The 288,358-nt window shown below is 35.4% G+C and overlaps 4 protein-coding genes across 8 annotated transcripts; 3 read left to right on the top strand and 1 right to left on the bottom strand.

Annotated features, from left to right (window-relative positions):
- Positions 1–73,540: 73,540 nt before the first annotated feature.
- On the bottom strand, positions 73,541–74,104 carry LOC128556716 (uncharacterized). Its single transcript, XM_053542366.1, has one exon. The coding sequence runs from the start codon at positions 74,102–74,104 to the stop codon at positions 73,541–73,543; it is 564 nt and encodes a 187-aa protein (XP_053398341.1).
- A 50,945-nt stretch (positions 74,105–125,049) lies between these two features.
- Positions 125,050–151,926, top strand: LOC123553584 (ganglioside GM2 activator-like). Its single transcript, XM_053542365.1, has 4 exons — positions 125,050–125,187; positions 128,576–128,789; positions 130,687–130,873; positions 151,846–151,926. Exons 1-4 carry the CDS (start codon positions 125,112–125,114, stop codon positions 151,924–151,926), a joined length of 558 nt encoding a protein of 185 aa, XP_053398340.1. The 5' UTR covers positions 125,050–125,111.
- LOC123553109 (transformation/transcription domain-associated protein-like) lies at positions 151,826–206,710 on the top strand. 5 transcript variants are annotated; one of them, XM_053542051.1, is made up of 10 exons: positions 169,542–169,694; positions 171,473–171,589; positions 180,183–180,254; positions 181,743–181,874; positions 182,541–182,659; positions 183,958–184,077; positions 186,872–186,991; positions 196,963–197,073; positions 200,036–200,185; positions 206,602–206,710. In XM_053542051.1, the coding sequence occupies exons 6-10, from the start codon at positions 184,021–184,023 to the stop codon at positions 206,635–206,637; spliced, it is 474 nt and encodes a 157-aa protein (XP_053398026.1). In that variant the 5' UTR covers positions 169,542–169,694; positions 171,473–171,589; positions 180,183–180,254; positions 181,743–181,874; positions 182,541–182,659; positions 183,958–184,020; the 3' UTR covers positions 206,638–206,710. The 5 variants fall into 5 exon arrangements, with proteins under 5 accessions (XP_053398025.1, XP_053398027.1, XP_053398026.1 ...); XM_053542050.1 differs by lacking the exons at positions 169,542–169,694; positions 171,473–171,589 and adding an exon at positions 151,826–151,993; XM_053542052.1 differs by lacking the exons at positions 169,542–169,694; positions 171,473–171,589; positions 181,743–181,874 and adding an exon at positions 151,826–151,993.
- A 17,312-nt stretch (positions 206,711–224,022) lies between these two features.
- On the top strand, positions 224,023–239,540 carry LOC128556552 (uncharacterized). Its single transcript, XM_053542049.1, has 7 exons — positions 224,023–224,244; positions 227,023–227,064; positions 229,629–229,934; positions 233,569–233,790; positions 235,037–235,112; positions 236,080–236,334; positions 238,468–239,540. Exons 1-7 carry the CDS (start codon positions 224,187–224,189, stop codon positions 238,793–238,795), a joined length of 1,287 nt encoding a protein of 428 aa, XP_053398024.1. The 5' UTR covers positions 224,023–224,186; the 3' UTR covers positions 238,796–239,540.
- The last annotated feature ends 48,818 nt before the right edge of the window (positions 239,541–288,358 follow it).

Raw genomic sequence — 288,358 nt, 5'->3', positions numbered from 1 at the left:
GTCAAATCAGGGCATTCAGAAATTAATAAGGTGATAGACGATAAGACCTTTGACCTCTGTTACAAATTTAAGAATATTAGTCAAGCAAGATATTTAGAGCATTGTTGTTACTAGACCTTCTTCTTTACTATCCTACTATATCACATACTACGGTAGGTAAGGATTTTTTATTATCCCCTGTCAAAGGCTGATGGATATAGTTTTGGCATTAACCAGCTGTCCGTCTTTGTGTCCGTACTTCGAAACAATATCTATGTTATGGTGTAGAGTGTTTAAATAATACATGGCAAAATGTTAACGCTGTAGGGAAATGCCGCCTTTCAAGTTTCGCTCAGATTGCATAGGTAAGACAAGATGTATGACCCCTTGCTACATATATATATATATATATATATATATATATATATATATATATATATATATATATATATATATATATATATATATATATATATATATCCTATGGTTTTGGACAAGAAGATTTTCAAAGTTTTTCCTTATATAAGTCTATATAAACCATGTGACCCCCGGGGCGGGGCCATATTTAACCCTAGGGAGGTAATTTGAACAATCTTCGTAGAGGACCATTAGATGGTGCTATATACCAAATATCAAAGCCCTAGGACCTGTGGTTTTGAACAAGATTTTCAAAGTTTTCCCTATATAAATCCATGTAAACCATGTGAACTCCAGGGCGGGGCCATATTTGATCCTAGGGGGATAATTTTAACAATCTTGGTAGAGGACTACTAGATGATGCTACATACCAAATATAAAAGCCCTATGTCCTGCCTGTGGTTTTGGACAAGATTTTTCCTTTCGGTTGCCATGGCAACCAGACATCTGTATGGAAGTCAATTATCTGAACAATTTTTAAAGAAGTCCATTGTGAAGTGTCATCAAAATTTGCCTGGTGGTTTAGGAGGAGATGTTTAAAGAAAAGTGTGGACGGACGGTGAGCGATCACCTAAAAATTTATTTTTTTAGATAGCTGTGTTGTATGTTATCGCAAATAACGACATCCCATGCGTCAGATAAGTATTGTAAAAACAGAACACAACATAATTTATTCGACTTGTAAATAGTATATCATTAAAATATTATGTTACAACTATTATAGTAGTCACGTGGTACATCACAATTTGCATGCGGTTTAGTTAGCATAAGTAACACGGGGGAGGAACTGTTACACGAGACTCGGTTGTGGAGCATATCATGTTACAGATTAGGAGCTACTGTTACAGTATTCCTTGATACGGTACAGGCATTCGCAGGATAATAATCGCTGTCGTGTTTTTGTTTCGCCAAAGAAATGGTAAAGATTTATCTCTTTTTGCAAAAGTAAAAGTTGTTTTTCCAGATCAATGGTATGTACGTCTGTTGAGACATGGTTTAACCAGCGAAACACAGTATATTGATGTCTATCAAGCGTTTATTGACAAAATTCGAAATTTTGATAGAAAAGTATCTAAAAGAAGTTGATTAAAATATATTTCGATCATATTTTATGCTCATTTGCACCGATAAAAATCCTCTTTAGGCATGCACTTATGATACGAGGTAGAAAAAATCACAGTGGGTTTTTTTTTCGTGGTTTTATAAAATGTTACAGTTTATCTGGATATGTTACAGTTGTGGGGTGCTTCTTCTGGATGTGTTACAGATTTAGGATGATACTTTTTGGAATACATTTTGACAATATACAATACCAGGATAGTAAATAAAATTTAGATTTCATGAATTATACGGGATGTTTTTGTCAGATGTAACAAATATATTATACCAAGTGCATTTTTTTCTAATTTCGAAATTCTAAATCAACATCTATATATAATAAAATGACATAAACATTTTCAATGGAAAGCTAGTGTTCTATATCCAATGCATATAATACCATAATCACCAATTCGCATTGAATCGTCGTTTGCACTTTAACAGGCTGATCTTTTATAAATAGTACCTGTTTATGCTACATGTACTATGCTAGCAAACGATATGTCCTAGCTTCAGAAGAGCTTGGCAATGCGTGTCTTTAACAACGATTTCAATTACTAATATGCTTAAAAGAAAATATCCTCTAGGAATCGGTAATGGAGAACTTAAGAAATTAATTGGCTTTCCTAACGACAACTCACACCTGTGCAATAAAACTTTATTTCAAATAATAAATGATTCAACCATCGAATCATAGTCTGCTTGCAGGTGCGTAGCTGCCTACTAGCAGATATGCATGCGCAATAAAGATCTGGCAAGCATGCGTATTTGTCTTTGTATGTATGCCGGTGTCAAGGGCTTTTCAGGACTGTGCGGCATTCGAAGGCATGTCTCAGGACTGTAATGTCCATCATCTGGAGTAGTATAGGGGTCTCTTTAACGCCACGACTGCGCATGCGTGAGACTGACGTCATGCGCGGCGGCCATTTTGAATTCTATTTTAAGAATGACATAATTTTTATTTTAAAAAATGACTTCACATCTGCTTTTTATATCCCCCGGAAGTATTTAGAGCTGCTTTTTTATCCCATTAGGGCGTGTTTCCCCGCCCCAATTGAGGGGTCAGGGGCTAAAGCCCTAGACGGGGAGTAACATGAAAAAAAAAATTTTTTAAAGGGAAAATCAAAAAAATATTAATTTATTTAAAAACAATAGATTTACCCTATAACCTAAATAAATAAAAATTGTTTGGTAATCAAAAACTTATTAAAAAAAATTTAAAGAAAAATTTATTTTTTATTTTTTTTAAATTTAAAAAACCATTAATCTTTTTTTTAAAAATTTAGAAAGGGTTGAAGTAACGTTAACGGGGAAATAAAGTTTTACTTTTTTGTCGCGATTTTCCCCCTTGGGGCTCCACTGAAAAAAATGACTCAAATAAGTGTATTTTTCCCAAAAATGCGCAGCTCGGACCTATTTTTCAAAAATGATTTCATAAGCTATATTTAGAAAAGGGGTCAGGGAGTCCCATCAAACGGGGCATGGTCGAAGGGCCTAGCGTGTGTTGTTTTTGGGCCCGGGGTTTGACGGAAAAAAAAAATTTTAAACATGTCTTTTTTAAATTTCCCTTTAAAAAGCCCCCCACAATGTCTGGCGTTTATTTTTTTTAAGGGCCCGGATGCGTTAACAATAGGTATTAAAATGTAAAAGTTTTTTCCCCTTTAAAGTCGCCCCCTTTGTCGGGGTTTTGTTGATTTAGGGGGTCTTTTAAAAAAGGCCCATTGATCTGTCCAAGTTAATCCGTTTTGAGTAGGGAAAGGGGAGGTGACTTAGGTCGGGGGCCCGCTATGGACCGAAGTGCCTCTTTCTACCACCCAATGATATGATGTTAAAGAATATTTTTTTTAAAAACAATTGCCAACATTTTTTATGACCACCCCAGAGTTTTAAACCAGAAAAGGACTTTTTAAAAAAGTTGTAAAAATCTTTAAAAAAAGGGACGTTTTGGGGTCCTTTTTTCCCTTTTTGGGTTCTGACTTTTTTAAAAACCCAAAAGGGTTTTGCTTTTTTCCAAAAAATAGGTGCCCCCCGGAAAGGGAAGTCTTTTAAAATTTCAAAGTCATCGTAAAAGATGGGATTTGGCCCTTTGGGAAAGTTCTTTTCGATTTAGGTTCAAAAAATTTTATAACAATTACGTGCCCTATTTTCTATCCGTTTTCCGATTTTGGGGTTTTAAAACCCGAATCTTTCACCCGGGAAAAACACCGGGATTCATGCCTTTTTTAATTAAAGAAAACCCTAGGCATGTTGGGTATCAAACCCGAAGGTTTCTCGTTTACTAAATTTACACTAAAAAGGGAAAGTGAAACCCAATCACGGGGAAAAATTTTCACATTTTTCTGCCCCCGGGCCCTGACTCAAAACCTACACAACAAAAGGCACAAGCACAGCAAAAACCACGGGGGAACAACCCCACTTTTTACCGCCAGCCCCATACCACACAGCACACACAGACCCCCACCCCCCACGCCACCACACACCACGCAACGCGCTTTCACACAACCCAAGCACCCCACACGGATACATGCAGGCACGCACACACGTACGCCCCCATTAAAAAAATTTATATGAAACATCACCCAAAATATTAAAAAATTATAAAAATTTCTTTCGTCCCTATTCCCCTATTTACACGTTTTGTGTTTTTGGGCCAAATTTTAAATTAAAACAGGTATCCCCAAAAAATATCTTTCCTTTGTAACTTTACATTTTTTCATTTTTTGTTATTACAAAAAACCATAGTCCCCAAAAATTTGTTCATGCCAGTTCCATTTTCGGTTTTGATTTTTCCAAAAACATCACCCCAATTTTCATATTTTAAAATTTAAAAATTTTTTCCGGGAAATTTTGAATTAACGGGAGTTTTCACTTCAATAAAATGTACAATTCTATGCATAAAATTTCCCACCTTCAGCGGTTTTTTAAAGTATTAATTTTTTTTTGACTTGAGATCGATTTAAGAAAATGTATGAAAGAGAACGGGCCCTTGTTGACATTTAATACTTTGAAACGGGGAAAAGGGGATTAAATTTCGGTCTTTTTTTATGCCTTTAAAGGGAAGAAACTTATAAAAACGGGGTTTTTTGGGTTAAAAAACTTTTTTAGTCCTTTTGGAAAATGTTTTAAAGTACAGATGGGTTTCTAGAAAGCCTATTTGGCCCATTCTAGGAATGGGTCAAGGTTTCAATAAACCGAATACATTTAAACCCTTGAACAATCAGTTTTCCCCTTTTTGGGCCCACTTTTCTTTTCATAAAATTTGAGATGTTAATTTTTTGTGATAAAAATTCTTTAAAATTCTTTCATTTACATCCCTTTCTCGATTCGATTTTAAACCGTTAACGAGTTTGGGACGTAAAAAGCGTTTTTTAAAAACCCTTCTTTTTTAAAACTTTGCAATAAACATTGAAACAGATTGCATTGGAAAGATCTGTGATAGGTTAAAAAAATGTTTGATATTTATTTTCTTTTTGATCCGTTCTTAAGTTATTGGCTTTTAAAAAGATTAAAGGGACGTCCCCTTTTTGACCCGGAAAAATTCAAATTTCCCAAAAAAAATTTTTTAAAAAATGAAATTTCCCTCCCCCTATATGTAGACCGTTTTTAATTGATTTTGGGTGTCAGCCAAAACGCTTGACGAGAACTAAGGGTTGGTAGCTAAAACCCGGGAAATGAAATCACTATGCGTAAATATCGATTTTCTCCTTTTTTTCTAAACCCGACTTCCCCGGGGTTTGGTACCCTACAAAAAGGTTTTTAAACTAGTACTTTTCCCATTGTTTGCATTTAAAAGTTTATGGGGTCACTCCGCGAAAAAGGCGTCAAAAGGAAAGGGTTTACCTGTTTCCTTTTCCCACTTTGGGGGATAAAAAGTGACAATGAAGGGAATTCACAGGTTAAAAGAAAATAAATAGAGCCAAAGCAACGTTCGGGATTGGGCCCGGGAAAAATTTATAGCAATGCTCTGTTTGGTAATGTTATGACGCATTTGATTGAATCACTCAGGGATCCCCACGTCTTTGTATAAGTTTTTAAAGTAAATTTAACCATGATTAAAGGTGTTACGAGTTTACGTATATACCAACAACTCCTCCTCCTCCTCCTCCCCCTTTCCACCTTCCTTAACCCTCCCTCCCACCACCTCCTCCACTCCTCCCCCTCCTCCTCCCCCAAATCCTCCCCCCCCAACCCCTTCCTCCCTCCCCCTTTCCTTCCCCCCCTCCCCCTTCCTTTCCCTCCTCCACTTTCCCCCCTTACCCCTCCTCCACTCCCCTTTTTCCCCCCTCCCCCTTCCACCCCCTCCTCCTCCCCCTTCCCCTCCTCCCCCTTTCCTCCACCCCCTTCATTTCCTCCCCCCAACTCCCCACTCCTCCCCTCACTACCCCCACCACCTCTCCACCTCCTCCTCCTCCTCATCCTCCTCCTCCTTTTCCCTTCCCTTCCCCCAAGGGAAAGCGAAAAAAAAGGGCCCAAAATTTTAAAAAGCAGTGTCTTTTTGATAAAAGATTCTTACATCGGTTTCACAAAGGGAATAAGTCCCCCTCTTTTGCCCACCAGTCATTCTCTGGGCCCGGGCGAAAATGCGGGAATCAACTAAAAAGCTTTGGGGAGTGGACCAAAAATGCAGTTTTTCACCACCATTACAAAAGGGGGCTCTCAAAAAGAGAGGGACTTTTTCAAAACCCAAATTTTTTTTTGGTCTTTTTGGGCCCAAGTGGTAGGGGGGAAAAAACTGAATGGACAAGAAAACTGCTTTCATCCAATCTTGTAAGCCCTCGCCTCAGGTATCTTATGGGGGGTTTGGACAAGGGCAACCTTTGTATGAAAACCTTCCGGGGAAACCCCCGGTTTAAAGGGGGTCACGGTATTCCAGATATTAAATTGTTTCCCCAAATATATAAATTTTAGTAAAAAAGGAACCTGCGGGGTTTTTGGGGACTTAAAAATGAGGGAAAAGCAAAAGGATCAAAAAATTTGTGATCTTTTTTAAGGGGCAGTCCCCACAGGAACTTTATCTGTCGTATATTACCCAAAAGTTTTTTTCCTCAAGGAAAAAGCCTGCAGAGATATCGTTTTAAATTTCCCGTATCGGGTTTGTATTTAAAACCCTTTTTTAACAGAAAAAAGGGTTTTTCCCTTTCAGGCTCGTAAAAGGTCGGTAGCATTTCATATTCTTTTATAAAATTTTGGGAAATTTAATAAAAATCGAGAAAAAACAGTTTTTTTTAAATTTTTTATTCATGTTAATAAAACAATAAAAAGTTTTTTAAAATTCTCTGAATATCATAGAAAAAAAAAAAAAAACAGTGTGTAGACAAAACTTAAAAATTAGAAAACAAAAACGGAAAACACAGATGAAATAATTTAAAATTTGAAAAAGACAAAAATTTTTTAATTTCAGCACAAAAAATTAACATCAATACATTGTATCTAACTTAATATCATTTTTTTTCAGTGTCAAAATCTGCTATTTTTTACGTTTTTTTGTCACCTCTTGATATTTTTGTTTTCTTCCGTTTGCTATTTTCCTTTTTTTTTTAAATCTCTACAAATTTTTTTTTTTTGCGGGATTTGTTACTTTTAATGCTCGGAAACCCTTTGGGGATCGGTAACTTTTGTGTTTTACACTTTCAAAATTGATCAACGGGACTTTTTTTTAAAATTCAAAGTAAAACCCAAACCCTTTTACACGTCTCTTTGTTTTTACTGGTTTTAAAGGGAAATTTTTTGGGCCACCAGACACAAATTTTCCAATGTACTCCCCACGTAAAAAGCTCTCTGTAATTTTCCCCCAAAAAAACCACCTAAGGGGAGGATCATACTGCCCCGGGGACTTACATATATCACACTGTCTTACCCATAAAAACAGTACCCTTTTATTAAGCTTTTCGAGCACATGAAAATTTTTAAGTCGGGCCCCAACAAGTTGTAAAAGTGCTAAATGTGTTTGTTTTATTTTTTCCGGGGTGCAGTCTTGTTTAAATTTTGCCATTCTACTTGTAACATGTCTTTGGGAAAGGATTTAAAAATTTAAAGGGTGGTTTTTTCCATAGGATCGGAAAACTTTGGGGGAAGAAAAAGTTTCCCTGCTTTTTCGTAAAAGGGAACCCCCTTTTCTGAGGGCTTTATTGGGGGACTTTTGCCCAAAATTTTCCCCAAAAGTTATTGAGACATTTTTTGCCGAGCTTAAAACCCCGGATTCCCCAAAATGTTTGCCGACCCAAAATGAAAACCCTCTTTCCCCTTTTTTTGAGTTATGAAATTTTTAAAAGTCTTGTTCTTTTTGAAATCCAGTCAGGGGGGGCCCGCTTCCCTCTTGCTTAAATTTTAAAAAATTGTGTTTAGGTTTTTTGGAAACAGCCCCCTTAAAGGGTTTTTTAGGTCATTTTTGAGGGGTTTTCCCTCCCAGTGGTATACCTAATATTTTCATAAGGGTTTTCCCTTTTAAATTTTTAAAAGGGGTTTAAAATCCCCGGAGTCCCACCACGTGCCATTTAAACCCCTCTATAACACCCGGGGCAATCACGGGGGTTTTTGGTTTTCATTATCGGGCGCGGTTCCTACAAAAAGGGGGAATTTCAGTTTGCCATTTGCCCCTTTTAAGGGAAAGGGGACGGGAGGGTTTATTAGACCTCTTGGTTTTTTCTATTTTTACTTTGGCAATACCAAAGTACCCTTTAAGTCTTTAAAAATTTCTTTTTGTTATTTGACGGGGTAAAATACAGGATATGGCAATATTTGTTGCCCCAAAGGTTTAAAAAACTAGTAAAAATCCCATTTTTGACTTGCTCACTTTCTTCAACTTTTTAGAGTTTACTGGCATTGGGGGCGCCCCCCGAAGAAAATTCCCTAGGATCTAAATCTTCTGTTAAATCTAAATATCAAAAAACGCTTTATCTCAGAAATTTTTTTCTTTTTTTTTTTCTGAATTTCGGGTCCCAAATACAAACATATTTCATTCCTTAAATTTTTTATTTTTAAACTTTCTTTTTTTTTTTTCAATGCTTAAAAGTTCGCCTTTAAAAATTGTTTTGGGGAGTGGGGTGAACGTTTTTTTCGCGATTATCAGTGAAACCAATTTTCGGAAACCTTTGGGGATTTCACCCCTTTAACTTTACGCTGTTTTTTGTTTCTTTTACAATACCCATCTATTTTATATGTGTTTTCCCGGTAAAGATTTTTCGCCAATTTTTTTAAGGGATGTTGAATTTTTATATTTTTTTTTTTGTTTCCAAAAACCCTTTTAAAATTCTATAGATACCTTATTTATTGTTTATTGGGAAAAAAACCCGGAGGAAAAATTTTTTTCTATATTTGGACGTTTTCAAATTTTTTTTTCTCTCACTTCCTTTCGGTCGTTCGGTTTCGTGGTTCCCTTCCAAATTTTTGTGTTTTAATTTTCATACGTTTCCATTTTACTAATTTTTCGGGTACCCAACAGTTTCGTCCCCTTAAAATTTTACTTTCCATTTTTTCTTCTAAAAATTTTTGGGTTTAAATAAATTCTTTCAGACGGAAAACTATAGTCAAAGGAAACGAATTTGGGTCAGGCCCGTTCTAACTTTTTCCCTTTTTCCGGCCCCCTTTTTCATTTATTTCAAACACTCTTTTACGTAGCATTCCCCAAAAATTTCTTTTAAAAATTTTAAAAAACGCTTGTCTCAAAAAAATCAAAAATAACTTTTACAATAATCTAACATTTCTTTTTTAAAAAATTTAAAACATCATTCTTTTTTCACTCAACCATGTAACAATCGTTTTCTCTTTCTCCTAAAAAAATCTGTCCGTAAAAAATTTAGCTTTGGGGGAGGGTCCTTTATAATTTTTTGGTTTTTTTTTTGTTTTAAAATAATGAATTGGGCCACCCCTTTTTTTAATTCATCCCAAAACCAAAGGTTTCGGACGCGATTAAATTTTAAGGGTAAAAAATTTAGACTGTCAATCACTTTTTTATGCTTTTTTGCTCCAACGTTTATACAAAAATTTTGGATCCCCTTTAAATGGGTTTTGTGGGTCTAAGGGATTGGTTATAAGGGATTCCCAAAAGGGAAAAAACCGTCGTAACCTTTCATAAATTTTGGGGCAAAACTTTTTAAAATTTTTATGTTGATCGGGGAAACAACCATTCGCCCAATTTTTCCGCGGTTTTCCCTTCCTTCAAAAAAATGAATTCTCTAAACCCCCAAGTTCCGGGGCATGGCCTTAACTTCGTTAGCAGGCAAAAACCCGAGTTGTCACATTTCGTCGCCAAAAGGGTACCCCATTTTTTACTTTTAGGGCTCAGGGCCCTTAATTCTTTATTAATGCATTCTGGACACACCCGTATTGGGGGAAAATACAAAATTGGGCGATGCGTGGTTTTACCCCACCTTTACGTTTTAAAAATTTTGGCATTTGGAGCAAAAGTTAATAACCCGTTGGATTGGCGTCTTTCAATCATTTTTCCCATAAGGTAAAATTTTCCCTTTTCACACAATGTGTTTATCCTGACTACCCCTCGAATCAAAAAAAATTAAAAATTGGGAAAGTTTTCTTCCCTTTTGGGCCCGGGGGGGCTCTTAAAAAAACACAGATGTCCTCCAATAAATATTTTATTACATGAAAAATACCCCATATACTCCCCGCATGGTGTTCTTCTTTCTTGCGTTGATCTAATCTTAAAATTTATTGCATAAGGGGGGGACTTCCAACCCCTTTTGGCGCACTGTGAGTTTCCCCTGGGTTTTCCTTTTTTTTTTTCCTTTCTTATGTATGGTATTTGTTTATGTTTTTGAAAAGAAATCTTCTGACCTTCCCGTCCCCTTTTACAATCGTTGCAAGTTACTTCTTTTTCCCTTTTAGGGCCCCTGGTCTCTTTTCAGTTTATACAGGTGTTTTTGCATGATGTCTTTTTTTTGTTGTTGTAATGTTTTTAAAACATTTTTCACAAAAATACATGGCGTGAAGAAACCCCTTTTAATGGTTATGGGATGGGGTGATTTTGCCACAAGTTTATGTAGATGCATTTGGGCTCGTCCGGGAATGGGCTTTTAAGAATTTTTACCCCCAAAAGGGGGCTTAAACTACTATGATTTCGTACTCCCAAGGGCTTTTTTCAAACGCATGATATTTTTCTAAAATCGTGGTCTAATTTCCCTAGGGATTTTTAGCCCAATTTAAATTTTTTGCAGCCCCAACTGTTTGGTTTTTTTTGTCTTTTCTTTTTGTTCAAATTAAAAATTTATTTAAAAACTTTCTGGTCCCTTTTTTATTTTTTTAGTTTGAGCTGTAGATTACTCTTTTTTGTCTGGGTTTTTGGGTTAAATTTTTTTCCCCTTCATTCCCGTGCATCTTTTTAATTTGGCCCAGCGGGCTCCCAAAAGTCTTTGCCCTTCAATTTGGTCTTCACTTTCAAAGGTGACTATAGATGTTTTTTAAAATTTTAACGAGGGTTTTTTTTCCCTTTTGTTTAGGGAGTCTTCGTTAGCCCCTCTTTAGGTTTAAAAATTTTTAGTTCCCATGGATATGTCAAAAAATTCGTCGATGGACAAGTCCCTTTTTTTTTATTCAGCACTTTCTCAAAAGTCCTCTTTAATTTATCCCGGGGTTCAGTTCGTCCCGGGTGGAGGGGGAAAAAATAAAGGGGTATGAGTTCCCCTTTGGTTGGGTGTATAACAAAACACGCCCTAAAAACGTTCCCCGCCCAAAACGCCCCGGGCTTCCTCTAACATTCGGGCAAACATTTGGGTGGGGGACCTTTCCTCAAAATCTTCTAGCTTTCTCCTCTATATGTTCCCCTTTTATTTTTACTGATACTAGGGTCGACTGCAGCACTTTTCGCATACGTTCCCCTCCTTTTTCTTTCGTATTGGTTTCGGGGTCCCTTTTGGGGGAGGTCTATGCGACGGACCCGGTGGGGCTCTTCTCCGCCCCCTATCTGTAACCCTGGTGATGTGGGTGCTTTTCCCCTTTGAAAACAAGCCCGCTGCCGTTTCTTCCTTTTTGTCATCAAAGGTAAAAGCTTTGATTTCCCTCTTCAACTTCTTTCCCCCCCTCTTACGTTTTCCAGGGCCAATCCATATCGTTTGTGTTTTGGTCGTTGTTGGGGTCTCCAAAAAAGTTGAAATATGGTTTTTCAGTTTTTCCCGACAAAATCATTACCATATTGTGGGTTCCTCAAATTTAAAAAAAAAAGGAAAACCCCACCCCCGGGGGAAACCGTATCCCCTACGTGGCCCCAAAATTTTATCGCTCATCTGCGTTGGTGAAAGTATTCCCTCATCTCAAAAAAGTTTTTACTATAAATTTTTTATTTTTGCGGGTTTTAATTCTTAAAATTAGAATGATTTAAAATGACTCCCCAAACGGTTTTTCTTTTATGCTTTGCCCCAAAGATTTTAAACGGGTTGTATTTTTAGTAAGAACGTCATTTATCCCCAAATTTTGATTTGGGCCCAAATTTAAAAAATTTTTAATACGGGGTTTTTAAAATAGTCAAAATTGAAACGGGCAAGAATGGAAAGTTGAAAAAAAACAAATTTTTCTTTGTTGGGATTTAAAACTTTTGTCAAAACTTCTATTGTAAAAAAAATATCCCTTTTTACTTCGTCCCGGGCCTTTTTTCAATTAAAGCCAGACATTGTCCCCGGCTTTAAAGGGATTAAAAAATTTACAAATTTTTAAAAAAAGGTATTGTTTAAAAAGCATGTCTTTAAAAAAAAATACACGCCAGACGTTGGGCGACTTTTAAAAGGGGTTAATTTTGGGCATGTTTATTTTTATTGTCCGTCTATCCGGGCCCTTTAAAACAACACGGTTAAAATTCTGACCATGATCAGTTTTAAAGCACTCTTGGGCCCTTTTCTAAAAAATTTCTTATGAAAAACATTAGAAAAAAAGGTCCCAGCCCGCGATTTAGGGAAAAATTCGCTTATATTGGAGGGCATTTTTTCAGTGGACGCCAAGGAGCAAAAAATCGTAAGCAAAAAGTAATACTTTTTTTCAGTTAACGTTATTTCTAACGTAGCTATCTTTTAAAAAAGCTTTAATTTTTTTAGTTTAAAAGGGGTAAAAATTTTGCTTATCATTAATTTAAGGGTTTTTTTTCACCCTTTAAATGTTTATATACGTTATAGATAAATCTATTGGGTTATTAATTTAAAAATTATTTAATATGGTTTTTTTTTTTTTTCATTTTATCTCCCCCCTAGGGCCCGAGCACCTGGGCCCTCAATGGGGCGCGAAACCGCCCCAGATAGGTTTTAAGTAGCTCTATTACTTCCCGGGGGATATAAAAAAAAACAGGTGAGGTCTTCTTAAAATAGGAAGTGATGTCATTCTAAAAAAAAATAAAATTTTTAAAATGGGCCCCCGCGCATGGGCGTCCTTTTTCACGGGATGCGCAGTGTGGGGCCGGGGTTTAAAAAGACCCCTTTACTACTATTGGCATTATGTAAACGCGAGACGAGCGCATTAAAAAATTGGGGTTTTTCGAAAATTGGGGTTTTCCTTTTTTACCCTAGTAAGGGCGTGTCTTTTTTAGATTTGAAAGAAAGGGAAACTTGTGGGAAAATAGCCTATGGAATATAAATAAAGAAACCACTTTTGAAAAAATTTTTTTGATATCGTCCCCGATATCTCCGGTGATATTAAATTTTTAGGGGTATGAAAACATTTTAAAAACCCCATGTATTTTGAGATTGTTCAAAAGATCGGTCAAAATTTTCTTTCAGGAGGGACAGAAGATTTGCTCTGCAAAATTGTTTATAAAATGTTCTTTATATGTGTTTTTTGGGCATATCGATCACAACCCAATTTTCCCGTTAGGTGGAAAAAGTTCTAGCTTTTCTTTTTTTTAAAAATCGTTGCAAACAACGCCTCTTTAGTTCCCGTTGACGCCTCAAATGACAAAAAAAAGCTGTTAACAGTATTTAAAATTAGCCAAAAAGAATCCCGAAAAAGGGAAAAGGGATAAACCTAAAACTGTAAACCCCATTCAGAAGGGAGCTTTCCCCCCAACTGTAACAAACCCGCTTAAAAATGCAACATTTTTAAAACTACGAAAAATTGACCAAAAAGTATTTTTTTTACCTCGTATTATAAGTCCATGCCCGAAAAGGGGGTTTTTTAAAACAATGCAAATTTAGGGATGAAATACGGTTTTGGGATAAACTTTAATCAAATTTTTTTTTAGTTTAAATTTTTTATTTAAAATTTTGAATTTTGTTTTTTTAAAACGCTTTACTGACACCAATATTCCGTGTTTTCGCAGGTTAAACCCTTTCTCAAAGACGGGTTTACAATGAAATAGAAAAACAATTTTTATTTTTGCAAAAAAAAAATAAATCTTTACCATTTCTTTTTGGGAAAAAAAAACACCGGCAGCTAATTTTTAATTTCGAATGCTGTAAAGGTTTTCCAGGAAAACTGTAAAAAGTGGGATCCTAAAACTGGAACCTGTTTTTTCCACAACCCAGGGGTCGTTTTAACAGTTCCCCCCCCCCCCCCCCCCCCCCCCCCCCCTCGTGAGTAAGAATGCATAAACTCCCATGTATGATATAGTTTACGGTTATTCAAGTACTTTTTACAAAGCTAGTAAAATGTAGGAAGTATTGACAATTGCCTGTCCTACAGCGATATCAGAAGTGTTTGCCAATCAGCTAATACAGATCAATTTTTTTTTATCACTTTGGATAATTTATCAACACAATATGTAGACCGTGAAATGAAATGAACGTGATGAAACACAGATTCTACACAAATTACCTTCCATGTCAAATAATCTTTTACATTGGCTATAGTTAGGCTTTTGCAATTGGAAGAACAAATATCAACGAAATCAGTATCTTCTGTTACATAACAACAAAAGCGAAATCAGTTGTTTACTTTATGCAGAATGCGTAACAAGAGACAACGTTAAGACGCCTATCTGGGGAGGAAATCAGAACGGACACTGGCCCCAGTAGCAGCCAAATGTTTGGTCATTATCTTTCGTAATGAATCTGGTTTCTATAAAAAAAAAATCAGTTTTTATTGGCAGAAGATGCTGTTTTCTTTTCAGGTTTCACTTAGATCTGTGTAAAATACATTCCAAAGTAGACTGATTTGCCAAAGATATTCCGTTCAACTTTCTTAAGTTGGATATAATTAGAGCTTTGAATGTAAAGTATTTTGGATGCTATTTTTCTTCAAAATTTCATTAAAATATGTGTAAAATGCAGAGTTGTTTTTCTTTCAAACATCTCAAAGCAGATTGCGTTGTCATACATACACCGATAAACTTTTTAAAGCGCATAGAATGTAAAGAAGTTTGAATATATAGGATGCAAAAGAAAATCAAAGCCTTGAGACGTCTGGTGGGGGAACGGGTTTTGGTTAATGGTAACTTTTGTATACCTCTATGTTATTCATTAACAGCTATGATAAAGCAAAGCATACCTGAAAATTAATTACAAAACTTCACTGGGAAATAATAACATTGCTCGTCTTTATAAATACAAAAATGTATATCACTTATGTTTGTTGAGTTAAACATCGCGCCGACATAATTATAGGTCATATGGTGACTTTCCAGCTTTGATGGTGGAGGAAGACCTAAGGTGCCCCTCCGGGCATTACGTATTTCATCGCGCTATTAATAATAATACTTATGATCTATTTATAAAGCAAATGCCAAACTATTACAAAACATGTATGAGAAACAAATACAAATGTGCCCAAAATTTAAGATAAAGTCTGCGTATGAAACCAGTAGTTGGAATACCTTATAATTGATAGATCTTATGTAATGTAAATGGTCAGTGTGAATGGAGACAGGTTAAATTAGGACTGCTTGATCATTGATAGCTCATCTTCAATGTTCTTGTGCAGCGCATAAATCTTTTTGATGTGATTTGGAATAAAACAAAGATTCTAGAATTGTCAGAAGTACACAGAAGAACAAATAAACAAACGAATAAAAATTGCTTTTTTCTTTATCATAGTTCTCGGTTCGTTGTTGGAACGATTTACACAGACGAAAATACGGATATTTCAAATCTGTTAGCGCCTTTTCGACGGTATTATTACTATGTTTACATTTTGGCACATTGTTACAATTTTGTCTTTTCAAAAATCGATGTTTGACGCAATTTTATTATACGAGAGACCGACAAAGGTGCAGTGCGGAAAATAGAATAGCGGTTTCTCAAGAAATATGGAGTCAATGTAAAGCAAAATTATCTAGTCCCCTATTATCGCTTCTCCTAAAACAAGCTTAAAAAAGTAGATTTATCAAAGATCTCTTTACTGTAAGGGAAGACAAATGCGTAGGATTTCCCCCCTCGCTATACTGAGTTAGTATAATCTGTAAGAAGATCCTTTTGAAGCAAAGAAGTCAGCTATCTTCCGTTATCAGATCGTATGATGCTTTCTAGGACATTCCCCACCGTTCCTGGAGCAGTGTTTTATCCAAATATATCTGGATGTAGTTATCTTCTCTTTAACATGGGGAGTTTTTGTGTTCGAACTGCCGTTGAAACAGACTGTGTTGGCGAGAATTACAAAACGTCTAGACCGAGGTATATGCTTTATGTTATTGTTAGTATATATACTGCGTCCTCTGTAACGTTTTTGTACTTTCATGCATGATGTAAGGCATCTATATTAATTATCTCTTATGTTAAGCCACGTTTTGATTGGATATGATCCTTACCAGAATGACGCTCCTTTTCTCCTAAAAATAGGTTACAGTACACTTAATAGCTGTTCTTCTTTATTCTATATACAATTGACATACTTCCAATATCTGCAACACACATCAGGACCCATTTTGAATGTCTTTAACTTATGAATATTGTAAGAATATTGTCAGTGCTGAATAAAAATCAAAAGAAAAGTGGGGGTCATATTTGATGCGAGAAAAATATTTTAGTCACACACACACACACTGCTAAATCAGTTAAAAAGTGAGACCTCAAATTGTAGTGGTGGTTTATGTTACTAAGTATCCATGACAAATTCTGTTATATTATTATTTCATTTTGAAAATGCTACCTACATGCCAAGAATAGATATGTCGTGTGATTGCAGCAAAAAAAATGCAAAGAAAATAAGGAAAATATATCTACAGAATAAAAACAAAACTGAGGACAATATGAATCCGCCATTATGCCATTTTTTTCGCGCCATTTTCCTATTTAGTGTCTGTATACCTAAATTAATGACGTTGCCATGTGTCTATGGCAGGCAGTTGGAATTGCTATCACTTCCGGATTAAATTTTAGCAGGAAGCTTTCTTTATTGATGGGATCCGTCGTATTACATTGAAAGAGACAATCATTGACATTTTCACTAGGCAGATTTTTACAGAACAATTAACATTTAAGTCTTATAATAATAAAAAAATAAAATCTGTAAAAAGATCCTTTGGAAGCAAAGAACGCAACCAAGAAGAATAATAGTAGACTCGGTTTGATTGAGTCTGTTCATGAGAGGTAATGAAATGTGCAACACCTCTCAAGCCCCCTAGCACCGACTTAAGCGGAGCTCTATTACGCATATGTTGAATGGACTAAATGATCCCAAAGGACCAGAAAATATAACAACACGGAATCCAAGTACGGGAAGACTTTTTACAGCCACCACACGACACTTAAATATTGCTGTTGTGATAGTTAATAAGATATGTAAAAAGATCATTTGGAATCAAAGAACGCAACCAAGAAGAATAATACATATTCGGTTTGATGGAGTCTGTTCATGAGAGATAATAAAATGTGCAACACCTCTCACGCCCCTTAGCACCGTCTTAAGCGGCACTCTATTACACATAATTATGTTGAATGGACTCAGTGATACCAAAGGACCAGAAAATATAACAACACTGAATCCAAGTACGGGAGACTTTCTACAGCCACGACACGGCACTTAAGGATTGCTGTTTTGATAGTTAATAAAATGTATAAAAAGATCCTTTGGAAGCAAAGAACGCAACCAAGAAGAATAATAGCAGACTCGGTTTGATTGAGTTTGTTCATGCAAAAAAAAAAAACATATTCACTAGGCATAATTTTACAGAACATTTAACATTTTTAGTCTTATAATAACACAGGTGTTAAATATCAATAAAGTTTTAAAACATCCAACTGCCATCATGACAAATATTGATGTATAACCTTTATGGCAGATCGACATTTTATGAAACTTTTATCAATGTAAATGTTGTTACTTTTCATACGATATTATTCTATTTACAGTTTAACGAGATATTAAGACATAATTTTATAGATATGAACTATTCTACATTATAACCACAATTTCAGAAAATTAATGAGACAGCCCTTATTATTCTGCCATGTTTTCTAAACGGAAGACGTAAATCGGAAGGAGAAATCTTTCTGACACAAAAATACTATTTCCGACAGTTTTATAGCAAACAACATCTCTTGTTACAGGAACAGAAATAGATTTTCTAGTCAGAACTGGTTCTTACGATTTAATACAATATCATGGTGCCTAATATAGGACATTTCTTTTTGTTGCGTTGGCGTGCGCCCGTTTTTTTAAGCACATTTCCTTGTGTCGTCCTGTCGCGCGCGCAAACGCGCTCTAACAAAATTGTGTTAGTTTTGTATTTTGTGCTGATGCGCATTCTAAAACGACAAAACGAAACTAACAACGCGACATAACGGCACATAAAACTTTGAATTTTCGTTATGCCGCATCGGCACGTGCACAACACAACAAATTTTTGTAGATAAACCGCGCACACGCGAAAGGGATAGTAGTAATGTAAAATGATGGAGCGAGGCCAATTTGACCTCATTTGACCTTTTGACCACTTCTAAAATATCCAATACCAGCCAATTTAAAATCCACAAGTTTTAAACCCAATAAAAACCTCTGATTTAATTAAAGATGATTTAAAATGAAAAAAACATATATCTTTATTTAAAAATAGTTTCCACTTAAAAACTTTTAAATAATCTTTAAACACTACACCGAGAGACAAAATGTAGAATAACTTTGGCCTAATATAACATACAGGAAGTAAAATATAATGTGGTTGAATTTAGACCACATTTATTTTCTGTTTAAATAACTCTTTTACTTCCTTGTTTTGTAATCCTTCTACATAGATAAAACAACTGTTAAAGACATTAGAAATGACACAAAATGTACACAATACCAATAAATACATTAATAATTATCCATGAAACAAGAAAATTTCAAACTAAAAATAACACAGACCGGGAAACCAAATGCTAAATATAACAACTAAAAATAACACAGACCGGGAAACCAGATGCTAAATATAACAAATATAATAAGGTCGGTTATTTACAAATCTATCCCTCTTTTTATTAAAAAACAAGTAATATCTCCCTTTGATAATTGAAATTCATACAAATTATTTTAATTAATATTGGAAGAATAAAATTACTTTAGGAGTTGTTATTATTTAGAAACAAAAAGTAATTGAATAAATTATAACACATGAAAATAAAATTATGATAATTTCAAAACCATAACACTATTATAATAAAGAATATACACTATATATAACCGGTTTCAACTTTTATATCATTGAGGCGAGTTCTGTTATGTTTAGTTCCGGAAGTCAATCTGACGTTTCCTTGTCTGTTTAAAGGTAGCTTGCAGTATGGTTTGTGTACTGGATCGTCTTGTCTGTTAACGGTTACAGCCTGCTGTTATGACATTGACTGGTTGTGCACATAAAGAATTCTTCCGTCAATGTTGTAATAGCACTGAATTGCCTTACTTCGTTCTTGTCTCTAGTTTCGAAGGTTTCGGGAGGCAAGAACAATGGGGTTGAAGGTGATTCTGGCTGCAAAACCGGGCAGGTTTGATGACTTAGGAAAAACCAGCTGTATGGTGAGCCTACAGATGAGGTCTCTTAGGAAAGACTAATGGTTCACCCCGGCGTCGGGTGTGCACGTAATAAATTCTACCTGGCGTCGGGGTTAAAATAAATGTACAGAACACGGCTTTTGCACTTTTTAACAACTATTAAACAAGTATTACAAGATTTAAGTACAAACAACTGAAATCACTCAACCGTTTGAGTATACCATAGACATATGCATGATTGAATTATTTATTATGTTTTACATTGTTTAATCTCAGTGTTTTATTGTGTGTTTGTTTTGTCTTGATATTGTATGTTATTAAGCTTTTAATTAAGCTTTTTAATCCAAAAGTTTGCTTATATCGGCACGTCCGTCCGGTATAGATTCATCCGATATGTAGAATCTAATGTAACTGTCCCTCATAAGTGAAAATGTTACTTCTGTAGATGTTGAATCCTCATACGGGTGAATATCAAACATTGTTCCTTGTGTTAAATAAATTTTAATTTTTTTCTTATACATAGATATTAACTGATCAGTGTCAAAGTCCTCAGCTGCCTCAGCTGCTATATTTATTATATTACTGCTAAATTTCCCAAAAAAAATAGATCATCAATACCATCCCGAAACCTATCATTCCACCACCTAAATATAAAATGTGATTTTGGACTTTTAATCGGTTTATCCGGTCCACCTATGGGCCTGGCCCCCGTTAATAAAATATTAATATCTATTATATAAATTCCAGTTTTTCTAGCTATAAACACACCACTCAAAGTCACATCTAGTACATCTATTTTATATTCTTGGTTTGGTTATAAAATCTTTATAATCTACGATAATTTCAGTTTTAATTGAAAAATATTTAAATAGCCCAGACCGCCCAGATCTTCATATGTTGAATATACCAGGCACCATGACGGTTAAAATACTTTTTCATTTTTACGTAATCATAAAAACTTTTATTATAGTATTCAAAGAGAAACACTTCATGTTTTAATTTTTCTATTTCTTTTTCCAATTATTCTTTTATTTTTTTGTCTTCTTCTTTAAGTTTAAGAATTATTTCAGCTAAATCATCAACTCGTTTTTGTTGTAGCAACTTCAGAAGCAGATAAACTATCAACAGTATTTTTTGTTCTAGCTAATTGTGTTTCTTGTTTTAAGAAAACATTTTTTACTTTTGTAATTTCTTCAGCATTAGTGGTAATTTCTCCGACATTAACGGTTATTGCTTTAGTATTAGCAGTAACTACTTGGGTATTAGCAGTGATTGATTCTCCTTGTTTAGCTGATATTTCAACTACAGAGTCCAAATCATTTGTTATTTTTTTAATTTGATCATTAATTATCTTAATTTTATCATTAATTATCTTAATTGCTTCTTCTTGTTTAACTGATTTTTCAACTACAAAGTCCAGTTCATTTTTATGTTCTTCAACTTTATCATAAATTCATTAATATCTTTTGTAATTTTTTGTAATATACTTAATTCTGCATATTTTAAATTATGACGGTTGTCAACAATACTAATCCAATTTCGAATTTGTTTTTTAAAGTCATCTATTTTAGAATTAATTTCTTTTTTAAAGTCATCTAATGCTGTGTCATGATCATCACCTCTTTGTGAAGCTGCCTTTTCCAGTTCAGATTTATATTCTGCAAATTTATTTGAAAATGTATCAAGTAAATCTTGATTCCCTTTTGCCATTTCAGTATTTAGTTTATTTATTTCTGTTCTGATTTCTAACTGATACATATTTTGTAACTTTTTCTCAGCTTCAATAATCTTATCTTTTAGCTCTTCATGTTTAATCATACTATCTTTTAATTCTTGAACTTGAGTGTATAAAATGTTTAAATTAACTCGAAATACTTCTTTTATGTTGTCATCTGTCAAATCAGATTTCTCTTCAAGTTCTTTAATAGAATCAGTCATAGCTTTCATTTCTTCTTCAATTTTACCTTGTAATTGATTAATTAATAATGAATTCTTTTTAAAATCTTTTGTTAATTCTTCAATATTCTTTACTTCTACTTCTAGTGTTTGTTTTATACTTTTGACATCTTCAAGTTTATAGTCATCTATTACACTTTGAATTTTTTTATACACAAACCGTCTTGAAACTGCATCGTTGGGTTTATCTGGATTTCCTAGGTTGATTATTTCATTACCTCCCATATCTAATGCTCTATTCTTTGGGTGTTATCAAGTTCCTTATTTCTATGAAGATACGATTCCGTTTCCTTTTAAGCTTTTTGAATTGTTTTTTAGTAGCATAATCACTTAAATCAATATCAAATTTAACTTACTTATACTGTCAGGTTCACTTATTTGTTTTACATAAATTAAAAACTCCCATTATATAATTATTATATATTACCAGTAAAGTTTTTTCTTAAAAACTTCCTTGGTTGTCAATATATAAGAAATCATATTTTCGATTTGTTGCATTAGCAAAAGTATCACGATCTATATTTTGTTCATCACAAATCCTATTATTTTCCATTTTACCTGGACTTTCAAATAAAATATAATGTGAACAGTTAATTCGAATATCTTTTGGTGTTTTATAGTAAGACTGACTTAAATAAATAACACAACAGTTTTTGTGGCGTCCTTGAATAAAGTATTTTGTTATTTCATTTTGAACTTTTTTATCTTCACATACAAAATCATCAAATATTACTACTTTTTGTTTTTCTGATTCAAGATTCTCACAAGGTTCAATTTGGTCGGGATCAGCTGAATATTCAAGTATTTCATTTGGATCTAATTTAATCTTTTTTGCAATTTGGTTTAAGTTGTTAATTAAATCTTGGTATTTAGATTGTTCTAAGTTTTTAGCATACAAGTATAATTTATCATAATATATAAGAGGTTTTCGAAGTATATGCATTAATGTATTTGTTTTTCCAGATCCAGAAGATCCACATATAAACATTCTAAAACATGAATCTGGCATATAAGGATAAAATTGTTTAAAGTTATTGGATTTATCATTTTTTGTATCATAATTTGGAATTTCCATTTATATAATATTACATTATTTTACAATATCTTACATTATCTTACATTATCTTACATTATTTTACATTATTTTACATTATTTTAAATTATCTTACATTATTATATATAAATGCAATCGAAACTTAATGAAATAAGAATAAGAAAAAAATTAGTCGGACAAAAGATGAGAGCTCTTAGAGAAGAAATAATGAGAGAAAAAATAAGAAAAGCTACAAATCGGGATATGTACACTGAAATTTATAAGCCAATTACTGAAAAAATAGAAAGTCAAAAAGAACAATTATCAAGTCAGTTAAAAGCATTACCTGGAATAAAACAACAATTAGCGTTATTAGGTGATGAAATGAAAGACATACAAACATACCAGGGTGTACCACAGCTATTCCAAGAACCACCATTACAACCATTACCACAACCATTCCGAGAACCAACACGATTATAACCGCCGGAAGATACTATGGGTTTGGAAGAACTATTCCGAGAACCAACACGATTATTACCGCCGGAAGATACTATGGGTTTGGAAGAACTATTCCGAGAACCAACACGATTACAACCATTAAAAGAAGGTGAGTATGATACAACTGGAGAACCGGAAGAATTTCCTGAAATTGTTATGACAAGGCCGAAAGCAAAGGAAATACCTACAGTAGATTTGAATGCTGGTTTGGATACTGATGTTTTAAAAGAATATGGATATTCCAAACCGTCTGAAATGTTTGACTTATTTACTGCAGATGAATCTGATCCTAATAAAATATATGAAGACAATGTCCAAAATACAATAGGTAATGTTACTACGAATATTGTGAAGCTAAACGGTCTGATAGCTAGCAAATTAAAATCAAAAGATTCATATAAACGAGAAATAGCAAAAGAATTAAAACATAAACAAAACGAACTCATAAAGTACAAAAAACGGTTGATAAATACTTTTAATTTAACTCCTACATTTAGACAAGATGGACAAGGAATAAAACATCATAACCCATATAAAGTTTCACCAAATGGACAATATGGTAATTTAATTATTAACTTAAATAAACTTTATGGTCAAAACAAATTAATTGCTAAGGATAGAATAACTGGAAAAGAAGTAATTAACACTAAAGTAGATGATGATTTAATTGATTTGATTAATAAAAGATATAACAATAATAAAAAACATTCAATTCATTCAAGAAAAATATTTAAAGAATTAACAGAAAAGTCAGGATTACCTATCAATAAAAGATCTATGAAATTTAAAAAAGTAATTAGGGGACAAGGTTATGACGTTTGTCCATGTAATCCAAAAGAATTGGTTAATGACTTGGAGTTAATTTGTGGTTCAATTGATGCTGGAAATAATAATGAAGAACTAAAAAATGAAGGTATTAGAATAATTGATGAACTATTAAAAATGAAAGAATTGTTACCAAAAGAACATGAAATGTTTTATAAAAAATATTTTTCTTGAATATACACTTTTAGTTAAAGTTTTAAAACTTTAGTTTTTAATTATATATAAATGGAACAAAAAATAGTATTAAGTTCTGAAACAGTTAAAGATAATAAAAATAAACCGAGTGATTTTACAATTAGATTTAGTCGTTCTTTAATTTTAGATAAAAATAAAACTTATGTTGTTGGTTTGGATAGTATTAACACTATGACCTACTCTTGGCATAATATTAGTGATGAATATGACAATAAAAGAATTCGTTATCATAATGGTAAGGATTGGAAAGATATTATATTTACAAATGGTTCTTACAGTTACACAGATATTAATAATTATATTAGGGAAACATTAATAAGTAATGATGATTATGAATTTGATAAATCAGAAATTGCTCCAATAAGTTTGGAATTTGATTTAAGTAGTTTTAAGATTTTGATTTCAATTACAGATAATTTTAAGTTGGATTTGGAAATATCAAATTTTCATACATTGCTTGGATTTGAGAAAAAAAAATTAGACAAAACTGAATGGGAACTAAAACACCAAATATAACTAACTCTGTGGATACAATTTATATTCATTGTGATCTTATTGATAATTCACTTGTTGATGGTAATTTCAGTGATATTATTTATGCTTTAAGTACTGCAGATTTAACAAGAGCTTATCCATTACAAAAGAACCACAAAGAGTTGGATATTCTGAAATTAATAAATATATTATAAATTCAATTAGAATATATATTACAGATGTATTTGGTAGAATAATTAATTTTAATGAGGTTGAAACAAGTTTTACACTAATTTTAAAAGAAATTTGAAATTATAAATTTTAGTTTTATATAATGTACAAAAAAGTTTATGACAAAAATAAAGGAATATTTATTTATGTTGATGCTCACACGGGAAAAGAAATCATACACGGAACAGGTATCTTTGACACTTTAACGAAATTAATTCAATCCTCAATTAGCACAGCTGGAAAAAAAGCTTTGGAAACAGCAGGAAAAGCAGCACTTGAAAGTGGAACAAAAAAGGTTGGCACAGAAGTTGGAAATTTAGCTGCAGCTAAAATTGTTGAAAAACTTAAAAAGAAACCTGCTCCGGCAGTTGGTAATTTAATTGCTAAGGAATTACAAGAAAAGAATAATAGTAAAAATAATGATAAAAATAATAATAAAAATAATAATAAAAATAATAAAGAGGAGGATATTCATATGAGAATAAATAGAATATTGTCAGGATCTGGGACTTTAGCTCGTGCTGGAACTTCAGCTCAACAAAAACGTATTAACAGATTAATTTATAAAAAATAAAATAAAAAATAAAATAAAAAAATAAAATAAAAACTAAACTAAAAACTAGAATAAAAAAATAAAATAATATATAATATATACATGTTTAGAACAAAACAATATTGTGAAAGATATGAATTAACTCCTATTCAATTAGATACAGCTTTAATATCTGTCCTGGGAAATAATGTTAAACAACAAAAAAACGGATATCACTTTACAATTAATGATAGAAGCTCATATTTTGATTGGTTTAATGGTTATTTTGAAGTAAGTTTTAAAGTAAATAAGCTTGCTAATGGTAATAATTATGATGGTAATGATCAAATTGCTCTAATTAATAATGCAGCTTCATTAATTGATCAGTTAGTGGTTAAACAAAATGGAAAAATTGTTTATGATTGTAATAATTTATATAAGGTAGTAAATGTAAAAAATTTAGTTGAACTATCTGAAGATTATGCAAAATCAACTGGAACAAATGAATTTATTTATTTAGACGTTAACGCTAGTGCTGAAAGCAGAAAAGACCAAGCTACATATAATTCGGGGTTTGCTGTTAGAAAGGCATTAATCCAAGGTGGTGCTGAGGTAAATACTAAAATTCCATTAAATAATTATTCATTTTTTCAGGGTTTAGAAACTAATATTTTACCTCCAAGTCAAATTCAAATAACACTGCAGCTGACAGATGATGATGAATTAATTTTTAGAGCTAATGCTGCTGCTGCTGGTAGAGTAATTGTAACAAAATTAATTCTATGGGTTCCACGTTTGGTTTTTAATGAATTTGGGTTTGATCTAATTGCTACTGAAAGATTTACAAAAGCAAGATGGTCATACCTTAGGGAAATGATGACGCAATCAACTGATACACAACAGATTAATACAACTTTTAGAATAACGGCTGGTGTAACAAAACCACAACATGTATTTGTTTATTTACAACGACCTGACAAAAGTAATAATCAAGAACATAACCCACATTTATTAGATACATTTAAAGTTGATGCAGCAGCTGATAGTACTTGTACTTTGAGCTCTTGTCGTCTTGAAGTTGGTAATGGTGTTTTTTATCCAGAAACAGAATACACAAGTATATCAAGAATATATGATGATGTAATTAATTATTATTATAAACAAAATAACAAAACTACTGGAAGTCTGCTAAATAGATTTAATTTTCCAAGTTTGTTTGGATTTGTTCATTTTAACTTGGAATATAAAAAGGAAGCAATAACAGAAGATCCTAAGCAGATTACATTAACAATTAAGTTAAATACACTTCCCGCTGCAAGATATCGTATTTACGCAATTGTATTATATGAGGAAACAGTTGAAATAAATACTATTGGAAATGAACTTGTTATTGTTTAAATAAAATAAATATAATTTATATATAATGACATCAAATTATATTGAATATAAAATTAACCTTACAGATGGACAAAAGAAAAATTTAGCACAAGCCTACAACAACAAAATTCCACATACTTTTAGATTAAAACATGAACAATTACGTGGAAACTTTCCTTTACTATTAACAAAAACACAAATTAATCAAATTAAAAAAGCTGTTGCAAATAAGAAGGGATTAGAAATTACAATTTCAAAGAAACAAATGTCCAGTCAAGGTCAAAATGGTGGATTTTTAGGAGCTTTAGCTGGTTTGTTAGGAAAAACAATTCTTCCAATGGCAGCAAAAATAGCTCCAAAAATATTAGCCCCTCTAGGCATTGGTGCTTTGTCTGGGCTAGCCAGTACTGGTGTTAGTAAAATACTTGGAAATGGTATTATTTCAGTAGCTAATGATAAGAGAAATATGATATCACCATATCTTACACCTAATCAAAGAAAGCAGTTAGTAGGATCTGGAGTGATTAAATTAACACAAAAACAAAAACAAGACGGTGGGTTTTTAGGTATGTTGGCTGCTAGTCTAGGAATACCTTTGATTACATCTTTGTTAAGTGGGAAAGGATTACAGATTGATTCACAACGGAGACCTTACAGACGAATTCCTATAGTAAAAAAAAAATAAAATTTATAAACAAACCAATATCTAACTTTGAAATTGAACAATGGGTAAAACAATTAAAAATTAAAAACTTTAGGGGTGTATTTAGTAGAAATAATTTACCAAGAGTGAAACTCTCGGAGACCACAGGTCTACCAAAATTAAAATTAAAAGAAAAGGACGAGTGTGGAATTATAAATTTGGACGACTCTGTTGGTCCTGGAACACATTGGGTTTGTTATATTGGTAAAATATACTTTGACCCATTTGGACTTCCTCCGCCGAAAGAAGTAATTAAGTATATACCAAATGTAAAATACAACAATGTTCAATATCAAGACAAAACAAGTACACTCTGCGGATATTATTGTTTATTTTTCATTAAAATGTTACAAGATAAAGTACCGTTGTATGATTTATTGTATAAAATACTAAAAATTAATAATCAAAGAGTAAATGAACAAACAATTATAAATTATTTTAATAAATAAGGACATTTATTTAACTGAAATTTAACTGGAATAATTAATATAATGGGAATATTTAATAATATAAATGAAAAAGTAAATAAAATAGAAAGGCAATTAATAAGAAAACCTCCATTGTTTTTAACAAGTTATACCCAAGATACTGATAGTGGATTATTTCAATGGAAAACTGTAAATGCTAGTCCTGGTTTAGTTCAAAATGGTAATAATGTAACAATTAATTTTAATTGCATTTTAATTATTCTTGTTGATGCAATTAAATTAGATAAAGGAGAAGCTAAATTACAAATAAAAAATAAAGAAAATGTAATTCTTCAAAGTTATAATGTAAAAAATAACAGAAAAAATGAATCTATTTCTATTAATTATGCAAATGAATTTAAAATAAATGATGTTATTTATATTAATTCTTTAAACGTTATGAATATTCAGTTAACAATTTATGGTTCTATAATTTAATAAAAAACTTTAAACTTTAATAAAAAACTTTAATAAAAACTTTAATAAAAACTTTAATTAATTTAAGAATAAGCTAATGTATCAATACCATTATCAAGAATATATCTTTTATCGTCATAACATGATAAAGATGTTTTATTTATAACATAACTGGAAAGATTGTGTTTATTAGAACGAATAACTTTAAAGGTGTGATTACTTTGGGTTGAATTAAACAAAGTATCTTTGTAATTTTTATGAACTACTGTTTTCTTAACAACAAGTTTTTTAATTCCTTTACATTTTTTAACATTAACTTCGTTTTCTAATAAATATGAATACATTTTACTTCTTAATCCAACAAATTCAACTATTGGAATACCGGCAGCTTCATCTTTAAATTTTCCAATTACTTTTTTATTATTATCGAAATAAAATTTTGAATTACTATCGTAATCACTATTATCAAATAAATCTTTGTCCTTATAAAAGTCTTTATACGCATCTTTGGTTTTTATTTCATAACATAATGAATCAGTGTCAGTAAACAATAATTTACAATTACTCTTGTACTTTTCCATAATGTAATTATAATGAAAATCATACATTAAATATTTTGATAAATCTAGAATGCACATTCCAACATAACAAGGTCTGTTTAATAACAAACTTTCTTTTATTCTATGAATACCAAAAAGGTTAGAGTTAAACATCGTTGAACTAACAAATGAAGGTTTGGCTATGTATTTTAATAAAATATTTCATCATGTGTTAATTTAATATTAAAACCCCCTTACGTAAATTCTCCATCGTCTTACCGAATACAGAGTTGTTCATTAACTTAAAAAAGTCCTTTTCAAATGAATTTTTTGCTTTAGATCTTTTTGAGTATTAAAATCAATATACTTTTTTAACCAAGGACTTTCGTCAAAAGTTAATATTTTATGTATTTTTGTTACTTCTAACCTAATTGTGTATATAGTTCAAGATTTTTATAATGAACTACATAATTTTGTTTTTTCATTAAAGTTGGAACTAACTTTTTTACATTACTTTTTCCTATTTCAAATTCTGTTTTAATATTTTTACTATAATCAGAAAGCCATTGATCTGGTATAATAATTTTTTCAGGAGCTAAAGGATAATCATTGTGGGTTTTATGTAATTCTTTTGGATATTCAAGATCACATTCAACTATAAAATTACTTTTACCTTTTGCATTTAATTTCTTGAATTGTTTTTCGGATATAAATTTAAAGTTTCCAGAGGGTAAAGGTTGACACATAGCCCAACCGTAAAGGTTATTGGCGTCAAGGTACATAATGTATTTGCTTTCAAGTTTAGGATCATAATCTTTCATATATTTATTGTTTGCTTTACTGTATCTGTTTGAAATATAACTTATTCCTCCTCTCAGTCCCTTTTCAATAAAAAGATACATATCAATATCAGTTATTAAATCTAACTTAATTCCAGTCATTTTTAACATTGCATCCCAAGCTAACCCAGGACTACTAAAATAATGACAAGGATCTAATTTGTAGTACTCTAAACATAGTTTTCTAAAATTTTCAAATACATCAGCTAAAAGTAATACGTCAGTTTTTAAATATAAATCATGATATTCTCCCATTGTTTTAATTTTAAATTTTTTCCAGATATTTTTAGCATGTTCGTATTCATTATCAGAAATATAAGTTTCATTTAAAATTGAATAAAAATCTTCTTTAGAAGGTAATTTTGTTTCTTTGAATTTTTTAAATGAATCCATGTAATCATATGGATAAACACCTTTTGTCTTTAATAATTCTATGTAATCAAATTCTTGAGATAAATATTTAAATTCTGGAATATTTTTTACTAAGTTATCCAATGATTGAGACATAAATTGAAATGAATCAATAAAGACCAAGTCAGAAATCATAAATGCCATATATCTTTCCATATTGTTAGGAATAACATTAATTTCTTTTTTAAATTTTCCTATTTGTTGCATAATAAAATGACCATCATAACCTCTTAAATTATGAAAAATAACAGGAATTTTGTGTGTTAGTTTAAAATTAATATTACATTCTGAGTGAGCACTTCCTCTGAATTTTCCTGTTATATGACAATGGTCACGGACAGGATTTTCATTTTCCTTATATTCTTTTTCACAAATATGACAAAACTTTTGTTTTTTAAATTCGGTTGAATCATTTTTAGACATTCTTAGTTCTTTGTTAAAATATTCTTTAAATATTTCTTTACAATATTCCTCTTCCTCAAGCATTTTTTCAATAAACTTATAAACTGCATTAGGACCTCTATAAATCTGGGTTGGTTTAGTATATTTATCGTCATAACAACAAACAACTTTATAACCGTAACCACAATCTATATGATTTTGATATGCTTCAGTAAATGAAGATTCAGTTGATGGTAAAGCAGTTAAAACTTTTTTAGTTATTGATTCAAAATCAGCATAAATTACAAAAGGTATTGCTAAACCTTTATGATAATTTTTAAATTGTACTTTACTTCCCTCTTTTGGCATTTTTACGCCTTGGATACCATTAATAGCTAAACAATTTGGTATGTGTTCATTTAATATTCTTTCTTGTGAAAAATGTTGCAGACAGCTTTTTCAAAAATGTTTTTTATTTGCATGTTTTGTTTTGTTAAACATTAATCTATTAAAGTCTTTTATCCAAACATAATGTTGGATTACAGTTCTTGAGGGTTTACAGTCATCATCATTTATTTTATCATTTATTTTATCATTTATTTTATCATTTATTTTATCATTAGTAATTAGCAACATGTCACAGTGTTCTTCGTATTGATATTTTGATATGTACAATGGATAAATTCCCGTAGGTTCTTCATATCCAAATATATTAAATGATATTTCATTTAAAACTTCTATTTTAGGTATTTGATTTAATGTAACAGGAAATTTAATTCCAGTATAATCAAGATCGTTTATATGTTTTTTATAATTTGAAACTCTTTCAGAATGTTTTGTTACAGGAAATTTATAAGCTAAATGACACCATCTAAAACATTCATTATCATCGTTCTTTATATTTATTAATCCTTTCATTGAATTTTGTAACGGTTTTGGTAATTCTAAATAACTTGAAGCAGCCAATGGACTATACTTATATCTATTTATATAATGAGCATCAACTGACTCTATTCTCCAGCCACTTCCTTCAGAAATCCAATTACCAATTCTATTTATTATTTCATCAAAAGCTTGATGTAAAGTTTTTTTTATTTCGTTTGTGTTAATAATTTCTAAAGCCTTTGATTGAAAATAAGCTGATTTATATATTGTATCAGTTTTATCCATTTTTGCAAAAGTTATTTTTAAAACAACATTTATTTTTATACCTTTTAAATTTTTAAGTTCAGATTTAAGTATTTCATAAGAGTCGTTTATAGTTAAATATAATTGATTCTTTGGATCTTGTCTATATGTAATTTTAATTTCAAATTTCTTATAATATTGTTTTGTAGATCTCTCGATTTCCATCTATATATTATATTTAGAAAAAAAAATCTTCAAGCAAAAAACGATTAAAAAAATAATTAAAAAATAATTAAAAAAATAATTAAAAAAAGTAATAAAATAAATAAAGTTTTAAATTATCTTTAAGAAGAAATAAAATATTTAAACTTATATCTTTTTCCATTAACTTTTGATATTCCACATTTTACTCGGTTTGTCCCTTCACAACACATTTTTATTAACCCAGCATTAATACCAAATTCTTTAGATGCTTTGTAAGTGCTTCTATATATTTTTTCTTCATTTGTATCACAGTCGGTTACAATAACTTTTTTTGGATTGTTTCGATAATTATTTGGTCTGGACAATCACATAATCTTTCATCATTTTCTTCTTCAGTTAATAGACAACCACAGTCCCATTCAAATAAAAGTTCTTTTACGAAGATAAGGATCTATAACATTTTGTAATTTATCAATAACGTGGTTTTATATTCATCGCTAACTATTTGATTAAGTTTTGATTTAATAACATTTCTTCTTTTAAGAACTTTCTTATATGAATTTTCATCTGGATTCATTATTTCTCCTAAAGTGCTAGATAATTTTGGCATAATCATTCTATCTACCTTTCTATTAACCATCTATATATAATATACTTATAGAAAAAAATCTTTAAAAAACACACGTAAAATTTAATATAACTCTTCTTCTTTTTTGCTTTTATATCCGTTAAGTTTAAATTCCTTCATGTGCATTTCAAGAGGTGTTGAATAATTTTTTTCTTTCTGCATTTCTAATAGTATTGTAAAAATATCCTGAATAACTTTTTTCTCTTCTTCTTTATTTACTTTTCCAATCCGTGCTTTTGTTATAAGTTGTTTTATTTTGTGGTGATGTGATTTTAAAAAAAATTTCTTGTCGTCAAGTTTTAGTCTGTTAGTAAATATGGTAATTACTGATGGAACAGCGCCAGCAACTGCTACAAATATAGGAATAGTTGGAACAAGTGCTAATGCAGCTGAACAACCAAAAACACCTGCTGTAATATATAACCCAGTACTTACTCTCCCACAAAATTTATAACTTTTTCTGTAAGCAGCAGCTAGTTTAGTTAAGTGAATAATTAATTGATCTATTGTTTCTATTCCATTATTATTAGAAATAAGATTTTTATTACTCATTTATATAATTAATATTAATATTTTTCAACTTAAATTTCTTTCAATTCACTAAATGGTACCCAACTATTAAATTTTTCATTGTCCCGCCCGCTTAGCTCAGTAGGTAAGAGCGTTGGTCTACGGATCGCGGGGTCGCGAGTTCGATCCTCGGGCGGGGCGTATGTTCTCCGTGACTATTTGATAAACGACATTGTGTCTGAAATCATTAGTCCTCCACCTCTGATTCATGTGGGGAAGTTGGCAGTTACTTGCGGAGAACAGGTTTGTACTGGTACAGAATCTAGGAACACTGGTTAGGTTAACTGCCCGCCGTTACATGACTGAAATACTGTTGAAAAACGGCGTTAATCCCAAAACAAACAAACAAAATTTTTCATTGTAACCTTTCCATTTTACTAAAGCTTGTTTTTTCTTATAGTCTCGTCTAATAACTTTTTCTATTCTAAAAACTTCTTGTGTAGTAGGTAAAAGTTCTTGTTCATAAAATGAACCTTGAATTATTTCATCATTTAAATCTTTAATAGTGTATGTTCTGGGATTTGTATTATTAATTTTATAAATTATAAATATTTCCTCTGTCCAGTTTGGTGTATATCCTTTTTCAAAATGTCTTTTAAGTTTGCTTAAACGAACTCGATCACCAATTTTAAATTTTGCTTTGCTCTTTGGTATCTTTAAATCACCGTATAAATTAAAGTAAACAGTACCTTTATTTAAGTTTTACTAGCTTCGGTTGGTGTCATTTTTATACTAGAATGTTTTGTTTGTTATTATTTATCAACCATATCCTGCAAATTATTTAAATAAGTATAAGTATTATTGCTGTAAAATATTCCACATTATTCTTTTTAAACTTCTATTAAATCTTTCTATTACTACAGCCTTTCCTTCATTAAATGTATGGTACATATTAATTTTATTTTTATTCAAAAATGATTCAAACTTTTTATTATAAAATTCTTTTCCTTCATCTACCCATAAATTTTGTGGTAATCGTCCTTCAGAAATTATTTTTTCAAATGCTTCAGTAACAGATTCTCCAGTTTTATTCTTTAATGGAATAACCCAAGCATATTTACTAAATATATCAATAACGGTTAACAAGTACTTTACTCCTTTATTATATTTTGAAAAAGCTTGCATGTCAACTAAATCAGCTGACCAAGTATCATCAATATCATTAACTATCACTCTTCGTTTCCTAAATTTCCTTTTAATTGGTTTGTGTAATTCTTCTGCTAATTCATCGCTCCAGCGGTAGCTTGGTGCAGTGATTCCGGGGGTATACTCTACCCCCTTTTCCCGTTTTTTGATTTTTGTCTGGGCGTTAAGCCCATAGGGAACTGTCGTTCCTGTCCCAACCCAAGTTTGTATTTCGTTTTAATTATAGGTTTTACAACTAAATGTTTTGCAATCTTTTCTCCAAATGTTTTTGATTTAGTTTTATTTAAATTGGAAAGCATTTGCTTATCACATGTACCCTTTTTTACACCACTATCATAACAAAAATCATGGTCCATACATACTGCATCCAGTTCATTGACAGGGGGTCCATTATCTAGGGGATTTCCTGGCCCACAATAATTATATCCTGGAAGTGTTAAACCTTTCTTAGGTAATAAAGGTAACATTGCTTTGTGAATATCTAAATTACCCCCTGTACTTTTAACAAACTTTGATTTCATCTTTCCACAAGATGAACAGGTAGCTTTTATCATTTTTTTCCCATTTTTTGTTATAACATAATGGGGGTTTATATTATCAGTAAATCTTCTTTCTTTCAAACAATATATTTTATTTTGTAAACTCATCTATATCATATGTATTTAAAACTTTTAATTGGGTTTAAAACCTGTGGATTTTAAATTGGCTGGTATTGGATATTTTAGAAGTGGTCAAAAGGTCAAATGAGGTCAAATTGGCCTCGCTCCATCATTTTACATTACTACTAGGGATATAACGAAATGCTTAAAATCAGCCACCATAAATATAGAAAATAAATTAGTAAACATTATCTGCAGACGCGAACAAAATATAAAGGTAAGGAAAATCTGGCTGACATTGCTTAGACCATTTTTGTACTTGAATCAAGACATTCTCATTAAACTAATGACCTTATCCGCTGTTCCAATTCAGTCGCGCAATTATTGCTAAAAGCTCGGCAGAAATGTATTATCAAGACAGGAATAAACTGACAGTCATACTGTTCGTAATAATATCACATTGCCTAGAAAATAATTACATCAAGAGGGAAAAGGTGTATTGTCCAACTTTATCGCGCAGGGATAGTACAGTATATTGCCACTATACTAACGACACACCCACCAAGAAAAGGTAATTTCCACAGATACTAAGTCGGCATCATATCACAGCCTCTAGCGTGTTCTTTACTTACAGGTAAATATTGGTAAGGTCTCCGACAACACCACCAGGTAAACACGCCGATCATATCACAGCCTCTAGCGTGTTCTTTACATACAGGTAAATATTGGTAAGGTCTCCGACAACACCACCAGGTAAACACGCCGATCATATCACAGCCTCTAGCGTGTTCTTTACATACAGGTAAATATTGGTAAGGTCTCCGACAACACCACCAGGTAAACACGCCGATCATATCACAGCCTCTAGCGTGTTCTTTACATACAGGTAAATATTGGTAAGGTCTCCGACAACACCACCAGGTAAACACGCCGATCATATCACAGCCTCTAGCGTGTTCTTTACATACAGGTAAATATTGGTAAGGTCTCCGACAACACCACCAGGTAAACACGCCGATCATATCACAGCCTCTAGCGTGTTCTTTACATACAGGTAAATATTGGTAAGGTCTCCGACAACACCACCAGGTAAACACGCCGATCATATCACAGCCTCTAGCGTGTTCTTTACATACAGGTAAATATTGGTAAGGTCTCCGACAACACCACCAGGTAAACACGCCGATCATATCACAGCCTCTAGCGTGTTCTTTACATACAGGTAAATATTGATAAGGTCTCCGACAACACCACCAGGTAAACACGCCGATCATATCACAGCCTCTAGCGTGTTCTTTACATACAGGTAAATATTGATAAGGTCTCCGACAACACCACCAGGTAAACACGCCGATCATATCACAGCCTCTAGCGTGTTCTTTACATACAGGTAAATATTGATAAGGTCTCCGACAACACTATCAGGTAAACACGCCGATCATATCACAGCCTCTAGCGTGTTCTTTACATACAGGTAAATATTGATAAGGTCTCCGACAACATTATCAGGTAAACACGCCGATCATATCACAGCCTCTAGCGTGTTCTTTACATACAGGTAAATATTGATAAGGTCTCCGACAACACTATCAGGTAAACACGCCGATCATATCACAGCCTCTAGCGTGTTCTTTACATACAGGTGAATATTGATAAGGTCTCCGACAACACCAGGTAAACACGCCGATCATATCACAAAATATCACATGTTCTTTTCTCAAAAGTAATTTTTGAAAAAGTCTCCAACAACACCATCGGACAAACAAAGATAATATTTATACATAACTTACGTATCTTTTTACATATTTTATTTACTAGATAGTTCCCCCAGTCTTGCTAATATTGTGCTTCTACATCAAAGTTTCGTCACGTCCACTTAAATGTTAAAAGTTTCAGCTGGAAACCAATATTAAGGTCTACGTGTCAAAACGTGTCACGATCTAGGAGGCAATACACGTGATAATCGGATGGGCTCTAAGGAACCGTATACGAAATACATACCTCCAGTAGTAGCAATTCCTGAAATTTCTAAATGGTCGGAATTACATTTTGAAATATGTCGCCTAGAATTGCAGAAATACAAGTGTAAGCGGTACATTTTGGAACATTACAATATTTAAAATGAAATATTTAAAAAAAAACATGTTTCCATGTTTCTATCTATACCGCTTTTTCTGTTTGAAGTATCGTGCCAATTATTCATCCCATTTGTCTGTCAAATAATAAAAACAAAGATTGTATATGTGTACTTACACTCTTAAACATGGATAAGGCAAAAAGACAGGCCAGACGAAACAAACACACAAAGGAGCATCGTAGGACACCGCCATGAAAATATTCAATTGGAAAAAGCATGACTTAGGAGTATAAACTGATTAGATGTACACAAGACCTCACTCTAAATCCCTAAATTGCGCTGTCAGTAGACAGTGTAAACTAAAGTTATCTTTGACACACTATACTATTTATCATAAAAAGGAGGTTTTTTGTGGTTAATCAACTGTATGTCCATTGAGAATTCAAGTGGTGAGACAAACTATCAATATATTGATAGTGATAGGAAATATTGACGTCAGAAGGTTCAGAAATTACAGGAACACTTTATATTATGGACCACGAGGCAATCAACACTGCTATCGGTCGTTCCGTGATGGTCGTAATGACCTTTTAATATTGTATATAATTGATATAAAAGTACAGTTTAGTTTATGGTATTAGTACCCGACCATTAGATCACATTTGATGACATAATATCAAAATTGTAAGAGATGTTCAGCAAAATGGAAATTTTAGTTACTAAGCCATCGGAATGTACTGAAAATAGAAAGGACTGAATACCCGTTGACGAGCTTATATCACAACAAAATGAAACGTAAATCATTCATGTCTCAGTGAATTGTGTTATAAAATATCCTGGCAAAAATTACAGTAATTCCAGCGGAACAGCCTAGTCACGAAGTTTTATCAATTATATATTGCCCTCAAGACAAATGGCAGACATATAATAGGAAATGTCTATTCAAAAGCTATTTATAGATAATTTGCAGTGGTTGACATCGTGTAAATTCTGTATATTCTAAAACGCTAAAATGGAGTATTAGATAAGACAACACATATTTGATCTTCTGATAGAAATTATTAACTATAGAAACAGTAGTCTGTAAGGTCTGTGTTGGCTGTAAACAAATCTCCGTATTTAGACTTTCTGGTCCATTGTACCATTCACAAAAATAACAACATAATCTTGTTTCAGCAAATATATAAACTTTAATTTATATATGACAAATTACATTAATTGAAAACCTAACTCTGATTCTAGAATAACGTGATTGTTGGGTCCATTGGGCAGACATTCCTATTAAAAATCAGCAAATACGGAAAATATATTATATAACACTTGGCATTAGCTGAAACCCTTACACTACTTCCAGAATAAGTCGATGAAAAGACTGCCGATCTATAAACAATCGACATAAAATTAGCATTTCTAAAATGATCACAATATGGCTGCAAAGAAAACAAAAAAATCTATTTTTTAATAAGATGTTATTCTTATTAAGCCTGCCTGAAATCTTCGTTTATCTATAACAAAACAGAATATGCAATGGAGAACACCTAAAATCGTTCTTGACAACCAACCCTAAAGCGCGCGAAATACTTGCAAACCGTTTAAAGTTCCATCACCTGAGTTAGCAAAAATGATCCTTGGTACGAACTATATGACCAATGACAACAAATAGATACTACAGTAAATATACAGATGAAACTGATGTTCAGCAAACCAATCAAGGAATGGCTTAATATTGACGAGAATGTCTGACTGTAAAGGCAGGATACCGCAAAGAAGCTGTGTAATAATTGATGATAAGGTGTAATTAAGGTAAAAGGGGCTCTAACGCCTCACAAAAAGCACATCTTGTAAATAGTAAGATAAATGCTATCTTTTGTCAACAAGTTTCTTGGACATATAGAGTCCAGACAAATTTCCGATATAACATGGATACTGTTCCTACGTAAATACTTGGAAGTATCTATGGTTCTTACTTTATAAATAAGCTGATTTTCAGTCCAAAAAGCAATGAAAACACAATTACTTCAGAACAACTGAATACATATGCTTTCTTAATTTAGTAACAAATTGTTGGAGTTGTATGAAAGAGTTTGGACAAGCTTTGAGTGGCGAAAATAGATTAATTACTGAACGAGAAGGAAAACAAATCCTTTTCGTCTCGAAATAAAAGTCAAATACAAGTGCCAGATTTATCCGTAGGGTCTTCAGCCCTTACGAATCTTGTACAAGATGTCAAAAATATCAACTATTACAAATAATTTAGCAATTATTTACACGGAAATCTAGCAGTGACCTGACATTAATCAGACGGTCTGTCTATAGAATGCCACAGTCCTGACAATTGTTTTTTGTTGCAAATATCCGTGACATATAAATAACAATAGATGTAGACAGGTTTTACTAAGGAAGTCATCACTCTTTCGCAAATTAATTAGAGACTGGAAAGTTGTAATACAGCAGAGATCTAAATTTACCTCGAAGGAAGTGCTAGTAAATGGTTCCTTCTAGCGAGGTAAAGTAAAGTCTAATAATATTTGTTCAGAGAAATCTCCATTTATAGCAATGGTCGAAAAATACAAAATTGGGTAGTCCAATTCTATTCGGTAGTATAAAATGCCTTTTACTGTTACCATTCGTGATTAAAGTATGAGTTTGTGGTTATCTCCATCATAAAAGAAAACTGCTGCGGTGTGATAAGCTGTCATAATTTCCGGTTATTTCTGTTTGAATATTATGTGTGTATGCTGGTTTGTGGACATGTTTCGATGACGTTTCTAGGATAACAGTTTTAATCTATGTTAATCACAGTAAGATTTAATACTAACTGAAAGTAAAGTGTACGAGTGTATCTTTATCTTATTTGATAGGCCAAACATTAGAGTGACGTTGAAAGGAATGTTATAATGAGTGTGCTAAAGTGGACTCGCCTTCTAGTTTGTTAATTGTTCGAGTGTTAATTGTTCGAAGATGAAGTGACTATCTATGTTCTTATAGTATGTTTGTTTACGCACAAATCGTTCTGGTCAGTATATATATCTGGATGCAATAGATTTCCAGCTAATGAAGATTAGAGGAGAAATGAACAGTTCATCTATTTAAAAACTTACGTCGAGTTTCACTGCAAATAAATCTTCATTTTATATCAGTATGACAGATGTTGATAGAACTAAGATTTTAAATATTTAGTAATTTAAAAAAAAGGTAAAGAAAACTGCGGATTATTTAAAGTTTACATCATCACCTTAGACGGCAATGCAATCAGAGTTATTAAGAATTGTAGGATAGGGTGTTGTTAAAATGAAATGAAGACAAACTTTAGTAAGTTAACAAATGTAACGTACTGAAGATAGAAATGGTTCATGTTCAGTAACATTCGAGTTCTTATAACTCACAACAAAATGGTATGTAAATCAATTATCGACCGATGTCTGGTGAAATGTGTAAGCTGACGTGACTTAATATCCTGGGGTATAATTTCAGACTTTCTAACGGATTAGTTTTGTCACGAATCTGTATTAATGATATATTGTCCAACAGACATGCGACAAAACAATGACAGGAAATATGCTTAAACTGCTAGTGTAAGATATATCATTGCAGAATTGTCTTCATAAGTGTTCTCTAAATTAGTTGGTTCTTGTGTCATCATAACAGTAAAATTACTTTTAATCGTAATAATACATCTTTTATTAATCGAATGCCTCCTGGCAAGTTTGCGAGTACTGCTTTTTTCATATTGAGTTGTGTATGTGTGAATGCGTTCTTTAACTATTTTCTTGTTAAGACTTGTTCTTCGTTTTCAAATCCACTCCAAACAGAATTTGTGTACGTCCTATGCGAGTTATATTTCTGTTTCTACAATAACACTATTCCATTTACCTAGTATGCATGATGATGAACAATTTATTTTTCTTTTACAGTAGAATTTACTACGCTCCTTATTGTTTTGATATAATTGTAAATTTCACTGTTCATGTAAATAATCAATTTCAAGTCCATGATTTCCTGGATAAATACTTTAAATGATTATTGAACACGAAATTTAAGACTAGCCAAGCAGTTGAAATCACATTGGCAGTTTTTGTTACCAAGACGGACATAATCGAATAAATGAGTGCATACCATGCACAAGTGGTTTAAACTGTCTAAATAATTTATACAGTTATGTTGTGTTAGTACTCTGTATAAATTTTCAGCTTGACCATTTCGGTTTTGTTGGTTCGAATATTCCCGCTTTAATAGCTTTGGGTATTGTTTAATCACCCATGGATATAGTGCCTGATTTTTAATTTTGTCTTTTGGCAGTTTCTGTGATATGCAGGCTCCATAACATCAGATCCCCTCTTTAAATTCCAGTTTGTTTAGTTCTGCTCATTGTTTTAAGCCATTATTTTAACTGGAGACCATACGGTGCTTTTCAATGAATTGCACTCTGTCCATCATTGAAGGTTCCATGTGCACCGCCGTATGAATACATGTGCCGAAGTCTCCAAATTATATTCTGGTACTTATAACATGTGTTAATGTTGGTTCTTCTCAACCCGCGGCTAGAGGGCGTGGACGGTAGCTTTCATTTCCACTTCCGTCCATGAACAGGCTCAATCAAACCGAGCCTGCAACTGTTTCGTTTATGTCGTGTTGGACGACCTGTGGTTTTCCACTTTTTTTATTTTATCCTTTCTCAAGTAAGTTAATCATACAGTTTTATAAATGATATCATACGCTGGAAAATGAAAAAAAAAAGTTTTTGCATAAAACGAGTTGTTTTCGGTAGAAATAAAGCTCTACGTATGTACGTAAGCATGCATCTTTGTATGATATAGACAATACGAACAAGGCAATGACAGCAGTCTGCAAAGCCAATGACTAATGTAATATAAAGCCCAGACGAATCCGACTGGCTTATCGTGAACACTCAATCGTATCATAAAGAATGATAACGTCTCTTAATATTGCGGTTTGAAAAGGCGTATGGGTTTTTTTTTTTATCTGCGACTGAATATTTGACTTGTTACTGTGCTTTTATGGTTGAAAAAAAAATTGAATGCGTGTCATCAGATATGACTTATTTACAAAGGTGAATTAGGTGTATATTAATGTCAAATTTTGTACATTGTATATGTATACGTTGGCAGTTCTGGCAAATTATTTAGTGAAAACAAATTCAGTTGAAAGTCCGAGACAACTAAGCATGTATTATTATCAAGTCTAAGCTTTAACTATAGAACTTGACAGTATTTGTCTGTAAATTCACGTTTTGTTGGTGTTATTGATAGGTAACGGATTTAGAAGAAGTTAAAATATAAACTTGAAAAACAGGGCGAACGAAGTTAGTTTAACGTTAACACAAAATACTCTACACAATTTGTTATGAGAAATAGACAACATGTAAACAGGTCTGTTTGTAACATAAACTGCATCGAAATTAATTAAACACAAACTCTTACTTATTTAAAGCCCTTCTGTTGGATGTAAAATATCTGAACCCTTTCTTTCACATATTTAACTAATGAAACAGAAATAATTTCTCAGATTGTGCTCTACCGCCAAAAATTGCGTTATAGAGTACAATATGACAGACCATACACAGAACTTAAAATCCTCCACTTGCTGGAGAGACCACGTCCATTAAGAGGCCAAATTGTCAGTTCCTTTTGTGTGTGTGTGTGTGTGTGTGTGTGTGTGTGTGTGTGTGTCGGGTTTAACGTCTTTCTCAACAATTTTTCAGTCATATAAACGACGGTGTCTACTTGTAGCAGTGAGCACAATGCCCAACTTTATAGTGCTGCCTCACTGGAATATCACGCCATAGACACGTGACATGATACCCCACCCAGTCACATTATACTGACACCGGGCTGACCAGTCCTAGCACTACCCTCTTAATGCTGAGCGGCAAGCGAGGAAGCTACTAGTACCATTTTTTTACGTCTTTGGTATGACGCGGCCGGGGATCGAACCCACGACCTTCCGAACTCGAAGCGGACGCTCTACCACTAGGCTACCGAGGCGGTTCAGTTCCTTTTGTATGGTTAAACAACAAATTATGTCTTGAAAAAGGTACATGTCTCCAGTGATGCCAGTTTTTCTGATCCGGTCTGTCGTGCTACATCCCTTTCTGCCCTTTGCTTAAAGGTATATTAGACCAAAATTTCATATTTGAAAATGTGAACAACTGCCACATATACTTTACGTAAAATATATAATTAACAATTATATTTGTTTAGAAAGTACACAATTCAAACATGTATAGCCAAACACAGTGTATTCCTACATACTCACTTAACTTATAATTAGTTAACTTTAAATCAACTGTATTTGATGAGGATTTTCTACATCTGAAGTAAATATCTAAAGATAAAATATTTTAGTAAAAGATGGGCATTGGATGTCTTTTAACAAAATTGTACTACGCCTAAACTAACCAGACAGTAACTGAACCCCCAAAGTAATATAGTATCACATGTAAACAAAACCTACCCTTTTATTTATGAAAACATATTTAGCTATTTATTCTACATAACTTTATCATCTTTGCGCATATCATTCGATTATATATACACTTATTATCAATCAGCACAATATAACTTGTGACGTTTATCACTTGATTTGCATATCCCACTGGTTATTTGCTACTGATCAATTAAAATTGACAATTGCATTAAAGCTTTGATGCCAGCTGATGCCGCATCAATGTTTTTTTACATTTTAAAATTGAACGAAATGAGATGTATGACATAACGACGAGTACACAAGTCAACTGTATCCTATTAGCAAGTCGGTCTTAGATTTCGTTCATGGCCAACTACTATATATAATCTATCAGTTTTTGATATTTAATTCTTAGTGTCTACTTAGGACACCATGGCAGTATTCAGTCATAAATTCAATGAATTTAAACCTAGCAAAAATAGTCTTCTTAAATCAAGATTCTTGTAGACCTCGAGAATTTACAATTCATGCGACTGTTATCACAAGATTTCATTAATTTGAGGAAGATCGATTATCTCTTTTAAATTCTTTCAGACAGGTTCCGTGATACAACGTTAATATTCAATATGCAGTTTGTTTCCTGCAATTGCAGATCAAATGAATAATTAAAATGTTTATTATCCTGTCGTAGAATTGGTGTCAAATGATATCTCAACGTAATACCGGCCAAACCTTGATTCTGTATTAATACATATTTGATCTCGGAAAATATCCGATAGATTCCTAATATGGACAAAATACAATTGGTATAACTGGTTAACGGTAAGTTAACATTTCATTTGTTACTAAATGTTTAGTTTCTTTTGAATTGTTTAAACATTTGCATGGTAAACCATAAACAAATCTACACGAGTTACTCCCTGTGTTTGATATCATTACTTAAGAAATAATTTATAGCAAACGAGTGTTTGAACACTATTTATGCACAATGGGCGGTTATACGTCGGGCGTAATAATTTAACGAGGGCGCTGCCCGAGTTAAATTATTTGTACGACGTATTACCGCCCGAGTGTATAAATAGTGTTAAAACACTCTTCTGCTATAAATTATTTCGATTCTAATACGCCCTTAATCTAACACAGTAGATAAAATATAGAAGCGCTCTTTCTTGGTCGCAACAAAAATTTTGACGTCACCGCACGTTAACGTGACGTCATTGTAGATTGTTTTAACAGAGGCAAGCATATTAGAATGTATTATATACAAGTACTTCCGTATATAGTGACAATATTTATAAAATAATGATTCAATAAGAGCAGAAACGTTTAAAAGCCGTCCACTAATAAACTAAATCTTTAATATGGATGTGTAAATATAGCATATATTTACTTTGCCTAGTTATTGCCAAACGAAATTAACTAGACACGAATATGCAACAGTACATGCCATATCTATAAGTTACCTTTTTTAACCAAAAAAAAAAGAACAGAACATATTGAGTGTTACGCATTTACATTTTAATAACAAATTAAATGTTAGGAATATCGTATCGCAATGTGTACTTCCAAAATGATAATGTTTATGATAGCACATGCTCAAGAACAAGACAATAAACATTGAACTCATTTAAGCATTTAAACTAAACAAACTTCAGCAAAACTTTAAACCTCAAGTCGAAATATATCCAGCTTAACGTATACGGCACTCAACACTCCAAATGCTAGAATAAGGGGGCAAGGGACAGTAAATTTGAAAACTCAACAACTCTGCGCTGATACCAGTGCGAAAAAAATCATAAAAAATCCAATTTCGACAAATTCAAGGCAATTGTTGAGCGAATGTCTCGCATAGACATAGCCCTTCATTATGTGACATTTTCAGTCTGCCGATTCTGTTGCTTCTGTGATAAAAACGAGTAAAACGCAGGTTTCAGGACACTAAATTTTTAGACAAAAATGGCCCAAAATGCACTCCTTGCGCGACCTGTACCGTATTATCTGCAAGTGACTGACCTAAAACACATGCATATTTTTAAAGCATGTTGCCAGACGAAAATAATGGTGGGAAGAAAAGTATCTCATAACCGTTTACTTTTTCCGCAAATCTGAGCTGAAGCTGGATGGATGGAGGACCGTTTCCAATTCGTCTGACTTCCGTTACCTCAGGTAAAGGTTTAGACCCGGCCGTCTACATGGAGCTAGGAAAATCGATACAGGCACATATTTATTTTACACAATAATCACTCGTACGCAGGAATCCTTAGTTCTATAAACATCACAAATAACCAGTTGAATATATATGCCTGTAAAGTACATATGTCTATTTTATTTAAAAAACGTACCCGGGCCAAATGCGAAACTGGCCCCTGCCACTTTAAGATTTTTCTTTTTATGACCAAAAGCGGATTTTACTGATTCTGAACTTTAATACCTCTTTTGCGAATAAAACCACACAAAAATAATTTTAGTAGCATGAACAGATGTCTGTATGTGAGCGTCTAAACTAGCCCACCCCTCTCGCGCAAAATGAGCCAAAATTTACAATTTGTCGGTACGAGACAAATAATGTCAAATACGTCTGTTTTTATCATTTTCTGGCGTAATTCAACGTATTCCATCAGTAAAAATGAAATAAAGTCATATTCGCATCATTTTGCGAAAATAAAATGCCCCCACCCCCTATTTGCCTATTTCATGGGGTCCCCACCCTCCAAGCATCCCCCTGATTGATGGAAATCAGAGCTGATTGGCTAAATATGCGCTACGTGGGTTAAGAATAATGAAAACGGTGTTTTTACGGTGCTAAAACTGTTAATGGTAGTAGAATTAAAAAAAAATCGTCTGTGCAGATATTGACTTTCAAACCTTGATGTGTCCTCACCGTAGCATTTTTGAGCTGCTGTGCCGGCATTTAGCGTTTTAAGTCCCCAGAAAGTTTAAAATATCAATCTAGAGGTTCTAAACTACCTAAAACTGTGCAAAATCAAGAGATTTTTCGAAATTTAATTTTGGCCGAATTCACTTATGGGGGCAAGGGACAGTAAATTTGAAAACTCCACAACTCTGCGCTGATACCAGTGCGAAAAAAATCATAAAAAATCCAATTTCGACAAATTCAAGGCAATTTTTGAGCGAATGTCTCGCATAGACATAGCACTTCATTATGTGACATTTTCAGTCTGCCGATTCTGTTGCTTCTGTGATAAAAACGAGTAAAACTCAGGTTTCAGGACACTAGATTTTTAGACAAAAATGGCCCAAAATGCACTCCTTGCGCGACCTGTACCGTATTATCTGCAAATGACTGACCTAAAACACATGCATATTTTAAAGCATGTTGCCAGACGAAAATAATGGTGGGAAGAAAAGTATCTCATAACCGTTTACTTTTTCCGCAAATTTGAGCTGAAGCTGGATGGATGGAGGACCGTTTCCAATTCGTCTGACTTCCGTTACCTCAGGTAAAGTTTTAGATCCGGCCGTCTACATGGAGCTAGGAAAATCGATACAGGCACATATTTATTTTACACAATAATCACTTAGTTCTATAAACATCACAAATAACCAGTTGAATATATATGCCTGTAAAGTACATATGTCTATTTTATTTAAAAAACGTACCCGGGCCAAATGCGAAACTGGCCCCTGCCATTTAAGAACCACTGTTACGTTAAATGTATATTATTTAGTTACGGTACCCACGAAATGAGTAACCACGTTATGCTTGTTCCTGCAAATATTTCAAGTACGTGGGGAAAAAAGAAGTATTCAATATTCACAGCATCTCTGAAAACTGAAATAGGCAGACAAATTTATGACTTTTAAAACCATGTTGACTGTAGAGTAACGCAACAACACAATTCTTTAAGGTTTCAATATCAATTTATTTTCATAAGTAATTAAAAGTTCATTATAACATCAATTTAACCATGTATATGTATATAACTGACAGAGTACTTTTATTACAAGATAACCTTAGCCTATATCTAGCTATTTCTCCGTCCCTAACCTAACTCTAACTGATTTTAATCTCAATATATACGTTTATAAAGAGGAGAATGCTAGACAGGCCTGTGCAATATTACCTTAATATCTCGTAAACTTCCGAGGTAGTCTAGTATATGTTAAGTCTCTTTCCGTAAATAAATCGAATAATAATCAGATAAGACCCTGTGGCATTTGATTAAATGACATGTTTGACAAGTACATTTGGTCCTTTTAAGAAATCTAACTTAATAATTCTACTTGAAAATATTGAAAGAAATTAAGGTATTAGGCCCATAATGTGTTTTTAATGATTACCATTCAAAACCGGTTACTGAAGGAGCTCCGATCCTGTTGTAAGGGCGTGCTTTAGCTAATGTCTTGTTGGTATATTAATATACTTGTTGCGATTTAATCTCCTTTTGGGTCATTTCAGTTCTGCACATGGAAGAAGAAGGTCGTTTGCAAATAAATGCCAGGGTTGTTTTTGCTTCTAATCGAAGGAATCCTCGATTGTTTATACTTGCTGATGTTTAATATCCCACCCTCCACGCCCCTTATTTTGTTTGTCACATGTTTTCCGTGTTCTCCTTTCTCTTTATATTTTTCAGGTACATCTTATGTGTTCAAGTCCAGCCTACCCCTTCCTTGCCTTCAGTCGTTACAGCTTCACATGGAATATTGGCAGTGTCATGTCACTTGTTGATTTATGGACACAACAGTGTTTGTTTCCAGAACTGTGAAATGTGTATGTGGCATATATAAACGTTTAAAGTAGTCACTTATTCTGTATGTCTGTTTTTATATACCTGATCTCCGTTCCATTCTGATCCCAGGTTCGGCGGTTAGGTCAGCCTCCACCAGTATATCTTAACGTTGTGTAATAAGAAGTTTGTTTGTTTCAAGTATACTGTATAAGGACTCTGTTCCCAGGGCCTCGACATCTGCATTTTAACCATATACTTTATATCATATGTATTTGTATATTGACATTTATGTGAAGCTGTGACCAATTTCTGCCAAACATTAATCAAAACCAAATTAGTTATTAATTGCTATAGTAAAATTGTTTATAGTAAAAGTAATGTATTCATACAACTGTCTTGAGTTGTTCTTTTATAGTATTATTATTTTCTGTGCCAAGCTATCTTCAGTAATAGAGTATCTTCTTTTTGAAGAGTATTCAATTCTTACCATAAACCTACCTTGACTGCAATTTTCAGTGGGGCGTAGGTTCAAACCCCACTGGGACCAAATTTTCTTTCCTTATTTTCCATTTTTTCTAGTACGTTTTCACTTCTTTCAAGACTTGTTAATGATTTATTACATAAAAATGGAAAAAAAATCATTTGATAAGCGATTTCTTGCTGTTCAAAGTGAATTTTCCTCTGCAACAGAAGGGGTAGAGTTAGACATCTTTAAAAATACTGAGTTACATACGGTAAAAGTTCTTTATTTTGCCTTCAGTCTTTAGATTACATATTGTGGAAGAAATGTAGGTAGGTTTTACTTCTGCCCCAAGGTTATTTTTGAATGAAGCGAGCAAAATTCAAAACAGACCCACAGCATTCGACCTTAATTTTTTCAATGTTGGAGTTAAGAGTTCTGTCACATTAAACCCGATTACTTGAGGCACCCTAAAAAAGATGATATTGACAATTTTATTTTAAGTTTTATATATGTTTACCAATAGTTTGTTGTTTCTTACATAAAAAATAATGGTAAAATGAATTCTCTGTAAACGTTTTAGATAAAGGCCGTCACTTTGAAATTTGTCCCGACTTGAGCTTGAGGAAATACCATTAATTATACAAAATTTATAAAAAACGGCACGGTAAAAGTTTTTAAAAATTTGCAGCACAATGTATATCACGGTCAACTGTAAGAATATACCAAGCAAATGCCATTTCTTTAAATCTAATAAACCCACTGAAATATTAAAGAAGTTAAACTATTTATGTCCCGAAAACCTATATTATAAATATAGAAAAAACCCTATTACGCTATAACTCCTTTCATTCCCCATAATGTTTTTTTAAAAAAGATCGGAAGTTTGGCATTGGTAAAACAATAATATATACTCTTCAAGAACATTTTTTTTATTTAAAATAATGATAATGTAAAAATTTATTTCTATTAATATGCAAACATTTATTTACTAATAAAAGAAAACGAAAAGATCTATGCGTAAGGGTCTTATCAGATTTGTTAATTATCTTAAGTGTAATTAAGAATATGACACGGTGCGAAGGACCGGCCGAAAATGTCAGTAATTATATAATTTTGAGATAATTGAGCTGATATAGAGTAATCTTGCACCTATATCGGAAACAGATAATGAGAGAAGCCGGTAGCAACTCTCATTGTCTGTCACCTAGAAGTTGCACATTGCAATAAAAGGCAACCAACCCCAGTGGATGGCATCAAATGTTTTCTAGTGTTCAAGAGATAAACAACAAAGCAAATCAAGAAGTTCGGACAGGTGCAAGTTAAAAGAAGGTAAGTACTTATTGTTATTGTCGTAACATAATTAAGAATGATTTATCAAAGTGCGTATAGTATAAATAGGTAAGAAATCACATAACGACCTTAATACATAGAATATACATAGAAAACCACATAAAAACGTTAGTACAAATAACTTTAACACTTTCTTAAGTAAATGTTTGATATTGTTCCAGTCACTGTATGATTTGTTTCATAGTGTCACATAATGAGAATACACAATTTTATTTTTAAATACGGAAGTGTTTCCGTGCACCGCCCGTTGCAAGTCATGGATGCCATCTCACCGAGTGATTTATTAGTTGTAAGTCTGAAACGAGAACGAATATTATAATACAAGCAAAACAAGTTTATGTTTATTTAATACAATGATACCAGTTTCCGAAATTATGATTTTTATAATGTTTATTGTACACTAAAAATGCTGATACAAGTTTTATAATGAAAACCTGATGCAAAATCTTAATACATCTACTCAAAGCAGAGTGTTCCTATGCTTTGTATAAAAAGCACGAATACAATTATTATCACGAATAATGAAAAAAACATAAATATCAAAATCTTTTTACTTAATTAAAATGTACCATGATACGTACTTAATGTAGGTAACAAACTTAATACATTCGCTCAAAGCAGAATGTCATTTTATTCTAGGAACTTTGGAAAGGCGTTCCATGTCGCTACTAGGCGCCTTAACGAAAACATGATAACGGCCCTATTCCTACAGAGGGTACAAAAGTCCTTTATCCAGGAGCACAGACATCGAGACTTCTCCGCCGACGACATACATTCAGTGATGTCCCCGGAACGCCTAAGAAAACTGACGGAGGAAATCGTCATCCTGGAAGCAGTCTTCGACGCCCTATACAACGTCTCAGTACCAGCGTTGCCAGTCACAAAGAAGGGACGACAAGATACAAGCCTTTGGAACTGGTCAGACGGATTTCCAGACGCCTGCCGCCAAGAAGACCCATGGGCTTAAATGTCAGGTTTTCTTGTAATTATTAATACTTATAAATATTTTTCAACGTTATTTAAGCACATGTTTTTGTTATAAATGTTTATGTCTAAATAATCAAATTGTAAAAATTTATGCATTTAGAAGTTAAATAATTTCTCTCGACGTTATTTAAACAAATTTTCTTCTGTTATAACTGTTTATGTCTGTAATAAGCAATTGTAAAATCCGAAAGATTTATGAATTTAGAAGTTAAATATTTTTTTTCCTCAAAATGAAGTACATTTGTTTTAAGTTATACATGTTTAATGCTGAACGAAAGATCTAGAGTTTTCACGTTTTAATGTTTTTATCTAATCAAAAGCTCTGGTATTTAATGTTTTTACTTTTACGTCTGATCGTCTAAGATTTGGAGTTTTCAATTGTTACAGTACTACTATATCTGATCGATAAAGATCTGGAAATTTTATCTATTCAACTAAAAAGAAACAGAAAAAAAATATAAAAAAAAAATAGAGAAATAAAAAGCAAAAATGTTACATTTATAGGTCACATTTACATTTATAGGTCACATTCACATTGTTATGTTTAATTTCTGATTTTCGTTTCAGATTTACATGTTGCCGTTACTTTTCATTAAGTATAAAGTCTTATATTTTATTTTAAGTTTCTCATGTTTTACTTAAATCTTTAGATATTCAATTATTTTATCATGTATTCTATTATTCATGAAACAAGGCACTGAGGCACTTTAAAGAATTCTGACTTAGTAATTCTACTTGAAAATATTGAAAGAAATTAAATTATTTTATGTCCCGAAACCCTATTTTTATAACTAGAATTTAAATCTAATAAACTCACTGAAATATTAAAGAAGTTAAACTATTTATGTCCCGAAAACCTATATTATAATTATAACAACAACAACAACAACAACAACAACATTTACGTTTATTACTGTCAGGCTCATATACTAAGGAACAACATGAAAGAAAAAGATCAAGTAAATACAGTCATCTGGTAATCTACATGGGGGACAGTGTTATACTTCCATATAAGTGCGAAATCTTATAAATGTTCATAAAATCGCGATGTATCAAAAATGGTAAAAAATATAGTGAACTTTTGCTATAAAATCAACAAAGTTTTAAACGTATGAATTAACTTTATCAGGTTATCAGGTCACACAATAAAGAGTCGGTTGCTTTCCTCGTGCAATTTTGCAAATATACTATAATTAGTAAGTAGCGTGGGAAAACTGACCGTCGGAGTCATTCGGCTGGAAATTTAATGAATGGAAAAATAGCATTAGGCATAGAAATCAAAGCGCTGAAAGCACAGAAAGGTTGAAACCTTTCGAAAAACGTGTGGTTCTGGTAAGAAGTTAGTTCGATAACATTAAATTTGCACAGGGTGCCTTTTAATATTTGTACGTTCAACATGTCCCTGTGTCAAGTTTAATTGAATGACAGCCATTAATATAGCAAAAATTCCAACCTTATTTTAGAGAAGTGTAATGTAGGAAAACTCTCAAACACGTGATATACTGGTTTACCGTAATTTAAACTGTGCCAGGAATTACTTCCCCGACACATAGCACTGACTATTCCAGCGTAATTTAATTAAATATCATGAACAATACAACGCACTAGTAAAAAAATCTTCGGCCATTATTTAATGCACTTGTACCGTCGAATGCATGAAGACTAAATTTTTAAACTGCTTTTATATGAACTCATAACGTAATGAAATAAATTTTAATTTAACACAACCAATAAATGCTGGTTACACCCATCAACTATAATCATATGCACACTACATAGACAATACCTTAATAACGGGCCGCATTTTTTTTTATAAATTCCGACCATGAGAATACTTTGCGTCTAAAATCATTTTTTATAATAAAGAAAACTGGACAGTTTCGTGTTGTGATGCAATAGCGAATGGATGTAAATTTCACTTTCAAAGTGAGGACAGGTCTTCGCTAATTTCAGTGAGACAGTATGTTAGTTTAAACATATTCTATTTCAAACAAATTGATATGATTACAACAGAGATATTAACATTAACAATGATACAATCAATTTGAAAAGGGATACGACCGAAAGCCTAGCTTATAGAGGTCTTCTCCCGACTGAAGTGTAATAACTTATACATCTGACGGTCAAGTATATAATGTTTGAAATATGATTTTAACAATAACAAAGACATTTTCATAAGAAGTATGAAAGGAATGACGATGAAAATTGATTTGGATTAACGAATGCTGGAAGCAGATCCTATATGTTGTGTCATGGAAAGCGTCTACTGTCCCTTATGAAATCTTGAACAGCGAGAAATATTTCAGTGTTAGTGTTTTCACTAAGATTTGGATCACCGTGCAACAACGTATAGAGCGTGACTGTACATAGGTTAGAGATTTTTTGGAACAACAAAGCTCTGATATTTGTGTAAAGTGGACATTCAAAAAAAGAAATGATGGTTACTTTCTATAAGGCCACAATGACAGTGAGGTGAGGGAGAAATATTTTTGCTATGTAAGTGTTGATTTAGGGAACTGCACTCGTTGCGTAACCGAGCATGATGAATTTTCCATTTCCTCGTTCCTATATAGAAATGTACAGGTGTTTTGCGAATGTTACCGCGGATTCTGTGTTTGAACGAAGATAAAGAAGGGGAATTTTGCAACTGAGGAGATAAATCATTCCATTCTCTTAAAGCCGATGGAAGAAAAGAATTATAGTAAAGTGCCGTACGAGTACGTAGTTCCTGAATGTCGGCGGCATTTCTCAAGTTGTATGTAGCTGTTTCTCCCACAGTTTGCGGAACAAACGAAGACAAATATTCAGGTGTGAGACCATTTTTCATTTTATACAAAAGAATCAATTTGTGATGCAATCTACGTGTTTCAAGTGATTCCCGGGGAACTTCTTTATGAAGATTATGAAATGAAACAAGCTGTGTCGTTCCAGACACAATTCTAGATGCTTCGTTCTGTATTTTGTCAAGCTCCTGTTTTTCGTATTGGGTACAATTGCAGTAAACAACGTCGGCATATTCGAGAATGGGTCTTATAAAGGAAAAATAAATGATTTCGAGAGATTTTCTGTCAAGTTGAAAATTAAGTTTGCGCATCAGATGGATCCTCTTCCAGGCCCGTTCTGTTATGTGTGTTATGTGATTATGCCAGGAACCGTCCTCAGAAAGATGAACTCCAAGGTGTTTATGAGATGTTACAGTTGATATTTGTTGATTATTCATGAGAAGTGGTGGATGAAGTGGTTTGTTTGCTTTGCGTGAGATAAGCATAATTTCTGACTTTGATGGGTTAAATTTTACGAGCCATGTATCTGCCCAAGTAGAGATTTTGTTGATGTCAGTTTGCAAAACTTGAGCGGAGATTACAGGATGGTCAACTACAATATGAAGGCTAGTATCATCAGCAAACATGTTAATTCTAGCACCAATATCTTAAACAATATCGTTTATATAAACTAAGAAAAGGAGATGTCCTAGGATTGAAACATGAGGAACCGCAGCCTGGAGAGAACACCAGTTAGATTTAGTACCAGGTAGATTGACAGATTGACGTCAATTTGAGAGATAGTTAGAGAACCAAGACAAGAGAGGACCATCAACACCAGCTTTACGAAGTTTCAGAAGAAGACCATCATGCCAGACTTTGTCAAATGCTTTGCTGATGTCAAAAAAGACTGTTCGGATTTCAAGACCATCGTCCAAAGCTTTGCAGAAAGTGTTATATAAGTACGTTAATTGGTTGACAGTGGAATCGCCTGGTTTAAACCCAGATTGCAGATGTAAAATAAAGTTGTTTGCATTTAAGAAGTTGAACAGATACTTGAATATTATTTTCTCAAAGACCTTTTCAACACAACAAAGAAGAGCTATAGGGCGATAATTGTTTGACAAAGCTGGGTCACCTTTTTTGAAAATTGTGCAAACATGAGCGTCTTTCCAAAGTTGGGGTACAATACAACGTTGCAAAGAATGATTAAACAAGGAACACAATGGATATTTAATGGCCGAAGCAGTATCTCGAAGTATTCGATTATTAATTTCATCGGGTCCAGTTGCTTTGTTTGTCTTTAGTGTTTTGAGAGCATCTTCAACATCTTGCGGGGAAATTGATATTGTTAAGAGTTTGTTTGTTGGCCCTTTATAGTAATTATGAGGTAGTTCTTTGTTGGCTATATCCAGAGAAGATTGGACGCAGAAGAATTCATTTAATAGGTTAGATTTTGATTGGGGATCGAAGACTAGTTCATTAGTTTGTTCATGTTTAAGTGCTGGGATTGGTTGTTTTTCATTAGGTGATAACAGTCCTTTGATTAATTTCCACCAGTTTGTTTGTGAGTTTGTATCTGATTTTAGTGAATCAGATATTTTATTGAAATGATCTTGTTTAGCACTGCGAATGAGTGATACTATTTCATTTCGAATTTGTCAAAACTTATGCCAGTATAGAGGTTGTTGTGAGTGTTTAGCTTTTCGGTACAGTTTTTTCCTTTTGCGAATTTTCTGTTTTATTTGTGTTAGTAGTATAGGCCCCAAACCGATGCCTATACTACTTGTGTTGTTATCTATGGCGAGTCATTTGATTTTACAGTTATAAGTTTGGTTGGAATGCATTGTTTCGATAAATCTAGAAGTGTTTGTGTTACTGATGTCGCATATGCTTCAATATTGTCATCTTTAAGAATCTCCCAATTAGTGTTGCATATGTTTCTACGCAAGGAGTCGTAATCACGACGGTCATATTGCCAAACAAGACGCTTAAATGATTTCAACTTAGGTTTTGAGAAAGCAAAAAGAGCAAAGATGGGACAGTGAAAACGTACATTTTGGTCCAAAACCGGCTCTCCCACGCCCGAGGCAATTACACGGTGACTGCATGATACAAGAAATAGATCAATGATGGAAGAAGATGTCTCAGTAAAATGGGTTGGTTCAGAAATACGCTGGTTAAGATTAAAATATTGGCAGATGGAAGTAAGTTTACGATATGAATTAGGATTAGACAGGTTAAAGTTGAAATCACCAGTTACAACTATGTCTGAAATGTTAGTGTCAAGAACTAAACTGAGAGAATCTTCTATCAAAGACGGGCATTTGAATTTGGGGGTCTGTAAAAGGTACCAATTAAAACTCGTTTCGAGTGGGTGAAGGATACTTCAACCCAAATACACTCGAGGTCTGTTGGTTCGAGATCTGATCGTCGAATATAATGTAGGCTATCCTTAACATAAACAATAACTCCGCCATGACTATCTCCTTTTCTGTCCTTTCTTTCTGGCGCATGAAAACCTCTAAATCGTATATCGTCACTTAAGTCACTAGAGCTGAGCCATGTTTCGGAAAAAGAAAGGGCATCAAAAGAGCTGAACTCGGCTTCCAGAACATCAACCTTGTTAAAGAGACTTTATACATTGTAATGCAGCACAGAGAGACAGCCAGTTCCCGACATAAGATCTGACAATGACTGTGATATGGTAGAAGTAGATGAGCACGTTGAGCTAACAGAGTGAGTTGATGATGGACCAGGATTCGGATGAACGTCGCCAGAAAGAACCAACAGGCAAACCAACCATGTAATAAAGGTCATAATGAAAAGTGTGCTAATAGATTTATTTACGAAAGAAGTATTTCGTAAATAGTTAATTCCAGTAAGGGATTGTCTATATGGGTGACTGATATTGTGTTTTATTTGAATCTTTACCTGCGTGTAAGCACTGTACGTGTATATGTTATTTGAATAGATGGACAAAATTGTAATTATATGCAGAAATATAGACAGTTTCCACGGACTTGTGTATGACTGCATGATCAGCGAAAGGCGATTATTACACACTATGTGATTGATGCAACCAACAACAAGAAAGATATTGTAAGGAGCATACAATCATACACAAAAAAACGTGCAGATCGCAGTCCAACATTCAAAGAAATCCAGATCAAATAATGGCTGCAAATATAAAACGGAGATGAAAAATCTTTTATGACACTGATGAAAATAAATGAAAAGAAAGAAATTCATAATCGTTTGATATATGGGATGTAAAAAAAATAAATATGATGAAAAATATCAGATTTCGTTTACAGCGAAAGTTTTACACGTTTACTAGAAAGATATTTGAAATATATATACATGATACGATATATCGTGATTGTAACAGAAAACTGTGGTCTAATTTGATATTAATATTGCTTATACAAATTTCCTAGGAATTAATATTAAATGAAGATAGCCTTGACAGAGGAAAGTTTACACAACTAGAAGCGAAGCAGTGACTAGAAGACAAAACAAAAAAGAGAAAGATTTGAACTTGTGAATAGTATAGATATGATAAAAACTTTTATTTTATGTTTCTATTAATATTAAGTTAAAGCCATACGATCCTTTGGTATTAATTAGAAAAGTGTTTGCCTAAAATAGCATCTAGGTTATCAGATGAAAACTCTAATTGGTTAAATTCATTTAACTTACAGAAGAAAAGGAATTAATTTAAGTATGTTCAATGGATGTGTAAAATAGGTTTTCTTTGTCCGTTGTTGGTATTTACCTATCATATTTTAGTCACTTCCACCGTGAACTTGTAAAACCTTCCGCAAAATAATATTTTGTGGAAAGGTCTACCGGGAAATTTATAAAAACTTCGATAAAACATCGGACTATATGAAATGTCAAAATCGTAAAATATTGAAGTCCGACGTTTACTTATCGAACTAGTAAGAAGTGAGTATGTAACCTTCACTTTCACAGCAGCTGGTATTTAAGGCATGGAGGTAGTTATTCGCCGGATATGCCACCATGGTCTACTCGAATTTAGTCCATATAAATAGATTTTTCCCGACTAGTAAAACCTATTTTCATGTCAAATATCAGCTTTATTTATGCTTGTTTGTAAGAAGAATGTCTGCTGATGTTTTAAGCTACGTTATATGCTTCAAAAAGTTAGCCGAAGCTGTTTGATAAAGTTAAAGTAAAGTTTGTATTTCCTGCTGTCTACCTATACCATATTTGATTTCCAAACAATGTTTATTCAACAGAAACTACAAACTCATTGTGTACATAAATGCGCTTCCCTTGTTTCCAAACTGCACTTATCATTCAGGAAAGATAAAACAAACAAAATTGTCATTGTGGTCCTACTGCTCGCCAGGGTATCAAATACTATTCTCTAAGTAATCAGATCTCCAATAGTTCAACTTCAATATTATTTATGTTTGCTGTGTGTCAAGTATTTTTTTATAGTTGTAAGTTGAAGCATATTTCCAAGAATTGCTAAATTGTGGTGATAAATTAGTAAATCAAAAGAATTATCAAACGTAAATAAGAAGGATATGAAAAAAATATTGTAAAATCAGACGACTACAGGCAATGCACATCGTACAGTATCAGAATGCACTTACTGAGGCACAACACACAGAAAAGTTCAACACCTCAAAAGTTAAACTCCAAGATCATTCTCCAAGTAATCAGACGCCAAGATTTTAAATTTGCTCACCTCCCATGACTGTTTGCTAGGTTTCAAGTTCTTTTTGTACAGTTGCTAAATTGTGAGGCTTAAAAGATAAATTAAACGAGAATTATGATTTGTTCTAGCAGGATATAAGTGAGAACTGTTCTAGAAAGGTTCAGAATTCAAAAGCTACACATGTATACCATTTTGGATGTACCTCTGCGTGTCGGTCTTTGGGTTACAGTATGTTTTAGCGTTTCGAAAACTAAAGAACATATCTACAGTTGGCAGCAGGCAACAACAAATAATACACATTCTTGACCTAATCAATACTATTTTCTATGTTCACCAGCCTATTGTACATAAAATGTTTGAGTGAATGTTTTCTTGACAAATAGTTATGTATTAAAAAATAAGGCTACTTATTAAGAAGAGCCATTTTGTCGACTTCCACAAATCAAAAACACAATTTTCAGATATATAGAATAATGTTTTGACAAATAAGAATCTTATTCTTAATTTAGTCTATAAGCTAGAAGACATACTTTAAAAAGTATTTCTATGTAGCTAGGTTCAAAGTATCGAGTAAAATAGAAACATCTAATTATTTTTCAAAATTTAACACGATATCACATAATACACCAACTTTCACAATTCTTGGAGCAAGGGTTGTAATTCTGCGAAATCAACTTCTTGTTTAGCCGACCCCGGAAATAAAATGTATTGACGTCACGACTTAAGTAATCGTGGCACCAAAACATTAAAAATGTTGCAACCGTACTTCTTTAATTCATGGGTTGTTGTCTTTAAACTCCGCTACCTTGTTAAAAATGTTTGTACAAACGACCGACCCTGCTAAAACAACAGTAGAAGTCAGTGGGGTCCACCAAGCTAGAAACTAGACCTGTATCTACTACAAGATCCCGCTATTTCGACTTCCATGCAGTTTTGAGATAAGAAAAAGAACTATACACATGAAAATCGTCGGGAGAAGACGCAAATGCCCCGTTGCTATGCTTTGATTCAATTTTGCTTAAATGAAATCAAACAGTTTCATTTATCGGGGACACATACGTAGGCCAACATCGAGAAACTTCACATCAGGCAAACACCCACATTTGATATTCTAAGATAAGATTTATTAATTGAGTCGGAAAGACAATTACAAGTAACATAAGCTCTGATGAGATTTTTAACCGTCTATAAATTCTCGTTATGTACTGCTTTGATTCTATTTTGCTTAATAATCTATTTTAAAAACTCTGTAGCTTTTACTCTGTTTTATTAACGTTTATCAAAATGACAACTTTCATGTGAATTTTTCAATTCAACAACAATTAAAATAAAAATCCGGAACTGATGTAATGTTGTTAAAAGTCATAGTAAAGTACCGCTAATATCTAAATATATTCAGGATTTGCAAGGAATGTCAATTATTTATCTTGTAAGTACTAAAATATGGTGTTACATTAAATCTTGAGACAAATATGTAAATTAACCAGACGTGCACATGCAGCACGACCATTTGCTTAACCTTTGACGTATAGCTTTCCGTGTTACAGTGTTTGTTTGTTTTTTATTTAACGCCATTTTTCAACAGTATTTCAGTCATATAACGGCGGGCAGTTAACCTAACAAGTTTTCCTGGATTCTGTACCAGTACAAACCTGTTTTGTGCAAGTAACTGCCAACTTCCCCACGTGAATTAGAGGTGGAGGACTAATGATTTCAGACACAATGTCGTTTATCAAATAGTCACGGAAAACATACGCCCCGCCCAAGGATCGAACTCACGACCTGTAGACCAACGCTGTTACCTACTGAGCTAAGTGGGCGGGATCGTGTTACAGTGGAATATTATAGTAATCAATATACTACAGTTATAATTATTTATAAAAAGGAAATCTTAAACAAATATTTTGACTCAATTTTACATAAATCGTACAAAGATATTAAAACGATAAAATAAAATGCTAAATAATAAATAATATGAATCGGTCATTATAAAAGCTGTACAAAAATAAGGATAAATTAAGAATAAAGGGAAGTAATTCAGAAATCAAATCTATTTTTAATGAAATAAAGCAGTTTATCATTTAGCTTACTCCTACACAGTGATCTCCCTTGTCATTCGAATCGGGACAGGTAGAAAGAATCGCATGCAGATCTATATCCTATACAACTAGAAAAAATGATTAAGATCATATGCTGTTTTATTACTGACGAGTACATTATGTATTAAGGTAATTCTGCACGTTTGGATCGAAATTTTTTCTACAATGTAGAATTTGATTAAACTCTGATTTTTCAAAACTTCAGAATATACAAATAAAAAAGATAGGATCGTGTGCTTGATTTTTTGCTAGACTGATTTGAAAATTTCGACCTCACGCAAATTTTCATAATGGGAGTCTATGGGAAAAACGCAATTTTCAAAACATTTTCGCGAATAGAAATATTTCTACAATGTAGATTTTAATGAAACTTCTCACAGTCATAAATAAACATATGGCCTATAATATGGGGAAATAAAATATATAGGTCCATGTGCTTATTTTTGAGATAATAAAAAAGATAGGATCGTGTGCTTGATTTTTTGCTAGACTGATATGAAAAATTTCGACCTCACGCAAGTTTTCATAATGGGAGTCTATGGGAAAAACGCAATTTTCAAAACATTTTCGCGAATAGAAATATTTCTACAATGTAGATTTTAATGAAACTTCTCACAGTCATAAATAAACATATGGCCTAAAATATGGTGAAATAAAATGTATAGGTCCGTGTGCTTATTTTTGAGATATTTGGCTACGATTAAAGTGAACCGCCTATTTCAAGCTAATTTTAAGACATTATTTTGAATTATTTAACGTGTAAGATGTTTTAATATCATATTTTAACTTTAGACAGATAGTAGCAGTGCCATTTTAATACATTTATTCACAGGTTGCCCTTAATTCATAAACTGATTTTCGTTTCCGTACGCCGAATCCTGGCATTATTCTACGTTTTCCGGATAAGTGACGTTGCGCCATCACTTCCGGTTTTTCAAACGTGCAGAACTACCTTAAGGCTAAACTAGAGAAATCTTTATTATACGTTTTGAACTATTTTTTCACGGCATATTTTCATGCGCTTCGGTCACGTCTGGGTTTTTTCTGAAGTGTTTTAAAAGAATACACCTTCGCTTTTCAACTTAGCCATGCTCTATGGATCAACAGACTTAAAAACATAATTTTAATGCGAAATGACGCATTCTTTAACCTTATTGTATTTAGATATGTATATCAACCGACTGTAGAACAATGTTCAGAAAACAGTTTATATCAATAAGAATATCTGTCGATTAGCCCGAAAAAACGGGCAAAAACCTTACAGCGGATTAATCTGTCTTTCAGTGAAAATGGTTAGTCTGATTTTTTTGCAAGCTCTGGAATACGGTAATTATAGGTCTCAACCACTTCATGGTTTCAACCTAAAAGCCCTATTACGCTATATTGACAATTTGTGTTTGCATTATTTCTGGATGATGTAAAGACCTAAAGGGCTATATTCATAGTCGTTACTCAAACTCACACTTGACTCAAACTTGGGTAAGTGTCACTCAAGTGGACCTCGAGTAGACCTTGCGGGAGTGTGAGTGGAGTTTGAAAGTCATATGCATAAATTCCGCTCAATCTTAACTTTCGGAAGGACAGCTCGAGTAATGGTTTCATTGTACACAATGGATTTAGAGGATTATAACGGTTTATATGACAATAACATCAAAGTTATGCAAAAGTGCTGATCATTATTTTTGTGGCTGGAGTTGTCATCTTATTGCTCGTCTGTATGTTTATCCGTCCGTCCGTCCATTCGTCTATTTGTTTTATAATACGTCCTTCTGTCCGTTCGTCCGTCCATCAGCCAGTCTACTCATCTGCACTAGTAGAATTAAATTTATACTAATTAAAATTTATTTAAACAACTGAATTTTTAACTCTGCCATTAATTGTTGGTGTTTCTGGAATGCCAGCCCGCGTATTTTTTAAAATTTCAATTACTAAAACCATAATTGAGCCGCGCCATGAGAAAACCAACATAGTGCGTTTGCGACCAGCATGGATCCAGACCAACATGCGCATCGGCGCAGTCTGGTCATGGTCCATACTGTTCGCTAATAGTTTCTCTAATTGCAATATGCTTTGAAAGCGAACAGCATGGATCCTGACCAGACTGCGCCGATGTGCAGGCTGGTCTGGATTTATGCTGGTCGCAAACGCACTATGTTGGTTTTCTCATGGCGCGGCTCATATCTTTTTATAAAATAAATGTTTCCGTTGTCATTTAAACAATGAGAATTAATTAATATAAGTTCTTCATGACATTTAATTTAACGGGTTGTTTATATTTTTCAGTATGAATTAACCGATATCTAAATTATTTGTTACTACGACGTGTGTTTCTTGGAGTGACTGATAAGCCCCATTAGGCTAGGTTTAGTAGATGTATATTTGATTTCCTATATCTATTTTAACCGTTTTTATTAATTAAACAGTCTTTTAATTTGTTGGGTCTTTTTGCGTTTTCGTCGTCCTCAACAACATGTATTAAAAAGAACATAATATCTTTTTCCAAAATACCTCGCACAAATATGAACTTTCACTTTAACATGACACTGTTATCTTAGCTTCAAATTAATTAAATATTGTAAATTTATCATCTAAACTTACATTATGAGACCTTGAGAAACACTCAAGGGACCCCAGGACCTCCCTCAACAGTCACTCATTCTTGGGAGTTGACTCGACTGTCACTCACCTTTATGAATACAAATGGAATCTTTCCTGAGTAAAGAGGTGACCGTTGGGCCATTTTTTTGAGTGTATTCAATGAGTGGTGATAGCCTGAACAAGCAGTTTTCATACTGATCTATAGACTAAATACCGTTTGTCAATCCGTATGATTTCGCTGTCATTCAAAACTATGGTAAAGTAAATTTTGTATTTATTTTCTGTTGGCATAATCACTTCAGTGTACTAACTAACATGTGTAGATTTTTAAAACAGTGTCATTTGAAATCAATAGGAATTACATACATATTGAACTGCCCGGCTTCAGCGTTATCTTGTTCGGTGGTGTTAAACAAGAATGCAAACACTGAATAGTACTCTGCGCTATATTGCTAAATGGAATTATGAGAAGAAAACTTTCAGTAGTATTAGACCTTCCCTCGTAAAGGCAGAATAGAATTTTTCTCTTTCCACCGGAAGCATTTATAAATACCTCTCCCCTTGTGACATTATGTTTTTTTAGAAATTTCTCCTGTTTATTGACTAAATTCCAGAAAATGTCACATTTTCCTCAGGGCATTCTTTGATTTTATCTTTACTAGTATGTATTTTTTTTTTAATAATTAAAGGCTCTGTGCACAAATCCATCTATAGTAATGATGAATGTTTTTTTCATGCATGCGGGTAAAATCATGGTTTGTAGGAGATAAAAACTATCTAATTTTATTTAATTATCTATTTAGTCATTTAAAGCTGAAATAATACGTATATATCATATATCGCACTGCAACATATGTTAATAGAAATAAAAACCCATTTATTTCCTTATCTTCGGTTTCGCATGTGTCAACAATTTTCTCGTGTATCTTCAATATATATAAATAAACATATCTAAAAATGTTTTGAATTGTATGCAGGCCTATGTATAAAGATAACACATTTCCTGTCTTATTCAATCCAATGTGAAAAGGGGAACAAGCTTAAACTGTCTGTTAGCAGCATTATCCAAACCTCAATTTCCGGATCAATACGTTTATTTCCGGATCGATACTTCATTTCCGAATGGATGAATACATCATTTCCGGATCAATAATTCGGAGTCTGTTATATGACCATCCCAAAGGGTATGCACAAATATTTGTCTAGTAGACGTTCAGTTCGTTCAGTAATCAGTAAGGTAAGTAGACAGATCGTATTACTTCTGTTTATAATGAATTTTACTTCTATTATATAATGATACGTGTTTTCAGCAGAGCAAGTAATAGAATAATGAATTAAAAAAAGTTCAAATGAGCTGACACAAATTGTTCTTTAACGCTACCGTTGAAATACTTAAATTTAGACAGTCAGAAAATGAAAAACTGCATCTACATTCATATTAACCCTTACCTGTGTTTAAATGGCGGAATAGGTCTTCATTTGTACGACCTACATTCTATACTATTTTAAATATTGTCCTGAAATATAGACCTGTCGTTTCTTACATTGGCAATGTGTTCAAAAAGCTTATTGTGTAAACGATTATCAAATATTTGATGTCTTTGGTTTAAATGTAAAACAAAGGGAGCAAATAATTGTTGGCTGTATATGTTTTCATAAAATAAAGTCGTTATTATTATTATTATTATTATTTCAATATCAAATTGTTACCGAAAACTTATTCGACCGGGATGTATATATGTATACGGCAAATGTTGCAACGAAATATCGAGCAATCTAAGAACGTATGGAAGCGTCCTGGTGCCAGCAGAGAGATTTAAATTTGTCATACGTACGACTTACTATCTCCTACGTAGGAGTTAGTATCTCCTACATAGGAGTTAGTATCTCCTACGTAGGACTTAATATCTCCTACGTAGGACATAGTATCTCCTACGTAGGACTTAGTATCTCCTACGTAGTACTTAGTATCTCCTACGTAGGACATAGTATCTCCTACGTAGGACTTAGTATCTCCTACGTAGTACTTAGTATCTCCTACGTAGGACATAGTATCTCCTACGTAGGACTTAGTATCTCCTACGTAGGACTTAGTATCTCCTACGTAGGACTTAGTATCTCCTACGTAGGACTTAGTATCTCCTACGTAGTACTTAGTATCTCCTACGTAGGACTTAGTATCTCCTACGTAGTACATAGTATCTCCTACGTAGGACTTAGTATCTCCTACGTAGGACTTAGTATCTCCTACGTAGTACTTAGTATCTCCTACGTAGGACTTAGTATCTCCTACGTAGTACTTAGTATCTCCTACGTAGGAGTTAGTAACTCGTACGTATGTCACTGACTACATATTTGTAAATAATTAAACATCTCCCTTCTTTCAATGTCTCACACAAACTTCGTAAGTATGAATTAAAGACACATTTGACCAAGTTCTGAATTTGACAGATGAAGTAGTCAATAAATTTGTTTTAATAGATATTTTTGAACATTTTATTTTGTTGTTGTTGTTTCTTGTTTTTTTTTTGTTGTTGTTGTTTTTTTTTTTGTATTTTTGGGGGGACTATGTAGTTTGGGTATAGTCACACTGCGCTACCCACAAGGTGCACTTCTAGGCATTGCTCCAGGCATGGGCAGACATCAGGTTACGACCGCAGACATTCCATAAGTCAACCGGGCAGTATATGAGCATGAAGAATTGAAACATGTCATGTGAGGTTTCGAACCTTTACCATTCGGCTATGGAGGCCTCTCTTGAAATTATGTAGAGAGTTCAAAAGTATGATTAAAGTATATCATGAAAGTTACTAAATATAATTACCGCAAGTTATTGTTTTGACCGATTGTGTGATTTGATTAATAAACTTTCTCTCAATAAAGGCACTGACCTACAAATTTTGGCTAAACATGGTCTTTCTTTAAAATTGATCGAAGTTCGGTCATACATACTATGGACATTAAAATTCGAGTTTTTGTTTCTAAACTGTCCTTAATCTACTCAATCAAGGAAAAAAGATGCCAGAGCCGGGAATCGAACCCGGGCCGCCACGGTAATGAAAATTTTCCTGCTGTCTTTAACAATATACACCAAGGAGGAATATGTATACAATGACCCTTGAATGTAGATATTTAATAATTAGGCAGTTTACCTCAGTAAAACGTTACAAACGCTTTTCAATTTCCAGTGTAAAAGATAGTTAAGACAACTAGTTCTCATGTGTTTCAATAACATATAATCTGTCAGTAATTTATTCAAAGCTTTCTAAAGCGGTTTTAGCATTAATTTCTTGATACTGGTACCTAAAATCTCTTTTTTTCTGTTGTCGTATGATCTCAAGGACAGTGCCTTTAATAATCAATATTTATTAGGTGTTATCATCATCTGAGCTGCGCCATGAGAAAACCAACATAGTGGCTTTGCGACCAGTATGGATCCAGACCAGCCTGAGCATCCGCGCAGTCTGGTCAGGATCCACGCCGTTCGCTTTTAAAGCCTATTGCAATTAGAGAGACCATTAGTGAACAGCATGGATCCTGACCAGACTGTGCGGATGCACAGGCTGGTCTGGATCCATATTGGTCACAAAGCCACTATGTTGGTTTTCTCATGGCACGGCTCAATTTTCTTTTTCTACATTCAGGTCAAGCATTAACTAGTTACAGGAAATTACTGTAACTGCATCTAAAGCATGATTTAACATGATAATAAACTATTGATACTTTTTTGTTTCAAACACTCATTTCTACTTTATTTGCATATTAAAGATGATACATTTATGAAGTTTATTAAGGTATAAAGTTCATTAACACCTCTCCCATTCATCTGGTAATAAAAGGTACTCATTGGCAAGCACTTCATTATACAGACTGTGAAGGTCATAAAGGATATTCTATGATCCAGGGCACTGGAGTCAATCAAGGGTTATGTTACATCATGAACACATTTGCAATGATCTCTAATGAGATGGTGATTATTATAGCTGGGATGAAAACTGCCTAGCTCAGATCGCATTTGTCCAGTCGTTTGAGTCAGAGGTAAGAGGTATTAATTTTTTTTTTCAGAAAGTGGTATCAGCGAGGAAAGTGATTTACATTTAATGACTCTAACGACTGATGCGAGTCTATAGCGTTCCGAAAAACTAATGTCAAATCAACTTGTGGTCCGACGGTTTTGCTTTCTTTTACATGGTGTGTGTATCTTCTATATAATGTATATGTTGTAAAAAAGAGGAAAAATAGAATAGTATTTAAATAAAGTGAAGCATTTTTTGACAGTAAAATCTTTTAATTACCGAATATCACGGAATTTGTAGGTTTCAGTCTTTAAATATGGTTATTCTTTGTTTTGTTAAGTGTATGCCTAGAGAGAAGAAATTAAGGACGAGTAACATGGTAAACATGATTTATTCCCCTTTATCGCTCTTCACAGTAGAAGCTATTTTTTTAAATATAAGAGCTAATTTCATGCGAAATAACATTTACAATTTTGTTTGATCAGAGTGACTAGATAAAAGAATAATTGACTGGTTGAAACTAACGAAAATGTTATAGAACATTGATAATCATGTCATGCAATCAGGTCTATATAAATTCATTCTTTGTTATTGGTTAGAAACAGTGGTTAAGAGATAATTTCACTAATTGCAATGAAAAGTTATTTATTTAAGCCCCTTCTCGAGACAACACATAAAATACAAGAATGTAAATAGTTTAGAAAATAAATCAAATATTGCAATAAATGCCTTTTATCAGCACGCAATTAAAAAGTCAACCAGCAATGTTCAATTAACACATGTACCGGAAACGCGAGTAGGACCACATAACGCTGTAGCGCCCCAAAATAGGAACGCTTACGTATGAGTTACTAAGTCCTACGTAGGAGATACTATGTCCTACGTAGGAGATACTAAGTCCTACGTAGGACATACTATGTCCTACGTAGGAGATATTAAGTACTACGTAGGAGATACTAAGTCCTACGTAGGAGATAATAACTCCTACGTAGTACTTAATATCTCCTACGTAGGAGATACTATGTCCTACGTAGGAGATACTATGTCCTACGTAGGAGATATTAAGTACTACGTAGGAGATACTATGTCCTACGTAGGAGATATTATGTCCTACGTAGGAGATACTAAGTACTACGTAGGAGATACTATGTCCAGCTTGGGCGGTTCCAGTACTCCCGCTTTATTAGCTTTGGGTACTGTTTAATCCTTCTTTGGATATGATTCCGTATGAATACATCTGCGGATGTGTAATTGTAACATGTATAAATGTTGAGTTCTGCTAAACCCGCGGCTAGAGGGAAAGATTTGTTGAAAGACTTAACAGTTACAAATTACATTGATACGAATATGTATCGCATATAACACCCCATTTAAAAAGCATCAGTTCGATTCCAGCATGATTGAGGGATACTTATATAATAATTATTTACATCATTTCGACGAGAAGTCCAATTTTGCAGCGATAAAAGACACCATTTTAATTTGCTTTTCTTTTATATTTAGCTTTAATTCCAGCTTTCTTTTTTTCTCTCAGTCCGTCAATTTACTCGTGTGAGTTTATGGTCCTTATGTACAAATGCAAAACCTTTATCAAAACCGCTTCACTAAACCAATCAAGTAACATATGTTCAAATAATTCAAGATCCAACCTAATTGAACAAACAATAGAATGGACTACTGTTCGCTCCACACAATCCATAAAAAGTTTTTTTCGCGCCTTGTGGTTCCTAATACTACCTGCGAAGTTATTTATAATTGATTACAAAGCATTACAGCAAATATATTGTCTTATAAAATGTATTTAAAGATAATGTGGATCAAACATATCAAACAGTACTATTGTAATTGGTGATTATTCAATATAGCCCAAGACAACTTACCAATAACCTTAGATTGTAGATACAGCTGTATCTAGAAGTGATACGGCAGATTACTGGGTTGTGTTATTGAGGACGTCTAGCCGGCTGGAACGCTCCACAGGAAATCACCCTTTTCGGCTTCCGGTAGGGCTATCCTCACGTATGTCGGACCAGACCGGACAGGCACTACACTCCTCCCCGTCCTATAGAAGGAGGTAGTCTTAGACCATGGGAGTTAGCCATGGTCTCTTACTCTCAATAATGAGAGATTCCTGGGTAAAACCAGTACTAGTATTGCGGCTTTTCAGTCACAATACCACAACTACCGGTGACCATGGACATTTCATCCACAGTACACCGGGTTGAGCCCCTATGGCTTAACCGGACTCATCACCGTACATTGAGACTGGAGGGAGCTTCTCAATGTACAGTCTTTTTGCATTAGTACTTGCCAACTTGAGGAGGTCACCCCAAGATTGGCCTCTGGCCTCAGCTACCCTGGATGCAACCCATCCAATCATATAGGGATTGGACTTTTTACAGCGTGGCGGACTGAAATAAGGAGCATCCGTTTCAAGGAGCAAACGGGAAGACTCTAGTTTCCGGAGCATGTCTAGGTAGTCATTGGACTTACAGATCATACTTGTGAACCCAACATAAGTGTTAGGGAACACTTCTAACCAATTCTGTAATATGTCCAAAGACCCTGTAAAGCAGTGAAGGTGAATCAGCTGCTCCCTACTGACTGAGGGATGACTCTGTAACAAGTAAAACATAGTTAACAGAGACTCATCTGAAAGGTTTGTCAAACTTCTGCAATGAATAACGAGCACATGCTCCGGTTGCAGCAAAGTCAGGACTTGCTCAACCTTGCGGAGCTGTTCAGCCCATTTTTCAGCAGGTTCAGTTCGATCAAGACCTATCTCCCCAATCCTGCTACCTCCGGAAATTGGAGAACTTCCGCCAGCTTACTGAACCCTTTATCGGTAAGCGCCTTCCGGGGGTGGAGTCCCACGACCGGTACGACACCCTGTTCAGACCATGATTTAATACCCTCCTGTGTAGGGTAAGTCTCAGGGTCACAGAAAACCCCTACAACTCCCACGAGGTGAACCTCGTGAGACTCTAGCGGGTTCAGATTACTCATCTCTTTCAGAGATGGGTTAGTCATCCCCCACTCCCTCATAGTCCTGTCAAGGTGACAATGACTATCAAAGGCCTCAGGCAACTTAGGGAGATTCTGTTGATCATCTTGGGACAGCTGAAATAAGTGTCCAAGTTTCTCAACCTGATGTCGCTCTAACATTGACATCAATGACAATAGAAAGCGCCAGTGCACCAAGGCCGTGACATCATTACCCTCCGGTCTTAATATCACGTCCCTAGAAACCGACACCCCCAAAGTCCTTCCAAAATCAACCATTGCCTGCACAGTGGAGGCATCTGGCTGCTCAACCGAGGATAGTGGACTCAGCGATTCAATATAAACCAGTAAATCACTGAGTTCCCGATGTGCTCCTAAAAGCCACCTGCAGCATAGCTTCAGGGCGCTTAACCTGCGTTGAGATATTTCATCTCCTGAAAGTGCCAGATTAAACACACCAGGCAAATGACAGAGAAGCGCATGTTTGCGACTAACACCTGCCCCACATCCTCCTACCGGACACCTAGGGCCATGCCCTGGTTGCCCTGTTTCTCCCAAAGACAGCTTTGGCCTCTTAGCAAGGGTTTCTCCACTCAGCGTATGCTGAACTGAACGCCTTTAACATGGGACCCTTTCCCAGACCAGCAGGCTGCTTACCCTTACCCGGCACAGTAATGACTAGCTGAGGCTTGTCTTGCCGAACAGAAGGTCTTAGTGCCCTCTCTGCCGGGCTTCTAGAAACAGGGCCTTGCGGAACCTGCCCTGTCCCAGAAGCACTGTGCTGGGTCTTACTCTCGTCTCGCTCACGCGGACGAGGCTTAACCGGACTAACCGGCTTCCCACTGCCTGAGGGTTTTGTTGGGCTGTTACCTCCCAACAACTTTTCGGCAGTTCCAGAAGAAACCGATTCTGACTCGCTGTCAGCCTCTCCCCCAACAAGCAATTGCTGCTCTGCCGGAGGGACCGACTCGAGATTCTCACCAGTCCGTTCAATAGCCGGATCTGTCCCTAATCGGATGTCCCTACTTTGTTCACGTGGGGCATCCTGCCACTTGGATTTACGAATGGGCACCAAACGGCTCACATTCTGGGAAATCCACTCACGGGAGTGACACTGTAGAATGTCTAACTCCCTGGCCAGATCCCTTAACCAACTGAACTTATGCCTGTTTCTGGCTTCACGGACATGGTCCAACAGGATTTCAAACCTGTTCGGTCGCCTACTAGAGGTGATTTTTACGGCCAGTTCCTTTGGGTTCATCAGGTTGCCCATCTTGAGCACCTTCATTGCCCTGCCCAGACCGTCCCTGTACTCTTCAGCCATGATTCTGAAAATAGACCCAAAAAATGATCAATTTTGAGTCCTCACTCTTCTTAGACAGTCTGGACACTTGTATTGATTTATGTCTAGTGCATCTGAAGCGGTTATGTTCACACAGGACCCATGGAACCACTCTTTACAGAAATCACACTGGATCATAAATCTACCTGCCATGGCTTTCGACATAAGCAGTAGACTCGGTCGCTGCCTTTAGCAGCAGTTATGTCACCTGGATTTTGCTCCCAGTGCTTAATCCACCGTGGCACTTCCCTGTCCTTAAACTGTTTTAGTCTATCATGGTTTACTACCAAAACAGCATTTCTAAGTTTAACACGGACGAGGAATGATGACAATTTGGATACTATCACCCCTGGTCCCTTCCATGGTGGACAGAGCTTGCGGCATTTACCCTTCAATACCGCAGTATCAAGTAGGTAGACCCTATCACCTACCTCATAATTCCTCTCAAGTAAACGCAAGTCATAATTGCGCTTCATTCTTTTTGAGGAAGTTTTTTATCATTTTGCGGGCTGTATCATGTGCATCCCGCAACTTCTGGACCAATTCATCTGAGTAATCACTAGGGGACTGGCATTTACCCAGATGCTGAGGAAACATTAGGTGAGCAGGCGCATTGACCTCCCGACCTAACATTAACTTATTGGCCGTAAACCCGGTCATACGGTTCACAGATGATCTCAACGCCCCAGCTATTTGCTGAAGGTGCAAATCCCACTGGTTTTGTGATTTGCCAATGAAACACCTAACCGCATCCATCAGAGTGCGATTATACCTTTCTACCTGACCGTTTGCAGAAGGTCTATACGGAGTAGTCCTTGCTTTGTGTATTTCATGAACTTTACAGACCTCCGTAAACAGTTTCGATTCAAAGTTTCTGCCCTGATCAGAAAATATCTCAAAGGGCACTCCAAACCTAGTAAAGAAACCGTCCACAGCTGCCCGTGCAGTAATTTCTGCGGACTGGTTAGGGAGTGGTATACATTCCACCCATTTGGTGAACTGGTCCACCATCATAAGCACATACTCATTACCCCTAGGAGTTTTAGGTAAGGGACCTAGGAAATCAATATGTACTCTTTCCATGGGCGAACCTGCCTGGTACTCAGTCAATCGGCACTTTCCTTGCCGATCGGCTTTCTTATTCTGATTACAGGTTTCACATTGCGACACGTACTGTCGAACGTCCCTGCCTAACCCAAACCAGACAAATTTCTCCTTAACCTCTCCTTAGTGCGTTTCACACCCTGATGCCCGAAGATGGAAGTCTATGGTTGAGTGCTATAGCTTCCTCTTTCAGGCTTTCTGGTATAACAAGACGAATGTCATCTTGTTCTGAGTCATTCTGGTATAAAACACCATCTAACAGAAGAAATTGTTCTTTGTTTAACCAATTTGACTTAGCTCCTGGACTGGCACGAAACAGATCGGACGGATCCGGATCTATTCTCTCTCGTAACCAATTCAAAACAAAACAGCAATTCCACATCCTGTTTCTGAGCATCTCTCAAATCTGCTACTGAGAACCCCCAACTACACAGCCTTGATTTATCCCTCAGAGTTCCTTGATCTGGTACCGGGGTCGAACTCTGAAGGCTAGACCCCTGACTATGTATAGAGTCGGAGTTACCTGTCGCACCCGTAGGTACGGCAAGTCCTTTGTCCTTTCCGGGGGATCGGACCTTATACTGTGCACTTGGTTGCCCTGCAGTAGACACTGAACCTGATTGTCCAGAATCGACTTTATTACCGAGACCCTTACCTGCCTCAGTCTGATTTTTGGCACCCTTCCTCGTGGTTACCATATTAATGCTTGTAACTTCAGTTCCTGGGCTGTGCTCAGACACCTCCCAGGGAATGAGTTCTACAGCATCCCTGAACATATCTACCACAATAGGGCTTACTCCCCCAGAGTGGTCTACATCCGTGCCAGATAAAATTACTTCATCTGGTAGGCTACTCTCAGATATGCATTCTGCATCTGAGACTTCTATTGCAAGGGCTGGCTTGCCACTCTCACCTTCAGTCTTAGTGGTGGTTCCGTCTTGATACCGTAGACAGTCGTTCCCATGCCTTTGTTGGTCCCAGGCTTCCAGATGCTCCGTGATGGCCATCCACAGAGGTATTGTCTGGGTTACCCTTATTTACCAACGGCACTGCGTCGTCTACATCTTCATAGAAGTTTTCCCAACTATCATGGGCCTTCTTACAATATTTACACCCGCCACAAGGTAACTGTTCCAGTCGTGTACCAGCATGATACTCTTCGCAATGCCCATCCTCAGCCGGCATTCTAGACAAAGCGTCAGCATTACCATGCTCACGACCCGCCCTGTGCTGCAGCACCATATTATACTGAGACAGCTCCTCTAGCCATCTCGCCAGTTGACCTTGAGGCTCTCGGAACCCCATTAACCACCTTAAACTCGAGTGGTCAGTCCGTACAATAAACGGTCTGCCAAGTAAATAGTGTCTGAACTGCCTGGTAAATCTAACTACAGCAAGCAGCTCCTTTCTTGTGACACAATAATTTCTCTGCTCTTTTGTAAGAGCATAACTACCATATGCAATGACCTTTTCTTTGCCATCCTGGACCTGAAGTATTCTGCTCCAATAGAATTATTAGAGGCATCCGTGTCCAGATGAATTTATCAGTTTCGGTTGGCAAGGCCAACACAGGCGGCTGCGTCAGAGCTTCTTTTAAAGCTTCAAAAGCTCTAGCCTGCTCTTCCCGCCATACAAACTGACGTTGGCCTGTCACAGCATACAGAGGTTCAGCTAACTTCGAAAAGTTCTTAACGAAGCCTCTATGGTAGTTCGCTAAACCCATAAACCGTTCCACATGCTTTGCACATGTTGGAACCGGCCATTGCTGGACCACTTCAATGTCAGTCTTAGACATAGCTAAGCTATTGCCACTGACATTCCTTCCCAAGAATTCTATATCTTTCTGAAAAAAGATACATTTCTTAGGCTTCAGTTTCAGCTTGTATGTGCGAAACCTCTGCAAGGCCTCTTTCAGATTAACCATATGGTCTCTGAAACTTTTACCAAGCACTACTATATCGTCCAGAAAGGCTAACACCGCTTTCCATGTTAGGCCTCTGAGGACTAAATTCATAATTCGGGCATATGTAGCTGGTGCTCCACATAGACCGAATCCCATTCGCACATGCGAAAAAGACCGTATTTCGTTATGAAGGCAGTCTTTTTCCGGTCTTCTTCCCTGATGGGAACTTGCCAGTAGGCAGAGTTAGCATCAAGCTTCGAAAACCATACACTCCCGGACAGAGTGTCGAGACAGTCATCCACTAAGGGCAAAGGAAACACATCTTTCTGACATTTTTCATTTAAAGCTCTATAGTCAATGCACCATCTGACTGTGCCGTCCCTTTTCCGGATAAGTACTGGGGCGGATGCCCAGTCAGATATTGACTCTTGGATGACCCCTGCCTTTAACATTTTATTGAGGTGGGCCTCTTCCTCACCAGCAAAACACACAGGCGTGCGCCTCATGCGTTGCTTAACTGGTTCAGCATTACCCGTTTCAATAACATGTTCCATTGCAGTAAAATTACCAAGATCAAACTCATCTTGAGCAAACACATCTTGGTACTCAATAAGCAACTGAGCCAACTGCTGCTGTTGCTCTTCATTCAGATGTTCACAGGAATCGGAGTATACTTGCTGAAGGTGGGGCGGGAGAGCACTATCACTCTCCGGCCTAGGAACAGTGTCCTGTTGCCGACCCAGATCAGAAATCTGATTTATTTATACTCCTCATCCTCCTCCCCCACTTCAATAATTTCGGACACTGGATAAGCTCTCCCTATCTCAGATCCCTTTGAAATTAACTTATACTTATCAGTGGGGTTTACAACACAAACTACTGGATCAGTGAACCCTTCCCTGACCACCCTAGGCTTCCATACCTTAGACTGGTCTAATGGCTCAATGACATAATCAGTAAGTTCTGTGTCCATTTTACATTTTACATGGGCCACCGAATGAGGCGGAATAACCCTGCGTTTAGCCACAGTAACCCTGGACACTGAAGGAAAACCGTTTATGCTATCAACATCAAGAGTTATGTGCATGCCGTCAAAGATTATTATACCCCTACCCATGTCTAAAATCGATTGGCCTTTTTCACAGAGAATGTCAAAACCTAACAACATTTGTTGTTCTATTGGGGCAACATATACATTCTCCTTATACCATTTCGATCCTATTTTCAACCGGACGGGGCCAACAATGTAGCCGTTTAACCATAACTCCCTCCCAGCAGTCATAAGTTTAACCTCTTTGACCTTAGGGGGCTTATGCCGTAAGGAATTATAGACCTTGTCTGAAATAATTGTGACCTGGGCAGCAGTGTCCACAATTGCTTTTACCGGTTGATCACCCACTTGAATTCCCATGGAAAATTGAGAGGCCGATTTTACCTGGCATACAATAACATGCTCAAGATCAGATTCAACCTCCACCTTAACCTGGTTATTACAAGTGCTATTACAGTGGTCTTTCTGTTCTTCCGGAACAGGGAATTTATCTAGGGTCGGGGTGCCACTGCTTTGTCCGACCCTTTGTAGTTTAACCGATCCTGTTGATCGGTTCTTTTCTTTGGACAGTCCCGGCGGAAATGTCCCTCCTTGCCGCACCCATAACATCTAAAAGGCCCTTTCTTAGCTTTAGGCTTTGGCCTATCTCGGTTGTGCTTAACTGCCATGACTTTATCAAATGTTTGTTGCAACTGTTTAATTGCCTCCATGACAGTTCTATTATCCGGTGCTTCTCTAGCACTTCCGGATCCTTCACTCACAGCGTAAACCCGTTCAGATTCACGCCGCTTGCTTTCGCGTTTTGATTTGTCATATATGGCCGAATGTCCCTGTTGGTACTTTCGAACCATCTGTTTAGCCTGTTGGATACTAGGAGGATTAAGCATGAACACATTCTGTCCAGCATCCTTATCCAATAGGCCCTGACAGAAACGATTTATGACCTGATTGGTCACAAATGAATCTGGCAGACTTTTAAATGCTTTCGCCGCAAGAGTCAAAAGCCGGTCTGCATAATCATCCAACAACTCACCCTCTTTCTGGCAAGCTTGTTGAAATTGTGTTTGAGCTGCTGCCGGCAGCTCCTGTTCCCCAAAACGCGCTTCCATTTTACTACGTAAACTATTATATGAGTTCACGTCCGCTCTATCATGTATTAATACATAATATTCAATAGCTTTGCCAGTAAGTGCCCAGCACAAGCCATCAAATTTTTCTACATCTGACCATCCGCAGGCCTCTGCATATCTGGTAAACTTTAAATCAAAAGCCTCCCAGCTGCCTTTACCGTCAAATGTCAGATGCTTTGGCAAGGAACTTATTGACTTCCTTGTCCTACTATAGTCAGCACTCACCTCTAACTTTGGCGATGGTTTAGTTGCTTTCGCATTACCATCACCCTCTTTAGGGGTGTTAGTTTCACCAAGGTCGAACTTTAATTTCGTCCTTGGTACCTCTGTTTTACTCCTGCCCGCCGGTGTTGCAGATACAAAGTCGGCCGGACTTTTCAACAATGGCTGAAATTTACTATGAAATTCCTTTTGAGCCATTGCTGACATATAAATAGGTCTGGGGATGGCCCTTACTGGCGAAACCCCAGGTCTAGCATGAGCAGACCTTATACCTTCGGCCTTTATACGTGATGCTATACTAGGCTCCTTAGGAGTCTTAGCCTCTTCATCACCTTCCACCTGTACCCACATTTTATTCCGGGTAAAATCAATTTTACCCAGCTCTAAGTCCGTAAATTTCTTACGACAAATTACCGACAGCGTTTCTGGGGTTAAATTCCCAGTAGCCTCACGAACGGACAAAAGTGCCTTGGCAATTTTTTCATTTATGCCTGGTATTGTTTTTAATTGCTCAAGTGTCGCAAAATTAATTGGGACCACCTGTGCACTTACTTCTATAGCAAAAGGCTTACCTTTTGAATCTTCTATCTGTGCCATCTTCGATAAAAATCAAAAGAATAACAACAAACAATATAGAAATAAATTTATTATTTCAATTCCAGACTAATCCAAAAAATATACCTTTTATGGATCCTGAAAAATTCACCAAAGGAAACTGAAATGCCGACTTCCTGGATTTCCGATGGCGCATGCGCAGACAGTCATCCGCGAGATTCAAATAATTATTTCAATTATTCGACTAAATACACTCAAAATAAAATTTTAAATGTATCTGACCAAGAACGTAATCGTCTAAATACAATTACGCCCCCCTTGGTCCTTTATCTCACCCGAATTACAAAGTTTTTAGATCGGCAAAATGGCCGAATCTAAAAATCAAATTCTGCTAGGTAACGATTTATTGGTCGACGAAATTGGGCTCTAAATCACCGCTGCCACCAATATTGTAATTGGTGATTATTCAATATAGCCCAAGACAACTTACCAATAACCTTAGATTGTAGATACAGCTGTATCTAGAAGTGATACGGCAGATTACTGGGTTGTGTTATTGAGGACGTCTAGCCGGCTGGAACGCTCCACAGGAAATCACCCTTTTCGGCTTCCGGTAGGGCTATCCTCACGTATGTCGGACCAGACCGGACAGGCACTACAGTACCTAAAACAACATAAAGATTGAAGGGCGATAAATAAATCATATCTAATATGACAACTGTATGAAATATATTTTCTACGGAAGCTTATCAGGGCCTCCACTTATCTAAAAGTTTCGCGTCAAGTCAACTTGTGTCTTTTCGTTTTTAACAAAAACATCTGATGAAGGCGTGATAATTAATACTTTATACGTAAATGTTTTTAATCATTACGCATACTTTTTTATCGAATTGCGTGAAATATTTGTCAATGCGATTAACTTCTACACGTCTAACTAGATCTTTCAGCGAAGTCGTCAAGAAACATAACAAGAAGATAAATGTATTTGGTATTTCAACATAATTTACTCGACTTGTTACATCTTTTTCTCGAGAACGTTTACTTGAAGGCGATATAATTATGCATGTCACGTGATATTTAAACACGTCACGTTTTATTTCAAGATGATCATATTTAGCTCACCGAGGCTCAGGGTGAGCTATTGTGACCGCTCAATGTCCGTTGTGCATCGTCTGTCGTGTGCCTGTCATCAATTTCTTGTCTACACGATAGCTGTTTCATTTATGAATGATATTAACCAAACTTGCACACAACTTGTACCACTACAAGATCTTCGTTCCTTTCTTGAACCAGCCATATCCCATCATGGGTTCCACAGTTATGGCCCCTGAAAGCGCAAAAATTGCCTATATTGGTCTTGTCTGCACAGTGATGGTTTCATTGTCTACCCCAGAAATATTCTAGGGAGACATATTGTTTTTCCCCGAGTTGTCTGTCTGTCCGTCTGTCTGTCCCGACGTGCCCACATGTAAATTTGGGGTTAGCGTTTCTGTTGAATTTGACATTCTGAGGTTGTGGTCAGTAGACTGTGGTCATTCTGGGGTTAAATTGGTATTGTGGGGTTAAAAGTATCAAAGGAAGATAATAGGTAATATAAGGGATTACCCCACAAATCCTGTAAGTTCGTCCGTCTGTCCTTCACGAATCGTGTCCGGGCTGTATTGTTTAAACCCCTTAAATGATTTTTAAATTACTTGGCACAAATAGTCACTGTAACAAATCATGGAGGCTGGGGGAGACATGTGTTTTTGTTACAAAAACCCTTCTTGTTTGTGAGTTGATTTTAACTAAACTTGCACATAACTTTTACCACCAAAAGATCTTGGTTCTTTTCTTGAACCAGGCATATCCCATGATTCACTCCAGAGTTATATCCCCTAAAAGGGCAAAATTTGTCTAATTTGTGGTCTTGTCTGCACAGAATTATTGTTTCATTTATGATTTTATTTTTCAGCTATATTTCAATATGAACATGTGAAATTTCATAATAACACAACACTTCCCCCTCTTCCACCCCACCCCAACATCACAACCCCCTCCCCACACTGAGGTGACCCCCACCCCCCTCTTAAAAAATCTATTGTTCAGCTATATTTTCAGTATAAACATGTGAAAATGTGAAATCTCAAAACAACAGTTCCCCGCATCCCGACACCCTGCACCCCCTCCACCAGGGTGACATCCCTCCCCCAGTTATTTTTTTTTATTTTCCAGCTCTATTTCAGTATGAACATGTGAAATTCCAAAAGAGCACTTCCACATGCACCCCCCCCCCCCCCCCCCCTCCCATTCAGTTATATATGATTGTCCTTTTTAGCTCGACTAAATATATCAAACACTATCAAAGCTTTGATACTAGCTAGATCAATGTAATTTTGTATGTGAATAGATGGCAATATTGAAATTATGCACAACACTTTGTTAAAATTCATGTTGCTATGGCAACAGAAATAGTCAAAATATAGTTTTCCCATATGGATCCTTTGATAACAAAAAATTATAGTGGCTAGGTTAATGTAATTTGGTATGTGAATACAGGGAAATATGGAGATTTCGTTTACCCTCCATCTGTCTGTCTGTCCATCCGTCCGTGAGTCAGTTCTTCCAGCTGTCTGTCCGTACTGATGTCCGGAAATCGTGATCCCGCGATAACTTTTGAACCGAATAAGATAAGTTGATGAAACTTGGTATATGAATAGATGGGAATACATAGATTATGCACATCAATTTGTTTTTTTTTCTTGGATCAAAATTCTGGTGGCTATGGCAACAGAAATAGTCAAAATATGGGTGGTATTTCAGTTTCAAGGCGGAACCGGTAGGGGACTTTATGTGTTGCGAGCAACACCTGTGCCTTGTTTATTTAATTATGCACTGTTTGTTCTTAGAAAATCCTGGTTAACTTATTATCATGTTGCTCATGGATTATAACAGACTGAAAAGCTTACATTTTACTATCCAGTACTGCAATAGTCGAGGGCGCTATCTAGTGACAGCTCTTGTTCATGTATAATCATGATACTCAGGTGAGCGATATAACGCCATTATGGCCATCCTGTTTATTTTTTGAAGAATTAGAAAATGTTTTTATTTTTACCTTTCAAGGAATCAGAATATATAATTTTATTAGCTCCACTATTCAGGAATAGTTGTGCTATTCTACTCGCCCCGGCGTCAGCGTCTGCGGTGGCTTTCTTGGTTAAACGTTTTTCGGTAACCTTTGTTTTTCTGTCATATCTCTGTTTATAATGCATATATCTTACTTTGACTTCACATAAACATTGGATAGCATGCATGCATATAAAGCATAAGTAGGGGCTGTGCTATTACCGAAGGTCATCAAGATATTGTACTTTGGTTATTTTTAAGGCTACAGTTTTTCAATGACCTTTGTTTTTCTGTCATTTCTTTGTTACTAATGCTTATATTTTATTGTGACTTCACATAAACATTGGAATATACCAGTTTTAGAATGGTCAATGACATGAAGATTTGACACATAGGTTACATGTATTTTCAGGTAAATTGTTTGGGCAAGCTTAGTTTTATGGACATTTTTTTTGGTACTTTTAAATATAATTTCTTAGAACCTGAAATATTTCTTAATCATCAACATTTACATGTATGGTAACACGCTCCCCCCCCCCCCCCCCCCCCCCCCCCCCACCCCACCTATCATTACTATATTTTCAACAGAATTACACCCATTTCTATGAGACACATAAAATATTTTAGCAAACTTAGTTTTCTTTATGATCATCATTTACTTTTAGTCTAAAGAACCACTGCACCCAGGACCTCCAAACTTCACATGCTGATGGTACTTATTCAGTACACAACATTAGATATTGCATTGAAACTTCAGACACTTCTTCGGGGTCAATAGCTAAGGTCAAACACTCAAGTCCTATAACTCTGGCTTGCATTTTGATTTTTTTTGATTTTGACAAAATTTATCTTCAAGTTTCTGGACTATAATGTCTTGTTTCCAATATCTATTGCATATGTCAACAATTGCATTTATAAGGTTGTGAAATAATATTAAAAACTATTGATCTTATTTTTTGACAGAATTTTAACTCTTCCTTACTTGACTTTAACCCCATGAGTACTAGTTTTGTCTGTGAGCATCTATCTCCTTTGAAGATTTCATTGAGAAATATATCTGTTTTATTGTCAATTGCCGAATATTGGAGCGCACTGTCTTACGGATAGCTCTTGATCATGAATGAAAGAGACTTGTGCTTTATATTTTTACGTCAGTGTCTGAAATAAAGAAAATCTAAAAACAGTAATATTTGTTATCCATAAAGCCATTAAATCATTGTCTTATGACTGTCCAGAGTGTAGATGATAGAAAGTTTTAACTCACCTGTCAGTGAGCGTTTTGATCACTTTTCGTTGTCTGTCGTGTATGCAAGAATTGGTGATAATCTTGACTAAATTTGGTCAAAAGTTGCTTCTCGATGATTTCTAGGTCAAGTTCGAATATGGGTCATGTCGGGACAAGAACTTGGTTACCCGATCTAATCAAGGGGAAACGTGTGTATGCAATAGGGGCTGCATTTGTTGAACCATAAATTTCACACTAACGAATACGTCACACGTGAAAAAATCGTAGCTATTAACTTTGTCATTTCTTGACAGAATTTGCTGAATATCTACAATTTGGAAGATTTTTCATGTGGGTATGATGAAAAGAGCTTGAGATACTCCTAAACGAAACTTTGAGAAATTTGGCCAATCTGCCGCGAGTTTGTACGAGATTTCGTACATCAAAACAGTACTAAGTCTGTAGAAATGGAAGGACTTCCATGATTCTTTACTGAATTTCACTACATCACCTGATTATGTGCGTACTTTGAGATAATCCGGGTCAGAGGTTGGTTATCGGAGAAGATCACCCGACACAACTTGCTTTTTATGAACCAAAGGAAGTTTGGCGATACTTGTAGTGCTTTAAAATAATCTAGAGTCTAGGTCGAAGATTCCAAAAGGGAGAAAATTCCATTTTTAGCCCACCATCTACCAGACTAAATCGCTTTTCGTCCGTTATCCATCCGTCATTCCGTCCGTCTGTTAACAATTCTTGTTATCGCATCTCCTCTTAAACTACTGAATGAATTTTGATGAAACATTGCCACAACGATCTCCCAGTGCCTTAGTTGGCCCTAACCGAGAATGAGGTCACTAGGTCAAATGTCAAGGTCACGGTGACCTTCAACTTAAATTTTTGGAAAACTTTTGTTATTGCATCTCCTCTAAAACTACTGAATGGATTTTGATGAAACTTTGCCACAATGATCTCCCAGTATCCTAGTCAGTCCTAATTGAGAATGAGGTCACTAGGTCAAAGGTCAAGGTCACAGTGACTTGTTGACTGAAATCAGTTTCGGCTCAATATCTGGTGAACTATTTTTCCTAGAACCTTGAAAGTTCCTAGGTTTGTTGTCATGATGTGTAGTTGAGCCCATTCTGTACTTAGGTCACTAGGTTAAAGGTCACGTTCACAATGACCTGAAATATAAAATCAGTTTCTGCTCAGTAACTTGTGTACTGTTTCATTTAGGAGCTAGAAATGTCGTAGATATATTGGTCATGATGTTAAAATTAACCCCTGTCAATGTTTAGGGTCACTAGATCAAGGTCATAGGTACCTGAAATTTAAAATCAGTTTCTGCTCAATAGCTGGTGAAAGTATATCAACTAGGACCTTGACCTAAACGTTTTTATTAATTTCTGTTCAAAGTCATTTTCAATAAAAAATATGTTCAACAGGGTCTGTGCTATAAAGAGAAAAATCATGTAATTTTATGGAAGGAAAGTAATACTGGAAGTATGCAAAAATAATCTCCTTACATCAGCAATACATGTATGTACGCACTACTCAGATGGAATCAACCATTGTGCTAAGAGGGGTGTTTTTATAAGGGAAGGGAGTTACACAAATTGTTTTTCCAAACTCTCCTGCAGTGATTACCTCCCCTTACAGTACATAAAATTATTGCCACCACAAGTGTTTTAACCATATTTGGTTAAGGGGACAGGACAGTAGTTTTTTTTCTTAAAATTGCTTTTTTTCACTAGATTGTCATATTCCCTCACACAACTGTTAAAATAACAAATTAAACTGAATTGTGTCAAAAAGATTTTAAAAATAGATAATTTGAAAAGAATTTTAACTACGCCATTTTGCAACATTTTCCGCCAGTAGTAACCCCGACTTCACACATTGGGGTTAGTACTGGTTCTTCCCAGGAATGTGGTACCTTGTGACGGCAGCGATTATAATGGAATCAAGGGAAGTTAATCACTGTGTGGAGCTTGATGTTTTTGAACGTTATCTTTCAGGATGATCTCCCTTTAATAAACGGATTTTTTTTTAAAATGGTATGGTTTTATTTTACAAAAACTTGGCAGCACCACAAGAGAGTGTCATGCACAAGACCCTGGTCCTGATGTCCAATTAAAGGTCCGGTCACACTTAGATTTCAAAGTCATTGTAGAATGTGTTTTGAGAACAATTTTACACCTGTCTTCATATTGTGATTTATTTTGAAACTTGGCAAAGCTATTAAGCACTGTAAGAAAATGTATCATGCACAAGACCCAGGTCTCTGGGGCCAATTTCAGGCCTGGTCATATTTGGATTTCAAATTTCTCCTTTTTACAAATATGTAAAATACATGTATATTGCCAGAACAATGGTACATTATAATGGTGTGATAAATCTGTAACATGATGTTCTCCACAGCCAAGTCACGTCGACTTTCCTACCTCGTGTTTCTGAAATAAATCAACAACTTACGTTGCTAAGCAACAAGAAAGAACATTTGCCATTTTTATTCTGACATACTACCTGTGCTGCAAATGAATAGTTTAATGTCAGAATCACATTTAATGTCTTGAATTTATGGTCTTTCTGTAAAAACATTGACTTTGAATGATGATCAAAGATACAAAGTTATGACAATGGCGACCAAGTGTCTTTAGTTGCACTCACGTGGCTGCCTGTTACCAAATTAACTGTATTACCATATTATATTTATTTTATGGATGCACTTGAAATATGTTATGCCGCATGTGTGCAACATTTAAGAGAGCCTTAAACAGTGAATACATTGCCAGTATTTATTGGATGACCATTTAAAAAAGTAAACAGTGATGTTGCTGAGGTTTCTAAAACAAACGCCTACATCTTTATTTTTCTTAAAGGTGTCTGTAAATGTTAGTCATTAAATTTTCAAACAGTTGTTTACAATCGTTTGGAGAGCGAACTTGTAAAAAGAAGTTCTCATCAAATCCTGATACTACACGAGCTAATTCCAGCATGTCAGATGAACAGCCGCACAGAGGTGGCGTTTGTGAATATCGTTGTGCTAATACTAGCAAATCATCGGTCTCGCATGGCAATGCGAAAGATTGATCACTTGTTCTGTATAACAATGGTTGGTTATACATTATTTTTGGAATTCCAGTAGGGCATTCGTTGTTTCTTTGAGAGCGAATTCTGTGTCCGTTCCAGCTTTCGACAAAGTCGTCAAGGTGTTTCGGAATGGTTGGAAGAAAACAAAGTAATAAACATTCCAAATGAATGGGGTCCGTGTTGTCTAATGTGCCCTCGTCAATCATATCTTTGAACATATTTCTCCATTGAGAAGTAAATCCTCTCCTTAATATGCTCCACAACATTTCAATTCTCTGATTGGCTGTTGATCGCCCCGTTGAACAACTGTTAAATCCAGACATGTTATCAACATAGCACGTATAAGTACATTTTCAGTTCCAGCATCAAAACGTAGCACTCTTCGGATGCGTTTTAGCTCCATTAAGAAGCTCAAATAGTAATGACATATGACTTTAGGATTTTTATTCGATGGCCCTGCTTTGAGCCACAAAATTTTCCTCGAAAATCCGTCAATCGCACCATGTATACATATTCCAAAGGGTTTTAGTTTGTCATAACCGTCGATGTGAACAACAAAATTTGGGCCGCGGTTTACATATTGTCGCCTTCTTAATCTTCTTCGATACCGTTCTCTTACTCCTTCCGGATCCATCTCAGACAAAACATGTCTCACAGTTTCTTGGAACGCCCGGATTCCTAGAGAATTATTGAAGAGACACCATATCCATCTATAGCCATAATTCCTATATCCATGTGTGTGAAGCCATCTGACTACCCTGATTATGCTACTCAAACTACTTTCAGTATTCCTTCTAAGGTTTAATCGTAGAAGTATTCTTTTCACTGTTCTTTCACTGACTACAATATAGTTAACCAATAGAATAGTAGATACAATTTCCTTCACGGTGTAGCCATCATAAAAATATTGTCTTACTAAATTGTCAATATTTTCATTGTCAACTGGTGGTGCGAAACACACAGGTAAGCAACAGAAAACCACAAGCAATACCTGAAAGCAAAAGAATAAATTTTACCAAAACTATCGTTGCACGGAAGACATTACAATGGTACGTTCAGAAATAAAATTTATATTTGTTATTTTTTAACAAACCTCGCATAATTATAACATAGAAAGCATACACTATATATTCTATAAAATCTGAAATTGTCATAATTGATGTATTATGTTAAAACATGTTTCACTAAAAATGAATTTGATGAATTTCAAAACGGAATTCGATCTGATGCCCTTAGGATCAACAGATATAAATTATTGAATAATTGATTGCCTGTTCTATTCCATTCAAATGTATACACATGTGTTTTGAAACACACATACACATACACAACCGCAAGATACAAATACATTTGCATTACAGTATAGATTAAGAATATGTTGGCTATTCTCAAAAACAGAAAATTCAATAATCTAATAGCATACACATCGTCTATTTCAGTGTTTCCAGACACTTCAAGTACGCGCAGGAGCCCCTAGCGGTCCCAATGCTTTCTACAACAAATAGTTTTAGCTGAACGCCTGTCACGATTTTCGGGACGAACGGACATACGGACACACACACGAACGTACAAGTTTAAAGAGTAAAGAGTAAATCTAACCCGAAAAAATTTTAAAATATACATACCTTTTGTGCTAAATACGCCATCTTTCCACAGAGAGAATTCAAAAATAAATGTTACTAAACAAGCAAAAACATTACGCAGATTTATAGAAAATTTCTCACAATGTTTTTCTCGAAAACCACGATGTATATTTTTTTCAATTAAATATTTGTCGAAAATAGAAAAACATCGAGCATATTGAGAAAAGTTAAGTCGAAAAGTGAAAAACATCGAGCATATCGAGAAAAGTTAAGTCGAAAAGAGAAAAACATCGAGCATATCGAGAAAGGTTAAATTGCATTACCTCTATACTTTTAATCTTTGTCAATTAATTTTATTGACATGTGTAAAACATCTTATCTAGGCGAGTAAAGACAAGTCGACTTAGCACAAAACGTCTCACCAACTGTAGGCCCTAATAAGCTTCCGTAATTTTCAACTGTATGCACATTCACAAGCTGTTTTGTTCGCCATGGCATAAAAGATTTTCAGAAACAAAATCATTATTTAGATATATTTTACAATGAAATATTGTTAGTCCACTTAGTCTAGTCCAGTTTTGCAGATATAAGCTTATTTAAGAAGTTACAAGCATTTTGTTAGTATTTGGTCCAACATACTTTTTTAACATATTTTGGGTATGCTAAAACTGTAAAACTGTAAACTGTAATAATAATGTTTGTTTATTTTTTTCTAAAATGACTGTTTTAAAACTGCAAAACCATTTCATCAAAATATCATTTTCTTTTTTACAGGTAAAACACTCAAAAGAGTTTAGATAAGGACTTTAAAAACATGATTTGACTCAGATTGTTATTGTGATAGAGATCTGGATTGTTTGTACTAATTAAGTTTCACATTAGCCTCTATTAATCTTAATCCCTGTCACACTTAATTTTCATCAATTATTATGATGCTAAGGTATTAAAAAGTTGATTATTAAATAAAATGATCTTACCAGGATAGAATACGTTCTACACGGTGTTCTGTTCATTACAAACAATGTCATGTTAATTAATGTACATTAACTCTGACAAGAACACAGTCTTTCATGATCATTAAGGTTTAAGAGATGTCAAGAATACTTCATGGAATCAGGACTTTTCGAAGTTGTTTTTACAGGTAGGCCAAATCTACATGTATATTTTATTTCTAAACTTTTTTAAAGATGCTTCGCTTTATATACTTCGTTATATTTTAAGATTTTGTGAAATTGTATCTATTTTAATTTTCAGTATCTGTGATAAGTTCATTTTTAAGAATCTGTTAATGTTAGCTTTTTATATACTATAATTGCTTGTGAATGATAAGTAATAAATATTATATTGTTTAATAGGTTTTAAAATATTCCAAAGTAAGAATGGACAAGACTTTGCATCTCAAGAGACCATTTCAAGATAGCACAGAAAAGTGCATCATTTGTCAGGTGGCAAAATCTGACAAAAGTTTAGACTAAACAACCTCAAGGCATAACATCTCTAAAAATGTGTGCTGAATCAAGAATTGTTTAGAGAGTTTTTTCTAAATATGAAGCCATTAGTAGAATTGAAAAAATAGATAAAAATGACAAAAAAACGTTGCCATAGAAAGTGTTATTCTAATTTTGTCCACAAAGAACTAATACATACTATTCAGTCAAAGCTAAGTTTAATATAGAACAAACATTAGATTAAGCTGCATCCTAATCAAACTTATCATATACTCCTACTAAATTAAGAAATGTGTATGTTCTGTCAAGAAAAAAAAAACAACATGCAAAACTCATTAACATAACAAGTCAGTGATAGTATTTTAAAGGATGCTAAACATGACAACACAATGCGATTATGACTCTCTGTTTTCAACGGAGGGCAAATATCATAAAAACAAATTCTTTTATATACGGAGTTCGAAAAAAAAAGTCGGACAACTCAAATACAGGTCTTGCCATGATCTTTCTTTTACATGAACGTGGGTATGCTGCAATGAAATCGCAAATACTGCAGCTTTCAGACAGTTGAAACAGATACCACATATGCAGACTTCTTCAACAATTCTTTGTCATTCATTTAATTCTAGAGTATCATCTTTCAAAGAAGCCCTACAACGTAAACTGAGAAACCAGTTTTAGTTTGTAACTCAACAATATATATATTCTGATGAAAGGAAAACACTTCTTGTTCCATATGAATGTTCTCCGTCAGTGCTTAAAGATGCCCATTATAATACTACTGATAATAGTGATGAACGGCTGACAATACAGAAATATAATTCCAGTGACGACTTCTTGACAACTGGATATGTAGCACTAAAATTAAGGGCTGATATGTTCTCTCTGGAAGGACATTCTGGACTGGGTGTGACTGAAAATGTTTCTGTGAATTCTGTTCCGGAATGTCTGTTCATGTTTCTGAATTCAACGTATGGTGGCCAAGAGCTTCTAGATGAAGAATTTGACCATAAAGATCCTGAATCTGATAGGCAAACAAAACTATTAAGTGTAGCACAAGATATTGTTTATGGTGTAAATGATGGTAAAAAATGGACCCTAAACAAATAGGAATTGCAAGTACTAGATGACTAGCACTAGATGAGTAGATTAAAACATTTAGTTAACCTATTTCATAGTGCAGGACACAGATTGAGCTACAGAGACATACTAGTAGACACATCTACTACATATTAGGACGAAGAAACTGTTGTAAACACTGTCATTGAACTTAATTTGGATGAATTAAAGGCTAAACGCGAGGAAGCTGACACAAGAATCATTCTCCATGCTGTTTACAGCAGTAAACGATCAAATTGTGTCACTGTTGTTGTTTCTGCGAGAGATACTGATGTTTTTGCTCTTACTATGCCACTTTCAGGAAATAAATAAAAAACAAAGACAAATATCAAACAGGGAATGCCACGTACCAAAAACGCAGCCTCCCCAAAACGAAACCCACAGCACGCAGACGCGTGCACCACAAACACACACACACACATACACGCACACACACACAAACAAAGCCAACACATTAGGACAAAACGAACAAACAAGTCAACACAGTGTTAAATAAATCCTCAATAAGAGTTGCGTAGAAATCTACTTGTCTTTCATGCACTCACTGGCTGTAACACAACATCAAATTTCTGTGGAATCTCTAAAGATCTGTATTTAAAGTGTTTACAGTCAGTGCAAAACTGACAGAAGGTCTTGGATATGGACAACTGTCTGATGAAGTAATGAAGAACTGTGAATATCTTATTTGCAAAATGTATGGCCAAGATGCTGTAAGTATTGACAGTGGTCAAAATGTTTGGCAGGTCTACAAGTCCTGAACACATACCACAACCAGTGATGCTTGCTCATTTCACATTAGAAGAGCCCATTATCAAGCCCTGATATGGAACAAATCAACTGTTCTCAATTCAAACCTGCCTGCACCTTCCGACATGGGATGGAAAGTGGCAGATGACACACTAATGCCAGTTATTATTACCCGTGATCCAATTCCTCAAGCTTGTATTGAGTTCATTGCTTGCAAGTGTACATCTGGATGTAGGACCCTCAGATATGAACGTAAAAAGACTGGACTCATATGCACAGATACAGATAATGTATATGTGATAAAAGCATTACCACCTGTATGAACTCGAGGCAGTAAATTAACATGAAATAAAGCAAATATTTCAATATATATTATTTTGAAACTATTATATGATAAACAGTTTACGGATTTAGCTTCTATCCTGTACAGTGATTCCAAATATGTAATAAGTGTACTGTATTCAGCAATAGTTTTGCAATTATAACCAACGTGAATTATTTGATAATCATCTTTTTGGCGAAATAGTCAAGTTAGAGTGGGTTTTTAATTGCTTTTTTCTCCTAACGGAGCACACATTTTGATTAACAGTTATTTATCTTTGAAGAAAAAGTGTTGTTGATTTAAACTGTTACTTTGTTACACATAACTTTGATAAAAAACCCACATATTTTGGATAATTGTAATACTATTGCATATTTATATTAAAAATATCTTAATTTGGCGGCCATTTTGTTTTCCGCCATTTCGACCTACAAAAATTCATTTGTCAGATGGCCAACATATATTTTTGAATTCAGCATACCCAAATTATACTAAAACAGTATATGGGACCAAATACTAACAAAATGCCTGTACCTCTCACATTTATTGAAATCTGGACTAGACTAACTCAATGTATTGTTTATTTCAACCTGCACTGTTCCTCTACGCGTTACCTCGTTTAGATGTCATTCGGTAAAGCTTCATTTGCTATCCTGAATAAAGGAAAAGGGCATTCTCAAGTACTGACAATAATATGGACATTTGTCAGTGGTTTAGTTAGGTATTTAGTAAGACACTTATTAAAACGGAATAGATGGAAACATTTTGAATAAAGTCATTCATTAAATTCAAGCCAGGGCAAGGGTATACTAGGCTGCATATTGTTTACTCTTTCTATCTGTGATATGCATTTTTTTGCGATGTGTGGCGTTGGCTGTGTTTGATGTGCTCAGTGCTTCCAAAAAAGTCTATTTTTACCTTTTATTTTTTATGATATACAAATGTAAGTGATAAATATCTCGAAACATACATTTATTAAACAAAAATACTGTTTCATGACCTAGTCCTATCAATCATCTTGCACATGTCAAGGAACTTGTTTTGTTATGTTACGTAGCGTTAAGACGGCCAGTTAAGATCAATGTAACTACAGTCCTTTGTCAGATATAATGATGACAAATGGTTCTTTCGTTTGAAATTCGCAAACTGAATTCTGCATCGTAAAACAATTGCCTGTCAAGCACACACAAACGAACTTTCATAATCTGTCTTCCTTTCTCTTTATTTTTATTATGCTTTATTAGCTTAGGATAAAACGAAAGCAATTTAGACCGTAAATAATACCAAAAGCAGAGAATAATAATTGTTTTTACGATTGCCTGTGTCAGTATGTGATGTTGTTGAAGACGACTGATTTTAAAATTTTCGTCAGCTTGGATGTAACAAAAAGCCAAAAATGATTATATTGTTGGTACTTTTCACAGTCTGTCAATCCTGGGTATTATTTGTCTTGGTTTCATTCTATGTTTACAAAGGATATTGTGATAGACTTTATTGAAATTCACTCAACAAAACAAATACATTTTGTCATGCTCAAAATAGCCATATTCCAGGATTATGTAAAAAGCTGCCTGATTTCTGCTTTCTTTTTATCCTAAGCTAATAAAGCATAATAAAAATAAACAGTATGAAAGTTCATCTCTGTGTGCCTGACAAGCAATTGTTAACATTTATTTTAATTGTCTGGTCTTTCATAGAAAGCGACCCACGTATTTTTGTATGAAGATAAACATAAAAATTGAATGTTATTTTTTGTGCGTTTATACTATATCCGAATATAAACCATCGCTAGCGCCATTTGGATTTGCAAGAAGTCTCAATGTGGTTTAAACCCGTATAAACGCACTAAAACAGCATTTAATTTTTAAATAACCCGAAGAGGACGAATTTCTCTTAGTAATGTCTGGAGTGTGTATGACACGTTTTTATAGTTTATCTAGTATAAAAATACGAAACAGAAATCATGTTCTTCAAACATGCTATTCATTATTTTAGATAAACATGTGGACTAGACTGTATGTTTTGCAAAATTAGAAAGTTTCTCTTCGTGGATGTTATATTTGTATATAGAACGTAACTAAAATACTTGAACACGTCATATCGCATTTCATATTCCATTAAAAAGCAACTAGAATAATTACCACTGGTATCGTCTCGACGTGTACTCCGATTTAGCTGAAACATATGCATGTATTTAAAAGGACACTCACCTAATTTTCTATTATTTTCTATCCATATGTAATGTTATCTAATGCTCTCAGACATGTTTACTCGAAAACCTTTCGGTTCTTATTTATAAATGCAAATCTATTATCGAAGCTGCTTTCGTAACTTGGGCAATTGAACCAACTGGAAATATGTTTTACATAATATAAGATGCAAAACAGAACTAAATACGGAATTCCGTTAGGGCCATCAGTACGATGGTGATAACGCGAACTCACGATAACGAAAACGCGATAATACGACAGTGCTATGGTGAAAACGCGACAGTACGATGGTGAAAACGCGATAGTATATCGCATTATCATCATCGTACTATCGCGTTTTCGTTATCATAGTATCGCGTTATCATCATCGTGTTGTCGCGTTTTCGTTATCGTAGTTTCGTGATTTCGCGTTTTCATCATCGTACTATCGAGTATCGCGTTTCAGATCAACACATTCAACGGCGATGGCCCTAAAGGAATTCCGTAACTAAAGCCCTTTCTTAACAGTGTCAACCAACCCTAACCAAAAGTTATTTCAAGGGCAATATTAACTTACATAAAAGAACCTTCCCAGATGCTTCCAGATGAATATAAATTTTCACCAAATACGTATGAGTGAATGAATTAAAAATTCAGACTCTTCGCTGTAAATCAGATAAAATCATTACCACACAAACAGAATATGTTGGAAGTGTTCCGATACAGCGGACTGTATTAGTATCATTGTGCAAAAGAAGTAAAATGAAACACATGCTACAAACAGAAACAATATATTACAAAAGGATCAGAAGCTGCACGATTTGTTTTTCAACTAAGAATTAAAGTAATCAGTACAGATTTAAAACGGCAAATTTCAGACTAATACATCGGTCTTGTAAAAACGATTATACACATTGTCTTCGCTCCTCTTTTCTTCACAATAATTTGATAGCTTAGAATTGAAAGAAAGCAATTCAGGCCGTAAATAAAGCCACAAGAGAGAAAATTGATTTTTTACAATACTTGCTTTTAGATGTTGACTAGGACAAAACACTTCAAATTCACGTTTTGTCAGGATGAAACAAAATGCAAAACAGAAGGAAATTCCTGTTAGATTTTGCATATTCGTTTAACTTCAAATTCGCTTGCAAAATCTTTTACAGCATTGTCAAGCTTAAAACATATTGGAGGAGAGTGTTCAGTTGACCATATTTCAACAACACTAAGCAGGTCAAAATATACGTATTGTTTTTAGTAATTTGCAAAATGGCTATAATTCATAAATTTATTACAGATGTTTTATATGCAATGTAATGCCTGGGTAGATAAAACGATATATGTGCTCCTTTGGATACCTTTTTGACCTGTTCCTTGCTGAAAATCGGGTAAAACTATTTGTACTCAAAGGCACATTAGCGTTTTCCGAAATTATTGGTATAAACGTGCCACAGGATGATGTCTTGTAAATTAAAAAAAAAGTGAATTAAGCTAAGTGCTAAAATTAAAAAAATGGAAAACCACAGGTCACCAAACACGACATAAAAGAAAATGTATCAGGCCCGGTTCATCGACGGTGATGGAAATACAAGCCGGTAGCTTAAGGTTACTGTCATATGCAGAAACTGTAATATGTATTCCGCTAATAAAATGAGCTTTAACATAATTCTTTAGTTCTTTGCCACGGGCATCATTACTTTGTTTTCCTTTAGGTTTTCGTTTATCTTTTTGTAAATAGCACGTCTGAGACGTCTGAAGCACACAAAATTTTACCACCATATTTCACACATACATATTTTTAACTTTCTTTTCTGCGAAATGAAAACAAATTCCATACTCCCCGCATATTTTAGCTACTTTTTGGATATGCAAGCTATGGTACTGTAATTACTGAAGTAAATATATGAGAAATTAAGACAAAATGCACACTCCCTACCAGTTTTACTACTTTTGGGATATATATGCTGATATGGTTATGTAATTACTTAAGTATAACCACGACAGAGGTATTGCACTCCGCCGCTACGAGGTTAAACGCTTAGCTCCTTTGACGCTAATGTTAACCGTCTCATTACTGACTCGTACTGAGAAAAAGGTAGATCAATATTATAGAATTGTGGCTCAAATTTTGAAACATAGAGACTAAGTGTGGATAAAATTATTCACGTTTTTCATCGTCTGCTAACTATTTTGTCTCCAGTTCCCGGTAGTTATTTTACCGCGTTTTCTGCTTGCAATTCACGATTTTCTCATGTTTTCAGTGCACTATATAAGTGATTGTTAATTGATATTCTTCACTCGAGGTTGAATATTTGACAGCATAACAAGTATTTTGATTATTTGTTTATTCCCTCCCACCCACCCTTACAGACATTTCTAGTTTCTTAATAGTTATTGCTTATGGCTTGTATTCGAATATCAAAGGCAGATTTGACTTTTTGACTGTGATTTAAACAAGAGTAATCCTTTAGTTCCAGAGAGATTCCTCAGGCAGACATTACGTCTCCTTTATGTTCTGATAGAAAATAAGGTTCACAGTTACGTACCTTATATTTCAAGGGTCTTTAGACATGAACAGTTCCTTGATAATTATTACTGTTGAGTATTCATGTATTACTAGAACTTTAAAGGCAGATATATATTTAACATTATATGAGAACATTTGAATTCTTCATGCCAGACTCGGTATATACATTTAGAAAAGTAACATTCACAAGTACGCATTTAATTCTATATCAATATATTTTATGCTGTTTTTTCCCATGCAATGTTATTCTTTCGTTATCAAATGGAAATTGCTGTTATTCTCCTTTGAGCTAGTTTTCATTTTATTTTTGATTTTACCTTGAAAGAATGTTACGTTTTACACACTGCACATTTTTTCTTATTTTGTGGTTATTCAACGAAGCTGAGAGAGACCAGAATTGCCATCTTATATGTTGTTTAACTATTCTAGATAAGATGAGTTCAAGTTATAACATTTGGTTCATTCGGGACCTAATAGAAAGCACATTTTTACAGTTTAGATTTTCATGTACATCTGATTGTATGTTTGCCTTAAATTTTGATAGTATGTTTTCAGGCTGAGTGGTGTACAAAGATAAAGATAACCACATTTACCCCATTTCTACTGGTCGATCATGAACACATCGCACAACGTCGTACATTCTGACATTTGCAAGACAAATATATTCGTATTTTTTGTACATTGGAATGCTGTCAAATACTAAGACCTGTATCCTATATTTTTGTTTGTTGTTTTTGTAGTTAGGAACATGAAATTAGTGAATAATTGATTTACTCACGACAAAGAGTGAGTAATGTAATTTAGTCACTCTGAAATCTCCAAATTCAATGGACCCAACCTCTCGTAATCAAAACTCTTACAGCAGCGTATATACGGGTTGATATTTACACATAAAATACAAGACAAAGTAAAACAATGAAACAACATGGCCAAACAAACAAATACACACAGTTGAGCACCGCGCAGGAAGAGTAAATGGCAAAACACCTCAAGAAAAATTAAACCGGTCAACCCTGCGCACAAAACCTCATTCCTAACTCTCAACGTGTTCCAAAGTCACACACGCAACACGATAAATAATTAACTCTATAAGTAGACGAACAAGTACAAAAAAAAACACAACATTGTCGTGCAAATGTATAAAGCAAACCTAAAATACCATTTATGCATATATTCAATGCCTTTGCAGAAGAGAAAAGAACGACACAACCCTATTACTTCGAACCTTGTTTCATTCAAATTATTTTGCGTCGTTATACGGCTCTGAAAACACACATTCCACTCAGAAATAGCCATTCAAGAGTGCTTTTGTTTTACACTAGAAATGGAAATATAAAGTATTTCTACGGACGTCATTTCTTTAACAGATGATAATGTATGTATATATTATAGATAGATAAATTTGTTTATATTATATTGAACCGAATGCATTTAAGATAAAACACGCATTCTGAACTATTTTCAAACTGAAGATGTACAAAATAAGATAGGACAGGCATTGCGGTGGCACTGGAAACTTGCGGTATTAGTACATTAAGGTAAATATGCAGAAAATCTAAAACTGATTTAAAAATACAACAAAGTGTCGTTTAAATTATCTTGCACAATGAATGAAGCTATTAGAGAAGTCGTGGTTATAATCAAATTGCACCATTTACAACCAGTTTAAGATTACATAAAACATCTTATTTCAGATAAAATAATAACATGTTCACGCTGTTATACGATAATATGTGCGTTAGGAACATTTTGTTAACTATTTAATGTGCACCTTACACATGTAATCCTTCAAATGTATACGTACAGAACCTTGATAAAAGACTTGGCCCGATAATCTTAATAAAACATAAGGAATATTCTTAAGATTTGATTACTTTTGTTGCTGTTTTTTTTCTAACTTAGCTAGATTTCCGTCATGTGCATCAAATTTCAATTATCCTTTGTGAAACTATTGGCCACCTGAAACGATCAATTTCAGCATAACGGTTACGCACTTTTTGTCTCTCATTTTTTTCATATTTATTCCTCCGCAAGCACGCACCGCGAACATCTGTGAATTATTTTTAGGATGTATAGGCTATATATGGCACAGAAATTAATTTACTAGGAGAATGATTATTTCTAAATCGAACTCACGTCAGCCGCTTTGATGTTATCGGCTAAGTTATTGTCACCGGTAATCCTTTGACAATAAATATTGATAAGAAAGAAAACTCTCGAGGAATAGGTTAGTTTTCTAGAACTGACAATGGTATTCATAGGCTAGTATTCTATACAGCTAACAATTAAACATTATCTAACTCCTCCTTAATTTATGATATTTTACCCGATTATATTAAAGATATAGATATAAAGATATAGATTAAAATATCATGAGAAGATGTAAATGTTTACTCTATAGTTTCTATGTAAACATTAAATGAACATGTTTATATTCATAAACAGTACTCTTTGTAAATTTAAAATATTACACACATAATGCATGTACTGATGTGTACAAGCACAAAAAATTGGGAGCTTTTCTTAACAAACGACTGCAATTGCATAACAATTAATTCTGATTATATCTCTATATACACAGTTAATTTACAAATTTTGCCAAGTTAAATACATTTGATGAGGCTTTGCTACATTGAAAATAATATCTAAAGATGTAATATTTTAGTGAAAGATGGTCATTGGATATTCTTGAAAGGGAAAATCAAAATTATGTTATATCTTGGTAATATGCTTATTCTAAAGAAAACCAGTTACAATACGACAGGTATATTGAAATTACATATGTGCGTCAGTCCACTAATGTATATAATATGTTCCCCGTAGCTGGTTTGCCTTGAATGTTTATGCAAATAATATATGGTGACATATCACTGTATTCTATCAGTCGAAAAACATGTTTATGTTTTATCTTTACAGGAGTCTATAACAGTACACAGAAGTTTGCAAATAGTGGATTTTTTTTTTTAGATTTTAATCTTTATTTAAGTATCTTCAATGTAGATCACATATCATATGTACACATACAGAAAACACACATAAACAAGAAATACATTGCCATTTAATTAATTATTGCATTATAAGAGACTATGCACAATGCACAATGCGAAACAAATAATGGATGTTTTGAAACCAGTGAAAAGGGTTGTAAACGTGTACTTTAACACGTGTCAGTGTTGATCTGCCAGTTTATTCGCAAGCAATTATGTGCATTCTATTGTACGTATAGTAAGAAATATACATGCTGTAAGACAATTTGTACATTGATCATACGTGTGCAATAAGTTCAAATTAGCAATATATGATTTTCATTTCACACTATATCTGGGTCGATAATCCGATATTGAAAATGGTGTATTCCTGTGAAAGAATTGTATGGTATTCATTCCGACTGAGAAAGGCGTCCCAGCCCTATAAAGCTCGTGACGTACAATGGCACATGCCATGTGATCTAGCTGGTAAATTAGATTGCTTGCTAGCGTACCATTAGAATGTTTAGCTATACAAAAGACCTGTGAAACAGTCTTGTTAAATGGATGAAAGCGTTCACTTTATTTCACTCCGACCGAGTCTTGTGCAAAGCTCAGTAATATGAAAAAGCGTTCACCCTGAATGACACTGTTTACGGTGTTACAGAAAGAGCTGTGTACGGTCGTATATCTATTACATGCTAAATGTTACATTAACAGGTGGGGTTTTCATATGTAAAGAACGGTTTCTATTGGCATTCTTTTCGCTTGTGTGAAATAAACTACAGCCATTTTCATGCAAGATTTGTTTCTCGTTTGATGTTCAGCTGTAGGAAGGAACCACTTCAGATAGACATTTCACTTTGACCTTCAAACCACATTTTCTAACTTTGGACATAGCACTTACTTTTATTTATGGTTCGGTTTCATAAAAACAGACCGAAGAAGTCAAATATTTTAAGGACAAACTTTTACCACATTTATATCTAACTATCCTGCGTCAACCATATTTGCTTTTTACCAAAAGACTAAATAAAATACACAGATAGATCTGAATTATATCAATTTAGCCAGTTGGAGAGTCTGGTAATTTCTTCTTGTAATCTGTTCCCTTGCAGGAATGTTATGTCAAAGCATTCGCCTTGTCGAATTCAGAACATTCGCATTTCTTAAACTATTCGCCTTCCTGACTTCAAAGCATTCTTTCTTGAAACTTGTCAATGTTACAGAGAACGGCTTAACATCACTGAACATGAATCTGTCAGGCAGCCTTAGAAAACGCTGAAATTGGAAATACAATAAATCATAACGGGTTACAAGAGTCATGCAAGCGTGTTCCTAAATTTAGGAATACTTTTTCCTTTGCAGTATTTATAAATGTTTAACTTCACTGGACATCATTCCTGTGATGTTTAAATGTACAAATGTAGTACTGGTACTCGTAGACGTTCTCGCGTTCTCATAAGCAACACATACACGTCTTCGGATTTAGGAGAGACGCGTTGACTCCTAACTGAAAATGTTCTACAACATCTGATATAAGCTTAAAGCTATGTTCGTTTCTAATTGTCCCGAAGTCACAGGTTAACCCTTTAACACACATGTATATAATATTTTGAATGATGTGACAATTACTTGGCACGTATTTTCAGTTCGTTTCTTTCTCCAGGTACCATTTAAGCTCAAGATCTGCGGGGTTTAAAAAAAAGATAATGCACCACATATGTAGCCCATGCACAACATATGTATCCCATACGGGTTTTCGCACTTAAATATTTTTCTAGCAAAGTGATCACCATATAATTTTTCTTCTGGGTGAGGTTTAGCATACGGAAGGTTTTGAGGACAACATTTAATCAGGCGCAGGGCATTTCCATCTGTTGATAAAAATGTTGCAAATTTTAAGTCATACCGCTTCACGGGGGATATAAGTTTTTCTCTGTCATTTCTACAAATACAGGTAAGGTAAATGCACTTACGTGCTTGGTATTGTATACTCGGTTGCATCGCGATATTTTGGCAAAACCATGTTATTTTCACAAAATTTAATCACAAATAAAAATCTCACCTGTTTTTCTGTGAAATGCTTGCCACATATGTACTACCAGAAGCACAACATATGATTTTAAGCGGTGTTCGTTTGGGAATACATATGTTGGAACCCCCTCCCCACCCATCCCCACCCCGTAATTCTACCAATGGCTAGGTTCTGGTGAACTCTACCGTCTCTCTTTGTTACTAATAATAGATTAGTGCATTGAGAGGTGCTTATACCTCGATTTGTAAATGTGTTAACATATCTTTTATTATAAATCTATATAAAATTGTTCAAGATTACTGTTGTTCCAACGTTGTTGCACAAATTAGCTTTCAGTAAACATTTAATTACAGATGATGTCTCACATCATTAATGACTAGGCTTAATGTTTTAGTATTTTAACGACGGACCATCTTCTCAATCTTATTGCACATATTAAGGTCAGTAACTTTGGACAATAAGATACTCGACTTTGTTGTACTGGAAATTGCGGAGAAACGGTACGGTTATTGGAAATGTGTCTCTGATAAGGCATATAACGCGAAATCTTGTAAGTTAATCTAAAATTCATTATTGCTGAACTGAGCATTACAGTGCCCTCTGGTGAAAACACATTAAAGAATGGTTTCTATGGAAACACTTTCTCAGCCATATTTTTTTTGCATATGGAGTTGGAGAAAGAAGTAAAATCGAGACATCATGTACAATAAATTTGCGAACTTAGTTTTTAAAAACACTAATACAATATTAGTCATACAACATATCGAATCATATAGTGTTTTTAACATTTTGTTAAATTGTGATAATATTACACCAAACAATGTCACGAAAATTGACAGTGCATACAGTATAATAATTCATTTACTACACTTAAGATTTTGATTTTATTGCACAATATTTAGAATAGAGAAAAGTGGAAACTTCACAGGTCGCTCAACACGACAAAAACGAAAATGTTGCAGGCTCGGTTTGATTGAGCCTGTTCATGGACGGTAGTGGAAATGCATGCTACCGTCCACGCCCTCTAGCCCCCGGTTAGAAGACATGCTTATATTTACATGTTGATAGGTTGATGTATATATAAATACAACAGGATTAGACACTTAATATGTAAGTTTCAAATTAAACGTTCATCTGATGTTTCATAAAACAGAAAATAAAATTAAATTTGTAATCTACGGAAGCCTAAGACGCAACAAAGCAAAAAATAAGCAGACTCTTCGTTAATTAACGAAATAAATGTCCAATACCTCTCATGCACCTCCAATTGATTTGAGCGCACAAATTGAGAAACATTGAATCGTCTCCACGATCCCAAGGAAACACCAATATCAACCACATTCATACAAGTCATACTCTTGTATAGCTGAATGAATAACCTAAAACATGGGCAACATGTTTCTGTATTGATGTTACTATTTATTTTAGTATAAATATACTTATTCAGATAGAATCTGCGTAATGTTTTGAGTAAACTTGAAAATGAAACGGTAATATTTAATTTATATATTATTACATCTGACATGAAGATATGGCTATTGGCCATTAAACACACTATATCTTTTAGTTTTTATTTCTTAAGTAGTCGGTTACAAGTAGTTTTATACCTCTTGCACAATTGGACAACGTTTCTTTAACGTTGCGACTGATATTTGTACGATTGTCTCCTCATGTTAATATTAGAGGATTGCTTAATTGTCATTTTCTTAATCTGATTTCATTTGGAACACAAAATAAAGTACGCTGCTTGAATCAACTGAAGTAAAGCCGCTGTAACGGCTATGTACACTAAATAATAAAACGCATTTTTCTATAAACTGGTAACAGAAAAATGAGTTGATGATTTGTCAGCCAAGAAAGAATTCTAAAGGTTCTAAATCTTCAAAACACAGAAATATTTGATAAACGAACAACATCTTTACCAACAATCTACCTGACCATTATATGTTCTGTCGTACTGTCCCGTACGATGGATACTTTAGATGTTCTCAAAAGGTTGTCCCCCTTAAAAATGAAAAGGATTGCTGAAAACTATGAAAACCTTTATGCAGCCCTTTTCCGGAATTCAATGTATATCTCAGTAAACTGACAGTTGTTGTGTAGATTTTTTTATATGCTGTTAAATTTTTATGTAAAACAATCTTCTTTCTATGTTTTGGTGTCGTGTGAATTTCTCTTCTCATCTGCCTTATGAAATGTGTGTTAATACCAGAGCCTTTAACAATCACTATTTTAAATCTATAACTTTTCCTGATGAAAGTGCCTGTATTCTTACAATATGCTCCACTAATGTTTAGCAATATAGATGGCAACTTGAACTTCAAAGATAAAAATCCATGTCACAATCTAGTAGGGTCAAGGGCTTTCTTATCCAAAATTGTCATGCGGTGCATCTTTAAATTGTGTTAAAAGTTATCGATTATCCACAATAATACACAAGACGTAACTGACTCTCCCCAACTCTTTCTACACTATTGATCGTGCAAGTGGAAGATGAATTGAGTGTAAATCTTTTGCCATTATATTGCAAACGAAACTCTAGATATAATGTAAAATGTCATCTTTTATTCATCAAAATCACATTGACATTTTTCGTCTTGTCAAAACAAGACTATAAAATTAAAGCTTTCTTTTATTATTCATTACACTACATTTTACATTTTAATGATGGAAAATTTGTGAAAGCTACTGACTGCTCTTGGACTTGTAGGTTCTTGGTTTGAATATTTGCACTTGGTTCATGATTTGAAATTTTTCGAAGAAATATGTATATTATTATTCAGATTATGCATTCGCTACATATATCAAGATAATCATTACTGCTCCAGCGAAGATAATGAAATCTATAACTTTGAAGCTCTAGATTCCCAGGATTATTGTCGCCGAGTATTCATTAATTTAAAAGTAAAACTGCCATTTCCAGTTTTTGGTTACTGGCAGCTGCAAATAAACTCGTAAATGGTTCTCAGAATAAGTTTTATTACGTCGGTAGACGTTCTCGAAAATCAGTTACATAAGTGCCAGAGACTGAACAAGAAATGTTACTTGGACTATATATATCTCTTAATTAAGTAAGGGATATCTACATCATACTTACATATACGATGATTGTTGAAACACGTAGACCACAGTTTAATATCCTTGAATATATGCAAGTAGAACGCGCTTTACCTTCAATTACAAATGGATTGTTATAAAATAATAATATGTAGACAAATAAATCACTAAAATTAATTACATTGTCATGCTTAAATGGAAAAATAGTCACTGTAGTCTTGATCTGTAATCGTACAGTAATTGTGTCACTGTAATCTTAAACGTAAAGATAAAATATACAATTATTGCTTTTTTGTGATGAGGTCGATATGTGAATTTATCGACCTGATAAAAGCGATACCGACCAAGGGCGCAGCCCCAGCAGCCTCGACCGATATCGCTTTTATCAGGTTGATAAATCCACATATCGACCGAACCTAAATGGCAACAATTGTTTTATTATTAAATCCAGCTTACCTATATGTATAAAAATTAAATACAAATATCTGCAGCGTTTGGTCATTTTTCGTAGTAAATTGTTTACGACGTCGTATTGTTTTGACTGTCTGGCGAATTAATTATGCAGACGCAGCACTCCCATTTATCCGTACATATAATAAGATATAATTTCCTCCCGTCGGAATACTATTCTTATATTCTCGACTCGTATTATGTAGTCTGTACTAGACTTTTATAAATCTAAATATCTTGTGTGATATTTATCTGACTTTTGGACCCGAAATGTTCTGATCTCTAAGACTTGTTGAAACTACTTACAGAGGGTTAACCAATGCTATTCGATAGAAATATCGAGACATTGAACATGCATTGACTTTATCAAAATGCAAAATGTTAAATAATATTTGTGCTCAGATAGGAGAACAGTTTTAGCTTTTTCTCTGAAATCATTTTATTTCAATTTTGCGCAGATTTTCAAACCTTAAGATCCTGCTACGTATCTATATTATACTGTAGGTCCTAGAAAGTATGGAAGTTTTGGCTAACGCAGAATAAAATGCCTAATGTAAACACTTTAATTTATCAATCATAACTGGAACTGACCAAATCACTCATTATGTTGCTATGTTAAACGATAGAACGAAATTGGTTCTGAAAGAAGTCATAATGGCGGTATATGAAATGTGTTTTATATTGTTCGGCAATGTTTCGCTGCATTTAATCTCAGTTGAGATTTTTCTTTCGTTTTTGTATCCCTGCATTTTGACATTTATTAATTGTCTTTGATATATTTATGTGCGTTTGTTTGTCTTTAAAGCATCGTTATATTGACCATGTTCAGATTTTTAATCACACTAGGGGCCTTATTTATCTACGCTTTCAGTTTAGAATTACGCACATGACCGCTTTTGAACAAAGGTTGGCTTGATTAAAGTCGTTATCTACGATACGGTCTACAAATTTTCAATAGTAGAGTTTCGTTGTAAAAGAGGTTTTTACAACCTGATTTTTACAGATTAAAGTCTAACTTTTAATTTTAGAACACTTATTTATCTGTGCCGAAGGCTGAATTATGTATACGAAATTATGCGATCCATCTACAAAATTATTGTAACTAATTACCCTCCACAGTCCCAACGGCCTTTTACATTTTCTCTTGAACAATTGATCGTTGCTCGGAGATGAATCGATTGTAAAACTGAAATTGTATTTATCATATCGTTGACGAAACATATAGGTTTTTTCCTTTCATCTCCATCTTTCAAACAAATGCTTCCATAAATTATTCACTGCAGTTTACACTACATCAGTCATGGTATAGTAAGCGTAGCAATAATAAGTGTAAGATCATCGTAAGATAATTGCAGTTCCCAGTGTAGATGTATACCATTTAAAGTGAGAGTTATCATATATTATGCAGAGCATACTAATCAATAAGACCACAAGCAGAGAAATATAAAAACCATAACTCAGGACAGTAATGTCTTACAGTTGGCAATATCATTGAAAGCATCATTTGACAGTTGTCATGGTACCCCTGACAATAACCTGATGTTGAGTCGTTTGAATTTTGAATAATTTTATTCGTGGAGTATAAATCTTATTGTTTGGTGGGTTTTTTCTTTATGTTCCAGTAAGATCTCGTTGGTGTAATTTTTATTAGCAGAAAAACTGTCTAGTTTTCAGGTTTTTAGATATTTCAGTGGCAGAACATAAAGCATGTATCATTAACTAACGATTAGCGAATGACTTGGCCATAATAGCTACAGTTGGAGCTACGTACATGTCAGAGATTATAGTTATGTAACTGTGAGAGATTGTTTCTCGTTCGAATTACTGTGACAGGAAAGGCCGTACCGGCGACAGTAACCATCAGAACAAATCAACACCCTTTACAATATTTACAAATTTATTTACAAAAGATGATTATTAACAATGAATAGATATGAAAAGAAAAAAAAAACTGATTATAAGAAAGAAAAAAAAAAAAAAAAAGTTCAGTATCTCTAGATACAGAAAGTTCTTATACTTCCATTCTAAAAAGTAAAAGATACAAAAGTTCTTATACTTCCATTCTAATCTGACGTGACACAGGTCTTTAATGTAATTGTGAACTTTAAGTAGCACAAACAAAACAGATTTCTAAATTCAGTCCCTTTAAACCGTGAATACGTTGATTCCGTGTTGGCTCCCTATGGTGGTAGGTGATTGCATCCCTGAGCTGACTTCAGAGGATAACAAAAATCATCGTCTTTGCGGTTTACGGCACAACCATGGGACGAAAGCTCTGCGCTGGGAATATCACATCCAGGCGAGTGAAGACAAGTGAACCTCGGGCATTGTACTTCCGGGTTATGACATCACCAGGAAAATCGTCTGGCGGAAGAAGCTAAAATATATAACATATGGTAAGCACCATAGCAAAACAAATAAGTCAGGGCATAAAACTGCTCCTTTGGGTACACCATACCTCCGTAGGCTCCCATAAATAATACGTGCTACTTATACAAAACATATGTGCTACTAAGTTCAAACGTCACATGATTAAAATACGTCACTTATTACTTCCATTATTACAAAGATTACTTACTTAAAAGACTAAAGTTAAAGTATGAAAAAGATATGAAAAGTATATGATGAAACATTATAGATACGGACATGATAAACTGCAGCCATTATTTACAACTACAAATTAACAAAATTCAATGTAAATCAAACGTTATATGAGAGTTGACATCCATATAATATCTAATGCCATACACTACAACGGACATTAATTAGATGTGCTATAGACTGGCACACAATTACAAATTACAATAATATATTACAAAAGTCTGAAAAATTTAATAAATCATCCTGACATACCGAAACTAGCCAAAATCACATGCCGAAAAGTAAATGTTACAGAATTCTGTAGAATGCACAAAAATTTACCAAATAAAAATCGTAATGCAAAAATCATACAAAAATCTAACAAATAAATTTCTTACCTCGATCGAGCATAAATTTCTAGCAAGAAAATAATTCAGACATAGATTCGTCTATAAAGTCGTAAGGTGGTGTGCGCAAGGCATATCTAGTCCAGTCTATTTAAAGGATAATGTCCCGCCAAATACTAAATTTCATGGGATTCACGGCCTATGCGTGAACTCTTACTATTTCTATTTTCACGGGATTCACGATATAGCCGGGGAATCTAACTACTTTGGCGCGAATTTAAATTGACAATTTGAGGCCCATTATAGTGGTTTTGGGGATAAAAACATAAATTACTGAAGTTTATAAAATATCAACTTTCTTATTACTGAACAGAATTTAATGAAATTTACATAGAAATTTAAGTTATGAAATACAGAAAAACATTAGAGGTATTTTATGCGTGAAATCTGACATTTACCTCAATAACTCAAAAATTTACAAAAAGATGATGCAATACCTGCATTTACACTACAGATAAAATAAGGCCCGTATGTCAATTTGTGACAATTACCCAGCTGTTGCCTGGAACCACTTACATGTATTAAATGGTAGTCGAACGCATGTTTCAAGTACGAATCACACGGACATAACAACTCCTGTGAGTGCCATGTACATTTCAAGATAGTAGTCGAACGCAGTTCCTCATTTTAATCATTTGGTCATAACAGCTTTTTGTTAGAGCATGGTACAAGAAAGAGAACCTAGCTGAACGCACGTTACCCGTTCCAATCACTTAGCCCTAACATAATTAGGTTAGATAAACGCAAGGAATGGTTGTTTTTTATGTAAGGTAGTGATGACAATCGGCGACAATCGGATAATCGCCGACTTTGCTTTTCCCTGACCGATTAATTACTTGGCACCCTAAACGGATAATTTAATTGTTTCTGACCTTTTATTTTATGGTATTTACGGTTCTTTGGGGCAATTACGCCAAGGGAAACTACTCTTCTGCAAAAAAGTGGCTTCCTCCAATGTCTCGAAAGAACTCGATGTCATCTATGATCACCCAGATTTTGGAAGATATATGGCTTTAACAAAATTAAGCCGGGAAAACAATCATCCCAAACTCTGGACATTAGTATGGCAGTATGCATAGCATGCCGTAAGACTTACGCAAACAAAAGTATTTTCAATTCTTGATTTTGTGGGACTGAAAACTTTCAAGTCGTTAACTAAGAATTAATAAATCATTATTACTTTTTTTTTTTGCTGAACTCCAAATAATTTTTAATTTAATAACACAATATCACTGGATTAATAGAGAATAACAGGCTACTGTCTTTTGATAGCAATGTTATCAGGTCGAGGCTGATATGGGCTGGAAGGGGTGAGGGAACCGAACCCCTTCCGCCCACATCAGCCGAGACCTGATAACATTGGTATCAAAAGACAGTAGCTTGTTATTCTATTTATCATGAAACTCATACAAACTGCTAGAAAAACATAATCTTCATCTCTTATTTCGTAAAAAATGTCTTCTGAAGCAAAAAATTAAATTTATATTTTACGGATTTGAAAATTCATCCGCCCCTGAAACATCTGAACGAAACAATACGGCAGCCATATTAACTTCAACTCCGACAAATGTTTTTGACTTTCTGATATTCTTGTAAAAAAATAACAATGAAATAATTTCTTACATGCGTAAAAATCAAAAATCATCCTCTTGAATAAACCAGAACATGCTTTATTTCCATATTATACAACATTCAAGACTCAGACAACTACATGTCCAAAGCGCTGAAAATTTCACTTCCAGTTCCAGACTTAAATTAACTGATTCAAGAATAATAATTAACACAAACACTTTTGCTAATACTTGATAAAATGTGCATGCCTTAAATAAGGCATAAATCAAGAATAAGTATATACATTGTCAAGTGTATTGTAAACCTTTCCAAGAATTGATCCATGTAAACATTGTGATGTCATGATGAACGTTTCACAATGACGTCATTCAGTGCTATTGTCTGTGTGATAAAATTAGAGACAACCATATGCAAGGAAATTTGTTGAGATTACAGAATATATTTAGAAAAAAAGTTGTGCAACATCGAAACTGGACTCTGTAATAAAATTCAATCTGGAAGGAAACTAATGTAAAAACTAGTCCGTCAATATGGGAGGAGCTTAATTTTGATATCAGGTCAATGACCTGATAACAAAATAAAATATCAGGCAAGTGATATCAGGCACTTTGCATAGTAGTTGCATGATAAATATGTACTGGCTGTCTGTACCCTGGTAAAATTAAGGTATTAGGCCCCTAATAGTAATGTTTAAAAAATGGCATTTGCTCTGTATATTTTTACAGTTGACCGTGTTTCGCACTGTGTTGCTATTTTACCGTGCCGTTTTTTTATGAATTTTGTGTAATTTAAGGTATTTCCTCAAGTAGAGACAAATTTCAAAAATGCAGAGAATTCATTATACCATTATTTTTTATGAAAGAAACATCAAACTATTAGTAAATAATTATAAAACATAAAATAAAACTGTCAATATCATTTTTTCTAGGGTGCCTCAAGTAAACGGATTTAATGAGACAGAACTTCAACATTGAAAAATTAAGGTCGAATCCTGCGGGTCTGTTTTGAATTTTGCTCACTTCATTCAAAAATAACCTTGGGGCAGAAGTAAAACCTACCTACAGTTCTTCCATAATATGTAATCTAAAGAATGAAGGCAAAATAAAGAACTTTTACCGCATGTAACTCAGTATTTTTAAAGATGTCTAACTCTACCCCTCCTGTTTTAGAGGTAAATTTACTTTGAATAGCAAGGAATCACCTATCAAATGAATTTTTTCCCACTTTCGTACAATAAATGAATAACAAGTCTTGAAAGAAGTAAAATCTTACTAAAAAAAAAAAGGAAAATAAAGAAGAAAAAAAATTTGGTCCCAGTGGGGCTTGAACCTATGCCCCACTGAGAATTGCAGTCAAAGTAGGATTATGGTAGGAATTGAATACTCTTCAAAAAGGAGGTACTCTATTATGGGTCTAATACCTTAAGGCGAGTATCTGATTTGAAGTTTACTATCTTCACAAATATTTTACTTTTACGCTGTTAACTTACTCGTGTTAATGAAGGGATACAATAGAAATAGAATATTTAATCTCTTTGATTAAACATATACTGTGAAGTGAACTTACAGATATGCAACTAAAATAACCGATTATCCGATTATATCCGATTAATCGAATCGGTTGGCTTGTCCGATTATGCCGATTAATCTGTTAACCGATTTGCTCATCACTAATGTAAGGAAAACTATCGTAATGATGTCTGTGCTCGATGAATATATATGATTGAATAAAAACAAAAGTGACGGTTCAACGGGTCTACAGCCAACCTTTAAACCGAAAAAGACAAATATTCCAATGTAAATTTAAAAAAACGAAAAGCATGGAAAGGTTATTATAGTAGGCCTAAATAGAGTTCTCAGCTGTCTATCTATACAAACACGGATACTGACTAGAACAGAACACAACAGAACAGAACTTTTATTTTAGACTTGTACATTGTACATCATCAGTCAACATTTAATATTTTCATATAATAAACACATATGCAAACACGTGAAATATATGCATTGTATGAGAATAAGAAAGGTATAAAAATCAAATATTAATACTAAGGTTATACCGACTAGACATGAATTTAAAGATACGCTCCTTAGTTTATGAGATTTGATTCAGGTTCAAGCATTATTTAATTGAATATGTCATAAGTTTGCTGACGTACCACCGTGGTTCACAGTAAAATTACGTTCGCACACTGTAACTCAAACCGTGTATTAGTAAAGTTTTGTCCTTCGTTAAATTTGGGGATCCTATTATATTCACAGGCACGTTACTTTAAACGGTTTTCTTAGAATATAATCTTTTGATGGACATCAATGAAGATTCGAATGTTTTTCAAATTTCATATAAATCTATATATCATTTTATTAGCATGATAAAACTGAAATGTTAGCATTATAAACATACAATGAAAGACGTTTTATTTCCTGTATTGTTTACTTTCTGGGGAAAAGTTTCGGAAGAAAGTTTTTGCTAAATTCAACCGAGTTCGTTATTTTAAGTTTCCGCTGGGTTACCAATTTGTTTTTTACAAAATTTAAAATTTCTTCTTTCAATTTATTCATTTAATTCTGGTTACATTTGAAAATCTTCATTCCTCAGCATTTTTCTTTTGATAGACACTGATAGAGATTGTGTTTAAAAACTTAAATAAAAATGAAAAGAGTAAGACATAAAACATGTTAAAAATGTAGACATATTTTGTGCCAAATGCGTTGATTGTGCTTTTAACAGATAGTCGCCGCATTACTGTCCGTTTTTCGATGTGGTATACGCTCTATGCGTTTGGAATTATAGAAACATTTTTTATGATTTCGTTTTGGACGTATCTCAATTTTGTTAAAAACTTTTAAAAAATGTATGAATGTATTTTATGTATTAGAAGAATGGACATAGCTTTGTAACATATTGTTTATATTTGTGTCATAATTGCAGGGACATTGAATGGTGTAACAATAAAAACACAAATGACTATAACTATATTGAGTTAGAATTGGCTTATGTTCAGTAGCACTGCGCAACCTGTCCAGGCACCTAGGTAAAGGATATGCTACAGACAGCTGTCTAGGCACAGACACCCTGGTAAATGATACGTCACAGACAGCTGTCCAGGAACACTGGTAAATTATACGGCACAGACAACTGCTCAGGAACCTCGGTAATCCTATGTTACAAGCCGAAAGAATTCCTGCGGCCAGAAGTTATACATACCAGAAATTTTTATGGATGTTTGAGTGACCACTCGGCCTAAAAAGTAACTTATTGGTGAATAAGATGTTGTTTTTTTTATTATACCATTACGCATTAATGTGGCAAGTACATCTATGAAATATGTATTTCTAAATTCTGAAAGTTTTTGTTTTGAGCAAAATAACTATATTCCCCTTTCATATATAACATAACTTTTAGCTTAACTGGTCCTTGACTATTGAAACACTTTACTAGAGCTATCGCAAATGTGGTTCATGCTTTCACCTGGACTTCGTTGACATATAGAGCATTGAAGACAACACATGACCATAATCCAGGAAATTAAAGAGCAATGCAAACAAATCCCTTATGTACAACTAGGTATCAATATTGATCATTGCTGAAAGTTTGAATAAATTATATGAAATAATGAATGAGGAATTCAGGTCACAAACATTTTTCTCTATATATCATATAGAGTGCCAGCTATATTGCGAAAACGGCGTTCCATAAATGCGATAAGCCAATCGCATATCGGTAAAAAGTCACGTGAAATCACCCAGTCCCCATGTGCTACACTATTTGTTGCATTCCAAACAGCTATCCAGGCACTACGGTAAATAATACTGCACAGACAACTGTCCAAATGCTAGGCTACAGACTGTTGTCCATGCACCCCGGTAAATGATACCACATAGACGACTATCCAGGCCCATTGGTAACGACAATTTTCCAAATACTTTTCTATAGACAGCCGTCCAGGTACCTTGGTAAATGATACAATGCAAACAGCTATCCAGGCATCTCGGTAAATGCTATGTCACAGACTGCTGACCAGGCACCTCGGTATATGATAAGACACAGACAACTATCCAGACACCTATCCCGACACCTCGGTAAATACTAAGCTACCGATATCTGCCCAGGTACCTTGGTAATTGAAACGACAGACAACTATCTAGGGACCTCGGTGAATGCTATGCTACAGCTTGCTATATCTTAATGTGTTACCCTACGGCTGGTGTTACGTGATCGTATAGAATATTGTTCCTTCGCGTTGTGTCTTGGGAGGGTAATCAAGAGCTCATATGTATGTGAAACGAGAAGAGATGGAAAATAAACAAACACACTGTCGGCTTTATATAATGTATTAATTGTTAACTAGAATACGCAGAAATATTCACACGCGAGCCTCTCTCTGTATTAACGTATATACAAGTCAAAATAGATAAAACAGTTAATAGTAAAATAGTCCCAAATGTCTTTCAATACAGCACACCCTGACGCAGAATTGGTGGCTGGAATATAACGTGTATACTCTTCAAGTATCTATCTAACAGTGCGCGCCACAGTACCGTGGTCTTTGGGTTTTATAACAACTATGTGACCTTTGACTGTCTAGACATGAGGACATAGTTATTATTAGCTTCTTTCTAAATATATGTTTGACCAATGCCCATTTGATCGGGTCAACTATATGTCACGCGTATACCTGTGTGACCGGTTAAGGTATTTCATGTATAAACTGAAATATACGAATATACATGAAAGATGGAATGCTAGATATCATAATGACCTGGGTAAACGTTAAAGTATAACAAATGATGTAAGCGCTTCCGCGGAATGTTTAGAGCATACTTACATGATTTACAGTGATTTAATTTTATATGTTGGTTTACATTTCACATAAACGTAGACTGTAAAGAACATATCACCAAATTAAGATTTCTAGTATATATTCTAAAACAGTTTACAAAACTATATTCGTTCAAGCGAACAATAAGGAACAACTGGATTGAAATAACTGCCAGACTACGATAAAGATACAATGTTTGTACGAATTTTAATTAATTAGATGAAATACAAAATGCGAAATATAGAATTTATTTGCCGGTTAAAATAGTGTGCGTTTTTTAATTAATTAACATTTTGATAAACATATTTTAGTTTGCAAAACTAATTGTCCCTTATCAGTGTATATAGAATTAAATAATATTAATAGAAACTGATCATTCGTGATCAATTCATCAGCATTTCTTCTAGAATATTGAACATCGCGCACGCAATTTTAAGCCAAGATAATGTCTGTAATAACTGCTTTTCAGAACATTTTCTTGTATCTTCTATCGAGGGAAAGGCTTATAGAAACTATGGCAGAACTTTGTCTATTACGTTTCTGTAGATCAATATCACGTGCGGAGGCGGTTTTGATTTAAAAAAAAACAGTCCCTTGATTTACCGAGGTCCCTTAATAGTTGTATGTGTCGTTTAGATTTTATTTTCTGCGATATTTAGATATTTTTGAATTGAGTTCATTTTGCTGCAGGCCATATAGCTTCTATCCGCCTGTATTTTGTCTATCCGTGGATGTTTGTTTCATATTCAACCTTAAACAGGTTTCTATTTCCGTGCTTAAACATGTGATAAGAATTTAACTGTGCATGTTAATGCATTCATTCGCTATGCTACCCAAAGCTACATTTTCTTTACTTTCCATGATCTTACCTGTTAACATACATTTCTTTTCTTTAGATAGAAACCTTCCAATTTGCCTTTTTCAGGCTATAACATGTTCATTACTCGATTCCAGAAACGCGAATAGTTCAATAGCGTCTGAATATATTTCAATTTTTTATTTATCGAAAAACAGAATCTATAAACAACGTACAGGCACAAGATGACAGTTTTTTGCCCTTGGTTGACCACATTATGGAAGTGGTTACGCGGAAAATAGTTCCTCTGTTTGATGGTGATTATTTATGAAGTTTGAGTGAAAGACCTGCAATAAATGGCCAAATTGAACATAGGAGATATGAAATAGTAAGTAAATGCAGAATTTGACAGAATGAAAATGTCATATCATTGATATGACTTTTTTGCAGCCATTTAAAGAGTATTCTTCATACGCATGTGATCTGGTTCAATATGGTGGGAAAAGGAGCCGGTCAACCCCATGTTTATTATGGCTGGATTATTTTCTCTTGAATAATTCTGTTGAGTGCAGGTACTATGAGGGGGTTTGGTACGCATGACAAATTGCAAGTTTCCAGTGTCTACATAGAACATATGGTAATAAGGTACAGTTATCTGCCCTTACCTTCCCAACTTTATAGTGCTGCCTCACTGGAATATCACGCCGTAGACACGTGACATGATACCCCACCCAGTCACATTATACTGACACCGGGCTGACCAGTCCTAGCACTACCCTATTAATGCTGAGCGCCAAGCGAGGAAGCTGCTAGTTCCATTTTTTATGTCTTTGGTATGACGCGGCCGGGGATCGAACCCACGACCTCCCGCACTCGAAGCGGACGCTCTACCACTAGGCTACCGAGATTAATTGTACTTTTGAGCCATATAATAAAACAACTGCGGTCAGTCTTAGGCATACTGACCGCTGCGCAATACGATGCACAGTAACAGCTAACGGAAGTTAGATGTTTCTTGCAATGTAATCCGAATACACATAGAGATTAACTTGTTAAAACAATGTCAAAGCAAAAAATATTGCATCACGCATAATTTAATTCATTTTCTACCACATTCAAATTTTGAAGTCTCTAAAAACATAGATGTATTTTAAAAGACGAGGGAATAACTTTATAAGAATACCGCAATACTAGTGTACATTCTTATTTTTTACAGGCAAGTGGTTTGATGTCAGATAAATACTATGCTCTTTTCCGGTAGGGCAGGACTGCGACTTTAAATTTCTTTTGTTGTCATCTTTCCTTGTCACATATTTCAATAATATCTATTTTTTGACATTTAAGTGTGACTTTTCGAAAATAATCGTAAAATGAGGTTATTTATATGATAGCAGAGTTTAATTTTGTTGGAAGTTGAAATGTTATCAAAAACATATTGCTCGGAGCGTACGAAACATTTCAAACCAAATGCGAGTTAGCTATATTTGCTCTGTACAATTGGCGTTTTCTGATGGCAATATTACTGACAAACAACATGCAATGCAATGTTTTAATCAGATCCCTTAAGAACATATTTTGCATAATGATCCATTTCTAAAAATTTCGTGTTAAACTTGTGTATAATGAATGTCGAAGGCCTATGGTTAACCAGAGAAGAAACAGAATAATTTTATTTCCCTTCAGAATAATATTTTTCAGACTGGCATCACTTTATCTGCCCTAGTGTTCAGGATCAATACAATCTTTAATACAGTTTACCCGAGTTATGCAAAGTAGTCCAACAGCCAGAGCGGCATTCCTTTGGGACACATAATATGATTTATGCCTCATCATTTACATATTACTGACTGCAAGAATTGTTGTCAATGTACAACTGTCATTTAACAGAAATGTGAAAAATTATCAAAGACTATATTTTATTACCAGTTTGCAAGTCTACTTTTTTGTATTATAGCTGAGATCGAGGATGAATAGCAACAATGTGCTTAGCCTAAGTCTCAGAGCCATATTAAAAACTTTGTCAATAAAGACATAAGGACATGAAAACTGTGGAAGCTACACTTACTAGTATGCTACACATACGTCAGTTTTGTAATATGATATCATTCACAATAAAAATAATCTTTAAGTCTTATGTATAGACGTTTATTGATCCTCAGAGACCGATTAGTAATGGGAATGTTTGACTTTGTGAAGCCAGTCTGAAAGCATAACAATACATACTTAAAGACGAGCGAATATAGAACACTTATTTCTGTGAAGAATAAATCCGCCTGTTTAAAGAAGATGACGCACTTCTTGGTATCTGGATTTATACCAAAGTTATAATATTTCCCCTAGGAATACTTTTCTCACATTCTAGCGTAGTACCAATTAATTTGCTTTAAGGTTTTGTAATTCTGTATATCAGTTTGTGACATTTATCTTTATTTTATGCATTGCAAAGTTGGAAGAACTTCCTTTGAGAAACTTAATGTAGTTCTCTGACCACTTGTCCGACTTCAACCGCCGCCATTTCGAATCTACTTTAATAGAGGATACACTTTTGTTGAACAATAAGAATATCATGGAACTAACCATGCATTCACTAAATGACATTTTATGATAAAAATAGTGCTTTTCTCAATTAACTGTGAAATTATTGAATTTTGTTTGCATTAATGTTTGCCATTACAGATTATTTCGACCAAAAGCGTTGTAATTTACAGCAAAGTTCTGTAATTGTTATATTAGTCCACGGCCATTTGTAATCCCGCTCGAAAGTAGTTGAGAAATATAGCCACATATACCAAATTATTCCTTGGTCTAAAACAAAAACAATATGTATGTATCTCTTCTGGGGACCGCGACTGGATCCGGAAATGACGTCATTAATATGGCGACCGATTCATTACCAACTTTTAGTAACATCGATCTATCGGAAAATCGATAAATTTGCCTATATAAACAAAGAAGGAAAAAATTACTTAAACTTAAATAGAAAAAGTTCTATTTGGAAATCAAAAATTCGATACCCCACAAATTAAAGTTTAATTTATTCCCGATATTATGAATATTTTTTAAATAAATATTTTAGTATTTGGTTGGTCCTTTTTGACTTTAAATAGACCCACCTCAGTTCATATAGATTCTGTAGGAAACGGGTAAAAAGAAAAGACTTTTTCAAATATAACAGATAAAATGAGATATTTTCCGCAAATAATCAAAAAATCGATACCCCTAAAGATGTAGAAAAATTATTCAATTTTCGTTATGTGTAATTTGTTTTAAATTTAATAATGGTTTGTTTGGTCCTTTTTGCATTTTAGTGTGTGCAGTGAACATTTCTTAAAAAATCCCGGCTTTTTCCGCCGTTATCCGTAAGTACTCGGAAGCTGTTACGGAAAATATGGTCGTCTGCTAGCAGTAATAGCTCAAACCCTATGAATTGTAGGCAACTTCACATTGACAAAAAAAAAAAAAGAAATAAAAAATAAAACAACTGAGATTGTAATTAGACAAATTAAAACAAATGAATTGTTGAACTCAGAAACGCCGAAACCTAGATCCGCTGTCGTTTAAAATAACGCTATAGAGGATTTAATTCGCATTAAATATTTCATCGAAAAAAAAAACTTAAAGCAATTAATTCACCTGTGTTTCCGTAAGATAATTATAGTCTGTCAGTAATTGAGTTTTAAAGCATTCTTAAATATAGCGATGATTAATTTCATGATACCTATATTATTTTTTGCCGAACGATCCGGATCTTTTTTTTTTCTTCATATGGGAATATTTAATTTTGAAACAAAAAAAATCATTTTCTATTATTCATAATATGACCAAACTTTAATTTGAAAGATAGCCTTGATGAACTGATAATTCTGCTTCTTTCCGAACCTCCTTTGTATATATTATTCTGTATTCTTAAATTAATGCATGTTTTGGTATATTCTTTAATCATTCGTTTAAAAAATTTCGATATCTATTATTTGTTTCAGTCCCAAGATTGCACACAATCACATTAAGCATAAAATAATTTAATTTTAACAAATATCTTAAAATTACCCTTTGACTTTTATTGTGCATTACAATATTGCCTATGGGTAAATATTATCCGGTCAATGTTGTTTCAAGCCGGGTCATAAAAGATATGTTACCCCACTTTTTACTACAAGTGATAGGTATTTTTATGGTTTTATGGTTTTTGCCTTGTAATATATATATATTTCACTTTCTTCTGTCTTTATATAGTCTTTTCCCTTTCTTTCAGGAATTTTGTTATTCCCAAATTTCACGAAACAACTTAAGTTATTACTTAGTTAAGTCTGCTATTCTAAAACTGAGATATTGATGAAGTTATTTAATGTTGATTTTTTCCTGTAACACTATATTAATAGTTAAAGTATACTCTGGTAGAAGTATTTGTCAGCAGTACCTATTCAAGTCACGCAAATATGATATTTCTATTTAGGCACGATATAAGAAACTTAATCCTTAACATGCTAAATTACAATAATGAACTTGTTTATCTTTCAATTTGGACAGTACTATTAATTATGAAAAAGGGGTGCATACCAAAAAGTTACTGGCTGAATGGCAGACAGTGCAGATCATGATCAGTCTGCACGGATGTGCAGGCTGATGATGATCCACACTGACCTCAAAGGAAGAACCAATCGTGTCCAGCATGGTAAGGGTTAAGTATTTGCTTTTAAAAGTATAAGTCTTATTTCTATGCTTCTTTTTCTTTAAAGCAGCTGGCCTCCAGATCGTTCGACAACAAAAATACCTTTTAGATATCTTGAAAAAAAGCTATATTTCTTATGAAGGCTTCAAAACTTAATTACTGACAAACTTTATGTTACGGAAATATATGAGAATTTGCTGTTCGTACTACTTTTTACGATGAAAATCGAAAAGCGTTACTTAGTGATTTAGAATTTTGAAAATATTTTAGAAACAAAAGCTCATATTCTTATGATTATAATATGTGAAAGAAAGTGCGTATAGAGGAATTATATACGCTTTCTAAATATTTTAGATAACATATTCATATTCTTGAATACTTATTTTATTTACGTACAGTTTCTTGTGCGAAAATATTTCTTTTCTGTACATAGATATATGTTAGCATGATGTTTCATATATTAGAAAGAAAGTAAATCTATGTTTTCGATGTATAAAATGTAACGATTTCTAAATATTTTAGATAACATATTCATATTCTTAAATATTACTTTTATTTGACAATTAATAAAGTATTATATAAATTTTCGACTTGTTCCTATTTTCACTTTAATAATTATTAAATTATGCGGTGTATGGTGAATTAGGGGTACTACCTTTGTCTGTTGTTTGTAAAATAAGAGCAATGAAATTCTGGTTAAAGATCATGAAGAACCCTAATTCTGCTTTATATGACATTTATCTTGACCAGTGTACAACTATTAACGGTATTTGTTGGTCAAATCAAATTAACTCTGTTATAGATCACCTTGGTTACAATAATATACCCACGAACTTTGATAATACTGTGAACTATTTCCCGTTGTTGAAAAGCAGATTATATGATCAATTCATTCAAGAGTGGAGCGAATCTATAAATGCTATACCTAAATTGGACAGTTACTGCAAATATAAAACGTCATTCTGTTTTGAGGATTATATTCATAATATTGTGAAATTAAAAAATACTGATTTACGAAAATTGTTTACTTGCATGAGATTAAGTTCACATCAGCTGGAAATTGAGATTGGTAGATATAATACTATAGATAGAAGTATGTAAGATTTGTAACCAAAATGTTGTGGAGTCAGAATATCATTTTATTCTTTGTTGTAGTAAATATACTGATATTAGAAAAAAGCACCTTGGTAATACACAATGGCCCACTGTCCAAAAATTTAATAATTTAATGTCTTCGAAAAATGCGAAGGTGCTTGTTAAGCTAGCTAAGTTTATTAAAGAAGCCACGCAATATAGAGTCGATACACTTAAAAACAATACTACATAATGTCACGTAAATTGTTATATATGTTTTGTTTGTTTGGATGTTTCCTAACATTTTTTTTTTCTTCTGTAATTTATACGTTTGTTTATTGTATGCATACACTTTTTTGAACTGTATATGTATACATGTATTTGTATCAATTGTTAACATGCCATGTTCCTATTATACTTGTTAATGGCCAAAGGCATGTATAATGCCGAATTTGCCGAATTAACCTTGAACCTTGAACCATTAAAACTTCATTCAAGTATATCGTTTAGCAAACCGCCCGTCTGTAAATGCATCAGATAATGACCAAAGCTGTTAATTATCGATTTTCCCCCGTGTTACAACGACAACAATTAGTACGGAAATCAACGAATCCGTCCGGTAGCGATGATATTGGATTATTGGTTTTATTGATTTTTATGAAAGGTAGATCTGTCCCGCTTATCGGTTTAGAGATTACTAAAAGTTGGTAATGTACGAAAATAATACTGCTGAATAATTTCTGAAAATAATCAGTAAAATTGGTTATAATATCGAATATCAAGCCAATGGGACATTTCAAATATCTATATTTACACTTTTCTCAGGAAAGAATATATTCAATTTATTTTAACTGTTTAATTTGTACCCCACCCACTTAATTTACAATGCATTTTTACACGTCGCTTCTACTTCTTGATATTAATTATTTTCGACTATTCTTATGGTGTTGAATTTGAAATAAGTTAATTTCCGAAAGTTAGAAGAAATATAACATAAAATAAGGGAATATATGTTAACAATATCTTCTTTTAGTAAGTACCTAGAAGGAAAGGAATTTGAAATGCAGTACAAATCAATGTCAGCACAAATAGTTGTCTATGCTCTTATTATAAGATTATATGCAAATTACATGCATTGTTTGCAAGTTCATTTTCATTAAATTTAAGCATGATCAAGACGATTAGGCCAGTAGAAGTTTAACAGGTTTTGTTTTAAATTAATGCAAGTGTTAAAATCATGATAGTCTTCTTAATTACTCTGAATTACTGGTTAATTATATTCATTAAGACTTGACATCAACACTGAAAGTGTTCTACATAATTCGTCTTCAGCCCCGCGATAACAAAGCTATCTACAAACAATATTATTCATTACCCCTGCATTTAAAACGTTCTGAGTTTAATATGGGCTTTCCGCAATTACGTTCAGCTAATTGCAGAAGAAGGGCATCAGGGGCATAGGTTAGTCATTTCATTGTCTTTTTTTCATCAATTTTTCACTGCAACTGGAAATATTTCTCAAAAGATCCGAAATGTGATATACTCTGCAACGCCTCTTTAAACCGTAACACTGCAGCAATGCATGTATAGTTTAGAACATGATAAATACATGAACAAAGTAAAGCATATAGACAGAAAGCTCAAAACGTAAAATAGAGGAAAAGACCGCAGTGCGGCAACGCTTTGGAACGGTTAGTTGTAAAACAACGCTGGTGTGCTTAAAACAGTATTTTGGCGACAATGCTTACACTCTATATCCCCACCATATTCCAATGTGATAGTACAGTAACCATAAAATTAAGCCTTCGACTGCTGAATGTCTTATTCACGAAAGGGAAACTAAAGGCACGTTATGTGAAAAACAAAAATGATTGAGTAAATATCTATATGAAAAACCTCTGGTCCTTTAGTTTTATGGAGTTCATTTAATATTATCACAATATAATTCCGCTTAAGCTGGTGCTAAAGGGCGTGAGGGTATTTCACCTTTCTAAACCTCTCATGAACAAACTTAGTTAACCCGAGTCTTCTATTATTTTGATTAGTTGAGTTCTATACTTTCAAGGGATCTTCTTGAAGCTTTTAACAAACCATTTGCGCATGTTCTCCATGCCGTTGCAGAAAGCAGAACAACAGCAGAATATTATTAAGGACCGACGAATCAGGTAAGCAAAAACATATCAAAGCAGCTCAGTATTAGTGGGCTTTAAGAACTGTCATGGCGTCGTCCAACTCTTTCGTTAGACACGATCAAATAGGAAAATCTAGCATCCAGCTGACAAAGGACTGAACACCAAATATGCAATATATCTCGAAATAAATGGTTCAAAACCGCATATGATAAAACATTTCATCATTTTACCAAATACATTTGGGAAAATTTCCATTGAATTTGATAAATAAGTATTGTTTTGATACACTTAGTAAAAGAAGTGTTTTAAATTGCTATTAAACGTAAAACACACACACTGAATTACGATACTGACATTTAGTAGAATATTGATAACGTTCATTGAATTCTTGAAAGTCGCTCTTGCAAAGATATGACGATTAAATAAAGGTAAAGGAAAAGGTATTTATTAAACGTCGCATATAACCGACAGACAACATGACCTACAGCTATTGTGAGACAAACCACGCATCTAGTAACAGATACCTACCTTGTCCGATTTCAAAAGATTGTATGGTGAACATCCCCCATCCCCATCTAAACGGAATAAAAGCTTGGGTAAACCGGTGTACGTAAATCAGTTTTAAATATGGAGATACATGTATGTCAATTCCAAGCGATGCAGTGTTGTAGTCTATATTTAATAACTGTACCTCCCTGGCATAAAAATGTCAACTATTCGAGCAACAACTGATTGTCCGTATTTGAAAACATCATCAAGAATGCGTGAATTACAAAAAAAAATGCGTTTAATTTAAGCAGTTCCTTTGTCATTCATTAGATTATTAGGTAAATAGGTATACAAAGTAAAGAAATCATATGAAACAACTAACAGCACACCTTGTAATTGTTGGATTTTAATTTTTTTAGGAATGCTTTTTTCAGAGTTTGCATACACTATGTCGCAATATCCTTTCACGCGGGCCCATATTCCCACAAATCGACGTTCGTGTACTATATCATGTTTATGTGCCGCAAATGCTACTTATCTTTTTACAGATTTTATTATAACAAAGCTAAACTATTTACTTCAAAACCAATTAAACACAGGAAAGTAATACTTACTGGACAACTGAATACTGAACAACTGAGGGTAATACTAGGAGATGAGATAAATATTAACACTTTTAGCATCTCCCTCTCTCTCTCTCTCTCTCCCATTTTCTCTTTGGATACTCTCAGCAAGATGAAGTGCTCCTCTTTGCAGTGATACAAAAACAGTAGATATATGTTATTGACAATAAATAACGTGCAGGAGGGAAATAATGAAAACGTTTATATGAAATGTATTTAAGAATAGCTGACTGACATATTTTCCGTGAACGGCAGCTCATACAGGCCCGATATGTGTCTGGAAAGATTTTTGCAGAATTCAACATGGTAATATTGTTTTATATTTCCCAGAATTTTCTGGCAATATGTTAGACTTTGTTCTGAAATACACTGAACAATATATTATTGATCTTGTTCCTATTAGAGTGTGAAATTACACAGAATAATTCATCGGTTTATACAGCTTTAAGCTGGCGTGTGGCTAACGACGAGTGTCAATGCCGTTAATAGTCTATAGCGACACCTGAGGCGTTCTTCCAATATTACAACTAGAAATGTGTCATATCATCAAAATTGTGTTCTGTGTGACTTACAAGAACATTATGGCATATAGTGTGTTTCTCTGATCATTGATACATTCACTTCCTAACAACGGCTGCGTAACTATGTTGCTATTCAAAATCATGATTCACAAACAATTGAAGATAAAACGCGCCAGTTGCAGTGACTTACATGGTATTGGCCTCCTCAGCACTTTTTACGGGTTTTTATTTGTGATCATATCGAAACGATACATTTTTTTACATCTTGACGTTGCAAAAGACGTGGCTTATATTAACGTCATAGCTGTCAAGACAGATTGACAATGAAAAATAAACTATGTAGACAAACTGTAAGTCGTGTGTTTCAAAGATCTGTTTGAATAGAAATAAGCATTAATAACCTCTGCAAATATTTTCATTATGTTTGTCTATCATTCAAGAATTGAACGTATCAAGATATCTAACAGAAGGTCCGTGGTTTTACAAAGATGCTCACCAATACCTGAAATGATACTCAAAGACATCTCTACATGTAGATGTGACTTAAGACCTAACAGAAACCAAACATATTTATTTAAAGAAGGTGAAAGTATGTCAGAATTATGTTTGAAGTGTGAGTATTTGTTGGTAATATTGATACGAACAAGAAAATGGACACTGATACTTTTAGAAGACATTAGAGTTTTCAAATTTAGTGAAATTACCAAATCCGTTTTTGTTTCCCATAGCTGTAAAATGTTTAAATGAGCTTCACTAATAAGATCTTGGTAAAATAGTTAATACTCTTCCTTGTTTGATATTATTGTTGTCTGGATGTCGCGGCAGGAGGCATACACATGGTCGTATGTCACAATTTCATTATATAACTGAATTGCAGCTTTTTTCCGTCCACGCGTATGATTTTGTGTCGTCTGCTAAGATATTGACAGGAAATATGCATCCGTACTGTTGGGTGTTAAGGTGACTGTTTTCAAAACTAACTGCTTAAATGTCTACTAACAACCCTTCAGTAAAGATGTGAATGATGAAAAAATATGTATAATGATATACAAATGATTTTATCGCGCTGCTTTATTTATGCATACAGTTTGAGTCAATATTTACACATGTTTGAATTACCAGAATATAATTATGAATCATCCGCACTTGTATTCATACGGCGGTGCACTTTGTACCTTCAATGTTACAGAGTGCAATTCCACGAAAAGAGGTGTATGGCACCAACTTAAAATAATGGCGTTTTTACCCTAAACGAGAAAACACTGAGTAGAGCTGCAATTGGAATTTAGAAAGGAGATCTGAGGTTATGGAGCCAGCATATCAAGACAATATTGAAAGGCATGCACGCAGGCACAGTGTCGTGCAATGTAGCCGAAAATGCATCTAACAGACTTGATGTTATTTGTATAAATTCATAATAAAGGTAATTTTTACGAAAGGAATATCTTGCTTTTAAGGATATATATTTCTTTTTGCTTTTAAATCTATAGATAAAGTGATGGAATATGAAATGTTTGAAAAGCAAAGCAAGTATTGTTACACGAGTGATTTTAACTGTTTTCTTATTGTTAAAGAAAAAGATCCACTTGAAACCCTATGACATACAAAGTTCAATTCGCATATGCTGGAAGTATTTTAGATACTTCGAATAAACATTTTTCACTACATCTCTGGTTAACAAGGGCACCACTTGAACCCTAAAGCTTGACTGGTGTACATAGGTTAGAGCCTTTATGAGGTTCATTTACCCAAACATTGGTCTTACAAGAAAGAAATGTTTTGCAGGTAGGTATTTACCTTTCGAATGTAATGACTGCAAAAGTAGAACTATGTGTCAGCATAGCGGGACTCCATGACCGAATGGTTAAGGTCGCTGACTTTAAATCACTTGCCCCTCATTGATGTGGGTTCGAGCCTCGCTTGGGGCGTTGAATTCTTGATGTGAGGACGCCATACAGCTGTCTTACGAAAGGTCGGTGGTTCTACTCATGTGTCCGCTCGCAATGAAATAATGCAAGGCAAGGAGGGGCATCTGGGGTCTTCCTCCACCATCAAAAGCTTGACATATATTTGTGTCCCCTACTAAAATAATATTTCAGCATAGCTGACAAACGATACAATTGAAATTCTGTCAAAACAGAATATTTATTTTCGCTTGCTTCGATAACTGTCCGTTTTTGTAGACATATATACTCGATAAAGTTATAATTAGTCATATTTGTCTCAAACGAAAATAAACTACAACGCAAATAAATATAAATGTTAAATGTTACGAATTTTCAACGCCAAAAAAAATATTTTCAGATTTTAGGTTAGTATGTGTACTGGAGGTTTATCTTCCCGAGCTTAAGTTCAAGTTGCAAAATCGCTAGATCAGAAAAGCTCGCTTCTGGTTTTAATTAAAACATCAAAATGTCTGCTACGTGTGTTGTTTAATGTCATGAAATGTTCACTGATATCACCTTTTGAAAATATGGTCAAGACCGAAATCTCTTATCGTTTGATTCGTGCTGATACATATTTAGGTACTTGATGACATCAGTACGTGATAAGACCTAAGTCCTTTGTACAATATTCAGTTCATTAAGGCGTACTAGACAAGCAAGATGTTGAGAGCAGTAGTGTTACTCGTGATTGTTTCTACAGCTTTTGCTCTACTTCCTTTCAAAATAACGGACTGCAGTAGGTTACCTCTTCTAAAATTCTTTAGTAATTGTAAATTGCCTGGCAAATGATTTCGCTCTTTTTTATAAAAAGTTTTGTTTTTTTCAATCTCTGACTATGGCATGTCAAACGTTGCTAGATTATTAATAATGTATTTTGATATTGTTATTCAATGTCTTGTCATTCATATTCCAAAATTTGCTATTGTTATTGTATATGTCGTTATTCTGTATGTGTTTGTTTTGTCCTTTCGTGTTTTTCATTTTTTGTCTGTGGTGTGCGAGGGTTGTTCGTGTGTGTCTTTGGGGAGGCTGCGTTTTTTAACGTGGCTTTCCCTGCTGGATATTCTTCCTTGTTTTTACTGTATCTTCCATAAGAATATCGAGTATACAACAAGAATAACGACATATACACTAACAATAGCAAAATTTAGAATATGAATGACATGAGACTGAATAACAATAACAGACATACAATACTAATAAAATAGAACATATAATTTAGCAACGTTTGACGTGCCATATCTGACACATTCTGGTATCAATTTGTGCGTCAACTAAGAAAACTGGAGAGGCAGGATCAGACGCAGATAGAGGACTGTTGAGTAGGGGTAGAAGATCTGCAAAGGAAATGGTCATGATTGTGACTACTCAGAACATTACAGACAACTAGATATGTATGTCTAAGGATGCTACAAATCAGTTGTAAAAATGTCAGATTAAGTCATTCTGTGAATTAGCAAAACAACAGGACATGTGTGGTTTACGTGCTTCCTAGTCCTCAACCGAAAATCTGTATATTTATTTTATGTTTTAAAACGGCGAAACGAGCTGTACATTCTTTCAGATGTAATTAGATTGAATAAGAAGTGTTTACCTTTCATGAGAAAAAGATACATTAAGAAAATTCTGGTAATTAAATCATTTACACAAGTTGCCTGTGACCTTGACCTCTGACCTACTGACCTTATAATCAATAGGGGTCATCTGCTCGTTATGACCAACCTCCCTATCAACTTTTATGCTCCTGGGCACAAGCGTTCTTGAGTTATCATCCGGAAACCGTTTTACTGTTCCGGGCCACTGTGACCTTGACCTCTGACCTACTGAACTCATAATCAACAGGAGTCCTCTGCTCGTTATGACCAATCTCCCTATCAACTTTCATGATCCTAGGCCAAAGCAATATTAACTTATCATCCGGAAACGGATTGGTCTACAAACAGACCGACCGAACGTCATCTGCATAACAATATACCCCTCCTTCTTCGAAGGGATGGGATCATAAAAATTTGGTATCTCTTGCACACGTAAAGTAGTTTTTCTCCTGTGCAGAACATAACCTATTGTATATTAAACACCATCGAATAACCCGCGCTTTTTCGATAAGGAGCAGATCGAGAATTTGTTTGGGATCGGAGTTGGAGTCGAAGGTTCGTGGATCAGAAGCAGATCAATCATATTTAATTGAAGATAGTGGGTCAGGCCAGGACAGATCGACGGTTTCTGGGAAACAAGGGAGAGTTTGAAGGTATATGTATTAGGAGGAAACGGAAGATTTCTGGGAAGGGAAAGGATTTGCTATTGTTATTGTATGTGGATCAGAAGCAAATCGGAAATTTCTGTGATGAGTGAGAGATTGAAGTGTACGTGGATCTGGGAAGGGAGAGAAAAAGGCTGAAGGTACGTACATCAGGAGCAAATTGAGCATTTGTGAAAATGTGAAGGTATGCAGATCTGGAATTAATCGAGGAGTAGAGTTAGCGAGTTAAGGTTACATAGATTAGAATCAGATCGAGGAATGTTTAGTAGGTAAAGCGACGTAAATTCACAAGGATCATGAAAACATAAAAGATGTTTGGATAGAGAGACCGAATTAATCGAGAAAATGTCGAGAGACATGGCTACGCAGAACATTACATTTTGTTGTGTTGTCTTCGCTTCATCAATTTATGACGCTTTTGTTTCTAAAATTATTTTTATGGAAAAAAGTGGGAAATCCACAGGTCGCTTAACACGACAAAAACGAAAATGTGGCAGGCTCGGTTTGATTTAGCATGTTCATGGACGGAAGTGAAAATGCATGCTACCATTGAGCAGAACTCAAAATTTACACATGCTACAAATACAAAAAACAATTAAGAGATATCTGCAGACGTGTACAAGGAACAACGATACACTAGCATGTAAATAGAAAAAGTGGAAACTCCACAGGTCGCTCAACACAACAAAAACGAAAATGTTGCAGGCTCGGTTTGATTGAGCCTGTTCATGGACGGTAGTGGAAATGCATGCTACCGTCCACGCCCTCTAGCCCCGGGTTGAGCAGAACTCAACTTTTACACATGTTAAAAAGTACAAAAAACAATTTAGAGACACCCGCAGATGTGTTCATACGGCGGTGCACATGGAACCTTCAATGCTACACTAGTGTGTAATTCCATGAAAAGCGGCGTATGGTCCCCAGTTAAAATAATGGGTTTGCCCTAAGTTTGTAAGTCCATGATGAAAAGCGACGTATGGTACAGTAACTGCTGTTGTCGCATATAAAACCATTATCAATACGTTTAAAACAATGCCATGAAGTCTCTAAAATACAGTGTCTTAAAATTGTTTTTGAATGTATCAAGTGATTGACGTTTGCGTAATGCTAACAGACATTATTCCACAGTTTTGGACCAGTAGTACGGAAACGTCTATCATTAAATGTTTTGCACTTGTTATATGAAACAACTTATCGACATTCAGCATTTTCTGACGATCTTAAGCCTTGTCTACTAGAAACATACAGTTCTGTTGAGCACATAGGTGCTCTGTCAATGTGACAGCTAAACATGAAAGAAAGTATCTTAAACACAATCCTTGCTTTCACCGGCAACCAAATTAAGTCATACAATGCTTGTTTGGAACTGTCAAATTTCCTCCTGTTAATGTAAAGTTTTGCACATATATTTTGAATACGCTGCATTTTACGCACCTCACCATTAGCTACGCCATACAGTATGACATTGCAGTAATCAAAATGTAAAATAACCAGAAACAGGACTAAAATTGCAAGGTAGGATATTCTGGAACACAGCAGAAATTGAAAGAACTTATTTACATGTTGTCTCAAAATTAGGTCAGTAAATTTTAACAAAGTTTGACTAATCAATATAATTTAAAGGAGGAATCTCATATACATAACAGTTTCGTCAAGAAATGCACCAATATATCTAATTGTTCTTTCACGTTTGACATCACAACCAACAATGTTAATCGAATTTATGAAATATTTGTTCAATTGAGGTCTGCTACCAAACATAATAAATTCAGTTTTTGAAGTGTTCATTTTCAGTTTGACCTTAGCATTTACTAACATTTCACAGGTTAATGTTCTGACCGTAGCTACTCTTTATATATTACAGATACGAGTCCTAACAAAGTAGTTCATCTTGACAATCCCACGCTCACCAATATAAACCCAATTCACATACCTGGCAATGAGACAGTGTCCATAGATGTACAAGTACTTCAACCAATTAGTGGCATGCATTATAAAGTGGAACTGACCATCCTGAAACACGTGCTGTTTGGTTTCGTTATCGTGCCGTGCTACGAAGATCCCAGTCAAAATAAATGGTAAACTGTATATTTAGTTTATTTTTCCTATTTGTTGTTACTTTAACACGTATAACTGAAAATATTCTAAATACTAACCGTTAAGTCAATATCAGCAGGAATGCATAGCTTGATTAAAATGTGTTCGTTCCGTTCCAATGTAGTTTAAGATACTAACATTTTGAATTATTTCTTAATAACTTTAACAACTTATATTCGACTTACAACTAGTAAAATTGATCCAGGCCTCAACGTTGTGTTTGAGAGTAAACGATTTTTCATACTCTCTTCTCTACCTATCAATAATATCTGTTTCGATGTATAGACGCCATACATACGGATGTTGTCAGGAGAAGGCCGATTTCTGATGTTGTTATAAGTTGTGGTCCAGTCCTAGTGTCTCTATTATACAATGTTCTTAATAAATAAACAATATATTAAAGTGTTAAAGTCAATATATTAAAGGGTTAAAGTCATTAAACGTTTCATTAAAAAATATTTTGACCCAACTGTTTTGAGACACACCGCATGTTTGGTGTTCAGCCCTTTTACAGTTGGACGCTATGCTTGTATCTTTGGTTGTGTCTGACGGAACAGGTGGAGGACTCTATAATAAGTAGTTCTTAAATCCCACCAGGACTGAGCTATTTTGATTTATTTCCGTCTTCTGGCCCTTAAGGGTGTTTCCCTTGTTGCTCCGTCTTCTTCGAAGGCATTGAGTACATGTTTTAGGTTCTTAAGGATTGCATTTATATAATATATATACAAGAGCATTTTTGTGTTTTACATTACATGCCTTCTGTTGCCTTTGCGTGTGTTAGGGTTTCACCTGGCGGGGATAACTTTTATTTACACTGTTCTGTGACTTTGGAACATGGTGGGGTAAGAGTGAGGTTAGGCGCACCATAAACCGGTTAAAGTTCCCCAGTGGTGGTTTTGCCACTGACCGTTCCAAGGCGGTGTCCCACTGTGTTCCTTTATTTGTTTGTTTTGTCCTTGTGAGTTTTCTTTGTGTGTGTGTGTGTTTACGTCGCGTCCGCATGCTGGGTTTGGGGTGGCTGCGTTTTTAGAACGTGGCTTTCCCTGTTGGATATTCTTCCTCGTTTGATTGGATAACAGGCTCTTACATTGTTTAATAAATGCACTCCCCTTTAAAAGTTAGCTCAATCTGACTTTGCTCCAAAGTATTTTGAGAGACTGAATATTTTATCAATCGTGACAGATGTTGGCTCTCTGCCACCGAGTAGTTCTAGTCACAGATTTTGTATGACTAGCGCCTCGCTCGGTGGATATATACTTACTTTATGCGAAGACATATTTATCTGAATTGCGTTAGTTTGTTTGTGCTACCCAGGAGCCCAAGCTGCTGTCCGGGGATTGGACGCCTGTGTCTTGTATGGTTTATCGGATTTTTGTACGAAATAATAAACAGTTTATTTACCTGTGTAACATGTAGTTCAAATTTCTGGCTTATAACAAATTGCCAACATTGGCAAAACATGTAAAATATTCAAAATGGCCTCCTATGTGGCCACCAGATTCCAAGAAATACTTATATTTGGACGTATTTACATTATATTTGAATACATAGCACCAGGAGCTACATTTAATTACAAGTATCTGGGGAGAGTGTAATAAGATTGCTTCCTATTATCTGGTTTACCTACGCCATTGGATTGTGAAGAAAAAACACTGCGTCCAATACGACCAATATAAACGTTTGGCTAGGACATTTGAGGTGACGTTTAGTCCTACAACAGTGGGCTTCAAACCTATGACTACAGGCTGACAGCCGATATCTTAACAACAAGACCACCGCCCCTCAATACAAAAACGTATTCTTAATTTTTGAGCTTTTACAGAATGTGCATGTAACATTTTTAATAAAACCACTAACTACTTACAATTTGCATTACAGTACATACGAGCTTTGTGATATCCTAAGCGGAAAACACTACAATAACACTCATCATTGCCCGATCGAGGTAGCAAGCAGTTCTCCAGACTTTGAATGCGCATGTCCATTCAGCCCTGGTACATACCATCTGAACCCAACAAATTTTCTGATAGGGGACTTGCCTGCTGCCCTAAAATTCCTTGCACAGGTGAGCATAACGTTAACTTAATTAAGGTAATGGACTGTAATGACGACTGCCAAATCACATGTTCTCCGTGTGCGATTTCGGCATTCTCCGTTCTTACGGAAAGAAATGAATGCGTTTCCGAAAAATGCCAAATGGAATACATGTATCGAGAATACGGGAATATCCGAATGTCATTAGTGGTCCATTGATGTTGACAACAGGCCATTCTTTGCTAAAATTAAATAAAGACGGCTGCAATTACTTTTCTGCAGGAATATTGTCAGAATTACTTTTATCGTACAGCCGCCAATGTCAAACATCAGTTTCTTAGTAGTTTTTTTCTTTTCTGTGCCCCCAACCCTCATTTTGTCACTACCCCAATTTTTTTGGCATAAGAAAGGGGACAAATTTTTTTTGCAAAAATTTTTGATTTTAGCTTTACCTGTTTTAGCTCATATAATTATCTAAAGTTTTTACTGAATAAAAAACACAAGTAAAATTTTCTTCGACCCCCTAGGAGCACAGCAAAAAAACAATTTCTTAAAGGTAGCCGCTCATTATTTTGGACTAAAATTTAAAAATAAGGAAATTTTTGGTAAGGGAAAATAAGGTGTCAGCCCTTTATTTTTTTACATGGCAATTTGTACATACAGTTTTGTTTTTGTTAAATAAAACTTTAAGATTTATGAATTATACAAATGTTTTTTAAATTTTTTTTGTAACACCCGTTTCTATGTATGTTAAAAGAATTATTTGTAAAACCAGAAAAAGTACTTTAAATGAATTTTTTTTAAAAAAACTGGGGGGATTGAAATGAGGTATTAGGAAAGCAAGTGAATGAGTGTCAGATGAATTTTTTTGTAAAAAAAGTGAAGCTCAGGTACATCTTTTTGAAAATTTTTTAAGAAAAAAACCCTTTTTTTTTTTTAAAAAAAAGGGGGGGGAAAGGACCGTAAAATTTAAAAATTTTGTAAAACGGGGGCAGATTATTCAAAAGGGGGAAAATAGTAACCCCCAGTACAAAAGGTTTTATTTGAAAGAAGTGGCAAGGGTTTTTAATTAAACTTTTTAAGGTAAATAGAAAACGAGGCAAGTTAATTTGTAAGAAAACCAATGGCAAGGGCTTTAATTGTAATTTAAAGTTTAAAAATTTTAACAGAAGGGCAAAATTTTAGTCAGCTTTAAAATAGATAACTTTTTTTAAAACAATGGCAAGGTTTTTTGTGCAACATAAAAAGGGCAAGGTCTTCGGGGAGAATTTAAATGAGTAACTTTTAACACAATGACAAGTTTAATGTGTAAATAAAAAAGGGCAAGGTCTTTGGGAGATACTTTTAGGGAAAAATTTGTAAAACACAGTAGCAAGACTTGATTTTTAACAGAAAGGGAAGGTTTTTTAATGATTTTGATGAGTACAGACAAAAGAGGGCAAGGAATTTGAATAAAACAAGGTGGGAAGGTCTTCTTTATATTTTTTAAATGATAACTTTTTAAAATGCATGCAAGATTTGGGGTTTAACATGAATGGCAAGTCTTGAAACATTTTTATATGAGTAGCTTTTTAACACCAGTGGCAAGGTTTTATTTGAAATTTAAAAAATTTTTTTTTTTTTTTGGGGTTTTAACGTCGCCCCCGCCCAAAATTTTTTTAGTCATAGGGCACTTTCCACGGAGGTGGGGGAAGCCCCCGGTCCCCCCGTCATTATTTCACACGAGCGGGCCCTGGAGAACCACTGACCTTCCAAAGCCAGCTGGGGCCCCTCACAAAAGAATTCGACCTCCGATGGGGTTTTTAACCACATGATGGGGCAAGTGATTGAAGTCACGCCCTTTAACCACTCGGCCAGGGAGGCCCCCAAAATATAAAAAAGGGAAAGGTCTTTGGAAATTTTAAAGAGCCTTTGAAACGCACAGACAAGTTTTGTTTTTAAACAAAAAAAACATGGTCTTTAAAAACAATTTTTTTTATATGACTACTTGAAAGACACAGAAAGTTTAACTTAGAAACAATCCTTTTTCATCATTTTCTTCAAACTAACGTAACTACGAAAGGGTTTAAAAACTGAACACAAAGTGGCAAATATTTTATAATGTAATTTTGTAACACACCTAAAAGGTTTTAATGTGTGACATAAAGGGGGAAAGGGTTCCCCTTCATTCAGATTTTATTTCCCTACACTCCTCTGTGAAATCCCCAACAAAATAAATTTTTCAGTCTTTTCTTCCCCCCACAGACCAACGATTAAAACCCCCTGCAAAATTTTTCCCATATATACCAGTGCTGAAATCCCACATTCTTTCACATGATATACCAACTGATTGAAACCCAGCACATTTTTTTCCCCCCGATAAAAAGCTGATTAAAACCCAGCACTTTTCTTCCCCATGATAATCCCACTGAATGAACCTCACACTTTTCCTTTTCCCATGTAATCCCAGCTAAAAAAACCTCACACTTTCCTTTCCCATGGAAATACCAGCTAAATGAAACCTCACACACCCTTTCCATATAAACCAGCTGAATAAACCTCACCCTTTTCCTTTTCCCCCATAAAATACCAGCAAATGAAACCCCACTTTCCTTTTCCCCATGGTAATACCACTGAGAAACCTTGCACATTTCTTTCCCCAAAAAAACCAGCTAATGGAACCCCACTTTCCTTTTCCATTAAAAATACAACGAAAAAACCCCTGTTATTCTTCCCCCCGATAATACCAGCGAATAAACCCTAACCTTTCCCCTTTCCCATGAAATACCACTGATTGAAACCCTCACTTCCTTTTACCACTAAATGAAACCTCCACTTTCCCTTTCCCGATGATAATACCACTAAATTAAAAACCCGGGCCCACATTTTTTTCCCCCATATAAACCCAGCTAAATAAACCTCACACTTCCTTTTTCCCTGTAACCAGCTGATTGAAACCCTGCACTTTTCTTTTCCAGAAATACACTAAAAAAACTCAAAACTTTCCTTTTCCCATGATAATACCAAAAAATTAAAAACCCTGCACATTTCTTTCTCATGATTCCCAGCTGAATAAACCTACGCATACTTTCCCATGAAATACCAAAAATTTAAAACCCTGCACTTTCCTTTCCCTGAAATCCCCACCAATAAAACCCTCACACTTCCTTTCCCAGAAAATACCAACTTTTAAAACCCCTGCACATATTTTTCCCCCATGTAATATCACTGAATAAAAACCTCACACTTTCCCTTCCCTTTGATAAACCACGATTGAAACCCTGCATATTCCTTTCCAGGGAATACCGGGTTTAAAACTAAGACATTCCCTTTGGGAAGTTTTTAAAGTCAAAAAAAAACAACCCCCATTAATTTGCATTAAAAAATAGTAATTCTCTTTTAGTATTAAATAAAGCAAACTGTCCAAGGGGTAAGAACTCTGGCTTTGGCACAGCTCTTTTTGTTTCATGGCAGAAAATTTTTGGGAACTCTTTTCCCCCAAAAAACCCAAATTTTTAAAAACCATTCAAAATTTGATCAATCCTGCAGCAGAGAGGCTGCACACCTGCCTTTTCTACTACGATTTGGGGCTTTATGTTACGTTGCTTTTTTAAAAATTTTATGGCTTGGGTGCTTTTTTCCTATGCTTTCTTTTTTTTTGTGCTTTTTTTATAATAATGCTTGTTTTTTTTCTTTTTTTATTTGTGCTGAGTTAAATGCATTTCTTCATGGTGCTTTTGATTTCTTGAAATACTCTTTCCCCAAAATTTCCTTTATTTTTTTTTCTTTTTATTTTCTTTAACATGTCATATTTTCTGCAGGGTTTAATTTTTCATGTCTTAACCATTGGTTTGCTTTCTGTTTTCGTTGTTATTTTAAAATTCAGTTTAGTTTTTTAATTGAGCATGTAATGGCAGTTTTTTCTAACATCACTTTGAAATTAAATAAAAATGTTTCCCCCTTAAGTAAGTATAGTGTTTTTGAAATAGACTTTAAAACCCCAAAGTCATTGCCTTTTAACCAACGAGTTACCCAATTTTTGTACAAACGAGTTTTTTTTACTTTTTATTTCATTCTGTAGCATTAGACTGAAAAATTTAAATTTTCTGAAAAAAAAGTTTTATAAAATTAGTGTCTTTTAATTTCTGTCCAGAGCTGTTATCCCCTGTTTTTGTATCGATAGTGCTTTGTCAGCAATTTGAATTATAGACCATCAAAAACAAATATAATTTTTTGTCAAAATCTTACTAAAAAAATGGTCACAATTTTGACTTTAGTTGGTTTTTATATTTGGCGTCAGGGGTCAAAATGTAGGGGCACGAAGGGGAAAACTTAGAAGGGTCTAGAGCCACATTTTTAAACCTGAGTTCTTTTTAACTGTCAAAAATAGACAAATTGGCACTTTGTATTTGAATTAAAAAAACAAGGGCAAGGTCCAGCTGAAATAGTAAAAAAAAAAGGCCAAATTTTTTTTCTTTAAAAAATCTTCGGGAAAAAAATCAGAATGTTGTTTTTTTAGCCCCATAACTTTTTTCGGTGAGCGTCTAAAGGTGGATACCTACTCTGTTTTCCATTGCCTCCCCTGGTCAGCAGTTTTACTTAAAAACAAAAATCTAACTTCTAGCAAAAATTACACCAACTTGGTCGTAGCATTTTTGCTGGACTTATTTTTTGTTCAAACGGTTTTCCCGGCCACTTTTTTGGGCCCCAAATCTGAAAAAATCCAGAAATTAAAAACCTGTGACCTTATGCTCAAATGGGTTTCCAGTCAAAAAATTTAAAAAAGCTTGGGCCTAAGGCCACAGCACCAGCTTAATTGCTTAAATAGTTTGAATAACATTCCCAAAAATTAAGGGGGAACTTTTTCACCGGGGTTTCATCTTTTGTAAGGTTTGATTCCCAAACTCCCATAAAAAAAAAAAGTAAAAAAAAAGGGAAAATTTTAACTAAAAAAGGCAAAAACTACGAACCTGTCGAAATGAACGTGACTCACTAGGGGAACAGAGTAATTTTGGGGTTTTTCAAAAAGCAGACTGAAAAAACAGAGCAAGGGAAAAAACAAAAAAAGGGAAAGCATCGTAAACTATTTCTCTCACATATTTATTTAGTGCTGTCTGTCTGTCTGTTACAAACTTTGTCCACAAAACTCATCCGACAACACCAAGTGGATTTATACAAATTTCCCAAGAGTGACCATTGCTCAGCTGAGTTGTGGATATAGTTTGTATTTTCTGGTTCGTGATTTTCAGCCGTCATCAAATTTTATGATGTTTTGGACAATTCTCTTATATTATTGGGCGGATTTCCACCAAAACTTGCAGGTGTAATCAGTGCAAAACCTCATTTTTCATATTATTGGCAGAAACTGAAACTGAATAATTTGATTAAACGCCTATTTTTATACAGTGATATATTCAATGGCGTTGTACATAATAGTAATAATAGATATTATAACAATAATAATAATGACAATAATAATGATAATAGCCTTATTGTAACAAACAGTCATGACTGCACCCCTCCCCTTGAGGTCATTTTACCCCTGTTGCCAATACCATTGCTTAAAGCATCTGGTACGCCCAGACGAGCTGCATATAGATGTTCAAACACCCCGGTTAATGGTGTCATCATATACTTTTTAAGAATGAAATGCTACACACTACCCTACCCATAGAGCCTTACCAACAAGTGCCTTTATTAAACAAACCTTGGAAATATAAATGTTGAAATGTAAAACCTTTTACAGAAATTTAAGAACTATCACCTGCTGTTTTCGCAGGGTAAACAGGTATCAGAAAATTTAGAACAATGCCGCGAATTGTCTGAAATACAGTGTTTTAAGACTTTTTTTAATGTGTCCAGTGATTTACTTTTGTGTAATTCTGACGGCACTTCATTCCAAAGTTTTGAACCAATAGCACAGAAACTTCTATCATTGAATGTTTTGCACTAAGTCTTAATGTATGGAACAACATAATGACATTCAGAATTTTCAGATGATCTCAAATCTTGTCAACTAGGAATATACTCTGTAAGCGATTCTTTTAAATACAAAGGTGCTCTGCCAGTGTGACGGCTATACATGAAAGAAAGTATCTTGAACTCAATTCTTGCTTTCACAGGCAACCAATGTAAGTGATACAATGCTTGTTTAGAACCATCAAATTTCCTCCTGTTAAGGTCGAGTTTTGCGCACATATTTTGAATATGTTGCATCTTATGAACGTCACAGTTAGCTACACCATACAGTATGACATTGCAATAATCCAGGTGTGAAATAACTAGAAATAACTAGAAACAAAACTAAAATTTCAGTGGCTGCTTTTGTTAAGTATTTTCGGATGTTCTTAATTTGTGGGTAATTCAACATGGCTGTAAGACATTTGCAATTTACATGATCTTTAAAGTTCAAGGTTTTGTCAAGAAATGCACCAAGACTTTCACGTTTGACATCATCACCAGCAATGTTAATGGAATTTATAAAACATTTGTTCAATTGAGGTCTGCTACCAAACCATAAACTGATATTGATTTTGGAATGACATCAAAAAGGGTTCCAGCATAGGTGAGATACAGTCATGGACCAAGGCAACAGCCACGGGGCACACTGCGTTCAAGATGGTGGTCTGATGAATATATAGTAGTCGCAACTTGACCGCGATGGTTGACCTTAGGCTGATTATTCATATTGATTGTTTCATTGTAGAAATACGGGGTGCTTAGGGTAGCCGTCAATTTTAAATTTATGAATGCAAAGAGCTGAAGCGTTTAATGTACACTCCTTTTCAATAATAGGTTGTAACTAATTATGTATTATAATACAAAGGTCAACCATCGGGGTCAAATTGCGTCCGCTATACATTAATTTTACAAGTACGAGGCCTCTAGGAGTCTACCCATTGAAGAGCTGTATCATACACACCATATTGTGCTTTTAGGACATCAAGAAGAATGTCATGATCGACAGTGTCAAATGCTGCACTTGATTCAATCGCAATAAGGGCTGTGACTTCCTTTTTTAGCTTGACTATTCATAGAATAGTAGAGCTATTGGACTCGCCCGTGCATCTATTGACATCTATTCACTGTGATAAACTGACTTACATTGCACAGGTTCGATAACTCTATTTTGCTTTTTTACAAAATTACTGGTATGCCCCTTTTTCAACTTAGAAATTTTTGGTAAAGATTTTGTATGTAAGCTGGTATCACAGTATCCACTAATGGGAAAGGATTGAAACTTCGGCCTAGCAGTTTTTGGTTAAGTTTTTGTATGTAAGCTGGTATCTCAGTATCCACTAATGGGAAAGGATTGAAACTTCATACACTTGTTCACTGTCATGATATGATATGCAGTGCAAAGGTTCAATAACTGCTTTGCATTTTACAGAATTTTGCCCCTTTTTCAACTTAGCAGTTTTTGGTTAAAGTCTTATATGTGAGCTGGTATGTCGGTACCCACTAATGGGAATGGATTGAAACTTCACACACTTGTCCACTGTCATGAGCTGATAAGCACTATGCAGGTTCCATAACCCTGTTTTGCATTTTTACTAAATTATGCCCCTTTTTCGACTTTTGTATTCATTCAATTGACAAGGCTGTTGAATAGTCTAGCGTTGCTGTCCTCCGACAGCTCTTGTTTCCATACCACTTAGAAGATCATTGACCAACCGAAGTAGCACAGATTCACAGGAATGGTATTTCCTATATGCAGACTGGTTCTTAGGCAAAAGACTGTTTTGATTTACATATTTGTTTAATCTGTAAAGAACAGCTTTCTCAATAAGTTTTGATAGAAATGATAAATTACTCACAAGCCGATAATTGGAAAGCTCTAGTTCAAGACCTGCTTTTTATGCCCCTAGCATCTGCGGGAGGCATATAGTGATTGTCCTGTCTGTTTGTCCGTCCATACGAGGTTAACCAAATGGGACTGTTTCGTCTAGCATCAATACCCCTTACTAGAATGACTTGATACTAATGCAGATGTAACCTGTGACCATTCCTCATCTTCAGACATCACCTGACCTCAGTTTGACCTTGACCTTGACCTCATTTTGGACTTAAGTGCAAAATCTATCGACAAGGTTGCATCAGGCATTAAACGCAGCTGCTTGTTTTTAGCAGAGTTCTAACAACTGCTTGTTTGTATTTCAAAGGGAAAACACCTTGTTGTAGTGAGAGATTCACCAATTTAGTGATACTAGAGAGAAGTTCATCTACATGTGATTTCAGAATACGTGTTGGCAAAATATCTAACTCTGAAGACGTAGTATCCAATTCATTGATGAGATTTTTCACTTCATCTTGAGTCAATTCAGTACATTTGTTTTAATTTTGTATATCCTTTACTTGAGGTTCAAAGTTTTGGTATTCACTTAGGGATTGACGTATTTTTGAGATTTTTGCCATGAAAAAGTCAGCAAATTGTTTGGCCAGTGAACTATTAGACTCTCCTTGGGGCATTGGGTTTTCAGATTTGGTACCAGTTAGCTCAGATATCAATCGGCAGGGATTTTCAGTGACTCTTTGTTACAATAATCCTAAACCATCAATGTGTCCTATAATAATAATATCCTTTGCACTCTTTTACTATAATATTAATGTCACTCTCGGTTCTTAAAGAAGTCAACCAGTTTTGGGATATCAATCTCTAACTACTATCATTACCTATATTTTCATAGCAAGAGAATAACTGTTTACCACTGTTGTTGTTAAGCAACATCAAGAACAGTGATGTACGAGGGCGACTCAAAAATAACGCAGACTTTTGATGTCAGAAAACGCATATATTATGTAAAGAGCCATGTGAAATATATCATTGGAATTTGCAATCTTTCTCTTATTTGGTCATACATTTTTGTAACATTTTTGCTGATAGGCAAAACATTTCGATTACCATAGCTACACGTTACCGGTGCGGTAGCTGTTTCGTCCGTCATGATTTGAATTTTATCGCTAATATTTGCAATAATAGAACTCTTGTACACCAGAAAATGCATCAAAGTGCAGCAACACGTCAGGGTGATATGCATTGAGAATATGGCATCATTCGGAAGTAGGAGGTTAGCATAAACAACATTTAAGCGTCTTTAATATGTTAATGTAGTCTTTGTAAAGCCGTAGAACTTGTATGTAAATTGATATACCGTATTTTCCCCGAATTAAGGCCCCCCCCTCTAATTAACGCCCCCCACCCATTTTGGAGGGAAAAAAAGTCAACAAGAACGGGAAAAAAATCACCTACCTCATTTTTATAAGTCCATGTTATAAGTAATTTACAGTACTAAAGTCCAATGTATTAAAAATTAAACACACTTTTAAACAGTCTATGTACGGTAAGTCCAAAACATTTGTACTAAGTACGGTACGTATCCAATCATCAAACAGAAAATTAAACGGTAATACAAGCAGCGTGTCAAACCATTGACATTGTGTATTGCGCTATTAGCTACCCGCATGTACTAACGAAAATGTTATCGGAGTACACAGCTGTTTGGGTCATGACGTAATGTGTAGTGTCGCGAGCGTGTCAAAATACACGAGGTATCGATACCGTATTTAAATGCACAAAAGACGCACTGCATTAAATTGGGTGCCAAATAATTACGTTTTGTGGGGATTAAACAACACAGAAACACTTTACAGCTAGTTTGAACGATGTTTTTAAGTTTGTAAAAATTTTCAGTTTTTATTTTTTTACCTCAAATAAACGCCCCCTCTTTGGAAAATGTAACGCCCCCGGGGGCATTAATACGGGAAAATACGGTATATTACTGGAATAAAATTTCCCCAAAACCTCAAAAAAAACCTCCAAACAAAACATTTAAACTAAATGAGTATCACTGTTTTTAGCTCGACTATTCATAGAATAGTGAGCTTTTGCACTCGCCCATGCGTCGGCGTCCGCGTCCGCGTCCGCGTCCCGATTTTGGTTAAGGTTTTGTATGTAAGCTGGTATCTCAGTAACCACTTGTGGGAATGGATTGAAACTTCACACACTTATTCACTGTGACAAACTGACTTACATTGCACAGGTTCCATAACTCTATTTTGCTTTTTTACAAAATTATGCCCCTTTTTCGACTTAGAAATTTTTGGTTAAGGTTTTGTATGTAAGCCGGTAACTCAGTAACCACTTGTGGGAATGGATTGAAACTTCACACACTTATTCACTGTGATGAACTGATCTACATTGCACAGGTTCCATAACTCTGTTTTGCTTTTTTACAAAATTATGCCCCTTTTTCGACTTAGAAATTTTTGGTTAAGGTTTTGTATGTAAGCTGGTATCTCAGTACTTACTAATGGGAATGGATTGAAACTTCACATACTTGTTCACTGTCATGATTTGACATGCACTAAGCAAGTCCCATAACTCTACTCTCTTTTTTTTTTCAAAATTATGCCCCTTTTTCGACTTAGCAGTTTTTGGTTAAATTTTTGTATGTAATCTGATATCTCAGTATCCGCCAATTGGAATGGATTGAAACTTCACACACTTGTTCACTGTCATGATCTAACATGCACTGGGAAGGTCCCATAACTCTACTTGGCATTTTTACAAAATTATGCCCCTTTGACTTAGCAGTTTTTTGTTAAGTTTTTGTATGTAAGCTGGTATCTCAGTATCCACAAATTGGAAAGGGTTGAAACTTCACATACTTGTTCACTGTCATGATATGACATGCAGTACAGAGGTTCAATACCTCTACTTTGCATTTTACAAAATTATGCTCCTTTTTCAACTTTTGTATTCATTCAATTGACAAGGCTGTTGAATAGTCGAGCGTTGCTGTCCTCCGACAGCTCTTGTTAATGCATGTTATGTCATCATTGACTCACATAGATAATCAGGCAGTTGTTTAGTTATGTAGAAATTTTGGCAAAAAGCAACTAAAATTTATAGACTAATGAAGCAGATGCCACAACAATGTTCCTCCATCTGTGTCTTGATTTTCAAGTGGTACCAACAGTTCGCAAATGCCCCATACTTAAAGACAGTAGAGGTGAAGGGAGAAAACAGAAAATCTCTAATTCCATGTTAACGTCAATGTATGACGCCCTGGATAAAGACCAAGTATTCGGGTTTAGCACCCTGTCTGAAATGCTTCGCAGTATTCAGTATTCTAACCAAACAACTCACTATGACCTACATGTTGTTCATCAAAATTAATACAAGGATTTTACAAATGTTGAAATACGCAAACCTAATGAAAGCATCTCGATGAAGGTACAACATCGTTAACGTCGTTAAAATATGATCACTGTGCACCGGATTCGTGTAAATGACAGTTTTCTAAGTGGTGTAACTCCTGGCTGTATGATCAGAATCATGGTAAATTTGCAGTGCAGTGAGCAGAAAGATTGCGAATCACGATGGTGTATTTCTTGTTTTGTTTCATTAAAGTATATATAAGCTAGAGAAAAAGTCTTAAGTTATTTTTGAACAACCCTCGTACTGTAAAAGTTTACTCATACATTCTGTAGAATAGGAAAATCTAAGATGGCATCCAAGATGACCGACATTTTCGTAAACTTTTACAGAGATATTAAAGTATAGTAAATTATGTTGTTTTTTTTTTCTTCATTCATTTACTTTCAAACATTTTAGTTAAAACTACAAACTTAAACAAACTACTGCTTATTATTAATATCTTGTCATTAATAATTGTAAGAAAGTGATAGGTCAAATTTAAGGTCAAACTTCTAAATTGTAAGGTACTAAGTCCAAATTCTTAATAGGATGATTGAACATGCAGAGTAGATGACCTCTGTTGATTTTTTGTTCACTCTGTTAAAGGTCAAGGTCACAGGGGCCTGGTCAAGTAAAATCATTTCCGGACAGTAACCTGAGAACCACTTGACCCAGAATGTTGAAACTTCATAGGATGATTGGACATGCAGAGTAGATGACCTGTATTGATTTTGGAGTCGGTCTATTTAAGGTCAAGGTTACAGCAGACAGAAATCCATTTCTGGTCAATAACTTGAGAACCATTTGACCTAGAACCTTCACACTTCATAGATGCATGGCCCCTATTGTTTTGGGTCACACCATCAAAGGTCAAGGTCACATGGGGCTGAACATAGAAAATTCTTTTCAATCAATAACTTGAGAACCACTTGACCGACCCAGAATGTTGAAAGTTAATAGGATGATTGGACATGCAGAGTAGATGATCTCTATTGATTTTGGGGTCACTTGGTCAAAGGTCAAGGTCACAGGAGCCTGAACAGTAACTTGAGAATCACTAGGCCTAGAATGTTTAAACTTAGTGGGATGACTGGACATGCCAAGTAGATGATCCCTTTTGCAGCCAGCCATCAGTGCCTCTTTCACTTTCGCTCATGTCCACTATTGACTTCTTGCCTGTATGACTATGCATTGGGAGAGACGTGCGCTTTTTTACAAAGCATCTTCTAGTATTTTAGCATCAGTTTGCCATTTAAAACATGTGGCTCATATTACTCAGGTGAGCGATCAAGGGTCATCATGACCCTCTTGTTTTAAACTTATTGAAAGCATTTTGCAGAATTTGCTACACTGGCAAGTCTTTCATTGTTCATGTCTGGTGGTCTGTGTTCAAACCCTTGTTTTGTCCACAGGAGATAACTCCTGAGCCTTCTCAAGTTTTGTACAGTTATGTCCCTTTCCTTCTCAAAACACTGGAAATCAAAGCTAAAAAAGATCGCTCTGAATAGTTTAGAATAATAAGTGAAAAATAAAAATAAAAAAGATGATCTAGTCTGTAGCCAGACTAGTCTGGTAGATGTGTAGAAAAGATTGCAGAAAAATAACATTTTCATTATCGTTGCCGCCAAATACTATGAATTATCCCAAAATTGAAAAGATGCAGTTTATTTGTGATTCTGATTTTTGAAAAAAATGTGCTAGCTGTTGTCGTCACTAGATTTTCACTGTCGATTAAAATTTTTGTTTAGGTCTGACCTGCATTTTAGCCAGATTTTGTCTAAAAGTGATGAGCTGTTCAATTTTCTAGATGAAAATTTTGATGCAATTTGTCAATGGCATGGAAGTTTCCCCTACGAAATGTGTTCATGACATAAGATGTTGTATATCATAAATATGTGAGCTGGTCTGTGTCTCAAACAGGTAAGCTGGCCAGTGCCCTATGTCTGAAATACTTTGTTTGTTGTTTCCATCAGTGCTCTGTATATCATTCATGGGCACTCATTTTTATGTGAGTGGTGGTATAGTTACGACCTGAGGTATTGGACTGTTACACAGTGAATTATGTCAGATTTGTATTGTTGGCAAATTCAAGATGGGCTAGGATACAATGGCCCCCATAGACAGACACTGAGACCAGGAAGTCTTATTATTATACACCCGTCTCTGAAAGAGCTGGGAGTATTATTGAACACTGGGGGCGGCGGCAGTGGGCGGGTGGTTGGCGTCCAAAGCATGTCCGCACTCTTAAGTCAAACAGTTTTTATCCGATCTTCACCAAATTTGCTGACAATGTTTGTGGGCATAATATCTCGGCCATGTTTGATAACCAGCCAAATCGTCCCAGGCACTCTTGGATTATGGCCCTTGAATTACTTGAAAAACAGCGAATTTAGTCTTGTCCCCTCTCTGTGTCAAACAGTTTTCATCCAATCTTCACCAAACTTGCTGACAATGTTTGTTGGTGTAATATCTCGGCCAAGTTTGATAACCAGCCAAATTTCCCAAGATATTCTTGGATTATGGCCCTTGAATTACTGGAAAAAACTGTGAATTTAGCCTTGTCCCCACATTAAGACAAACAGTTTTCATCCAGTCTTCACCAAACTTGCTGACACTCATTATGTTTGTGGGCATAATATCTTGGCCAAGTACGATAACCATCCAAATCAGGCACTCCTGGATTGAAGTTTGATTGCGGGCATATTTTGTGACAGTCTGGCACTCATGTTTTTAGATAGTCACTGGGGTTTGTATTTGTTTCATATTAAAATATACCAGCCATAATATTTTCTGAGAAGTGTGTTATACAGATTTGTGTAATCGTACCAGTGTGTCATTAATAGAATCTTTTGAATATTTACTCTTTCCTGCTTGCTTTCCAAGGTTTTGAGTTGTTTATTCTGCGTTAAATAAGTAGCTGCAATACACAGAAAATGTTTGTACAAGCTTACTGGTCCTTTGATAAGTTGACTTCTGCTAAAGTTTGTTTTAGTGTTAAAACATAACATGACCAACATTCATATGTAGGAGTGGCCATATTGGTAACTGGTGGTGACTGTGAATATATTTGGGTTTGCACACATGCATGTGCTTGCATATGAGAAATACATGTGAAATTTGGCTAAAGTTATTATAATAATGTACCGCCTTTATTGCACTGTGAATTACAATATAAATTCAAAATGTTATGCTAATTATATAGCCTAATATTTTCTTTGTACTTGTAGGAGTCATCTTTGTTTTTTTTCTCTTGACACCAGATGTGAAGGCAGCCAGGTTAAAAACGAGACACAATTACTACAGAATTACAGATATGGAATCTGAAAGGTAATGCATGTCTAGTTAGGAACATTAAATCACTGAATACATTTAGTTATTAATTCACATTAATTACATTCTTTTGGTGGACATGCCCATGAGCTGTTCCAACCAGGGGCAATTAGAGCTGATCAAATCATTCTTATGACCTCTGGAGTGTTAAACAAATTACAGCTCAAAAAATGAAAATATTGAACAACAACCTCACAAAATGACTACCAGTTTGTCCTGTCTCTGTGAAGATTGAATTGTCTGATTGGAAGTATAATGGAACCCTAGTGTACCACTGGAATGCAAGAATGCAGGACTGGTGTAAAGTGCAGCTGTGTAATATTTCCTTTGATGCATCTTCATGATTTGCTTAGTTTTTAGCTCCACTATTTGGAGCGTAGAGGGGCTATTCTACTCACCCAGGTGTCAGTTTTTCGGCAACCTTTGTTTTTTAGCTCACCTGAGCATGAAGTGCTCAAAGTTGAGCTTTTGTGATCACCCTGTGTCCGTCGTCCAGAATTTGACTGTTAACACTCTAGAGGTCACATTTTTGACCAAATCCTAATGAAACTTGGTCAGAATGTTACCCTGAATAAAATCTTGGACGAGTTCGATATTGCATCATCTGGGGTCAAAAACTAGCTCACCAGGTCATATCAAAGGAAAAGCTTGTTAACACTCTAGAGGTCACAATTTTGGCCCAATCTTAATGAAACTTGGTCAGAATGTTACCCTTAATAAAATCTTTGACGAATTTGATATTGGGTCATCTGGGATCAAAAACTAGGTCACCAGGTCAAATCAAAGGAAAAGCTTGTTAACACTGTAGAGGCCTTATTTAAGACTGTATCTTCATGAAACTTGGTCAGAATGTTAATATTGATGATCTTAAGGTCCAGTTTGAATCTGGGTCATGTAGGATCAAAAACTAGGTCACCTGGTCAAATCAAAGGAAAAGTTAGTTTACACTGTAGAGGCCACATTTATGTGACCATATCTTGATGTATGTTGATGATATATAGCCCAAGTCTGGGGTAGGTGGGGTCAAAAACTAGGTCACCAGGTCAAATCAAAGGAAAAGCTTGTTAACACTCTAGAGGCCATATTTATGTCTGTATCTTCATGAAACTTAGTCAGAATGTTAAACTTGATGATCTTTGGGACAGTTTCAAATCTGGGCCATGTCGGGTCAAAAACTAGGTCACTGGGTCAAATCAAAAGAAAAGCTAGTTAACACTTTAAGAGGCCACATTTATGACCATATCTTAATGAAACTTGGTCAGATTGTTAAATTTGATGATCTTTAGGTCAAGTTTAAATCTGGGTCAGGTGGGATCAAAAACTAGGTCACTAGGTCAAATCAAAGGAAAAGCTTGTTTAGAGGCCACATTTATGACTATATCTTCATGAAACTTAGTCAGAATGTTTAAACTTGATGATCTTTAGGTCAAGTTCGAATCTGGGTCATGTCGGGTCAAAAACTAGGTCACGGGGTCAAATGAAAGGAATAGCTAATTAACACTTTAGAGGCCATATTTATGACCATATCTTAATGAAACTTTAGACCGCCCCGGTAGCCTAGTGGTAGAACGTCCGCTTTGAGTGTGGGAGGTCGTGGGTTCGATCCCCGCCGCATCATACCAAAGACACAAAAAATGGTACTAGCAGCTTCCTCGCTTGGCGCTCAGCATTAAGAGGATAGTGCTGGGACTGGTCAGCCCGGTGTCAGTATAATGTGACTGGGTGGGGTATCATGCCACGTGTCTACGGCGTGATATTTTGGCAGCACTATAAAGTTGGGCATTGCGCTCACTGCTACAAGTAGACATCGTCGTTTATATGACTGAAAAATTGTTGAAAAAGACGTTAAACCCGAACACACACACACACACTTAATGAAACTTGGTCAGAATGTTAATCCTGATGATCTTTAGATCAATAGGTCAGGTGAGCGATACAGGTCCTTCATGGCCCTCTTGTTTGTCATATCTGTGTTACTATTGCTTATAACTGTAACTTCACATAAACATTGTCCAGTATACAAACAAAGTATGTGTAGGGGCTGAGCCCATTATACCCAAGGTCAAGGTCATCAAGGTGTAATACTTAGGTTATTTTTAAGGTTAAAGTTTTTCTGCAACCTTTGTTTTTTAGCTCACCTGAGCACAAAGTGCACAAGTTGAACTTTTGTGATCGCCCTGTTTCTGTCGTCTATCGTCGTCGTCAACAATTTGACTGTTAACACTTTAGAGGTCACAATTTTGGCCCAATCTTAATGAAACTTGGTCAGAATGTTACCCTTAATAAAATCTTGGACGAGTTTGATATTGGGTCATCTGGGGTCAAAAACTAGGTCACCAGGTCAAATCAAAAGGAAAAGCTTGTTAACACTAGAGATCACAATTTTTGTTCAATTTTCATAAAACATGGTCAGAATGTTACCCTCAATAAAATCTTGGACAAATTTGATATTGGGTCATCTGGGGTTAAAAACTAGGTCACCAGGTCAAATCAAAGGAAAAGCTTGTTAACACTGTAGAGGCCACATTTATGTCTGTATCTTCATGAAACCTGGTCAGAATGTTGTTCTTGATGATTTCAAGATCAAATTTGAATCTGGATCATGTAGGATCAAAAACTAGGTCACCTGGTCAAATCAAAGGAAAAGTTAGTTTACACTGTGATCTATAGGTCAAGTTCAAATCTAGGTCATAATTCAAATCTGGGCCAGTTAGGGTAAAAAAGTAGGTCACTAGGTCAAATCAAAGGAAAAGCTTGTTAACACTCTAGAGGCCACATTTATGACTATATCTTCATGAAACTTGGTCAGAATGTTAATCGTGATGATCTTTAGGTTAAGTTCGAATCTGGGTCATGTGGGGTCAAAAACTAGGTCACTGGGTCAAATCAAAGGAAAAGCTTGTTAACACTCTAGAGGCCACATTTATGACCGTATCTTCATGAAACTTAGTCAGAATGTTAATCTTGATGATCTTTAGGTCAAGTTCTAATCTTGGTCATATGGGTTCAAAAACTAGGTCACCGGGTCAAATCAAAGGAAAAGCTATTTAACACTTTAGAGGCCACATTTATGACCATATCTTAATGAAACTTGGTCAGAATGTTAATCTTGATGATCTTTAGGTCAGTAGGTCAGGTGAGCGATACAGGGCCTATACATAGGCGTAGGAGCAGGGGGGGGCCAGGGGGGGCCAGGCCCCCCCAAAGCTAGGAGAGGGGGGGCCAAAGTATAGTTTGGCCCCCCGAATATTTTGGAAAAGAGATATAAATTGCAGTCTAATATAACATTTACTTAGCATCATATAATTCTTTTCATCCTGATTTCTGATTTGCCTTTGGCCTTCCCTTGTATTCCGACTTGTCTCTTTCCGTAGTGTGAGTACTGAAATCTGTACGCGCCACGCCAAGAATTGTTTACATTTTATAAAAATAATATATCATTGAGTGCAATCACTACAGTTCCGGTTTGAGCGTCTGCAAAATCAATGTAGGCCTAACTATTAAGCCTGTTTACGCATGTAAACGTTATGTATTTTTTTGTTTTTCATTGTCCATTCAAGGGAAATGATATTTCCACAACTTTATACCACAATTAGACAAATGCAGTGCTAATTCATTGTATGTCCAGGGCTTCAACAGAAGAATGTAAAAAATGGCACACTTAATTAGAACAATACATAATATGACTGATTAAGACAGTTCAGTGCTTTAAGTCGTATGTGTATCATCAGAATAACTCAATAATTGCTAGAACATAAAGGTTTGAGGGGGCCTAAGGCCCAGTTAATCCCTGTAAGACTTTGTCACGAATAATGCACCGAGGATACCTTGCCGCTAACCCCCCCCCCCCCCCCCCTCACCCCACACACACAAACCGCCGGTCGAAAAGGTTTGGCCCCCCCAAAGTAAACTCGCTCCTACGCCCATGCTATATGGCCCTCTTGTCTGTCATATCTTTGTTACTATTGCTTATATCTTACTGTAAGTTCACATAAACATTGTCCAGCATATAAACAAAGTATGTGCAGGGGCTGGGCCCATTATACCCAAGGTCAAGCACAAAGTTGTTATACCTGGAATTATTTTCATGTTAAATTTTTTCGAAAGCTTTGTTTATAGACATATCTTTGGTAATTTAAAAGATAATGACTTGAAATTTAAAATATTTCTTTATAGTCATCATCTGCATGTGTGGTTACAAACCTAATAACTCTAATTGTATTTTTGACAGAATTATGCCCCTTTTATACATAGTTTTTTTGCAATCTTCGCTTTCTAGATATTACTTTAATGCAATATAAGATGAAGACTTGAAACTTAAAATGTATCTTTATCATCATCATCTGCATGTGTGGTAACAATCTCCATAACTCTTATTTGTATTTTTGACCAAATTATGCCCCTTTCATACTTAAATGTTTTAATAAACTTCGTTTTCTGGACATAACTTTGGTACTATATAAGCTAATGACTTGAAACTCAAAATATATCTTTACCATCATCATCTGCATGTGTGGTAACAATCACAATAACTCTAATTTGTGTTCTTGAGAGAATTATGCACCTTGCTGTATCTTCCTTTTAAAGTAGAAGTCTCTTATTCAGACATATATTCATTTTACTGTCAAATCCCCGAATAGTGGAGTGCGCTGTCCAACTCCTCCCACACCGTTACCCTGATTTGCTTAAAACTTTCACCGATTAACAAGGGTGATACTAAGAATTTTCTGTGAATAGTTTTACTGCAGTTATGGCCAGTTGATATTCTTGCTCTATAGAATACGGTGAAAAATATTGTGTGTCCAACTCCTCAAACACTATTGAAAGGATATGTTTGAAAGTTTCACAGATGAAGGACCTTCATGTGAAGATGACCATAAATAATATATTAATTTTGTTTCTGTAGCTGTTTCTTCTGGAACTATGGCTCTTTCTTAATTTCACAAAATAGGCCATAGTGTATAAATTTATTGTGTTCAATTCCTCAAACACTTTCTGAAGGAATGGATTCAAAGTTGCTCAGCTGCACGACCTTAATCTGAATACAATTTGCTTCAAACTTTCAGTGGAACATCCTTCATGTGAAGATGGTCGTGGCACAGCATGTTATAGCATACGTGTCCAATTAACACAATTTTAGTGTTAAGTATTTTATTTAATGGATTATTGCAAAATGGATTTGAGATCAGTATCAGTCTTCAGCTGGAATTTTTTTTTTGGTATTTACACCAAGGAAACAAATGAAGGGATATTTGCCGAGTTATAATGTGCATCTCTTTATACAGTCAATGATGCATGCATTGTAGCTTCTCACATAAGGTACAAAGAACAGAATGACCATAAATGCTATTCCTATGGATGTGAAATGTGAATTTGCAGATTTCAAAATTCAGTAAATGAAATATGGGAAATTTGTGTTCCATTTTAACCCTTATCATGATAGAAACCACTGATTCTGCCTTTTGGACAAGTGTAGATCATGATCAGCCTGCACATCTATGCAGTCTGATCATGATCTGCACTGTTCGCCATTCAATCAGTATTTTTTGGTAAGCACCCCTTGTGACAGTTAATGGTACTGTCCAAATTGAAAGATGTTCAAGTTCATTATAAAAATTTAGCAGGGTCAGGGGTTAATTAAAATTTGTGAATTGACATAATAACAGAATTTGTGAGAATAGTTACCCTGTGCACAATTACCCGCCCGCTTAGCTCAATAGGGAGAGCGTCGGTCCATGAACTGTGTGGTCATGAGTTCGATCCTTGGCAGGGCATATGTTTTCTGTGACGATTTGATAAAAGACATTGTGTCTGAAGTAATTCATCCTCCACCTCTGATTCGTGTGGGGAAGTTGGCAGTTACTTGCAGAGAACAGGTTTGTACTGGTACAGAATCCAGGACCACTGGTAACTGCCTGCCGTTACATGACTGAAATACTGTTGAAAAACGGCGGTAAACCCAAAGAACAAACAAATGAACTGTGCAAAATTATTTTTCATGTTTTGTTTTTAGGTCACCTGAGCGAGTTTTTGTGATCGCTTGATGTCCGGTGTCTGTTGTCAGTCTGTCGTCTGTCTTTCAACATTTAGCTTGTGTTTGCGATAGAGGCTGTATTTTTCAGCTGATCTGTTGAAATTTTGTCAGAATGATAACCTTGATGAAATCTAGGCCAAGTTCAAAAATTGGCCATCTGGGGTCAAAAACTAGGTCACTAGGTCAAATAAAAGAAAAACCTTGTGTATGTGATAGACAATATTTTCAATTGATCTTCATAAATTTATTCAGAATGATTGCCTTGATGAAATCTAGGCCAAGTTCAAATATGGGTCATCTGGGAAACATGTTTACACTGTTATGATGTATTTCTCAGGTGAGCGACCTAGGGCCATCTTGGCCCTCTTGTATTTGATTACAATAGAAATTCAAGAAGAGTTGAAACTAACATCATAGTTTATATGTTGCAGATTGTGTGAGTGATGTTATTGTATCTCAGGACATGCATCGTGTCACACAGGAGAAGTTCATACTGATAGAAGACAAAGAAAGGAGGCCAAAGACTGAAATGCCAAGATGATTGCATTGGTACCTAAGTTGTTTGAGAGGGACTCGATTGCAGTGGACTGGATATATAATCATATTAAGTAAGTATTTGAAGGTCCTTTCATGGGAACAACTTTTTATTACACTCACTGATTTGATATATAAGGACTTCATTGTAGTCAAATTTGACTGTGAGAAGGTCCAGCATTTTTCCACTATTATGCATTATGGGAAGGATTTTCATAAAACTGATGTCAATTGTTTACCACATCAAAACAAAATGCATTAAAAAGCATTAATTAATGGTATTAATCGCCTTCATATACAGCTCTAATTAGTACATATCAGTGTATATATGTGAAAGACTCTTTATAGGTATATCAATTATATCATGATTGATCCACATCTTAGATTTGAAATAACTCTTCTGTTTGTCATTTTCTTGTTTGCACAAAATTAATGTTGTGATTTCAACACTCCCCGAAAAAGTGAAGCAAATAAGTCATTGTTTCGGCAGTCTGTCCACTGGCACTATAACAGAAAGAAAATGCCTCTATACATGTTATACCCTACCCCTAGGTATTCTATAAGAACCATGGTCATGAACAAGAAAGCGCACTAACCCATTTCAATCCTACATCCTCACCTAAAACGCGCAGTTCGGTGAATTGGTACCCAGCATATTGAACAAGTGGTAATTTATCTTACATCGTGTACCAGTCACTTCAAATGTTTCCATATTTCATATTGCAGAGATACTCCACATATTTTATGCCTTCGTACACGTTACAGAAAAAACTTGCATGAACTTCCCTAATGAACATCCGGTCTAGAGGTCACAGCAGTGTGCACATGTTAGGCGAAATGTAAACAGACAAAAACAGAATGCAAAATATTCACAGTTTTACAATAAAACTCGAAATTATGCATGAAATTCATCTTATATATGATTTTGAAGTTGAAGGCATGCATTTGTATTCATCTGCACTGTTTACTTAATTCTTATTGCACATTTATGCTGCATATATACATATTAGGCCTAAAAAAAAAATTTTTTTGTTTCCGGTAACATGCTCAAAAAAATTAGGGTAGGTAGGTCAGAATTTTTTTTATTTTTTTTTAGTAGGAGACTTTTCAGAAATTATTTTTGTGTCAAAAAATGAATACAAACAAGGGGGTTATACCTTTAGAACATCAGTAAGTTAATTTCTAACATCACTGAGCATGTTTAAAGCATAAAACGTGCAGTTTTGCAACTTTTTGTTAAAAAGTTGAAAAAAATATTCTCCAAGGACATAAAAACATTTAGGGTTGGGCCAAAATTTAGGGTAGGTCGGGATACCGGAAACAGTTTTTTTTTTTACGCCTTAGCGAACACGTAGTTAAACAACGATTGACATACATTTTCACATCAGCCAATCAGAATGGTTTTGTAATCTAGACCAGAACTTCACTAGGGTAAAACCTGATTCAGGCTAAATACCTTTTATTGTTGATATATTTTTTGTATTGTATTGTATGTCCATATCATTCCGTGATATGTAGTTTGTACAGCGCTTTTGAACGTTTATTTTATAGATGAAAAGAGCGCTATAAAAATCTGGTAAATAATAATAATAATAATAATAATAGGGGAGTTCAACGAAGTTTTTTGTGTAACCTTGAAAAACTATAAACTACACATTGTTTTTCTCAAGTAAGGAATATTGAAAAAATGTGACCGGTACACAATGAAAGATAAATTACCTCTTGTTCAATATCAATAGTACACATTTACTGAACTGTGCATTTTAGGTATGAAATGGGTAAGTATATTTTCCCATTCACAACCATGGTTCTTATAGAATACCTAAGGGTAGGGTATAACATGTACAGAGGCATTTTCTTTCTGTTCTGGTGCCAGTGAGTCTGTCCTGCAATTCTTGTTCAGAGTATTTTTAGCTCACCTGAGCCGATGGCTAATGGTGAGCTATTAGGATCGATGAATGTCTGTCGTCCATTCGTTGTCGGTCTGTTCACATTTAATTTGTTTACACTCTAGCATCCAGAATTTTGAAGTAATCTTCATCAAACTTGGTCACAGTGTTTTAGGTCACAAGACTTGATTGGATCAGTATGTCCAGAGTTATGTGCCCTTGATTGACAAAATTGACAGAAAATTGGGCTGGTAGGACCAGAGTTATATGCCATTGATTTACTCTAGCACCTTCATTTCTTCACCAATCCAAAACATATTTACTTAGTATATGTATTGCCATAAGATCTTGGATGACTTCATTTTGAACAAAATCGGACAAGTAGGACCAGAGTTATGGGCCCTTGATTTGGCAAAAATCCCTATATTTTACCTTGTTTACACTGTAACACCTAGTTAGTATGCCAAATGCCAATTAGCTGCTTAACCTCAAATTGCAGTATGCACAAAATATTTTTGCATAAAAAGGTTCTACAACATGTACCTTCATAGAAACTGCATGATGCAATTTAGTCATCATTGAGCATTTTGAAATATTCAAGATGGCCGCCAAAAATGCAAAATTGACTTATCTCTAAATTATAGAGGATTTGGACAGGATTATTAATATATGTATTAATTTTGTTGCTAGATATAACTAGATAAAAACTAAATGTATAAGTAATTTTATAACAAAGAGGTGGATAAAATGGATGTTCTTATTGAACACAAAACAATTATTTATATAAGAACGTGGTATGATTTGTGACCAGTTTGCTGTATTAATAACAGATACACTCAAGGATTTTAAAACGCCCCCATTTGTCTGTGCTAAACGTTCATGAAGCTCATATTCGGATAAGTTTTATTCGGATATCTGATGCCGTCGCTGGATAGGAATAGCAAATATTTTTTTGTCTTTACATTGTTAAAACATAAATAAAAATGACCAGTTTGTCCAATGGTAAAATGATTAATTAATTTTTACATTGCAACACGCCAAAGTAGGTGACGTTGATGTAATGTAAAACGCTAGCATGGTGGTGTTTAAAACAAGAAAACCTAATGCCGCAGCCTGTCCAATATAATTTTGGTGACTCTCCAATACCGATAGAAGTGGTTGGTGATTGATATTTTCAATTTATAGCGTTTTAATAAAAGATTTTGAAAAACTCTTTTAAGCAAAAGTTGGGAAATTTTGATGAATACCTTGCTCATAAGCTTGTTATCGACGTCAATTTTTACTAACATATAATTTTCATGAATGCATGCTGTGAATTTTGTATAAAGTGAGTGATAGAACAATCTACACTTGCAAATGTGAAAACAGTCACGCTTCAAGTATCATACAATATCGGATCAGATTAATTCAATATATATATTATCTTGCCATACTATTATATGGATGAGTGTCATCTCAATGTTACTGTATTAAATTAACTTATCCTTGCGCTGTCTTGATATTAGAACACTATTATTCAAATACGTTATATCCAGTTCGACTTTCCAAAAAGCTATTGGACGACTGAAATTGAGCACTTCAGTTTTCGAAGTCGCTGTCAGAATCACTAGAATGATCATCTGCATCACTGAATATTTCACCAATAGCTTTCGTCCATCTATATTAAGAGGTATAGGTTTCATGGCAGGTACAGAGTATTGTGCAGGCGAGGAGAGCTACAAAACAATACCGCCGGGATGATTTAAACGGTTATTCTGATGCACAATCACAACAGATAAGGGGAGGTGTTGTCTTCAGGGATTGTCATCAGTAGAAGCCTCTTAGAGTTTGGATCATGTGTATGTGTAGGGGCTGAGCCCATTATACCCAAGGTCAAGGTCACCAAGGTGTTATACTTAGGTTATTTTTAAGGTTAAAGTATTTCGGCAACCTTTGTTTTTCTGTCATATCTTTGTTACTTTTGCTTATATCATACTGTAAGTTCACATAAATATTGTCCAGCATACAAACAAAGTATGTGCAGGGGCTGGGCCCATTATACCCAAGGTCAAGGTCACCAAGGAGTTATACTTGGAATTATTTTCATGTTAAATTTTTTCGAAAGCTTCATTTATAGACATATCTTTGGTATTTTAAAAGATAGTGATTTGAAATTAAAAGTATTTGTTTATAATCATCTGTATGTGTGGCTACATACCCCATAACTCTTAATTGTGTTTTTGACAGAATTATGCCCCTTTTGTACTTAAACTTTTTTTGCAATCTTTGCTTTCTGGATATTACTTTAATGCAATATAAGATAAAGACTTGAAACTTTAAATGTATCTTTATCATCATCATCTGCATATGTGGTAACAATCCCCATAACTCTGATTTGTATTTTTGACCGAATTATGCACCTTTTATACTTAAATTTTGACAAACTTCATTTTCTGGACATAGCTTTGGTACTATATAAGATAATGACTTGAAACTCAAAATATATCTTTATAACCATCATCTGCATGTGTTGTAACAATCCTAATAACTCAAATTTGTGTATTTGATGGAATTATGCCCCTTGGTGTATCTTCCTTTTAAAGTAGAGGTCTCTTATTCAGACATATAATCATTTTACTGTCAAATCCCCGAATAGTGGAGCGCGCTGTTTAACGGACAGCTCTTGTTCATGAATTATTCCCCCCTTTTTACTTAGAATTTCAGGTTAAGGTTTTGATGCACTTTCACTCTATCACTGTTATTACTGAATGGATTTGATTCAAACTTAAAATAATTGTTCAACATCCTCACCAACACCATATGGCATAAAGTGTAACTCTTGCACCAATTTTTCATGAATTATTCCCCCTTTTTACTTAGAATTTCAGGTTAAAGTTTTGATGCACTTTCACTCTATCTCTGTTATTATCCCCCGACGAAAGTCGGAGGGATATAGTTTTGGCGTTGTCCGTCCGTCCGTCTTTCCGTCCTTCCGTCTTTCCGTCCATCAGTCCGGAGCCATATCTAGGAAATGGTTGGGAATATTTATTTAAAACTTCATATACATGTTCACCACAATGAGTTCTTGCGGCCTGTCAAGTTTCAGTTAGATTGCCCAAGTAACACCAGAGTTATGGCCCTTAAAAGTTTCTAGTGTTAACTATATAGGGTACTATAAATATGGCAATTTCTGCATCATAACTTGATATATTTAACCTAGAACTATGAAACTTAAACAGAATTTATATCACCATAATATGGTTGTGTACACACAATTTCATTTGGATTTATTTGTATATTAAGAGTTATTGCCCTTTAATTGTATAAAAAATCCACATATTTGTACATAACAAACCTACCATTTGGTAGAATTTCATTAAATTTCTTTCATTCTTTTCCATGAACATTTATTGTAAACATGTGAAGTTGTGTACCCACACCTGGTCACCCCCTTACCTTGATCACACACCTCCCCCCCCATCCCCCGACCCCCCCCCCCCCCCTCAAAAAAAAAAAATCATTCCTTATTTTAGATTTTTTTCAAACAAACTTCATAAACATGTTCACCACTATGAGGTTATGGGGCCCATCAAGTTTCAGACAGATTGCCCAAGTAACACCAGAGTTATGGCCCTTACAAGTTTCTAGTGTTAACTATATAGGGTACTATAGATCTATAGATATGCCAATTTCTGCATCATAACTTTTGATATATTTGACCTAGAACTATGAAACTTTAACAGAAGTTAGAGCACTATAATGTGGTTGTGCACAGACAATTTTGTATGGATTTCTTTTTGTAACTTCAGAGTTATTGCCCTTTAATTGTCTAAAAATCCACATATTTGTACATAACAAACTTACCATTTGGCAGAATTTCATTAAATTTCTTTCATTCTTTTTTTGTGAACATTTATTATAAACATGTGAAGTTGCGCACCCACACCTGGTCACCCACTTGCCTTGGTCACACCCCCTTCCCCCCCTTCCCAATTTTTTCTTTTTTTTCTCATTTCTTATTATGTCTCCCCCAGGAGACATATTGTTTTTGCCCTGTCCGTCCTTCCGTCCATCCGTACGTCACACTTCATTTCCGAGCAATAACTGGAGAACCATTTGACCTAGAACCTTCAAACTTCATAGGATTGTAGGGCTGCTGGAGTAGACGACCCCTATTGTTTTTGGGGTCACTCCGTCAAAGGTCAAGGTCACAGGGGCCTGAACATTGAAAACCATTTCCGATCAATAACTAGAGAACAACCTGACCCAGGATGTTGAAACTTCATAGGATGATTGATCATGAAGAGTAGATGACCCCTATTGATTTTGGGGTCACTCCTTCAAAGGTCAAGGTCACAGGGGCCTGAACATTGAAAACCATTTCCGATCAATAACTAGAGAACCACTTCACCCAGAATGTTGAAACTTCATAGGATGATTGGTCATGAAGAGTAGATGACCCATATTGATTTTGGGGTCACTCCGTCAAAGTTCAAGGTCACAGGGGCCTGAACATTGAAAACCATTTCCGATCAATAACTTGAGAACCACTTGACCCAGAATGATGAAACTTCATAGGATGATTGGTCATGCATAGTAGATGACCCCTAACGATTTCAGGGTCACTCTGTTAAAGGTCAAGGCCACAGGGGCCTGAACATGGAAAACCATTTCCAGTCAATAACTTGAGAACCCCTCTACCCAGAATGTTGAAACTTCATAGGATGATTGTTTATGCAGAGTAAATGACACCTATTGTTTTTGGGGTCACTCCGTTAAAGGTCAAGGTCACAGGGGCCTGAACATTGATAACCAGTTCCGATCAATAACTTGAGAACCACTTGACCCAGAATGTTGAAACTTCATAGGATGATTGAACATGCAGAGTAGATGACCCCTATTGATTTTGGGGTCAGTCTATTAAAGGTCAAGGTCACAGTGGCATGTTCATGTAAAATCATTTTTTAGAAATAACTTGAGAACCACTTGACCTACAATGTTGAAACTTAATAGGGTGATTGGACATGCAGAGTAGATGACTCCTATTTATTTTGAGGTCACTTGATCAAAGGTCAAGGTCACAGGAGCCTGAACAGTGACTTGAGAACCACTAGGCCAAGAGTGTTGAAATTTAGCGGGATGACTGGACATGCCAAGTAGATGATCCCTATTGCAGCCAACCATCAGTGTCTCTTTGACTTTCGCTCCTGACCCCTATTGACTTCTTGCCTATAGGACTTTGCATTTGGGGAGACATGCGCTTTTTTACAAAAGCATTTTCTAGTTTTCAATTGATCTTCATGAACTTGGTCAGAAATGATTGCCTTGATGAAATCTAGGTCAAGTTCCAATATGGGTCATCTGAGGTCAAAAAGTAGTTCACCTAATATCAAATCAAAGAAAAACCTTGTTGTGTATGCAATAGGGACTGCATTTTACACCGGATCTTCATCAAATTTGATCAGAATGTTTGTCTGAATGAAATCTAGGTAAAATACAAATATGGGTGATCTGGGGTCATCCGGTCAAGTCAAAGAAAAACCTTGTGTATGCAATAGGGTCTGCATTTTACACTGGATATTCATAAAGTTTAGTCAGAATGGTTGCCTTGATGAAATCTAGGCCAAGTTTGAATATGGGCCATCTGGGGTCATTAACTAGGTCACTAGCTCAAATCAAAGAAAAACCTTGTGTATGCAATAGGGACTGCATTTTACACTGGATCTTCATAACATTTGATCACAATGCTTTTTTGGATGAAATCCAGGTCAAGATTGAATATGGATTATCTGGGATCAAATACTAGGTCACCCAGTCAAATCAAAGAAAGGTGCTTTTTGTGCCCCACCATGAGTGGTGGGGGCATATAGATTTGGTCTTGTCTGTGCGTCCATCCATCCGTCCAAAGTTGTTACAAACTTTGGACGGATGGATGGACGCACAGTCAAATCAAAGAAAGGTGCTAGCTCGAAAAGTATTTGATATAAATTGATGAAACCTTGCATGAGTCTTTATCATGATAATATGAACTTGCGCACCTCCTATTTTTTGTCTGGCTCCGCCCTCTATTTTCAGAGTTATGGCTCCTGAAATAGTCAAAAATGCACATTTTTACCTTGTGACACGCCTAGCTCAAAAATTTGATATAGATCCATGAAACCTTACATGAATCTTAATCATGATATGAACTTGCGCACCTTCTATTTTTCATCTGGCTCTGCCCCCTATTTTCAGAGTTATGGCCCCTGAAATAGTCAAAAATACACATTTTCACCTTGTGACATGTCTAGCTCAAAAAGTATTTGATATAGATTCATGAAACCTTGCATGAGTCTTAATCATGATATGAACTTGCGCACCTCCTATTTTTCATCTGGGTCTGCCCCCTATTTTCAGAGTTATGGCCCCTGAAATAGTCAAAAATGCACATTTTCACCTTGTGACGCACCTAGCTCAAAAAGTATTTAATATAAATGGTTGAAAACTTGCATAAGTCTTTATCATGATATAAACTTGCACACCTCTAATTTTTTGGCTGGCTCCACCCCCTATTTCTAAAGTTATGGCCCCTGAAATAGTAAAAAATGCACTTTTTAACCAGGTTTTCAATGAAAACCTGTTGAAAACCTGTTGAAAACCTGAGTTATTAGATTGGGGTATGTCGTTGGTCGGGCGGGCGGATGGGCGGCGGCGTCAAACTGGTGTTTCCGGTCAATAACTTTTGTTTCGGTAAAGATATTTGAATAAAACTTGGTATGTATGTAGCTTATATCAAGACAAAGGCTGGGATTGATTTTGGGGTTTCTGGGGTCAAGGTCAAGGTCACTGTTACTTAAAATAGAAAAAGAGTTTCCGGTCAATAACTTAACTTAGGAATGAGCTATCATGATGAAACTTGGTGTATATAAAACTTATATAAAGTTATAGCTTGGGATTGATTTTGGGGTTTCTGGGATCAAGGTCAAGGTCATTGTTACTAAAAATAGGGTTAGGCTTAGGGTTAGGGTTTAGGGTTAGGGTTAGGGTTATGCTTTAAAGTGGTGCACTGTGATTCAGTATACTTTTTTATGCCCCCAAAGGGAGGCATATTAGTTTTCAACTGTCCGTCCGTTAGTTTGTTCGTTCGTTCGTTAGTCACAACGTTAACTTTTTGCATGAAGGCACTTTACTCGCAAGCCACTGCACCTAGGACCTTCAAACTTCACATGCTGATATTGCTTATTGAGTACACCACCTCTACTGACTTTGGAATCACCAGGTCAAAGGTCAAGGTCACAGGGGCCAACGTTAACTTTTTGCATGAAGGCACTTTACTCGTGAACCACTGCACCCAGGACCTTCAAACTTCACATGCTGATAGTACTTATTGAGTACACCACCCCTACTGACTTTGGGGTCACCAGGTCAAAGGTCAAGGTCACATGGGCCAACGTTAACTTTTTGCATGAAGGCACTTTACTCGCAAACCACTTCACCCAGGACCTTCAAACTTCACTTGCTGATAGTACTTATTTAGTACACCACCCCTACTGACTTTGGGGTCACCAGGTCAAAGGTCAAGGTCACAGGGGCCAATGTTAACTTTTTGCATGAAGGCACTTTACTCACGAACCACTGCACTCAGGACCTTCAATCTTCACGTGCTGATAGAACTTATTGAGTACACCACCCCTACTGACTTTGGGGTCACCAGGTCAAAAGTCAAGGTCACAGGGGCCAACGTTAGCTTTTTGCATGAAGGCACTTTACTCGCGAACCACTGCACCCAGGACCTTCAAACTTCACATGCTGATAGTACTTATTGAGTACACCACCCCTACTAACTTTGGGGTCACCAGGTCAAAGGTCAAGGTTAATGGGGCCAATGTTAATTTTTTGCATGAAGGCACTTTTCTTGCGAACCACTTCATCCAGGACCTTCAAACTTTACATGCTGATAGTACTTTATGAGTACACGAACCCTACTGACTTTGGGGTCACCAGGTCAAAGGTCAAAGGTCAAGGTCACAGGGGCCAACGTTAGCTTTTTGCATGAAGGCACTTTACATGCAAACCACTTCATTCAGGACCTTCAAACTTCACATGCTGATAGTACTTATTGAGTACATCACCCCTACTGACTTCGGGGTCACCAGGTCAAAGGTCAAGATGCTGTGGGGGCATTTGTCACCATTAGTGACAGCTCTTGTTATTCTTATGAAAAGTGTTGAAAACCTGGTTTCGTGGCATTGCCGCGTTTCTTGTTCACCTAATTATGTGCCTAACTTAAAAAGTATTAGAGACCTTGCTGGAGTCTTTATTGTGATGTGACCTTGCACACTTGGCATTCTTTTTGACAATCTTAGCTCTAATTACAGAGTTATGGCCCTTGAAATAGCCAAAATAGTGGATTTTTTGTTTGTGATGCTCATAGCTCAAAAAGTATAGGGCCTAGAATAATGAATCCTTTTCATAAAATGTTTGTTAAGGCTATACCCCATTAAGACTGCAAACAGTTGAATTATTGCCCCTTATTTGTGACAAATGTACCAGTGGGGGCACACCCTGTGTCCTGCAGACACATTCTAGTTACACTGGATATTCATGAAATTTGATCAGAATGTTTGTCTTGAAGAAATCTTTTTTAGTTTAAATAGGGGTCATCTGGGGTCAAAAACCAGGTCAACCAGTAAAATCAAAGAAAAACTTGGTGAATGCAATAGGGTCTACATTTTAGGCAGGATGTATATGAAATGATCAAAATGTTTGCTTTGAGGAAATATAGGTCAGGTTCAAATATGGGTCATGTTAGTCAAAAACTAGGTCACCTGGTCATATCAAAGAAAAACATTGTGTATACAATAGAGGCTGTATTTCTCACTGGATCTTCATGAAATTAGATTAGAATGTCTGTCTTGATGAAATCTAGGTCAAGCTCAAATAGGGGTCATCTGTGGTCAAGAACTAGGTCACCAAGTAAAACCAAAGAAAAACTTCCTGAATGCAATAGGGGATACATTTTAGGCAGGATGTTCATGAAATTTGATGAAAATGTTTGCTTTGATGACATTTAGGCCAAGTTCAAATATTGGTCATGTTGGGTCAAAAGCAAGGTCACCTGGTCAAATCAATATGCAGTTGGGGCTGCATTTTTCAGTGGATCTTCAGTAAATTTTATCAAAATGTTTGCCTTGATGAAATTTATGTCATTTTCAGATATGGGTCATCTTCGGTAAAAAAACTAGGTCAACTGGTCAAATCAAAGAAATACCTTGTGTAAGTGTTAGGGGCTGCACTTTAGACTGGATATTCATGAAATTTGGTCCTGCCAATTGTTTTGATGAAATCTAGGTCAGGTTAAAAAAATGGGTCATCTTAGGTAAAAAAAAAGTACCTTGTGAAAAACCTTATGTATGCAATAGGGGCTGCTTTCCCTGTCTATTAGGTCAAGGTCACTTAGGCCTCAACATTGAAAAATGTTCCAGTAGCATTTGTTGAGAAGCCGTTAACCTACACCCTTCAAACCTGCGGGTCTAATGGAGTAGACAACTCCTATTACTTTTCAGATCAGTAGGTTTAAGGTAAAGGATGCAGCAGCAAGAATGCCCCTTTCTGTTTCTTTCTTGAAAAATTACAAAAAAAAAATTCAGGAAGATTATTCCGGCTATTCTAGCTGTTCTCAGGTGAGCAACCTAGGACCATTTGGTCAAATTAGGGTGCTTGGACCTTTTTAAGGGGTGCTAAAGCTTAAAATTGAGATACCTTTTATCAACTTCTGTTGAACAGCTTGATTAAGCTTTTCTCAGTAGCATTATTATAAGATCCTTTAAACTACTTCTTCTCATGAACTCTTGATGGATCTATATCAGACTTGGTCATTGTAAGGTCCTCTCCAAATTTTGTTAAAGGAGGTGTTTGTCCCCTTTTCGGGGCCACTAGAGCTAAAAATAGAAGTAGCTTTTAAAAATTTCTTCCAATGAACCACCATTGATATTCATCAAGCTTTTTTGTTTTAACATCATGTACGGTTCTCTCTCATTTTGTTTTCAAATTAGAATGTTTAGCTCCTTGTAGGGGCTGCTAGAAACTAAAAATAAAAATACAAATACCTTCTCATGAACAGCTTGATGGATCTTCACGAAACTTAGTGGGTAGCTTCATTGCAAGGTCCTTCCCACAATTTGTTCAAGTAAGGGAGCTTGGCCCCTTTTAGTGGCCTCTAGAATAGAAATAACATTAAACTAATTCTTCTCATTATTTGCTTGATAGATTTTCATCAAACTTCCATTATTAGATCATTTCTAAATTTTATCTAATGGGGGAGCTTGACCCCTTTTAGTGGCAGCTAAAGCTAAATCTAGAAATACCTATAAACAACATCTAATCATGAACAGCCTGATAGATCTTCACCAAATTTAGTCTGTAGAATAATTGTAAGGTTGTCTTCCAAAGTTGTTCAAATGGGGGCACTGGCCCCCTTTAAGAGGCCACTAGTTTGAAACATAGAAAAACCTTTAAATGACTTCTAATGAAAGATAAAAGGTACGGGTAGATTTTCCAGAAGCTTATTCATAGAGGTTGAACCCTTGGATGCAGATTACCATTATAAAGTGACCTTCCAAAACAGCCGCAGCTTGAGGCAGTTGTACTTGTGTATTTTTTTCACTCATTTTTAAAGATCTAAGAAGCATATTTTGTTAGAACTTTTTGTCATCTATCACACTATTTTATGGAATCAACTTCCAATACCTGTGGAACTTTTGACACCTGGTGCATATATGTCCCTCTTCCAAAGTTGCACAGTGTAGCCTGTTTAACTTCTGAAACTCAGGTGAGTGATCGAGGGCCTTTATGGCCTTCTTGCTACGGGACAATGTCAGTTGGAAGCTTACCTTGTGACATGGTCCCTAATAATTCACAAATCATGCCCCTTTCTTTGTGCCAGTGAAATGGGATGAGTTATGGGAACACTTGTTGTGGCAAGCTTCTATGAGGAGATCTTATACAGTGTTCATCAAACTTTGTCTTAATATTTATTGGCATACTGTCTAGGACAGCTTCAATAACCAGCTACTCTTAAGTTACATAAAAAAAAATGTATATAAATTTTGTATTTTGATGTAATTAATGTTCTTGAAAAACTAATAATAACATAAATTGACATTGTCGACTACATTGTTTCAGCAGTTTTTAGCTCATCCGATTTTAAAAATGATGAGTTATTGTCATCACTTGCTTGGTGTTGGCGTTGGCTAAGTTTTATGTTTAGGTCAGCTTTACTCCAAAACGATCAAAGGTATTGCTTTGAAACTTGCAACGCTTGTTCATCATCAAATGCTGACTCTGTACAGCAAGAAACATAACTCCATCTTGCTTTTGGCAAGAATTGTGGCCCGTTTTGGACTTAAAAAATCAGATTTCTTGGTTAAGTTTTTTGTTTAGGTCAGCTTTTCTCATTAGCCGTCAGAGCTATTGCTTTAAAACTTGGAGCAGTTATTCGCCATTATAGGTTATTCTGCACAGCAAGTACCATAACTCTAAATTACTTTTTGCAAGAATTATGGCCCCTTTTGGACTTAGAAAATCATGTTGGACAATATTTCTGTTATACAGAGACAAAAAAAGTCAGATGAGCATCTGCACCTGCAAGTCGGTGCTCTTATGCAATTTTCACCAAACTGCGTCACTATGATTATGGCCAAGTTTGATAACCAGTTGCACTGTAGTAATTGCCTACTAATTGGTTGAATTTGAGAAAATTGAATGCTAGTCTGCACAATAAGTAAAGTATTTTAAAAAGTCAAAAGTAATGTGCTGTGATACATTAAGACAGTCATGCAAAACTTAATAATATAAGAAGTTAACTGATTATTTGTATATTTTGCTATTTCAGTTGGAGAAGCTCACGAGACTTAAGGGGAATCAACAGCAGAAAATGCTGAGCTACATCAGGTTGCTATACATGAAGGTAGCATTGCCTGTTCATGACTAGATCTGGTAATGTACTGTAAAAACTGTAATATTCTTGAGGAACTAATTTTCAGGGATTTCGTAGTTGCTTCATTCTGCAAAATTAATTCCTAATGAACAAATAGAAGGACCATTCTTTTATCTTGATATTAAGCAATCCATTCTTAATTGGAACTTGATACTTAGAAATCCATTCTTTTAACTTAGTTGGAACTTGATATTTGGAAATCCATTCTCTTTACCTTGATAATAAGAAATACACAAAATCATATCCCCACAAAAAAGTTGTTTGGAACAAAACCGTGAAATTTATATCCATGAAAATATTTCACAGTATCTACCAAAACAATTGAAACAGATTTGTAGAAAAATTACTTTCTTTGTTAGTTAGTAAATATGAGTATGTTGCTAATTATAAATATTACTTGATGTAAGCTGGGCAGTCTAATCTTGAGATGTTAAATTGTGTAATTTTGCCATTTTCACTTCCAGTTTTAATTAGCTCACCTGTCACATAGTGACAAGGTGAGCTTTTGTGATCACCCTTCGTCCATCGTCAGTCCGTCCGTCCGTCCTTGCGTCAACAATTTCTTGTCTGCACGATAGTGGTTTCATTTATGATTTTATTTTAACCAAACTTGCACACAACTTGTATCACCATAAGATCTCGGTTCCTTTCTTGAACTGGCCAGATCCCATTATGGGTTCCAGAGTTATGGCCCCTGAAAGGGCCAAAATTAGCCATTTTGACCTTGTCTGCACAATAGCAGCTTTATTTATAATTTGATTTTTACCAAACTGGCACACAACTTGTATCACCATAAGATCTTGGTTCCTTTCTTGAACTGGTCAGATTCTATTATGGGTTCCAGAGTTGTGGCCCCTGAAAGGGCCAGAATTAGCTATTTTGACCTTGTCTGCACAATAGCAGCTTCATTTATGATTTTATTTTAACTAAACTTGCACACAACTTGTATCACCATAAGATCTTGGTTCCTTTCTTCAACTGGTGAGATTCCGTTATGGGTTCCACAGTTATGGCCCCTAAAAGGGCCAGAATTAGCTATTTTAACCTTGTCTGCACAATAGCAGCTTCATTTATGATTTGAATTTAATCAAACTTGCACAAAACTTGTGTCACCATAAGATCTCGTTTCCTTTTTTAAACCAGCTAAATCCCTTAATGGGTTTCAGAGTTATGGCCCCTGAAAGGGCCAAAATTAGCTATTTTGACCTTGTCTGGACAATAGCAGCTTCACTAATGATTTGATTTTAACCACACTTGCACACAACTTGTATTACCACAAGATTTTGGTTCCATTCTTGAACTGGCCAGATTCCATCATGGGTTCCAGAGTTATGGCCCCTTAAAGGTCCAAAATTGGCTATTTTGGCTTTTGCAGCCATATAGAGACTTCATTTATGGTTTTATTTGATACAAACTTCCAAAATATCTTCAGCAACAATAAATCTTGGATTCCATGACAAATCAGATCCGATCGTAAGTTCCAGAGTTATTTTATTTCTGATTACCTCCCCTGATTGTAATCAAAATGGATTTATATCAGTTAGTACTTATAGGACTTATTTGAAATTTCAGTATTGTCATTAGTTGGACTGAGCCAATCAGGGTAGATAACTATGGACTGATTTTATGTCAAATTACCTCCCTTTATTAACCAGGTTTTCAACGAAAACCTGAGTTATTAGATTGGCGTATGTCGTTGGTCCGGCGGGCGGGTGGATGGCGGCGTCAAACTGGTGTTTCCGGTCAATAACTTTTGTTTCAGTAAAGATATTTGAATAAAACTTCGTATGTATGTAGCTTATATCAGGACAAAGGCTGGGATTGATTTTGGGGTTTCTGGGGTCAAGGTCAAGGTCACTTACTTAAAATAGAAAAAGGGTTTCCGGTCAATAACTTAACTTAGGAATGAGCTATCATGATGAAACTTGGTGTATAGAAAACTTATATAAAGTTGTAGCTTGGGATTGATTTTGGAGTTTCTGGGATCAAGGTCAAGGTCATTGTTACTAAAAATAGGGTTAGGGTTAGGTTAGGGTTAGGGTTAGCATATCTTCTACATGCATGGAGGGATTTTGATGAAAGTTGGCACAATTGTTCACCATCATGAGACGGAGTGTCATGCGCAAGAACCGGGACCCTAGGTCTAAGGTCAAGGCCACACTTAGAGGTCAAAGGATACAAGAATAAAAACTTTGTCCGGAGCATATCTTCTTCATGCATAGAGGGATTTTGATGTAACTTGGCACAATTATACACCATCATGAGACGAAGTGTCTTGCGCAGTTCCCTTCTTTAGAATTACTTCCCTTTGTTGTTACTATAAATAGCTTATATTGTAACTTTTTCATTACTAGATGTAGGGAAAAATCGAGACCACTTTTCTGTAGTACAACATGCATGTTACATCCAATTTTGAGGTGTATTTTGACCAATCTCTACCTGGTAAAGATTTCTGTGTGGACTTACAATTTTTTTTTTTGTATTTTTTTTTTTTTTTTTTTTTTTTTTTTTTTAAGGATTAACTTCCCTTAGTTGTTACTATAAATAACTTATATTGTAACTTTTTTATAATTGACCGTAGGGAAAAACCAAGACCACTTTTCTGTGGTACAACATAGTTGTTACTTTCTAATTTTAGGTGTATTTTAAGGTATCTCTACCTGTAAGGAGTTTTTTTGTGGACTTAGAAAAACAAAAGAATTACAATGATTACTAAACAACCACAAAATTAAAATTACATCTGCAAATACAGGTGCTAGAGTAAAGAAATTTGCTGTGACGGGCGTATATTGTGACATTCTTGCACTCTTGTTTATTCTTATGAAAAGTGTTGAAAACCTGGTTTTGTGGCATTGCCGCGTTTCTTGTTTCAAATTAAAATGGGTATATCTCCGTAACATATGAAGATATTGATCTGAAATTTCATTTATGTCAACAGATTTATTTGGCAGATCCTTCTTTTGTTCACTTACAATAATTTTTGTTTTAATTACTTCCCTTTTACGTTACTATAAATAGCTTATTTTTAGTAACTTTTTTATTATTGGCCGTAGGGAAAAACCGAGACCACTTTTCTGTGGTACAACATGGATGGTACCTCCAATTTTTAGGTGTATTTTGACATATCTGTACCTTGTAAGAATTTTTTTTTTCTTTTTGGTTAAATTTCTTCCCTTTGTTGTTCCTGTCCTTTGGACTTAGATATTTTTTCTGAGGACCTTCATGTCCTCAAGTGCAATGATAACAGGTGAGCGATATAGGGCCATCATGGCCCTCTTGTTTGTTGTAATTTTTATACACCCATCTGAAAGACAGGACATATTATGGGAATGCCCTTGGCGGGTGGACGCGTGGGCGGTGTCAACAAACTTTTCTGGAGCATTTCTTGTTCGTGCATGGAGGGATTTTGATGTAACTTGTCACATCTTCACCATCATGAGACAGAGTGTCATGTGCAAAACCCAGAACCCACACTTAAAGGCCAAAGGTCAGATACAAGAATGACTTTGTCCGAAGCATTTCTTCTTCATGCATGGAGGGATTTTGATGTAACTTGGCAAAATTGTTCACCACCATGAGACAGAGTGTCAAGCTCAAGAACCAGGCCCTTAGATCTAAGGTCAAGGTCACACTTAGTGGTCAAAGGTCAAATTCAAAAATGACTTTGTCCAGAGCATATCTTCTTCATGCAAGGAGGGATTTTGATGTAACTTGGCACAATCGTTAACTAGCTATTCACAGGCTATGGCACTCTTGTTTTTCAGTTTAGATTTTTACCATCACAGTTGACGACGATGTTACCAGGCAATGGTACAAACCTCATTCCTAGTGCGAGTAGTGTCATAGGACACACAAGTAATCCATTACTGCCAGTTCCTAAACGTGCAGAAAGTTCTGGCGATGTGGAAATTAGTCATGAATTGAACAGAGGTAAGTTATTTTGTGTTTTAACTTGGTTAAGATCAACACTGAAATATTTGTTAAAGATACAAAATACAAACCAGTTTGTTTCTAGTAATACAGTCAGCATTTCAACAGATATTTAACAGCCATTTGCAAATTATATCTCTGGCTTAATGTTAGTTTTAACTGACTGGTTTTGTTAGCTCACCTGAGCAAAGTGCTCGGGTCGAGCTGTTGTGATCACTCACTATCTGGCATCCAGCCTCTGTCCATCAGGCATCTATATACACTTTTCTTCAAATAACATCTCCTCTGAAACCGTGTGGTAGAAGTTGATGAAATTTGGCTTTGATGTTCCCATTTGCTTGGTTGCACATAGGGGCTGCCAGAGCTTAAAATAGAAAAATCTTCAAACAACATCTCCTCCTAAACTGCAAGTCCAATTTTGAAATCACTTCACACAAATGGTCCTTTAATAATGTAGCTTTCTTCTATGAGTGTTCAAATTGTTCTGATTCGTGAAAAAACTTGTTGGCAGTGGGCATGATTACTTTTCCCGTTTTGCGCCATATTATCAATACTGTGTTGGTGCGCCGTAAAACCCAAATAAATAAATAGATAAATACTTTTCCCATATGTATATAATGGACACTTCTTGTAGGAAATTGCTGGCCTGATTTTAGTATAAATTCACACAAATAGTCCTTGTGTGACCCTCTACCAAGTTCATATTCTTCCTATTTATCTGCTGCAAGGGGATGTGGTCACTTTTCCCTATAATTTGTATATAGTGGAAACTTTAAAAGTGATCTTGTATGAAACTGCTAGCCCGATTTTAAAAATAATTTCACTCAAATGGTCCATGTGTGACCCTCTACCGAGTTTGTTCAAATTACTCTGATTCATCAAAAACATGGCTGTTAGGGAGGGTGGTCACTCTTTCCTGTATTTATATTGTGGAAACAATCTTATTGTCAGAACTTGCTGGCCAAATTTTAAAATTACTTTATTCAAATGTTTCTTGGGTGAACCTTCATGAAATGTGTACATATTATTGTGTTTTGGAAAATGTGTGTGGTTACTTTGCCCTGTATATATATGTATTATGTATGTATATATATATATATCTAATCTACTTGTTTGATATTGTCTCTGAGTATAAACTAATGTCTTCATTTTCCAACTTCTTTATCACCCCCTCCACACCCCAACACACACACATTACCCAACTGTATTTATTTCCTAGAAACATATTAAAATGTTATGGTTAGAAAACACTGGTGAGCCCATCAACTTAGCTCAGTTTGAATTTGAACTCTGGGTGGGGTGTATGTTCTCCATGACGATTTGATAAAAGACACTGTTTCTTAAATCATTTGTCCTTCACCTCTGATTCATGTTAGGAAGTTGGCAATTACTTGCGGAGAATAGGTTTGTACTGGTACAGAGAACAGGAACAGTGGTTAGATTTACTGCCCAATGTCACATAACTGAAATACAGGAAAATGGTATTAAACCCCATAACTAACTAACAGTGAGAATACTGGCACTATTTAAAAATGATTCACAGACATTTTGTTTGCATGACCATCTACCTAAACTGTTCAAGCAAGCGGTGTAACTCAGGTGAGCCATCTAGGGCCATCATGGCCCTTTCGTTTTACATTTTCTGTGTGTTGAAAGTTTGAGAATCTGCCAACCAATTAATCACTCTTCAAGTTTTAATAGTATATATTTGTTTTTGTTTAAGACACAGTAAATCATTAAACATGTGGTTGTAAGTCAGATCACAACTTTGTTTTCAGTAAAAGTAAAGGGCAGTGCTGGACTTTTCCTCAGAGAGAGAGAGAGCCTGAACAAAGTGTATGATTCAAGGGATCCTGACCTCACACACAACTCTGAGTTATCTCCCTCCAGAAATGGTAACAACATATAATTTCTATTGTAATTTTGTGGAAAACCATACTTTGAGACGGTGCATTTAAGGAGTTTGATGTCATACAGGACATTATGTATTGGCTACAAATACATGGATTTAGGTGACTGTAAATTCATAGATATTCAAGGGAGGGTTAATTTTCATGGATTATATAGTTGTGTCAAATCCACAAAATTCAGTGTGAATGAACAAATGAAACTTCCTTTTATTTCACACAAAACACTGTCCTAGCAGTTATTGTTAGGGTTAACATTATTGTACCCCCCGACAACAAAGTTGTAATGGGGGGTATACTGGTTTCAGGTTGTCTGTCTGTCTGTCTGTCTGGCCGTCTGTCCGTCTGTCCGTAGACGCAATCTTGTGCGCACCATCTCTCCTCATCCCCTTGACACAATTTAATGAAACTTCACACAAGTGATCAGTACCAACAGTATTTGTGCATGGGGCATGTTAGGTTCTTTTAAAAAAAAATTTGCAGAGTTATGGGACTTTGTTTTTTTGTTATTATACTATATACATAGACACAATCTTGTGCGCACCATCTCTCCTTATCCCCTTGACAGAATTTAATGAAACTTCACACAAGTGATCAGTACCAGCAGTAGTTGTGCATGGGGCATGTTAGGTTCTTTTAGAAAAAAAAAATTGCAGAGTTATGGCACTTTGTTTTTTTGTTACTATACTATATACATAGACACAATCTTGTGCGCACCATCTCTCCTCATCCCCTTGACACAATTTAATGAAACTTCACACAAGTGATCAGTACCAACAGTAGTTGTGCATGGGGCATGTTAGGTTCTTTTAGGAAAAAAAATTGCAGTTATGGCACTTTGTTTTTTTGTTACTATACTATATACATAGACACAATCTTGTGCGCACCATCTCTCCTCATCCCCTTGACACAATTTAATGAAACTTCACACAAGTGATCAGTAACAACAGTAGTTGTGCATTGGGCATGTTAGGTTCTTTCAGAAAAAAATTGCAGAGTTATGGGACTTTGTTTCTTGTTAACATACTATGTACATACAGTCTGCATATGCAATCTTGTGCGTGCCTAATCTACCAAACCCTTGCACACAATTTAATGAAACTTCACACAAGTGATCAGTACCAACCCTAGTTGTGCATGGTGCATGTTAGATTCTTTTAGATAAATATTCTGCATAGTTATGGGACTTTGTTTTTTTGTTACTATACTGTATACATACAGTCTATATACATACAGTCCACATAATTATGCAATCTTGTGTGCGTCAAATTGCAATGTATTGTGTCAGTGCATTCGGGGGGTACATTCATTACCTTTAGTGATAGCTCTAGTTAAGCTTTTGGTGTCAGAGACTTAGGAGACGTTAAGTGGGAAATGGGCATATTGCCGTATGATCTTTCACATTTCAGTATTAGTATACTGTAGCACCATTTCTTGTTCAGATTATTCTTCAGCAACCAATTGCTGGAATTCAGCAAAACTTCATAGGAAGCTTCACAAAGAGGAAATGCACATGTCTTATTTTTGACTTTCTCAACAACTACTCGCTCATGCCCAGTGATTATTCGCTGAATTATTGCCCTTTTATTATTCAACATAGTAAAAGATAAACTCGATACAAATTTCCACATTGTGCCCAGTCCATGAATTCCCCTTCTGTGCTTTTAGTATGCAATAACCGTACTTTGGGTAAAATCTATCAGTTTTACCAATGTTTTGTTCTTCTTCTCTGTTAAAGAAAAAGTCACGCCAGTAATTACTGGTAATTAGTTGGAAGGTCTACTGTGTCACCTTTTGTCAGTTTTGTTATTGACAGTTTTATTAATCCCCCGCCACGAGTGGTGGGGGGTTATAGGAATGGTCATCCTCCCGTCTGTCCGGCCGGCCGTTTGTCTGTCTGTAACACTTTCATGTCTGGTCCATATCTCCTAAACCCCTTGAAGGATTTTCATGAAACTTGAGTCAAATGATACCTCATCAAGATGATATGCAGAACTTATGAATCAGCCATGTTGGCACAAGGTCAAGGTCACAACTCGGGGTCATAGGTTTGAGCCTTCCATTTTGTGTCCACTCTGTATCCCCTAAACCCCTTGAAGGATTTTCATGAAACCTGGGTCAAATGATCACCTCATCAAGACAATGTGCAGAACTCATGAGTCAGCCATGCTGGCTCAAGGTCAAGGACACAGCTTAGGATTAAAGGTTTGAGCCTTTCATTTTGTGTCCGCTCTGTATCTCCTAAACCCCTTGAAGGAATTTCATGAAACTTGAGTCAAATGATCACCTCATCAAGACGATTTGCAGAACTCATGAGTCGGCCATGTTGGCTCAATATCAAGGTCACAACTCAGCCTTCCATTTTGTGTCCGCTCTGTATCTCTTTTTTTTTTTTTTTATTACAACTGTATCATCATGAAACTTGGTCAGAATGTTAATCTTGATGATCTTTAGGTCAAGATCGAATCTGGGTCATGCGGGATCAAAATCTAGGTCACTGGATCAAATCAAAGGAAAAGCTTGTTACCAATCTAGAGGCCACATTTATGACTGTATCTTCATGAAACTTACTCAGAATGTTAATCTTGATGATCTTTAGGTCAAGTTTGAATCTGGGTCATGTGGGGTAAAAAGCTAGGTCACCGAGCCAAATCAAAGGAAAAGCTATTAATGAAACTTGGTCAGAATGTTAATCTTGATGATCTTTTTGTGTTTTCAATTTTTTATTTCACTTTAGAACAAATTAAACAATTAACAACATATACTATTTTATCTGACAATACAAAGAGAAGATTATTCAGTTATATATATCTATAGTTCTGAACTAAACGTTGTAACAATGACAGACAGTAATAGAAATAAAGGATATGCATTTTGTTTTTGTTCTAAAATGTTTTTCTATATGATGAATAATGGAAAATGATGATAAATGAAATGAAATAGATGAGGGAGTGTCGTGAGAAAAAGGAGAGGGGGTGGGTGTGGGGAGGGGGGGGGGGGGGGGGGGGGTGGGTGGGGGGGGGGGGGGGGGGGGGGGGGGGGGGGGGATTGGTGTGTTCTCTATTTGTAATATAATGTAAAAATACAAAGAGTAATCAGAGTAGAGTATTTGTTTTGCTCACAAATTATATATATATATATATATTTGTACATTGTATTTGGTACTGTTTATGCAACATCAAGAAATTCTTTCCATTTCGCATTAAACGTGTCCGTTTTATTCTTTATACTTGCAATTGTATATTCTATGTTTATTCTGTATTGAAGATATACTCTGAATAATTTCAAAGCTTGGTGGAGATTTGTTGTATTTGCTTTTAACAATAAAATATTTTGCTAAAATTAGAATAAAATTAATAATATTTTGTTTGCGTTTCCCAATGTTTCCATAGAAACCTAGTGAAATAGTTTTAAAGTTAAAAGGGATATCTGCGATACTTTTTCTTGAAAGATATGTCTTAATATCACTCCATAGGGTTTGTATTGATTGGCATTTCCAAAACATATGTATAAATGTTTCTGGTGCCATTGAACAAAATTCACACATATTTGATGAAGATATTTTACATTTGTATAGGAATACATTAGTTGGTGCTATTCTCATTAAGTATTTATATTGAAATGTTCTCAATCTGGTATCAATTGTACTGATAATGGGATTAGTATAAATACTTTTCCAATTTAGATTGTCGTTTAAAAAAAGTGTTTCCCATTTTTGACTTCGGGTATTAGTAATTTTTTTCGCCCTCACTTGTAATTGGTAGAACAGTTTATTTACTTGAGTATCCTGTTTTATTTTTGAAACCAAATATTCTTGCTGTACTATTGTATTATGTCTTCATGTTTTAATCTCAGTTTCCAATTGGCTTTTACTCCCCCTATTATTTTATGATATAACATAAAATCACATTCTGATATATCGTAAAGATTTTAACGAAATCGAAGGAATAGAACTTTTTAAATCTGTAGTCGTAAATGTCTTTAAAAAATAATATCCCTTTGTCAAAACCATTTTCTGTAAAAGAAAACATTTCCTCTTTTATCTTTCAAGTGGTGATTATACCATAGTAGTTGATGTGAAATGATCTCATATTTGTATGATAATTTATCGAGCACCAAGCATTCAATATTTCTTTAAGGAATTTATATTTTATGTTCATATTTTGTATATCCGTCGAATGGCAATTAAATTTGAAAAAGAATGTACCTCCTAAATTTTGAAGTTCATGTTTATATAGTATTTTCCATTGTGCATTATTTTCTTGGAGTAGTCTTTTAACCCAGCCAGCTTTTAAGGAAATTATAAAGGAATTAAATCTATCATTTTGAGACCTCCTTTTTCATAATCTTGTATAATTATATTTCTCGCTATTTTTTCTGGTTTAGCGTCCCACAGGAAGTTAAACATGCTTCTTTTTAAATCTAAAATTGTTTCGTGTGTGGGATTGCTTAAAACTGTTAATGGATAAATTAGTTTAGGAAACGCAAACGTTTTTAGTACTGTTATTTTTCCAATTAATGATAAGTTCCATTACTCCAAGAAAGAAGTGTGTGCTTAAATTCTGCTATTTTGGGTTCTAAATTCAATTTATGTGTCTGGTTTAAATCATTCGAAAATACCATTCCTAACGTTGTTGCTTGTTCTGATGTCCATGTGAACTTTTTGTTGCTACAGAATATAACATTTGAGTGTTTCAGTGAACCAATTCTTAAAGCTACACATTTGGATACGTTCAGTCTTAGGCCGGATACGTTTCCAAAATTATCCAGTGTATTTATTAGGGTTTCAAAGGATTTTCTACTACCATCTAAAAGGAAGCTTGCATCGTCAGCGAAGAGGGTTTGTTTTGTCTCGGTATTTGACATTTTTATACCTCTAATATCTGTATTATTCCTGACAGCTGTAGAAAGGATTTCAATACATATTATGAATAGATAAGGGGATAAAGGACAGCCTTGACGAACTCCCTTTTTAATAGGAAAGAACTCTGACATATGTCCATTATTTGTAATGCAACTCTTAGCATCCGTATAGAAAAAGTTTCACCCAATTTAAAATTGAGTGGCCGAAATCAAAATGTTTTAAACATTTAAAAATAAATGAATGGTCTAGGCTGTCAAAAGCTTTATGAAAGTCTGAGAAGAAAATTATACCTTCTTCGTCAGATTCATTTACTTGTTCTATGACGTCGAATAGAATTCGTACATTTTCGCCGATATAGCGTCCTTTTATAAATCCCGTTTGGTTATTACTTATTATTTTGAATAAAACTTTTTTTATTCTGTTGGCGATAACCTTAGTTGCGATTTTATAATCAACATTTAATAGTGAGATAGGTCTCCAGTTATTGATGTCTACTGTAGGTTTTCCTTTTTTGGGCAATAGTGTTATAATGCTTTGTTTTTGTAACTCTGTTAAATCACCATGTTCAAAAGAATAATTGATAGAGTTCACGTAGTACGTTTTTATATCATTCCAAAATATTTTGTAGAATTCTGTGGTTAGGCCATCTGATCCTGGACTCTTCATATTTTTCATATCTTTTAATGCTAGCGTGCACTCATTTTCATTTATAAGACCTTCACAAGATTGTTTCTGTTCAAAATCCAATTTGACATTGTTCGATTGGAAAAAGTCATTATTTTTAAGTATTAATTTGTCCTCCGTATATAAAGTTTCATAGAATTTCTTTATGTATTCAATTATTTCAGTTTTCTTAGTAATTTCATTTCCATTGTCTTCTAATCTATTTATTATCTTTGTTTCAGAGCGTTTTTTCTCTAGATTTGCAAAATATTTAGTTTTTTTTTCTGATCCTTCTATCCATTCAGCCTTTGCTCTAATTAAAATTCCTTTTAACTTTTCATCTAATAGTTCGTTCAAAATGTTTTTATTTTTATTTAGTTCAACTGCCAGTCTTTCATCTAAGGGATTAAGGTTAATTTCATATTCAAGTTTTTTAATTGTGTTTTCTAATCTTTTTTGTTCTTCATTTTTTCTCTTGTTGTTTTTAATAGAATATTTGATTGAAACATCTCGAATCGTTCCTTTAATAAGTGCCCATAGAGTGTTTGGATTTGCTTCTGAATTCAAGTTGGTGATCTTGATGATCTTTAGGGAAATAGGTCAGGTGAGCGATACAGGGCCTTCATGGCCCTCTTGTTTAGCTCACCTGAGCACGAAGTGCTCAAAGGTGAGCTTTTGTGATCGCCCTGTTTCCGTCGTCCGTCAGTCATCCATCAGTCGTCCGTCGTCAACAGTTTGACTGTTAACACTCTAGAGGTCACAATTTTGGCCCAATTTTAATGAAATTTGGTCAGAATGTTACCCTCAATAAAATCTTGGATGAGTTTGATATTGGATCATCTGGGGTCAAAAACTTGGTCACCGGGTCAATTCAAAGGAAAAGCTTGTTAACACTCTAGAGGTCACAATTTTGGCCCAATCTTAATACAACTTGGTCAGAATGTTACTCTAAACAAAATCTTGGACGAGTTTGATATTGGGTTATCTGGGGTCAAAAACTAGGTCACCAGGTCAGATCAAAGGAAAAGCTTGTTAACACTCTAGAGGTCACAATTTTAGCCCAATCTTAATGAAACTTGGTCAGAATGTTATCCTTAATAAAATCTTGGACGAGTTCGATATTGGGTCATCTGGGGTCAAAAACTAGGTCACCAGGTCAAATCAAAGGAAAAGCTTGTTAACACTGTAGAGGCCACATCTATGACTTATCTTCATGAATCTTGGTCAGAATGTTAATCTTGATAGTCTCAATGTCCAGTTTGAATCTAGGTCATGTAGGATCAAAAACTAGGTCACCAGGTCAAATCAAAGGAAAAGCTAGTTAACACTGTATAGGCCACATTTATGACTATATCTTAATGAAACTTGGTCAGAATGTTGACCTTGATGATCTATAGGTCAAGTTCAAATCTGGGTCAGGTGGGGTCAAAAACTAGGTCACTAGGTCAAATCAAAGGAAAAGCTAGTTAACATTCTAGAGGCCACATTTATGACTGTATCATCATGAAACTTGGTCAGAATAGTAATCTTGATGATCTTTAGGTCAAGTTCGAATCTGGTTGATGTAGGATCAAAAACTAGGTCACCAGGTCAAATCAAAGGAAAAGCTAGTTAACACTATAGAGGCCACATTTATGACCATATCTTAATGAAACTTGGTTAGAATGTTGATCTTGATGATCTATAGGTCAAGTTCAAATCTGGGTCAGGTGGGATCAAAAACTAGGTCACTAGGTCAAATCAAAGGAAAAGCTAGTTAACACTTCAAAGATCACATTTATGACCATATATTTATGAAACTTGGTCAGAATGTTAATCTTGATGATCTTTAGGTCAGTAGGTCAGGTGAGCAATACAGGGCCTTCATGGCCCTCTTGTTTTTGTTTCTGAAGCTTTAGCAAAGATAATTGTTCAAGCAAGCAATTAAACTTAGGTGAGTGATATAGGGCCATCATGGCCCTCTTGTTTTTGCCTTCGCTGTCTCTCAGTCTGTCTGTCCGTCCACATAAAGCTTGTCTGGCTTTCACAGGTCAAACTGATGGCTGCATTTTGACGAAACTTCACAGAAGTGATCAGTACAAAGCCTTGTTGTGCGTATCACTGGCAAGTTCTGCTTTGCTGCACAAAATGGCCAACAAAGCTAAAGATAGAAAAATCATGTCTGGCTTTCACAGGTCAAACTGCTGGCCAGATTTGGACGAAACTTCACAGGAGTGATCAGTACCGAGCCTAGTTGTGCATATTGCCAACACATTCCACTTATCTGCACAAAATGGCTGCCAGAGCTAAAGGTATACATAGGGGGAGACATATGTTTTTGTGACAAAAACACCTTCTAGTTTATTTTTGTTCATAAAATGTTGTGGTTTAAGCAGAAATGGTGAAAGAGCTATTTCATGAGACCACGAGTGCTTGGAATTCAAAGGGTTTGGGATAAGTGGCAGTTTATTTCTACATTGAAATTTAGTACTGTATATCGATGCAAGCACTAAATATGTGCACCGCCTCGGTAGCCTAGTGGTAGAGCGTCCTCTTCGAGTGCGGGAGTTCGTGGGTTCGATCCCCGGCCGCGTCGTACCAAAGACGTAAAAAATGGTACTAGTAGCTTCCTCGCTTGGCGCTCAGCATTAAGAGGATAGTGCTAGGACTGGTCAGCCCGGTGTCAGTATAATGTGACTGGGTGGGGTATCATGCTACGTGTCTACGGCGTGATATTCCAGTGAGGCAGCACTATAAAGTTGGGCATTGTGCTCACTGCTACAAGTAGACACCGTCATTTATATGACTGAAAAATTGTTGAAAAAGACGTTAAACCCGAACACACACACACACACACACACTAAATATGTGAAAATTAAGCACCAACAAGTTATAATTATATTGCAGAATACTTCATTGGAGTTCTAGAACTTGGAAAGTGAGAATGTATGACACTGTCTCTGAGATTATGCTTGAATATTTGCATCATGTTCATTTTCAAACATTAAAGAGAAATCGGTATAGTTATAACCATATCATATAGCATATCTTATAGCCTGTCATTTGTATTTACAGACTCATTTGTGGAAGTGGTTAGAGATAGCTTAGCAAAGCCAGAAGTCGGGTCAAGTTTGAGCTACTGGACAAGTAAATGGAACTTTCTTTTACAGAATTTTGACTGTTCAATGATTTTTGATAACTTATTGATGATTTGTATATTTTATTCTCCATACAGTTAATGGTAAACTTTTAAGTGAAAACAAGTCAGTAATGCAAATATTGTTTTTGAAGAAACAGTCAGTAATGCTAGGAGTTAGTGATGAAAACAATCTTTAGTCTTAGGCTTTGAGTGGGAACTAGTCAGTCATAATAAACTTTTGATTGTTATAACCAGTCAGTTACTGAAATATGATAAAACCAGATTATGTAAGATTTCCATTTCAATATGTATGGGTTGTTGTGATTTCAAATCATTGAGATAATGGTAACAAGGTACAGTTACCTGCCCTTCGTTACCCAACTAAAGGAAGTGTATCTGAGAGAAAAGAGGTCCCTCATTTCATGATGGATTTGATTGTAAATAGATATTCTAAGCTTCTGAAAGTAGCCAAATTTTATAGATCTGATGTAAATGAAGAGAAAGGGGTAAAAAAATTCTGGAAAATCATGGTTTCTTGTGCAAATGACTGTCTGCGGATTTGTACAAAAAGCATAGGCTGGACCGCTTCACTTTGTAAAAATGCAATACACTATTCATTCTGACAGATGTGAGGAGAAAAGTAGCAGGTCAACAGGTCACTTCAAAGTGATTTTTGTGTTTCTCTCGGATAGATTTCTAAAGAGAAGGTATTTGCATTTGTCTTCAGAACATTGTGTCAAAGCCTTGCATTGATATATTCGTATGTAACCCTATGGGAAATTAATTGTACTTTGGGGCCTGATATAATGGAAACTGTCAGAAAGTAAATTGTCAATATTTTTGTCATTTTTCAATCTACATGGCTGAAATTTTGACTGTGAATGGCTGGTAGGCATAGAAATCTGGTAAATATTTATATTAATCTTTACATTTGCTGAAATTGCTTCAGTTTGGGTAAAAAGTATACATACACTTGAAAAATGTGAAAAATCCTACTTTCAGTTTACATATTTCTGGATATTTTCTAATTTTGTGGGTTTTCATGCATGAAATGCATTTTTATAAGTTCTTTGTTTGAAACCGGTATGCGTAAAACAGAATGGGGTATTACAAATGCCGCGATGTGATATTTTCTTGATTTTTTAGAAATTTGAGCTGCGGCCGAGGAAATCTGACCTAAAGTCAGATATGTATTTTTTCTATTCTTGTTTACATTAAATTGCTCATTTGGTTACTTGAATTTACACAGTACACACAGTCTTAATAGAGAAATATGTGTAATCATGATATGTGCAAGAAAAATCAGTTCAAGGACTTGAAAATTGAACAGATTAGGCCTGAAATTGGCATATTTTAACTGATTTTGAAGGAAAACAGGCAGATTTTCACACACTAGACTTGCATATTGGTTTCCTCAATGCTTAATTGAGCATAAATCATATCTGAAGTCCTGGATTGTATATTTACTTATTTTGTTGAATTTCTTACACTTTTAGTACCTAAACCTGAAATGAGAGCACTCGGACAATGTGAAGTTTGTCGCATAGACGGGGATTGACCGCCTTTGTACATATATGTCTACAGCTTCTCAGATTTGACCGAAGACAATTGTTCGGTGTTGTGAATGGGTAAATAATTCTTTTTTAGATGCTTTTAATCAAGATCAGGTACTTTTTGAGATTTTGTAAAATTTAATAGACTTCGTTTAATTGCACCCGCAAGCAAAAAAAAAGCTAGAAAATAGAATTGTAGTGGAATAACATTATTTCAGCCAGTTTTGCCATAATGACTACTTTCTACACCATGTGTGGTAGTGAGATCACATTTATAATCAGTTATCATGAAATTGGACAGGAATTTGTACATAATAGTTGATGCAGTAAGCTGTATTCCCAGTGTGAATACTCATTTCAGATTGTAGCTAATTTTACCTGAAAACAGTAAACATTGTTTCAGATCTGTAGCAGTCAGTAAAGCAAGGAAACTGGACAGACTGCTTTGTGATTGATAGTTTTGTTATTCAGACTGTTTGTTATGACACATTTTACATATATAAGACTTGAATTTGGGGTTTTATATTACATTATCATGTGATTATGACAGTTTCAGTATGGGGAAAGGAGATTGTGATATAAATATCCATAGAAAAGTTGCTTTGAGGGGCACTTTTTTGCATTTCTCACTTTCTTTGCAGTCAGATTGTTTTGAAATTATAGTTTGCACATACATACAATCATGTAAACTGATTAAGTATTCAATCTAAGAAATTATGACTAGCTTGACTCATATTTCAGATGTTGTTCGGCCGCAGGCCTTCCAATCACACCGAAGATCCTGGTTCGATCACACGAAGGGTCACTTCCATTGATATTAGTCACCGGAAAAATTAGGAGCACCAGTTGTAGTTTCTCAGGTTGATATTTATTAAGGTTTTTGCAGAAATTTAGCCAGTTTGGAACATTCAGTAGGCAGTGATGTACACTAAAATCATTCTTTATAGAGATAGGGGCTGTTTTTGCCAGAAAGCTCAGCTGTGATACACAGTGTAAGATTTTGTGTAGTGTAAATGGTCATGGTGTGTATGTTTCATGTACAGAGTGCACTGAATGCCTATAAACTGTAAGATTTGAGTGAAATATTAATTCCAGAAAGACTCATAAGCTTTTTAGTAAGCTCACATATTGGACTTTTCAGAGCTGTTTGGCTCATTTTACCTAGGGTAGCCATAAATGAATGATCACTGAAAAGTATATGACACATATATATACAAAAGCTATTCATTCTCACATTTGCCACATACTGGGCTGCCTAAAAAGGGCAAATTTGACAGCTACAGGATTTTTCTTAGTTCACATTTTTCTTTTTCATATGAGTAGACTACGCGTTTCGACGTGCTTTTTGTAATATGAATAGTTTTCCTAAAATTGGAACAGTGATATTGTAATCAAACTTGAAGTGGCTCTTAATTTGGATAGATATATAATAAGGAAACATGCTGTTTTTTTATTTTGGGTGAAAATCTCATCAAACCAAAAAGTTATAGAATTTTGCGTTTTTTTTTCATCTGAAAAGTATGCGAAACTTTTTTGGCTCAGATTTGACCGATACCTTGTGTAACATTGGAAGCTGTCAAATTTTAGTGCATAGTTCAACAAAGGTGTAACTTTCAGATTTAATTTGCTATACATCTGAGATTGTACTGGTAAAATATTTTTTAGTTTGAAGAGAAAAATAGGTCTAGGTAACAAGGTACAGTTACCTGCCCTTCGTTACCCAACTAAAGGAAGTGTATCCGAGAGAAAAGAGGTCCCTCATTTCATGATGGATTTGATTGTAAATAGATATTCTGAGCTTCTGAAAGTAGCCAAATTTTATAGATCTGATGTAAATGAAGAGAAAGGGGTAAAAAAATTCTGGAAAATCATGGTTTCTTGTGCAAATGACTGTCTGCGGATTTGTACAAAAAGCATAGGCTGGACCGCTTCACTTTGTAAAAATGCAATACACTATTCATTCTGACAGATGTGAGGAGAAAAGTAGCAGGTCAACAGGTCACTTCAAAGTGATTTTTGTGTTTCTCTCGGATAGATTTCTAAAGAGAAGGTATTTGCATTTGTCTTCAGAACATTGTGTCAAAGCCTTGCATTGATATATTTGTATGTAACCCTATGGGAAATTAATTGTACTTTGGGGCCTAATGTTTTACTGCAGGAACTGAAGATTTGTGCTACAATCATCAACATATTCCACCTGATACCAGCAGCCAGTCAGAAAATGATTGAACCTTTATTGAAGGTTGCTTTGCTTGGAGAAAAGTCACTCTTAATGGAGGTAAGTTAATGTCCGTCAGTGGAAGTTTTTGGTTAGAGTACCAAAGTCAAAATGACTTTGTAACAGCTACTGAATGCTTGTTCTTATTTCTAGAAGTGGTTTTCATATTTCAGATCTCGAAGAACGTTGTGTTGAAATTATTGGTTTAAGGTAATTATTGCCTCTCGGAATTTCAGGAAGTTTAAAAAAATATCTCTATAGCTTTTTTACCCATCCCTAACATTTCCCACAATTTATTAGCTCATCTGAGCCAAAGGCTCATGGTGAGTTTTTGTGACCGCTCAAAAATCTTCTTGAAAACCACTGGGCAGAATTACACCAAACTTCACAGGAATGATCCTTGGGTGGCCCACTTTCAAAATTGTTCAAAGCATTGAATTCCATGCAAAACTCTGGTTGCCATGGCAACCGAAAGGAAAAACTTTAAAAATCTTCTTGTCCAAAACCACAGGGCCTAGGGCTTTGCTATCTGGTATGTAGCATCAGTGATCCTCTACCAAGATTTTTCAAATTGTCCCCCTAGGGACAAATATGGCCCTGCCCCGAGGGTCACATGGTTTATATAGACTTATATAGCGAAAACTTTGAAAATCTTCTTGTACGAAAACACGCGGCCTAGGGCTTTGATATTTAGTATGTAGCATTATCTAGTGGTCCTCTACCAAGATTGTTGAAATTATTCCCCCAGGGTCAAATATGGCCCTGCCCTGGGGATCCCAAGTTTTACATAGACTTATATAGGAAAAAAAGTTTAAAAATCTTCTTGTCTGAAACCACAAGACATAGGCCATTGATATTTGGTTTGTAGCATTGTCCTATGGTCCTTAACCAAAATTGTTCAAATTGTACCCCTGGGGTGAAAAGAGGCCCTGCCCTGGGGGTTCCAAGTTTTCTATAGACTTATGTAGGAAGAAACTTTAAAAATCTTCTTGTCTGAAATCACAAGACCTAGGCTTTTGATATTTGGTTTGGTGCATTGCCTAGTAGTCCTCTATCAAACTTGTTCAAATTATACCCCTGGGGTTAAAAGAGGCCCCTCCCTTGGGTCACTTAGTTATTATATGAGTTATATAGGACAAAATACTTAAAAATTATCTGATCCTATTTCCAAGACTGTTTAATAATTAATAATTATTAGCTGATGACCCCCAAAATACTTAAAAATTATCTGATCCTATTTCCAAGACTGTTCAATTATTAATAATTATTAGCTGATGACCCCAAGTAATATAGAGACCATACCATAGCTCTACGCATTTTTCAATTTTTCAAAAAAAGTGGTTTTTACAAGAGCACCGGTTACGATTGAAAATGTAAACAACCGACTCTATAAATTATTTGAATGAATGAATGAATGATCGTCGATCTTAGTCATAATACTGATTGACAGTGAATGCTAATGACTCCATGTGTTGCAGAAAGGTATTTAGTTTGTAACTGTAATTTCCTATCAATTGATATCCTGTCGAAAATGGTAAAATAATTGCTTATATTAGGACAAAGTCCACTGTCTTTGCCGTTCGCCAGCTGCTAAAAAGGCAAATATATAAGATTCAGTGTAAGTTATATTTCACTGGTACTACCAGTTAGTACTTTCGTACTCTAAAAATCACGTCGGAGAAATTTGGGCAGTTTTGACCGATTAAAACGTTTGCAGCATTAGATTATATTTTTTCTTTACACGAAAATTGCCGTTTGGTAACCAAGCGAATACGCCGATAATCCGGAGTCGGCCGATTATGTGTTATTGTCACAAAACTGTTCCAGTTCACGTAATGTAAACGGTGCACTTAAACTGCCTAGCTATAGCTACTGCTGTTATAGAGAAGTGGTAGAGTGTCTGCCTTAGGTGTGAGGGGTTCTGGGTTCGAGTCCCAGTTAGAGCTTAACAATTTTCATTCTGCTACAGCATCTTTTGCTGTTAAAGGACTATTCCAGTTGTTCTATATTTTTAGCACACAGTATCATGGATCATTATTTAGAATTCCAGATCACAGTTGAATGTTAAATCAAATGCACACAAGTAGAAAATATTCGCTATATTATGTCCCTTTGATGTTTCTGTTCTCCAGGTCCAAGAAGAGTTACATGTCCTTGATCACAAAATTTTCTTTTACATGAATATATTAAATGCTCATAACTCTACGCTTCTGGTTTAAATATTGTTAATATATCTATTTTTGAGAAATATATGTACATTTGTCTTCATTTCAAAGCTTTTTCACTTCATACCTATAATTTGAAAAACTTAGGTACTATCTCTAAGTAATATGATGTCATTTGACTGTGACCTTGACCTACTGACCTACTTCCTTGTTCTTTAAGAAACAACCTTGAAATTTTGATGACATACACGGTTTTGCACACCCATCGTAAAACTGAATTTCATTGACTATGAATGCGACCTACAGACTTTCTCAATATTTTAGCATCTGTTTGACATTTGAAACATGTAGCTCATATTACTCAGGTGAGCGATTTAGGGTCATTATGACCCTCTTGTTGTTTGTAGTGTGGGTGGGAGGTGGGGGGGGGGGGGGGTTTGTGTATGGGATACAAATGCACATCTTGTTTCATCTCTTGGGCTTTATTTCGTTTAATTTGAATTCTGTTGCATTTACAGCCAGGGTAGAATTCATTGTTTAAATACTGCTAGTATTCTCTATGGTAGCCACACATCCTGCATAATTTGGGGTGTCTGCATGTGCTAGCAATAATGGTAAGACTATACTTCTGGAATTCCCAGCCAGAAATACAGGTAAATGGAGATGAGAAAATATTCGCATGTTTTCAGCTTGGAAGTCCATTCCGGGAGGCATTGAGGAAGTTCCTGGTATGTTACTCAGTTCAGACAGTAGATTACCAGATGAATGATACAAACATGAGAGATATGCAGTACCTCAGATACTTTATGGTAGGTGTCATTGAGCTATATATAGTTATTTGGACTAGTTGTGTTCAGTAGGTAGAGTACAAAACTACAAAACTTTGTGGCTGAGTGATTAATTCAGTGGCTGCAAATCACTTGTCACTGCACTGTGAGTTTTAAACATCGCTTGGGGTGTTGAATTCTTTCATGTGAGAAAGCCATCCAGCTGGATAATGGAAGGTTGTTGGTGTCACGCAGATGCTTGCTTTGACCTAAAATATTGTCCTGAGTCCTGAGAGGCACCTTTAATCTTCCTCTACCATGAAAAGCTTGAAAGTCACCTTATGACCTATAATTGTGAAGGTGTGACATTAAACCCAAAGAAAACAAAATGCATAGATTGCATACTGATTACAAGCAGGTACTGCAAGTGTTGTTGGACTGTTGTTTCACAACTGGATTATTGTAGAAAGGGACATGAATCACATTTTAAACAATTCGACATACACTGAACTAGAGCAATGTCAGCAGCTACTGACACCTTTAGCCATTAGTGTTGAATAACTGATTGTTTACCAATGTTCAAAGTTATTATTTATTTATTAGCATCATCAAATAATCCATATAGCACACATACAGGCAGTTATTGCCACCATTCGGCAGTTATGGATACCCTAGCTATAAAAAAAAAAATAAAAAAGGTATGTTGACAAATATAGTAAGCTACGAGATAAGGAGGTCAGTTGTAACGCTTAAAGATACATAAACAAAAATGATAATAAGTAGCAAGGTGTTTAAGACTTTCCATCCTTTTGTTAGCTCACCTGTCACATAGTGACAAGGTGAGCTTTTGTGATCACCCTTCGTCTGTCCGTCTGTGCGTGCGTCAACAATTTCTTGTCTGCACGATAGTAGTTTCATTTATGATTTTATTTTAACCAAACTTGCATACAACTTGTATCACCATAAGATCACGGTTCCTTTCTTGAACTGGCCAGATCCCATTATGGGTTCCAGAGTTATGGCCCCTGAAAGGGCCAAAATTAGCTATTTTGACCTTGTCTGCACAATAGCAGCTTTATTTATGATTTGATTTTTAACAAACTGGCACACAACTTGTATCACCATAAGATCTTGGTTCCTTTCTTGAACTGGCCAGATTCCATTATGGGTTCCAGAGTTATGGCCCCTGAAATGGCCAGAATTAGCTATTTTGACCTTGTCTGCACAATAGCAGCCTCATTTATGATTTTATTTTAACCAAACTTGCACACAACTTGTATCACCATAAGATCTTGGTTCCTTTCTTGAACTGGCGAGATTCCATTATGGGTTCTAGAGTTATGGCCCCTGAAAGGGCCAGAATTAGCTATTTTGACCTTTTCTGCACAATAGCAGCTTCATTTATGATTTGAATTTAATCAAACTTGCACAAAACTTGTGTCACCATAAGATCTCGGTTTCGTTGTTGAACCGGCCAGATCCCATAATGGGGTCCAGAGTTATGGCCCCTGAATGAGCCAAAATTAGCTATTTTGACCTTGTCTGTACAATAGGAGCTTCATTTATGATTTGATTTTACCAAACTTGCACACAACTTGTATCACCACAAGATCTTGCTTCCTTTCTTGAACTGGCCAGATTCCATCATGGGTTCAAGAGTTATGACCCCTTAAAGGTCCAAAATCAGCTATTTTGGCTTTTGCAGCCATATAGAGACTTCATTTATGGTTTTATTTGATACAAACTTCCAAAATATCTTCAGCAACAATAAATCTTGGATTCCATGACAAATCAGCTCCAGTCGTAGGTTCCAGAGTTATTTTATATCTGATTACCTCCCCTGATTGTAATCAAAATGGATTTATATCAGTAAGTACTTATAGCACTTATTTGAAATTTCATTAGTGTCATTAGTTGGACTGAGACAATCAGGGTAGATAACTATGGACTGATTTTATGTCAAATCACCTCCCTTTATTTCAAATTAAAATGGGTATATCTCCGTAACTAATGAAGATACTGATCTGAAATTTCATTTATGCCAACATATTTATTTGGCAGATCCTTCTTTTGTTCACTTACAATTTTTTTTTTAATTACTTCCCTTTTACGTTACTATAAATAGCTTATTTTTAGTAACTTTTTTATTATTGGCCATAGGGAAAAACCGAGACCACTTTTCTGTGGTACAACATGGATGGTACCTCCAATTTTTAGGTGTATTTTGACATATCTATACCTTTTAAGAATTTTTTTCTTCTTTTTGGTTAAATTTTTTCCCTTTGTTGTTCCTGTCCTTTGGATTTAGATATTTTTTCTGAGGACCTTCTTACCTTCTTGTCCTCAAGTGCAATGATAACAGGTGAGCGATATAGGGCCATCATGGCCCTCTTGTTTCTATATTGTATTGGCTGTGTGTACAAGGCTGATGCTTTTTCCTTGATTTTATACACACTTGACTTAAACAAGAAGCAAGTAGACTTAGACTAGCTCTAAACCAATCTGACTATAGTACTTATTCTTCTAAACGAAGATCTGAGAACGACCCATTCACATTCGTCTTCTGTATATTTTGGATTTTCAGATACTGCTGTTTTTATTTTTGCAAATCTATTTTTATTTGCACCAATCAGACGACTTGTTTCAACAAGCATTTGGCTGTATCATCAAAATAGCATCGAATGTCAAAGGATGAGAAAAATATGCATTCAGTCTTAGGCTCGAACCCGGGACCCCTCGCTTACAGGGGGAGTGCCCTACCGACTGAGCTAATGGGCTGTCACCTTATGTGACCAAGTCCATACCCTGATATGATTTCTTTCGAAACACGTGGGCATAGTTACGATGTGGTCGTCATAAGAATTGTAAATATGAAAATCCCATACTAAATATAGATTTTTTAAAGCAGCATGCCTCCAGATTTGGCTAAAAAATAATCTTTCTTTCAAATTCAAGTTTGGTCTTATTATGAACATTAGAATATGAATTTTTGTTTCTGAAATATTTTAAAAGTTCCAAATCAAGAAAAAAAGATGACCGCATCAGGAATCGAACCCCGGACCGCCGCGGCAATAAAGACATTTTCCCGTCGTCATAACCAATAGCGCTATAGCTGAAGTAGTGAATAATGACTTCAAAATATAGATATTTATAATTGAGACAATTTACCTGGAGTGAAAGCGTGACAAACCCTTTTCGATTTTCATCGTAAAAAGTAGTAAAAACAGCAAATTCTCAATTGACATGTTTCCGTAACATAAAGTTTGTCAGTAATAAAGTTTTAAAGCCGTCTTAAGAAATATAGCATTTATTTCAAGATATCTAAAAAAAATAATTTTTTGTTGTTGTCGAACAATCTGGAGGCATGCTGCTTTAAACTTCTACATACAAAATGTTGTAAGTAAGGCTCTGATTGGTTAGCGGAAGGGTCGTCAGAACAAGGCTATCAATAGCACATCTTTATATCCAATGCGCGTAGCATTAATTGGAAATGTACTTTAGTCAGATTGGCTCTAAACTTAGTATACAGTAGAAATTTTTAATGGCCAATAAAGGACGAAACAGAACAATTTTCAATGTCTTAAACATACAGCTGTAGAGAATATAGTAGAAGTGTCCAAGCACCTTAGCCATACCCTCAAGTATCGTATCGTCTGTCCGCAATTTTGTGTCCGGTCCATAACTCTGTCATCCATGAAGGGATTTTAATATTACTTAGCACAAATGTTCCCCATGATGAGACGAGGTGTCATGAGCAAAACCCGGACCCCTAGCTCAAAGGTCAAGGACACAATTTGAGGTCAAAGGTCAACAGGGCTTTTTTCCTGTCCGGTCCATAACCCTCCCATCCATGAAGGGATTTTAATATTACTTGGCACAAATGTTCCCCATGATGAGACGATGTGTCCTGCACAAAACTCGTACCCCTAGCTTAAAAGTCAAGGTTACAATCGGAGGTCAAAGGTCAACAGGTCTTTTTTCCTGTCCGGTCCATAACTCTCCCATCCATGAAGGGATTTTAACATTACTTGGCACAAATGTACCGCATAATAAGACGATATGTCATGCACAACTTTCAGACCCCTAGCTCAGAGGTCAAGGTCACACTTAGCAGTCAAATGTTAACATAGCATGAACAGGGTCTGTTTCGTGTCCGGTCCATAACTCTGACATTCATTAAGGGATTTTAATATCACTTGGCACAAGTTTTCCCCATGATGAGATGACGTGTCATGCGCAAATCCCGCACCCCTAGTTCAAAGGTCAAGGTCAAAATTGGGGGTCAAATGTCAACAGAGATTTTTAGCTCGACTATTTGAAGAATAGGGGAGCTATCCTACTCGCCCCGGTGTTGGCGTGAGAGTGTGCATGAGCGTTAGCGTGAGCATCACACAAATGTTAAAGTTTGCGTACCACCCCAAATATTTTCGAAGTCCATTGAGATATTGCTTTCATATTTTGCATACTTGTTTACCATCATGACCCCAGTTTGTAAAAAGGAGGAGGCAACTCTATCAAGCATTTTGACTGAATTATGGCCCCTTTTTGACTTAGAATATGCTTATTGTAATGTTAAAGTTTTACTCATTGCTTATATTATACTACCAAGCACTGAGAATAGTGGAGCGCACTGTCCACTGACAGCTCTTGTTTGCTCTCCTGTCCATAACTCTACCATCCATGAAGGGATTTTAGTATTACTTGGTACAAATGTTCCCCATGTTGAGACAACATGTCATGCGCAAAACCTGGACCCTTAGCTCAAAGGTCAAGGTCACAATTGGAGATCAAAGGTCAATAAGGTTTTTTATCCTGTCCGATCCAGAACTCTGTCTTCCATCAAGGGATTACAATATTACTTGGCCTAAATGTTCCCCATGATGAGACAAAGTGTCTTGCGCAAAACCCAGTACCCTAGCTTAAAGGTCAAGGTCACACTTTGAGATCAAAGGTCAATAGGATTTCATTCCTGTCCGGTCTAATACTTTGTCATGCAAAACAGGATTTAGATATCAGTTGGCACAAATATTCCCCTGGATGAGACAACATGTCATGTGCAAAACTCAGGCCAAAGGTCTGATGTCAAGGTCACACTTAGAGACCGAAGGTCAGACACAAGAATGACTTTGTCTGGAGCATTTCTTCTTCATGCATGGAGGGATTTTGATGTAACTTGGACCAAATGTTCACCACCATGAGGCACCTTTGTTTTAAGAATTACATCCCTTTGTTGTTACTATAAATAGATTTTATTGTAACTTTTTTAGCTCACCTGTCACAAAGTGACAAGGTGAGCTTTTGTGATCGCACAGCGTCTGTCATCTGTGCGTGCGTGATATCTAGGTCAATTTTGAAACTGGGTCACGTGCAATCCAAAACTAGGTCAGTAGGTCTAAAAATAGAAAAACCTTGTGACCTCTCTAGATATTTCAATGGATCTTCATGAAAATTGGTCAGAATGTTTACCTTGATGATATCTAGGTCAAGTTCGAAACTGGGTCACGTGCCATTAAAAAGTAGGTCAGTAGGTCAAATAATGAAAAAACCTTGTGACAGCTCTAGAGGCCATATTTTTCATGGGATCTGTATGAAAGTTGGTCTGAATATTCATTTTGATGATATATAGATCAAGTTTGAAACTGGGTCAACTGCAGTCAAAAACTAGGTCAGTAGGTCTGAAAATAGAAAAACCTTGTGACCTCTCTAGAGGCCATACTTTTGAATGGATCTTCGTGAAAATTGGTCAGAATGTTTACCTTGATGATATCTAGATCAAGTTTGAAACTGGGTTACATGCCTTCAAAAAGTAGGTCAGTAGGTCAAATAATGAAAAAACCTTGTGACCTCTCTAGAGGCCATATTTTTCATGGGATCTGTATGAAAATTGGTCTGAATGTTTATCTTGATGATATATAGGTCAAGTTTGAAACTGGGTCAACTGCGGTCAAAAACTAGGTCAGTAGGTCTAAAAATAGAAAAATCTTTTGTGACCTCTCTAGAGGCCATACTTTTGAATGGATCTTCATGAAAATTGGTCAGAATGTTCACCTTGATGATATCTAGGTCAGTTTTGAAACTGGGTCACGTGCCTTCAAAAACTAGGTCAGTAGGTCAAATAATAAAAAACCTTGTGACCTCTCTAGAGGCCATATTTTTCATGGGATCTGTATGAAAGATGGTCTGAATGTTCATCTTGATGATATCTAGGTCAAGTTTGAAACTTGGTCAACTGCAATCAAAAACTAGGTCAGTAGGTCTAAAATTAGAAAAATACTTTGACCTCTCTAGAGGCCATATTTTTCAATGGATCTTCATGAAAATTGGTCATAATGTTCACCTTGATAATATCTAGGTCAAGTTCAAAACTGGGTCACGTGCGGTCAAAAACTAGGCTAGTAGGTATAAAAATAGAAAAACTTTGTGACCTCTCTAGAGGCCATATTTTTTATGAGATCTTCATGAAAATTAGTGAGAATGTTCACCTTGATGATATCTAGGTCAAGTTCAAAACCGGGTCACGTACCTTCAAAAACTAGGTCAATAGGTCAAATAATAGAAAAACCTTGTGACCTCTCTAGAGGCCATATTTTTCAATGGCTCTTCATGAAAATTGGTCAGAATTTTTATCTCATGCATGGAGGGATTTTGATGTAACTTGGACCAAATGTTCACCACCATGAGGCAACTTTGTTTTTAGAATTACATCCCTTTGTTTTTACTATAAATAGATTTTATTGTAACTTTTTTAGCTCACCTTGTCACTTGTGACAAGGTGAGCTTTTGTGATCGCGCAGCGTCTGACGTCCGTGCGTGCGTGCGTAAACTTTTGCTTGTGACCACTCTAGAGGTCACATTTTTCATGGGATCTTTATGAAAGTTGGTCAGAATGTTTATCTTGATGATATCTAGGTCAAGTTTGAAACTGGGTCACGTGCAATCCAAAACTAGGTCAGTAGGTCTAAAAATAGAAAAACCTTGTGACCTCTCTAGAGGCCATATGTTTCAATGGATCTTCATGAAAATTGGTCAGAATGTTCACCTTGATGATATCTAGGTCAAGTTCGAAACTGGGTCACCTGCGGTCCAAAACTAAGTCAGTAAAAACAGTCCTTGTGTGACCCTCTACCAAGATTGTTCAAATTATTTTGATTCGTCAAAAAACATGGCCGCCACATGGCGTGTTCACTTTTCCATATATGTATATAATGGAAAATTAAAACAATCTTCTTGTGTGAAACTGCTTGCCAGATTTTAAAATAATTTTACCCAAACAGTCCTTGTGTGACCCTCTACCAAGAATGTTCAAATTATTTTGATTTGTCAAAAAACATGGCGGCCAGATGGCGTGGTCACTTTTCCCCATATGTATAATAGTGGAAAATTTAGAAATCTTATTGTGTGAAACTGCTGGCCAGATTTTAAAATAATTTTACTCAAATGGTTCTTATAACAATATAAAAAACACCGAAGTGTAGTGTAATCACACAACCAAAGCAGGTTAAGTTTGACTATTTTTATTAAAAGACCGACGTTTCGGCTTCTACAGAGCCTTCTTCAGGGTACAGATATCATATAAAATATTTCTAAAGTACAAAAATCCGGTGTTTTAGTCTTGTGACCATTAGCTAAAAAATGGTTCTTGTGTAACCTTCTACAAATATTGTTGAAATTTTTCTGATTTGTCAGGAAAACATGGCTGCCAGAGGGCGTGGTCACATTTCATCAACAATTGATTTAAACAATATCTCCTCCAAAAGCGTGGAATGAATTTTGGTGAAACTTTATACAAATGTTCTCTTGGTAGACCTCTTTCAACGTTGTTCAAATGGTTCAGGTTCATAAAACATATGAGTCTTTTTGGTTAAAAGGAGGCTTTTAGCTATCAGACTTTAAATTTTTTTTTTTCTCTAGAGCTTTGATAATTAGCATTTGATATAAGGGTTTGAGTCTCTACCTTACTTGTCCAAATTATTACCTAATGTAAACAAAAATGACCAAGCCCCTGTGTCTGACATATACTTACTATAGGCTTTTATATAAGAAACTTTGAAAATCTTTTTCTCTGAATCTATAATGACTAGGGCCTTGATATTTGACATGTGATATCAGATTTGTAATTTCTACCGTAATTATTCAAATTATTGCCCTAGGCTCAAAAATGTGTGTGAAATATATATAGTATTAGCTAACATAGAAGAAACCTTACTCTGTACTAATACAAACACACTTGAAGCCTTGTACACAGGTGACCTTTAGGGTCAATGACCCTCTTGTTTTGCTATTCCACTAGGATTGCCATATAACATGCATAGACATGTACATTAGATAGATATTTAAAAATAAACAATATTGTATTGCACATATATTCAGCTGACATATGTTAAAATATGTAGGTAATATATTGGTACAATATCATTAGGTCATATTATAGAAAAACCTAATGTTAACAGTCTAGAGGCCATATTTTCATCTTGCTGTTCATAAAACTTTGTCAGAACGTTTGTCTCTATGAATAAAGGTTGAATTCAAAACTGGGTTATTTGACATGTAAAACTAGGTCACTAGGTCAGGTCATAGAAAATGCTTGTTAACTCTCTTAAGACAACATTTTTATGCCCCCGAAGGGAGGCATATAGTTTTTGAACCGTCTGTCGGTCTGTCAGTCTGTCTGTCAGTCTGTCCGCAATTTTTGTGTCTGGTCCATATCTTTGTCATCGATGGATGGATTTTCAAATAACTTGGCATGAATGTGTACCACAGTAAGACGACATGTCGCGTGCAAGACCCAGGTCCGTAGCTCAAAGGTCAAGGTCACACTTAGACATTAAAGGTCATTTTTCATGATAATGCATTTGTGTCCGGTCCATATCTTTGTCATCCGTGGATGGATTTTCAAATAACTTGGCATGAATGTGTACCACAGTAAGGATGACGTGTCGCGCGCAAGACCCAGGTCCGTAGCTCAAAGGTCAAGGTCACACTTAGACGTTAAAGGTCATTTTCATGATAGTGCATTCGTGTCTGGTCCATATCTTTGTCATCGATGGATGGATTTTCAAATAACTTGGCATGAATGTGTACCACAGTAAGACGACGTGTCATTCGCAAGACCCAGGTCCATAGCTCAAAGGTCAAGGTCACACTTAGATGTTAAAGGTCATATTTCATGATAGTGCATTGATGGGCGTGTCCGGTCCATATCTTTGTCATTCATGCATGGATTTTAAAATTATTGGGCATGAATGTTTACCACAGTAAGACAACGTGTCGCGTGCAAGACCCAGGTCCGTAGGTCAAAGGTCCTAAACTCTAACATCGGCCATAACTATTCATTCAAAGTGCCATCGGGGGCATGTGTCATCCTATGGAGACAGCTCTTGTTTTAATTGATCTTTGTAAAACTTAGTCAGAATGTATATCTCTATTTCATCTAGTTCAAAATTGGATTACCTTAGGTCAAAAACTAGATTTTGCATTTGTATATATTTGTAAATAAATCATAAATGTTTCTACCAACAGTGTTACATTTTATGAAAATGTCTTTCAAAATGAATTCCTGGTACTAGACCTACAGTATTTATTTTTAACTCTGATTTCTGATCATGCACAGTAATGAAAAGAAATCAGATTTAAACATAAAATCAGCTTCGCCAATTTCCCTGTCCTAGATTCTGACCTAGATATTACCACCAAGATGAGAACGATATGCATTCAAGTTGTTAATTATGACATATTAAATGCGGTAGCTATTTCCCTTGAGCAGAATTTACTTCCGGTTTATGCAAAGTGCAAAAATTAATTCATGCTTTTCTCGAAGGTCACAGAAATAAAAAATGCAGATATAAACTAGGCCCATTTTAGGACAAAACCGCAGAATTCTTTGCCCTCAGAAGTAACCCGCTGAACGGTATAAACAAATTTTTCCTATGGTGAAAATACACAAATATTGAATTTTTAAGCATTGAACACAGATTTTCAAATCAATGTAATTAATGAATATATCTGCCTTTCAGATTATACAGTATGTTCTCCTACCTTGCTTCCAACAGTGGTTTAAATCGGGCGATGGTGAGAAATTGATTGGTGGACCAGCTCAACCAAGCCAGGATAATCCGGATAACATTGTAAGTGTGTTTATTAGTATAGGTTATAGATCATTTATTGAACTTCTAATGCAATTAAGTTTGCCGAAACAGAGCGTAGCGTAGTGAAGGCAAAACTTAATGCGTTAGAAGTTCAATAAGTGTATCTATAACCTATTTATAGTTTAAACCCCCATTTCATTTAACTGACAGGTTATAGAAACAAAAAGCTCTCTCTGAAGTAAACTAAACCACGCCTTCTTCAGTCTCTTGGAATTCATTGGCTAGTCTTATCTTCACTTATGTTGGAGAAGTACATGTTTACTACAACTTTATGGATCAGATTCTTCAGTTATGAAACAATATGAAAATAAGTTGGTTACTTTTTATGCCCCCGAAGGGAGGCATATAGTTTTTGAACCGTCTGTCGGTCCGTCGGTCTGTCGGTCCGTCAGTCTGTCGGTCTGTCCGCAATTTTCGTGTCCGGTCCATATCTTTGTCATCGACGGATGGATTTTCAAATAACTTGGCATGAATGTGTACCACAGTAAGACGACGTGTCGCGCGCAAGACCCAGGTCCGTAGCTCAAAGGTCAAGGTCACACTTAGACATTAAAGGATAGTGCATTGATGGGCGTGTCCGGTCCATATCTTTGTCATCGATGGATGGATTTTCAAATAACTTGGCATGAATGTGTACCACAGTAAGACGATATGTCGCGCGCAAGACCCAGGTCTGTAGCTCAAAGGTCAAGGTCACACTTAGACATTAAAGGATAGTGCATTGATGGGTGTGTCCGGTCCATATCTTTGTCATCGATGGATGGATTTTCAAATAACTTGGCATGAATGTGTACCACAGTAAGACGACGTGTCGTGCGCAAGACCCAGGTCCGTAGCTCAAAGGTCAAGGTCACACTTAGACGTTAAAGGTCATTTTTCATGATAGTGCATTGATGGGCGTGTCCGGTCCATATCTTTGTCATTCATGCATGGATTTTAAAATAACTACGCATGAATGTGTGACACAGTAAGACGACGTGTCGTGCGCAAGACCCAGCTCCGTAGGTCAAAGGTCCTAAACTCTAACATCGGCCATAACTATTCATTCAAAGTGCCATCGGGGGCATGTGTCATCCTATGGAGACAGCTCTTGTTTTAAAATCCCTCGCTTGTCATTGGATAAAAACGATGTTTGAACTATAAACAAGGTTATAGATCCAGAAAATCCATTCAGAAATTCTGATGCTGTGTGGATTTTGTTAATGCTCAATAAGTAAGTTAACATATGAACTTACTTTTGAATTTTCTAACTAGTGAACTTGTCACAAATTGCCCTAGCTAGATAGATAACATTAAAGGTAAAAGGTAAAGATAAATTTTATTTACCGTCGCTTTGTGAAACAATTAACATAAGCTCTGTAGAGCTTTTGAACGACCCTATTTTAAGAACAGTTAAAACCAATCATACCTTACTCCCAGCAATTTGCTAGTACCATTTACAGCTGGGTCGACTGAGGCAGTCGTGATAAAGTGCCTTGCCCGAGGACACACAGCAATGGGAGTAGCCAGGATTCGAACAAGGGGCCTTCACCTCCGTAGGAAAGCATCTTAGCCCTCTCAACCACTGCGTCCACTTAACATTAAATATATGTTTATGATGTAGATAATAAATAAGATAACAAGGCACACATTCAGGAGTTTTTTTAGCTACTCAACTCAGTGTAAACTGTTTTCGCAAGTAAGATGGTTTTAAACAAAAGTTTAATTATTTATGATGCTGCTTACAAATAAGCTGACATGAAATCCAATTTTTTTTTATACCATTAACATTCAGAAACAAATTTCGCCCACCAAAAATAAGTTTAATCTTTCTAAGAAAACAGAAATATTCAAAATTACAGTCAATGTTGTCAGATACATATTTGTAAAATGAGATACTGCTTCAATTTTGAAATTGAATGTTATCCCCGGCCGATGAAATCAGGAGGGGAGTATTGAAATGGTGTCCGTGCATCCGTCTGTCCACAGCCATTTCTCAGTAACTAGCAGGTAGAATTTCATAAAACTTGAAATAAACATGAATCAGGAATACTGTGATGATGCCCGTCAAGTTTTTTTTTTGATCGGTCAATTTCCCTTAAGAATTCTTGCCCTTGATTTAATGAAAAATGCCCAAAATGTCCGTCCGCAGTCATTTCTCAATACTTGAAATAAACATGAACCAGCATACTGCGATGATGCCCGTCAAGATTTTTTTTGGATTGGTCAATTTCCTTCAGAGTTATTGCCCTTGATTTAATAAATTATGCCCCAAAATGTCGGTCTGCAGCCATTTTTCAGGGACTAGCTGGTAGAATTTCATAAAACTTGAAATAAACATGAACCAACATACTGCGGCGATGCCCATCAAGTTTTCTTTTTTGATTGGTCAATTTCCCTTAGAGTTACTGCCCTTGATTTAATGAAAAATCCATGTCTGCAGCCATTTCTCAGTTGTAAGCTGGTAGAATGAAACTTGAAATAAATATGAACCAACATACTTCGATGATGGCTGTCATTTCTTTTTTAATTTGTCAATTTTCCCTAGAGTTATTACCCTTTAATTGTTTAAAAATTCACAGATTTGTACATAACAAACAAACCATTTGGTAAATTTCATTAAATTTCTTTCATTATTTTCATTTATTATAAACATGTGAAGTTGTGTACCCACACCTGGTCACACCCTCTTCCCCTCCCACCACCCGAACCCCCCCGAACCCCCACCCCCCGACACACACACACAAAAAGATAAAAAAAATCATTCCTTTTCTAAATTTTTTCTTTAAACCTCATTCATCAAATTTGCTTGTTTTGTAAAAATTTGATACCTTAATTGTAACACTTGGAAAATGTAAGAAGTTTGGAAATTCCAATCCTGTTTCTTTTGGGAAACAAGTAATTTCAAAATTAAGTTTTTGTTTCAAGGAAACATTGTAATTTCATTTTTTTTATTTTTCAGAAAACAAGGCAACAAGCTGTGGAGACTGATGGCATTCGCCTGGCCATGCTTGTTAAGGAAGAACTGTATAGACCCACAAAATATCTTGGTCGTCTTCTACTGTCGCACATCATAACAAAGTTTGCCATACACAAACGTGTTATCCTCCAGGTACTCTAGTTATAAACAGTAGTAAGATTTAATTTCATGAATTGACACAACCACAAAATCTTGGAAGTGAAACCCCCTACAAAATTTGAAGTATTGGATTGGGGAAAAAAGAGATCACAGCCAGTTAAAACATGCTGAAATACTAAACCACCATCTTTAAGGATTTCTCCTTTTTATGTTAAAATGTAGTCAGAATTAAACGAATGAAGTAATAATTACTGGTCAAGATTACTCTGACTTTGAATCACTTGCCTATCACAAAATTAATGTAATATTGAAACCTTGTTTTTTAGCTTGACTATACAAAGTATAAGGAGAGCTATCCTACTCGACCTGGCATTTGCGTCGGCGTCTTTACGCGTCCCCACCTTGGTTAAAGTTTTTTTACACTTTCTCTTTTTATGCCCCCAAAGGGAGGCATATTAGTTTTCAACTGTCCGTCCGTTCGTTAGTTCATTAGTCACAACGTTAACTTTTTGCATGAAGGCACTTTACTCGCGAACCACTGCACCCAGGACCTTCAAACTTCACGTGCCGATAGTACTTATTGAGTATACCACCCCTACTGACTTTGGGGTCACCAGGTCTAAGGTCAAGGTCACAGGGGCCAACGTTAACTTTTTGCGTGAAGGCACTTTACTCGCGAACCACTGCACCCAGGACCTTCAAACTTTACCTGCTGATAGTAATTATTGAGTACACCACCCCTACTGACTTTGGGGTCACCAGGTCAAAGTTCAAGGTCACAGGGGTCAACGTTAACTTTTTGCATGAAGGCCCTTTACTCGCGAACCACTGCACCCAGGACCTTCAAACTTCACGTGGTGATAGTACTTATTGAGTACACCAACCCTACTGACTTTGGGGTCACCAGGTCAAAGGTCAAGGTCACAAGGGCCAACGTTAACTTTTTACATGAAGGCACTTTACTTGCGAACCACTGCACCCAGGACCTTCAAACTTCACATGCTGACAGTACTTATTAGACATTTGCGAATTAAGTCTACGTGAACACCTAAGACGATCGATTTTTCAAGGGGACTGTCTCAACATGGTAATTTTAATCTATGTTTGGTAGGAAAACATTCATATAATGATGGTAAGGTCTGGCTTATTATGTCACCGAACAGGATAAGATTTGGATTTGTCTTTCCGTCCGTCTGTTCACCAGAGAAATGTTTTGTTATACATATCGCAAAAAGTACTTGATCTAACGTCATATCACTTTCCTGAAATGTTCTTTAATATTATAAGTTGCGCATCTGCGTCAAAGTTGAAAAGATGAGCTAGTCTGATCGCAATGTATCCGTACTCCATCGTCGTCGTCGTCGTCCGACATGAAAAAATCTAAACTGGGTCAGCTGGGATCAAAATGTAGATCAGTAGGTAAATCATTGTGGAAAACGTAATAGCTTGCGTCTCTTTTCCTTTGATGTTATTATACGCCCGAGGGGACGTATTTTGGGATACCACAGGTATTCATCTGGCCGTCTGTCTGTCTGTCTCTGTGTCTGTCTGTCCGTTAGCAATTTCTTGTCGACTCCGCTCTGTAACTCTTGAATCCCTTAAAGGATTTTAAACAAACTTGACAAATGTTCTCCACATCAAGACGACGTGCAGAGCGCCTGTATCAGGTGGCTCGCTTTAAGGTCAAGGTCACACTTAGGTGTCAAGGTCATATGGCTTTGTTTCGTGTCTGCTCGGTAACTCTTGACCTGTTTGAGGGATTTTAAAGAAACATTGCACAAATGTCCACCACATCGAGATAAGATCAATGTCACACTTAGGGGTGGGGTCAAAGGTCATTTTACTTTGTTTTGAGTGCGATGTGTAACTCTTGAACTGCTTGAAGGGTTTTTAAAGAAACTTGGCACAAATGTTCACCACATTATGACGACATGCAGAGCGCATGGCTCTCTTTAAAACTTTTGGCGATATGTGTAGCATAACTTCTCTCTGACGGACAGAAACACGGAACAAGAGCTGTCCGTAAGACAGCGAAGAGCTGTCCGTAAGACAACGTGCTCGACTTTTCTCAGTACTTGACTCTGAATTAGAGCTTTGCCAGTAAAACAATTCCAAGTTAAAACGGGACATAACTCTGTCAGAATTCAAATCAGAGTACTGGGGATTGTTTCTCCACGTGTAGACTTTGATAGTAAAAAGTATTTTAAGTTTCAAGTCAAAAAGCTTTAATATTAACAGATATATTTTACTTTATCAAAGATTTTACCGTATTTTGGTGTGTATAGGTCGCTGTAATGTATAGTCCGCATCTAATTTTTGCTCTGGAAATGGTCGGAAAATTTAACTTCTAGCGTATTAGTCGCAGTTAAATTTTGGATTTTTTCCCCAGCAATATTTAATATTTACCGGCAAAAAAGTTATGGCGGCGGCCATATTGATGCCGCGGACTGAATTATTATCAGATCCTGATTGGTGGACATCGGACAGTGTTATTTTCGTTCCCAACCATTTGTACCAAAGTAGTATCGGTAACAGACTACATCAAAGAAAAGCGGCTTTTTGACACTAATTGGCAGCAGACGGTTTGCGTTTACATTCTGTTATCATGCAAGTTTAAGTGTGAATTGTTTGCACAGCAATTATAACACCTTTCCGTGTCATGTAATTAACCGCGTTCTTTTGATTCTGAGTAAAAAGATTAACAAAATATCTCTTTTTGGATTTTTTTTCTTTTATTTAAAAATCAAAAGTAAAAAATTATCTTTTACGTTTTTTAATACGCTAAGAATTAGTATAAACAATGTTTGGAATGGAGGACGGATCTGTCCGGATTTTATCCAACCTGGAGTACATGTCAGTGGCGTCCAGTAAAACGAAAGTAGAAACAAACGTAATTCAGACTGCAAAAACATCTTTGAATTAAAGTCATTCGTAATTTTGATAGTCTGTATGGGTTATTTACGATATATTTTATTGAAAGTAACCGCTATTGGTTGAAAAGCCGCCGATATTGATATTTTTTATCCATTTTGTTCGTTCGTAACAGATGCACGTAATTTTGCGAGAGCTACGGTCAGAAAATTGGCCCGAAAAAAAAACTGCTGGCAATGTTCTGTCGTATAGGTCGCAGGAACTTTTTCAGGCAGCAAAATGGGTAGAAAAAGTGCGACCTATACGCACCAAAATACGGTAACAAAAAATTCTAAGTGAAAAGGGGGCATAATTCTGTCAAAATTCAAACCAGAGTTATGGGGATTGTTTTTCCTGGTATAGACTTCGATAGTAAATAACTATTTTAAGTTTCAATTGCAAGTCATTAGCTTTGATAGTAACAGAGATATTTGGCTTTATTAAAAACTTAAACCAAAATTTCTAAGTTAAAAAAGGAGCATAATTCTATCAAAATTCAAATCAGAGTTATGAGGATTGTTTCTCCTGGTGAAACCTTTGATGGTAAATAAGTATTTTAAGTTTCAAGTCAATAGCTTTGATAGTAACAGAGATAGTTGACTTTATCAAAAATTTTAACAGAAAAATAACTCGGTCAAAATTCAAATCAGAATTATGGGGATTGTTTTCCTGGTGTAGACTTCGATAGTAAATAACTATTTTAAGTTTCAATTCAATAGCTTTGATAGTACTAACAGAGATATTTGACTTTATCAAAAACTTTAACCAAAAAATCTAAATTAAAAAGGGGCATAATTCTGTCAAAATTCAAATCAGAGTAATGAAGATTGTTTTTTTCCTGGTGTAGACTTCAACAGTAAATATCTATGTTAGGTTTCAAGTCAATAGCTTTGATAGTGACAGAGATATTTGACTAAAACTTTGACTGGTTTTTCAGGCCAATTTATCCCGCCAATTTGTTTTTTGCTGAATTTTAATTTACCGACCCACATTCCTTCAGTTTTGTTTTTATTTAATTTTAATCCTGACAATTTGCCAAACTTTAGAATTATTTCCAAAGCTTTCTCAATTTCCGTTTCTTTACCCAAAAATAAAGTTGTATCATCTGCTAGCTGCGAAACTTTTATTGACTTCTTTCCTATTTCTGAATTTACTGTTATGCCTGTTATATCATCCTAGTTTCTAATATTCAAAGCCATTATTTCTGCTACCAATATAAAGAGCAGAGCTGAAATCGGACAGCCTTGTCTTATACCGCAATGTAAGCTAAAGCTTTCAGATTTCCAGCCATTATTTAAGATACAAGATTTGCTATTAGAATAAAGTGTTTTAATCCACTGAATAAAAGTTGATTTGAAGCCAAAATGTTTAAGTACGATAAAAAGGAAGTCCCACTCAACCGTATCAAAAGCCTTTCTAAAGTCTAAGAATAGTATTGCTCCTTCTATTTGAAGTTGTTCCGCATAGTCTATTATATTTGACTTTATCAAAAACTTTAACCAACAGCGACGCCGATGCCGGAGCAAGTGCAATAGCTCTACTTTTTCTTCGAAAAGTGGAGCTAAAAACAGGCACATCCGAATTTATATCACCTACCACATAGTGATGATATAATAACCCAAACCGTACTGCCGTTATACACTCAATTTCCTACCACGCATAATATAATCAAATTATTTTGAGACGGTCCCCTTGAAAAATAAATTGTCTTAGGTGTCCACAGTCCACGTAAACTTAATTCGCAAATGTCTATTGAGTACACCACTCCTACTGACTTTGGGGTCACCAGGTCAAACGTCAAGGTCACAGGGGCCAACATTAACTTTTTGCATGAAGGCACTTTACTGGCGAACCACTTCACCCAGGACCTTCAAACTTTACATGCTGATAGTACTTTATGAGTGCACCAACCCTACTGACTTTGGGGTCACCAGGTCAAAGGTCAAGGTGCTGCGGGGGCATTTGTCACCATTAGTGACAGCTCTTGTTTCAACTTACCTCTATAATTACTTGATGGATTTGATTCAAACTTAAATACTTATTCCTCATCATCATCCACATCATCTGACATAAGGGCCATAACTCTGGCACCAATATTTCATGAATTATCCCCCCTTTTCACTTAGATTTTCAGGTTAAAGTTTTGATGCACTTTCACTCTATCTCTGTTATTACTGAATGGATTTGATTCAAACTTAACATAGTTGTTCAACATCATCACCCACATCATATGACACAAGGTGCATAACTCTGGCACCATTTTTTCATGAATTATTCCCTCCTTTTTACTTAGAATCTCAGGTTAAAGTTTTGGTGCACTTTCACTCTACCTCTGTTATTACTAAATGGATTTGATTCAAATTTAAAATAGTTGTTCAGCATCATCACCCACATCATATGACACAAGATGCATAACTCTGGCACAATTTTTCATGAATTATTCCCCTTTTTACTTAGAATTTCAGGTTAAAGTTTTATGCACTTTCACTCTATCTCTGTTATTACTGAATGGATCCGATTCAAACTTAACAATTGTTCAACATCATTACCCTTATCATATAACACAAGGTGCATAACTCTGGGACCAATTTTTCATGAATTATTTCCCCTTTTTACTTAGAATTTTAGGTTAAAATTTTGATGCACTTTCACTCTGTCTCTGTTATTACAGAATGGATTTGATTCAAACTTAAAATAGTTGTTCAACATCATCACCCACACCATATGACGCAAGGTGCATAACTCTGGCACCAATTTTTCATTAATTATTCCCCCTTTTTACTTAGAATTTTAGGTTAAAGTTCTGATGCACTTTCACTCTGTCTCTGTTATTACTGAATGGATTTGATTCAAACTTAAAATAGTTGTTCAACATCATCACCCACACCATATGACACAAGGTGCATAACTCTGGCACCAATATTTAATGAATTATGCCCCTTTTTGCTTAGGATATACTTATATAGTGTTTTGATACATTTTATCTTTACCTCTCTTATTACTTTAAGTTGATATTTTTGACATAGACTCAGGATATTGTGCAATATCGTCATCCACAATTAGAGTCATTAAACACTCCAGTGACAGCTCTAGTTTCCTCAGATGTGCCCAGTTTCACTATCCAGCATCGAAATAGTCGAGCGCGCTGTCTCCTGTGACAGCTCTTATTTTTGAGGGGGTGGGGAGAATTCTTTCATGTCCAGCTAGCTTATGCAATGATGCTAGGGTCCAGTCATACTTCAAGAAATGCCTGAAGGAGCACCTGGAGTCATAGGCCACCATAAAAAAAGCTTGAAGTCTCTGTATGTCCTATAATTGACAGATTGTGTCAGTGTGATGTTAAACTCAACAAAACAAAACAAACAAGCAACAATTTACAAGTCTCATAATCCTTCTGTGAAAGAAAACAAAGTGTAAAAGGACAAGTTTCTACATAAATCATTATGTGTAGATTGTTCTCCTTCCAAACCACATCTTTTACATTGTTTTTATTGATATGAAAGAAAGTGTTGATTTATACTTTGTTTTCTATTTCATAGGTGTTCCATAGTTTACTGAAGACTCACGCAGTTTAAGCAAGAGTTGTAGTAAGACAGGCACTAGAAAACCTTACACCGGCCGGGCCTGGTAGAATGGAAGATGGCAATGTGAGTGATACTTTTATCAATGTTATGTTCATTGGTCACCATTTCCTTTTATGCCTTTGGTGTTTACTGCAGCATGTCTGTTAAATACCAAAGAACATGTTTTTATGCCCCCAGCATCTACTGATGCGGGAGGCATATAGTGATTGTCCTGTACGTCCGTCCCTACGAGGTTAACCAAATGGGACCATTTTGTCTAGCATCAGTACCCCTCGCTAGAATGACTTGATACTAATGCAGATGTAACCTGTGACCATTCCTCATCTTCAGACATCACCTGACCTCAGTTTGACCTTGACCTTGACCTTATTTTGGACTTAGGTTGCTTTATATGAGCCATCTCTTGGTTAACCAAATGGGACCGTTTCGTCTGGCATCAGTACCCCTTATACTAACACAGATGTAAACTGTGACTATTCCTCATCTTCAAACATCACCTGACCTCAGTTTGACCTTGACCTCACTTTGGACTTAGGTGCAAAATCTATCGACAATGATGCCACTGGGGGCATCAAGCATTTATTGAACGCAGCTCCTTGTTTTTTGTCATAAGTCCTAGGCCAGGTTCAGTAATGAGCCAAATCACCCCAGGCACTTCAGAATTATGGCCCTTGAATCACCGAAATTGGCCATTTTACTCTTGTCCGCACTATAAGTTGTAATAAGTCCTCGGCTAAGTTCGATAACTAGCAAAATCGGCCCAGGCACTTCAGAATTATGGCCCGTGAATTATTGAAAATTGCTCTGTACACACTTGTCCGCACTCTTTTAGTCAAACATTTCTCATCTGATCTTCACCCAACTTGAACAAAATGTGTTTGCCAATAAGTCTTCAGCTAAGTTTGATAACAAGCAAAATTGGCCCTGCTCTTAAAAATTATGGCCTTTGAATTACCAAAAATGGCTCTGTACAAATGTGGCAGTGATACATGTATCGGTGCATGGTTGACTCAGATACATTACTATTCAGATGATTATGCAGTTGTTGGAAACATGCCCTTTTCTCAAAAGCAGCTCTATTTCGGTTTTGATTAGGCCAGAGTTTTTTAATAACTTGGGTTACGATTTTCCAGAAATGAGCATTAGGAGGAGGGAATAAAAATAAAAATAAGGTAGGAAAATGTTAGCATCGGAAAAAAAAATTAAAAAAAACACAAAAAATTTTATTTTGTGAAAAGTGCCACTGGGTTAAAAAAAATTGTTGTTTCAGGCAAATGTAGATTCACAACACAGTCTAGATAAATCAGACAAGTTATTTTCCCAATTTGAAGCATTTTATTCCCACTTTCTTTATTAAAGCCTCCATGTTGTATGTTATAATATTATGTTGTTGAAACTATTAAATACTTGAAATTTTTTGCATGTTGCTTGCCTGCTTTAAACATATATATAGCTTGCTAATAAATAGAGACTAAACACGCCTGGCATTGTATTCTGTTTCTGGTGTTGGTGTGATTATATATAGTGTAGTGTAGTATTATTGTCACATCCTATGCATATTGTGTTTCTGACCTTTTAACCCTTAGCATGCTAAGTTTCTAAAATGGACAGGTCCATCATTCAATTTGGGCAATACCACTTATCATTCGAAGGGGTGTTCACTCAAAATGTACTGACTGAATAGCGAACAGTGCAGACCATGATCAGTCTGCACAGATGTGCAGGCTGATCTAGGTCTGCACTGGTCGCAAAGGCAAAACTAATCGGTTGTACCATTGTAAGGGTTAAGGAAGACGGAAATAACTTTTCACTTTTTAGCTCACCTGAGCAATGCTCAGGTGAGTTTTTCTTCGCCTTCAGACCACCTTTCATATTTCAAATTAATAAAGCTGATTGGAAGCAATTTTAAACGTTATGTGAAAATGATTTGACTTTGGAGAATTTTACAAATTTTTATGATCCTATTGATCGGTTTTCGGTGCTTTTGTCCGATATTGCTGACAAGTCCATTCCTAAAACTTTTTCAAGAAATGGTAAACATAAAAATAGGCCTTGGTATAATGATGATTGTAAGACCGCTGCTCGAAAACGTAGAGCGGCCATTAAAAAATTCAATATACGGCCGACAAAAGAAAATCTTCAATCAGTTAAGATTCTGAGAGCAAAAGCTCGCAGAACTATAAAACAAGCAAAGAAAATATTATGGCATTCATACGTTTCCAAACTTAATTCAAGGTCATCGGTTAAAAAAGTCTGGAAATGATACGTAAAATAAGTGGAAAAGGAAAAACTTTAAATGTTTCCCATCTTACAAAATCAGACCAATCTATTGCATCTACCAAGGAGGACATTGCCAATACACTTGGTGAAACTTTTTCAAAAAACTCTTCATCAGACAATTATGATAAAAAGTTTCAAAACATTAAATCAACTAAAGAAAGTAAACCTTTAAATTTTGATTCAAATAATGATGAAGATTATAATAAACCCTTTTTCGCTCACAGAACTGCTTGACTCTTTAGACAAATGTCATGATACTGCAGCTGGCCCAGACCAAATTCATTATCAACTTTTAAAACATTTACCACAAGAGTCATTAGACCTCCTACTTGAAATTTATAATATTACATGGAAAACTGGCATTTTCCCAGATTCCTGGAGAGAAGCTATAGTTATTCTAATACCAAAACCCGGGAAAGATAGCACTAACCCTAGTAATTATAGACCGATTGCCCTTACTAATTGTTTATGTAAAACTCTAGAACGTATGATCAATTCTAGACTAGTTTAGTATCTTGAATCACAAGGCCTAATTACTAACTTTCAAAGTGGTTTTCGAAAGCAGCGCAGCACAACTGATCATCTTCTTCGACTGGAAAATTTTATTCGTGATGCATTTGTTAAAAAAGAGCATTTAGTGTCTGTCTTTTTCGATTTGGAAAAACGCTTATGGCACTACATGGAAGTATGGCATTATGAATGAGCTTAATGACTCAGGTTTGAAAGGTCGTCTTCCAACATTTATATCACAATTTTTATCTGATCGCAATTTTAAAGTACGCGTTGGTTCAACCCTGTCTGACTCATTTGAGCAAGAACAGGGAGTTCCACAAGGTTCTATTTTATCTGTTACACTTTTTAGCATCAACATTAACAATATAGTGAAATGTTTGTTACCAGGGACAGATTGTTCATTATATGTTGATGATTTTTGATATGTTATCGTTCAAAAAATATGCATACGATTGAACGCCAATTACAGCAGTGTTTGAATAAAGTTCAAACTTGGGCCATGGAAGATGGTTTTAAATTTTCCCAATCAAAAACTCAGTGTGTCCACTTTTGTCAATTACGGAAACAACATTGTGACACTGAGCTTTTTCTAAATGGAACAAAAATACCCGTTGTTGACGAAGCAAAATTTCTTGGTGTTATTTTTGATAAAAAGCTTTCTTTTATACCACACATAAAATACCTGAAAGCCAAATGTTTGAAATCGTTGAATCTTTTAAAGGTAATTTCAAATACTGATTGGGGAGCAGATCACAAGGTTTTGTTAAGACTTTATATAGCTTTGATTAGATCTAAGCTAGACTACGGTTGTGTTGTTTATGGTTCAGCCAGGAAATCGTTTGACGTGAAAAACTGTCATTGCAATATGCTCTGAGGGTAGCTGCCAACAAATCCAAACCTGCTCATAAAATCATATTTAAACCCAAGTACCACGATTCGTATGACAGACAACCAAAACAAATTAAACCTTTTGGATTTCGCATCAGCAATTCTATGAAGGAAACTGATTTTGAGTTTGATGATATAAAAGAAAACTTAGTTCTGAATACACCACCATGGACTCTTAATTCTCCAATAGTTCTTTTTGATATGAAAACCGCCTTGAAAAAGTCTGAAACAAACTCTGAAATATTCAAGTTCAAATATAACGAAATGAAGTCGACTTACAAACATCATTTTCCAATTTATACAGATGGTTCAAAAGATGATTCAAAGGTTGGATGTGCTGTCGTTAGCCATCTGCATCAATCAAATTTACGTTTGCCAAATAACGCTACAATTTTTTCAGCCGAGGCAAAAGCTATTGATTTGGCCCTTAATTTTACTTCAGAATATAATGAAGAAAAGTTTATCATCTTTTTCGACTCACTTTCTGTATTACAATCAATACACAACCGTAATACAGAAAATCCACTCATTCAAAATATTCTTCTCAGGGTTCATGAACTATCTTTTAAAAAGTCCATCATATTCTGTTGGATTCCTAGTCATGTTGGTATTTATGGAAATGATGATGCTGATACCGCAGCAAAGAAATCACTTTCATTAAATCAATCTAAATTGAAATTACCATATACTGATTTTAGGCCAAATATCAACAAATACATTTTAACTAAATGGCAATCTTCATGGAACAATGCTTCGTTCAATAAACTTCGTGAGATTAAACCTACTTTAGGTGAATGGCACCAAGGAAATAGATCTGTTTGCAGAGAGGAAGTTGTTCTTTCTCGTTGTCGAATAGGTCATACACGGTTGACTCATTCGTATCTTCTGAACAATGAAGATCAACCTGAATGTGTACCATGTCAAACACCGCTTTCTATTTAACATATTTTAATCAACTGTGTTGACTTCGATCCACAGCGCAATTCATACTATAATGTTAAATCGTTGAAAGAGTTGTTTGAACAAATTCCTGCCGACAAAATTTTGCAATTTTTGAAACAAATAAGCATATATCATAAAATCTGAACCTTATTTGATTTTTATTCACAACTTTTACAATTTTTATCTTTGCAACTGTTATTTTACACTATATATGTATATACCCTTTTGCTTTAATAGTGTTATATATGCTTTACAATTAATGTAATTCATTTAACTTTTTCCCGGCGATATATGACCTTTTTGTGTCGATTCGCCATAAAACCCAACTCATTCATTCATTCATTGATTTTTTAGAATAATATAAATGTTTTATATGCTGCTTAATTTTCATGTAAAACAATTTTTTCTTTCTATGGTTTGGTGATGTTCGAACTTTCTTCTCCGAAACATGGACCTAATTCTTAAGTAATATAACTCAATGAGTTGTAAAACGTGTGTATGTAGGCAGAAAAGCAGTAGGCAAGCATATTTGTCTGTCTAGTATATAAAATTTACCTAGTTTCTTGGCAAGCTTCTTGTACCAGTTTACTAGTTAGAATAGTAACATCAAGTTTTGAGTATATAAAATTTTACCTAGTTTCTTGGCAAGTTTTTGTACCAGTTTACTAGTTAGAATAGTAACATCAGGTTTGAGTATATAAAAGTTTACCTAGTTTCTTGACAAGCTTTTTGTACCAGTTTACTAGTTAGAATAGTAACATCAGGTTTGAGTATATAAAAGTTTACCAAGTTTCTTGACAAGTTTCTTGTACCAGTTTACTAGTTAGAATAGTAACATCAAGTTTTGAGTATATAAAAGTTTACCTAGTTTCTTGACAAGTTTCTTGTACCAGTTTACTAGTTAGAATAGTAACATCAAGGTTTGAGTATATAAAATTTTACCTAGTTTCTTGACAAGTTTCTTGTACCAGTTTACTAGTTAGAATAGTAACATCAAGTTTTGAGTATATAAAAGTTTACCTAGTTTCTTGACAAGCTTTTTGTACCAGTTTACTAGTTAGAATAGTAACATCAGGTTTGAGTATATAAAAGTTTACCTAGTTTCTTGACAAGCTTTTTGTACCAGTTTACTAGTTAGAATAGTAACATCAGGTTTGAGTATATAAAAGTTTACCTAGTTTCTTGACAAGTTTCTTGTACCAGTTTACTAGTTAGAATAGTAACATCAGGTTTGAGTATATAAAAGTTTACCTAGTTTCTTGACAAGTTTCTTGTACCAGTTTACTAGTTAGAATAGTAACATCAGGTTTGAGTATATAAAAGTTTACCTAGTTTCTTGACAAGTTTCTTGTACCAGTTTACTAGTTAGAATAGTAACATCAAGTTTTGAGTATATAAAATTTTACCTAGTTTCTTGGCAAGCTTTTTGTACCAGTTTACTAGTTAGAATAGTAACATCAAGTTTTGAATATATAGAATTTTACCTAGTTTCTTGGCAAGCTTCTTGTACCAGTTTACTAGTTAGAATAGTAACATCAGGTTTGAGTATATATAATTTTACCTAGTTTCTCGACAAGTTTCTTGTACCTGTTTTTTTAGTTAGAATAGTAACATCAAGTTTTAAGTATAAACAATTTTATCTAGTTTCTTTTCGACAAGTTTCTTGTACCAGTTTACTAGTTAGAATAATAGCATCAAGTCTGAGTATATAAAATTTTACCTAGTTTCTTGACAAGCTTTTTGGCCTTATTCAGTTTCTTCAGGGCATCAGCATCCATACATGGGAGATCATTGGCCTTTGCCTGATCAATGTGTACCTGGTCTACAAGGATACACAGCTTCATCTTCGGTTTTGGTACATGCATCAGCCTAGAAAATGCATGAAATTTGTCAAATTAAGACCGTAACATATCTACCAGCATGATACAAGATCTCGACTTAGTTTTCATCCTGTTTTTATGTTTGGAATTTAGCTAACCAATCTTAGGATTCTGTAAAGTTAATCAGAATAGAAGTTAACCACATTCAAGCAATATTTTAAGATATTATTCACTTTTCATATGTTCTAGAAGAGATCAATTTAAGGAGAAAAGACGAAATAGATCCCCATTAGAAATAAGTATTTTACTGCTTTTAAATTATTTTATAATTATTCAACTTTTAACATGACTATTTTTTAAAAGCTCAGTATTTTTTTTCAGATTCCAGTAACTTCTAGTTTTATATTTACCTTTGTTAGATTGTGGTAAATTTTAACAGCACGAACAAAAGCCGTGTATAAGTAGTATAGGGGCCGGTTTGGGGTCACGACTGCGCATGCGTGAGAATGACGTCATGTGCGGCGGCCATTTTGAATTTTATTTTTAGAATGACATCATCTTCCTATTTTAAGAATGACCTCACTCTGCTATTTATATCTCCCGGAAGTATATAGAGCTGACTTATATACCTATCTAGGGCGTGTTCGCGCACATTGAGGGTCAGGTGCTCAGCCCTAGACGGGGAGATACCATGAAAACAAAATATTTCAAGAAAGTCAAATAAATATTAATTATATTTGAACATATAGATTTATCTATAAACTAAATGAATAAATACATTGTATGGTAAACAAAGAATTTAATTAATGATAATTTAAAGCAAAATATTTATTAATTTTAATTAAAACCATTAAGCTTTATTTAAGATATTAAAAACATTAAGCTTTATTTAAGATAGCTACGTTAGAAATAACGTTAACTGAAAATAAAGTATTACATTTTTGCTTACGATATTTCCTCCTTGGCGTCCACTGACAAAATGACTGCAATCATAAGTGTATTATTCCTAAATGCGCATGCTCGGACCTATTTTTCATAATGACTTCATAAGCTATATTTAGATAAGGTCATGAGTGCATCAAACGTGATCATGGTCAGAATGTCTAGCGTGTGTTGATTTAAGGCCGGATAGATGGACAATAAAAAGTAAACATGTCAAAGTTAATCCCTTTAAAGTCGCCACAATGTCTGGCGTGTATTTATTTAAGAGCGGATGCGTTAACAATAGCCTATTCAACTGTCAAAGTTAATCCCTTTAAAGTCGCCACAATGTCTGGCTTATGTTGATTTATGGACGGATGCATTAACAAAGCCTATTGATCTGTCCAAGTTAATCCGTGTATTGAGTACGGGAAGGGAGGTGACATCAGGTCTGGGTCGCATATGGACCGAAGTGCCTCTTTCATACCATCAATGATATTATGTTAAAGAACATTTTCTTAAACAATTGCCAACATTTTTAATGACCATCCAGAGTTTTAGAACCAGTAAAGGGTTTTTTTAAAAGAAGGTTGCTAAATCATCAAAATAAGACGTTTTAGGTCCATTTTACATTTGGTATCTGACATTTTTGAAAGCCCAAAGGGTGTACTTACCATAAACTAGGTGCCAACCGGAAATGAAGTCATTAAAATTCAAAGTCATCGTACAGACTCGGGACCGGTACCGTTAGAAAGATCTTTTCGAGTAGTTCAGAAAATATGTACAATTACGGGTCTATCTCTATCCGTTTTCCAGATATTAGGTTTAAACCAGAATCATTCATCCGGAAACACCCGGCTTCATGCCTTTATTATTAAAGATAACCCTAGGCATGTTGGGTATCTAACCGAAGGTCTCGGCTAGTACTATAAGCTGGTACACTCAAACCGGAAGTGAAATCAATCCCGCGTAAAATTCACATTTTCTGCGCGTCCCTAGACTCGAACCTGGTCAAGTAAGGTACCACTGGAAAGGTCCTTACAAGACGATTCGACACACAAGTACACACACACACACGCACACACACACGCACGCACACATACACACACACACACACACACACACACACACACACACACACACACACACACACACACACACAAGCACACGCGCACACACACACACACACACACACACACGCACACACACACACACACACACACACACATACATGCACGCACGCACACACGTACGCGTCATTAAACAATATATGTAACATCATCAAAATATTCAAAATTATCAAAATCATTCGGGCCTATTACCCTAGTACACAGATTGTGTCTGCAACTTCATTAACAGGTGTCACAATAATATCTTCCTTTGTAACTTTACATTTGTCATCTATAGTTATTACAACAACATCATAGTCTCCGAAATTGAACATGCCAATTCCACTACGGTGTAGATACTCCAACACATCACACAATATTTCATATATAATTTGGAACATTTTTCCAGAATTTTGAATTAACAGAGTATACACTTCAATATAATCGTACAAGTCTATGCATGAATTCAACCTTCAGCGGATATTAAGTATTAAAATGTTTTGACTTGAGATCGGCTTAAGATAATGTATGAAAGAGAACTGGCCAATGTTGACACTAATACTTTGAAAACTGTAAAAGCGGATTAAATTTCGGTCAATTTTATGACTTTTAGGAGAAACTTATAGAAAAGAGTATTTTGTGTTATAAAACTTTTATAGTCCTTTAGGATACTGTCTTAAGTACAAATAGGTTCTAGAAAGCCTATTTTGACCATTCTAGGAAATCGTCAAGATTTTCAATGAACAGAAATACAGTTAACATTGAACAATCAGTTTTTCCCATTTCGTGACACACTTTCTATTCATCAATTCTGAGATGATAATTTCATGTGATAGAATTCATAAAAATCTTTCATTTACATCCCCCATTCTCGATTCGATTTTCAACCGTTTTCGAGTTATGACGTAACAGCGATTTTTAAACCTTTCTTAAACTTTCAAATAAACTCTTGAAACAGGTAGCATTGGAAAGATCTCGTCGCATAGGTTCAGAAAATGTATAGATATTTACCTCTATCTTGATCCGTTCTCAAGATATAACATTTTAAAGATTGAAACCATAAATTTTGAATTTGCCGCCAAAACGTGACGTCACTTCAATCTTTAAACGCCAATATCTTGAGAACGGATCAAGATAGAGGTAAATATCTATACATTTTCTGAACCTATGCGACGAGATCTTTCCAATGCTACCTGTTTCAAGAGTTTTATTGAAAGTTTAAGAAAAGGTTTAAAATCGCTGTTACGTCATAAACTCGAAAACGGTTGAAAATCGAATCGAGAATGGGGGATGTAAATGAAAGATTTTTATGAATTCTATCACATGAAATTATCATCTCAGAATTGATGAATAGAAAGTGTGTCACGAAATGGGAAAAACTGATTGTTCAATGTTAACTGTATTTCTGTTCATTGAAAATCTTGACGATTTCCTAGAATGGTCAAAATAGGCTTTCTAGAACCTATTTGTACTTAAGACAGTATCCTAAAGGACTATAAAAGTTTTATAACACAAAATACTCTTTTCTATAAGTTTCTCCTAAAAGTCATAAATGACCGAAATTTAATCCGCTTTTACAGTTTTCAAAGTATTAGTGTCACATTGGCCAGTTCTCTTTCATACATTATCTTAAGCCGATCTCAAGTCAAAACATTTTAATACTTAATATCCGCTGAAGGTTGAATTCATGCATAGACTTGTACGATTATATTGAAGTGTATACTCTGTTAATTCAAAATTCGGAAAAATGTTCCAAATTATATATGAAATATTGTGTGATGGTTGGAGTATCTACATCGTAGTGGAATTGGCATGTTCAATTTCGGAGACTAATGATTTTTGTTGTAATAACTATAGATGACAAATGTAAAGTTACAAAGGAAGATATTATTGTGACACCTGTTAATGAAGTTGCAGACACAATCTGTGTACTAGGGTAATAGGCCCGAATGATTTTGATAATTTTGAATATTTTGATGATGTTACATATATTGTTTAATGACGCGTACGTGTGTGCGTGCGTGCATGTATGTGTGTGTGTGTGTGTGTGTGTGTGTGTGTGTGTGTGTGCGTGTGTGTGTGTGTGTACTTGTGTGTGCGCGTGTGCTTGTGTGTGTGTGTGTGTGTGTGTGTGTGCGTGTGTGTGCGTGTGTGTGTGTGTGCGTGCGTGTACGTGTGTATGTGTGCGTGCGTGTGTGTGTGCGTGTGTGTGTGTGTACTTGTGTGTCGAATCGTCTTGTAAGGACCTTTCCAGTGGTACCTTACTTGACCAGGTTCGAGTCTAGGGACGCGCAGAAAATGTGAATTTTACGCGTGATTGATTTCACTTCCGGTTTGAGTGTACCAGCTTATAGTACTAGCCGAGACCTTCGGTTAGATACCCAACATGCCTAGGTTATCTTTAATAATAAAGGCATGAAGCCGGGTGTTTCCGGATGAATGATTCTGGTTTAACCTCAATACTGGAAAACGGATAGAGATAGACCCGTAATTGTACATATTTTCTGAAACCTACTCGAAAAGATCTTTCTAACGGTACCGGTCCCGAGTCTGTACGATACTTTGAAATTTTAATGACTTCATTTCCGGTTGGGGACCTAGTTTATGGTAAAGTACACCCTTTGGGCTTTTCAAAAATGTCAGATACCCAAAATGTAAAAATGGACCCTAAAACGTCTTATTTTGATGATTTTAGCAACCTTCTTAAAAAAGCCCTTTACTGGTTCTAAAACTCTGGATGGTCATTAAAAATGTTGGCAATTGTTTAAGAAAAATGTTCTTTAACATAATATCATTGATGGTATGAAAGAGGCACTTCGGTCCATATGCGACCCAGACCTGATGTCACCTCCCTTCCCGTACTCAATACACGGATTAACTTGGACAGATCAATAGGCCTTTGTTAATGCATCCGTCCATAAATCAACATAAGCCAGACATTGTGGCGACTTTAAAGGGATTAACTTTGACAGTTGAATAGGCTATTGTTAACGCATCCGCTCTTAAATAAATACACGCCAGACATTGTGGCGACTTTAAAGGGATTAACTTTGACATGTTTACTTTTTATTGTCCATCTATCCGGCCTTAAATCAACACACGCTAGACATTCTGACCATGATCACGTTTGATGCACTCATGACCTTATCTAAATATAGCTTATGAAGTCATTATGAAAAATAGGTCCGAGCATGCGCATTTAGGAATAATACACTTATGATTGCAGTCATTTTGTCAGTGGACGCCAAGGAGGAAATATCGTAAGCAAAAATGTAATACTTTATTTTCAGTTAACGTTATTTCTAACGTAGCTATCTTAAATAAAGCTTAATGTTTTTAATATCTTAAATAAAGCTTAATGGTTTTAATTAAAAATTAATAAATATTTTGCTTTAAATTATCATTAATAAGTTCTTTGTTTACCATACAATGTATTTATTCATTTAGTTTATAGATAAATCTATATGTTCAAATATAATTAATATTTATTTGACTTTCTTGAAATATTTTGTTTTCATGGTATCTCCCCGTCTAGGGCTGAGCACCTGACCCTCAATGTGCGCGAACACGCCCTAGATAGGTATATAAGTCAGCTCTATATACTTCCGGGAGATATAAATAGCAGAGTGAGGTCATTCTTAAAATAGGAAGATGATGTCATTCTAAAAATAAAATTCAAAATGGCCGCCGCGCATGACGTCATTCTCACGCATGCGCAGTCGTGACCCCAAACCGGCCCCTATACTACTATAAGCTGGTACACTCAAACCGGAAGTGAAATCAATCACGCGTAAAATTCACATTTTCTGCGCGTCCCTAGACTCGAACCTGCAAAAGCACAAGCACACGCGTACACACGAGAACACACACACACACACATACACGCACACGCACATACACACACAGACACACACACACACACACACACGCATACGCGCAATCACACACACACACACAAGCACACCCGCACGCGCATACATGCATGCACGCACACACGTACGCGCCATTAAACAATATATGTAACATCATCAAAATATTCAAAATTATCAAAATCTTTCGTGCCTATTACCCTAGTACACAGATTGTGTCTGCAACTTCATTAACAGGTATCACAATAATATCTTCCTTTGTAACTTTACATTTGTCATCTTTAGTTATTACAACAACATCATAGTCTCCGAAACTGAACATGCCAGTTCCACTACGGTGTAGATACTCCAACACATCACACAATATTTCATATATATAATTTAGAACATCCAGAATTTTGAATTAACAGAGTATACATTTCAATGTAATCGTACAAGTCTATGCATGAAATTCAACCTTCAGCGGATTTTAAGTATTAATATTTTTTGACTTGAGATCGGCTTAAGATAATGTATGAAAGAGAACTGGCCAATGTTGACACTAATACTTTGAAAACTGTAAAAGCGGATTAAATTTCGGTCAATTTTATGACTTTTAGGAGAAACTTATAGAAACGAGTATTTTGTGTTATAAAACTTTTATAGTCCTTTAGGATACTGTCTTAAGTACAGTTAGGTTCTAGAAAGCCTATTTCGACCATTCTAGGAAATCGTCAAGATTTTCAATAAACATAAATACATTGAACAATCAATAGTTGAATAGGCTATTGTTAACGTATCCGCTCTTAAATAAATAAACGCCAGACATTGTGGCGACTTTAAAGGGATTAACTTTGACATGTTTACTTTTTATTGTCCGCCTATCCGGCCTTAAATCAACACACGCTAGACTTTCTGACCATGATCACGTTTGATGCACCCATGACCTTATCTAAATATAGCTTATGAAGTCATTATGAAAAATAGGTCCGAGCATGCGCATTTAGGAATAATACACTTATGATTGGAGTCATTTTGTCAGTGGACGCCAAGGAGGAAACATCGTAAGCAAAAAAAAGTAGTCTTTAATTTTCAGTAAATTATACTTCTAACGTGACTATTTGAAAGAAAGCTTAATGTTTTAAATTAAAATATAATAAATATTTTGCTTTAAATTATTTTTAATAAGCTCTTTGTTTACCATACAATGTATTTATTCATTTAGGTTATAGAAAAATCTATATGTTCAAATATAATTAATATTTATTTGATTTTCTTGAAATATTTTGTTTTAAAGTTATCTCCCCGTCTAGGGCTGAGCACCTGACCCTCAATGTGCGCGAACACGCCCTAGATAGGTATATAAGTCAGCTCTATATACTTCTGGGAGATATAAATAGCAGAGTGAAGTCATTCTTAAAATAGAAAGATGATGTCATTCTAAACATAAAATTCAAAATGGCCGCCGCGCATGACGTCATTCTCACGCATGCGCAGTCGTGGGGCCAAACCGACCCCTATACTACTTGTATAGATTCAAACTTCGTTAATTTTCTATCTGTCTTGGTTGCACAACAACAGTCAGCTCTAGACAAAGGGAGGTTGTAATAATATTACAAACTTGCAAACGCTTCACATGAATTTCAGCTAAACAATACTGTCAATACAAATTCTTATATTTATATAGTTCCCCTTGGCTACGTATATTTATAAAGCTTATCCCTTATGATAAAAACACAACTCTATCCTTAGTTGGGCAACCAGGACAGGGAAACCAAATTTTATCAATACCCGAACATCACATGGTATTTCCAAGACCATGCAATGGTGGAGTTTGCCTGCTATTCAAAATAAGCGAAATTGTGTGGATTTTAATAGGTGGGCCCCGATACAAATAAGAAATTATCAAAACCAGCCCATACTCTTTAAACAAAACATTGCCCGAGAATTTGTAAATCAAAGTATACAAGTCAAGATTTCATCTGTACACTTCACACAGTTTTATTAGGACCACCAAGGTATATTGTACATCAAGACAATAATATACAGATACATATGCAAAAATATATACAACAGCAAACTATCATTACATCAAGACATATATAATACTACTGTACGTTAAGAATTATTCAGTAACTTTGCAAATGTGCGATAATAAAAAAAGAGTTGGACTACAAGTTTTGCCAACATTAGAAATCGGTCCGCACGGCTAACTGCGCATATAAAAATTATATCATTCTCATCCATCAGAGGTTCGTAAAAATCCCGAGAGTTCACTGTTCAGTTGACCTCTGAAATTATATATGCTATGGTTATAAAGCTTATTTAGGTTCGGACACCGAAAATTAATTTACGGAAATATACAGAATATTCATGAGTGCAAGGTCAATACTTACGGACAATATAACATTATGATCGATGTATAAACAATATTGTACTTCATAATTATACAGTATGTCATAACACAATATTGTGCTATTTTTTACCTGTTAAATGGGCATACATATACGCATGTGCATTCCATATTATAATATTCGGCCCAACTTCGGAGCTATCCGTATGTTTTACGGAAAGAAATTTTGGTTAAGTGTCTAAATATCATTATTAGTATTGTAAGTGAAACACGCACTCAGCGTTCGTCTCTGTGGCCCAGTGGTTACAGCACATGGGTCGTATGCGGGAAATCGCTGGTTCAAGCCCATTAGCAAGAACATTTTTATTTTTCATTTTTAATTGTTTATATGATTGATATGACTCCGATGACAGCAGTTCCGACACCGCGAACGCAACTGAGTGATGAATTTAGCTAGCTGTAATATATATTTATGAAATTTGTAATGTAGTGAAAAGAACTGTGAATAAAAAATAACATAAAAATATATTTAAAAAATGAGAAATTAAAAAAAGGAGATAAAAATAGAAGGAAAAATACAATGAAGGAAATATTGGATAAAATGTACATGTACAAAGTGTTTGTTGAAATTTGTGAGAGAGAGAGAAAAAAAACCCAACAAAAAACAAACAAACAAGCACTGAACGGTTACGATCCCTTACGACCTCCATGTTTCAAGCTGTTGACGTTGACCACTGTGCTATCGTGACTTGCGTATATCCGTATACACGCTTTAAATATAAACCATTCTGATTACTGGTTACTTTTCGTATACTATAAGGAATGTACCGAAAAATCAACCGAAGATTAAGACCGACAGTCTGCATTTTCTCTTTTGGAAGTCACATGTCACCAATATCAAAATCAAAATCTCACTGTCTTTTATTTCCAATTTAATCAATACTGTCATGTCATTCGGGAAAGTTAAAAAACGACGTTAGGCGGGGTGATGTTCGGCGGGGCGCCATGCAGACGTTTGTCGGGGAGACATATGTCTGTCCTTTTTTTATATCTTGATAGCTCTTAAGTTAACATTTCGAGTTAGTTAGGCAAATTTCGGATTTAGTAAGTGGAAATTTCGAGTAATTAGTTGAAATTTTCAGTTCAGTAAGTTTAACGTCTCTCGGAATTTGGAGTGAGTAAGTCGAATTTTCGAGTTTGCTCTTCGGTAGGATTACCAGTTTCGAGGAGTTGATTAAGAATACTTAGTATTTATCTCAGTAGTTAGAGAAGAAGTGATAGCTCTTTTGTCTGTTTCCTCTGTTTGGTCTATCTTGACTGCTATAATTAAGCTTACTTTTGAAGTTACAGGCTGTTACAATTTACAAAATGTATTTAATTATGTTAATTATTTCAAGAGCCTTTTCGAGGTCAAATAGAAGAGCAGAACATACAGAATGTTGAAATAAAAATGAATTGATCTCGGTTTATAAACATTTAAATCCTTAAAGGTTGATAGTAATACCAAAAATAAAGGTCATTAAAACGTACAGTTGTTCTGATATTTAAACGCATATAACTTATGTAAAAAAATACTGAAAAGCACCGAACTAAAATCAAATATGTTTAGACATCCTAGAAACAGTGAACATACGCGTGTCATGATTTAATAAAATAATTCTGTCTGATTTATTTTCTAAAACAATGTATAGTATTCCCCGCAAACAAATGACCACTTGCTACAGCCCTGTATCTTGGTTACATGTGTATACTACAATGCATACGAGAAAACCCCCGACATCAAGTCAGCATCGGGATAGGCATTAATTTAACGAAAAGACAATAAAGTAGACAAGGGTTAAATGACTAATTTGTAAGTAACTAGTAATAAACTACGGAATTATGTTAGAGCCATCGTCTTTGAATGTGTTGATCTGAATAGCACGATGCTGATGAAAACACAAAATCGTACGATAACGAAAACGCGACAAAACGATGATAATAACGGGATACTACGATAACGAGAACGCTACAATACGATAGCACGATGATGATAATGCGATATACTATCGTGTTTTCACCATGGTACTGTCGCGTTTTCACCATCGTTATATCGTGATATCGTTTCGTTATTACAGTATCGTATTTCAAAATCTTACTATTGCGTTATCATCATCGTAATGTCTCATTATCGCCATCGTACTGTCGCGTTGTCATCATCGTACTCTCGCGTTATCACCGTCGTACCGTCACGTTATCATCATCGTACTGTCGCGTCATCATAGCATCATTCCTGGCGACACAAGTGTCTCTAGTTTCTTAGATGGTGTTCAAGTATATAGATAATCGGAACAGTGGCCACATGAGAATGGTGATAACGCGATATTACGATAATGAAATTGCAAAAAAAAAAAAACGATACTACGATCACAGAAAACGCGATATCACAATATTACGATGGTGAAAACGCAATACTTGTTCGTATAATTATCAACGTGCTATCGTATTATCGCGTTTTCGTTATCGTAGTATCGTGTTATTATTATCATGTTGTCGCGTTTAGTTATCGTAGTTTCGTGATTTTGCGTTTTCATCATCGTTCTATCGAATATCGCGTTTCAGATTAACACAGTCAAAGGCGATGGCCCTAACGGAATTTCTTAATAAACTGTTATGACTAATAACAAATTTTATAAACAGAGAGAAAGTGAGGGAAAGGCTATTTCCTGGGAAGACTATAAATTTTACTAAAACGGGAAATAGATATAAATCTTCCGAATTTGTAATAAGTTAGCGATTTATTATTCAAAAGTTCATTAGTGTGCATACTGTGATGTAATTTTCTTGTTTTCAAATAGTTTATAGATTGATAACAATTTTATTTAACATGAATATATTCCGAATGTTTCTGCATTTATTCCACTTCCTTCTATGGTTTATACAAGGTAAGTGTTTTGTGTTTTCCAGGTAGGGAATTATTTGTAAACAGTATAAAATTTACATCTTTTTGTGTATTAACATCTGCAGAAGCCCGAGGGAGTCGTAACCGACTTGATCACTAAGATGTCCCGAGAACTTACTTATACGCACAACAAACGCATATTGTTACTAGAGCGAAACGTAGTGGTCCAGTTGTAGCTTTGTTTGCCTATGAAACCAGGGGTAGTGTTCAATCACTCACTCCTAAAATAATAACTAACATTCGCGGAAGAGTCCCATACATTAGTGCTTCATCCGTGGTATGCTAAAGAACCAGGAAAACTTCTGGAATCGGAGCGTCTTGCTTATCTTGCACTATCCTCCCACTAAAATATAGTTACAGTCATCTGAAAGGGTTGCTCATAAGGCTATATCTATAACAGACTCTAAATAACTTCACGCACATGTATAACAGCTGTATCTAAAAACAAAGAAGGTCAGTAAATCAAGGTTACACTCCAGTGACCCCTAATTACTGTAATTTTGTTGTACAAAGTTTTTATCTCAGTAATCAAAAATTTATACATTTTGTTTGTAAAACGAGCAAAAGACTAAAAAATAATTCAGTAACACTAAAATTACTTCTTTTTTCTGGTGTTGTGACGCGCACCTGCTAAAAATGTAAACAATAAAATTACTTGACGGTATTTTGAGTACAGTAAGAGAATTTGACGAGTGACATACTGCAAAATATAGATATATCTAATGCTTTCATTATGTTCTTAAAGGTTGTGACATAAATGCCAATTGCATTTGGTTTACCCGGCGTTGCCAAGCGCGCCAGCATACTAGGATCACATACCATCGTCATGTGATTTGCTTGAAGGCGGGGATGATTGTTTGACAATATTCCAGCGCGGAGGTTGTATAAGTCTATGTAAAACTTGGGACTCCCGGGACAGGGTCTCTTTTCACCTCGGGGGCATAATTTGAACAATCTTTATAGAGGACCATTAGATAATATCACATGCAAAATTTATAGGCTCTATGCCTTGCGGTTTTGGACAAGAAGACAAATTTTCCCTATATAAGTCTATGTGAACCATGTGACCGTCAGGGCGGGGCCATATTTGACCCTTGGGGAATAATTTGAACAATCTTGGTAGAGGATCAAAAGATGATGCTACATACCAAATATAAAAGCCCTATGACCTGTAGTTTTGGACAAGAAGATTTTTAAAGTTTTTCCTTTCGGTTGTCATGGTAACCAGAGTGATATATGGAATTGAATTCTTTGAACAACTATAAAAAAGACCATCCAAGGAGCATCCCTGGGAAGTTTCGTCAAAATTGGCCCGATGGTTTAGCAGGAGATGTTGTTTAAAGGAAAGTGTGGACGGACGTAAGACGGACGGACGGGCGGACGCCGGACGGTGTGCGATCATTAAAGCTTACCCTGGGCCTTTGGTGAGCCAAAAACATACCGAATGTACAGAATGTCCCAGTAATTTTGTTACCATTTATTTCAAATAGATGACATTTTATCATTTGTAATATAATTTATATAACAAAATAACAGAGATACAATAAAGTTTTTATGGCTTAAATTACGGGAATTGACATTACTTGCTATTCAAGATGACGTCGTCAACTAGTTCAGACAGTGAAGTTGTTAAAGAAATATTCTAATATGCTTTTCTCTGTTAAAATTCACTTACGCTAGTGTGACGTCACGTTAACATGCGGTGACGTCAGTGTATTTGTTGCGACCAAGAATACTGTATTTTATCTACTGTTTTACATTAAGGGCATATTAGAATCGAAATAATTCATAGCAAAACCGTGTTTTAACACTATTCATACACTCGGGCGGTAATACGTCGTACAAATAATTTCACTCGGGCTACACCATTGTGAAATTTTTGAGCCCGACGCATAACCGTCCATCGTGCATAAACACTCTTTTGCTATAAATTATTTCTTAAATATATCCCAAGCAGTGATTTGTCGTTGAATATATAATACGCATCTAAAAGACAAACAATGATTTTATTCACGCGCAAATCACTGTTTGAGATATATTATTTCGATTCTAACACGTTATCAAGGATTGTTATGTACGTCCTTTCCGATATCCATAAAATATTTGCCTGATTTCTGCTGGTTTCATTTTCCAGCGCTCAGCTATGCCGTCTAACGTCATGACGTTATAATTGTGACGACAGAAAAATGAATTGTTGAAAAATAACATATAGTTTTCAGCCTTCTTTGTTTAATAGGAAAACAAATCGAGTCGTGTTAGAATAAATTGTATAATACAACTTCTTCTCTAACCACGGTTATCCGAGAAATGGCAAAAACGGCACCCCTAGAGAAAAGGGTTATCAAAAATGCAAATAAATTCTGTTGTATCTGTGAGATATTAGATAAAAGCATAGCGATTGTACTTCCAAATATCGCTGGTATGATTCCTAAAAAGAATCAGTCTACAAGTTAGATCTACATACATTCAATACATTCGCGGTTATCAACCGCCCATTTCCAAAGAGAGTAAACGGGGAGCGAGCCGCACATGTGCTCGCCTACGCAAGAATAAATATTCTGCCCTGACCGTTAATACATGCCCGGATCCAGTGAAAAAAAGTTTTTATTTCAAGAACGCTTCAAACATGCTCGGGTCCAGTACTTTTATGTGTGCAAATTTAGTCGACTTCAAACGAGGAAATTTTATTGCACTATTATTGAGTGGAATTTATTTACAATAGTATGTATAAAAGCGGACTAAGAATATTATTGTTTTACAGAATCACACAGCAATGGAGGATTCTGCCCATCAAGGAGTCCAGGTATGATAACCTATCATTATGGAGTTATTATTATTTTTTTTAAATTTATAATTTATATTTTTATTTGAAATAATGATGTCTTAATTCTCATATAGTAACAGTGCATGTAGAAGTAGGTCATTAGAGGGATTAGTTGGTGACCGATTCTATAAGGGCGTGTGCACCAACATATCCCGAATGACTGGTAGGTGACCGATTCTGTAAGGGCGTGTGCACCAACGTATCCCGAATGACTGGTAGGTGACCGATTCTGTAAGGGCGTGTGCACCAACGTATCCCGAGGGATTGGTAGGGGACCGACCCTGTAAGGGCGTGTGCACCAACGTATCCCGAGGGATTGGTAGGTGACCGATTCTGTAAGGGCGTGTGCACCAACGTATCCCGAGGGATTGGTAGGTGACCGATCCTGTAAGGGCGTGTGCACCAACGTATCCCGAGGGATTGGTAGGTGACCGATCCTGTAAGGGCGTGTGCACCAACGTATCCCGAAGGATTGGTAGGTGACCGATCCTGTAAGGGCGTGAGCACCAACGTATCCCGAAGGATTGGTAGGTGACCGATTCTGTAAGGGCGTGTGCACCAACGTATCCCGAAGGATTGGTAGGTGACCGATTCTGTAAGGGCGTGTGTACCAACGTATCCCGAAGGATTGGTAGGTGACCGATTCTGTAAGGGCGTGTGTACCAACGTATCCCGAGGGATTCTGCAAATGCTTAACATGAAGAAACATACATTAACGCTTTTCTAGAATTTAATGTGTAAAAGCTATTAATCATAATGTTGACCAACGTCAACGTGCACGTTCTAGGGCCGTGCAGTGGTTTCGGTTTTCATGGAATGCGCATAACTAAAATATGTTCTAACAGCCCCAAGTCGCGAACATTTCCCCAACATCAGTTTCAACATCTTTCACCAACCCCTTTCCCATTCCAGATATAGGAATAACAGGAAAAACACTGTTCAGCATTTTTTGAGGTACTGCCAGATCTTCTCTTCTTGTAAATATTTGAATTTTAAAATGTTTGATAACAAACAGCTTCCATTATATAAAATTGATAATGTTGATTCCATTCATGTGGTATCTGAATTAAATTATTTAGCAATCAGAATCATATTTTGTTTTTTCTTAATATTTTTTCCGACCAATTCAATAAGATAGATGAAGACAATAAGAATATCTTACGAATTTACTGCTCGTAAAACGCTTTAATTTAAAAGATTTAGAAAAAGGGATTGTAGGCAATTTTCCACGTCAACACACACACAAGGGGAATGCTTTACACCAGTCTTGAATTAGAAATATAGAAGAGTTTTCATGCTTTTATATTATCGTGTTTTTTATGTAAAAAGATATAATTTAGTTTTGCGCTGCATTTGTGATGGTGTTTATTTTTGCAATGTATTCTGTGAAACCTTTTTGAACATGTATACGTGCATGAAAAGAGTGCTACATAAATGAGGTTTAATAATAATAATATTAATAGTGATGATGATGATGATGATAATGATGATAATAATAATAATAATAATAGTTCATTCAAAACATGAATGTAACACAACATAATCATTTTGGCAAACTGTTTCAAAAACCATTACCCTGCTAAATTTCTAAATGGTCCATCATTCAATTTGGGCAGCACAACGTATTATTCAAAGGGGTGTTCACTGAAATTTTACTGACTAAATAGTGAACAGTGCAGACCATAAGCAGCCAGATCTTGGTATGCACTGACCGTAAAGGCAGAATCACTTGTCGCCAGCAGGCTACAAGGTTGAACCTAACATCAAAACAGAAAGTCCTTTGGTAAACAGTCTTTGTTTAAATATTTAGAATTAGACTAAACATTATCTGTAGCATTTTTTTTGCAGTATCGTACATATATTCCTATTATTTTATTTTTATTTTTATTCTTTTTGACAGCTGCTTTGGAATTTTCTAATCAGTTATCTGATTTGTTATTATTACAAAATAACATTTCGGAAGTTATCTTTTCATTTGTGTTCATATTTAGTCACCATTTACGGACACTTTTAAATAATTAATACAATACATAAAGTTGTATATTTATTTTTTCATAAAAGGGAGTTTTAAACTAGTTGTCTTAAATACCTCCACCCACAGATTTCTCAACATTGGAAAGAAAGAGAAAAATGATAAAAAACAAGAAACAAAACAGAATTACATTTTTAATTCGTATGTTTTACATGTTTACTTTTCAGTTGTAAACATTTGTATAGACCATGTCTTGACAAAGCTGAACGTTGACTACCTTGATACAGTAAATGTGCCAACGTTTCAACACACCTCCTGTAAATGTATTTTATCCCATTTTACCTATGAAGCTGAATACGGATTTTTTGCATTTACACGAAATTACCCAAAGAGCATACAGTTAAGAATAAACGATATTGTGATAAATGAAACTGCCAGAAAAGGATTTACATTTCTTATTAGTGAAACTCCGATTTCTTAACACAGGAAGTCATAAAGAGAAAATGGTGAAGAAAAGAGTGTCATTTTAAATTTGTTTTACATGTTTACCATTTGCCACTTTACCTTTCAGTTGTACACATTTGTACGGACCATGTCTTGGCGAAGAAAAATACTGTCTTCCTTGATACAGTTAGTGTGCCGACTTTTCAGCCCACCTCGTGTAAATGTATTGTATCCCCTTTTAAGTATGAAGTTGGATACACATTTACTGTATATGGACCACATAACACGAAGGGCATGAAGTTTGAAATAAACGATATTGTGATAAAGGAAATTGCCAGTAGAAAACATACATATCTTACTGGTGAAACTCCGATTTACTTTTCCACTGCTGAAGATTATACATCTGGAGGAACCTGTGTACTTGTTAATACAGGTATGTTATTTTACTTCATAAACAATATATATGCAGATCTGCACTCATGATAACTGGCTTCATATACTCAACGTTTTTGTTTTCAACTTTTATTTTCGGTTCTGCCTTTTTTGTTTCTTTCAAAATTGAAATCCAACATTATATTATTGATAGTCTTAACTTTTTAATTTCATTTTTTTTCTATTCTTAAATTCGTTTTTATTTTGATCACTTCCACTTCAAACCAAAATAATGAATAGAAAATATAAATCATAATTATGTTCTGTCACTTCTCCTATATGAATCTTTATCATTATTCTCCTGGGGCCACTCGAAAACTTATTCCGCGTATCGTAAGTTAAAGTATGATTTACGATAAAACTAAGGTTAGACTAAGGTAGCGTTATTCAGCTATCTCCAAACACTTCTTAACGCCCTCGTAAAGGGTTCGTAACTTAAGGTATTTACGTTATAGTAAGTCGTGGATAATCCATTTAGTGACGTCATTTTCGACCAACTGCACGTGTATCTGATAGCCCACAATCTGTCTGTTGCTAAACATCATAGGAAATATAACCACATTTAGTGAATTTTATCCCTTGCCAACGGTATAATGCCTGCTAAAAAGTATTTACATTACATCAGACTTTGTTCTGCAATAAAATAAAAACAATTGTCTAATATTTATTCAGCGATGACTTCTAAAATGTTAGAGTTACGCTCAACTTAAACTCTAAACTTCTGGTCACATATACCAAGTTTTGTAAGGAATGTACGGTATAATTTTAGACTAGGGTATTTAAAGAACAAATTTCATACATTATTGTATTCAAAGAACCTTTCTACTAAAAATCTTTTCAACTGTATCGACTTTGCCTTAAAATACCCAACATCTGCACAGGACTGTTGTCAAAACAATCTACTGCCGATAAGGCAAAGAACACTGTCAAACTTTTGTTTAGAAGTAAAGTTTCACGCCTTTTTCTGTGATAAAATTAGTCCGTTAACTGCATTAGTATCCTTAGGTTCCTTACAAGTCTTAAGCTGTTCTCCACAAATGCCTGGCACCCCCCTCCCCCTCCCCCCTCATAAGTCAGAGGTGGAGAATGAATGACCTTAGATATTTTGTCTTTAGCCAATAATCACAGAGAATAAGAACGCCTCGCCAGGTATTCGGACATATTTTGAGATCGCGTGTGTTCTATGTATTATGCTAGCTAAGCGGGAATCTGCGTGTAGCGTTCAATTTTAAAAATAAAATCACATGTTTGACGTCGAGGGAGTATTATAAAGCCATTACATAAAAATGATAATACACCAGTTATAGTATAGAAGACGTTGGTCAAATTGACTTGTTTATAATAGTTAAAGAAAGTAGAAATTTTAATGTTTCGTCAGGAAGAGCTAATATATGATACAAAGAATATTTCATTTGTGATTTTCCACATTAATTTTATTTGACTCGTTTAATAAATTCAATATGAAAAGACACTCATGTAATATTCTCTGTATATCTTTAATCTATAAAGACGTTTCAGCCTGTTTTTAATCTTGTTACTTTCTCAGGAGGCGAGTCTTGTGAAATATTTACTGTCAAAAAATCGGACAAAAGTGGTTTTTTGTAACTATACATATATGTATAGTCTTGCACAATGCAATTCCTTTCATTATTGGTCAGTTCAGAAAAAGTGACGGAAACGAAACATAATTCAGTCTACCAGTTATTACAGTTTACGGGCTAAATGTCTAAGATTCCAGGAATTCTAAGATAGGAAATTTCAACTACATGTATATCTGTGATATAAACGCAACGTGTTTCGTACTGCTAAAGCTTTACAATGTTTGCGTTTTCTCCAACACCATTTGATGAATAGAAACCGCCAGTGAATATATACAGCAGTAACTGTGGTTAAAGCCAAGTTTTCATCAATTTATATGAAGTACATTTTGAACTAGGCGCATCACAAGGTGAGAGTGTGCATTTTTGACTCTCTCAGGGGTCATAACTCTGGAAATAGGGGGCGGGAACAAACGAAAAATAGGAGGTGCGCAATTTCATATCATGATAAAGACTCATGCAAGGTTTCATATCAGATACTTTTTGTGCTAGGAGCGTCACAAGGTGAAAATGTGCATTTTTTACTATTTCAGGGGCCATAACTCTGGAAATATGGGGCAGAACCAAACGAAAAATAGGAGGTGCGCAAGTTCATATCATGATAAAGACTCATGCAAGATTTCATATCAGATACTTTTTGAGCTAGGCGCGTCACAAAATTCCGATCGACAGACCCACGGACGGACGGAATACCAAATCTATATGCCCCCTCCACTCTGTTGTGTGGGTACAAAACCTGTGCGTTTTCATCTATAAAAACAGATTAAAAGCATTAAATTTATCCATCTATACGAAATAAATTCATGTTCGTTGACACGATCGGATGAAAAGACAACTTCAATAAATATATTTCCGCTAGTTTCAGCGTGGTACAATAAGAAACAAACAGATTCATCTTCAGATAGGTCGAAAAAGGTAAGTTTTTATATGATACGAGAACGCTAAGGGGTGGATTTTTCAGCCACAACTTACGAGGACATTTACGAAGTGTCGTAAATAACGAGGCTTTCGAGATAGAAGAAATATCTGCTACGAATATCTTACGAACCCTTTACGAACATCTTAGGACTTAACGTACCTACGAGATAGTGGCCCCTGTTCTTTAACATTAAGGTATATGTATGTATCTGTTCACTTATATTTACGAAATGTAAACTGTGACTCCAAATTAAAGTATTGACTTGACTTGTAATATCGTCAAATGCCATATTCTTAAAACAACCACAGAAGTCATTGGCTACCTTTTCTATCGTTCTTCTTTTGAAAGGTGTTTCTAAAAGTATGTTTTTTCTCTTTTGTTTGTTTTTTTGTTAGAATTCAAACTAAACAGTCAACTTATTTGCTTTTAAATAAACTTAATTTCTTTTTAAAAAATGCGCTTTTAGAATTCAGAATTAATCTATTTTCCTTACTATATACTAGTTCTTCGTTAACTGTTGAAAATAATTGACCTGAAAAAGGAAACATGGCAGAGTGTAGGAAATTATGCGCTCATTTCATAGACTTATTCCAGTATGAAAAGGTTCCATTACAAAACATATTAAAACACAATCTTATACAACAGTCGGTGAGAACCTTTTTAAATTTTTGTTCACTTTATATAACGTCCTCCATTAAAGGGAAAGGCAATGTTGTTCTTATGTTAATTTCGTCTGCTTGGACTTCTTATTTCATTTAAAGAAGTGAACGAATTTTCAAAATCGGGTTAAAAATGAGAAAGTTGTCATCATTTAAATAATGTATTTGATCAAAATGGCGGCCATTTTGTTCCCATGGCAACAAAAAGCAAAATGGCGGATTTCTTTAATTTCTTGATACATATTTGAACTGTATTTACTTATTTCTGTAAAATAATTTCTCTACTGAAAGGGATTACCATGTTTTACATCTTACACCGAAGAAACATATGAAATTAGTCTATTTAAAAGGTTATTTGCTAAATAGATAATTTATACTTTTTATTTTTGGCGATAGTCACTAAATTACGCCATCTAGTATCATAATCAAATACGAATATTTTTTCGTTTTATGCAAAAGGCCAGTCCTTCTTTAATATAACTTGTATGAAGCCTACAACACTTGTAACTGACACAACAGCGTCAGTTACATCAAGAGCAATAACAACAGAAATCTCAAAAGGCAACATAACAACAACAGTAACAACGACAAGTACAACAGCAGAAGCCTCCAGAAAAGGCAGCAAAACAACTATTGCACAAAGTACGTCAAATGGACCCGATTCATCCACGAAAACTACAGGTATCCCTAAAATTAAAACTGTAACGAAAAGAAATATTTCAGAATTACAATTATGTATAAAATGTAGGGATAATACACGTTTTTTTTTGTGTATTAACGTCTACAGAAGCCCGCGGGATTGTTTGTGACCGAGACCGAAGGTCTGCAGAAGCCCGCGGGATTGTTTGTGACCGGGTCACAAACATATCCCAAGGGCTTCTGCAGACGTTAATACACAAAACAAACGTGTATTGTCGCTATTCTTGCATAAAAAATATTTCACGACGATTTATGTATTGTTTTCATATGTGATGACTTGACGATTCCGGTACATTTTTTATTTACCATTCCTGTTGTTCTTGGAAACGGTAAACATGTTTTAAATATCCGTATCCAGGGCCCGGAAATAAACAACACTATCAAAAGCACATCCTGAAGGTTTTTAAGCGATTTTTTTATCTCTCATTATTACAAACATAAAACTACCAATAATTGTTCATATCATTTCACAATTTGGTGGACTCGATCACAATTTCAAGAATAATAACTTTACATTCGAGTTATATTGAGTACGGACACGCTGTTGGAGTACGGATGAGTACGAACGTAGTGTCAAGTTTCCAAGCTGTTTATATAAATTCTTCGAGAAATTAGATAAAAACATACCGACTGATACTTACCAAAATCATAAATATAATACCTAAAAACGAACAATAGCACAAGTTACACGCGATACTTATTTATTCACAGTTATTTAAAATAACTGAACAGACGCTTTGTAAAGGGAGTGAACTCTTAAGAGAAGCTAGTGCGTACATTGATGGGGGCAGTACGTTTGGGGTTGGAAACAGATACAGCTAAACATACTATGGATTACATTGTATCTATAATGCTACAAGAAGTGGTTGTTATGGAAGAAACAAGACGCAGATGGCAAATATCAGTGTGCGCAAAAATACATACATATATCCCTGGCAAAGCATTTCAAAAATAAAAATCATGTATTAACAGCACGTGAATTGCCTTGTTTGTACACGATTTTTCTCCCGTTTATACATGGGCGGTTCCAGTGAAAAAAGTAGTTTTTATGCAAGAATAATTATTTAAAATTTGTTTGAAAACATTGGTGTAGGGATGAAAAGTTCTGACATTATAAGACCAAATATAGATTATAATAATAATTTATTCCCGAATGTTTATCTTGACTAGACAATAGATCTATATCGTGTATTATTCTAACTTTAGTAAATTTCATTTTGGTTTTCAGTAATTGTGGTTCCAGTAGTGGTTGGCGTTTTACTGATTCTAGCAGTTGCGGTGCTACTTCTCGTTTATGTGAGAAGGAAAGTATCTTTTCTACTATTGTACAACGTCTTGTTATTTCTTTTAAAAGCGGAACGTGATAAATTTGCAGTTCATTTAAGAATTTTAAAAATACCATTTTTGTGCGTTTTTATGGGTATAAACTGGGTATTAGAACGTTTTGTAAATCAATAAATCGCGCCAGCGATTCTTGGATGATTTTAAAGAAGTCCTTACTTGGTTAAACCCGTATAAACGCGTAAAAATAAAATTCATTTAATATATTGACATTCTTACGGTAGCTTGGTACGATTGATAAGCGGTTTGTTTCTTTGTATAAGCATTAGAAAATCAAAATAAATGTCAGGATATCGATCTTTTCAACAGTTAAATAAAAATAAGACCCGCCTGCGAGCAATTGTAATTCGCCTTCCGATAAAAAATAGTTCCTGGTTTTAACTTGAAATATCGTTATATCCAGTGATAAGTCATACAGTCTGTTTTGATCTTTCCCGACAAAAAATAAGTTGAAGCTATAAATCAATGCTCGTTTTGAAATTTTGGCGTCAAAGTTTGAAAGATTTTTTCCATCGACGCCATTATGTACATGCTATTTTGTGAATGACGTCAGATTGCGCGCGCAATCTCGAGCGAAGGGCCGTCCTTGAAATTATTACATTAATGTTGTTTATACGAAAACAAAATCTCATTTTCTTCCCACACAAAATGTAAAGCGAATGTAAATATTACTTTTCATGGATTTAGTGTTCTGTATTTGGAATGTCTTTCTGTCTTTGATCTATAACTGTGAAGATTTAGTCATACAGTAAGCCCTAAGAAGTACAGCTACCCCTATTGGTGTGTAGATTTTTGAATGTAACAAAAGTTATATTAACAGAATTTTAAATTTATATCTACATGTTACAATACATTAATACTATAAAGACAATATAAAGAAGCTAAATATACATCGGATGATCTTTGTTTTCTTTCCCAATATCGTTTCAGACGCCGGTTTGTTAAAGATACTAAAAGACATGAACAGGAACCATGTATGCCGGTATCAGAGCAAGGTCAAGGTCAACAGAACAATCCCGAGAGTGAAGAGGCTAACATCAATATTTCTGTCAATGCATATGAAAGGTTAAATATGTATGCGAATGACAAGCTGGCTGGAGAGATGTATCAGCAACTTAATGCAGATAAAACAGAAGAATATCAAGAAATGTATGACGTAGTTACTGACTCTCGAAATCAGAACAGGTAAGTACATTTACGGAAAATGTTGACCTAAACTGATTGAGGAAATATCTGTCATGTAAGTAAATAATACGATAAATGTGGTACTCTTAAAACAACACATCGTATATTTAAAACAGGTACGTATGTATGTACAGGGTGTTTCATAAATAGAGGATATTACATGAGTGTCTTTTCATATTGAATTTATTAAGCGAGTTGAATAAAAAAATAAAATGCGAGGCTCTGCCGAGCATTTTATCAATTTCAACGAGTTTACTAAAATCAATGTGGAAAGTCACAAATGTAATATTCTTTTTATCACATGTTAGCCTTTCCTTTCGAAACATCAAAAATTCTACTTTCTTTTACTATATAAACAAGTCAATTTGATCAACGTCTCCTATACTATAAATGACGTCGACGTCAAAGCTTTATTACATAGAGGATATTTGTTTGTGTCAGTGAAATATCAATTTTATTTCACAAGTGAGCATCAAAAACTGATATTTTCACGAGTGGCGTAGCCACGAGTGAAAATGACTTTTTTTGGTGCTCACGAGTGAAATAAAATTGATATTTCACTGACACAAACAAATTTTCTTTTTATTTCATGTGTAAAACTCTACTTTTTTTGCGTAATTTATAAAATGTCGAAAATCGCGGGTAAGGTCAGCAGAAAGCATAACACAAATGACGTCATTTTAACGACGTCATCGTCATTACGGTCCCCGGTATTCATAACGCTCGGTATACAATTTGATTTTTTATCGCGACTGAGGACCGGAACTATTTCGGCAAAAACAGTAAAAAATAAAAATGATAATCAACTGTTTTAAAACTGTGGATTATCATTTTTATTTCACTGAGAAAACTCTATAATTCACTGGAAAACATAAAATAAACTAGTATATTATCGTTTTTATTTAATGACTTTATTACACTCCCGCGACGTCAGACATGTGGTAATATCTGTTACCATTTCCCTGTTTTAATTTTTTCAAAATGTGGAATGTACTTTTAAATGAAAGTCACTAAGCGATAGGAGATATGATAAAGTTTTATTTGATACATAACATCAGCAGGTATACTGAAAATGCTCACCTTCATGTCTCTTCAAAGAGAAGGTTCAGTTTTACAACATGTGCTCAAAATGACGTCCTCTGCCTGGCTGCATTCGGCCGGCCGGCGTTACTATGTCGTCTGTCAATAACTAACCCTTTGAGATCTTTTAACTATTCTGCGCACTTGCATCTTGCTAAGTTTCTTATCCTCAGGATATCGTTTTTGCATTGATCTAATGACTGTGACAGGTGAATAACTCTCATAATACAGCTTATCTACTTCTGTGAACTTTTCTATGGGCATCGCCATTTTGAAAATATGACTTGTTTTGATGACGCCATTTATGACGTTATGACGTCAACGTTTTTTCGTTACTTTTTATATAACGTAAAATTTCATTCTGTCTCCTTTAGAATACTTTATCACATGTTTGACGTCGCGGGAGTGTAATAAAACCATTATTTAAAAATGATAATACACTAGTGTAATAAAGCTTTGACGTCGACGTCATTTACAGTATAGAAGACGTTGGTCAAATTGACTTGATTGTATAGTAAAAGAAAGTAGATATTTTGATGTTTCGACAGGAAACGCTAACATGTGATAAAAAGAATATTACATTTGTGACTTTCCACATTGAATTTATTAAACTCGTTGAATAAAATTGATAAAACGCTCGGCAGAGCCTCGCATTTTATTATTTTATTCAACTCGTTTAATAAATTCAGTATGAAAAGACACTCATGTAATATCCTCTATATATAACATGACTGCGTTATGCGTTACATGTACTTTTAATGTTAGCCTATAATTATAACACATATTCTGAAACACCCTGTATGTGTGTATGTATGTATTTATGTATGTATGTATGTATGTCTGTCTGTCTGTATGTACGTATGTGAGCCAGTTTAGTCAGTAATTGTTGGTCTTCCTTCTGTGTACTTTCTCTTTTGAAATATAAACCCTTTTATGTTTGAAAAAGGAAAGTTTCTGACAGTGTTTATGAAAACTCATTTTTACCGTACGACACTGTAACTGGGTCGTAGATTTACTACTCATCAGCTTAAGATCATCATTATGTATTTAAAGGAACGTTACAAAACAAGTTAATTTGGAAGACGCCAAAAAGGGTCCTACACACTCTAAAGAACGGCTGAAGGGACAAGCTAAAGGACAAGGGAACAACAGCAATGGTGATGATCATGATATTGAAATTCCATCGAATGCATATGAAAGATTAAACATGTATGTAAATGATAACTTAGCAGGAGAGATGTATGAGCAACTAGATGCTAACAAAGATGGGGATTATCGGGGGAAACACGTTCCACGTAAAAAGGACATACCAGTCAACAAAAGTGACCATAGAACGAAAACAAATGAGCAAGCTTTTGCTGTTTATGCAAATGCAAAATGATTTTTATGACGTAATAGTCTAAACCTGATTTCTATAAAAACGCATGCGTTTTTTAATTAAGGGAACGTGATGGGCGTTACACATTACCTCTCATTAACAAACTACCAAACGATCTTCTTATACCTATGATTTATAATCAAAGTTACTGCCGTGAGGTTACCATTAATGCCGCCCTTACTTGGACTTATTATTTCTATCATTTCTGATCCTGTTACATGATGAAGCCGATATAAGAACAATTTGCTGTTAATAACATAGTGCAATTTCCAAAAAATATAAATTCATGTCATCATATGTTTATATTCGTTTTATGACTTTACTACCTGTTTTGGTGAGTCACAAAAATGCACATATATCCTGGAAAAGGATGTAACAAAATAGCAACAACGGTGTGTCACATCTGAGAAAAGAATTTAATATTTGTCTGATATTTAACATATTCTAGCGAAAAGTCAATATCTACATCAGACTTCCATTTTCTTCAACAATATCCTCTAATCTTTAAAAAGAATCATTTGTTAAGTGTACATGTATATAGTATAGACTTTACTCTGCTCATGTTTATTAATATTTGTTGTATTACTTTCTGTATCTTTTTTTGAAAAATTAGAAAATATATGTGTTTGCATGTCCGCTTTTACTTTACTAATGTTTATTAATATTTGTTTAGTGTATGTTTCTTTTATCGTTTGTTTAAAAACTTCCATCCATTTGAATTCATACGTGTGTAAACATATACCTTTCAGTGTTCGTTTTTACTCTATCTATGTTGATCAATGTTAGTTTTAATGGTGTTTACCTTATATTTAAAACCTATTATTATTATTATTATTATTATTATTATACCAGATTTATATAGCGCCCTTTTCATGATAAACACGTTCAAAGGCGCTTTACAGCAACTGCAGCCACAGAGGGCGCGAAATCATCCTCTACTAGTACCGACACAGAGCGATCTGACCAGAGGGACAGAGTGAGATAAAGCTCCCAGAACAGACAGAAAGAACTTTTCAGATACAGACGTGTCCGGCTAACTTAGCCTAGCTCTTTTCGAATAGACAGTCTGGTTCTTTAACCTGCCCGGTGTATAACACCGACTACACGCGAAGCCGTCTTTCCTGGGAAGAACCAGTACAGGCCTCTAGTTAGGTGGGAGACACTCAAGAGCATCTCAGAAATTTCCAGTGCCTGGACCGGGATTCGAACCCCGGACCTCTGGATTGACAGTCAAGTGTGTTACCAATAGACCACCGGCCCACCTAAATAAATGTGTTTGTATTATCTCTAAGAACAGTCTTGTATTATAGAATTGTCATCATCAAAATGCGTACGATTTTGAGACGTGGAAATGTTCCCACTGTATATAATTAAGTTATGAAACGTTCTATTTAGGCAAGTTATGACACGACTGTTCGAGGCATAGTGTGTGCTTTACTTTCAACGGTTTTACAGTTGGACGCTACGCTTTCCTCTTTCATGGCGTCTGAAAGAACAGGTGGAGGATAGCATTAAAACCCAGTTCTTAAACACCGTTGTCTTGCCATCTCTTGATTTTGTTGCCGGTTTATATAGACTCAGACAAACAAGGGTGTATGCGTTAGTCCACTCCTTTATCTGTCATCTCTTAATTTTGTAACCAGGTTCTACCGGTAAGATATATAGTGACGAATAGGAAATGGTGATGACAGGGAATGTTATGGTGTAGATTAATGCAAAAAAGGTTTTATTTCATACATTATGAATTCTGTCAAAATACGGCTTGTATTTCACAAGTAAATATGAGCAGGCAGAAAAAAAATCCGTATTACACCTTTTGTATTGTATGTTGCCGGACTACTTTCATTTAATATGAATAGCGCACATAAATTCTACATTCAGTTCTGTTTTGATATCGATAATCATTGAGATTTCGTTCGATGTGAAAACAACAAAAAGGTGGAGTTATAACATAAAAGGGTCATTATAACAGTAGCAAGTTCTGGCATTTTGTATTCGGCTCTCGTGTAACTAATCGAACCAGATCAGCACTATGACTATTCGACATGCTTGTTAACGAGTCAAAACAGTATCCAGCGATAGCGAATCAAGGGACAATGGCGATTAAAAGTAATGGTGGATCATTAGAAAGAGCAAATTAAGTGTTGATGTATGACAGTACTGATCAAAAGCTGTGACTAAATAACTTACGTGTGTTTATGAATACCAACATTTAGGTCCTGCAGGTTCAAGAAAGAAAATAGTATCGGATGCATATATTACCATTAGTGAAAATAGATATTACTATGATAGGCTTTGGGTACCATGTTACCATTTTTGATGATGATAAATATACATATTATCATAATTGCAGTTTGTTTCCTTGTATATTAATAGATTTCAGGGAAGTTTATACATTTAAAATAAGCAATTACATTTCATCTGTTATCACGCACTGCGCTCTTAAATCAATATGGCCAGATAAGATAACGCATATATTTAAGTGATACATCTAAGGGTTTTGTTTATCTTTCTATGTTTGATACATTACAATAAATCCAGATCCCTCTTATGATTCAACTTCATATATAATATTTTAGAAACAATTATTTCATATTAAACTTTGCTTACAAGAAACATAAACATAATTTTTTTAGCATAAGTGATTTTTAAACATGTGGACACAACAAATTAGGCAAATCAATTTAGTCTAGCATTTTCAAAATTTATAGGCAAAACTGGTTAATACTTCTGCATTTGTATTTGCATAAGAATGTATATTACATGTATAAATGTTATAAACAGCTTCAGTCTAAAATTAAGAAGCAATGAGGTAATCTTATGTCTGTAGAATGTGACTATTTCATGAAATTTAAAACTGTTCATAGCTCTTCTTAAGACGCGATGCGTGGAAGAAACATATGACATACATAACGTAGGGGTGTTAAGGGAAATAGAAAATAAATGTATGACCGACTGGTTACAATCGCTGACTTGAAATGACTTGCCCTGCACTGGGTATTGAACCTCGCAAGTGGTATAGAAATCTTTATGGGGAAAGTCCATCAAACTGGATACCTGTTTCTCCCTGTAACAATGCTCGGTGGGACATCTGGAGTTTCTTCCACCATGAAAGTCTGGACAAGTCGTAATAGGACCTGAATTGTGTCTATGTTACGTTAAACTTCACAAAATTAACAAATATTGTCGACTGTCCCCGATTCGTCCCTGTTTCTGATAGCTGTACAGTAGTAAATTAAATTGTTCTATGTTCTATATAAAATTTACAATCTTCTGAGAGCTGTAACACATAGCTAGGACCATTAAAAAAAAAAAGAATTACTGGCCTTATGTCCTTAAGTGACATATAAGCCACCAAAAGAAAACACCAAGAAAAAATAGGGGACATGTATCTTCTAAGAGAGATTTCTTGTCTTACAGGTCAGCACTATGGAATATCTTCTAAACTGACCGCTAAAATGTGTATTGGACACTTGAACAATAAGGTTTGTTTACTTTTCTCTAAATGCTACCAAAATGTCAAATAGGTTCACAATGAAATAAAAAACGGGAACTGGCTTACATAAAACATACAAATGCAATTTTAGCTGGGAAAAGATTACGTTTTTTTCCCGCCATCCGACTAGCACGGGAGTGCTGTTTGATTACCTATTTGTACTACTGATCCTGATTCAACATCAGTTTTGTTTTTGTCATCGAGACTCGCAAAATGGGAAAATATTTACTACGTAGTAAATTTATCGTCTGGATGATATTCCAGAAATATGAGATTTAAACAGGTTATTATCATGCAAAACATTCACAATCATATTAAAAATTCATTATTTCACTATTCCCAAACAATAACTATCGAAAAACTATGATTTTTAAACAAATAATAGATTGTTGATTATATCACTTTGTCCGCTTTGTTTATAATTGTATAAATGAAACGCACGTGATATTAGTTAAAATTTTAAGACAAAATTATTTTTACATTCGGTTTTAGTCCCTCGGCTACTTAGCATTAAATTAAAGAAAAAAAATGTTTTCTTCACAATTTAGGCAAACCCACGACAGATAGGGCCAAACTGCAGGCATATTCTTCAAAAACCCTTAGAGTTGCATATCAGCAATGCAAGGAAAGTAAAATGCAAATAAAATGAGCAACAAAAGTGTACAATGTACCAATTACTACCCTTAGAGAACCTTAGGCAAGAAAAATTCAGATACAGTCATTGTTGGAAAACCTCCCATTTACCAAACCTGAGGAAATTAAACTAGTAAACCATTTTAAGAGAATAGCCAGCTATGCATATGGATGTATCCGCCAAGAATCAGTTGATATTGCTTTTGACTTTGCCTTTCAACTTGGGAAGATATATAAGGACAAGCCTCAAACTTTGCCTTTCAACTTGGGAAGATATAAAAGGACAAGCTTCAAACTTTGAATGGATAAGGAGTTCCTTTAAACGTTGACCTGAGTTAAAGATTTTGAAAGCAATGGATTAGATTATATCAGGGCTAAAATGGAATCCAATGTTATGTCATACTTTGAACGTTTAAAAAACTCTAGAAACTCACAAGTTTTCCGACAAACCTTATCTCATTTTTCATGTTGACGAAAAAGGAATCTCCACTGGCCATAAATTGCCATATATTGTTGATAGTGCGTCATATTGTCACGTCAGGTAGTGAGACTGGTTGGTAAACATTCCAATATTCAGACGTTTTCTAACAACACAATTTTTAGCTCATCTGATATTTTGAAAAAAAAAGATGAGTTATTGTCATCACCTGATCGGCGTCGGCGTTGCCTGGTTAAGTTTTATGTTTAGGTCAGCTTTTCTCCTATCAAAGGTATTGCTTTGAAACTTGCAACACTTGTTTACCACCAATAGCTGACCCTGTACAAGAAACATAACTCCATCCTTCTTTTTGCAAGAATTATGGCCCCTTTTGGACTTAGAAAATATCAGATTTCTTGGTTAAGTGTTATGTTTAGGTCAACTTTTCTCCTAAACTGTCAAAGCTATTGCTTTGAAACTTGCAACAGTTGTTCACCGTCATAAGCTGACCCTGTACATTAAGAAACATAACTCTGTCCTGCTTTTTGCAAGAATTATTGCCCCTTTTGGACTTAGAAAATCAGATTTCTTGGTTAAGTTTTATGTTAAGGTAAACTTTTCTCCTAAACTATCAAAGCTTTTGCTTTGAAACTTGCAACTGTTGTTAAACATCAAAATCTGACTCTGTACATCAAGAAACATAACTCCATCCTGCTTTTTGCAAGAATTATGGCCCTTTTTGGACTTAGAAAATCATGGGTAGGACAATTTTTGTTTTATACAAAAAATCAGATGAGCGTCAGCACCCGCAAGGCGGTGCTCTTGTTTAAGGTATATTCCTGGTCGCGATGGCAAAAATTTCTCCTTATCCTAGAATGACATAAGTCGCATATATCTGTCGATCTCTGTGAGAAAGGCATTATTCATTTTGACCAGTCACATTCTGCAACCTTTGGAAGTTTCATTTTATGGTACAATTTAGCGTATCTACAATGCTGAAATCCATAAACTGATAAGACAGACACATACAACAATCACCGGTACAATGTTTCTGAAATTGCCTATCGTGTTTACTCAAATGTCTTGTGCACTGAAAAGATGCAGTCTGCTTTTAAGCGCACATGTATATATCAATTGAACTTTAGTTCAATACCTAAGGAAGTTCCAGCTGAAGTCTACATCACTGATGACCAGCTATGGCCACAGACGGCCAAGACAATGAAGCAATTGTTGAAGGTGGTATAGAAGTAACAGTAGAAGAAAGAGATTCGGAATGTTTGAGACTAGAGAGAAACAACTGATGGAAATTGAATGCAGGAAAATACAGAAACCAAGGAAAACCCAACAATATGTGTTCCTAGATAACACACCAGTTCTAACTTGTTTCCTTCAAGTAAATGACAAAAGTAAGTAAAACATTAGATCTATGTTAAATCTGCAAATAAAATTTTCTCTTCCAAGTATATAACAACTTGAGTATTTTTCGCCGATTATCTTTACAGATCATTACTAGATGAGGTACCATAACCAACAAAATTAATCATTAACACAAATGCTACGATGAACTATTTTTCTTATTCCTTACTTTAAGGTAGTGGAGTCGTAACGACAATCGGCACATCAGGTACTCTTCGAATTTGATTTCGGCACTTTCCGGTCTTTTTACGTATAGTCGGAGCATTGAGCTACTTTATGTCATTCCCTAACAAGAATATGTAAACACACAGAAACTGTCGTCCTTACCGGCACTCTTACTTAACATTGAGCCTGCTGGCCGCAAGTGATTCTGCCTTTGCGACAAGTGTAGACCAAGATCAGCCTGCACGTCCTTGATATAGAGATAGAACATTTTGTAAATCATTTTGTCTACACTCATTGTAGTGGTGGTAGAGGGGAGAGCTAAAGAGTGAGATTTAATGACAGTTAATATGTGGTGGTTTTGCCACTTACCTTCCAAGGCGGTGCCCTGATGTAGGCCTACTCATTCTTCATGCATGTATGTTCATGTACAAATACGCTAGCCGGATGTGCACGTGTATTCATGTATATTTACACACTATTTATGTATGAAATGCTATGTATGTCTTTGAATGCTCCCTTCTAGACTTCCGTCCTTGTGTTTTTTTTTTGAAATCTTACTTTATAACTTACATTATTTTGGCTCAGGTCACGATTCCCTCTTACATCTGTGGTCGCAAATAACGACAACTGTTACACCACGCAAGTTCTTCTTAAACGAAACGTTGAGGGACAATATCTTTATTTACTTGGTTTTTACGCATTTTATGCTAGAATAGCGTTAGCGCATGTTCTTTTCGTGTTATAACTTCTTCAGAATCCCTCGGGAATCGTTGGTACCAACCAATCCCTCGGGATTCTGCAGATGTTATAACACGAAAAACATGCGTTATCCCTATATTATCGTATCACATCGGAAAATGTCTGAAGTGTAATAAAATCTGAAATTTAGACATAATTTTATTTCTACCAATATGGCATGCCAGAAAAAGATTCAATCACTGGTGGTAGGTGCAGCTGGAAATATCCGCCGATATGTTACTCTCGAGTCGGAGTTTCCCATATGCACCTACCAGAAGTGAAATAATCTTATATAAAACGGAAGAGGTAAAGTTAAATATCGCTTGGTATTAACAAAATCAGATGGGACATTACTGATTTGAACAAAATGTCAAATTTATGAACATAATTATGTTACAGTACATCACGAGAAAGAAAAAGTAAATGTGCAACTATTTTGGTCTTCACTACTATGCCTATGTGACATAAACTGCATTTTACTGAATTATTTGGCTATAGAGTGACACACGTGTTTCGCTGCAGCCGTCAGCCGTAAGCTTGCTTGATCAAATCATGAAAGTGAAATTGAAAAAGAATTAAAGACGGATTGATGACTGCTATCGAAAATTGTATGATAAGACATTTATCATTCTATGGCATGCGATTTTTGCAAATCTAATATATTTGATAGCCGTGAAAGACATTTATCATTCCATGGCATGTGGTATTTGCAAATCTACATTGATAGTCGTAAAAGACATTTACAATTCTAATGCATATGGTATTTGCAAATTCATTTAAGAAATGACATTTTGTTTTTCAGTCTTAATGCGAAATGAACGACAGAATAGAACTGGCAAATCTATGAATCGCGCTAGCGATTCATGTTTGATTTCGCATGAACACCGAAAACAAATTCATTTCATATACTTACATGATATTTTCTGTCCATTTATAAACACGATTATATAATACATTGCACACATTTTGTTGCATTTAACATTAAAATCAGTTTCCCGGCCATTCTGTTCACTAGACTGAACAACTGCGATGTCATCTAAGGAACGTTCTTCCTGACTATACGCGGACGTCGTCAAAACAGCGGCCCGTTGTCACGAAGCAGCGTTGCCTTTCCTTTTGCTGTTCATACGAAATGAACATCTTAATTTTCAATAGAAAAGAATGCTAGTAGTGGGAATGTAATGTAGTGCCCCCGCGCCGTTACTGTACTTGGTTGGTTTAGTGTAAAAATGTTAAAATAAACAGACCAAGGGCAAGGGCCTACAGTCTGGGGACAAAGTCCACCAATTGCCATACTACAAGGTTATTCATTTTCGGGGATAAGCAATATGTTGACTAAACTAGGGTCTGGTCGCAACCCTATAGGCTGGTAGCGCCCAAGTTAAAAGGCTGGTAGCGCCCGAGTTAAAAGGCTGGTAGCGCCTGAATTAAAATATTTCTAAGTTAAATAAACTACTGACAATGTTCCTTTCGGCTTCAAACAACTTTTATTTAAGTGAAGCCTTAACAACAAATAAAATAATCAGTAATGAAATATCTGGCATAAGTCTTGTAGCAGGCGGACCGAGAACGAAACTCTAAAATTACAGAGTTTTCTATGAGAAAAACAGCCAAATACTGCTAATAAATATAACTGTATAATTTAATGATAGTAAGTACCGTGCAGTTTCAAAGTTTGAATAATTCGTATAGGTTTTAGAAGTGTAAATAAAATAAGAGCACCGCCTTGCGGGTGCTGACGCTCATATGATTTTTTTTTGTATAATAGAAATATTGTCCTACCCATGATTTCTAAAAAGGGCCATCATTCTTGCAAAAAGCAGGATAGAGTTATGTTTCTTGATGTACAGCGTCCGCTTATGATGGTGAAAAACTGTTGCAAGTTTTAAAGCAATAGCTTTGATAGTTTATGAAAAGCTGACTTAAACATAATACTCAACCAAGAAAACTGATTTTCTAAGTCCAAAAGGGGCAATAATTATTGCAAAAAGCAGGATGGAGTTATGTTTCTTGCTGTACAGGGTCAGCTTATGATGGTGAACAAGTGTTGCAAGTTTCAAAGCAATAGCTTTGATAGTTTAAGAGAAAAAGTTGACCTAAACATAAAACTTAACAAAGAAATCTGATATTTTCTAAGTCCAAAAGGGGCCATAAATCTTGCAAAAAGCAGGATGGAGTTATGTTTCTTGCTGTACAGGGTCAGCGTTTGATGGTGAACAAGTGTTGCAAGTTTTAAAGCAATAATTTTAATAGTTTAGGAGAAAAGCTGACCTAAACATAAAACTTTACCAAGAAAACAGATTTTCTAAGTCCAAAAGGGGCTTTAATTCTTGCAAAAAGCAGGATGGAGTTATGTTTCTTGATGTACAGAGTCAGCTTATGATGATGAACAAGTGTTGCAAGTTACAAAGCAATAGCTTGGATAGTTTAGGAGAAAAGCTGACCTAAACATAAAACTTAACCAGGCAACGCCGACGCAGACGCCGACACCGACGCCGATCAAGTGATGACAATAACTCATCTTTTTTTTGTAAAAAATCAGATGAGCTAAAAATGTGTAAAAACAAACTGAATAACAGCCTGACTATACGAGAGACGGAGGCAGAGTGATGATTCTTGCGTTCTAAGAATTAATTGGTTTTATGTTGCCCTTTTTGCATAATAAACCTGTTTATTTTTCATGGACCCATGTTCCAGTAAGGAGGTCGCGACGAGAACAATATTTTAGTATTCAGTCGTGCGCTAGTTGTTTCCCTTTGTGTTTTGGACGCAATTTGTAATGAAAAAAGCGTGAATTTCGTTTTTGGATTTGCTACGTTTGCATTGCAATTTCAATCTACGTCAGCAATGGAACAACATAGACTTTCACTGAATTTATCTTGCTTATCCGTCGTGAGAAGTTATCCACATCCTGAAGAAATATGATTGGTAGGCCTATAAAGATCTTCAGAATAAGTGTGTGGACAAAGCAGCTATCGTGGCCACTGGCACCAGATCAGAAAGAAAATGCCTCCGTACGTGTTACACCCTACCCCTAGGTATTCTATAAGAACCATGGTCATGAACGGGAAAATATACTAACCCATTTCAATCGCGTATTTCATACCTAAAACACGCAGGTCAGTAAATGTGTACTACTGATATTAAACAAGCGATAATTTATCTTCAATCGTGCACCAGTCACCTTGTCTCAATATTCCATGTTGCAGAGATGCTCCGTATAGTTTATGCTTTAGTCAACGTTACAGAAAAAACTTGCGTGAACTTCCCTAATGAACATCCGGTCTAGAGGTCACGACAGTATGCACATGTTAAGCGAAATGTAAACAAACAAAAACAGAATGCAATATATTCACAGTTTTACGAAAAGACTCGAAATGATGAATGAAATTCATGTTGTATATGGTTTTGAATTTGAAATCATACAAAGTTATACATCAATTCTGTTTATTTAATTCATTTTACACATTTATGCTACATATAAACATTTTAGCGTACACGTGTAGTAAAATGACGACTGACATACATTTTCACATCAGCCAATCAGAGTGTGTCTATAATCTAGAACGGAACTTCACCAGGGAAGTTCAAGCAAGTTTTTTGTGTACCTGTGAAAAAACTGTAAACTACACGTTGTTTTTCTAAGATAAGAACTATTGAAGAAATGTGACCGGTACACAACGGAAGATAAATTACCACTTGTTTAATATCAATAGTACACATTTACTGAACTGCGTGTTTTAGATATGAAATACGCGATTGAAATGGGTTAGTATATTTTCCCGTTCACGACCATGGTTCTTATAGAATATCTAGGGGTAGGGTATAACATGTACAGAGGCATTTCTTTCTGATCTGGCGCCAGTGATCGTGGCTTTTGGAATGGTTACGGTCACATGGGCGTAGGAGCGAGTTTAACTTTGGGGGCCAAACCTTTTCGACCGGCAGCGAGGGGGGGGGGGGGGGGGGGGGCGGCAAGGTACCCCCGGTGCATTATTCATGACAAAGCCTTGTACAGGGCAAAATGGGCCATAGGCCCTCTCAAGCCTCTATGTTTTAGCAATCATTGAGTTATTCTGATGATACACATACGACTAGGCACTGAACTGTCTTAATCAGTCATATTATGTATTGTTCTAATTAAGTGTGCTATTTTTTTACATTGTTCTGTTGAAGCCCTGGACATACAATCAATTAGCGCTGCATTTGTCTAATTGTGATATAAAGTTGTGGAAATATCATTTCCCTAGAATGGAAAATGAAAAACAAAAAAATACATAACGTTTACATGCGTAAACAGGCTTAATAGTTACATAAATTTTGCAGACGCTCAAACCGGAACTGTAGTGATTGCGCTGAATGATATAATATTTTATAAAATATAATCAAACAATCCTTGGCATGGCGCGTACAGATTTCAGTACTCACACTACGGAAAGAGACAAGTCAGAATACAAGGGAAGGCCAAATGCAAATCAGAAATCAGGTTGAAAAGAATTACATTTGTGTATATGATGCTAACTAAGTAAGTAAATGTTATATTAGACTGCAAGTTATATCTCTTTTCCAAAATATTGGGTGGGGGGGGGGGGGGGGGGGGGGCAAACTATAGTTGGGCCCCCCTCTCCTAGCTTTGGGGGGCCTGGCCCCCGCTGGCCCCCCCTGCTCCTACGCCTATGGGTCAAAGTGCATCTTCATTGATGGAAGCTCTTAGACACAAATGAATGGTGTACCGGGTGAGTCGTATTCTTTAATTTGGTTCATTAAATTCAATTCAGCGATAAAAAGAATCTAAGTAATATTTTAAGAATGATCGAAAATGCGGTCATATTGTAGACAGTAGGTCAATGGCGTAGCTTAAAGAGGGAACTGTAGGTCAAGTGCTAAAAAGTGTCCAATAGCGTCATATGCAGCTCTATATATGGACAGAGATATGTACCATAAGTACTATAAGCTTGAGCGCGCACATAATGTCTAGTCTGCCAGGGCTGTTGAAAATGCTGTTTGCATGTTTAATTTGAACCACAAGTAATATTGTTTATATTGTAAATGCATTAAGCATTATTGTGAAAGTGTAAACATTGAAATAATATTATTTTCCATCCGTTTTTAATTTATTCTTATTTTACAAGTACCAGCACCAGGCGAGCTTAGTTTATAGCACATCAAACTGAAAAAGTAATAAATTAATAATAAAAATAAAAGAACTATCGAAGTGTGAGGGGTCACAAGTTCAAGGCCCATTTTGAGCACTGGCAGGTTAGGCCCTACGTAAGATAAGATTTCTAATTTTAATTATTAAGATAATGTTATTTGTGCTCATTTTGAACCAATAAAAAAAAGGGGAAAATTATGGGCAAATTATTAATGGGGCGCTGTGTTGTTTTTCGTCCTTTAAGTTTCACAGCGGCGCTGTGGGCTAAAGCATTGAGCTATTGTACCTTTCATTGTACCTTTTGGTGTAATGACTGAAATGTAAGCATGAATGCTTGGTTGCGGAATTATTTGTCCGTATGTGCTGTTAGCTAAAATGAATTATATAAACTGCCAACCAGTTGTTGCGGCAGCTTAAAACAATGTAATGATAAATATATAGGCTGATTATAAGCGTGTAAGCTTGCGTAAGCAGGGATATAAATAAGCAGGGGCTCAATAGCCCTTGGCCTCTAGATATTAGGCTGGGCCCCTAAATTGTTGGATAAAATGCCCATATACACAATGTTTAACATTTAGTTTGGACAGTCTGGGCCCCTAAATAAAAATAGCTAGTTTGTATCCCTGATTTGGCAGATAATATGCCTGCAGCCACTTGTTCATAATCTGTGCAGCTATGTACTTCTGTTGTGGGGGCACAAGTTCATGCTTTATATTTGTTTAAGGGGTAAAAAAAGAGAGTAAAACCCCTTAACTGTTAGAGGCAGCCTTGACTATAAAAAAAAAATGTCGGCTGAAGTGTCGTCTCTGTCGGCTTCCCTTAACTGACCTGCGCTTATATACTTCAAGGTAAAATGTGCTTCTCATCGGCCGTCCCCAAGCGTCGAGGTTGCAAAAAAGAAAGTAAAATAAAAAAAAAATGTCTTTGCTAAACCTCTTACAACCAGGGTCCCACCAAAGAGGACCCCCTTGAAGCGTATCCGTCTGTTTGGTCAGTGCAGGTCTGTGTTTGGGAATAACTGTATGCGCAGTACAAGCGTACTGTATCCTTTTGTCTTTTGAACAATTAGGTTTTAGTTAAAATAGCAAAATTCGTACAAGTAAATTTTGTCTATAGCTAATTTGAGTTCCGCATATAGGGGCATGGCAGTTTTGATTCCTGTTTGGTTTTTTTTTTGCATGATTGGGCATAATATGTTGTCTTGACCTGTCCAGTTAGCGTTCAAGTGCATTGTCACAAATAGTCTTTAATGTTCAGCTCTTTCATTAATTTTCGTGCTTATTTAGGGAATATACCTCCAGGTCAACATTAAAAATTAAATTTATAAAAAGAAATAGTCGTTGTTATAATGTATCAGAAATGATATGGGTGGCTACACTTTCATAATACGGATGTTGTCTGACAGCCAGATTGCATTTTCTAGCCACCTTACCGGTCCTTTTCTCTTCGTGAGTTTTGTTTACCGAGGAGTATCACATATTAGACTAATACCATAATCTTACATCCGTTGTGCTGCTGTTTCATTCATATTTTTTCAGCGGCATTGGCCAAATTATTGTCATCACAGATTCCATCGATTGGCACAACGGTTCACAAATTTCTTACTGTCGCCATGCTTCTAGTGATTGCCGATATGGGTTGTATAACTGTTGTGATGGACATCCGAAAAAAATCTAGACGAGCATTCAATTAAACAGGATGATTTGTATCTGTAGCCATCTACTGTAGTGAAACATCTCTATATTAGAAAAGGCAAGTATCTTACATACATGTTTATATACATATAAACAAATCATAATAACTGTCTAGGACGGATCGCTCCCGATACATACATTTTATTTATTTAGCTGATTAATGAAACATTATCATGACCATTTTTCTAACCATATTAAGGGGCTTGCCTCCGCGAGGACACCAAAATGCTTTAATTTTGCAAAATTGTATAGTATATTTATGAGAAACATAAGCGTATGTTTAATATCTACTTTGAAACGCTTATAGAATATTAAAGAAATGAAATTATACCTTTTTTTTCTTACATCACTTTTAAATTGCTCTACTGTCGTTTATGTTTATATGTTTATTTCTCAGTATGTTTAACATGCTTAACAAATGTTCCACAGATGCGGCTACATTATCAAATAATGAAAGTACATTCTTGTGTTAAAAAAAAACTCTTGAAGGTTGTCACTTTAAGACAGACGTTTACATTTATACACTGGTGGAATTCGACCATTTTGTTGAAATGTGTTAGGTCCATGTTTTGGAGAAGAACTTTTAAACATCATCGAATCATAGAAATTAATGATTGTTTTACACGAAAATTTAATGTAGCATATAAAACATTTTTCATTCTGTAAATCCATCGTCAATTTACTCATATATATATTTATGTATTAGGTTTCGAAAAAGCCTGCATGAAGAGGTCATACTTTTGTCAGTTCAGCGCCTTTGAAACCTCAGAACTGTAATTAAAAAAAAAAAAAAAGTTACATGTCTTCCTTTGTTGCATTTGCAACAATGTGCGAATGCTTAATATTTACATATCTAGGTTAAACGTCGTTTTTGACTATTGTTTAATTTTATTTATGTACAAATGGCATTAATTTTGTAGGGGGACAAATCTTTTCGAATATTTAAGTATCCAATTTTACGGGACAGAACGGTAAAAAAAAATGTGTTTGATAGATGTGTTGTTTATAAAGATGTTGATCGTTCACTAAAAATTTCTACGGTTTTCGGATATACTGCTAAACCTTACACAAATTTCTACTTTGATATGAAAAAAATAACGCTTGGTTTTAACATTGGGGCAATTATTATTTTATTCAGCAGTTTCATTTATTCGTAATGTATATATACGTATGTAAAAATAATAATTTTAGTGGCCCTTCAACACACATAAGTGCATTTCAGGTTTGGCACTAGGCAATGTGATTAATAATAAAAGACGGAAAATAATGATTCAAATCGGTTCTTTGATAATGTTTATTGCTAACAGTTTTCCTCCTTTTGCAGCCATCGCTGGGGATGATTGTTCTTTCGATTGATTCAGATTTTATCTTATTTATTTAATGTATTTTGTTTGTACCTTTGCAGTGTCGCTGGGGCAAATGAAATTAGATTATTTTCAATATACATCTTTAGCTATTTGTATAGTATGTGCATTTTAAACATTATCTCACCTTGCCAGTTGCCATGAGAAATCTTTAAATAAAGTCGCGGCCTTTTCCCACTAAACTGTGTTGTAGTTTTCATTTATACTGATATTTTAGTTGTAGTGGGTGTGACAGACGTATATGGTCGGACGCTAACTCATCTGCCAACGAAATGATGATATTATCAGTCATTAATAATTGTTTTCTTGTTTTCTTTTAAAATGGCTGATGAGTTTGCGTCTTGCTAATGGCTGCTGTCATTCCCTGTTATATACGGTCCAGTGATAAAATAATTGGTTTTATGTTGCCCTTTTTGCATAATAAACCTGTTTATTTTTCATGGACCCATATTCCAGTTAGGAGGTCGCGACGAGAACAGTATTTTAGTATTCATTCGTGCGCTAGTTGTTTCCCTTTGTATTTTGGACGCAATTTGTAATGAAAAAAGCGTGAATTTCGTTTTTGGATTTGCTACGTTTGCATTGCAATTTCAATCTACGTCAGCAATGGAACAACATAGACTTTCACTGAATTTATCCCACCCGCCCATGCCCATATTTATTGATATTGTTTATAACTTTTGTGAATCAGAAATCTTTGCTGCTTCTGTTCATCTGTTTTTCAGGTTCATGCATAGAAGATCTATTTCAGATCATAGAATACGCCATAAGGGAACAGGAAAATAGCAGAAAGTGGTATTCCCACAAACAACACACACAGCTATGAAGTGACTGATTTGGTCATGTAATAAAGTTTACGATCATTCTTTGAGAGGATGTATCAATAAAGTTAACGATCATTCTTTGAGAGGATGTATCAATAAAGTTTACGATCATTCTTTGAGAGGATGTATCAATAAAGTTTACGATCATTCTTTGAGAGGATGTATCAAAATAATGACATGGATTATGTGAGATTATTGCTATGAGAACTACTTTAGAAATGAAATGGAATACCCATACGGTCAGGCACTTTAGTGTTAGTGCTGTTAGTAAATGTTGTTCGTAAATGTTCTGTTGAACACCAGAAACTCAAACTGATAGATGTATAAATATATATGTTAACGTTATTATTTGTCGCGGCTTTATAACGTTTTCATAGAATATTGATTCTAATTTGAAAATGCACTGTGGGAGTAGAAGAGTACCAAAGCCATATGCATTAATTTTAATTAAAGTAATCGTATTACTCGGAAGTTATATTTTATTTCAGAATGGTATGAAGTAAATTGAATGGTCATGTTTTTGTTAGTGTTCTGTGTAGTGAAGGAAATAGTTTATTGTATCATAGCTCGGTGTTTTTTCTTAACAAATTTGGTGCAGGTAATTCGTATACTCTGAGTACAGGGTGCGGTAACTAAAAGTGTGCAGGTATTTAATACCCGCACGCTAGTTACCGCACTGTTGGAAAGAAAAGTATGCCAGCGTGTCTGGAACAGTAGACAGCGAAGTGTATTTATTGATTTTCTGCTCCTCTAGCATTGGTTTATTTTACCTGGGCTTTACACATTTGTAAAGCAAGGATTTTAAGTACTCACTGAACTGCTGTATATTGCAATCTGGAACGCCTACAACTACCATATATGGATGGCTATGATACAAAACAGAAAGAACATTAAAACTCTCGGGTAAACGATTTATACTCGGGGGCTACGCCCCCTCGTACAAATCGTTTACCCTCGAGTTTCATTGCTCTTTCTATTACTTAGCCTTGGTTAATGGTACGCCACTTTGAAAAGCTGTCGACAACCGACCATGGTTTATATTTGTTCGAGGAAAATGCCATGAGTCTTACCAGTGTTAGCAGAAACCTTGTCCTAGTTTGTCGGCGTATAAGTCTCAATTGTGGGTCTGCACCTGTGTTTTAATGAATGCGTAGTACAGTCTCTCGGCTGAAATTGGCTAGAAGCCACTAAATAATTTGGCCGAGGACGGAGGGCCAAGGCATTGTAGAATACTGTTTAAATATGAGTTCATTATAACTAATTAAAACCAAAAAGGCATTCCAGCATAGTCAGGTCTGCTGTCTAAGTCACTGTGTCATTACCTGACGTCGAATGTGGATCTCAAGTTGTGTTATTACATGACGTCATAGGTTGAAGGCAGTAGGATTAGGTAGTCTGGAGACTCGACGTGATCAGTTTTCAGTTACTTTGCTCAATGACTGGTCTGCTATCGACATCTGGGTCGCATGTTTTGCCCGCCCCCCCACCCCACACGATACGTGAATTTTTCGTTTGACTGTACATGCCTTCGTTTCACAGTGCAGACCTATCTTCGGGACCTTAATTAGGTGCATAAATGGTCAGTGACATGAGTAACGTTTTTCTTCATATACGGGACATTTAATTATGATGAACACCGTTATTTCAAATTAATTCATAACACTTTTATATAAAGTGTATATATAATGCACTTACATGTACTTTCGTGTTCTTCTGCTCCCACAGGTTTGTGAAGTTAGGCATGGCAATCATACGAAATTGTTACAGAAAAATGATAGTCGTAGAGTATTGATATATATTTTAGCATGCTTGAATTCGTTCCGTTTTTCAGTATTTCGAGGAATAGTCTGAGCATTTCAATGTGTTATACATTGGCTACGGAAACACGTTTCCTCCTGTCCTAGTTAAAATCGGGGAGGGGGTTTTTCGTGGGCGGCTCGTATTCCGTTTGAGAAATATACAATCGAATTTGTTCACCGTAAAAAAAATATAGCGGCTTTAACTGTATTAATTGATATACAGATTCGATTGTGGCATGCATATCAATTGATATGACAGCATCTTGTATAGCATTTGTACATATTTTAATAACATTTACATTTTGATGCCGTATGTTTGTTTTTCTATTATCAGAATGTAAAATTATTGATTACTGTTTCCTGTTAGAAGAAAGATACTTAGGTTCTCTACTAACTTCTATGTACAGTTAGTATTTTCCCCCTTTTGCAGCCATCGCTGGGGATGATTGTTCTTTCGATTGATTCAAATTTTATCTTATTTATTTAATGTATTTTGTTTGTACCTTTGCAGTGTCGCTGGGGCAACTGAAATTAGGTTATTTTCAATATACATCTTTAGCTATTTGTATAGTATGTGCATTTTAAACATTATCTCACCTTGCCAGTTGCCATGAGAAATCTTTAAATAAAGTCGCGGCCTTTTCCCACTAAACCGTGTTGTAGTTTTCATTTATACTGATATTTTAGTTGTAGTGGGTATGACAGACATATATGGTCGGACGCTAACTCATCTGCCAACGAAATGATGATATTATCAGTCATTAATAATTGTTTTCTTGTTTTCTTTTAAAATGGCTGATGATTTTGCGTCTTGCTAATGGCTACTGTCATTCCCTGTTATATACGGTCCAGTGATAAAATAATATTATGGTATGCAAATGAGGATGAATACCAAATCTAAGTAAGGCCAAAGTCGGAAATACCCGGACTGATCCGTAACCGAGTTGAGGCTACGAACTTACTTCGGCCGACCATGACGTCATTCGGGATACGATCATTTCCTTATATGTAAATAAGGCGGAGCTTAACCTCTAAACAAGTGTAAACAGCCTAAGTCGGACAAAAATAAAATAATAAGGTAACATAGAACGCTGCGAATCATCACTACATGCCAAGTATTAAATATCAAATACTTGACAATAAAAAGCTAATTATTTCTGCAGAATATGAAGCGATTTCGGTCCGCTTGTACAGATATTAGTCAGCCCAGTGTAACATACAAAAATCCAAGATGGTTGACAACTGTCAAAATTTCAACTGACATAAACTTTTATGAAGCTTTACCATGTCAACAATGGACATTACATGAAAGCATCGATTTAATTTAATACAGCAGGTAATTGTTGATTGAACCGTTGAATAACTCAGGCTGACATTGCGTACTTGCATAAAGAATCCCTGCAAAAGCTAGAATTACAGTTTCACTAACTGAAACAACCCCATGACATTTAAATAAAATTCTAATTATTTTGGAACGTAATTTAGTAAAAACAAAACAATATCTATTAAAAGGGATTACAAAAAAAGGGAATAAAAGATTTTTAAACAGAAAATAAATGGGGGCTAAATCAACCACATTATATTTTACTTCCTGTATTTTTATATTAGGCCAAACTTATTCTACATTTTGTCTCTCGGTGTAGTGTTAAAGTTTTTAAGTGGAAACTATTTTTAAATAAAGACATATGTTTTCTTCATTTTAAATCATCTTTAATTAAATCATCTTTAGTTAAATCAGAGGTTTTTATTGGGTTTAAAACCTGTGGATTTTAAATTGTCCGGCATTGGTCAGTCCGGACCAAAGATTAAATCTTTTTTTTTTGGTTAAACCAAAGGTTTTCATTCGGTTTAACTAAAGATTTAAAAGATTTTTAGGGTATTAAGTAGTATTCTAAGTTTAGGGCAAGGTTAAAGTGCACTTATAGAATAGGGACAAGGGGTCAGGGGGGGTTAAACTGTTTTGGAATCGGTAGTTCTACTACTACTGACAACTGCTCAGTGTACATATATGTACTTCCGTGATTAAGTTCAAACACACAATATAGACATAACATCTTTATTTTCGCGCATACATTTCTTCCACCAAAGATATATTAACAATAACTAATGTAGCAATACTATCTGCAAGCAAGCCAAGGTCCTGACTGAAGCGCGTTAATGGCGTTTCTTACAGGGATTGAGAATATGAAAATAACGGGGAAAAGAATAAATGTCGATTCTCTGTTGCACAGATGAATTATTGCCATTGATAATTCTAATAACACGACACAATTCAAGTTGTCGTATCCAGTATGCAAACAGATTTTGCGTAAATTCTATTTATTGTTTACTTACACGTATTATACCATGTATCCAAAAAGTTATTTTGCATGAAAACGTGATCTGAGATATTATTTTCAAAGATAAACTAGATAAACTCTGTTAGTAAAAAACGTTAAATGAGGCCTATAGCATTATTCACTCTAACCAAATAAGAAATCAATTCGGAATTACCTCCCTGTAACAGGCTGTTAAAACTAGGAGTAGATATGAGTTGTTCTGTTTACTTCACAAGCTCAAATATAGCAAACATGTACGATATAATCTATTTGAATTAGAACAATATGCCCTAATTTTGCTCCCTACTGTCAAATGTTAGTGATCAAATCGCAGAACAACTTGTTCCGCGGACAAATGCAGTCATTTATACTAAGTCTTGTTGGTGCATTTTATATATGATAGAGCATTGTTAGGAGGCAAAAGCTGCGTTGCTCTTCATAACATCTCGCATACAGACTGGGTCAAACCGAGTCTGCTATAAGTTTGCGTGGTTGCGTTATATACAAAAATGTACTTCCAAAGGCACTTCTTTACAGATTTTATTTTTCTATTTCAGGGTTATCCATAGCCATCATACACGGATTATTTTTACATGTTATAAAACTATTTTTTATTAGGGCATTTTAGGATTATTTACGGTACTTCAAATCTTCATGTCTTCAATATATTAAAACTACATGTACTGTTTTTATGTAAACGTTATATTTTGTAAATGTACATCGTATTTATACCGATACATTTTCAAACAGCTTTTGTAACAAAATCATATATCCTTACGTACTGAGAGGCAATATATCGCAGCTACAGACAGTAAATATAGGCGCAGTTAATCAATCAGCAATCAGCAAAGTAACATTATATTATCATGCAATGATTCTTCTCTCAGTTTGATGAATGAACCATTTCCATTAAGATATCTACAGAGCAAATTTATTCTGGTATTTGATTTCTATCTGTACACGTTTCTTTGTTATATTGCTTTATTTTACCAAATATAATTTTACAAGTTAGAATAATGTATACCTAAACATACATAGGCCTAAAACATTACAAATTGTCGTAAAATCCTCATGTGTTTGCTTAAAAATTGTAGGTATTTGAGTCAGTTTATTAAATATTTATAATGTTAAATACATTTTTTTAAAGTTGAAAGAATATCTGTACTCCATCTATTGAAGTTCTTACCTTTTCATCTTTGAAATAGTCCTTCTAATTAGATATTTAAAACACGTATGTTGAATGTTTAAACACATAAACACGTACACACACACGCGCGCACGCATGTTGGGCTAAAATCTGATGTAAATGGCAATCAGTGTTCCTTCCTGAATTGATATTAGCATGCAAGATGGCCTATTGTTGTCCATATTTTTAACTGCATCACCATTTGCCTTACATCTAATGACTCTCCTTGTAAATATTTTGAATTGACCTCCTGACTTCAGTCATGATTATTTAGAAGAATAATAAACTGAATAGGAAGTATTAGAAAATCAGTGCATACTGTTACTAACATGTTTGAGTAAGCGTCCGATTTGCTGAAAAATGTGTACAATGCGGCAAGTATTCAAACAGCTCAAACGTTAACATTTTAAAACGTATCAGTATCTAAGAAGTGAAGATATGTATTTCTGTATTCAATTATATTAAGTAAAACAAAAACAACATCTTTAAACCAATTCATTCTTACCTAGAATGAACGCAATATCCTAATAATACGATTTACAAACGTAAACAGAACAAAGAAACCTTATTAAAAATAATCTTAACTGAGTATAAAGCCAATTCAGTATTCAATTTTTTATCTACTATGTTAAATATTTTAGTCTTTGGACCAGACCTATTTCCTTGCTAATAACGAACACTGCTGATGCAGTAATATGTACTAATTTAGAAAAGTAATACAAAATAAAAATTTGAAACCGTAACCATTGGTTCCAACAATCGGTGAGCATAATCTATATTTCTGTGAAATTATCTTAGTCTTATTATTGAAGCAATCTTTATTTAAACATAACAACTTAAACACATTTTTATAATGGAGAAAAAATCCAAGATTTAATACATAAATTTATAAAATGCCACAGTTGTATATCTAAAAAACGAGTCTATGCTTCAAAACTCTATTTGTATTGTATGAAACCTTTAACACTGACATCTGATTCAATCTGAGAAGGCAAAAACTTAGGGCAAAGTTAAAGATAAGTCATACTTGCACGAGGGATGGGGCGAGAGAGGAGCGATAGGAAATTTGAAAAACTATACAGTTGGATTGGGAGCCCGGTGGGACCTTCAAACATGTAAAACATTGATCAATGATAGAAATATTGATAAACTTGCCTTTCAGGAATGTCCAATCATCATGATATGCGAAACAAACATATACAAAAAGTAAAGCGGTCAAAAGAAAATCTTTAAGATTCATTTTATCTCTTCAAAATATGAATCCTCTTCACAACATAAATGAAACTACCAAACATGTCAAGTCGAGTACATTTTCTGGCCAATCCTCTTGTCTGACGTTTACAAACTCCTCAGGGCGTGTTTTTTCGCTAAATGGCTAGTGCGTATATCACACATTTTCATGATAACGGTATTTTGACAAAGCAAAATGTGACTGCAGCATTGGAACAGATTCGCTCCTTTGTTTTGAAAAAGCTAGAAATATAAACATTTTAATAAAGAAGGGAACCATAATTTGTCTAAGTTATAGTAGTTTCCTTCACTCTTTGAAGAAAACCTGTTAACTTAATTTGATGTCGTTTGTTATGTTACTCATTAAAGACGAATCTTCGACTGCTAGGAAATCTTGACAATTGCCCATAAAAAGTAATGAATTGTAACTTCACACACTAACACCGGCTTGGAAGGAAAAGTAAAAGTGTTCATCAAATCTATAAGAACATTGTTAAGAAACATCGAAAGAAACCAGGACTTGGTTTTAGTCAGTCTACTTATTGAGAGGTAGTGACATATAAAACAGTCCATATACAATAGCACGGACTTAGTAAAACTCTTATATAAAATAACAATGTATGGACTCAAACATCAAGAAGGAGAAGAAATAATTACATTACACAGTCCAAGTACGTTGCGACTCTTCAAAATTTAAATACGTTCTATTTACGCTTAAAGTGATGCTGTTGCATAGATCCCCTGATATATCTTAATAAAATGCGCAACCAATTAAAAGAAACAGAAATAGGATGTTTCCTATTTTGGCATAACGCAGTCAGATTAGCAAAATAATGAAAACTGCGCAATAATGGCATTATAGTAAAAGATAATCGATCAAATCTAACAAAGCTTGTCAGGAAAATATAAGAAACTTTGAATCCCATTGATAATACTTTGAATCCACTATTTAAAGGGCAAACCTCTTTCCGAGAATAAGATAGTATTGCAAAAGACAGACATGTTTCTTATTTTTCTCCATTTGACTTCCTACATGCCGTAGGATAAGAACAAAAATAAATATTCGCACACAACAAGTAAATGTGGAACATACTTAGCACTAAAGTGAACACAAAGGTCTTAACCTTGTATAACTGCAGAGTTTAATGCTATATGATTAATCACCGATAATATGTCTCGTTCTTGTAGGTTGCGTTGTGAAGTCTAATTAAAAATTTGACATGCCGCGTCATGCTCTGGGGTGTTCCATGTGCTCATCGTCTGCAGGTATTCGTTTTATTTCGTAAATAAACTTACCTGTTATTACAGTCTGGATTTCTCTTTCCGTGTACCGGATCCGCGATTTTAGCCCTAACCGGAAGTGATTGTTTTTATCCACGCACCTGTGAATCACTTCCTGCCCACGTTGGATTTCTCAGTTTTCTCTTTCTTGCGAAGCGTTCGGACGTGTTTTTTAGTCCTAAAGAACTTAATAAACTTCGGTTTTGGTAAGATTGTATTATGTCTGAGGTAGAAGATGACATTGGGAAGTATTCTGACGGCGAGACAAACTCGTCGGTCTCGGAACGTAATCACAAAGACACAAAAACTTCGTCAAAAAAGTCGAAGAAAAAGAAGAAATCTAGCAGATACAAGGATTTTGATAAACGTTTCACTGCTCTTGAGTCGATGTTACAAAATGTGCTTAGCCAGAAAAATGTTCAGAGACAAACTCCAGAACAAAACATTGAAAACAGAATAAAACGAAGTCACAAAGACTCACAGTTTTTTCCGATGATTCTTCCCAGGATAGTATTAGTAATTCTGTTCTGAACAAGACTGATCAAATTTCTTTGTATGCAAATACAGGAGCTTTTAGTTCTGACAAGAATGTGCCTCCAGTTCGTCCCCGTCACAAAGACGTGGAGTTAGGACAAATAGAGTCTGTTTCAGACGATGAATCGAGGCCTCGACACAAACGTCACAAAGACGCGGAGCGTGACACAAAGTCTGACTCTGAAGATTCGTCTCATGATCATAACGTGAATAGTCATGAAAAACGTGGCCTATATGGCCTTTTCGGAGACGATGCATTCACTAAGAAAAAGACATCAAAAAAGGGAATAGTCCTGGACAAGTCTCAAGTTGAAGTGCTTGAAGAAAGTTATAGGTGTAAAACACCAAATGATCTTACTGCTTTCTCGAAAGAATATGACGATCTTTTTCCAGCTGACTCAAAATTTGGAAAATATCTGGAAGTTCCTTCTTTGGATGAACTAGTGGAAACGTGTTTAATTGATGAAAGGTTTGGAAATAGAGCTTCTTTTGCCAAGAAAGACAGTATTTCCTTATTTACTCAGCCGTCTAAAATGATTGAGAAGATAGCTTACCAAGGGCAACAGGCAGCTCGTTTGGGACTTACTATGCAGCTGTATTTACAACAGCATCTCGGAAATTTGCTGTCCTATGTAACTAGTGCTGATGTTGATAAAGATAAGACTACTTCAATGATAAGAGACATATTTGCAGTTTCCACAAAATGTCTAGATCAGATTGGAAGGACAGGAGCTTTCCATCACATTGCGGGAAGGACAGCAGTAATGACAGATACCAGATGGTATGAACAACCAGACAGTATAAAGTGTTCAAATCTACCGTTAACTAGTGACGGAATATTTGGCTCTAGTCTTGAAGATCTTCTCAAGTCTAGAAAAGAAAGAAAGAAGCAACTAGATGACCTGCTTCCGAAGCAGAGAGCTCCAAAACGAAAAGCATCTGACAACCATGACTTTAGTTCTAGTAAATGACGTACTTATGATCATAAACCAGGTCCGGGATCTAGAAATGTCAAATGGAATAATTTTCGTATCCCACATGTACCAAGATCCGAGCACAAGTCAGTGCACGAACTAGAGCTACTTTCACAAACAGCTACCCAAAACGCTCCAGTGGTGGCAGCAGCCAAACCAAGACTGGACCCAAATCTGCTAGGGCAGATAACAAGTGACTCTGTAAGTATCATAGCAAAAACTGCAGAGATACCTGTTGGCGGGCGCCTTTCACACTTCCTTCCACAATGGAAGAAAATAACATCCGACAAATGGGTGATAGAAATTATAGCACAGGGCTACAAACTAGAATTTCTAGAAATGCCTCCGTTTCGGGTTTAAAAGCAACAAATGTTCCTTTAAAAAATCAAGAAATAATCTTTAAAGAAATTAAAAATCTCTTAGACAAAAATGCTATAGAAGTAGTAAATCCCAGAGACCATCATTCCGGGTTTTACAGCACAATTTTCTTAGTTCCAAAAAAAAAAAAAACATACGGAAGAAATGCGCCCTATAATAATCTTAACCCTCAAGCAGTATCATCGCAAGAACACGTTCAAAATGGATCATTGGTCAAAGTTCTAATCTAGGAGAAAAAGGAATTGGGGCGATTCTATCGATCTCAAAGAATCATATTTTCTATCCCGCTTACCAAGGTTCGAAAATCTAGTTTATTTTCGCGTGATCGTTTTCAATTTCGAACCCTTTTGCTTTACTCGGGCCCCAACTTCCCCAACAGTTTATTTGCGGGAAGTAATTTCAGTAGTGTTGTCCCACGCTGAGAACAAAGCATAACCGCTCGTGCGTAGGACTACAGTCGGCCTCATGTCTCGAAATGATCCCAAAGGCAAGTTGTTCATGGGTTGGCGACCTCTCTCATTCTTCGACTATGCTGCAAACATTTGGAGTCCTGTCTTCAAAGGACTCATAAGATGCATAGTAATGTTACTCGTTAAATGGCTTACTGCTCATGTCCTGGATTGGGAGGTTGTCGCTGTTCTGCCTGTGATTTCCTAATACCTTGCGCAAGGGCAGATCATTACAGAACTTCATTCTATGTCAGATAACAGTCCCACCGATGCGAGCAGCATTGGGGCTGGGATTCATAGGGGCCTCTACTTTCAAGGTCAGTGGGCAAGATCGAAATTAATGCCATCAACGCTTTAGCATCGTGATATGATGGCAGTGATGATGTCACAATATGACTACGGCCATTATTTATATGGTATTGTAAATGCAGGTATTGCATCATCTTTTTGTAACATTTTTGAGTATTGAGGTAAATGTCAGATTTCACCGATGAAATACTCTCATGTTTTTCCTGTATTTCATAACTTAAATTCCATTAACTTTCATTAAGTTCGTGTTCAGTAAGTAAGAAGTGATATTTATAAACTTCATCCTTATGTTTTTATCCCCAAAACCCTATAATGGGCCTCCAATTTCACTTTAAATTTCGCGCCAAGTAGTTAGACTTCCCCGGCTATATCGTGAATCCCGTGCAAATTGGACAAGAGTCGGATCCACGGCTTAGCCTTGAAATCCCATGCAGTTCGTATTTGGCGGGACTTATCCCTTTAAATAGACTGGACGAGATATCCTTGCGCCACCACCTTCCGACTTTATAGACGAATCTATGTCTGAATTTTTTTCCTTTGCTAGAGAATTTTATGCTCGCCTCGAGGTAAGAAATTTATATTTGTGATTTTTTGTAGGATTTGTGCATACGACTTGCTTTGTAATGGGCGCGGGCAGGTTCTAAAAAGATTCTTAACATTTACTTTTTCGTACATAGAGTTTGGGCCAGTTTCGGTATGAATCCGGATCATTTTTAAAGGTTTTCAAGACTTTTGTAAATATTTTTCGAAGAGGAATCTAAAATGTTCATTTCTTGAGATTTAAAATTGTACTCCGTAAATTTGTAACATGAAATTTATATAGTACTTTTTAGTTTTCAAAACTTATGTCAAACAGTTGTTAATTAGGGACCCCATTATACGGTGTCACAGCTTGGCTTTATGTAGAAATCTATAGGTGGGCAATCTAGTGCCATGTGGGGGCTATATGATATGTAATTTTTGTATTGTTAGCCATCTGCTCACCATCTATTATGGTCCGGTTACTGTAGTGTATGGTTCAGTAGATTTATATGTGATGCCTAACAGTCTCATTAACTGTTGATTGATATTGAATTTTTGCTCTTGTATTTGGTAGTTATCAATATGCTTGCAGTTTAGTGCTATTATCTCCTATCTAGAAGCCCGTTACTATTTTCCTCATACTATCTTTTCATCAGCATTCATTACTTTAAACTTTAGTCTTTTAAGTAAGTATTAATTTTTCTGGGGAATAAGGAATAATAAGTGACGTTTTTGTCATCACTTGACGTTTTGACGACTTTTATAGCACATATGGTGTTGGTTGATTCCGTTTTCGAGAAAATTATCGACTACCGTGTATTTATTGGAGCCTTGACGGAGGTATGGTGTTGCCTCCAGGAGCGTTTGATAATCCCGCTTACCTTATTTTGTTTTGGCTATGGGTCTTACCATATGTTATCCTATGTTTGCCGTTCTTTTCCGCCACAACGTTTACCTGGTGATGGCAAACCCTCAATACTGCCCGAGGTCGGTTTCCTTGCTTCCGTCGCCTTTGGAGCTGAATTATTCCCCCAGCGCCGCGGCCCTGGAGCATAGCTTACGTCCTCATTGTGTTGCCGTAAACTGCAAAGACATGATTTTTTTGTGCCATTTATCCTCTTGAAGTCAGCTCAGGGAGCAATCACCTACCACATATGAGCCAATACGGAATCAACGTATGCACGTTTTAAAGCGGACTCTGTCGGATGTGTGGTACTATGATTTTATTGTGTTGTTGTTGTGCTAGCTTCAGTATCCCAATTACCCTTTAAAGACCTGTCTGTCATCGTCGTATTGTCGAACTGGACGATAAAGAACTTTTGTATCTATAGATAGCTGATACCTGGGTCTCTTTTTTTTTCTGCTTTCTGAGAATCAGCTTTATTTTTTTCTGTTCGGGTTATCGACTTCATTGTTATTACTCTTTTGAACGAACTGTAAATATTGGGCCAAGGGTCTGTTTGGGAGGTGTTCTGCCCACGATGGATCTACTGTCGCTCGCGTACGTTCGGCCCGTTGCCTGCACAATGTGCCTTACTGTTCGCATGCACGTGGGACTTGTGGTTCGGCCTATTACCCCAGTACGATATCGTGAACATTAGTACCCCCATGTTAACTGCCCAGCATAAAGTTGGAAAGTCCGCACCTGCATGGTATGGGTGTCGAGGGGACACATATAATCGTGTCTAACTTCATTGTTATTTCGAACGCTGGTCGTGGGACATCATTCGACCTCAGACAAGACAAACAGATCCTACTGCAGCTAACCGCTTTTGTGGCCCAACGGGAAGACAGTTGTGTTTACGACACTTGATTCTGGGGATTCGTATCACGTTTATTTTGATCGTTGGTTTTTTGGGCATCATGAGGAAGCCGTCTATTCTGTGCTGAGAGTGACCGCCCATTGACAAGGAGAGTGATCCTCTCACTCGTACTTGTCTCGGCCCCTACTTCTCCCCGTGTTCCCTATTAGGGTCATAGTGGCGGTATAAGCATCCCAGACAGTAAATTATTTGTTTTTTTTATTTGTGTGTGTTACACTTGGTTTCTTGCATATACTTTTAACCTACTTTAAGGGTTTTTATTGCTACCACATTTGGGTTATACTATCTTTTCTTAGGAACAACACTTTGCTTTTATTTGTTTATTTGTGACACTAAGTGGTACACGCTAGTTACTTGAATTGATATTTGACGGGTCTAGGGTATTGTTGCAGCTACTGTTCCTGTACTTTGTTGATTTGTGCCTAGCCACCTTGAGTGCACATGTATTGTTGCGCACTCTTATGAATATTTTATGTGACGGAGAGACTTTTGGTGTAGTAATCTACGTAGAGTATAGCTATTTTGTTTTGGCTTCATGGTAACTGTCGACCTTAGTGTAACTAGTTAGTCTAGTAATTCCCTCACGAGTTTCATTTAGTGTCTCATTGTTATAGTAGCTGTAGTGCGTAGTGTTCTATAGTGTTAACGTATTGTAAGCAACATGACTAGTGTAGTGAGTTAAACGAATAGGACAGTGAGTTAGGTTATGAAGGAGAGCGATTACGTAACTTTGTTAAGGAAGAGCAGGCTAGGTAACGTTGAAGGAAAAGACATAGTAGATTAGAATCATAGCAAGATGATTAGAGTTTAGAAGCTAGGTTGCAGACCGAAAAGATGACTATGACAACAAAGTAGGTTAGAGCATAGAGAGAAAGAAGATAAGAAAGTTTAGCAGCATAGGGAAGATCGATTTAAGGCTAGGTGCAGGAAGAAAGTAGAGTCTGACTTAAGTTATATTAGATAATTATAATAGCGGACGTAATTATAACAGATAGTTGAAATGGGTAAATGAAATTTAATGTTAGCTAGAAGTTAGAAACAAGGAATGGATGAAGCAAAAGTGGTGAGATTGAACGAGCATAATTTTACGACATCCTTAGACAGATAGTACGAAAAGGTAAATGTTAGAGTCTCCCTTTGATGATAATTGAAGTCCATGGATTCGTACTGTGAATGTGTACGAACGTACCTGTTGCGCAGATTGGAATACAGATAATTGGTCCAATTAACACCGTTCCTTCTAAAGGGTCCTGCAAGAGAGGTATGTGTAGGCTTCCGTTGGAAGATATGAAGGGATTATGAAAACTGAATCCGCTTTTGCTACGTCAGTTCGACTCACTGACGATGGCTATACGAAAAAAGTTTAGAACTGAAGGCCTCGTGATAATGACGACCCTTTTGATGTTTCTAGCCAAATAAGTATAATATTTGATGGTTGGCTAGATGAGTAGGTAGATAAAAACCAGTACTTAAGGGATTGTTCGATTTTATTCTTAGGTACATTTTTGATGTCCTGTATCGATACTTATCGAATTTGAGTAGTAAAGAGGTTATTTAAAGCTAGGATGTAGCAGAAGACTGCAGATTTGTTTGTCCAAGACTCGTGGAGTCCCCAAGTATGTCGTGAATCAAACCAATACGGACGGAAGCTATAACACCCATATGAAATACAACCACCTCAGAGACATATCCTCAGATCGTATTAGCACTAGTAATAGAGGTAAGTAGGGCAATGTTGCTAGATAAGGTAGAGGTTTTTCAACCCTTTGGTGTACGAAGGTGTAATAAGTAGTGGTCGACTCGGCAATAGTCATATTACGGTAGGAGTGGACAGTACGCCGGTCTGGTAATAGTGCCAATGCAGCAGGCAGATTTCGAGTAGAGCAGAACAAAAGTGTATTAAGGGGAGAATATAATCGTAGGAAATGTAGAATAGAGGGGAGGAGGCCGTGACGATCTCAGGAGTAAGAGGTAGAGGAATAAATAAAAAGATAGAATAGGATAAGTCACGTATGTCAGGAGTGGAATAGTATTAAGAGTAACTATCGTGAGCGTAAGGAGTTAGGTATGCTAGTGTAATTAATGGTTCCTACAGAAACCCCGTACTTGTATGGTAGGAGTTCCGCTATGCGGGATACGGTTGTACTGTGTGATAGTTAAACTGGAACTAGTAAAGCAGTTCAGTTTTTTAGAGCAAACCCGTGTGTAAGTACCATAATGGATAGAACTAGGCTAATGTAGCTATAATATATATTGATTGTCCGTATTTCAAGGGTACAGTAAGGCGTTGGGTGGTAGATAACTCCTTCCAATGATGTATATTGGAATGTAGAGGGCTGTAGACCTCATTTAGTAGTTTAAGCGGTCACGGATAACTAGGCGCAAGCCACAGTTAAACGCAAGTAACGCTAAAGTTCCGTCTCAGATTTGAGATTATCGAGAGAGGAGTTCTTAGAAACCTCGCAGAACGATGAGCACTTTTAGATTTGTGTAAGACAGAATGGGGCGAGGAAGGTTACTATTAAGTGTAGATTTTAAAGTTCATTTTAGGTTTGAGATAGAGAGATGGTTATATCGATGAGTATACCGCAAGTCCGCCAGAGTTTCGACAAAGTAGACCGTTGATTGTACCTAAAATGTCTTAGAGACACTGTGATGAAAGTTGCCACCTGACTCTTACTGTCGGCCATTTAGGTATACGGAAAACTAGTGATAGGTATTAGGCGAATTTTTATTACTGGCCAGGAGTATAGGCCGAAGGTTAGGAGGTCTGTCATTCATGTAATTTGGTCACACGCTCTAGCTAAGGTAGATTAAGTAAAGTTTCCGTTAGGAAAACGCCGTTGATTGATACTCCGTTTTAAGAGAGTTGTCTGTCCGATATCGTTGGTCCGATCGAACCTATGACTGATAGGAAAAACAGGTTACATTTTGACTTTGTAGATTATGCTACTAGCTAGTCCAAAAGCTATCACTCCTAGTATTGAAACTGGAGAGCTAGCAAGCATTAGTATATATGTACGTAGATAGGAGCCAATACTGCTCTACCGCTTTTGGGGGGGGGGGGTGGATCGCAGTTTCGTCAACCTTATTGCAAAGTTGTTATGTGTTCGTCATTAAGGCATAACTCCAACACCGTATCACTACCTATTTGTACGTTTTAGTAGCCGAAGTTTAACGGTAGTTTGAAGCAAATTTTGAAGCGTATGTTAGTGAGGCACTAGAGATTAGGGATGGTAAGTTGAATGCTATGTTTGTTTGCTTACCGTGAAGTTCCTCAAGACGTTTGGATTTCTTCTCTCCCTTTGAGTTACTTACGGTAAACAAAATCCGGGGACCGCTCACTGTGTGCTCATATAGTTATGGGCTTGTAAGACGGAGAATGATGAGTAAAACCCTTAACCAGTATGTTTATGGATTTGCAATTAAAGTGTGGAGGATACGTAAAATACTCAGCACGTTAGCAAAATTGCTAGATACAAAAAGTATTAATAGGAGGCAGAGATAGGAGGTTTAAGGCAGTAGTCAGGTCACTTGTATGTTACCATAACTAAACATAAAATTGTTGTTACCATTAGTAATGGTCCTTACGTAGTATTAGAGGTAGTAAGATAGACTCGATTACAGGATAGATTTATAGCGGAAATTGAAAACGTTTCACGCAAACATGCTGGAAACATCCTGGAAGGAGGATGATAGTAAGTCTATCCCAGAGAAGGGTATTTTACAGTAAGGTTGGGAGCTATTGTAGGAGAGGATCAGAGAGATTATTACCGATTATATCCGACTGAAAGTCTGTGACGTTTCGAGGAGAGTAGGAAAAGGTATTTTTGTGTCCTATAAAGCAGGTACAGAACGTACAAAGATTAGAGGTAAATCCTAGTTTACCATTAATGTAAACGGAAGTAGTAGATTTGTATAGACATTTCCAATTTATTGACAGATTTTCTTTTGTATGCATACTTCTACTTGATATGTTTAAGTTTATCGCAATTTCGGCGCCATTGCAATTCCTCTCACAGATTTGACGAAAAGGTCCTCCAATCTTGTAGAGTGGGGGAAATCAAGAACAGGCTTTCCAGACTTCTCAAGGCTAGCTACTGGGTCCGCCTAGTTTGAAGTTGCCCGAGTTAGTCAGACTTTTATATTGAGAGGAGAATGCTTCAGATTAGGTTTAGGCTCACTATTCTTCAGGAAGTGAATGGAGAAGAAATTAACCTGTAGCGTTGCTAGTAGAAAAGTGCTACCATGGGAGCAAAAGGTACTCATGATAGAGAGGAGTGTTTTTATGCGATAGTCAATGGTACATAGCTAAGTTTTTCATCACCGGTTTGTCGGTAAAACTTTGTATTAGCGACATTCATCCGAAGCACAATCACCAAGACAGCCCCTTCCCACCACTTATTTGAATAAAAGCGAACTAGCATTCCGGCTGATGAGATGGGCATTGGCATTGCCAGCCATATAGATCAGTATTAGAGCAATTCCTGGTAGTAGACAATGTACGCAGATTATTTGAGTAGAGTTAGACAAAGTGGTCTTATTATATGGTGTCCTATCGTGCCAGTTCTTTTTGTGTTTTGTTTGTTTTTTTCAGTATGTCTTTGTTTTCATTGAAGAAAATTATAAATTTCTTTTTAAGGGGGACGTGTGGTCACAATTGGACATCACGGGCCTTATTGTATATAGTATTGTAATGCAGGTATTGCACATCATCTTTTGTCAATTTTGGAGTTATTGAGTAAAATGTCAGATGTTCCACGCATGTGAAATCCTCTCATGTTTTTCTGTATTCATAACTTAAATTTCCATGTAACAATTTCATTAGTTCTGTTCAGTAATAAGAAGTTGATATTTTATAACTTCATACACCATATTTTGATGGTTTTTATCACCCAAACCACTATACTGGGCCTCAAATTGTCATTTAAAATCGCGCCCAGGTTTTAGATTCCCCGGCCTTATCGTGCATCCCTTGAAATGAAAATAGTCTGAGTCCACGCTTAGCCGTGAATCCCATGACATTTAGTATTGGCGGGACATATCCTTAAATGACTGGACGACTATGCCTTGCGCACACACAACCTTCCGACTTATAGACGAATTCTATTCTGAAATTTTGTCCTTGCTAAAATTTATGCGCGACGAGTACGAAATTTAGTTGTTTGATTTGGTATATTGTTGCATTACATTTTTATTTGGTAATTTTTGTTATTCTACAGAATTCTGTACTTTACTTTTCGGTACAATGTGGATATTGGGCCCAGTGTTTCGGTATGTCAGGATAATTCTTCCCGGGTCTAAAAAGGATGTATCTGAATTTAGAATCTATTTTTGTTTGTGCTAGTTCTACTTAAAGTTCACAATTACCTTACAGACCTTGTCAACGTCAGATTAGAATGGACTATAAGAACTTTTGTAATCTAGCAGATCCTGAACTTTCTTTTTTTTTTACTTTCTCTTATAATCGTTTTATTTTTTTCTTTTCATATCTATTGCATTGTTATAGTCATCTTATGTAATAATTGTAAGATTGTAAAGAGTTGTTGATTTGTTTGATGGTTTACTTCGCCGGTACGGCCTTTTCCTGTCACAAAGTGCCCCAACAGTTTTTGTGAAAGTAATTTCAGTAGTTGTTGTTCACCTTAGAAACCAAAAGCCTCGTGCAGAACTGATTGCTCAGGGTCCTCGACATGATTCCCAAATGCAAGATTGTTCAATGGCGACCTCTCCCGCTTCATGCTGCAAAATTGGAGTCCGTCTAAATGAAATATGCTGAATAAGACTCAAATGCTGAATCAGTCGAATGGTGGTTACATGATCAAAACATTGCCACGGGCAGATCATTCACAGAAGATCTATCCTATAACAAGTAACACCGCGTGTCGAGCACGATATTAGAATACATTCTGATAGCGGTCACAAGGGACAATCTGACTTTGTCAAGAGTCATGGGAGCATATTCAAATGATAATGCACATCAAAGCTTAGAGATGATGGCATGATGATTGTACACAATCATTTCCTTACACATTTGAAGGGCCAGAAGTCTTGTAAAGTCGGACAACACCACGGTAAAATGCATATATAAACTGACAGGGGACTTTCTGTCAGTACAATTTGCAACATGACTCTGAATATCTGGCCATTAGCCCTCCAAACATATCATGTTGCAAGCATACACATAAAGGAATCCGACTTTTTAGCGGCCCCTTTAGGCGCGCGAAAGTCCGATCGACAGAATGGTCCCCTGAACCAGTACGTAGTTTGGAAAATTTCAATCTTTTAGGTTGAGGGGCAAACCGAATCTGGATCTGTTGCCCGCACGGCACAGAACACGAAACAACCACTGTTCTGTTCCGGGATTCCATACCCCAAGCCTTTGCAATGGATGCTTTGTAATAAATGGGACAAGATGTTTGTTTATCATTCCCACCATTGCAATGATTCCAAAGGTTCTGACCTTCACTTGACACATTTTCGATTGCACAATGATTTAAGATTGCTCCACATGGCGGAGACAACATTTGACAACAAAGCTGTTGACCTGTGATAAGCATGTTTCCACGAAACCTTCCATGCAGTAGGATCTGTTGACTCAAGCAAGTGGGAGATAACACCCCCATTCTATAACATACCGCTGACTGCTGTTTATCGACCAATTCTTTGCTCCAAAGGCTTTTCTAAAAGACAAGAAAATTATTGGTCCAAATCGGGGCTAAAAGGCGCCTTCAAAAATATCAGTCAAAATTAGAAGATCGTTCGCTGGTAGTGATACACGGAAATTGATCCCTATTTTGCCCACTTTAGCAAATTGTGCAGATTTTTTGACTGATCGTTTCACGAAGTGGGTTCAATACACACTTAGTTATATTTCTAGATCAATGCTATCATCAGCAGTGGTTACATTACAAAAACAGCCATAGATGATCAGTTAGTTTGGACAGTCACCCATTCATTATTCGTTTGTTAAAGAATGTTTTCACGAACTTCGCCACCAAAGAAACGTTTTACCCGAATGGGATCTTTTACCTTGTTTTAGGTATTTGAAGAAAGACCATTTTAGACCTTTGACATGCCGCTCCTTGAACTACTGACGTAGAAAACCTGCTTGTTGGTGGCAATAAACAACTTTCCATAGTGGCAGCGATCTCAGGCGTTTTACAAAACTTGGCAGAAAAACTAACTCAATAATGTTCAACGGCAGGTTTTGACTTTTGTTATGTAGGAAATTCCCTAAACATGACTCGACCAGAATCATGTGTTTCAAAAAATATTTGTTCCTGGCTTTAACTAAAATATAAGTGTTTCTGATCCAAAGGCGAACTTACACTATATCTATACCTTAAAAGCAAGAGGGTTTCATAAAGTCTACTCTGGAAGAGGTTTAAAACTGTTTTTCACACAAAAAGCCCACACCAAACGGTCGTTCACAGACCATTTCCAATGATCGTAATGTGTGTCAAGTACTGTACAACTTAGCTAACAAAACACCAGGTAACATTCAAATGACTTCTACTAGCATGTGGTCCCCTCGTGAGCCATATTTTCAAAGGAGCCTCAACTGCAACGAAATAATGGAACAGCGACTGGTCAAGGGAGACCCCACTTTTACATATAGTACATGAAATCATTATACTGTTTATGATGTGTACATTAAGTCAGAATAAAATGTTATCTCTACCTTGCGGATAGCTTTCTGGGGAAATTTTTAGTATTTGGAGCATTCGTTTTGGAAATTCATTGTTGATTTATGCACTCTATATACTGTTTGGTCTTGGAGTAAAAAGAATGTACAATGTAAATTAAGACTTTTAATGATATTTCTTATAAAGGAGGATACCAGATTATTTTGAAACTGGGCTTTTAAGTTAGAAATATAAACAGAGTAAAGTTTTATTTACGATAAATTGGAAAAAATTTGAATTCACAATCTAGAGTTTTTCTATGGGTAAATAATACTTACCTGTTATTTCAGGTTCCCTCCCTTCTACCCCACCACCAGGATTTTTATCAGAATCTTGCAAACGAACGCTTCGCTGCGAAAGTACAACTGTAGAAACCCAACGGGGGCAGAACTGATTCACAGGTGCGTGGATAAAAACAATCACTTCCGGTTTAGGGCTGAATCGCTGATCCGGTACATGGAAAGAGAAATCCAGACTGTCAATCATGTACGTATTATTACTCATACAACCTCTAATTTGAAATCAAAATTTTCAATTGACTGTTTTTTATCAGGTTTCAAGCATCCTGAGTTTTTTCCGTTTTAAAACGGTCTTATTTTTTCCAAAAGACAAAGCGCAAGCATTTCTGATAATTAGTAGATTATTAATCATTTTTAGATGTACAAGTTCACAAAATCTTTTCCTAACATTTACACTGCTTTCCATAGTTGGATGGGTGGGTCAGGTAGTTTACAGTAAGTCTAAAACAATCTGCACGGGGTGTGTGTCCGTCGTTCCGTAATATTTAAATGCCAGCCTCAGGGTCGCATTAGGCGATGTTCAACACTGAATAGATTGAATTTGTTGTCTAGCCGTCAATGTAAAGTAAATGGGATATCAGATGGGTGATTATTCTTTCCTTTTCCAGTCAATAGTCAAATTTATCCTTCATAACCAGCAATATTCTTTGACTGGGAAGCCATTAACTATTGCATAATATAGTTACCAAAACCTATAATTAGGCTAGTTGCAAGTTGTGCTTTCGAAACGACGTCTAAATATTAGTTATAGAAAAGTCTCTGAATTCATAAATACAGTACACGTAAATTGCAATCTTTCTCATAACAAGTCTGTAATGAATATGAATATGTTCTGTCTACAGAAGATGACATCCATGTCTTTTCCGCTATAGTTTCTTCTATGAACAAAACTGTAGGGAGTTTGTGGTGGCAAATTAAATGCCGTTTTCCACAAGAACAAATTCAGACCAATCATAGGGCGCAGTTTGAAAGCCGTAGTAGCCGTCTGTCCTCTCGCTTTCTCATTTAGTTAATAAACACATCCACTCGGATATATGTACGTGAGCCGGCGTGGAGTGTACGAGACGGTCTAAGCCTACGTCTTTGGCTTCAAAAGGGTATACATACTTGTATGCTCGGCATGGTTAAATCCCTATTGTGTGACCATTAGCAAAACGTGCAGGAGAGCACGCGGACTTTACCGTTAAGATTCGTGGCTCGGAGTGGGTGCGACCAAATGTGTTGAACAAAGACAATTTCATAATCAGAAAAGTAACACACAAAATAAACGTCTTCACTACTACGTTACGTATTATTCTAGGAACAGGTTAATGCCTAATACTGTAAACATGTTTCTTCTTCCCTCTTCTCTTCTTCTTCTCGTTTCGCAACTACCTGGTCAGGGAGACATTAGCCTGCGATGGGTGAGACTGTGGTTTGTCCGCGATCCCAAGGCCTTCCATGCTTTCTGGTGGACTACGATCTAGCGGCCAAGTGCACTCGCCCCTTGTCATCCTTTTCATTCGAAGTCTTCGCGCCTGCAGTCTGATCTTCCTCACCACATGACAAGTTGGCGAATGATGCCAGTCCTGTATTTCGTGTACATCCTTTCATTGCTTTTCGTGTCCTAAGCGAATCGGACCAGCCATCACTTGTTCGCACCGCTCAAGGAGATGAAAGCATCTCCTCTACCTTCGGTCTCGGTAGTGCCTTGCGTTTTGACGTTCTCCTTTACCACAGGTGTTGTTGTTGTTCTGACTGAAGCTCCTGCATACGCAGTTTTTCTGCCCTCCATTGCCTTGCAATTCCAAAATGGGAGGAATCCCTTATCTACTTTGCGCAGATTTACCGGCTCTGCCTTCCTCCTGGCTAGCTGCGTAGCGTATTGTTGATCAGAGCTTCCATGACAAACAGTGCATCTGTTAGAAAAGAACAACTGAGGAGCTTTCTTTCTTCTGCCAGTCTTCAAACAGCGAGACGAGGGCCTTCATGAGTGCTTCCTTCTCTGCATACGCTAAATTGCTGTAGGTGTTTTTCCGTGGCTGCATGTAGTGGTGTCTCTCTTCAGATTGGTATTGAATGAAAATCTGCTGCTCTTCATCTTTACGGCGCATGGGCTGATCCGTCTGATAGACATGAGTCCTTATTCCAGAGATGTCTCCATTGATCATAGCCAGTTTATCGGCTCGTCGATACCTTCATCCCTCTTGCTTCCGCGGGTCAAGACGAGGAGCAGCCAGTCTCACAGTCCTGAGGTTAGATCATTCGCTAGTGGGTTTGATATGTCTTCACTACCTTATGGGAGTCGTGGATTTTCACACTCATTTTGAACTCTCAGTTGAGATTTCTTTGCCTCATAAACGAAGCTGCAATCGTTGATCCGAATATTTTGGTGTAGCCATCACACTGACTATCAGTGATGGTCCCGAACCTCGGGTTGAGCGGACGTTGCATGTCCCCCTCCTCCTGTCGTATAAAGCTGTGTGCCCTGTTAGCTTCTCCATGAAGAATTGTGCTTCTCATGAAGGAGATTGGTGTAACCTTTGAAGCACCTTTCATGATCCATAATGCTTGGTTTTGATTCCTTGTCTAGAGCCTGTTTTTTAGTTTGGCAGTAGGGACCTGGATAAGGCATTTGAGCTGTACTCTAAATGGGTCTTCACTGTTCCATGATAGTAAACTGTCTTGCGTATTTGCTCAGTTTCTCCGCAAGACTGTTCCACAAGTTTGCGCATCATGGCAAGCTTTCCTACAGGCCTTCCCCTTTTATATCTAATGAACACCACTCTTTATATAATCGCCGTATTATGTGTGCTACTGACAGGTATATAGTGCACAGTTTGACTGACTAACATCGCAGAACTAAGGAGAAAATGAACTGTTTTGGTTTGGCATCATTTCCTAAATAAAAACATATGTCATGGCTTGTCGGTATGTCAAGCTATAACCCAGTATCCAATCCGAACGTGTAATACTACTTAATTCACGCAGCCAGCACTTTCCACCAACGTACTCTGACAAGTGAAAACAACTGGAATATATGAACTTCAACAAGCCGGCATATTGAAGGCACCATGACGGTTAGCTACCAAAAATCGATCAGTAAACAGCAATGATCCTATTTACATTTGGGGAAATAATCCACTTCCATTAGGATTTCTTAAAACATTTTCAGATAAACCCATAAAGTATTGTGCTTTAGCATTATGAGCGTCCCCAGAATTGCAGTAATGTATCCTAGCTAAAATTATACCCTAGTTAAGAACTGAAAGAAAGATATTTTTAGTGAGCTAGAATACTTTGTTTGTATTCGATTCAATAATGTTTAATCAAACTGCATTTTTCAAATTAAATTTTATGCTCGTAGTTAAAATTCTGATTTAAAAATGTTTTCTTAGTATTGTCAGCGGAATGAGTTTAAAGCTTGACAATTGTCCATGCCTTCCCTGGAATATTTATAACGGAACTAGATACTGATAAAAGCTGTAAACGCCTACTCTAATATAACCTTGAAAAATCAACATCTTCGACTAGCATTATCTCGAAGTATCCGGATGTCTCGAATATTTTAGAATAACCCGTCCCTAAAACACGTACATAAAATTCATTTTTAAGTAGCATTCGTTTATCTCAAATAAAACGCTCGATCCCTTGGGTTAGATAATTTATACTAATCTGAAAATTCAAACACCATTTAATGTTCTTAACTACCCGACCCGCATTTGTTTTTTCCTTTAAACAAAGAAGGCGGAAAACTGTGTGTACTTATTCATTCTACAACACGATTCCTATTCATATCCTATTAAACAAAGAAGGCTGAAAACATTGAATTAATTGTAGCAAAATCCACCGTTCTGACTCACATAAATTATTACGTCCATAGCGTCAAACGGCATAGCGGCGCTCTGAAAAGAAACCACACTAAAACGGCAAATATCTAACTTCAGGCCTGTAAGGATGTACTTTAAAGTCGCTTGTAACGTGCTAGATCGAAACATATTCGTGATTGCTCTTGAATAAATAATTGTTTTGTCGTTCATGAGGCGTATTATTATACAACTCTGCTCCTCGTGATATAATCCTTCACAATCTAAACTCCAAACGTTATTTTTATTCACTACAATCACTGTTGGGATATATTTTTCCTAAAGTACAACCGATGGTTAATCAGAATACTTGGGGTCTCTTCATTTGGTCGTAGCAGATTAATATAGCTACCATATCAATCGTAACACTTAAACAATATTTTGAATACATTAAAATCACAATTTTGCCTAGAAGTCACTTATTTTTCAATCAGTTTGACTCTCCATCGGCATTAACCACAGCTGTAAGGCAAGGCTGTTCCTATCCTGTTTTCCTCTTGCTTCCGCCAGAGCGACACTGAAGTTATTTGTATAACATATCAGGATCAAATTTGAATGAACATATGTTAAAGATGTAAACAATTATTCAATGCAGTTTTGGAAACTCTGTGCATTGCTGAATAAGTTACCATTATTGCCAGCTAGATTAATTTTTCGTTTATCAATTTAGAAAGTCACACGATTTGTTAGTGTATAAATTATTCCTCGCCACTGACCCCAAAATGCAATTTTTACAAGTTAAACTACATGAAAATCTTCTCAGCAGATCGCTCTCATTCCTGTTTTAATCAGCATGGCGTTCAATATTTATAAATTAAATGAAAACCACCTGACGAATAAATATAAGCATCACTCTAAAATATGAAGGCCGGATCGCCATGCTAATTGCTTATGCGCCCGTCCTTTCCTACTCCAAGCTTAATGTTCATGCCAAAATGCTTATGTGGCAAGAGGCTCCATCAGCTTATATTCCAAGGGGGTTATAGTGTTCAACGTTATAAGACACTGAACTGAGATATTTTCTTTTTTCTATTCAGGTTTGTTTTGTTTTTCCTAACTTTTTTTTTCGAAATCAAACTGCTACTTATATAGTCATATGGGCGACGCGACATTCCGTGCTTTGGATTGTAGAGTCAGACCTCAGTGCCCTAACCGCCATTATTTCAGCCGGCCGGGCAATTGTGTCAAAGCTATCGGCTTTAAAACCAACTGGGATGTCCTGCCTACATAGAAGATAACACCCCAAGCGAGGTTTAAACACACGGTGGGAGGACAAGTGAAATGTTTCGAAACTATTACCACTCTGCCACGTAGAAAAATGAAATATAACGACAATCTAACAAACTCAGGCTACAAATGATTCACTAATTAGAACAAATACACTTACCTGGAAAAGCTGCAATGTGTCATTCATACTCTTTACAACAATACGAACCAAGTAAAAGCCGTAAAAGCGTCTCAAACTGCATTTTAGCCAATTCGAACAAAATTCTATCAGACATCGGGACGTGACTCCGTGTGATTACGCTGCAACAATATAGTTAATGAATGTTTGCAAAGTTTGTGTTCGCTAATAACTAGTGCGTAAAAGGTACTTCTTCTACATAACAACAAAACTTGTTTGATGAACTGGACTGCACGTACAACATAATAGTTCACTCCGTGCTTAATATATCAGACTTAAAAATGAAATGAGAATATAGCCTCTTAAAGCCTGCCTGTTAAGCCGCCTTTTCCCTAACCGAGTCCAGTGTGGAATGAAACCAAGTTAGCGAGTGTTTTATCCCAACTGTTACGTTGGAAAACGCTGTCTTACACGCAAACACGCAAGAATCATTTTCTTCCTATTACGTTCAAAATCGATCGTGTTGATATACCTTTGGGTCATTTCTGTTGCATTAGTTTCAATAGTTATGACGCCAAATATGTCAGTACTACGTGACTCTCAACTAATGTGCACGCTATTTTTATCAGGGTTTTCCCTATGAAAGACGGATAACTAGCCCTGGCGTGTGCTCAGACAAATGTATACTTTCCCCGCTAGTAGGCAAAACAACACGCTAAATTGTCCTACAGTTTTACCATATAATTGAACCCCCGGCACAGTCCAAATGTAATAAAAGACTTCAGCTTTGTAATCCTTCGCCATTTAGAAGACATATAGATCTAGTAGACTAATTTTATTCAAATGGATTATTATTTGACAACGTTGAAAACAAGATATTACACTTTCCATACGTCGAGACACTACCATTGTCTACATTTCAGCAGCTGATTATATAAAATTAATTTTCCCTAGACAGGTTGTTTCAGATGAACGACATTACCAACCCCCACCTCATATGTAGTCCGTGTTTAACATTCTCTAAATTGCTTCTATTCAAATCCAGCACTGGCTACATGATGTTTCCACCATTATACGTTACAATCTCTTTGCTTCTTTCTGTTTTTAAAACCCTACACGTCCCTTTTTCACAACAGTCTGTTGCAGTTTAAGGGGATTAGGTTTCCTGTGTGTAGGTTTTCAACACCTTTTATCACAACTGGTATGAAGCACTAGTGGGATTTGGACTAGCCTAGGGAACCTGACTTCCATTTATTCTCACGAACTCCCACACATGGCCAATATGTATTAATATTGAACGATGTCACTCACTATAAATGATGATATAAGTTCAGAATTACTACATTTTTTTATAAATGAGTTATACGTTAAGTAAGCAATAGTAACTACTTATACAACGCATACAACAGAGTCTTTAGTATGGAACAGAAAATTTGTACCAATTGTCCCTATTCCCTGTCCTTGAAAATAAAACCATTCTGTGTTACGGTGTATAACTTAATATCTTAATTCATAATAAGCACTCTAGCGCGATACAACGTTTCCGGCTTGAGTCGCCTTATCAATTGTAAAATGTTCTTAGCTGTTCGTTAAATATCACATTTCTAAAACAACCATTTCATTGCTTTCATCAATAATAAGAATACGGATATGACTTTACGTTACCATAGCGTCATAAACTATAACCGCCAAATAGACATTGACGGAAAAGCCAAGCATGATTAAACACGGGCAATTGACAAGTCCTAGACCCAATTTACAAAAAAAAGAAATAATGTTCGGAAGATGCCCCTCTAAGTATAATTATAAGTATCAATGACCATCAAAGCGTCCCACAGTTTACTAGAAGGAATGCATAGACAGTTTGCCGGCACTATTTGGGTACGGTACGTCGTTCAAGATTGATAAATACAACATACATAATCCTCAGTCAAGGATATGTCCAGTGGTAAATGGACCTGATGTTGTATTCTAAAGAAAATGTGTTAACACGAACCTTTCTAGAACACATTAAACTGCACCGATTTTTATCAAAATATCTCCTACTAAATAAGAGTATTTCACCTTGTATAATACGTTCACTTTCACAATTATAAAGTATCCTTTTTTTTTTATAACTTCCCACTGTCCGATCTTTCCTGATCTATTAACGATCTCTAACAATTACTAGCTAGTAAAGAGAAACAGAACAACGACAAGTAGATACAAGACCAGTATAGCCGTCCCGCTTTAGACCCACAAGCCACAACTCACCCCTATAGCAGGAGAAACATCGTGTTAAACCAGCCTTAGATTTCGGCAGCCAAATCAACTTGGGAGGCCACGCAAATTATCTCAAAGTAATGGGGATTGGGTGGGTAAGTCAACACTAAAGGAGCGAAACTTCAAGTTGGAAGGGTCGGATCGCGATAGTCGATTTTCTGAGGAGGATAAAACGCTTACAACAAACCAGACAACAATGCAACAGACAATACAGACTAGAGAAAACCAGTTGAAAATAGGGGCACGCCTTGGAACGTAAGAACCTATATACAAAGGCTAACTGGGATTTCAACGCTTTAGGGCATGCCAACACTCTCGCACTTACCCTCCCCTATTTTTCAACAAGTTTATATAACACATATAACTCAAATCCCCCTAGAAAGGCTCTACCATTAGCGCAAAAATACAGATTAATTAGTAACAATAGATATAAGAGGTCTTATGTCTAAATTCACAATGTACGCACAACTTGTCTGAAGACAGAGCCACGAGCCTAACTTTTAGGCACGACTAAGAGAAACTGGCAGACAATTCAACCCCTCCGTATGTTGTATGTAGGGATTTAGGATACAAGCCTCATGGAGTCTTACACTTTATTAGTTCCATCGCACCATCAATAGGAAGCGTAGCGTAACCGTAAGTGGCTCAATTCCCTCAACCTGCACTGTGCTTCAACTGATTTTCACATCGTATCCCCTCGTTTGTTCCAAACTTTTTAACCTATTTTTACAAAACATTTGATTAAATAAGGACTAATTTTAATTTCCCTGATTTTATAAACTAACATCTCCATGATATTCCTGTGTGTAAGTTCGAAGTTTTTAAAGGTTTTAGGTTAGAATTGTATTTTTATTTATACCATTCCGACGAATCTGTGGAAAAGTTAACTGATCTTTCCAGCTGTTTTTCGCACTTGACACTACCACGCTAAGTCAAATATCATTTCAATTGGATAGTACTGTAGCTCAATATGATGCAATGTTAAACAGAAATTCTGACCCATAGTTTGAAGTGTTTTCAATCAGACGATAACGCAATTGAAAAAAAATAAAGTTTGATTTTTTAACCGCAGGTCTATTGTATTATCACTTATTGATGTCTATACTACAACCGCCAAATGTCTGTGGAAACGGTCACATCAACAAAAAAAATCTGGAATTGACTTCACGTTCAACGTTACAAGACACTGAATTACCCGAAAAGGGGTTATTTTTTTTTTTCTCTCGCTTTGGGTCAAGTTTACACACCGACACAGTTCTATCATGGTTTGGAAGAAACTCCGGTATTCCTCCCCGGCGTATTTTCTGGCGGAACTAGTAAAAGCTAACGGCCTTCAATAATCCAACCTGAATGACTTTCTCACGTAACGAATTAATCCTCCTAAGCGAGATTAACGAGCCTGCAGTGGTGAGGTCCGCTTTGAACCTGGCTACGAATGAGAAAATGAACATATTCAAACAAACAAACAATATCCTGCATAAACTACTTAAATCAATATATGCTTACCTCGAAAGACGGCGAAAAACTTTTAATTGATTGTCAACAATACACGAAAAAGTAACATCCATTAAAATATTCTCAAATGCATTTTCGTCCCCTTAAATTATTTGCTCACTTTATCTAAATAAAATCATGGTTCGGCGAAACTTCAAAAAGCATCGTTGCCCAACACGTTTTGTGCCAAACCTTGATTTTATGCCAATCGGCACACTCTGGTGAATTTTTCATATAAACTTATTTTAGTCACACTGTAAAGCAGCAAACACTGTTTCATAAACTCTTTTTCAAAGTCTATAATTTTCATAAATAATTTAGTCACAGTAAGTAAATTGTTTCAGAGTCCATGACTTTGATGCCTTTTTGTATTCCCATTTTGTTTTCCCTTTTACTTATCTACAGGAGTGTCTTTAATAAAAATATTTCTTTTATTTTTAAAGTATAAAAAAGTATTTAGCGAACTGGTTTTAATTACGAAGTTTATAGTTTCACCCGGCCGTTCATCTGTATATATTAGCATTAGCCCAGCTAACATCCCGACTTAGATTTTTGTTCCATCTGTTCTAAGTTGAATCAAAGTAATATATATATCAGCAAATCTCCTAACAAATATAAATTGCTCTATAATTGTACGAGCAATACTGAAGCGGAACAAAAAGAATTTTAAAAAACATCTTGCTTTGAAGCCGGTATAGCCACAGTTTTAAGAGCGAGTTTGAAATTTGTTTTTACTTCACCTGACCTTAGGAATATTAAGTCATCTTGATAGCTAAACACATATACAAAAAGTAATAATGTCATGAGAAAGACTGTCCTATTCATTCACAGCTAATTCCAAGTAACAAATGCCTTGCCTTCCGAATTCTACAACTGACAATTCAGAACAGTGCAGTGTCATTTATAAAGTCTATTATCTCGATTCCGTAGCAAATGCAGCGATGAAGTACGAATTAATGCAATATCATATACCTCCACCTACATCACTTCTGAGAGGTATGCATAGGTCTCATTACAGTTCACAAAGTCGCGCCAATCGAATCGCGAAATGCGTGATTGTGAAATGCCCTGCATTTACGTCCTTTCTCATTCCCTATGTGTATCATTACTTCGCATGAAAGCTTTTCACTGAACAGGATACTCGGAAAGGAAAAAACATGAACATTTTCAAGCATATAGACAACCATCAAAACTGATACTTGATTTGATTTTGGCAGTTATGTTCTGGTTTGCCATTCATGCCCCTTAGCACTGGTTAAGTGGATTCCTGTTATAATTATATCATTGGACTGGACCTTGGAGCAACTGTGCTCATGATATGGTCTTCACGTGTGACCTGGTATATTTAATTCATCTTCTTTAAAATTTTTTGTATTGAATTCCTGGAATAATTTGAAAAGTAATCCTATGTGTCGGTGGGAAGAAAGTGTTCGTTCAATTTTTACAAGTTGATCGAGTATCAATACTAGAAAGAAACAGCATTGATCATTAGTATCGGCATTTCTCGTCGTCTACTTGGACACAAAAGGCTTCTATAGATCGCAATCTGCGACGACAAGAACCCAAGTCATTATTTAAAGGCAATCCTCGAAGCCAACCCTTTAGAAAATAAAGTATGGGCGGTTTTTATCTTCAATAATATTAGCAATTAAGTTTCCAGAGATGACGTGACCAACTCCGAATAACAAAAAAGCATTCGCAGCCGTGTGAGTATTTGATAACTATTTCAAAAGAACCAGTGGAAATAACTCCCCGGTCACTCACACGACAAAATGAAAATGTTGCAGACTCGGTTTGATAGAGCCTGTTCATGACGTGGTGCGATCGTCCACCCCTGTCGCCCGGGTTGGGCAGTAATATTTTTTTTCTTTCACATTGCAATGTAATCAACTACTATTATTGCTTGTAGGTTTCCACAATCATCATCGTCGTCTTCCATATTGGTACATCCATACTTTATCAACCATGTTCTTGGTGGAACATCGTCATTAACCATCATCTGGCAACACTTTTCTTTTGATTTGGCTATTTTATCATGTATTTTACTGTATTCATGCTTAAGCGTTTATCATTTTGTAACATCTTTTTCCTTGTCATCATTACGATGATCAACTTTATCATCATTATTTATTTATTTATTTATTTATTTATTCCAAAGTATTGTCGATTTCCCCAGACCTCCAATGTCAGGTTTGCGCGTACTTGGTATTCAGTTCTGTATAATTTTCTGGTCTTTTTTGGATCATGGAGTCCTTCAGCATATGTGTATAGAAGTTTCGCTTTAAACCGCGGTGCTAGGGGCGGAAATGGTGTTGCACATTTCATTACCTCTCATGAACAAACTAGCTGCTATTATTCTCTTGGGTGCATGCTTGCTCCAAAGGAATCGTTTTAAGATTTGTAGTACAATTGGATAAAACACAACTGAAGGAAATGTCTTTTTTGGTAGGACACAGTTTCAATAGCGTACGACTGCGACTAAAACTTTCAACCGGTTTCACATTACCATAATTCGCAGTAAAAATCAGAGAGAGTAGGTTTTTCTTCATCATTTCGTGGACAGGTCACATATCATATTCCTACTCCGGTCTAAGACCCTACTGAAGCCATCCTTAAAGATGTATGACCAAGAAAATCTTACTCATCCTGTACTACTAATGTTTTAAACAAACGCTTTGTAACTGTAAACCGTTATTGTTATGCTATTTACTTACACAAGTGGCTTCTACCGATACTGGACTTCTCCCTATAGTGAATCACAACTGTCATTTGAGATCTACAATGGCATCCATCACTATTGCTATTATATTTCCAAAGACACCTCCCCTCATGCCTTTAAGAAGTAGCCTCGAGAACTTTCAATATTAACATTTTAAACACCGTATGGAAATTGTTAAATTCTTGTAAATCAAAAACTAATTAAATCTATACAGTTTTAGCACCTGTTTTCCTTCTTGATTTTTTTGAGGGCTGTGCCGATATGTACTACTGCAGTCCACTATTTGCATCGTACTTGCAAACTTGTCATACTCCATCAAATCAGGAATCATGAATCAATGCAACAGCTACCTCAACTATTTCTATTAGTAATGTAGTGTATTCATGTTTCTGTTTCAGTGGGGTTTTTTTTTTTTCAATGATCCTTTTCTAATACCAAGATTGATTTAGAAACGTTTTCCAATGACACAGTATGATAAGGCACCAGCTGTACTGAGAATATTGTCTTTAACAACGAACTTACCATATTTTCTACACATTCCATGATTTTTCACAGCGAAAGGTGTTTACCACTTAAAATGCAGTATCTAGAATTCACATTGTTAAAGTGCTGCTTGCGTTTGACATAGGCCCTGTCGTTCTTTGTCGATCTTTAAAACACTTTAACTGAAAAGTCGTCAAGCCGTTGTTCTATAGACAACCGAATATGGGCCACTTACCTAACAATATCAGTTATGGATCCAGCTCATTTCATCTGGGTATAATGAGAAACCTGCACTCAAGGCACCTAAATATATTCCCGTACTTAAGATCTATCAATCATATTCCAATCATGGGCACTCCCGTTAGCTCATAGGAAATCGCCATTATCTACGGAATCGCGGATTGTAAGGTTCGGTTCTTTGTGAATAACATTTAAATATCTTTTCGGGACAAAAAGCGAATAATCATAATCTGCAATCATAACTAATCGCCAAAATAAAACTCAAATATAAAACTGAAGATGTGGTTTTTAAATCTGTCCCTTGAGGAAGCTCTCCAGCAGTCTCCTGGAACCATTTTTATTTTATGCTAATGTAAATGATATGATCTACGTATTGATCTGACTGTAAATTTAATATTAACGCTGATGATATGCCATGTTATATTGCACTTAAAGAGCCAAGTGTCATATCGACAAACTTGGTGCTGTTTCTTGAACATATGCTC

Source organism: Mercenaria mercenaria, chromosome 4 (genome assembly GCF_021730395.1).
Source record: "Mercenaria mercenaria strain notata chromosome 4, MADL_Memer_1, whole genome shotgun sequence".
Classification (NCBI taxonomy): domain Eukaryota; kingdom Metazoa; phylum Mollusca; class Bivalvia; order Venerida; family Veneridae; genus Mercenaria; species Mercenaria mercenaria.
Note: the sequence above shows the minus strand (reverse complement) of the source record. Positions and strands in the feature narration are given on the sequence as shown.

Bases quoted from the DNA above. Each gene is read 5' to 3' on its own strand.
- LOC128556716 (XM_053542366.1), bottom strand. From the start codon at position 74,104: ATGAATTTAGTCCTCAGAGGCCTAACATGGAAAGCGGTGTTAGCCTTT.
- LOC123553584 (XM_053542365.1), top strand. From the start codon at position 125,112: ATGTTGAGAGCAGTAGTGTTACTCGTGATTGTTTCTACAGCTTTTGCT. The intron at 125,188-128,575 runs GTAGGTTACCTC...TATATATTACAG, and splicing joins TTTCAAAATAACGGACTGCA to ATACGAGTCCTAACAAAGTA. The intron at 128,790-130,686 runs GTAAACTGTATA...TTTGCATTACAG, and splicing joins GATCCCAGTCAAAATAAATG to TACATACGAGCTTTGTGATA.
- LOC123553109 (XM_053542052.1), top strand. From the start codon at position 184,021: ATGATTGAACCTTTATTGAAGGTTGCTTTGCTTGGAGAAAAGTCACTC. The intron at 197,074-200,035 runs GTAAGTGTGTTT...TTTATTTTTCAG, and splicing joins AGGATAATCCGGATAACATT to AAAACAAGGCAACAAGCTGT. The intron at 200,186-206,601 runs GTACTCTAGTTA...TCTATTTCATAG, and splicing joins ACAAACGTGTTATCCTCCAG to GTGTTCCATAGTTTACTGAA.
- LOC128556552 (XM_053542049.1), top strand. From the start codon at position 224,187: ATGAATATATTCCGAATGTTTCTGCATTTATTCCACTTCCTTCTATGG. The intron at 233,791-235,036 runs GTATCCCTAAAA...TTTGGTTTTCAG, and splicing joins TTCATCCACGAAAACTACAG to TAATTGTGGTTCCAGTAGTG. The intron at 236,335-238,467 runs GTAAGTACATTT...ATGTATTTAAAG, and splicing joins GACTCTCGAAATCAGAACAG to GAACGTTACAAAACAAGTTA.